This window comes from Ceratotherium simum, chromosome 29 (assembly GCF_057802395.1).
Source record: "Ceratotherium simum simum isolate JZ-2026a chromosome 29, ASM5780239v1, whole genome shotgun sequence".
Lineage (NCBI taxonomy): Eukaryota > Metazoa > Chordata > Mammalia > Perissodactyla > Rhinocerotidae > Ceratotherium > Ceratotherium simum.
Genome location: NC_141928.1, coordinates 1 through 258,187, shown reverse-complemented (window position 1 = coordinate 258,187; position 258,187 = coordinate 1). Strand labels below are relative to the sequence as shown.

Genomic DNA, 258,187 nt, shown 5'->3' with positions numbered 1-258,187 from the left:
TTCCACTAACGTAAGCAATGCTGGAGAGAGGAATGCTGTGCATCACCTTTTTCCACTTGTGCCATCATCCTCTCAGAGGAGGGCCATAGCGTCTCATACGTTTGCCATCTGTCACCAGAACCCCATCCATGAAATGTGGGCCAGTCTTTGCCTCCACTAACAGGATACGTGTCTCCACATCCTGCGTGGAGCTTTGTGATACTTCTTACTTTTTCTAATCGTCTAGTGGAAAAATGACACCTTAGTGTGTTATTTCTCTCTTTGATTATTGATAAACTTGAGTGTGTCTACATTTATTACAGATTGGCCTTTCCTGTCATGTGAATTCCCTTTGTGCAAAATTTTATTCTGTTGTATATATTTTCCTTATTGATTTTTATGAGCATATTATATATTGTAGCCTTATACTCATGCTGAATTAAAATTTTTATGTCGTAAGACCTGTCTAGTGACTTCTGATTGTTACTATAGTTAGAAAGACCTTTTCCACCTCCAAATTATAAAAATATTCTCCAGCACTTTTTCTAGTATTTTACTTTTAAGTGTAGCTCTTGAATCCAGGTGGAATTTATGTCACACCGTACACCACATAAATTTAAGATTTCTTTAAATGGAGGTATAATTTACATGCAGTGGAATGCACGGATCTTATGTGTATATATAGCTCAGTAAGTTTGGACAGATGCGTCATCCCTTATCAAGATACAGAACATGTCATCACCCAGGGAATGTCTTTTTGTGTTTCCCAGTGGGTCCCACCTCCAGGAGGCACCCTCTGTTCTGATTTCTTTCACCATGGATGAGTTTTTCCTGTCCTAGAACTTCACATAAGTGGAACCAGTCAGTTGATTACTCTTTCTGTCTATCTTCTCTTGCTCGGCTTCTGTTTTGCTCACATTTTGTAAAACATTGGTTTATTGATCTTCTTTATTGCTGAAGAGAATTCCGTAGTAGTGATAGACCAGATTCGTTTATCCATTCTCCTATGCATTTACATTTGTGCTGTTTCCATTTTGGACTATTATTAATAAAGCAGCTGTGAACATTCTTGCACAGGTCTGCTAGTGTGCATATGTTTTTGTTTGTCTAGGGTAATTTCTAGAAAAGAACTTGCTGAGTCACGTGGTAAGTGCGTGTTTAACACTATGAGAGTCTGCAAGATGTGCCGTGTGGCTGCGCCACGCCCCTCACGCCAGTCCTGGATGCGAGTTCTTGCTTCATGTCCTCACATTAAGTGTTTCCAGTCTTTTAAATTTTATCTATTCTGGTGGGTGTGTAGTGGCGTCTCATTGCAGTCTTAATTTGCGTTCCCCGGATGATTAATGATGTTGAGCACTTTTTCAGAGGCTTATTGTCCACCGTATATTTTCCTTTGCAAAGTGCCTGTTCAAGTCTTTGCACGTTTTTAAATTGGACTTTCTATTATTAAGTGTAGGAGCCTCTTATATATTCTAGATGCAAGTCCTTTGTCAGAAAGACATAATTAAATATTTTCTCTCAGTCTGTAGCTTCTTGTTCCTTTTCTTAATAACAGAAGTTTTAAATTTTGACCAAGTCTAATTTATCTTTTTTCTTTTTTGATTAGTGTTTTCTCTGTCCTAAGGGTCTTTGCCTACCCCGAGAGAAGATATTCTCTCCTTTTCTTCTAAAGCATTACAGTTTTAGATTTTATATTTTGGTATGATCCATCTTAAATTGATTTTTGTGAATAGAGTGAGGTAGAGATCAAGATTCATTTTTTTCCAATATGGATATCCAGTTGTTCCAGCCTCATTTGTTGATTTTTTAAAAAGACTTTCCTTCTCCCATTGAATTGCATTGGCTCCTCTGTAGAACATTAATTGACGTATGCATGTGGACTCTTTATTTCTGGACTATTCTGTTCCATTGGTCTACTTGCCTATCTTTATGCCAATATCAGACTATCTTTATTACTCTAGCTCATTTTAAGTATCAAAATCACATGTAGTGTAAATCCTCCAACTTTGCTCTTATTCTTAAAGATGATTATTGACTATTTTGGCTATCCTAGGTCCTTTGTATTTTTATATAAATTTTAGAATCAGCATATCAATTCCTACAAAAAAGACCGATGGGATTTTGTTTTAACTTTAAAAATCAACTTTATTGAGATATAATTTACATATCATAAAATGTACCCATTTTAACTGTCTCATGAGTGTCAACAAACGTATAAACTCATGTAACCACCACCATAGTCAAGATGTGAAGAACACCTTCATCACCCCCACAGACTTCCCTGGTGCCCCTCTGTGGTCAGCCCACCCTGCCCCAGGAGACGCTTATCTGCACATGTTACCATAGAAGAACATTCTCTGTTCTGGAATTTTCTCTAATTGGAATCACACAGCACGTACTTCATTGTATCTGACTTCTTTTGGCTTAAGGTATATTTTTAAATTCTGAAACAATCTCAGACTTACAGAAAACTGCAAGTACAGTACAAAGGACTTGTTTTCTCTGAACCGTTTGAGACTAAACTGCCAATTTGATGCCCCATCACTCTACAAACTAGGATGTTCTCTTAACGTAACCATGACGCAGCCACCAACACCAAGACGACATTGCTCTGTGCCCTCTCTGGGACCCTCAGACCCCATGCAGCTTTGTCCAGCCCTGCCCTTCGTAGCAAATGGATCCAGTTCAGCATCCTGTCGTGTTTAGCTGTCATGTCTCTCCAGTCCATCTGGAGCAGTTCTGTCTCCTTGATTTTCATGACCTTGACACTTTTGAAGGTGACAGGTCAGTTATCTTATAGAATGTCCTCGATTTGGAGTCGTCTGTTTCCTCAGGATTAGATGCAGGTTGTGCATCTTTGGCAGGAACATCACACAAGTGGTACCATGTTCCCAGTGCCTCCTGTCAAGTGGCCCTCGCATTGGATTTGGTCTGTTAATTGATAATGCAAACTTTACTCATTCAATGAAGATGGTGTCTGCCAGCCTTTTCCACTGCAAAATTTCAGTTTTCCCATTGTAATTCATAAATATTTCGTGGGAAAGTACTTTGAGACAATGTAAAGATCCCATCCTTCATCCTTCGTCCAACTTCCAATTTATTTGTAGAGTACGGACTCCTGATTTCCTACTTGATTCAGGAGGTTATAATCTGTTACTATCATTATTTACTTGGGTGCTGAAAATGTTGAAGATTTGACATAGTGTGTACCCTTTCAAGATTGCTTCTCTTTTTGACATGTCTCATCATTCATTGAGCTTACTTTATGGCTCAGTGGCTTACTTTATGGCACAACAAAATGTCCCAGGCTCGTTTGTGCCTTCCCTGCCCGCATCCTGGAATCAGACAGTTTTCTAAAATTTAAATCCACCATTTTGCTATTTAGTTTCTGTTTATCTCATCTGTTCTTTGTAATTTTTTCCCTCTCTTTCTGCCTTCTTTTGTATTAATTGAGTGTATTTTCATAATTCATTCTACCTCCTCTGTTGGCTTGTTAGCTATACCCTTTGATTTTTCATTTTTCAGTAATTGCTCTAGGATTTACAACAAGCCTCTTCAACTTACCACAGTCTACCTTAATGTAATAGACACCACTTCACATCTAAGGTGAGATCTTCGCAACAGAATCACTCAATTCCCCCAAACCTACGTGATATTGTCACACATTTTACTCCCTATAGTAATGGACAAGTTTTTGTGTGGATGTGTGTCTTTGTTTCTCTTGGATATATACCTAGGATTGAAATTGCTGGGTCATATGATAATTCTTCTGTTTAACGTTTCCAAGAACTGTCAGGGTATTATCCAAAGTGGCTGCACCATTTTACATTCCCTCCAGCAGTGGAGGAGAGTCCTGATTTCTCCCCATCCTCACTAACACCTGTCGTCTGTATTTTTTACTCTAGCCATCCTAGTATGTGTAAATACCACAGCGAAGTGGTATTTCATTGTGGTCTTGACTTGCATTTCCCTGATTGACTAGTGATGTCAAACGTTTTTTTATGTGCTTATTGGCCATTTGTATATCTGCTTTGGAAAAATGTATACTCATATCCTTGGCCCATTTTTCACTTGAGTTATTTCTCTTCTTATTATTGAGTTGTAAGAGTTTTTTATATATTCCAGATAGAGATCTCTTATCAGATATATGATATGCAAGTTTTTTCTTTCATTCTGTAGGTTGTCTTTTCACTTTTTTGATGGTGTTTTTTGAAGTACAAAACACTCTAATTTTGATTAAGTCCAATTTATCCATTTTTTTCTTTCATTACTTGTGCTTTTGGTGCCACTTTAAGAGACTGTTGCCTAATCCAAAATCACGGCGATTTATACCTTGGTTTCCTTACAAGAGTTTTTTAGTGACGGCTCTTACTATTTAGGTCTTTGATGCTCTTTGAGTTAATTTTTGTGTACGACGTGAGGTGGAGGTAACTTCACTCTCTTGCTTGTGGATGTCTAGTTATTTCAGTGCCATTTGTTAAAGAGACTGTTCTCTCCCCATGGAATGGTGTTGGCACCCTTGTCAAGAACAATTGGCTGCAGATGTTTGGATTTATTCCTGGACTCTCAGTCCTGACTCTTTGGTCTATAGGTCTGTCCTATACCAGCACCACACTGTTTGATCACTATAGTTTTGTAGTAAGTTTTGAAGTGGAAAAGTGTGAGTATTGCAAATTTTTTCTTCTTTTTGAAGATTGTTTTGGCTATTCTAGGTCCTTTGAGTTTCCATATGAACTTTAGGATCAGTTTATCAATTTCTACAAAGAAGCCAGCTGGGATTCTGACAAGGATTGTGTTGAATCTGGCCAATTATTCTTTTTAAAATAGACTTTTAAAAGAATATTTTTTAGGGGCTGGCCGCGTGGCGTAGCGGTTGGGTGCGTGCACTCCGCTGCTGGTGGCCCGGGTTCGGATCCCGGGCGTGCACTGATGCACCGCTTGTCAGGCCATGCTGTGGCGGTGTCCCACATGGAGTGGAGGAAGATGAGCACAGATGTTAGCCCAGGGCCAGTCTTCCTCAGCAAAAAGAGGAGGATTGGCATGGATGTTAGCTCAGGGCTGATCTTCCTCACACACAAAAAAAGACAGAATATTTTTCGATTTACAGAAAAATTGAGAAGATAGTACAGAGAGTTCCCAAACACCCCGCACCCAGTTTCCCCTATTGTTAACATCTTGTTAGTAGTATGGTATATTTGTTATAATTAATGAATTACATTGATATTATTAACTAAAGTCCATAGTTTATTGAGATTTCCTTAGGTTTTACCTAATTTCTTTTTCTTTTCCAGGATTCCTTCCAGGATACCACATTGCATTTAGTTGTCGGGTCTCCTTAGGCTCCTCTTGGCTGTGGCAATTTTACTTGTTTTTGGTTATCTTGACAGATTAGAGCAGTTTTGGTCAAGTCTTTTGTAGGATGCCCCACTATTGGAGTTTGTCTCATGGTTTCCTTATGATAAGACTGAAGTTATGCGTATTGGGAGGAAGACCACAGAGGGAAGGTGCATGATATGACATTTTCATCATGTCATATCAAAACCACATCCTATCAACGTGATTTATGACTGTTGATGTTGACCTTGATACCCTGGCTGAGCTGTGTTTGTCAGGTTCCTCTGCCATCAAGTTACTCTGCCCCCCTTTCCGTCCTGTCCTCTTTGAAAGGAAGACTCTAGGTGCAGCCAGACCTAAGGTTTGGGAGTTTTGCTCCCCTCCTTTGGGACGTGAATTATTTGGAATTCTTCTGCATTGGAGATTTGTCTCTTCTGCCCCATTTATTAATTTATTTCAATCATTTATATCAATATGGACTTATGGATATTTATTTTGTACTTTGGGTATTCATTTATTTATTTGCTCAAATTTTTCCAGCTTTGGCCATTAGGAGCTTTCTCACTTGGCTCCTCTTCTCCTTTAACACACCCCATCAATGTGGGTGGTTTTACATCAATGTAGGTGTGTGATTTTTTCCCAAGCACTTCCTTACTTTCTGGCCCTGTGAGATGCTCCAGGCTCATTTTGTATATTTTCTGCTGCAGTCCTAGAATCAACCATTTCTCCAAGAACCCCTGGTTCCTTTTGTTGCAGAAAGGTGTTAGAAACCAAGATCTGGGTCCTGGTGTGCTTGCTGCTACTGGGGTGTCATTTCTGAAATGCCCTCTTGGTTGACAGAGCAAAGAAATATATATGTGTACATATATACTTATCTATAAGTATTTCTATATGCACCCATCTGTGTCTACATTAGGATAAACCTAAGTTCGTACTGATGTCTCCAACTCTAATTCATTACCATATGGATCATTCTAGCCTCTTCTCCTTGCTTATCTCTAAGTTCCTGCTCCAATAGTAAGGAACCTGGCTCCCACTATCCACTATCTCTTTACTTAATTGTTCAGTTCTAGTACATACGTATAGCTCTATCAGAATCATTAACCTCTTTCCCTGTGGGAAGTAACTTTGTTGGCTCGAGACTGTGCTTGTGTGCATTTCCATTTGTCTTTAGTCTTGCAGACTCCATTCATTTCCAGAGTGCCTTAGGTCAGCACCTCACCCCAGCTCTCAGTGAGGTGGTTTTGTACATCATAATAGATTCTCTTGTCACAGCCTGCATTCCTTCCTGGGAATCTCATGGCCTTTTGAGACGGGCTTCTTTCACATAGCAATGTACATTTAAGGTTCCTCCATAGCTTTTTTCATGGCTTGATATCTTATTTCCTTTTATTGCTGAATAATATTTCATTATATGGATGTACCACAGTTTGTTTACCCATTCACCTACTGAAGGACATCTTGGCTTGGAGTTCATAATTTTTGGCAATTATGAATAAAGCTGCTTTCAACATCTGTGTGCAGGTCTTCGTGTGGACATGTTTTCAAATCAATTAGGTAAATACCAAGGAGTGAGAATGCTGGATCATATTGTAAGACTATGTTTAGCTTTGTAAGGAACTGCTAAATGTCTTCCCAAGTGGCTGTACCAATTTGCATTCCCACCAGCGATGAATGAAGGTTTCCATTGCTCTGCATCCTCACAGCATTTGGTAATGTCAGCTTTTTCTTCTAGTCTTCTAGTCTAGTATTCTAATAGTTGTGTAGTGTTATCTCATTGTTTTTTAAATTTGTAATTCCCTGATGACAAGTGATGCTGAACATCTTTTCATATGTATATCTTCTTTGATGAGGTGACTGTTCAGATCTTTTGCCATTTCTTAATTGGGTTATTTGTTTTCTTATTGTTCAATTTTAAGAGTTCCTCATGTATTTTTGGATACAAGTCCTTTATCACATATTTATTTATTTATTTATTTATTTATTTATTTTATTTTTTGTTTATAAACACTTTATTCAGTTCATTATAGGGGCAAGTTCCCAGCTAAATGCACAGAGACAAGCGAGGTATTCCTGGGTTAATGCAGGAGTCAGTGGGTTACATGGGGCTGAGCATCGAGGCCAAGGAGAGAGCACCAAGGTTTCAGAGTCAGACCCGGCCAGAGACCCTGAGCTGAGAGTGGGCTAATGTCCCGACACTGATGGCTGCTTTCTTCTCACAGCTGGGCATATACTGCAAGGCATGTCTCCAACGTTACTTCCTCTCAGTGATGTCAGGGGCACAGCTATTAAAGAAATGGAGCCTGTGTCCTGGTGCACTCAACTCTTTTGCTTTGTAAGTCACATACTAGCATGTGAAGAAGAATTTTAGAGTATTCCAGTAACAGTGGGCCACAGAGTGGTAAAACCTCTGTGTGTCTCCCTCAGTGCCTCCTTGCCTGTCTTCATTCCTACCTGAACTCCCATCCTTAAGCCACATGCCCTGATGGTGAAAGTCTCATGTACCCAACAAAAGTCTCTCAGATGACAACAGCTATTTCCAAAGCATCATCCCGTAGACAGTCTGTGACAACGAAGAGAGAGTGTGGCTCTGATGAGCTGTCCTCTGTGGAAAGAGTCATCCACCCCGACCAATGCCTAACTGAAAGCATAACTCAGAAGACAGATTTAGGAAGTGGAATATGGATAAAAATTGAAAACAAACTCCAAAAGTTATAGTCTATGGGGACTGGGTCAGATAATGACCAGTCACAGAAGGTCTCACTTGAAGGCTACAGAATTGTTGCTCACATAATTATTAGAAACATACTGGGGTCCACAGCTGACACATCTGCAAACTGCTGGGTAAAACTGTCTACTGGTGTGAGATGGTCAGAGTCTAGCTCAAACCTTCTCCAACCCCTGGGGAAAATGCTGAACTGGAAGGGGAATCACACCACCTCCAGCATTTCAAAGGCAAGAAAGGCCTGTCCAGATGTAGAAGGTTCACACACACCATCACAGTTTTAATTCTGAAGGGCACCTTCAGTTCCATTTGTCACTTTTCTAAATTTATCTGTCAGGAACAAACTTAAGGACATTTTACCGGCATTTAACTTTTTGGCAAAATAGAAACTTTGGTCACAGCCATAGTTCTATAAAAATGTTTTAAAGAGGTTATTATTTCTGATTAAAATAATATTTTTAGCAAGTGATATATAACAACAACAAGAAAGTAAACATCTTCATATCTAATGTAAGAGCAAAAACTCTTTACCAACATCTTATTTTAAATACAGCGAAAGAGTCAGTAGTGCTTATAAACAATATAGGTTTCTCTTACAGGGAATCAGAAAAATAGCAAAATAAGGCACAGCCTGATATTGCCACAGATTTGTGTTAGGCAGTAGTGTTCTTTCTGGAAGGCACAAATTGGAAATCTGAAAGGTTTAAACTATGGTTCTGAAGATAATGTCATATTGACAAGGACAGCTAATGCGGAACAAATTCCCTTCACTGGAATTAATGGCAATTAATCAGACAACGTTACCGCTAGGTTATAACACTCTGGAACTTAAGAAGTCCTCTTCATCAGCCCCTATATAAATTTGTAAAGGCACTGTGCAAAATGCGAGCTGGGCTGACTACACTTCTGGTTTGGAGTGCATATTAAAAAACAAAGGCACATTTACTAGAAATCAAACTTGACATTAACTAACAGAAAAGAATCATTTTAGATATAACAGTAGGTAAGCTTGATAATGTAGCAGGTTCTAAGTCAAAGTCTTGAAGAGGTTTCTTGAACAGCAGGCTGGAGTTCCACTGGTTGTTCATTAAGAAAGACTCCACACGACGATGATGATGATGATGATGACCATGACACTGATCCCTATGGCCCACATCTTGCAATTCTTCCACCAATATTTTCTCTTCAATTTGGCAGCACTTGTTTCAAATTGGGAAGCTCCTGCCTGCAGTGCGTCTGCATGGTCATCTAACTCAGAGAGCTTCTGATCTCTTTCCAGTACCTTATCCACATTGACTCTCATGATGTCCACCACCTCATCCACTTGATTTTGCGTCTGCTGAAGTCTTCGACTACTGCCAGAGGCAGCGCTTGAACCTGCAGGCGCACCTGTAGACATTTTGGCGGCGGCGGCGGGCGAGGGTCTGCAGAGCGGCGCAGTGGCTCCGGAGGCCCCGGGACCTGGGCGCGGCGGCGGCGCCCTATCACATATTTAATTTGCAAATATTTTCTCATAGTCTGCGACTTGCCTTTTGATTCTCTTAACAGTGTCTTTTGTAGAGCAGAAGTTTTTAATTGTTTAAAGTCTAATTTATCAATTTTTTTCTTTCATGGACTGTGCATTTGGTGTTATATGTAAAAAAACTCATCACCAAACCCAAGGCCACGTAGATTTTCTCCTATGTTTCTTCTAGAATTTTTATGTATTACATTTTATATTTAGGCCTCTGATCCATTTTGAGTTAATTTTTGTGAAAAGTGTAAGTAACATCTGTGTCTAGATTGCTTTCTTTTGTTTTTGCTTGTGGATGTCCAATTGTTCAGCATCATTTGTTGAAAAGACTATCTTTTTACATAGAATTAATTTTGCTCCTTTGTCAAAGTTCAGTTGACTATATTTGTGTGGGTCTATTTCTGGGCTCTTTGTTCTATTCCGTTGGTCTATGTGTCTATAAACCAGTGTCTTGATGGCTGTAGCTTTATAGTGAGTCTTGAAGTTGGAGAGTATCAGCCCTCTTCTTCACTGTTATGTTGGCTATTCTAGGTCTTTTCCCTCTTGATGTAAACTCTGGAGTCAGTTTGTTGATAATCCACAAAATAACTTGCTGCAATTTTGATTGGGATTGTGTTGAATCTATAGATCAAGTCGAGAAGAATTGACATCTCAACTATATTGAATCTTACAATCCATGAACATGGAATATCTCTCCATTTATTAGATCTTTGAATTTTTCATTAGTTTTATAGTTTTTTTGCATATAGATCCTGGGCATATTTTTTTAGATTTATACTTATTTAATTTTCTTGAGGGTATTATCATATCTATTACATTTTTAAAAAAGTTTAGTGGTTGTACTAGAGTTTGCAATATACATTTATAATTAATCTAAGTCTACTCAAATAATATTATACCTCTTCATGGGTTGTGCAGGGACCTTATAACAGAGTATCCCAGCCTCATCCTCTCATTCCTTATAACATTGCCTCACTCATGTCACATATCCATATACTATTTTCTCCCAATACATTGTTACTGTTCTTTATTTGAACAACCATACGTCAATTAAGAATAAGAAAATTTGGGGCTGGCCCACTGGCGCAAGCGATTAAGCGCACGCACTCTGCTGCAGCGGCCCGGGGTTCACAGGTTCGGATCCCGGGCGTGCACTGACACACTGCTTGTTGAGCCATGCTGTGGCGGTGTCCCATATAAAGTAGAGGAAGATGGGCACAGATGTTAGCCCAGGGCCAATCTTCCTCAGCAAGAAGAGGAGGATTGGTATCAGATGTTAGCTCAGGGCTGATCTTCCTCACAAAAAAAAAAAAAAAGAATAAGAAAATTAAAATATTTTCTTGAGCCAGCCCTCATGGCCTAGTGGTTAAAGTTTGGCACTCTCACCGCTTCAGAGGCCCAGGTTTGGTTCCTGGGTGTGGAACCACACCACCCATCTGCCAGCAGCCATGCTGTTGCAGCGGCTCACATAGAAGAACTAGAAGGACTTACATCTAGAATATACAATTATGTACTGGGGCTTTGCAGAGGAAAAAAAAAGAGGAAGATTGGCAACAGATGTTAGCTCAGGGCAAATCTTCCCAGCAAAAAAAAGAAAAAAATTTCTTTTCCCTTCATTTATTTCTTCTCTGACACTTTTCCTTTCTTTATGTAGATCTGAGTTTCTGATTTATATCATTTTCCTTCTTTCTGAAGAATTTCTTTTCACATTTATTGCAGGAAGGTCTGCTAGTGATGAATTCCCTCTGTTTTTGTTTGTCCAAGAAAGTCTTTATTTCTCCTTCACTTTTGAAGGATAATTTCACTGGACATAGAATTCTAGGTTGGTGATTTTTTCTTTCAACACTTTAACTCTTTCACTCCACTCTCTCGCCTGCAGGCTTTCTGAGGAGAATATGGATGTAACTCTCATCCCTGTTCCTCTGTAGGTAAAGGAGTCTCCCCAGCCCCTCTAGCTACTGTCAAGATTTTCTCTTTGTCTTCAGTTTTCTGCAGTTTGAATATGCCTAGATGTGTTTTTTTGGCATTTATTCTGCTGTGTTCTCTGAGTTTCCCAAATCTTTGGTTTGGTGTCTGTCATTAATTTTGGAAACTTCTCCGTCATCATCACTTCAAGATTTTCTTCTACTACGTTCTCTCTGACGTCTCCTTCTGGTGTTTCATTTATGCATGACAATTGTGCGTCAAAATTGTCCCACAGTTCTTGGATATTCTTTTCTGTTTCTTTCATTCTCTTTTCTCTTTGCATTGCAGTTTTGGAAAATTGTATTGCCTTATATTCCAGCTCCCTGATTCTTTTCTTGGCCATGTCCAATCTCCTGATGAGCCTATCAAAAGGCATTCTTCATTTCCGTTACAGTGCGTGTGTGTTTATTTCTAGCATTTCCTTTTGGCTCTTTCTTTGATTCTTGTTTCCATCTCTGTCCTTACATTACCCATCTGTTCTTGCATGTTGTCTACTTTTTCCATGAGAGCCCATAATGTAGTAACCATAGTTATTTTGTTTTATTTTTTTTTGTTGAGGAAGATCAACCCTGAGCTAACATCTGTCACCAATCCTCCTCTTTTTGCTGAGGAAGACTGGCCCTGGGCTAACATCCTTGTGCATCTTCCTCCACTTTATATGGGACGCCACCACAGCATGGCTTGACAAGCGATGCTTTGGTGTGCGCCGGGGATCCAAACCCCGGGCTGCTGCAGCGGACAGCGCACACTTAACCGCTGTGCCACCAGGCTGGCCCCTAACCATAGTTATTTTAAATCCCCTGCCTAACAGTCCCAACATCTGCGATATCTGAGCCTCATTCTGATGCAGGCTCAGTCTCTTCTGACTGTGTCTTTTCTTGTCTTTTAGCATGCCTTGTAACTTTTGTTGAAAGCCAGACATGATGTATTGGGTAGTAGGAATTGAGATCAATAGGCCTTTAGCACAAGGTTTTGTGTTAATGTGGCTGGGAACTGGGCTGTGTTTAGTGGTGACGAGCTAGAGGTGTCAGAGGCTTTAATTTGCCCCAGTGTCCTTGTGCTTATCTCCCTGTCATTTCTGAGTTTCCCTAAAACTGCTTCTTAAAGAGAGTCTGTACCTTATAGCTGTTTCAGCTGTCATCCCCTGTTATTATGCTGGAGGCCTGTTGATGTGGTGGTAATGTATAGGGGGAGGGGAAGCATTCTGTAATCTTGTGATTAAATCTCTGTCTTTTCGTGGGCAGTGTCCCTGGGCTGTGTCATTCACAAGTGTCTGTCAGCCTTTTCTCCCCCTTAGGTGATATGAGAAGACTAGAGGGGCTGGAGCTGTGTACCCCCCTCCCCGCGATGGGATCAGGCTCTGGTGAAGTGGTTTCCCTCGGAGCAGGTCTTTGTTATGAAGAACACTCTGGGCATATTTCAAAATGGTTGCTTTTCCCCTCCCCCTGCCAGAAACATGAGGGTTTTTCTTGGCTCTTTACTGTGAGAACCCGGTAGTGTTCCAAGAAGTAAAACCCATACAAGTGTGGGGGCTCCCCTACCACCCCAGCCCTAGCAGTTTCTCACTCTCGTCACAGTCTGTACTATGCCCCGCAATTTGTCAAAGTTACTGTCTACGTGTCCTACCAACCTATGGCTCCAGCAGTTTCTGCCCTAGGTGTGCTGATCTGTGATTGTCTGTACTCACCCGTCTCCAGGCTTCAGTGGAGTGGTTTGTCCCAGAACCTTGGTTCTCTGACAGGTCCAAGGAAAGTCATTGATTTTCAATTTGCTCAGCTTTTTTCCTGTTGTAATGATGGGAGTGATGACTTCCAAACTCTTTACATGTCAGACCTGAAACCAGAAGTTCAATTATCTTTTAAAGAAATTAAAGAATGAAAGAAAAGGTATTTTATATTTATACACATGTTTACGATTTCTGGTGCTCGTCATTCCTTTTCGTAGATCCAGATTTTCAACTGCTGTCATTTTTCTTTATCCTGAAAGAACTTTGAAAAATATTTCTTTTACCACAGATTTTCTGGCAGTGAATTATCTCATCTTTTGTTTGTTCAAAAGTATCTTTGTTTCACCTCAATTTTTAAGGTTATTTCAATGGGTCTAAGATTCTAGGTTGAAAGTTTATTTTCCCTTTTCAACACTGTAAAGGTGTAATTGCATTGCCTTCTGGACTGCCTTGTTTCTGATGAGAAATTCGTGGTTGTTTGCAGGGTCACATCTTCTGTTAAGCCCATCCAGTGGATTTTCATTTTATATATCATCATTTTCTGTTCTAGACATGCCATTTAGTTTTGTTATAGTTTCAATTTCTCTTTTGAAATTCAATGTTACCTCATTATGTTCATGTTTTCCTTTAAATCTTTGAACATATTCAGAACGGCTATTTTTAATCTCTATATGTTAATTCTGTCATCTCTGTCATCTCTGCTTTTGCTTCTGTTGACTGATTTTTCTCCTAGTTATGTCATGTTTTAACACTTCCTTTCACGTTTGATAAATTTTAATTAGATGCTGGATGGTATGAATGCTACGTTGTTAAGTGTCTGGTTTTCATTAGCTTCCTTTGGAGAGTGTTGCATTTTGTTCTAGCAAGTGGTTACTTTACTTGTAGATCAACTTGATCATCTCAAATCTTTTTTTTTTTTTAAGCTTTTTTGGTGACGGTCTAAAATAGCCTTTACTCTGGGACAAGTTTGGCCCTGCACTTAAGATATGGCCTTTCTGGGGTGAATGGCCAGAGTATTTAACAGGGTTTCTCTGCTCTGCTTGTTAGAACTCGGATGTCTCCCAGCCACGTGCGGGTGTGGTGATGGTTCAGGTCACAGCTCCTCAGCACCCCTGCCCCCAGCTTTGTGGGGTCTCACCGTCACATGCTCAGCTTTGTATTCAGCCAAAGCCTCAAGTCCTGTGCGGGTTTCTGGGGGCTCTTTCTCTGTGCAGTCCTTCTTCTCTGGCGCTCTGTGCCTCAAATTCCAGCCACCTTTGCTTCCCTAAACTCTGACTTCTGTCTTGTAATCTCAACAGGAGGATTGGGCTCTGCTTTCTTTCCTCCTCCCTATGCTATAGTTGGAAAGTTGTCCCCTTTAGACAGCCAGGCTGGGGTGATTGTGAGCAAATGTGGTTTGTTTCTTCTTTTTTCAGGACTCAGTGTCCTGCACTTCCTGTTGTCCACTGTCTGAAAACAGTTTCATGTATTTTTCCCAGTTTGACAGTTTTTATGGCAGGATGGTTACCCAGTACCAGTTACTCCATCATGGCCAGAAGCAAGAGAATAAGAGAATTTTATTTTCTTCCAAATTGGAAGCGAATTATTTCAATACCATTTATTTACTACTCTTTCCTTTCTCCACAAACCTTAAATCTCGTCTACTAGATTTGTCTACACACACATACCCCCTTTTGTTCTGTTGCACTGTTCTATTGGTTTATTCCTTTCATACATGTATCCTATTTCCATATGATTTCATGTTTTTAAATAGAAAATGTCAATTGTAAATACAATACAGAAAGGAAAAAAGTTAAAACTCCGCTTACTTTCAATGTCTTCCTCAGATTAATCACTGTTAACAGTGTCATGAATATCCTTCCAAACATTTTACATAAAGATATATTGATAAAAAGAACAATACCTAACATTTTTTAAGCTCTTACTGTTTGTTTAACAAACATAGTGCTTACCATGTGCAGGCACTGTTCTAAGTGCTTTACAAACGTGATCATTTAATTCTCATAATAACTCTATATGGTGGGGATTGTCCCCCCTTAACAGATGATGGAATAGACGTTAAGGACTATGCCCGTGGTCACACAGCTAAAGTGACAGAGCCATGATCGGAACCACAGAGTCTGATTCCAGAGCCTGTCCTGCCCATTGCTGTTTCCTCATTCTCACAAACGGTCCCATTGGGTGCCATCAAGTTTCTAAGCCCTGTGCCCATCTAAAATACCATCTCCTTTTGTGTAATTGCAAGTTCCTTCATGGTTTTGTATGACTTTCTTTGTGAGGCAACTTTTCGCGTCCTTTGCCTATTTTCAGTGGATTTGTTAGTATTTTTATTATTCATCTGAAAGAGTCCTTTGGATGTCAAGAAAATTCATCCCTTGTCTTAGGCATTGATAATATTATCCAAATGTGTTTATTTACTTTGTTTATGATGGGTTATTTAAAAATATATATTAGATTTGAGTGCTTTTTTGCTTTTGCCTTACAAGAATTTCAGATTCTTCTGTAATCCAATTTGGCAGCCTCTTCCTTTAAGTTGGTAGTTCTCAGCCCGTGGCTGTGTGGGGTCCACCGGTGAGTCCCCCCAGGTAACTCCTCTGTGCAGCTGTGTGGAGGCTTCAGGCTAGTGTCTCACTTGGGCTTCCTACACTTTGAGATTATAAAACCCTTTTTGTTCCCCTGGTAATTTTACTTTGTATGTGCATCAACCTATCTAGACTGTCTTTTAAGGGGCATATATATCGCACAGTTTGATTATTGTCATTTTATCTAATTTTTTATTGTCAGGACTGTTCTTTCATTGTTCTTTTCTATTTGTCCTCATCATTTTATTTGTTTGCTCTTCCAGATTAGCTTTGTTACGAATTTGTCAATTTCCTTCCACCTATCTTTTTAAAAATCCCATTTCTCCAGGGGAAAATGTCCAGAAACAAATGGATCCCCAGGTCTGAAACTCAGGAGAGAAATCTGTGTTGGGGATGTGGGTTTGGGAACCACTTGGATAGAGCAGTGGTTCTCGACTGGGGACGACTTCGCCCCCCCAGGCGACCTTGGCAAGATCTGGAGACAGTTTTGTTGTCACAATGAGGATTCTGTGGCGTTTAGTGGAGTCTAGCAGGGTTGCTGCTCAGCGTCCTGAAGTGCACAGGATGGCTCCACGACGAAGAAGTCCCTGCCCCAGGCGTCAGGGGTGCCGAGGCAGATCAGCCCTGTGGTGGAGAAACCGAATGGATGGTGGGGGTGGGCGAGGCTGCCCCCGAGGGGGAGGGCAGGGGGGCATCCAGTGCAGCCAGGAGGCACCCAGGAGTCCGCCGTTGAGCTAGGAGAGCTGAGAGGAGGTGAGGGAGCCGGCCGACCCGCCACAGAACCCTCCGGGCCTGTCGGGGAGAGAGAGTGGTCAGAACTGTGCTTGGACAGAGTGTTCTGGACGCTGAGGAGAAGGGACTGGGGGTGGTGTGGCGGGCAGGTCCAGGACGAGAGAAGTGAGGGGCCAAGAGTGGTTCTGGAGTCGGAATTGGCCAAGAGGGAGACGCACTGGGTGTGGGGGCGGGGGGGTCTTTAGCAAACAGTTCTGCGTCCCTGTCACCCAGCACGGTACCCGAGCCGAGAACGGCAGGGAGGACACAGACCTTGTTCTCATCCCATGGGCTCCCTTCCATGAGGGGAACAGATGCTCAATAGTCACGCGAATAAACGCTCAAGGATGGTGTGGGCACTGTGCTGGAGAAGCAGAGGTTGTGAGGAGGGGGCTTCTCCGGAGAGGCGGCGTCTGGCTGAGATCTGAGGAGTGAGCTGAGTTGTCCAGGCACAGGGACAGTATGTGGCGCCTTTGAGGGATCCGTGGGCCAGCAGGGCTGGCACTGAATGAGAAAGGGCCAGAGAAGCAGGCAGGGCCGGCCGCCGTGAGAAGACGGTGGGCGGGATTCAGGCAGGGCGGTGACGTGTCTGAGGCTGCGCTTTGGTCTGACCACTCTGGCTGCAGAAGCGGGGCAGGAGTGGGCACAGGACAAGACCACTGCGTTCACCAGGCGAGAGACGACCCTGGCCGGGCAGCTGGGAGAGTGCTCTTGTGATGAAGAGAGATGGAAGAGGCCCAAATATCTTTGTATTTAGAATTATTTACATTTTTTTATTTAAAATTTTTTTATTGAGGTAAAATTCACACAACAATCACCACTATCTAATCTCAGAAAATTTTCATCACTCCAAAAAGAAACCCTATACCCATTATCAACCTCTCCCTATTCTCTCCTCCTCCACTGGCGACCTTTCATCTTCTCTCTGCCTCTCTGGATTTCCCTATTCTGGAAACATTTCATAAAATAGAATCATGTAATAGTGGCCTTTTATGTCTGGCTTCTTTCACTTAGCATGATGTTTTTGAGGTTCATCCAAGATGCAGACAGATTAAACGTACAAAGATTTTATTAGATGATGAGTAGATATTACTCTTATTGTTAGAAATAAATGGGGAGGGAGTGAGGAGGGCTGGGAGAGCTGTCAGACTGTGATGCGGCTCTAACTTCTGGTGAAGAAGAGAGGGACAGAAGACTGTGTGGGGATGTCTGAGATTGTGGAGCAGTAAAACCACTGCCGAGTCCTCCACCCGGAGAAGTGTGGCCTCGGCCAAAGGTGGGTGGGTTCCGCGCACAGTGGCTGGGCCTTGGTCAATCATGCTTCCCGTGGTTGGAGGTTGCCCGGGCACATCTTCATGGCAGCTGCAACTGTTTAAAATAATAATAATGTCTTATGTGTGTGTTTTAAAGAAAGGTTGAAAATTAATTAGCTAATCGTCCATCTGGAGAAGCAAATAAGCCTAAAACAAAGGAGAAAGGAGGGAATATAAAGAGCAGCTAGTAGTGAAATTGAAACCAAACATATGATAGAGACAATTAATAAAGCCAAAAATTGGTTCTTTGACAAGATTAACAAAAATGGCAAACCCCTGGCAAGATTGAGACACAGAGAGAGAGAGAATACATAAACAATAGTACGAATTTAAAAGCCAATACAGCTACAGACACACATAGCTTAAAAAGATAACATGAACAGCTTTAGGCTAACACATTTCTAGAAAAATATAACTGAACTAACACTGACCCAAGAAGAAATAGAAAACCTGAATAGTCTTATAAGTCTTAAAGAAATAGAATCAGAAATTAAAATCACGAAGAAAACATCAAGCCCAGTCAGTGAGTTCTGCTGAACTTTCAAAATACGAATTCCATGTAGAAATGCTCCCAGGCCAGCATTACCTTGATACCAAAGTCTGATAAGAACAGCACCAGAGAGAAAACGACAGGGCACCGTCATTCAGAGACCCAGCTGCAAAACTCTAGACAGCTACTAGAAACCAAACTTGAACAGTGTGGAAAGACAATAATCAATCACCACCAAGTCTGATTTACCCCAGGAATGAGATGGTGCTTTAACTCTGGGAAATCAATTAATGTAAACCACCACCTTAACATATAGAAGGAGAAAAAGTAGATGATCATCTCAATGCAGAAAAACACTTGGTAGAATTCGTTATCTGTTCACGATGAAAACTGCTAGAAATTAAGACTGGAGGAGAATTTCTTAATCTGATAAAGGGTATCTATTTTTCAAAAAAGGACAGAGCAAACATCATACTTAATGGTGAAAGGTTGAAAGTATTTTATTTAAGATGAGGCACAGGACAGATGCCCACTGTCGCATTTCTGGATGTCACTCGCCCACTAGCACAGTAAATCCCAGCCAGCACAGGAAGATAAGAAAAAGAGACAAAGAGGTAAGAATTGGAAGAGAAGAAACAAAACATTTTTTAAATGTTATCTACATAGAAAACAAAGAAATCTAACAAATTATTAGAATTAACCAGAAAATTTAGCAATGTTGCTGTATACAAAATCAATATGCAAACAGAACTGCATTTCTAAACATGAGCAACAGAAAATGTAACTTTAAGAATGGAATTCTTTTTTTGTGTGTGAGGAAGATTGGCCCTGAGCTAACATCTGTTAGCTCCACTTCCTCCACAGCATGGCTTAATGAGCAGTGTGTAGGTCTGCGCCCGGGATCTGAACCCGCGAATCCTGGGCTGCCAAAGTGGAGTGCGCAAACTTAACCACTATGCCACCAGGCTGGCCCCAGGAATGGAATTCTTCACTGCAGCATGAAAACATAAAACAGCCAGGAATGAGTCTCATACAAACGTGCAGGGCCTTCCTGGAGAAAATCATAAAACTATTGAAATAAACTAAAAATAATACAAATAAATGAAGATATATATTTTGCTCATAGACTGAAAGTCTCAATATCACAAAGATGTATATTTGTCCGAAATTGATCTATTGACTCTATGTAATTCCTGTCAAATACCCACTGTGTTTGTGTGTATAACTTTCCAAGTTGATTCCAAAGATTATACCGATGAATAAAAGCTCAGGGATAGCAAAAGTTCTCCTAAAGAAGAAAACTAGGTGTGGCTATGGACCTTACTGTAGAGCGCTAGTAGTTAATACAGCGTGGTGTTGGGCTAGACATACACAGGTGCGTCATCTGAGCAGGACGGAGAGTCCAGAAACAGACGGATACATAGACACATTTTGATGTATGACAGTTGGCTGTGCAGTGCGGAAAGGATACGTTTCCATAAACGATGCTCTGACAATTTAATTATATAAAAAACGAAAGTGGACTCCTGCCTCACATCATACAGAAGAATTAGCTGCATGTGGTTTCAAGTGCAAAAAGCAATTCATACAAATTTTAGAAGAGACTGAGAACATATTCTCAACATTTCAGAAGAATATGCAAAAGAATACCTTCACAACAATGAATTAAGGAAGAATTTCCTATAATTTGAAAAGCACAAAGCATAAAGGGAAAGTTGGCTATATTTAGATTACATTACAGTGAAGAACTTGTGTATATCGAGTGAGAGAAGATTTTGCAACATGTACTTGACAGAGGTTCATACCCAGAACATATAAGAACTTCAACAAGTCAGTAAGGAGAAAAATGACCCAGTCGAAAAGTGGACAAAAGATTTGAACAGGAGCTTCGACAAAGGGGAAGATATGGGTGGTAATAAACGTATGAGAAGATGCTCAACTTCATTAGTAATCAGGGAAATGCAGATTAAAAGCCACAGCAAGATATTTGAAATTTCCATCAGATTGACAAAAGTATTGTCCCGATAATACCAGACTGTTGGGAAAGTGTGGAGCCACTAGGGTCTGTGTGCTGCCGAGGGAGTGTTAAGGGGTACACTCTCGGCACCAATCGAGCATATCCAGTGGGGTTGAGACTTAATCCTGTGGCCCGTGTACCAGGAGGCCTGAATTAAATGTTCACTGGAGAACTGCTTGAAATAGCAGAAAACGTGAAGTAGCACAAATCTCCGTCAAAGTAGAATGGACAAATAAATTGTCATACAACAGACCAACATATGTGGTGACCACAAACGATTCACAACCGTGTGTGATGACACGGGTGCATCACAGCAGCAGAATATCCAGTGAAAAGCGAGTTTCAGGAGGACATATGCAGCTCAGTCCTGTTCATGTGTAGTTCAAAAGCGTGTAAAACTAGACAAATATTGTGCAGGGATACAATAAAGAAAGAGGGGAATGGTGAGCCCAAAACTCAGGACAGTGTGGCCTCTGTGGGAAGTGGGGTCTGGGAGGGGCACATGGGCTTCGCAGGATCTCCCGGGTCTATTTCCTGAGCTGGTTGTTGGGAGCACAGGCGTTTGTTGTATTATTATTCTTTAAGCCTTATACATATTTTATAATTTGTATGTGCTCATTGTTTGATTTTAAAAAGTAGATACCAATGTGGCGCCATTAGGGAGGGTGTCCAGAGCAGAGGGGTGGTGGCAGGCTGGAGCAGATGGTCAAAGGATACACGTGGGGTGCTAATTCAGAAGAGAGTTGGAACGCTGAGGGGACTCCAACAAGTTGGAGGTGCAGGAGCTCCTCCTCCTCCATGAGCCTCATGCGCTACTTAAATTTATTATGTTAAATTAGACATTAATTTTATACGAAACAACAAATTCCTCCCAGTTCTCCCTGCCAACTCCCCACATGGGACCACACACGTAGTGGCAAAGTGGGATTTAGAAAGGGAGGCGCATCCTATCACGACTGCATCAAAAACAATAAAATACTTAGGAATCAACTTAACCAAGGGAGTGAAAGACCTGTACACTGAAAACTATGAGACGTTGATGAAAGAAATTGAAGACCACACAAATAAATGGAAAAACACTGCACCACACCTCAGGTTCATGGGTCGGAAGAGTTAATATTGTCAAAACATCCATGCTACCCAAAGCTATCAAAGTAATCTCGATCAAAATTCCAATGGCATTTTTCATAGAAATAGAAAAAACAATCCTAAAATTCATACGGAACCACAAAAGACCCCAAAGAGCTAAAGCAACCTTGAGAAAGAAGAAAGCTGGAGGCATCCCACTTCCTGATTTTAAAGGGTCTTACAAAGCTGTAGTCATCACAACAGTGTGGTCCTGATATAGCAATAGACACATAGACAAATGAACAGAATTGAGAGCCCAGAAATAAACCCATGCATATTCAGTCAACTAAGTGCAAGGGTGACAGGAAGACTCAATGGGGAAAGGACAGTCTTCTCAACAAACAGTGCTGGGAAACTGAACACTCACATGCAAAAGAATGAAACTGAACTTCTATATTACAACACTCACAAAAATTAACTTGAAATGGATTAAAGACTTAAATATAAGACCTGATGTCATAAAACTCCTAGAAGAAAACAGGGAAAAACTCCTTGACATTGTTCTTGGCAAAGATTTTTTGGATTTGACACCAAAAGCACAAGCAACAAAAGCAAAAATCAACCAGCGGGACCACATCAAGCTAAAAATCTCCTGCTCAGCAAAAGAAACAATCAGGAAAATGAAAAGGCAACCTACGGAGTGGGACAAAATATTTGCAAACCACATAGTATCTGATAAGGAGTTAATATCCAAAATGTATAAGGAACTCAGGCAACTCAATAGCAAAACCTCAAATAACCCAGTTAAAAAATGGGCAAAGGACCTGAATAGACATTTTTCCAAAGAAGATATACAAACAGCCAACAAGTACATGAAAAGATGCTCAACTTCACTAATCATCAGAGAAATGCAGATCGAAGCTACAATGAGCTATCACCTCACACCTGTCAGAATGGCTATTATCAAAATGACAAGAGATAAGTACCGGCAAGGATGTGGAGAAGAGGGAACACTTGTGCACTGTTGGTGGGAATATAAATTTGTACAGCCACTCGGGAAAACAGTATGGAGGTTCCTTAAAAAATTAAAAATAGAACTACCATATGATCCAGCAATCCCACTTCTGAGTATCCATCCAAAGGAAATGAAATCACTATCTCAAAGATATATCTGCACCCCCATGTTCACTGCAGCATTATTCACAATAGCTAAGACATGGAAGCAACCTAAGTGTCCACTGATGGATGAACAGACAAAGAATATGTGATATACATACAATGAAATATATGAGTAGAGCCATAAAAAAAGAAGGAAATCCTGCTATTTGCAACAACATGGATGAACCTGGAGGGCATTATGCTAAGGGAAGTAAGTCAGACAGAGACAGACAAATAATATATGATCTCACTTATATGTGGAATCTAAAAAAGCTGAACTCACAGAAATGGAGAGTAGAAAGGTGGTTGCCAGGGGCTGGGGAGTAGAGGAAACGGGGAAATGTTGGTCAAAGTGTGCAAACTTCTGGTTATAAGATGAGTGAGTTCTGAGGATCTAACGTACAGCTTGGTGACCGCAGTTAATCACCCGTATTGTGCACTTGAAAGTTTCTAAGAGAGCAGAGCTTAACCTTCTCATCACAAAAACAAAAAAAGGTAACGATGTGAGATGATGGACATAACTATCCTTATTGTGGTAATCGTTTTACAATATATGCATGTATCAATTCATCACATTGTACACTTTAAACTGGCACAATGTCATACGTCAATTATATCTCAGTAAAGCTGGAAGAAAGAGAGGTGGAGGAACACCCACGAGAGGAGCCAAAGAGGCGCTGGGCTCGCAGGTGCCGTGAGGGGAGGGTGGGCAAGGCCCACCCTCCAAGAACAGGCAGGGGGCTGAGCTTCGAGGACAGTGGAGGGTGGTTACAATGCCATCGCCAAGCACCAGGGCAGGACCAACTCGAGGAGCCCTGAGGACTTCCTGGGGGACCGTGGGGGACCAGTGTGTGACCTTCTGCAGCGGCTGGAGCCTCATGGGGGTACCCCTGGAGGTTCGAGGTGGGCGTTTGCCAGGTGAGTAGGACAGAGGTTGAGGGCCAGGGAGTCCTGCCGGGAAAGGAGGGGGTGGAGGCAGGAGACACTGAGGTCATGGGGGGGAGCAAGTGAGCTGGAAGGCCCAGGGAGGAAGAATAGTGTCATTGAGGGGTGACAAACTCCAGCCTCCTGTCCTAGCTCTCTCACTTCCAGAGACGCTTCCCTCTCCACCCCACTGAGTCTCCACATTGCCTGTCGCCTCAGCACATCTCCCCCGTGACTCCTCTTTCTTGCTCCCCTGGATGAGCGTTTCAAACCTGCTCCTCCTTCCAGCCTGCAATGCCCCGTCTCACTCTCTGTCGATCATCTTGTTTCTTATTTCACTGAGAAAGTAGAGCAATCAAAAGACAGTCCTCATCCTCCCCCAATTAATCCACCAACCCACCTGTGCCTAGAGTCTTGCGCTCTGCCTTCCCTTCTGCTGCACGAAGGAACCGTCCCGAGTCCTATGCCCTCTCGCCTAGACTAGGCAATACATCCTTTTTCTTACATCAGCAATTTTTCTTTCTATTGAGTCATTCTAATCAGCATGCAAAGTCCAATAATATCCTCATCTTTTAAAATAACACCAAAACTCCCTTCATGCCACATCTCTCTCTAGCTATTGTTCCATGTCTCTGCTCCCCTTTGCAGAAAAACTCACTGGACAAGGTTTATACCCCTGCTGTATGCACTTCCTCACTGAGCAAGCTGTGTACCTGGAACCTGGAAGGAGAAAAAGGAGGGTAGAAAGGGTGCCTGACAGGAGCTGGGACCGTCAGTTGAGGCTTACAGCCAACCCCAGGTGACCCAGCAGGAGGGAGCTGCAGAATAAACGCCCTGAGCTGCTCCTTCTTCCTCTAGGTGCCTACTGGTGCTCCTCACAGGCCCAGAACAACGAGGAGCCAGAGGTCAAGGGAGTGAGCTGATGTGACCTACACAGGTCAGTGCATGGCACAGAGCAGAGTGGGGGGGGGGCAGGCACGAAGTATTCAACACAGCCTCCAGATTCATCTCTCCAGTAGTGACCTCTCGTCTGAGCATCCCTTGTGACACCCAGCTGCCTACTCAACATCTCCACTTCTACGTCAAATACAAAATTCTTAATTTCCATCCCATGACCAATAAACTCTTCTCCTCATCTTCCCTATCTCAGTAAAGAGCACCAGCCAACAGCTGCTTAGGTCAAAAGCTAAGAGCCTCCATGTTTCTTTCTTTCACATCTCCCAACCGACACATCAGCAACTCAGTCAGCTCTACAATAGAGCCACTTGGCACGATGCTTCTTACCCAAACCACACCACCCCTCTTTCGGGCTTCTGTCAAAAACCCCTAAGTGTCCTCCCTATTTCTCTCTGTCACAGGCCTGCTGGCAGCTCCCCCACAGCCTTCCACTTCCCAGCTAAGTGAACCCTGATTATGTTTGGGGCCGCTATGTGCCCTCTCAGTGGATGAGGGCAGTCCTAGTCCCCTTTCCCGTACGTTCACTTCTCCACCCTCTTGAAGCCAGGAGTAGTTATATGGCCCAGGTCTGCCCAGTGGAATTTAAGGGGAAATTTTCTGGGGAGCTTCTGAGAAAACACGCCTTTGTTATAAAAGGATATCATACATTTATTTTAAAAAATGGATGTCCTTTTATGCCTGACCCTTGCTTCCTATTTGAGATGGTGGTGTAAAGATGTGATGCTTCGTGCTATGGCAGCTGCCTTGGGCCATTAGGTGACAAGCATGAGGGCAAAAAGTGTACGTGGTGCCCATGGGAGGCAGGAGGGATGGAAAGAGTCTGTGTTCCTGAAATTGCATACTTTATGACTTGTTATCAAGTCAGATTAAAACTGTATTGAATAAGCCACTGATAAGTAGCTGGGGCTTGGGTTGCTTACCTGTGAATGCATCCTAGGTGATCCACGTAGGCCCCTGCAGTCAGTTCCCCACTCAGCAGCTAGAGGGACCCTTTTAGACAAAGAGCCAGATGACGACCTTTCTGCTCAGAAGTCTCCTTTGACTTCCCATCACACTCGGAACAGAAGCCAGAGCCGCGCCCAGGTCTGCACAGCCTGGAGACGGCGCCCAGGGCCTCTGCACTCAGTGTCCTGGCCTCAGTTTGCAGAGCTCACTTCTCTACGACATTCAGGTCCGCTCGGGATCGCTTCCTGAGAGAGGTCTTTCCTGCCGGGGTGGTAGAGGGGCCTCCTCCACCATCACTGGCGACGCTGTTTCCTCGTTCTGTTCTCCCAGCTCACTGCGGCCTGGCGCTGCATGCGGTATTGATTTGCTCTCTGCGTGCTGGTGAAGGGGACACTTGCCTTACCTCCTCTGTCACTCGCCAGGAGTGATTCGGGGAAGGCTTCTTATCTGAATGTTGTGAGGACCAAATGAGCAAGTTGTGCATGAACCGAGTAGAACAGTGCTGGGCACAAAGTAGCCACTAAGAGAACACTTGCCATTCCTTGTGTAAGAACGTCAGCTCCTTGAAGGCAGAGTTGGGAGCCTAGTGCCAAGCATCAAATAGGTGCTTAGTGGAGACGCTGAATGAAAGGATGGGTGGATGAAGAGCACACAACAGGCTCTCTTTAAATTTTTATTGAATGAATCGTGGAACGATGGAATCTCTGAACTGAGATTTTGGAGCTGATTCAGTGTGTGTTGATGGGAAGGTCTAGGATATGATTGAGGGCTGAGGGGCCCCAGGACAGGGTTGCGCACCCTGAAAACCCGAGACCAGGGAGTTGAAAGCACTGTCCATAAGGATGTGGAAGACACCGAAAGGATGGGAGGAGAGGGCCCGGGAGCCAACATGTTAGAAGAGGCTGGTGGTCCGCAGCGAGGGGGAGGGGAGCTGACGATGTGGCCGCTGGGAGCAGTGAGGTGTGGAAGGAGACTGGGAACCAGGGGCCTAGCCCTCCCCGATTTGGGCTGGAGCATCTCCCGGCTGGTGACGCCTCCAGGGGAGAAAGGAGGCGTCCGTTTGGGCTGCTGAGCACGGCCGTCGAGGACTCCCAGCCCCGCCCAGCTCCTGGCCACAGCCGCCCATTTCAGCACCTGGCCAGCGCCCGGCCGGCACGCGAGGCGGGACGCGCGGAGGGCGCACGCTTACCGCCAGCCGAGCCTGGGGCGCAGCGAGGAGCCCCCGCGGGACGAGGCGCTGCCCGGAGGGCAGGCGGCCGGGACCCGGCGGCGGTGACAGGGCGGGGGCGGCCGGCCGGAGGCGGGGCGGGCGGGCGGGGCCGGCGCGGATTGGCCGGGCGCCGCCACGTGACTGGCCCCTTATAGGGCGTGGTGAGGGGCGGCGGAGTCGGGTGCGGCGGCGGCCGGGCCGGGCGAGGTCCGGTGCGGGTCCGGCGGCTGCGCGGCTGCTCCGCTCCGAGCGCCTGGCGCGCCCCGTGCCCTCCCTGCCGGGGCCGCCGGGCCGGGGGATGCGCGCGGCGCCCGGGAGCCATGGTCCGCTTCGGGGACGAGCTGGGCGGCCGCTATGGGGGCACCGGCGGCGGGGAGCGGGCCCGGGGCGGCGGGGCCGGCGGGGCGGGCGGCCCGGGCCCCGGGGGGCTGCAGCCGGGCCAGCGGGTCCTCTACAAGCAGTCGATCGCGCAGCGCGCGCGGACCATGGCGCTGTACAACCCCATCCCGGTCAAGCAGAACTGCTTCACCGTCAACCGCTCGCTCTTCGTCTTCAGCGAGGACAACGTCGTCCGCAAATACGCCAAGCGCATCACCGAGTGGCCATATCCTGCCGGGGGCCGGGCCGGGCGGGAGCCGGGGGCCGCCCGAGGTCGCGGGGACAGGGACGGGCGGCGTCCGCGCCCCGCGGGGTCTGGGAGGGGCGGCCTGGGCGGGCGGCGGGGCTGGGGCTGGTGGCGTGCGGCGCCCAGTGGCCATCTTCCCGGGGCCGGGCGGGGGTGCGACCGGGGAGAGGGGCAGCGGGCCGCCGCGGCTCGGCGAGGAGGGGGCGGGGCGTGGCTCGGGGCCCCTTTCGTGTGCATGCCTGTGTGTGTGCGTGCGTGTGTGCGTGTGTGTGTGGGGTCGTGGCGTCGGCGGCTGCGGGAGCGAGGTGGACGCTGGGCGGAGCCCCCGGCCCCTGGAGTCGGTCCTCCGCTCCCTTGGTCCGGGTGCAGCGCGTGGCCAGCCTGGAGGGCACCCGAGGGCGAATCCGTGTCTGTGTAGGTGTGAGCACCGTGTGGACGTGAGCCCGTGCGCGTGCCTGGCTGCAGGTGCCTGCGCGTGTGTGCGGGCAGAACACGAACCCGGCGCTGCGCGTGCGTGCGCTCGGGCTCTCAGTACATGCATGTTCACGTGCCGTGTAGGTACATGTGGATGCGTGTGTCTAGATCAGAGTGTGCGCCTGCGCGGGGTCCTGCCTCCGGCCTCGCGGCGGGCGCGCAGTCCCCTCCCCGGGGCGCGGGCGCGGGCGAGCCGCGGGGGAGGCGCTGTCCGCGGTGCTGACGACCCCGGACGTGCCGAGGGGCTGGCGGCGCGACTGCAGAGGCCCCGCCTCACCTGGTCCCCGAGGGTGAGGGCGGGGAGGGGGGAGGTGGGCTCCGGACCGGTCATCTTCAGCCCCTCCGGAGGCGGCCTGGCGTGGCTGCTGCACTGCGCGCCGTCGGCCCCGGCCTCCTCCCTTCCTCCCCTCCCCCTCGGCGCCTCGCGGCCGGTCCTTAACCCACGCACTCCGTTTGAGTACATGATCCTGGCCACCATCATCGCCAACTGTATCGTGCTGGCGCTGGAGCAGCACCTCCCAGACGGGGACAAGACGCCCATGTCCGAGCGGCTGGTGAGTGCGGTGGCGGCGGGGGCCTGAGGGCAGCCGGTGGGGTGGCGGCAGGTTGTCTGATTCCAGGCCCTTGGGATCTGTGGTTGAGCGCAGCTTTTCGGGCACGGGCACGGCAGTCTGGGCAGCTCCCTCCCCTTCAGTGGAGGAAACAGAACCCGCGGCTGACGCCTCCCTTAAGGGCAGGAGGGCTAGGGTAGCCAGCTCAGCCTCTGATGGGGAAGAGTGGCCTGAGAGAGGCCACGTGAGCCAGCAGCTGCTCTGCTCTGCTCTGTGCCACTAGCCACCCCTACCCCAAATGGGCCGTGGCCTTAGGCCTGGGGTGGGGGAGGGGTGCTCACAATGGCCCGGGGTCAGGACTGTCTGGCTCTGTGAGGCCCCTCGTAGGGGGTGGGCTGGCTGCTCACCCCTCCCTTCTGGGCTCTGATAGTCTTTAGTCCCCGGGGTGCAGCCTTGGGTCTAGGGATCATCAGCCTCTCCTTCAGAGTTGTCTTCCCTGCTTCTGCTTGAAACCCTTTCCCATGGGGCCACCCTTCCCATGGGAAGCTCTCCTTCCCAGGCTTTCTTCCCGAACATCCTGAATCATTTTCACCACTCCTGCCAAGAGGTCCACAGCCCTGTGGTGTACCCTGTTGAAGAACAGAGCCCATGAGAGTCAGGGTGCCAGGGCAGGGTCTCTGGAGGGGCTGGGGCAGAGTGGTATTTAGAGAGTTGAGCCCTACTACAAAGGTGAGGCCATGTCCCCTAGTCCCCAGCCCTCGTTGCTGCCCTGGCCCCTTTGAGTGGGCTTGGTGTGGGGTCCTAGAGGCCTGAGAGACTGAGCCTCACAGCAGAGAGAAGGACAAGCAGGTGCTGGGATCTAGAGAGGGTCTGGGGCCTGGCCAGAGAGCTGCTGGAGGGCCTGAGATCCCTGAGGAGACAGCCTCTCCTGGGGCACCGGGCATCCAGAGGCTGATCCCTCTTCCACACCCTGGCGAGTAACTGGTCCTCTCTGAGCTTCTTTCCCTCACTTCAGCAGAAATAAGCATTGATGAAACAGGGCCTGTTGGGTGCTTGGTATGGGCTCTGAACTCCCCTCCTCTGGCCATTGAAGGCCCAAGGGTGGGGAAAGGGACACGGATACCCAGAGGGTGCTCACAGTTGGGTGGGGCACCAAGAGAAGGCAAGGAAGTGGACAGCCATGGGAGGGGAGGTTTCGTGGAGCAGCCATTTCCTCAGGCACGCAGAAGGCGGGGGTGGGGGTGGGGTGGGGTGGGGTAGGGAGGGGGGTTGGTGGTGGTTGTTTCGGCTGTGGGACTCGGGGGAGGAGGAGAGTGAGGGACAGCACAGCCATGCCACAAGGGAAGGAGTGGGATGTGGTCCCTGTGGGTGACTTGACTAGGTGTGGAGCCAGACAGGTCACTTGCCTTCTGTGGGCCCCTTGCCTGCTGTGTGCTGGAGGTGAGCGTCCACTCTGGAGGCTGGAGAAGAGGGTGAAAATGGGAGAAAACTGGGGTTCAGGCAGGGAGCTTCGAGTACCAGGCCACAGGGCGTGGTCCCATCTCCAGGGGAGTCTGGCCAGGGTAGGGCCAGAGGAAAACAGGCCAAGGGGTGGCAGGGGGCGGGGCAGGGAGGCCAGGGCAGGGAGGCCAGTGTACAGCTGTTAGGCTCAGGCCTGTGCCTGTTGGACAGCAGGCTCGAGTGGGCCAGCCTATCATCCATCCAGGTCCGAGCCCCCACTGGGTAGGTGAGGGGGGGTGTCTTTGGGGTGATGGGGGTGGGCACACTTCTAGTGGCTGGAGGCTGAGCTGCTGGGAAAATGAGTGGAATGTGCCCCTTGGCTGGCCTGGAGGCCTGAGGAGCCCCCGCTGACCCTAGTCCTGCAGGCAGCACAGGCCTTGTAGGCCCCCAGGATGGACGGGAGGCCGGAAGAGGAGCGGCGAGTGCAGGGTTCAGGTCTGGAGGCTGGTGCTACTGCCAGGGGAGCGAGTAGGGCTGGGTGGGGGAGTGGGAGCCTCCTGTCGTTTGCCAGCCTGGCTGGGTGGGGCCTCCACTGTTCCCTGTCTCTGGGGGCTCCACTCCCCACCCGCCCATCGATTTCCTGAGTGGCCTTTGGCCTGAATCCCTAGCTTGCAGTCCTCCCCAAAACCAAGCCCATGGCTGCCTGCCCACCACCCCTGACCCAAGCTGGCCCTTTGCTGCGTGTGGTCAGGAGTGGCACTGAGGGAAGAGCTGTGAGGAGAGGGGTCTCCCGGATCTGGCCTGCCCTTCTCCTGTCTGTCCAGAAGCTGTCTATGAAGATCTGTTTGCTGGGGCCCAGCTGTTTCCCAGGGGCAGTTGGTCAGCAGCCTCTTCCCTCGGGGAGAGGGGACCCTCCAACTAAACTAGCCCAGAGGCCTCCGGGGGCATGATCCCCGTCATGAGTCAGCATTGAGTGGCAGGACGGGAGAGCTGGGCCATGATGGATGCTCGTTCCGTGGCTTAGGCCCCTGGGGGCTGAGGCCTCCCCCGGGCACTGCTGTTAGCCCAGGCTGAGGGTGTACCAGCTCGTATGGGAAGAGCCCTGAGAGCTGGGCTTCTTGGGGGAGGAAGGCACAGGCTGCTGGTCCTGAGTGGGAACTGGCAGCACCCATGGGGAGCCAGCCTGGTGCACCCCTCATCTGCAGCCCCAAGGTGGCCATCCCCCGGGGCCTGCAGCCCCGGCACCTCCCTGGCAGGGCAGAGCAGCTTTCTGAAGGGCAATTCCTCTTGTGGCTTAGACAGTCCTGAGGGCAAACCCTCCCCACCAACCATTTGTCTGCTTCTTAAGGCAGCAGCCCTAGAGTGCAGGACCTGTGGTCTGCCCTCAGGCTGTTTCCCATGCTGACCATCCCCCTGGTCCAGCTCCCTGGGACTCACCTGCATGGAGGTTCTCTCTGCCGCCCTCCCCAAGCGTATTATGCCCTGGTCACTTGCCACACCCTCTGTGCATGTCTCCATGTGGTGTCCTCCTCCCCAAGCTGCATAGGGCTGGTCCCCCACCTTGCTCAGCATCAGAGGGGCCTGACCCTAGTTGGCTGAGTGACAGATGCAGCCTTGGGCAGAGGGGAGAGAGCACTGCCATCTCCTGCCTCTGTTCCTTTGCTCACACTGTTCCCTCCACCTGGGATTCTTTTCCTTGCTGCCCTCCAGAGGCTCTGTATTTGCTCCCACCAAGACTTGCGTGTTTTATTATCCAGAAGATGTGTGTTGAATGAATAAATGGGTCCTGGGCCCTGCTCTGGGAGTTGGGCATCATCCAGACAACCTGTGTGATGGTGGGGCCCAGGATCAGACTTAGATCATCTCTGAGTTTGAATCTGGTGCCTCTGACAAGCTAGGAATCTCGAGCCCAGCTCCTTGATATCTGTGCCTCGGTGTCCTTTAGAGTGGGGATGATCCTAGCACTTAATGCGATGGGGAATTGAAAGGATTACCCAAGTTGTTGCAGAAAAAGCCCACAAATGCTGTTGTTTTCATCATTATTGCTTCCCTGCCCCAGGGCCCTTGCTGTGGTGACTAGGACATGGGAACAGGGCCCCTTCCCTGTTAGGAGAACATGGCAGAGGAGCAAACAGGCCCTTGACGCATATGCCACAGTGGAGAAGTCGGGGTGTCGCTCTGGGTAGGGGGTTGGAGCCAGGCCTGCCGCTCGCGGGGCAGTGACGACCCCTGCTCTGTGCTTCTCCTCAGGACGACACGGAGCCCTATTTCATCGGCATCTTCTGCTTTGAGGCGGGCATCAAAATCATCGCTCTGGGCTTTGTCCTGCACAAGGGCTCCTACCTGCGCAACGGCTGGAACGTCATGGATTTTGTGGTGGTTCTCACGGGGTAGGCTGCCGGGCCGGAGCGGGGTGCCCTCTGCACGGGGCTGGGGGTGGGGCAGCAGTGTGCACACTGGTGGCCCCATGGCCCCCATGAGACGGGTGGGTGTGGGTGCAGGTGGCTGTGTGGGAGGAAATCTCTGATTGCGTCCCGTGTGGGCGGGGTTGATTCTCCCCGTGAGGTGCCCAAGCTGAGATGCTTCCGGAGCCGCTGGTGTGGGGCCCTGTCACCATGGGGAGGGGCTTCCCAGGGCAGCAGAGGGCTCTGGGCCTTATTTTGTACATCCTGGGCTCCAACCTTGCCTCCGTCGACCTGCGACCTGGGAGTGGCCCTTTCGTGTGCGTGAGCATTTTCTGCCTGAGAGCCCCCGGAACATCCCCCTGGAGCCAGTGCTGCGCTCGCACGAGCCTGTGCACAGCAGGTTTGCACGGTTTCTGGCTCCAGGAAGGTGTATATCAGTGTGTCCTGCCCACCGCTTTCCTCCTCAGATGGACCCTAAGAATTACCAGCTTGTGACCCCCAGAACAACCCAGGAGATCTAGAAAACCGACTTGGGGATGGGCCTGGTGGGAGTGCAGGCAGAGTGCCCTGCTCCTCGTCACTGAGCCCCCACTCTTCGGGGCTGCAGTCTCTCCCTCTGCCTGGTGGCACAGCCCTGTTTCTCTGGCCAGCAGGCTGAAGGCTGGGGCTGAGCTTGCTGCTCCGGCGCTGGGGGTGGGGGTGGCGGTGGGGGGTGAGTGCTCGGGGAGTTTGCTCCTCAGAACCTGTTTGCACAACCCAAGTCCCAGAGGCCCCACCCTGGGCCAGGGATGCAGTCTGTTCTTCCTTGGGGCCTCCTGGTCCTGGGGAGGCTCTGAGCACAGATTGGAGAGGGGGGAGCAGGCCCCACTGCAGCCCAGAACACTCCTTCCAAGAAGTGTTGATTGTGGCCGGGGCGTCCAACCTTGTGCTGGGCAGAGGCTGCCCCGTGATCCCCAGCCTGCCTCGGCCAGGTGAGGACGTGTGCAGAGGTGGTCTGGGCTGAAGGCAGAGGAGGGAGCGGGTGACTGTGGAAGCCCCCAGGTCTGGGACTCCAGCCTCCATGGGCTGCCTGCCTGTGAGGAAGAATCAGACTTGGCTAAATGGCCTCTGGGCTCCTGAATGACGCCTGCAGAGTGAGTGAGCCCCCCTCTGTCGCCTGCCCCGACTGCTCACACTGCTGAGGCCTGGGCCCCAGGGGCGGCTTGGTGTGCCCCGAGCTGGCCTTGCCTTGGTGGTCTCCCTGGAGAGATGAGGGAGCTGCCTGTGGGCAGCCCCTCCCCGCCTGCCCCGCCTCGTGCTTTCCCCTCAGTCCAGGGCCTGTGGCACCGGTGTCACCAGCACTGATGGGATGGGCGCCTCTGAAATTGGAATTGATAGGTTTTCTGGGCAGCTTTCTGATTTCCGTTCCATTTCTTATACTGACCAAGACGGGAAGAGAGTGGGGTGCCTTCTGTTGGGAGACATGGTATCTGCAGTGCAGTGGACGCTGTCTACACCTGCCTGCTGTGGGGGATGCTCCCTCCCCACGGGGGGTGTGGCGTCGGGGCATTTACAGAAAGCCCTCTGAAGCTCTGTGGAGACCCGTGGTCCCATCCATGATGCTGTTGGGGGTGCTGGGTGCTCCCCGCGGTCCAGCGGGCACTCTGTGGGCTGTCGAGGAGTGTTTACATCTCTCTCCCTCCCTCTAGATGCCAGACCCTGAGGACAAGAACAGAGTCTTATTTTTCAGGATGTCCCCAGAGCCTAGCTTGGGGCGGCCCCCAGGAGGGCTCAGGGAGTGTCTGCTGAATTAATGGGTTATTGAAGCGTTGTGCTCTGTGCTTGGGCCAACTGGGAGCTGGGTGGTGTGGTGGGACCCTCCCTCCCGGGATGCTGTCCCTGTTGCCGAGTGTTTGGGCTGCTGGGAGCCTGCGGGGAGGTGGAGGAGACGCCACCCACCCCTGGGCAGGACCCCTGTGTCTTCTGACGGCATGTCTTGATTCCAGGTCCTGGGAGCCTAGGTCTCCCAGCAAGGGCTGGGAGAGGCCTCCTGAGGGTGGGGCGTGCCGGGCTGCGCTCCCTTTGCTGTGGACCACACTGCTGGGCTTGGGAGAGCAGGATGGGCTCACCTTCCTGGGAGCCCCAGCAAGAGGGTCCCAAGGGTCCTGAGACCTTAACTTTGCCCCCCAGCCCTGGCCCGGGAGCTCCTTCCCTCTGTGCATCTCTTCTTTCTGTTCCCGCCCCCCCCCCCCCCCCCCCCCCGCTCTTCTTCTTCACATGGGCTTCTCTGCCCCGCTGTCTCTGTCTCCCTCCCTGTCTCTCTGTCTCTGTCTCCTTGTCTCTGTCTCCTTGTCTCTCCCTCCCTCCCTGTTTCTTTGTCTCCCTGACTCTCTGTGTCTCTCCTGCCCTCCGTCTCCCTGTCTTACTTTCTTGGTCTCTGTCTCTGTATTTCAAACCTTCTCTGCCTCTCTGACCTGTTATCTTTTCTTTGCCTTCTCTGTCTCTATATTTCTTTCCCTCTCGATGTCTGTTTCTTTGTGTCTTTTTGCTTTTTCTCTCTCATTCTTCCTCTATCTCTTTCTCTTTTCTGCCCTATCCTGTGTCTCGTCTGGGTCAGTCTCTGCTCTCTGTGTCTGCAGGAGCAGGGCTGGGAGTTGGCACTGATGGTTTCCTGGCTCCCTCTCTCTGCCCCTCAACCCCAGAGGTGGCGCTGGGCTGGGAGAGGGACCCCCAGGTGGGGAGGATGATCCATGTCCCACGGGGCCTCACATGCTGGCCCAGAGTCACATGGGGGAGCTGCTCTGTTGCTCCTGCTTGCGGCACATGGCGACTTGTGAACCTGTGTGTGCATGTGTGCATGCGTATGCGTGTGTGCATGAGCATGTGGGTGCATGGTGGAGGGGGGCCCTGGGTCCGTTTCGGGGTGAGTGAGTGCTGACCCTGGGGAATCCTGGGAAGAACCCTAACCCCAACCCCTCCTGAGCTGAGGTCCCTGTGGGTAGCCATGGGGGGCATTATTTCTTGTTATTTTGTTGTTTTTAATTAGGGTTTACTTAATTGGTGCTCAGAGGGCTGGAGGCCCCTTGGGGGGAGGGGAGGGGCTCTGGCGGGGAGGCCCTGTTGCCTGGCAAAGCCAGGCTCATCTCCAGAGGCCCGCTGGGGTCCCTTCTGCTTCTGGGGTGGTGTGCAGGGCGGGGGAGGCACCCTCCATGGCACCGGGTCCCCACACTGGCCTCGGGGAAGCCTCTTGGCCCATATACTCGCCCACCCTTGGCATTGGGGTCGGGGGCAGGACCCAGTCCTGGCTCCACAGGAGCGAGCTGTCTTGCCTGCCGTCCCTCCGCCCACCCTCCTGTCCATGCGTCTGTCTGGCCACTTGAGCTGCTGTCTTCTGAGCTCCCCGCCATCCGTCGTTCTTTAATCACTCGTTTATTCAAGATTTGTTGCGCTTCTGCCAGAGGCTGAGGACACAGCAGTGGACGAGACCACGAGCCCCTGCCCTGGTGGCTGCATTCCAGGGGACAGTGTCGGGCCCCACAGGGGCGTCCTGTAACCTTGCGCTGTACTTACTTGGACGTTTATTGCTTAACGTGTGCCTCCCAGTGCCCCTCTCCTGGATGTACACTCCTCAGGGGCAGGTTTCCACCTGAGTTCTTCACAGCGGCATTGCGGTGCCTGGGCAGGTGTTCTGGGAGACCGCGCCGTACACAAAAGTACCACACTTCCTTTTCTCATGTGGAAGAGGGGTGAGGAGCGCAGGTGTGGGCTGGGAGGTTCCTCTTTGTGTCGGGTGGTCAGAGAAGGCTCAGGAACGAGGTGGCTTCTGAAGGACATGAGGGGATGGGCCGTCTGGTTATTGGGGAGAGGCCGTGGCTGGAGATGTCCACACCAGGACACAGGTGTGTCGATGGTCTTTAGAGCCTGAGACCAGATAGGATCCCAGGGAATGGCGATTATGGAGGAGAAGCTGCACATGACTGAGCCCAGGGACACCAGAGTTTATAGGTTGGGACTGGCCTGTGCGGTGGATGGAGAACCGGAGAGTAGATGTGGATGTGTTTCAGGAGGAAGAGGAGGATGGACGGTTAAGCGTGGCATCCAGTGATGTGCACGTGAGGGGTTCTGGATGAGAGCTTGCTGGGAAAGGCTCCCACAGGAATGGGGGGGCGGTGAGCACCTGTGGGCAGCTGTTCTACCTTTTAGGGAGTTTTACAGCAAACCGGGGCAGAGAACTGGGGCAGTGGTGGGGGGAGATGAGGTGCAGGAGGGTTTTATTAAGTAGGGGCTACTGCCTGTGTGCTGATGGGCATGGTCCAGGAGGCCAGATGTGGACAGAAAGTGCTGGAGTGATGTCCTGGAGTGGATGAGGGACCCTAGGACCCAAGGGGTCCGGACCTGTCTCTCTGTAGCAGCAGGAAATGGAGGAGGAGCTGAGTGTGTGACCTAGGTTGGCAGAGGAGAAGGAAGGGATGTTGCAGAAATCCTCCTGTGTCTGTTTCCATTGAACCAGGAAGTGAGCGCATTAGCAGAGATGTGGTGTGGGAAGAAGGTTGAGGGTTGATGCCCTAGGACATAGCATGAGATAGGGGAGAGAGAGGGAGGGAGAGGGAGAGGAGGCATGAGGAGTGAATGAAGAATGAGTGAACGAGGAACCCCCTTTGCCCGCATCCCAGCCTCTCGCGTCTTCCTCAGCTCCCTCTCTGCTCCCTTCCCTCCTTCACCCCTTGCCCATCTGGCCGTCCATCACTAGTTCCTGTGGGAGGCATTTGTTGAATGCTCTGGCTGCTGGGACACAGCAGTGAGCTGGAGGCTGCCTTCTCCTGGGGGGAGACGGTGAAGAAACAACGCCCCATGCTGGGCAGTGAGGTACAGTGATGAGCAGAAGGCCGGGTGGGTTGGGGATGAAGTTTGTCCCTTCACTGGGGTCAGGGAAGGTCCCTGAGAAGCACCTTGAGCAGAGGAGCAGGCAGGAGCGGCGGTGGAGGAGGGAGAGGGAGGAGAGACAGGGTGAAGATGCAGAGCGGCCCCAGGGGTCCCTGGAGGCTCTGAGTGCAGGGGCTGGTACTGGGTGCAGAGCTGACAGCGGGAACAGGAACCCAGCTGGAGGTGATGGGGGCTTGGACCTGGTGGGGCTGGAGGAAGCCCTGGTCTGGTCAGTTGCCCACAGGAAACCCTCTGGCACCTTTGAATGTGGCACCAATGTCCCCAGCTTGTCCGTAACTGGCCCACATGTGTCTGGCTGTCCCCACGTCACTGCCTCCATCCTCCCAATACCCTCCAAAGCCCCCATCCCACCCTTTGGTCCTGAGGAGTTGATTCCAGCTGGGAGTTGGGACAGGGTCAGGGTCCCCTCAGACACTGGGAACTTCTTCCTACTGGGAGAGAGCCCCAGAATCCCAAAGCCCTGAGAGTCACCCCCTCCCCCCCAATCATGGCCCCAGCCTGGTGTTTTCCTTCCTGGTCCTTGGGGACAGCAGAGAAAGGTGTCCCAGCTCAGGCAGGTGGCTCCCCAAGGGGACATTTCCAACCGCAGCTTCTCATCTGCTCCTCATTAAACTGGGATTTCTTTCCAGGACATGTAATTAGAGCTCAGAGTCCTCCCTCCCTAGACTGGGCCTCCTGTGGGAAGAAGAGAGGGCGTGCGGCCTGAGTTGCATAGGGAGGGAAGTCTGGTCCTGGGGGCCCTTGGCAGTGAGGGTGCCTGTTGCTTCCTCTCCTGTCGGGCGTGTGGACACTGGCTGCTTCCTGGGTGCGGGCAGGCCTGGTGGAGAGAGGTGGTAGACGGGTGGGAGAGCACTCCCGGAGGCCGAGGACACTGGCCCTGGGCTAGGAGGGTCCAGCAGGTGTGGGCTGAGGTGAGTAGTGACACGGTATCCAAGTGTGGACACCAGGGACGTTGTGCCTTGCTGTGGGTGACCGGTGACTTCACACCTAATGTGGGGTGACCCTGTGTCCAAGTTTGAGGTGACGAGAGACACCATGTCAGAGTGACCATTGACATTGGGCTTGAACATGGGCTGACTCTGGCATGTGTCCAGGCATTGGCATTTGAGCAGTGTCACGTTCAGCCACCAGAGCCACTCCATGTAGGCTCTTCCTCCATTCTGTGACTGTGGGCCTGCAGGCGGGGTCTGATGCCTGGTCACTTGGGGGTTTGCTGGGGGGGGGCTCTGATACCTAGATGTTTGAGGGTTTGCAGCAGGGGGTCTCTGATGCCTGGTCAGTTGGGGGTTAGCTGGGGGGGCTCTGATACCTAGATGTTTGAGGGTTTGCAGCAGGGGGTCTCTGATGCCTGGTCAGTTGGGGGTTAGCTGGGGGCTCTGATACCTAGATGTTTGAGGGTTTGCAGCAGGGGGTCTCTGATGCCTGGTCAGTTGGGGGTTAGCTGGGGGCTCTGATACCTAGATGTTTGAGGGTTTGCAGCAGGGGGTCTCTGATGCCTGGTCACTTGGGGGTTTGCTGGGGGCCTCTGATACCTAGATGTTTGAGGGTTTGCAGCAGGGGGTCTCTGATGCCTGGTCAGTTGGGGGTTAGCTGGGGGCTCTGATACCTAGATGTTTGAGGGTTTGCAGCAGGGTCTCTGATGCCTGGTCAGTTGGGGTTAGCTGGGGGCTCTGATACCTAGATGTTTGAGGGTTTGCAGCAGGGGGTCTCTGATGCCTGGTCAGTTGGGGGTTTGCTGGGGGGGCTCTGATACCTAGATGTTTGAGGGTTTGCAGCAGGGTCTCTGATGCCTTGTCAGTTGGGGGTTAGCTGGGGGCTCTGATACCTAGATGTTTGAGGGTTTGCAGCAGGGGGTCTCTGATGCCTGGTCAGTTGGGGGTTAGCTGGGGGCTCTGATACCTAGATGTTTGAGGGTTTGCAGCAGGGGGTCTCTGATGCCTGGTCACTTGGGGGTTTGCTGGGGGGTGGGTCTCTGATACCTAGATGTTTGGGGGTTTGCTGGGGGGAGCTCTGATACCTAGATGTTCGGGGGTTTGCAGCGGGGGGGGTCTCTGATGCCTGGTCAGTTTGGGGTTTGCCTGGTTTCTTCTCTATCCCCTCCTGAGGCTGGAAACAGCCTCCTCCGTGTGTGGTGGGACCAGAGGGAGGGGGTTGAGTTCTGACATGTTGCCCCTGGAGCAGCAGAGGGAGGCTGTCGGGAGGGGTCTGAGGTTGGGGTCCCTTCAGGCGGTGTCTGTGGGGCGTCACTGGTGATTCAGAGTAGGTCTGGCCCTGGGGCTCTGCAAGTCCTCTTGGTGCCATGGTGGCGTTGAGAACTCCACTCCCAGAGGAGTACCTAGCCCCCGGTGCCTCCCTCCTGCAGTGGCCTCCCACTGGGCCTACAGGTCCCTGAGGACGAGCCCGGAGCCCCGTGCTCTATTATGTAACACTGGAGGGTGGTGGGTGGGATGGAATCTTGGCCTCCCTGGGCACACGCCGGGGCTAGGTATTTATAGAGGACCAGCTCCTTCCCCTACTTGCTCTCTCTTGGTGTCTCTCCTCCCCCTCTTCCTTTATTTTAGGATTCTTTACACTCTCCCCTGGGGGTGGGGAGAGCCAGAGTCAGGCCCTCCTGGACAGGGCAGGGGATCCAGACTGCCCGGCCTCAGACCTGGAGCTCAGCTGAGCTGTGCTGTGCAGTGGGCAGCTGACCCCAGGCCTCAGGCACTGATCCTGGCATGTCCTGAAGGCTGGATGGGGTCCACTCTCAGGGGCTTGGTGTTCCCATGTGTGGTGGTCGGCTGGGGGGTGGACAGTTCTGGGCAGGAGCATCAGGTCAGTGTGCAGACACTTGGGGGGCTCTGCACAACTCCAGGGGCACCTCTTACCCGCGACCTAACACAGCAGCCCTGAGGGAGCATCGGCCCGGTCTTGCTGCAGACCTGTTTCCTTGGAGCCCAGAGCCGAGAAGGAGCCCCAGGCCCAGGTATCGCAGGCCTCCCCTGGGAGCAAGGGGCACACCCTGGCGGGGGGGAGCAAGGTTACAGCTGGACACAGAGAAGGACTTTCTGTCACTCACAGGGGTCTGGGCTCTTTGTCCCTGAGGCCGGTGTGATCCCCAGGGCCCAGTAGGGGGCTGGACAGAGTGATCTGTTTTTCACTCATTTTTCTGACAGTTACTGGGCCCCCGCTTTTGCCAGGGACTTGCTGGGGATGCTGGAAGCCCACCCCCATGGGCTCCCGTTTCTGCTAACAGCTGAGGTCTCCAGCGCCCAGGGTCCCTTCTGACTACACCCCAAGCCCTGTCAGATGGGACCACAGGCTGGGCTCCAGGTGTGGCAGGTTCTGTAGGTGTGCTCAGAGTCCCCGTCACCCCAGCCCTGCCCTCGGAGCAGCTCAGGGATCCTCCAGAGAGGATCAGTCAGAGGTCCACCTCCTGAGCAGCTGACGTCTGAGCTGGAGGGAGTGTGGGAAGGCTGGGTCAGGCTGCCGTGGCCAGTGACACCTCTGGGTTTCATTCTGAGTGAGCCTCAAAGCCTTGGAGGCCGGATTCAGGGGAGGCTCAGCCCAGGGTCCACTCAGTTCCACGGAGAGGGGTGGTGGGAGGGGCAGGGGGTGGGCAGTGTGGCCTGGGAGCTTCAATCCAGTTCCAGCTAGTGGAAGGGGGATGGGTGCTGGAAGACAGCTTCTGGGAAGGGAGGGGACACAGCTGTGGGAGGGGCGGGGGTGGGGCGATTGGGGTGGGGGGCATGTGCCTGCTCTGGGCCCTGTGGTCTGCCCACTACACAGAGTCGGGGGCGGCAGGGTGCCTAAGCTGTCAGAGCCCATGCATGGGCTGCTCCCTATCTCGGGTCTGTGGCTGATGGGCTGAAGGGGCATGGCCAGAGTTCTGAGACGGGCTCTAAATTAGTTGCCAATATTTAAGAAGAAGGTGGTTGTACATAAAAATCCACATTTCCCTCTTGCTTGGGAGAGGTCCCTGGAGCCTCTACTCCCTCCTGGACAGACACCAGCATCTGTCGGATCTGGGAAGGAGCTGAGGTCGGTGCTTGGAGGCTCTTACAGGGCTGCCCCCGCTCTGGGCCTCCCCTCCAGGCTCAGGCCTGGGTGCTCTGCTCCCCGGGGCTGCTGCAGCCTGGTGCCCACAGGGTCCCAGGCCTGGCTTGCCTCTCTGGAGGTGGCTGAGGGCAGCTGCTCACGTATCCTGAAGCTGGTTCACCTGCAGAGGTCACAGGAGGTCAAGTTCATGCCTGGGGTGGGCAGGAGCCTTCATGCATGGGTGGTGGACATACCCGCAGCTGTATGGGCAGGGCAGGCCTGGCAGCCGGGCCTTGGAATCTTCCTGCTCAGCTCCAGGCTGCTCCTCTCACCACCCCCGATTTCACACTGGTGAGCCCAGAACTGCAAATTCACACTGAGGTGAGGATGGTTGCTAAGTCTTCTTGTGTTACTAGACCTGGGACCAAAGCCATCCCTGGGCTAGAGAGGGGGTGGGAGAGCAGGTGTGAGAGGAAGGAAGGAGCTATGCTCCCCCACCTCCCCTGGTCTCTAGGCCCTTCTCGGGCTGCGGGGCTGTGCGAGTGGAGGGCCTGCTGGGCTGGGTAGGCAGGGTTCTTCTCCCAGCCTACAGCCTCATGCCCTCTGGGCCATTCTCCACCCCAATCTGCAGTCAGACAGACCTGGAACTGGCAAATTCCCAGTAGGTGATGCGTAACAAGCCCCTGGTGTGCCCTGTGACTCAGCCCTGCCAGCTCCACCCTGCCAGCCCCTCATTGCTGCCCTACTGTGTGCCAGTGTCTCAGTGTCTCAGTCTCTTCCCTGGAGAGGCCATTCTAGGAGGCCCCATCACACCAGCCAATGTCACCCTCTCCCGGTCCCCTGTCCTGGCCTGTGAGGGGCTGGCCCTCCTGCTCCCTGTTGAATGTGGGTAGTGGTGTCCTCTCTCCAGCTCCCACCCCCTTCTCTGCCTGCCTGGCCTCTCTTCCCCCTTTCTAACCCCAAGAGGTTTCCCTCCTTTGGGCTCACTCGCTCCACAGTGTCCCCATCTTCGAGGGTCTTGTTCCCTCGAAGGACTGTGTGTTAGTCCTTTAGGACCGCCACAGACGGGGTGGCTTAAACTACAGACGTTTACTGTTTCACAGTTATGGAGCCTGGAAGTCCAAGAGCAGGGTGCCCACAGAGTTGGTTTTGGTGAGGGCTCACATGGCCTCTTCTCTGTGTGCAGAGAGAGAGGGGTCTCTGGTGTCTCCTCCTGTTCTTATAAGATACCAGCCCTGTCGCATTGGGGCCCACCCTGATGACCTCATTTAACCCTGTTACCTCCCAAGGGCCCCAACTCCAAGTACAGTCACATTGGGGCTGCAACATAGGAATTTTGAGGGGACACAATTCAGTCCTAAGCGACTGTGCTCAGACTCGAGGCTCCTCAGACAAGCCTCTGTCTGACTCCGTCACCACTGTGCCCCAATCCTAGTGTGCAGCAAGCGCTCACCAAATACTGTGGGGTTGAAATCCAGCTGGGAGAGCAGGGAGCTCCCCTCGGCCCCTAAGGGCACAGGGGGGCAATGGGACCGATCCTGGGCGCTGAGGGGATGCAGGGCCGGGGCAGGTTTGTGTGGCTCCCAGGCCCGGGCCTGCTGTGGTTAGTGTGCTGGGCGCACCAGCCGGGCGCCCTGGTTAAATGTCGCAGAGTCCAGCATCGCTCCTCTCTCCTCTCCCTTCTTCTGCCTGTGGGTCCTTTCCCATTCCCCCTGGTCATCAGCCTGTGGGCTCCACAGAGCCATAGCAGCACCTAGGATGGGGTGAAGGCAGGACTCCCCCGCCCATCCTAGGACCCTCCAGAGCGTGGACCAGGGCAGGGGTTGGGGGGCACTGCTGAGACTGCAGGAGGGAGGGCAGTGCCCTGGGCACGGTGCAGCCTCCTATCCGAGGGTGGGAACCCCTGAGGGAGCTCAGGCATTGCCTTCCCCTCCCTGCAGGCCTCTCACCAGCACCTGCTGTCTCAGGCCCTGGTTCTGGGAATGCAGTGTGGCGGGGAGGGGACAGCCTCCAGGATGGGCAGGAAGTCAGAGCTTCCTTCTTCCCCTGACCTAATCAATACTGGGGTGCAGTGTTTCCACTGGGGTACAGTCTGAGACCGACAAGCCCCTGCAAGGACACAGGGAGAGGCAGCATGCGAGACACAAGGCAGGGCCCCCTCGCCTGCCTCCAGCTGCCCTCCAGCCCTGCCCCTGACCGTGTGGCCTGGAGGTGGGCTCTGCACTATCTCCAGGGAGGGCCTCTCTCCAGGAAGGTAAAGGCCCCTCCCAGGGTGGTGCATTTACTCCTTGTGCTTCTCAGGGTCCACAGCCTGGGAATGTGGGCAGTGTGGGCGCAGGCCTGGTCGCAGAGCCCTGCAGATCTTTCACCAGAGCTGGTAGGAAGACAAAGGGGTGAGCTCCTGAGACATGAGAAGACATGCGTCCTCCCCAGCATTTGGTGTTGTCACTATTTTTTATTTTAGCTGTTCTGATAGATACATAGTGATACATCGTTGTGGTTTTAGTTTGATGGCCAATGATGTCGGACATCTTTGCATGTGCTTACTTGCCATCTGTATGTCCATTTTGGTGAAATGTCTCTGTATATTCTGCTCATGTTCTAATTGGGTTGTTCGATAGTAGTCGACTGTCAGATATGTGGCTTGCAAATATTTTCTCCCAATTTGTAGTTTATTTTTTCATTCTCGTAACAGGGACTTTTGCAGAGCAAAAGTTTTAAATTTTAATGAAGTCCAATTTATCAGCTTTTCTTTTCATGGCTTGGGCTTGTGGTTTTAACTCTGAGAACTCTTTGCCAGCCCTAGGTCATGAAGATTTTCTCCTATGTTGTTTTTTTCTAAAAGTTTTATGTGTAAGTCTGTGATCCATTTTGAGTTTATTTTTATATCAGGTGTAAGGTTTAGGTTAAGTTTCTTTTTCTTCCTGCCTGTGGACGTCCAGTTGCTCCAGCACCGTTTGTTGAAAAGGCTATATTTCCTCCATTGAATTGTTTTGTGCCTCTATCAAAAGTCCATTAGGCATATTTGTGTGGGTCTCTCTTCTGCCCATTGATCTGTGTCTGTCCCTCCACCAGCGCCACGCTGTCTTGATCACTGTAGTTATAAGTCTTGAAACTGGGTAGACTCATTCCTCCCACTTTCTTCCTTTTTTTTCCCAAATTGTTTTAGCTATCCTCGTTTCTTTGCTTCCATATAAAGTTTGGAATAATCTTGTCAATATATATACAAAATCTTGATAGGAATTGTATAAAAATTGTATGTTAATTTGGAGACAACTGATATCTTTACTCTGTTGAGTCTTCCAATCTGTGAACATGGTATGTCTCTCTGTATATGTAGTTCTTATTTGATTTCTTTCATCAGCGTTTTGTAGTTTTCAGGATTCAAGTCCAGTGCATGTTTTGTTAGATTTACATCTAAGTTTTTCTTTTCTTTTCGCATGATTATAAATGGCATTGTATTTTTAATTTCAGTGTCCACAAATCCATTGCTAATATATAGAAAAACAATAGATTTTTGTATATTTATCTTTGTTGTTGTTTTTTTTTTTGTGAGGAGGACCAGCCCTGAGCTAACCTCCAATGCCAATCCTCCTCTTTTTTGCTGAGGAAGACTGGCCCTGGGCTAACATCCGTGCCCATCTTCCTCTACTTTATATGGGATGCTGCCACAGCATGGCTTAACAAGCGGTGCATTGTTGCACACCCAGGATCCGAACCAGCAAACCCCGGGCCACCGCAGCGGAGCGCGCGCACTTAACCGCTTGTGCCACTGGGCTGGCCCCTGTATATTTATCTTTAAACCTGCAACCTTGCTGACCTCACTTATTAGTTCTAGATTTTTTTTTTTTTTGAGAACATTTGAAAGTTTCTATGTAGACAAATATGTCATTTGAAAATAGGGACAGTTTTATTTCTTTCTTTCCAATCTGTATGCCTTTTCTTGCCTTATTGCACTGGCTAGAATTGCTAGTACTATATTGAATAAGAGTGGTGAGAGTGGGCATCTTCGCCTTGTTCCCAATTTTTGGAGGAAAATATTCAGACTTTCACCATATAATAATGTACCTGTAGGTTTTTGTAGATGCTCTTTATTAAGCTGAGGCAGATCCCCTCTATTCCTATTTTTCTGAGAGTTTTTGTCATGAATCAGTGTCAGATTTTGTCAAATGCTCTTTTTGCATTGGTATGATCACATGACTTTTTCTTTCTCAGCCTGTTAATATGGTGGATTACGATGATTGATTTTTTTTTAGTATTGAACCAAGCTTACATCCCTGGAATAAACATGGTCATGGTATGGAATTCTTTTTTATATATTGCTGAATTCTATTTGCTAATATTTTGTTAAGGATTTTAGCATCTAGTATTCATGGGGGCTATTGGTCTGTAGTTTTTTTGTTTTGTTTTGTTTTTGATACTGTCTTTGTTGGGTTTTGATATCAGGATAATACAAGCTTCAAAAAATGAATTTGGAAGTGTTCCCCTCCCCATTCTATTTTCTGGAAGCCATCGTGTAAAAACAGTGTGAATTCTTCTTTAAATGTTTGGTAGAATTCTGCAGTGAATCTGGTTGGGCCTGGAGATTTCTTTTTGAGAGGTTTTAAAATTAGGGATTCAATTTCCTTAATAGTTATAGGGATATTCAAATTATTTATTTTATATTAAGTGAGTTGTGGTAGTTTGTGTTTTTTTGAGGAAGTGGTCCATTTAGTCTAAATTGTCGAATTTATGTGTGTAGAGTTGTTCATAGTCTCTCATTACCCTTTTAATGGATGCAGAGTCTGAAGTGGTAACCCTTGTTTCATTCCTTATATTGGTAATTTGTATCTTACCTCTCCCTCTCTCTTTTTTTTTGGGGAGTGGTGGTCAGTCTTGCTAGAAGTTTGTCACTTTTATTGATCTTTTAAAAGAACCAGCTCTTAGTTTCATTAATTTTTTCTTTCTCTCTCTTTTTAAAAAAATTTCAGTTGTTTCTGCCCTTATTTTATTATTTCCTGCATTCTGTTTGCTTTGGGCTTATTTTACTCTTCTTTTTCTCAGTTCTTGTGGTGAGAGTTTAGATTAGTGATTTGAGACATTTCCTCTTTTCTAATGTATGCATATTTCTTGTCGTTGGTGTCTTTGAATAGATCCTGACTTCTAGACCCTGTGAACAGCAGAGTGGAACCCTGCCTGGTCGGTGCTATATCAGACAATGCTCTGCTGCTATTCACAGGGTTTTCATGGCCAATTTTTTGGAAGTAGGTGGCCAGGTCCTTCTTCCTAGTCCATCTAGTCTGGAAGCTCCACTGAGACCTGTCCACCATGTGTGACCCTGCTGGTATTTGAAATACCCGTGGCATAGCTTTCAGCATCATAGCAACACGCAGCTGCCACAGTGTGACAACCAACAGAGGGGTGTTGTGGTTCCCTGACTGAGAAATGAACCTGGGCTGTGGCTGTGAGAGCGCTAAATCTTAACCTCTAGACCACCAGGGCTGGCAGGGTATGCATATAGTGTTATAAATTTGCCTCTCAGCACTGCTTTATCTGTGTCCCACAAATTTTAATATGTTGTATTTTTAGTTTAATTCAGTTCCATGTATTTTTAAAATTTCCATTAGACTTCTTCTTCCACCTATGGATTGTTTAGAAATGTGTTGTTTAGTTTCCAAATGTTTGGAGATTTTCCAGTATCTTTCTGTTATTGATTTCTAGTTTGAATCCACTGTGGTCAGAGAATATGCTATGTATGATTTTGATTATTTTAAATTTGTTGAGGTTTATTTTAGGCCCAGGAGATGGTCTCTCTTTGTGTATGTTCCATGGACGCTTGAAAAGAATGTGTATACTGCTGTTGTTGTGTGGAGTATTCTGTAAAGGTGGGTTAGATCCTGTTTGTCGAAGGTGTGATTAAGGTCTTCTATATCCTTGCTGATTTTCTGTCTGGTTGTTCTGTCAGTTGTTGAGAGGGGGTGCTGAGGTCTCCAGTTAGTTTGTCTATTTCTCTTTTCAGTTCTATCAATTCTAGCCTCATATATTTTGTTGCCCTTTTGTTGAGGACATACACGTTTAGGATTGCTATGTCTTCTTGGTAGATCTTATTTTTGTATGTCTTTCTGTGTCTCTGGTAGTTTTATTTGCTCTGAAGTCTACATTATCTGATGTTACTATTGTCACTCCAGCTTTTCTTTGATTAATATTTGCATGATTTATCTTTTTCTATCTTTTTACTTTCAACTTGCCTCTATTGTTACATTTCAAGTGAGTTTCTTATAGACAGCATATAGTTAGGTTGTGTTTGTTAATCCCTTATGCAATTCTGTCTTTTATTTGGCTCATTTAGACCATTTCCATGTAATATAATTATTGATACATTAGGGCTTAAGTCCACTATTTTATTTTTTGTTTCTGTTTGATCTCTCTGTTTTTTATTTCTCTGATTTCTTTTTCCTACTTTTCCATGGGTTACTTGAACATATTTTGGAACTCCATTTTGATTTATCTATAGTATTTTTGAGTGTATCCCTTGTACAGGTTTTTCAGTGGTTGCTCTAAGTACTGCATTGTAGATATGTAACTTATCCCCGTCTATTCATGTCATTTTACCAGTTCAAGTGAAGTATAAAACTCTTATGTACCTGTGTCCCATTACCTCCCCCATTTATAATATAACTGTCTTAAATATTTAGACATATTTAGAACTCTCCATATTTAGAACTGCATCAGAATGTGCTATAATCTTTGCTTCAACCATCAAACAAAATTTAGAAAACTCAAAAGGGGAAGGAAATTGTATTGTATGTACCCTTCTTTTCGTTCTTCCCATTGTTGTTCCTTCCTCACGGTCAACAATTCCTTGTTTTCATCATATCATTTTTGTTTAGGGAACTTTTTTTGGTCATTCTTTTAGGATAGGTCTGTAGGTGACAAATCCTCTTAGTACTTTTTCGTCTGAGAATGTCCCGACTCCCCTTCCTTCCTGAAGGGTTTTTTGGGGATGGGTGTAGGTGTCGGGGTTGACAGTTCTCTTCTGTCAGCTACTGAAAACATTGTGCCACCTCCTTCTGGCCTCCGTGGTTTCTGATGAGAAATCCACAGTCCTTTGAATTGTTTTCCCTTGTGGGTGAGGTGTTGTGCTTCTCTGACTACTTTCAAGATTTTTTTTTTTTAGTATCTATCTCCACTTTTATTATGAAAATTTTCAGAGAATAGTTAAATAGATTCAATAAATGTTAATTTTGCACTCTTTTTTCTTCTTGTATTATGTATCTTGCTGAGCCATTTAAAAGTTATAGGTATTATGAAGCTTCATATCTAACACTCCAAGAATAAGGACACTGGCCTGTGTAACCACAATAACATTATCTACCTAAGAAAATAATTCCATGTCACCCAATGCATTCCACTTTCAAATTTCCAATTGTCACAGTCAAGAGTTTTTCGTTTTCAGAAGTTTGCCTGTGACATATCTTGTCATGGATATCTTTGAGTTTATCCTGTTTTGAATTCACTCAACTTCTGAATCTGAAGGTTAAAGCCTCTTGCCAAATTTTGGAAGTTTTCAGCCATTATATCTTTGAGTACTTTTTCAGCCCTACCTTCTGTCTCCTCCCCTTCTGGGGTCTGATATATTAATATTATAGTCTCATAGGTCCTGAGGCTCCCTCTTTGTCTCTGCCTCCTCTGTCTTTAAGCCTCATTTCCCTCTGTCATTCACATTGGGTAATTTCTATTGTTCTGTCATGCAGTTCATTGCATCTCTCCTTTGTTCCCTCTCTTCTGCTGTTGAGCCCATCCTCTTAGCTTTTCATTTGGTTATTATATTTTTCAGTTATAGAATTTTCATTTTATTCTTCTTTATATCTTTTATTCATTTGATGATACTTTCTTTTTTGTTGTTGTTTGTTTCAAGCATCTTTGTAATTGTTTTTGGATGCATTTTTATCATAACTGCTTCAAAATCCCTGTCAGATAATTCTAACATCTCTGTTATCTCAACCTTGGCATCTATTGATTGTCTTTTTTCATTTAGTTTGAAACCTTCCTAGTTTTTGGATAAATGAGTTTTGACTGAAACCTGGACATTTCCACATTATTTTCTGAGACTCTGGATCTTATTTAAACCTGTTTTAGCTGGGTCTCTGGTCCTGACTCTCAAGGGGAGGGGTGTTTTGCCTGGTTACTTCCAGGTGGGGATAGAAGTCCAGGTTTCCTACTGACCTCCATTGGCGGGGCTCCTCACTACTACAGGGAGGAGATGACATTCCAAACTTTACAGACTGGAAGCTGAGAGAGGCTCAGAAATTTGTTTAAGTTCTTGCAGGAACCAGAGTGGGGATTCCACCTAGACTGAGCGGAAGTCCAAGCTCTTAACCCTGGCCTCCCTGGCCCTCAGGGGATGCAGGAGGAGTAAGATTTACCCTAAAAAGAAGGTTCTGATGGCATCTCCTCCTGGGGTTTCCACGGCTGCTGCAAGTATCCCATGTTTTCGTGACCTTACTGGTCAGAGCTTTGCTGCACTTGACCAAAGTGATAGGCCTTTTCTGAGCTGCACAGAGCACTTCAACCAGCCCAAGGACACGATGTCCACCTAGGGGACCATCTTCTCCCAATGCAGGTGGGGGGTGATGAGGGTCAGGGAGGTCAGCATGAGGGGCTGGAGAGCACATCTCTGCAAGTGTCACCCACTGTGCCCTGAAGGAGTTTGGGGCTTGGAGTCATTGCTGTCCACTCTGTGGGGTCCCACCTGTCCTGTAGTCCTGTTTAGGGGGAGGGCTTGGGGAGGATGACCACATGTAGCTGGACTTTCCTGTGCTTTGGGCAGGGACTGTGACACTTCTGTTGTGTGTGAGGCTGACCTCAGCGTGGGTCAGCACATCACTGTGGGGCATGAGACAGTGGGTAGTGTCCCAGCTCCATGTCCTCCTGGATTGTGAGCCTGGACACTTGGATGTGCTCTCTGAACCTCAGTTTCTTCCTCTGTAAGAGGGGGGTAATGGTGCTGACCTCTGAGAGTCCCTGGCAGGCAGCAGACAGCCCATGGTGTTTCTGTTTGAATGAGATGTGAGTGCTGTCTGCTGCCAGGTATGTTCTCGGGGATGGGGGCCCTTCTTCAATCCTGCCTGAGGTCTCCTGGGTTTGGAGCAGACTCAGGGCCTCTAGTGCAGGGGACTGGGGTCAGGGGGGCCCTGAGTCTGTGCTTCTTGCTCAGCCCCGGGGAATAGGGGGCAGTATTGGGGGGGCAGGATGGAGAGGCTGAGAGGAGGCTGAGGCATCTTTGGCGGACACCCTCAGGCTGTCTCCATGGCAACTGTCAGCAGCCTCCTGGGCAAGAACCAGCACCTGGAAAGTCAGTGACAAAGCAGTTCCTGGAGAATGTGCCGCCTCTGCCACATGTGTGCCAGCTCAGCTCCTGTGTCTCCCTGGGCTGGAGGCCGGGGCTGCGGCCTTACTGGCTCGGCACCCACCCTGCCGGTCCTGGCCTGGAGACACCTTCATCTGCCCAGCGTGAGCCAGGGCTGCAGTGTGCAGGTGCGGATGCCTCTCCTGAGCGGAGCACTCCTGGCTTCCTATGGTGCTAGACGCCGCCTTGCCCCCATCACATGTGACACAGGTAATAATCCTAAGGACGCTGGTGCCAACACTCCTGCCACTGAGTGCTAGTGGGTGCTGGCGCTGCCGGCACTTCTTCTGGGCAGCATCTCATGGCAGCCTCCCCACAGCCCACTGGACCCTCACACTGTTACCCCTACATCACAGATGAGGGACCAGGTGCTCAGACAGGCAGTGCCTTCCCTAAGTCCAGTGGCCAGGAAGACGCAGGCTCCGACTTGAATCCCGGCCACCCGACCCAGCGTCCTGGTTCTGGTGGCCCAGAGCTCAGGTTCCTCTGTGCAAGCCCTGTTGAGCTCAGGGTGCTCATGTCAGGGTGGAGAGGGCATCCCTAGCCCCCTGCCTCGGCAGGGCCTGAGCTCCCTGAAGGGGGCTGAGTGGCACCTCTGAGATGCCTCCTGCCTCAGACCCCAGCCGGGACGGAGGCTCTGCTCAGCCCAGCCAGAACTGCAGCGGCCGTGGTGCCAGTGTCTCCTAGGGGGTGGGTGGGCACCTGCCCTCCAGACCTTTGTGCTGATTTGTTGTCCACACTGAGGTGTTTTTTGATCGTCAGAGGGACGCCTGTAGCAGCTGTCCTGGGCAGCTGGGGACGCGTGGTCACCCTGTCTCTGCTCCCTTTGCTGGGCTTGACCGAAGGGGAGGCTCAGGTAGAGCTGCCGGCTCGGTCTGGGGAGGGGCAGAGGATGTCCCCCGCCCATCGCATAACAGGATGACAGCTGTCCCCTCCCAAGGGGCAAGTGTGAAGACGCAGTGAGCTTTGTATGCACCCAGTGGGCCAGAGACCCCTCAGCCTGTCATCGCCGGCCTCATCATTGTGGTTCTGATGGCTGTCCCCAAAGAGCCCCAGAACACGTGTGAATGGTTTTGGGGTCTGTAGGGCCACACAAGGTCTGTGGTCCCGCAGGCTCAGCACAGACCCTCTGAGGGGCTAGCTCAGGTGGATGGGGTAGAGGTAGGGCTCTACCCCAAAAAGGGGCAGCAAGAAGCAAGGGGGGGAAGCAGGGGCAGGCCAGGGTGACCACCCAGGTCCGTGTGGTGAGGGTTAGCATTAGGATTGGGTTGGGGGGCAATCAGTGGCATCTCTGGTCTTGCCGCTTCCTCATGGACAGCTGTGGGTTCTGGTCACCTCTGGCAGCTCTTGGCATTCTCAAAAATGGGTGGTCCTGTGGGGTGTGGCTGGGCTGTGAAGGGTGGAGGTGGGAGAGCTGCTGGGAGAGGCCTCAGACGCTGGCTCTGGCTGTGATGTGCACCCAGATGCTCCTGCACAGACAGCTGTTGAAAGGCAGCCACTATTTAGGATATGCGGTTACAGAGGCCCAGCTGGGACCCCAGAGTCTGGGGGTGTGGGGTGAGTTTCTGGTTAGGGTTAGGGGCCCAGGCCAAGGCTGCAGCTACGTGGTCCCATCCCTCCTCCATCTGCTGTGGCTGGGAGCACTCTCCACCTTGGATGCGAGTGTGAGATGGGACTCTAAGGGCACCGGCTGGTATGTGTGCCTGGTGCCCCTGCGTCTGTGCCCAGCGTCCCTGTGTCCCCACGTCTGTGCCACGTCTTTACGCCCTGCTGCTCCACGTGTAGGGAGCTGGGCCTGGAGGTTGGGCTGACGGTAGTCGCAAGCTAGGTGTGTGTGCTCGGAATCCCAAGTCCCTGCCTATTTTATGTAGTTGTAATCACAATTTACATAAAAACTTGTGCTTTACCTTTTTCTTTTTGTACAGCAGCATATTGAGGTAAAATTCACATACTGCAATATTCATCCTTTTACAGTGTACAATTCAGTGGTTTTTAGCATGTTCATAGAGTTGTGCAATCATCCCTACAACCTCATTTTAGAACATTTCCATCATCCCAGAAAGGAAACCCCGCACCCTTTAGCATCACTCTCCATCCCAGTGATCCACTTTCTGTCTCTATGGATTTGTCTGTTCTGGCGTTCATATAAATGCTGTCATACAATATGTGGCCCTTTGTGTCTGGCTTCTTTCACGTAGTGTAATGTTTTTAAGGTTCATTCACTGAGAAGGTTCTATTTGGGGTTATTCATCATAATACCGTGATGCCCATCTCCATAACTGTGGCGTCTTAATTTTGTGTTATTTCGATGGGACAGATTCCCAGAGTGGACTGGTTAAAAGTGTTTAAACATTTTATGGCATTTTATTTTGCCATGTTGTTTTTCAAATGGGATGTATTAGTTTACATTCCCACCAGTTCTATTTAAATCGTTAGTGTAACAACAACTTTGCCACCGCTGAGTGTTACGTTTCCAAAGCTCTTGTTAAGTTTGGGGTAAACGCGTCCCTCACTGCTGTTTTATTTTTCAGTTTCCATTCCTGAGGAGTCTGGACATGTTCACACATTACAAAAATGTGTTCACTTTTAAGAGTTATCTGTGTGGGTCCTTTGCCATTTAGTTGGGGCAATTTCAGTGCTTCTTCACTAACATTTATTGAGTAGAGAGGGAAGGCACTGGCTGGTCCTGGAGGAGGGGAGAGTGGGGGTGGAATGTGAGCCACAGCTTCTGAGCTCCCGGGCCCTTCCCAGGCTGATGTTGCTGCCTTGCTTTCCAGGATTTTTCTGCAGCCTAAGACTTTGGGAATAGTAGGCACCCAAGAAATATGTGTTGAATACAAGGATCTGTGCTATAATTACCTTTTCGTTATTGTTGTTAATATAGTGTCTTTAAGTACCTCAAAGTTATTTTATTTTGTATTTTTTCAGAAGGATAAACATTATTCTTTTCTGTATAAATAAAAAATATTGATTCTCTTACTTTAAAATGCTCATGTAAAAAAGAATAAAAACAATGAAACACACTTCTGCCATCCTGAGATAACCACTGTTAATATTTTGAACTATTTCCTTCCAAACTTTTTCTCTGTGTAGATTTTAAAAATACACGATTGGTGTCATCCTTCAGGGATGTTGAGGGCATCCTGCTTCCACCATGGGCTGGCCCCCTGTGTCCCGGGGGCTCTGCGCACGGAGGCCGATGTCTGGGCATCCCCCACACTGAGTATGGTTCTTCTGCCGTGTGGACAGACTTCACTCATTCCCCTACTGCGGAGCATTTAAGTTATTTCCAATTTTGCTTTTATAGATAAGACCAAAAAACATACATACGTCTTTACCACACCACTGCTTATTTTCTTGGGACAAATGCCTAGAAGTTGGATGACAGTTCATTTCCTCTGTAAATCACACTAAAAGATTCTTCACTTCCTCATCATTTGGTTATGCTTCCTTTATTGCATATTTAAGTGTTTTTCTGTGTAGCAGGCTGTTTCTGTGTTTCAATTTGGACCTATCTAGCCCTCTCTCTCTGTACCGGTGCCTGTGGTCTAGTTGCTGAGCTCAAAGAAACATCTTAATGTCTCATGAACCAAGTCTTTTACTCTTTGTGCTTCTTTTCTGAATCTTTAATTTTTTGCCTATTTAGTTTTCCAGACAAATTTTGAAATCGATTTATTGTAGTCCAAAGAATTCCTTTTGGGATATTGTTTCAGTTATTGAGAAGCTTGAAATTGACTTGTAGAGAATCAAGTTTTTAAAATATGTATTTTGTCTGTCCATCCAGGAATACCGTATATCTTAACGTTTGTTCGGTGCTCCCTCCTTTTTGTAAATAAGATTTTATAGTTTTCTTTATATAGGTCACTCATATTTTTAAAGTTATTCCTAAGTGGTTTGTACTTATTGATGCTGTTGTGATTGAGGTGTTTTGTTTCGTTATATTTCTAGCTAGTCCTAGCTGGTGTCCCGTTAGCTTTTGAGTACTTGTGTTCTTCTTGTTCTCCCAGGTGGGCATTTGTGCAGGGCGGGTTTGAGGGGAGCTATGCACCTTTGCTTGCTGATGGTGGGCCTGCAGCTGAGTTCTGATTTTTTTCAGCCTGGATTTCTCAGTACAGGTGTGATGACGGTACCTACAGATTGCTTTTTTATGCCTGTTTTTTTCTCTCATTGCTTTTGGTCTCATTGTGCTGTTGTTTTAAGGCTTTATGCTACTTTCCGTCCTCTGTGGAATTCAGGAGGGCACTCGCAGACCTGCAGGAAGGTGTTCGAGTTGAGGCTCTCGACCAGTGGGCATCAGCATCACCCACAGGGCTTCACGGTCCTGGATGCTGGGCCCCACCCTCGGAGGTCTGGGCGGCCCGGAATTCAAGCTTCTGGTGATTTCCCAGGTGAGGCTGATGGCTGCTGGTCCTGGGGCAGTACTTGGAGAAACTCTGCTCTTGACCAAGTTCCTGGGAGTGTTATCACTCTCTTCCAGGAGTAATCATTTTTATCTGTTTTTCCTTATGTCTCATTCATGTTGTATTAGGTTATCCTGAACTCTTGGAATAAGATTAAATAAGCATTATGGTGGTAATTCTTATTTTGTTATCTGATTTTAAAGGAGATCCTGCATGATAAATGTGGGTTTGTTGGTACCCTTGAGAGTGGATTTTGTGCACAAAAAAGATTATTCAGAAATGATTTTAGTTTCTAAAAATCAAGATTTAGTTTATTAAAGTTATAAATCTAAATATATAGTTCTTTTTAGAATTTTTAAATTCAATTTGTGACAACATAGATGGACCTTGCCATACATAGCATTGTGCTAAGTGAAATATAAGTCAGACAAAGACAAATACTGTACTTATATATGGAATCTAAAAAGAAATAAACACACACCACCAAACTCATAGAAAAGGAGATCAGATTTGTGGTTACCAGAGGCGGGGATTGGGGGAGCTGGAGGAAGGTGGTCAAAAGCAGACTTCCGGTTATAAGACACGTAAGTGCTGAGGATGTGATGCACAGCACGCGGACCACAGCCAACACTGCTGGACGACGTATAGGAACGTGCTGAGAGTAGATCTGAGTTCTCATCACAAGGAGAAATTTCTTTTTTCTTTTCTTTTTATTGTATCTGTGTAAGATGATGGATGTTACCTAAACCTATTGTGGTAATCATTTCACAATATATGTTAATCAAACCATCATGCTGTACACTTTATACAGTGATGTGTGTCAATTATTTCTCAATAAAACTGGAAACTAAAAAAATTTTTTTAGATTCAGCTTATGAAAAGTTATATTTATACATTTAGCAATTTTAAACACTTTCAAGGACACTCTAAGTAGTGTTTTATCCCGTTCCATAAGCTTAGTTAATGTCAAATATTTAAAATTTTATTTATAAATTTACTATAACTGGACCTTCCTAAGTACTTAAGTATTGTATATACAGTAAATTAAAGTTTAAATATGCAATAGCCAGATGTGGAAGCAACCCGAATGCCCATCAATGGTTGATTGGATAAAGAAGATGTGGAATACATATATACAATGGGATACTACTCAGCCATAGAAAAAAGACAAAATTGTCCCATTTGCAGCAACGTGGATGGACCATAGTACTATGCTAAGTGAAATAAGTCAAACAGAGAAAGACAAATACCGTATGATTTCAGTCATATGTGGAAGATAAACAAACACATAGATGAGAACAACAGATTAGTGGTTACCAGAAGAAAAGGGGTTGAGGAGAGGGCGAAAGGGGTGAAGGGGCACATGTGTATGGTGACGGATAAAAATTAGACTATTGGTGGTGAATACAATGCAATCTATACAGAAACTGAAATATAATGATGTACACCTGAAATTTACACAACGTTAAAAGCTGATATGACCTCAATAAAATAATAAAATATAAATATGATGAATCATAAATTTGCTTAAATGTTCCAATACTTTTTACAAACTTATTAAGTTTTCAACTTAAAATAAAAAATCTAATCAATTTCCATTACATTTTAAAAATTAGAATCACAGGGCTAATGGGATGCTAACTGCAACCACACTTAGCATGTTGGTGTGTTCTGATAAATTCTCTTAATCATAACCTAAAAATATTAATACGGAAAGTTTGATTTTCATAAACTTTTCTATATTTAATTGTAAGTCTTCCTGGGAGTTAAATATGCTAATCCGCTAAGGAAACTCATCTCAACAAATGAAATGGAGGCTTCCTCCCATGTCATTTCTGGGTTGCCTCGTCAGAGAGCTTTCCTTGGCTGGGATGAGGACCAGATTCTTTCCTGAAACACCGATGACCATGGTGGGGCCTCTCAGCTCAAACACTGGGGGGTCCCAGAGCCCTAGTGGTGCAGTTAGGTTGTAATTTACTTCACAGGGCTATCATTTGGGTAGATTTTGTGTCTTTATGGTTCTGAAGATTGTGGATACCTTCTTGTCTCAGTTTAAATACCTTTGAATCCTTCATTAAAAAACAAGTTGTTTTCCTCTCCCGTAGGACCATGACAGCTTGAACACGTCAGAATGAGTTTCTGTATCTTTGGGTCTTTGCTGGCCGGTGCAACTTCTAAGGTCATTTTACTGACACTTCAGGGTTTATCAGGGAGCATCCTGATGCCTGGTAGACAGAAAGCTCTAGGGGAAGGGAGAAATAACTTCCTCGTATGTGATTTGTCTCCTCTTGGGAAGGCATTGGGGCTTTTCGAGGGCCCCTCACCGTCTGGATCAATTGTGTCTTCCATGGTTTAGACTTTGCTCACAGCACGTCCGTGTGTTTTTTTACCGTGCGTGGTCCCCTCCCTTGCATTTCCCTGTAAGTTGGCAGTTAGCTTTGGAGATTCTCTTAGAGAAATGAAACATTACAGATATAGTCGAAGTCTTCTGAATACAATCCCTCAATCAAATTGTCTTCTCTTTCTCTTTCCTTCTTTTTTACCTTCTGGTGATAACAACTATCTTAATTTGTGTTCCTTATTCCAGTGCTTGTGTATGTGTGGGTATTCCAACTTTCACTATGTATGTCTGTATCCATAAATAACATACAGTATTGTTTGCATGGTTTTAGTTATGTGTGTGTATATGTATTTAGGCATAGATATACAATTATTTCACAACTTGCCTTTTTACCTGTCAACATTGTGTTAAACATTTTCCATGTTAATGTGTGTGGGTTTATTTAATTTTACATGCTCATCCATATTGCACTGCAGAATAATGTTCCACTGTCTGCATGTACCACAATTATTTTCTTCTCTCCTTGTGAGGAGCAGTAGGCTGTTTCCGTTTTTCACTATTACAGGCAGTGCTGCTATGCACATGCCTGTGTGTATTTCTGCCAGTGTTTGTGTGACGTGTCTAGTATGTAGTTAGAAGTGGTTTCCTGAGTCATAGGGATGCTCATTTTTAGATTTTCTAGAAGCAGCCAAATGCTCTCTGAAATGATTCTGCAATTTTCTCTTCCACCAGTAGAGCTGTTGCTTGACATCCCCAGCTTTAACATTGTTTGCTAAACTGAGACTGTGAAATGGTATCTTTTTGTTAGTTTAACTTGAATTTCCCTGATTTTGGAGCATATTCTTTTCTCTTTTGTAATTTGCTCATTTTTCTGATAGGTTATTTGTATTTTTTCATATGGATTTATAGGAATTCTTTATATATTCTAGAAACCAATTCTATGTCAGTTATATGCATTGCAAATATCCTTTTCTTTTAATTTTTTCTGTAGCATCTTTTGTGATACAGTTTAAATTTTATTGTAGTCAAATTTATCAATCTATTATTTTATGGTTTGTGATTTTTATATCTTTTTTAGAAATCCTTCCCTACCTCACAGTTGTAGAACTGTTCTCTTGTTTTATTTTCAAAGTTTTAAAGTTTGCTTTCTGTACTTAGGTCTCTCTTTATTTTCCAGTTGCTTTTAATTGTGGCAAAATACACAACATAAAATTATGTCTTAATTTTACCCTTTTTAAATGTACAGTTTAGTGGTATTAAGTATATTCATAGTGTTGTGCAACCATCACCACCATCCGTCTCCATAACTCTTTTCATCTTGCAAATCTGAAACTCTGTCCTCATTAAACACTAACTCCCCATTCCGCCTTCCCCCAACCCTTGGCAGCCACCATTCCACTTTCTGTGTCTATGATTGTGACTACTCTGAGTACCTCATATAAGTGGAATCATACAGGATTTGTCCTTTGGTGACAGACTTATTTCACTTAACGTAATGTCCTCAAGGTTCATCCATGTTGCGTCATGTATTAGAATTTCTTTCCTTTTTAAGGCTGAATAATATTCCACTGTATGTCTATACCATGATTTGCTTCTCCATACATCCATTGATGGAAGCAATGGACACTTGGGTTGCTTCCACATCTTACCTATTGTGAATAATGCTGCTATGAACCTAGGTGTACAAATATCTCTTTGAGACCTTGCTTCCAATTCTTTTGGGTATATTCCCAAAAGAAGTGGAATTGCTAGATCATATAGTAATTCTATGTTCAATTTTGTTGTTTTTTTTTTTTTCCTGAGGAAGATTCACCCTGAGCTAACATCTGTTGCCAGTCTTCCTCTTTTTGCTTGAGGGAGATTCATCCTGAGCTAGCATCTGTGCCAGTCTTCCTCTATTTTGTATGTGGGTCACCGCCACAGCATGGCCACTGATGAGTGGTGTAGGTCTGTGCCAGGGAACCTAACTCAAGCTGTCGAAGTGGAGCATGCCAAACTCAACCACTAGGCCACAAGACTGGCCCTTATGTTCAACTTTTTGATGAAGCTCCTTACGGTATTCCACAGCGGCTGCACCATATTATGTTCCCACCAGCAATACACAAGGGTTCCAGTTTTTCCACATCCTCTCCAACAACTTGTTATTTTCCTTTTTTTTTTTTTTTGGTGAAGATGATTAGCCCTGAGTGAACATCTGTTGCCAATCCTCTTTTTGCTGAGGAAGGTTGGCCCTGGGCTAACATCTGTGCCCATTCTTCTGCTACTTTATATGTGGACACCTGCCACAGCATGGCTTGATAAGCAGTGCATATGTCGGTGCCCGGGATCCAAACCTGCAAACCCTGGGCTGCCGAAGCAGAGCGTGCGAACTTAACCACTACGCCACTGGGCCAGCCCTTGTTTTTCTTTTTTTGGTAATAGCCATCCTAATGGATGTGAGTTGGTAATTAACTGTAGTTTTGATTTGCATTTCCCTAAAGATTAGTGATGTCGAGCATCTTTTTGTGTGCTTATTGGCCATTTGTATATCTTTTTTGGAGAAATATTCATTCAAGTCCTTTGCCTATTTTTTTTAGATTTTATTTATTTATTTATTTCCCCCCAAAGCCCCAGTAGATAGTTGTATGTCATGGCTGCACATCCTTCTAGCTGCTGTATGTGGGACGCGGCCTCAGCATGGCCAGAGAAGCGGTGCGTCGGTGCGTGCCCGGGATCCGAACCCGGGCTGCCAGTAGCGGAGCGTGTGCACTTAACCACTAAGCCACGGGGCTGGCCCCCTTTGCCTATTTTTAAATTGAGTTTTTGTTGTTGTTGAGTTGTAGGAATTCTTTATATATTCTGGATATTAATCCCTTATTAGATATATGATTTGTGAATATTTTCACGCATTCCGTAGGTTGTCTTTTCACTGTCTTGATGGTGTTCTTTGATGTACAAAAGTTTTAAATTTTCGTGAAGTCCAATTTATGTACTTTTTCTTTTATTGCCCATGCTTTTGGTGTCACGTGCAAGAAGTCATTGCCAAATCCAATGTCATGAAGATTTTCTCCTATATTTTCTTCTAAGAGTTTTCTAGTTTAAGGTCTTACATTTAGATCTTTGATCCATTTTGAGTTACTTTTTGTATGTAGTATAAGATAAGGGTCCAACTTAGTTTTTTTGCATGTGGATATCCAGTTTTCCCAGCACAATTTGGTGAAAAGACTCTTGTTTCCCCATTGAGTGGTCTTGGCACTCTTGTTGAAAATCAGTTGACTGTATATGTCAGCATATGTTTCTGGGTTATTATTCTACTCTATTGGTGTATTTGTCTATCCTTATACCTTATAAAACAGTACCACATTGTTTTGACTACTGTAGCTTTGTGGTAAGTTTTGAAATCAAGAAATGTGAGTCCTCCAATTTCATTCTTTTCCTAGATTATGTTGGCTATTCAGGGTCCCTTGGGATTCCATGTGAATTTTAGAATAAGTTTTTCTATTTCTGCAGAAAATGTCATTGGAATTTTGATAGGGATTGCATTGAATCTGTAGATTGCTTTGGGTAGTATTGACAATCTTACATTTTCTACAAATTTAGAATTTTCTCTATATAAGATCAGTTGAGATTTTTATTGGAATTGCATTGAATTTGTAGATTAACTTGGAGAAAAGGGGCATCTAATGATGTTGAATTGTCTTATCTATTAATACGGTTCATCTCTCTTATCCCTTTGTTCTTCAAGAATGTTTTGACTTTTATTATCAAGGTATTGCACTTACTTTATTGAGTTTATTCCTAGATACTTTATAGATTTTGTTGCTATTATAAACAATACTTTTATGACAGCTTTATTGAGATATAATTCACACACTATAAATTTCACCCTTTTAAAGTATACAATTCAGTGATTTTTAGTATAGTCATAGAGTTGTGCAGCTGTCACCACTCTCTAATTTTATAACATTTTCATCACCCTGGAAAGGAGTCCCACACCCATTAGAACAATATCTTTTTAAAATTGTATTTTCTAATTGTAATTGAAAACAATTTATTTTTGTGTATTTATTTGGTATTCCATGATCTGTCTAAACTTTCTAATTAGTTCTGAGTTTGCCTGTATATACTTTTGGGTTTTCTATGTAGGAATCACGTTATCTGTGAATAAGACAGTTTGTTTCCTCCTTTCTAATCTTTATATATTTTATTTCTTTTTCTTGTGTTGTTGCCTTGGCTAGGAGCTCCATATAATATAAATGGTATACACGTATTATCCCTGAATTTAAAGAGAAATGCTCCTAATGGTTTGTAGTAGATACCTATTGTCAGTTTAAGGAAATTTCCTTCTATTCCTAGACATTTTATCATGAATAATATCAAAATTGTATCAAATAATTTTTCTGAAAATTTTGACATGATCATATAGTTTCTATTTTGATTTGTAATGTGGATTACATTAATAGTTATTCTACTATTGAACTATTCTTGTGTTCCTATGACGGCTAACCTGGCCATTATATTCTTTTAAAATATGTACCTTTGAATTTGATTTACTCTAATATTTTAAGATTTGTGTTTATAACTGAGATGTGTATACCTTTTCTAGGTTTAATATTAAGATTATACCAGCATCATAAAATGAGTTAGGAGTTTTCTTATATTTTTAGTCTCTGTAACAGTTTGTATACCATAGGAATGATCTGTTTTTTGAATGTTCATAGAACTCATTTGTAGAATTGTCTGGGTCTGATGTTCTGGCAGAAGAAACTTGAATCCAAATTCATTTTCGTAAATGGTTTTGGTATGCAAAATTTTAAAATGGCCCTCACACCTGTACAGTCATCTCCTCTTGACTGTGGGAAGGGCCTGTGGATATGAGGAGACGTTACTCCCATGATTAGTTTACTAATCAGTTGACTTTGAGCTAACCAAAGGGAGAATGTTCAGGTGAGACTGACCTAATCAGGTGATTAGGACTTTAAAGAGACTGGTCCCTTCCTAAAGTCACAGAATTTAGAAGTATGAGAGGGACTGTTGAGGGGCCAGGTGGCAAGGACCTGAGAGTGGCCTCTAAGAGCTAAGAGGAGTCCCCAACTGACAGCAAAACACTGGGACTCCATGTCTACTGCAAGGAATTGAATTCTGCAGACAACCTCGAGGGGCTGGGAAACATCACTTTCCCTAGTTTAGCCTCAAGATGAGGATGCAGCGACTGGTACCTTGATTTCAACCTTGTGAGACTCTAAGCAGAGAGCTGAGCCATGATGTGCCCTGACTTCTGAATGCAGAACTGTGAGCTGGTAAATGGTGCTATTTCCAGTCAACTGAATTGGGGCAAGTTTTTACACAGCAGTAGAAAACTAATATAATAGTTCATGGTTGGGCCGGCCCCGTGGCTTGGTGGTTAAGTGCACGTGCTCCGCTGCTGGCGGCCGGGGTTCGATCCTGGGCGCACACTGACGCACCGCTTCTTCGGCCATGCTGAGGCCGCGTCCCACATACAGCAACTAGAAGGATGTGCAGCTATGACCTACAACTGTCTGCTGGGGCTTTGGGGGAAAAAATAAATAAATAAAATTAAAAAAAAAAAAAGTTCATGGTTTGTTCAGGTTTTCTACTTCCTCTTCAGTCAGTTTTGGTAATTTGCATTTTGGGGGAGATATATCCATTTCATCAAAGTTTTAACATTTATTGTTAATAAAATGTAAAATATTGTAAATAAAATATAAAATTGTTAATATGTGATTGTGATTCTAAAAATCTCTCCCATCTATAGTTATGTTCGCTGTATGTACATACAGTTATGTGCATCTGTGTGCATGTGTGTATATATGTATGCATGTACATGCGTGCATGCATGTAGTTATGTGTTTGTATGTGTGTATCTGTGTGTGTATGTATGTGTACACTCTCTTTTTCTTGATTATTCTTGCAAGAAGCTTGTTCATTTTATTAAACATTCGAAGATTCAGCTTTATATTATTTCTCTATTTCCTATTTTAACTTTGTCTACTCTTATCTTTATTATTTCCAGTTTTCTACTTTCTCTAAAGTAGAAAAGTAGTAATTTCCTTTGCTGTTCTTTTTTAAGATTCTTGAGACATATCAATGCTTGGTTTATTTATTTTCAATATTTTAAAAAATAAAATCATTTAAGTTTATAAATCTCCCCTAAAGCATCACTTTAACTGAACTCCATATATTTTAATATGTAGTATTTTTGTTGTTGATGAGTTCTAAATATCTGGTAATTTCTATTGTTAGTTCTTTAATTAATGAGTTATTTAGTTGGCCATTTTGAGGGTTTCTATACATGTGAATTTTCTTTTTAAATGTGTTTTTATAGTTGTATTCTCATTTAATCGCATTAATTGCAGAAGTGCAATAATATATGTTACTAATTCTTTGAAATATGTTGAGACTTCTTTTGTGATGTAGGATATGGGCAATTTTCAAAGACATTCCTGTGTACTCCAAAAAATGTATATTCTCTATTTGTTAGGAGTAGATTTTGACAGATAGATAAATAGATAAGAAAGATATAGAAGATTAGAACTATATAATGGATCAAGACTGCTAATTTTATTTTAATCTTGTAAAGCCTTACTAAATTTTGGTGTTTAGTCGTTCAGATTCTGATAAGAACTTTGTTAGAATCTTCTACTATGTTGGAGGCATTTTCATTTATTTTCTTTATCTGTTTTGAGTTTGTAAGGTTGGGTGCATAAAAATTAATGATTGCCATATTTCTTGGTGAAATTTTCCTTTTAGTGTTATGCATTATATAACCTTCTTTAGTCCTAAGGTTGCTTTTTGTCTTAAATTCTGTTTTGTCTTTAGTATTTCTATACCAATTTTCTTTTCTATAGTATTTACTTACTATATCCTTTAAAAAATCTGTTTATTTTCAACATTTCTGTATTTTTTTTCAGGTGTGTCTTTTGTAAGTAGAATACAGTTGGACTTTAAAAAACTCCAATCTAATACTATACACTTCAATAGGAACTTAAAATTCATTTATATTTCTTGTGATTACTGAAGTATTTGGACTTAATTCTAATATCTTATTTTGTGTTTTCTCTTTATATCCTTTCTTTGCCTTTTTAGGAGGCACAGACTTTTGTAGCTTGACAAAATGTTCTATATTACTTATTCCCAGCACACCTTTTTACCCACTGCTGGTTTTGAGATAGATTGTATTTCTATCCATTTACTGGATGTCCTTAACATTTTATGATTTCAATCTCTTTTGTGAAGAAACTCCTAATCTCATTGAATTGTTTGTCTGTGTTGTCTCGTATTTCGTTGAGTGTTTTTATGATAGCTATTTTGAAACCTCTGTCATTTAGTTTATGGATTTCTGTGTCTTCGGGGTTGATTTCTGGGTGCTTGTCATTTTGTTTCTGGTTTGGTGATTTCATATATTTTTGCATTGTGGTTCCTGTGTTGGTTTTGTTTTTCCTCATCCTGGAAGTCTCTGGTTGCAATTTCCACCTGCCGCCACTGTCTGGTGGTAAAGGGCTGTGTAGTCTAAGCCCCTGCGCTCTGCCCCGGTTTTTCTGCTGCGATCCGCAGTTTTGTTTTGTTTTTTCCCCGCTGCGATCCACGGGTCCAGTCGTTTGATCAGGTCTGCCTCGGATCGCTAGGTCTGGTCTGGTCGGTTGAGCTGCAGAGTCCGGGTTGTGGGGAGAGGGGAGCTCTCTCTTTTGCCCTCTGGGTCCCTGACGTGGGAGGCTTCTCGTTTGCCCCTCTTTATCCACTCTCTGGGGTGCTCAGATGTTGATGGTAGCCCTGTGGCTCCTCTGAGTCCTCTGTGTGGGAGTTTCCCACTGGCTGAGAGAGTCCGAAGAGCCACGGTTTCCCCGCCGAGGGCCACCCCTCCCCCCTCTCTGGGAGCCGCGCTGACGGGGATCGCTGATCTGATGGGGAGGGAGAGGAGTTCTCCTTACCTCTCCCCACTTCCTCCGGGGGCCCAGCACATTCCGCTCTCAGATGTGAGGCAGTGTGGATCCCTCCGCTCTAGGTTTTCACTGTCTGGGATTCCGTTGTTGGTCTGTGACTGTTGCTTTTGTTGTATCTTGTCGGGGGAAGAGTTCACGGGAAAGCTCACTCTGCCATGGTGCTGACGTCACTCCTGGATGTCCTTAACATTTTAAACGTATGTTTGTAACTATACATTTGTCTAACGCAGAGGTCAGAAAACTACAGCCCATCTGCCTGGCAGCCTGTGTTTATAGATAAAGTTTTATTGGAATACAGCCTTGTCCATTCATTTACATATTATCTATGGCTGCCTTCATGCTACGGTGGCAGAGTTGAGTGGTTGTGACAAAGACCTTATGGCTCACAAAGCCTAACTATTTACTAACTGGCCCTTTACAAAAAACGTTTGCGGTCCCCTGGTCTAACACCATGAAGAGTGAGTTAGCCTCTATGACATGATTGATGTGACTACACCTGGTACAACCCCTTCTGTAAATATTTTATTATTGCCTAGATTGTTAGTTTTACATTTAGAAAATAAACACACAAAAAATGAAAAATTGGATCATAATTAAAAAACAATCAATGATTAATTAAATTTAACTACTTGAAAATTATTTTCAGTGCCTGCCATTATTCTTACGTACTGTGCATTCCCTTTGGGTTCAGTTATCATGTTGTTTTACTGAGGGTCTGGGTGATGACTTATTTTATACATGAAATATTTATTTCATGTATAGACTTATGTATATACATTAAAATATACTTACTTGATGTATGAAATATTTTGCCCTCACTCTTCATTGACAGTTTAGCTGGATATTAAGTTCTAAGATGACAGTTATTTTCCTGCAGCTTGTTGGTGGTGTTGCTTAATTGTCTTCTACCATATGTTTTTGCTGAGGTGAAGCTTTCTCATCTTTTAATTTTTCTTCTTTTCTAGATATTTTGTCTTTTCTTTCTGGTAGCTTTTAAGACTTTCTTTTTACGCCTGATATTCTGCATTTCCTCGTACTGTTTCTGGTTGGATGTATTTTCTTTATCTGATTGGCACTTGTAGTGTACTTTGAATTTGAGAACTCAAGTCTTTAATTCTGGAACTTTCTCATCTGTTATTTCTTCAGATGTTGCTGCTTCATCATTCCCTCTATTCTCTTCTTCTGGAACTCACATTTGATGTGTGTTAGATATATGATCTAACCTCCATATCACTTAACTTCTCTCTCATTTTTTTTCTTTGTCTTTTTGATGTCTGTGGGTAAATTCCTTAGTATTAGCCCCAGTACTATTTTCTAAACCGTTAATACTCTCAAACCATGTCTCCAACCTAGAGTATGATGCATCATTACTGCTGGTATTATTTCAGTAACTATTTGCTTATTGTCAAGACTTCTAGCTAGTTTTTTAAGTACCTACCTGTTTCTGCCCGTTTTTGTTTCATAATTTGTTGATTTCATCTGAACAAAATTAATCTCCCAATAGTTGATTCCAGTACGCGAGTGTTTCTCTTAGCACTGGACTTCCTCATGTGCTGTGGAATTTTGGTTTGAATAGGTTTTCTTGTTGCTCTTCTTTTTTTATCCCCTGGGAGTTTTATCTTATTTTTGACCCCAGCTCCATCTCAAATTTTATTCCTTACTGCCATGTATTACAGCAGAGGAGCACAAAGCCTTCTTCACCAAGAGTCCAGGATGCATTTTAAAGGTAGAGCCCGTAGGATTGTTGGTGAATTAGATGTGGAGTGTAAGAGACAGAGGAGTCAGGGATGAAGGCTTGGTTTTGGCTTAAATAACAGTTGACTAGCGCTGTTCACTGAGAGGGGTGAATACTGGGGAAGGAGCAAGATTGGGAGTAAGAATCAAAAGCTCTTTAGTCACTATGATGTAACAACTCGGAACTTTAAAAAAAAGTACATGTTTTAGTATGTTAAAATTTAAAAACGAATTCTTTAGTTGTATAATTTTTTTTTTTGTGAGGAAGATCGGCCCTGAGCTAACATCTGCCAATCCTCCTCTTTTTGCTGAGGAAGACTGGGCCTGGGCTAACATCTGTGCCCATCTTCCTCTGCTTTATATGGGACGCCGCCACAGCATGGCCTAGACAAGCGGTGCATCGGTGAGCACCCGGGATCCGAACTGGCGAACCCCGGGCCATTGCAGCGGAGCGCACGCACTTAACCACTTGTGCCACCTGGCTGGCCCCTAGTTGTATAATGTTTGATATGCTTTTTTTGATTTCCAAGTGGAAAGGTCAAAAAGGCAGTTGGATATATGAGCCTAGAGTTCCAGATTTGAATTAAAGATGTAAATTTGGGAGTAATAAGCATACCGTGATATTCAGAGCTATTGGGTAGATCCTATATGGAGTGAGCCCTGGGGCCTCTAATTTTTGAGTCTGGTAGAGGAGGCAAAGCTGGCAAACAAGACCTAGAAGGGGCTCCCAGGGAGTTAAGAGGAAAATGAGAGAGTTGACCCAAGGACAAGAGATGAAACCGTTTAAAGAAAGAGACTTAACCATTGGAATTGGCAAGAAGGCTTGACACAGCATTTCAGTGGAAGGGTGAGGGTGAGAACCTAGTTGGACAAAGGTGAACAGAGATGGAAAGGTTAGGCAGTGGGGACCAAGGATTGACACCTGCAGTGAGTTTTGGTGTGAAGGGCGCGAAGTGTGCTGTGGTCAGAGGCAGGTGTGAGATCTTTTGTTTTTAAGATGGGAGGCATTGGAATATGTTTTTATGCTAATGGAACTGATTGTTATAGTTTTTCTGAGTCCCCTGAACCCTTTATTCCACCTTCGCTGCCCCTCATTCCCACGTTCTCCTGAGATAAAGTGAAGAAGGGCAACGTGTAGTGCCTGTTCAGGAGTCTCTCAAGCTCCAGTGAACTCGTGCCCCCACTCATCACCACCTCTCCTGAGGCAGCTTGCAGTGCAACTGGGGTTGGTTTGAGGACATGTTTCAGGCTTGGACTCAATTGAGGGACAGACTCAAGGCCAGGCCAGGGGCCACAGACCAAGTGTCCTCTAGAGGTGATGCCTTTGAACTGGAGGGACGGTTATGCTGGTAAAAGCCATTGCTAACATTACTCGTGAGGACATCTGAATTCAGTTCCTGCCTCCCCCTGCCTGGCAAGCCCCACGCCCTGTGCAAGCCCTGTGCTTGGACTGTGGGGGACACAGGCACAAATGTGTCCCTGCTCTTGGGCGTAGGACACGGGTGATAAGGGGGTGTGTTCTCTTATCAGCTCTGTGTGGAAGCCCTTACTTCCCTCTTTCTCTTTGTTCCTGCCAGGATCCTTGCCACGGCTGGCACTGACTTTGACCTGCGAACGCTGCGGGCTGTGCGTGTGCTAAGACCCCTGAAGCTGGTGTCTGGGATTCCGAGTGAGTCTGGCAAAAGCAGTCATGCCCAAGCCTACTTGGAACACTGACCTCCTCTCCCACCCCCACCATGGCCATGGCCACAGTTAAGCCCTAACCAGTGGGCTCTTTGGCTTTGGTGACTCTGAGCTTGCTGCTCTTGACCCCAGGGAACCAGATATGAAGAAAGGAAGAGCAAGCCTTTTCCAGTCTATCCCATTCTCCATGAAAGCCCAGACGATGACCCTGTTATTTTGCCCTGACTTGGCTTCCCTAGATGGAAACTTTACTCCTCCTCACACCCTGTGCTGTATTTCCAGCTCTGCTTCTTTTTCTGGGGTTAAGGGACAGATGGGAGATTGGCCAAGGTGCTGGGTCATGATGCCTGAGAAAATATTCAAAGGCTGCAAAGGACCACCTGTCTTGGCTCAGGCTTGGCAGGGCCATTGGGAGCTGAGACCGGGTTAAGACATGCTCCTGGAATGGGCTGCTCAGGGAGCCAAGCGTGGGCAGGAGGATGGACAGGGTTGCCTTGGGAGCCAGTGACCATCCTGGCCTCTTTCCTTCAGTCTGCTGGAAGTTTGGTTTTAGGATTCCCTCAGGGCCTGGATGGGCAAGGACCTAGGGCTGTGCCCCCTGAGACCACTACAGGGAAGACCCTTGGTTGGCTCCCTGTTCGGCCCTGAGACCCTGCCAGGCAAAGACTCAGGCCTGTATCCAAGAGCTAGGGCCAGGCTGGAAGCGGGGTCATGGGGCTCAGCCCCCTCTGCCCAATCTGGCCCGGAAACACTCATGCCCTGTGATCAGCGGTAAAATACTCCCTAGGGGCAGGTCCTCTGCTTTACTTTCCCTAAGGAGTTGGGTCTGTCAGGAACCCCTGGACTTCCCTCCCAGGATCCCCTCTCATAGTTCCCAGCATTTCCTTCTCTTCCCTCCCAGGATCTTCTCCTCTTCCCTCCTAATCCTCTGCTCTTAGTTCCCAGGATCCCCTGCTCTTCCCTCCCAAGATCCCCTGCTCCTCCCTCCCAAGATTCCTTGTTCTTAGCTTCTAGGATCTTCTGCTTTTCCCTCTCAGGATTCCCTCATCTTCCCTCTCAGGACTCTCCGCTCTTCCTCTACCCTAAGCCCTCCATAGATCCACAGATCTCACCAGCCCACACTCTCCACCTGAACTTCATACTCAGGCACCCCCACACCCTGCTCCTCCCCCTACTTTGGGACACTGATCAGTCCACCTCCCCTCACGACCCTATGCCTCGTCCCCCACCCCGAGGACTCTCAGCTCTGCCGCACACAGGCTTTCCCTTTTCTGTCCTCCTTCCCCCAAGACTTCAAGCTTCCCCACCACTCCCTGCTCTGTCTCCTACTTTGAGGGCTCGCCTTTGCCCTGTGGCCCCGTAAACACTCACTGCGAGCACCTTGCCCCAGGACTCTCAGTCCTGTCCCGCCTGGCTCTTGCTATTCTGTCTACACACCCATCCCACTCCCTGCGCTGCCCGCCCTCCTCTCTGACCTGCCCTGCTTTGCCTGCTCTGGCCCCAGGTCTGCAGGTGGTGCTCAAGTCCATCATGAAGGCCATGGTTCCGCTCCTGCAGATCGGGCTGCTTCTCTTCTTCGCCATCCTCATGTTCGCCATCATCGGCCTCGAGTTCTACATGGGCAAATTCCACAAGGCCTGTTTCCCCAACAGCACAGGTGAGGCCTAGCCGCACCCCTCAGACTGAGATGAGGACCGCGGATTCATTCCTCCAGGAGAGAGGCACTGTTCCAAGTGCTAAGGAGCTTTCTAGGTGCCAGACAAATGAGGTGGAGGTTCCAGTGGGGGATGGACGATAACCTGATAAACACAAATATGTAAACTAACACGCACATGACCTCATTACAGATTGTAGTAACTTCTAGGAAGGAAACAAAAAGGGCATTTGAAATAGAATAATTTGGGGCCCTCTTCACAGAGAGTGGCCAGGGAAGGCCTCTCTGCTCAGGTGACAATTGAACAGCAGTCTGAATGCAGTGACAGGGACAGCTGTGTGGCCACTGGACCAGAGAGCTTCAGTTACAAGGAATAGTAAGTGCAAAGGCTGGAGTGAGGAACAGGAAGAACAGAAGGGGTCACTGTGTGGGTTTTGTGGATGGTCGGAGCTCTGAGTCTTATTCTGAGAGAAATGGGAAGACAGCGGGGGGCTTTGAGTGAGGAGTGACATCGTCTGATCATTCTGGCTGCTGTGGGGAGATGAAGGCAGAATCAGGCTTGAGTTGGAGAATAATATCTCAATCCAGGAGAGGTGCTGTTGGCTGGGGCCAGGCTGTTTTGGTAGACATGGTTAGAATGGGTCAAGGTCTTGTTATATGTTGCAGTGAGGCTTGCTGCACCAACAGGGTTTTCTGGGATCTTGTATGTGGGGTGTAATAGAAAGAGAAGAGTTAGGGGTGGCACTAAGGTTTGTGGCTTGAGTTGACCATAAATACATTTATGGTCATCTCACTAGATGCAGAAAAAACTTTTACTAAAATTTGAATCATTCATGACTAAGAAAACCTCTTATCAAACTGGAAATAAAAAGGAATTTTCTTAAACTCCCTAAAATTTCCTGCAAACATTGTACTTTGTTGTAAGTCTTGAGAGCTTTCCCTTTAAAGTCAGGGATGAAATTGAGGCACTCATGGTCACTTTTAGTCCGCATATCATTGCAGTCACAGCCAGTGCCAGGAGACAAGAAAAGGAAGAAAAACCCTGTCGAGAATGGGAAAGGAGGAAATAAAACTGTCGTTATTCACAGAGAATACCGTTGTTTCCAAGCAGACAAACAGTGACTTACTAGTCTTCTCTGTGAGCGTTTATTAAGATGTTTGGAGGGAGAGGAGTAAACTTTTGTGGTCAGTTTTGTCTTCTAAACCTGGGAGTATTTGCTTTCTATCCTACAACTCCTCAAAATTTCTCCTATGTTGATAGGAGGGATTCCCATGTATTGTTATACATTTGCTTTTTTTTTTTAATAGTTTTTTTCTACTCTGTCATTAGGATTTGGGGACTGGAGGGGATAAACATGTGCTACTGGTTTAAACAGTGCATCTTGTTGCAGAGATTAGCACTGTTTTTCTGGTGTTTCTTTAACATCCCTCTGTGTGGTCCTTGGCTGCCTCCTAGGCTGCAGGCCAGCAGGAGCATATCCACTCTGGGAGGGCCAGGTCAGTGAGGCCTGGGCCTTGAGGCCCCCAGCCATCCTCTGGTCACATGTTGGGTGGGCTCTGGGTCAACCTGCCGAGGTTGACGAGCACCAGGACTAGTCCAGCTTGGTGTTGGCTCCAGAGCGACAGGCAGATCTTCATGTCAGGAGAATCTTGGTGGCAGTTTGGCCGCGAGGGAAAGGAGAAGTCAGGGTGGTAGTGGTAGAAAGAATTGGAGATTGGGAGTTTGTTGTTTTTTATTTTAAGGTGAATGAGTCCTGAGCATGTTGAAATGATGATGGGCAGGTTTCAGTAGAGAGGGAGAGGCTGACCAATAGTTCCTGAGAGGGTAGGTGTGAGCTCAGGTGGAGGCAGACTGTAGGCAGGAGGAGAGTGCTGGTGCAGGTGCAAGAGGATGGTGGGAAGTCGAGGGAGAGTTTCTGTTGGTGGCTGATTCCTGTCCACCTGTGACGAGGTCTCCAGGGCCCAGGAATCCCAGCAGGGTGGGAGACCTTGGTGTTTCTGAGCTCAGGGTCTGTGCTTCATTCTCCTGCTCTCAGATACAGAGCCAGTGGGCGACTTCCCCTGTGGCAAGGAGGCCCCAGCCCGGCTGTGTGAGGGTGACACTGAGTGCCGGGAGTACTGGCCAGGGCCCAACTTTGGCATCACCAACTTTGACAACATCCTCTTTGCCATCCTGACGGTGTTCCAGTGCATCACCATGGAGGGCTGGACGGACATCCTCTACAATGTGAGTTGCATCTTGGCCCCGGGATGGGGAGTGGGCCCTGGAGCTCCTGGGGTCCCATTTGAGGTGGCGCTTCTGACCTAAGAACATCTGCCCAGCCCCAGGCTCCTTCCTCCACCCTAGGATGAAATACAGGCCCCTCCTTCAGAGGGCCCTACCAAGGGGTTCACTGTGATCAGTCTCAACTCAACTCTTGACTTAGGTCCTGGAGTCTCCAGGACAGCTTCTCTTATGAAAGTGAAACTGAGGGGCAGCTGGTGGAGGTCAGAAAAGAAAATTCCAGAGAAGATACTCACTGTGAGCTTGCTCCAAGTTAGGCCCTGTGTGAAATGTTTTAGCCCTCTTAACTCATAGAATCATTTCAAGAACCCCATTGTACAGATGATGAAACTGAGTCATGGAGAAGCTAATTAATTTGCCCTAGGCCCCAAGGCTAGTAGGCAGCTTGCTGTTGACTGCTACCTATGCCATCGCTGCTGGGGTCTTCTGGATGGAGTAAGGGACAGGGAGGCCTTTTGGGCCTCTCGTCGTCCCTAGGCTGTCTGGTGAAGATAGTGAGGAGCAGGGTAGGGCTTAGGGTTGCCTTGAGCCAAGGCTCAGGGAAGCTTCTTTGCTTATGCAGGGATGCTTAGGGTGGGAGCCTGTGTCTGGTACGTTTGTTTCCTTCCCAGTGAGTCTGGCACTGTTTCCTCTGGTTCTGCTCCTCTTTGATCTTCTCACTCTCATCTTGATGCCAGCCTGTCTCAGTGGTGTAGGGCAGTCTAGGGTTGGTGCCCATGACAGAAGTTGGGTAAAAGGCCCTTGGGGGTTGCCTAGTGACCCATCTGCCTCCCACCTCCCCTCCACCTGAGACTCTTCTTGGTGGACTCTACAATCGATTCCTGAGCAGACCACTGTCTCTTTTTTTATGTGACGACTCCCCCTATCCCCAGCTGCCTTCTACCCCCTAGAGCCCTGTGAGCCACTGGGGCATGAGAACAATTAAATTCATAGCTCAGGGGCCTTGGGAGGTGGAGAAAGAAGGTGCACATGAGCCAGAAATCTTGGCAGGCTTGGTTGGGAGGGTATGGCTGGCGGATTGCTATGTTTTGGGTAGCTAGAGGGTGTGTTCTGCTTGGGTGCTGTGGGTGGCGGACCCTGGAGCACAAGGTACTTCTCTTTGAATCTGTCACTTGTGCACTGAGGGTGGGGCTTGGGCTGCAAGTTCCTGGAGCCCTGTGCTCCCCAGCCTCTAGTAGCTATGTGCTGGTGGCATGACAGTGGACAGGAGGAAAGGGACAGACTTGGACCCTTTGCTCTGTGCCTCCTCTAGGGGTTCATGGAGACCCAGAGGGGTCTCGGGGCTGGGCATCCAGTAGGTGCTTGGTAAATGCTTGTTGAGCAGGCAGATGGCAGATGAGGAGTTAAGGAAAAGCTGGCCCTCGGTCCGTTGAACCAGATCCTCCTTGGAGTGGGAGTCGTGTCTGATGATAGGCTCTGTTTGGTCGAGGGAAAGAGGAATGGGGACAAAGGCAGTGATAAAGAGCTTGGCTGTTCTCTCCCTACAGCTGATCAACGAACAATTTCCACAGAGACAGACCCTAAAAATAGCTCTGAGCTGGGCACATCCCTGCCAGCCCCACCCGAACGAGAGACTGTGTGAGCAGGTCTCTACAGCCCTCAGTGCCGAATGGGGCTTGGCCAGTGGCCCAGGTGACTCAGACTGGTGGGTCTGTGCCCCTCAGGGGAAAGGGTGGGCACGTACCAGACCCCAGAGCAGGAGGCACTGGTCAGGAAGGGCCACAGAGGCTTCATCCAACACATATTTCCATGGGACCCACCGGGTGCTGGGCACCCCCAAGATGCTGCAGGTATGATGGTGAGCAGGAGGTATTCAACAAATAGGGGCCCAATAGTGGCACACACTGTGAAGGAAACAGAGGAGGATGAGGGGCAGGGAGTGATGAGTTAGAGGGTGTTGGAAAGCAGGGCCTAGTGAGGCCTAGACGCCAGACCTGCACACGTGACGGGACGGTGTCTTGCACATTGGGCGAGGCACCAGGACACAGTGATGGTGGTGAGCTGGAGGCTGGTGCCTAGAGCAGGTGGCCAAGAACTGGCTGGATCCACCCTCCACACCAAGGGATGACAGGGTCAGTTGTTGGAGATCAGACAGGATTTTTGAAGAGGATTCTTTGGAAGGAGAGCCTGCCCCTCACCTCCAACCCAGTGCAAGGGGCTTTCGTGGTGCCCTCAGACATAGGCTCGTGGAGGGTGGAGGCCCAAGCGACGGTGCCTGGGACTTCAAGGGCAGGAGCTGCTGGCCTGCAGCAGTGGGGTGGAGGGAGCGTGATGGAGAGCACACTCGATGTAGGAGCAGGGGGAGAGTGTTTGAGTGTCTCTCGTGGACCAGCGGTCGCCAGGGGAGAGTGGGCAGCCAGGAGCACTTTTAAATTCTGACCAGGGGGAATGATGGCTCTCAACAGAACATCTGTTCTGAGTGGGACTGTTGAAGAACTGGTGGTGGTGGGCATGGAGGGTGTTCTCCAGCTGGAGGAGAGATGGCTTGCCTGTGTTTTGAAAAGTAAGTGAAGTCTAGCAGAGTCTTGGAAGAACCCGCAGAAGTGCCTTGTGAGAGACTAGTCAGCAGTAAATTCCTGTCAGGCCCAGGGAGATGAGATTATCTCAGGACAGCACCACGCAAGGAAGAACTTGCCTGCCCCCCTGCTCCTCCCTCCCCTGCGTTGTTAGTGTGGGGGTCAGCAGCCCGCCAGCAAGCTGAGGAAGGAGGAACAATGCTAGGTGCGTAGGGGCAAAGAGGGGCCAGGCCTTCTCCCATTGAAAGCAGTCAGCTGTGGCAGGCCAGCCAAAGAGAGTAGATGTTCTCAGTGTAAAGCATGTTAAAACAGTTTTATTACCAGCTAGGATTGGGCACTTAACTACTGAATTGAGACTGTGCTTTCCATGTGATGTGATTGTAGAACTTTCTATTACCCGGGAGTTATCAGGAAAATCATGAGACTTATCCAAATTTTCATCCAGGCACATGACTATGTTCAAAGGGACAGTTGGAGGTAAATAATATTGGTTTATGATTATATACATATGATTTTGCATATGTTCATTGTACTAGTTACATAAACATCTGAGGAAGGAGTGTTCAGATATATAGGTGTAAAGCTATATTTTGAAATTAGCAAAGACAGGACTTGCTCATTGATTGAATGTCCAATGTGAGAGAAAGAAGAATCAGAGATGATGTGACTTGAGCCACTGGGAAAGGTGGTACCTTTGCTGAGAAGGGGAGAATTGGGAGCAAGATATTTGCTTAGTATTGTTTTAGCGGAGAGTAGTGGTGGAACACGAGAATTTTGTTTTGGCCCTGTAAAGCTTTAGATAACTGTTTTCATCCAAGTGGAGATGCTGAGTGTACAGTTAGGTACATGAGAGGGAGTTCAGAGGGAACAGCAGGGTGAGGGTGTATGTTTGAAGTCATGGATGGTGTTTAAAATTATGGGAGAGGATGAGATTGCCTGGGTAGTGAGTGTAGGTGGAGAAGCGAAGGCCCAAGACTGAGCCTTCTCTGAGCCTTTGGCTGTCGGGGGAATTCCAACATTTAGAACCAAGTAGGAAAGAAGGATCCAGCAAAAGAGACCAAGGTGGAGCCTTTAAGGGGGCTAAGAATAACACCATGAGCATGCTGTGTCTTGGAAGCGGAGCAAAGAGTGATCCACCAGGTCACATGTGCTGAGAGGTCAGGCAAGATGTTGGTAAACCTGATGAGCAGTTTCAGTGGTGGGGTTAAAACCATGGAATGTGTAGGTTACAGGGAGAGGGAGGCACGGAAGTGAGAATGGCAAGTATAGTCAACTCTTTGAAGGATTTTCCCTGTGGAGGGGATCAGGGCAGTGAGAGGTAACTGCAGGGAGATAAGGGAATTGGCTTGCTTTTTAAATTTATAGACTTTTTATTTGAGATAATTGCAGGTTCACACGCAGCTGTAAGAAATAATACAGAAAGATGCCAGGCATCCTTTACCCTGTTTCCTCTAGTGGTGCAACCTGCAAAACTGACATATAACACAACCAGGATGTTGACACTGATGCAGTCAAGATGCAGAATGTTCCATCCGCAGGAGGATCCCTCATGCTGCTTTTTTATAGCCATGCCCATTTCTCTCTTGCCCTCACCCCCTCCTCAATCCCTGATAACCACTGATCTGTTTGCGGATCTATAACTTTACCATTTCCAGATGGTTATATAGATGAAACCATACTGTATGTAACTTTTTGGTATTGGCTACTTTCACTCAGCATAATTCTGTGGAGATTCATCCCAATTATTGTGTGTGTCAGTAGTTTGTTCCTTTTTATTGCTGAGTGGTCTTCCATGGTATGGGTGGACTACAGTTTGTGTAACGTCCACTTTTTAAAGGACATCTGGATTGTTTCCAGTTTGGGGCTTTTGTGAATAAAGTTGCTCTACACATTTCTGTACAGGTTTTTGTACAAACATTACTTTTCATTTCTCTGGGATAAACGCCAAAGACTGGGATTCCTGAGTTGTATAGCAGTTACATGTTTAGTTTTTTAAGAAACTAAAACTTTTCTAGAGGGCTGTATTCTTTTACAATCTCACCAGCAGTTTATGAATAATATAGTTGTGCTGCATCCTTGCCAGTATTTGCTGATGTCACTGTTTTTACCTTTAGCCATTCTCATAAGTGTGTAGTGATATATCATTGTGGGTTTTTTTTTTTTTTTTTGCTGAGGAAGATTCGCCCTGAGTTAACATCTGTGGCTAGTCCTCCTCTATTTTGTATGTGGGCTGCCACAGCATGGCCTCTGACGAATGCTGTAGGTCCATGCCCAGGAACTGAACCTGGGCTGCCCAAGCGGAATGCGCCAAACACAACCACTACGCCATTGGGGCTGGCCTGTATATCACTGTGGTTTTAATCAGCACTTCCTAAGGGCTAATGATGTTAAGCATCTTTTCATATTTATTTTCCATTTGTATATTTCCTTCGGTGAAATATCTCTTTGTATCTTTTGCCCATGGTCTGTTTGGATTGTTCTTTTACTGTAGAGTTTTTATATATTCTAGATACTAGTTCTTTGTCAGATATGTGGTTTGCAAATATTTTCTCCTGGTCAGTGCCTGTCTTGTCATACTCTTTACCTAGTCTTTCCCAGAACAAGCATTTTAAATTTTGATAAACTCCAGTTTATCAATTTTTCCTTTTGTGGATTGGGCTTTTGGTGTCAAGTCTAAGAACTCTTTGTCTAGTCCTAAATCCTGAAGATTTTCTCCTGTGTTTTTTCCTAAAAGTTGTATATTTTACAAATAAGTCTGTGGTCCATTTTGAGTTAATTTTTGTATAAAGTGTGAGGTTTAGGTTGAGGTTCTTTTTTCTTTCTTTCTTACTCCCTCCTTCCCTCCCTCCATCCATCTATCCCTCCCTCCCTCTCTTCCTACCTCACTTCCTTCCTTCCTCCCTCCCTCCCTTCCTTCCTTCTTTTCTGCCTCCCTCCCTCCTTCCTCCCTCCCTTCCCCCCTCCCTCCCTCCCTCCCTTCCTTCCTTCCTTCCTTCCTTCCTTCCTTCTACAGATGTCCAGTTGCTCTAGTACTGCTTGTTGAAAAGGGTGTAGTTCTTCCATTGGATTGTTTTTGCACCTTTGCCAAAAAAACAGTTGGGCATATTTGTTGGGTCTACTTCTGTTCCCATGATCTGTGTGTCTATCCCTCTGCCAATACCACACAATCTTCATTACTGTAGTTATATAATAAATCTTTTAAACCAAGTAGACTGATTTTATTCAATTTGGAAGAATTGACATCTTTACCGTGTTGAATCTTCCAATCCATGAACATGGTATTTCTCTTTATTTATTCAGATTGTCTTTGACTTCTTTAATCAGCGTTTTGTAGTTTTCAGCATACAAGTCCTGCATATGTTTTGTTTGGTTGTAAATGGTATTGTATTTTAAATTTTGGTGTCCATGTTTTAATTGCTAGTATATAGAAATACAATTGATTTGTGTATGTTGATGTTGTATCCTGCGACCTTGCTGAACTCACTTATTAGTTCTAGGAGATTCCTTGGGATTTCCTGTATAGACAAGCACATCATCTGAAAACAGGAACAGTTTATTTCTTCCTTTCTGATCTGTATGCCTTTTATTTCCTCTTCTTGCCTTATTGCACTGGGTAAAACTTCCAGCATTATGTTGAACAAGGGTAGTGAGAGTAGCCATAGTTTTTATGCTCCCAAACTTAGGGGAAAAGCATTCAGTGTTTCACTACTAAGTCTAATATTAGCTGTAAGTTTTTTATTTTTGTTTTTTGTAGATGTTCTTTATCAAGTTGAGGCAGTTCTCCTATTCCTACTTTTCTGAGAGTTTTTATCATAAGTGGGTGTTGAATTTTGTAAAATACATTTTTTACATTGATATAAATATGTGATTTTTTTCCCTTTAGACTGTTAATATGATGGGCTACATTAATTGACTTTTGAATATTGAACCAGCCTTGCATTCCTGGAATAAACCCTACGTGGTCATGGTATATAATTCTTTTTATATATTGCTTAATTCTATTTGCTAATATTTTATTAAGGATTCCTGCATCTCTATTCATGAGGGCTTTTGGTCTGTAATTTTCTTTTTTTTTGTGCTATCTTTGTTTGGTTTTGGTATCAGGGTAATACAAGCATTATAAAATGAATTGGAAAGTAATTCCTTCTCTTCTATTTTCTGGAAGAGATTGTGTATAAGTGGTGTTAATTCTTTTCAAGGTATTTGGTAGAATTCTATAATGTGGGCCTAGAGATTTCATTTATGGAATTTTTTTTCAAATAACACTTTTTTGGGGCTATAATTCACATACCATAAAATTCACCACTTTAAAGTGTACAGTTCAATCATTTTTGTATGTTCACAGGGCTGCGCAATCATCACCATTATCTAATTTTTGAAGATTTTTGTCAATCAAAAAAGAAACCCTGTATCCATTAGCAGTCACTCCCCATTCCTCCATTCCCCCCAGCCTGGCAACCACCAGTATATTTCTTTTTTTTTTTTAATTTTTTGTTTATTGCAGTAACATTGGTTTATAACATTGTAAAAATTTCAGGTGTACATCATTGTACTTCTATTTCTGCATGGACTACATCATGTTCACCACCAAAATACTAATTACAACCCATCACCACACACATGTACCGAATTATCCCTTTCACCCTCCTCCCTCCTCCCTTCCCCTCTGGTAACCACCAATCCAATCTCTGTCCCTATGTGTTTGTTTATTGTTGTTATTATCTACTACTTAATGAAGGAAATCATACGGTATTTGACCTTCTCCCTCTGACTTATTTCACTTTGCATTATACCCTCAATGTCCATCCATGTTGTCACAAATGGCTGGATTTCATCGTTTCTTATGGCTGAGTAGTATTCCATTGTGTATATATACCAAAGCTTCTTTATCCATTCGTCCCTTGATGGGCACTTACGGTGCTCTCAAGTCTTGGCTATCGTGAATAAGGCTGCAATGAACACAGGGGTGCATGTACCTTTGCAAATTGGTGTTTTCAAGTTCTTTGGATAAATACCCAACAGTGGAATAGCTGGATCATATGGTAGTTCTATCGTTGATTTTTGAGGAATCTCCATACTGTTTTCCATAGTGGCTGCACCAGTTTGCACTCCCACCAGCAGTGTATGAGAGTTCCCTTCTCTCCACAACCTCTCCAACACATGTTGTTTCCTGTCTTGTTAATTATAGCCATTCTGACGGGCGTGAGGTGATATCTCATTGTAGTTTTGATTTGCATTTCCCTGATAGTTAGTGATTTTGAACATCTTTTCATGTGTCTGTTGGCCATCTGTATATCTTCTTTGGAGAAATGTCTGTTCAGGTCTTTTGCCCATTTTTTAATTGGGTTGGTAGTTTTTTGTTGTTGAGATGCATGAGTTCTTTATATATTTTGGAGATTAAGCCCTTATCAGATGTATGGTTTGCAAATATCTTCTCCCAATTGTTAGGTTGTCTTTTCGTTTTGTTGATGGTTTCCTTTGCTGTGCAGAAGCTTTTTAGTTTGATGTAGTCCCATTTGTTTATTTTTTCTATTGTTTCTCTTGCCCGGTCAGATGTGGTGTTTGAAAAGATGTTGCTAAGACCGATGTCGAAGAGCGTACTGCCTATGTTTTCTTCTAGAACTTTCACAGTTTCAGGTCTTACATTCAAGTCTTTAATCCATTTGGAGTTAATTTTTGTGTATGGTGTAAGGTAAGGGTCTACTTTCATTTTTGCATGTGGCTATCCAGTTTTCCCAACACCATTTGTTGAAGAGACTTTCTTTTCCCCATTGTATGTTCTTGGCTCCTTTGTCAAAGATTAGCTGTCCATAGATGTGTGGGTTTATTTCTGGGCTTTCGATTCTATTCCATTGATCTGTGTGTCTGTTTTTGTGCCAGTACCATGCTGTTTTGGTTACTATAGCTTTGTAGTATATTTTGAAATCAGGGAGTGTGATACCTCCAGCTTTGTTCTTTTTTCTCAGGATTCCTTTAGCTATTCGGGGTCTTTTGTTGTTCCATATAAATTTTAGGATTCTTTGTTCTATTTCTGTGAAAAATGTTGTTGGAACTTTGATAGGTATTGCATTGAATCTATAGATGGCTTTAGGAAGTATGGACATCTTAACTAAGTTAATTCTTCCAATCCAAGAGCACGGAATATCTTTCCATTTCTTTGTGTCTTCTTCAATTTCTTTCAGAAATGTTTTATAGTTTTCGGTGTACAGATCTTTCACCTCTTTGGTTAAGTTTATTCCTAGGTATTTTATTCTTTTTGTTGCAATTGTAAATGGGATGGTATTCTTAATTTCTCTTTCTGCTACTTCGTTGTTAGTGTACAGAAATGCAACTGATTTTTGTATGTTGATTTTGTATCCTGCAACTTTACCATATTCGTTTATTACTTCTAAAAGTTTTCTGGTGGATTCTTTAGGGTTTTCTATATATAAAATCATGTCATCTGCAAATAGTGACAGTTTCACTTCTTCCTTTCCAATTTGGATCCCGTTTATTTCTTTCTCTTGCCTGATTGCTCTGGCTAGGACTTCCAATACTATGTTAAATAGGAGTGGTGACAGTGGGCATCCTTGTCTGGTTCCTGTTCTTAGAGGGATAGCTTTCAGTTTTTCACCATTGAGGATGATATTAGCTGTGGGTTTCTCATATATGGTCTTTATTATGTTGAGGTACTTTCCTTCTATACCCATTTTATTCAGAGTTTTTATCATAAATGGATGCTGGATCTTGTCAAATGCTTTCTCTGCATCTATTGAGATGATCATGTGATTTTTGTTCTTCATTTTATTAATGTGGTGTATTACGTTGATTGATTTGCGAATGTTAAACCATCCCTGCATACCTGGAATAAATCCCACTTGATCATGGTGTATAATCTTTTTAATGTATTGTTGTATGCGATTTGCTAGTATTTTGTTGAGGATTTTCGCATCGATGTTCATCAGTGATATTGGCCTGTAATTTTCTTTTTGTGTTGTCCTTGTCTGGTTTTGGTATCAGGGTAATGTCAGCTTCGTAGAATGAGTTAGGAGCTTCCCCCTCCTCAATTTTTGGAAGAGTTTGAGAAGGATAGGTATTAAGTCTTCTTTGAATGTTTGGTAGAATTCACCAGGAAGCCGTCTGGTCCTGGACTTTTATTTTTGGGGAGGTTTTTGATTACTGTTTCGATCTCCTTACTGGTGATTGGTCTATTCAAATTCTCTACTTCTTCTTGATCCAGTTTTGGAAGGTTGTATGATTCTAAGAATTTATCCATTTCTTCCAGATTGTCGAATTGGTTGGCATATAGTTTTTCATAGTATTCTCTTATAATCTTTTGTATTTCTGAGGTGTCTGTTGTAACCTCTCCTCTTTCATTTCTGATTTTACTCATTTGTGCCTTCTCTCTTTTTTCTTGGTGAGTCTAGCTAAAGGTTTGTCTATTTTGTTGATCTTTTCAAAGAACCAGCTCTTGGTTTTATTAATTTTTCTATTGTTTTTTGGTCTCTATTTCATTTATTTCTGCTCTGATTTTTATTATTTCCCTTCTTCTACTGATTTTGGGCTTTGTTTGTTCTTCTTTTTCCAGTTCCTTTAGGTGCATTGTTAGATTGTTTATTTGAGATTTTTCTTGTTTGTTGAGATAGGCCTGTATTGCTTTAAACTTCCCTCTTAGAACCGCTTTTGCTGTATCCCATAAATTCTGGCATGTCGTATTTTCATTTTCATTTGTCTCCAGGTATTTTTGATTTCTTCTTTGATTTCTTCGTTAACCCAATCGTTGTTCAGTAGCATTTTGTTTAATCTCCATGTATTTGTGGCTTTTCTGATTTTCTTCCTATAGTTGATTTCTAGTTTCATACCGTTGTGGTCAGAAAAAGATGCTTGGTATTATTTCAATCTTCTTAAATTTATGGAGACTTGTTTTGTGGCCTAATATGTGATCAATCCTGGAGAATGTTCCATGTGCATTTGAAAAGAACGTGTGTTCTTCGGTTTTTGGATGGAATGCTCTGTATATATCTACTAGGTCCATCTGTTCTAGTGTGTCGTTTAAGGCCAATGTTTCCTTATTGATCTTCTGTTTGGATGATCTATCCGTTGGTGTAAGTGGAGTGTTAAAGTCCCCTACTATTATTGTGTTACTGTCTATTTCTGTTTTTATGTCTGTTAATAATTGCTTTATATATTTAGGTGCACCTACATTGGGTGCATAGATATTTACAAGTGTTATATCCTCTTGTTGGATTGTTCCCTTGATCATTATGTAATGCCCTTCTTTGTCTCGTTTTACAGTTTTTGTTTTAAAGTCTATTTTGTCTGATATGAGTACTGCTACCCCAGCTTTCTTTTCATTGCCATTTGCGTGGAGTTTCTTTTTCCATCCCTTCACTTTCAGTTTGTGAGTGTCTTTAGGTCTGAAGTGTGTCTCTTGTATGCAGCAGATATATGGGTCTTGTTTTTTTATCCAGTCAGCCACCCTATGCCTTTTAATTGGAGCATTTAGTCCATTGACGTTTAAAGTAGCTATTGATAAGTATGTACTTACTGCCATTTTTTAACTTTTTTTTTTTCCCTCAGTGTTTTAGTAGTCCTTCTCTGTTCCTTACTTCTTCTATACAGAATTGATGGTCACTTTAGTTTGACCTCTGTCTGAAAGCTGTACTCTTTAACTCCCCTCCTCCCTCCTTTTATGTTTTTGATATCATATCCAACCTCTTTTTTGTGCATTTGTATCCATTACGTTCTAATCGTGGAAATAGATAATTTTTCCTATTTGTGGTCTTCTCTTTTCCCCTTAAATCAGTCCCTTTAACATTTCTTGTAACACTGGTTTCTTGGTGACAAACTCCTTTAATTTTTGCTTATCTGGGAAAATTTTGATCTGTCCTTCCATTTTGAATGATAACCTTGCTGGGTAGAGTATTCTTGGCTGTAAATTTTTTCCTTTTAGCACTTTAAATATATCGTGCCATTCTCTTCTAGCCTGTAAGGTTTCTGCTGAGAAGTCAGCTGATAGCCTTATGGGGTTTCCTTTGTATGTAACTTGACATTCTCTTGCGGCTTTTAGGATTCTCTCTTTATCTTTAATTCTGGACATTTTGATTATGATGTGTCTTGGTGTGGGCCTCTTTGGGTTTATCTTGTTTGGGGCTCTCTGTGCCTCCTGTACCTGGATGTCTGTTTCCTTCCTTAGGTTAGGGAAGTTTTCATCTATTATTTCTTGAAATAGATTCTCTGCCCCCTTGTCTCGCTCTTCTCCTTCCGGGACACCTATAACACGGATGTTAGTGCGCTTGATGTTGTCCCAGAGGTCCCTTAGACTGTCCTCACTCTTTTTAATTCTTTTCTCTTTTACCTGTTCACCTTGGGTAACTTCTTCTAGTCTTTCTTCCAGCTCACAGATCCGTTCTTCTGTATCCTCTACTCTGCTTTTGAGTCCCTCTAATGAATTTTTCATTTCCAGTATTGTATTCTTCATTTCTGATTGGTTCTTTTTATATCTTCCATTTCTTTGTTGACATTCTCACTGAGTTCATCTATTCTTCTCCCCAGATCAGTGAGCATCCTTAACACTCTTAGTTTGAACTCTCTGTCAGGTAGGTTGCTCATTTCTGTTTCACTTAGTTCCTTTTCTGGGGTTTTGTCCTGTTCCCTTACTTGGAATGTATTCTTTTGCCTCCTCATTTTGCCTCTTTCCCTGTGCTTGTGTCTATGTATTAGGTAGGTCAGCTACGTCTACTGCTCTTGGATAGGTGACCTTATGTAAGTGATGCCTTAGGAGGCTTCCAGTGTGCTTCCCTCACTTCTCAATGTTCCAGGGGTGGCCCCTATGTGGGCTACGTGTGTCCTTCTATTGTGGCCTGTTAGCTCTCCCTGTAGGCGCCCAGGGAGGCTGAGTTATGCTCCTGGCCAGCTGTTGTAATGCTCAGCTGCTTGTAGTTGTTGTGGGCCCTTCAGTCTCTTTATCAGCTGTGGGGAGCCCCAGCACAGTTGGCTGCAAGTTCTAATACCACATTTGTGTTGCAGTATTTCTTTTAAGTGAGTAGGCCCCCAGTGTGGCAGGTTGTTAGGCTCAGGGCCTTACAATTGCCGTAAACCTCTAGCCTATTAGGTCTCTTGTCAGCTCTCTGAGGATTGCAGCTGGGTGGGGCTGCCCTTAGGCACAGGAGCACCCAATTGTTTCAGGCTTTGGAAGGTGGGGCAAACCTCCTATGTGGGTCTTTGAGAAGCACAAGTCTTCTGCAGCTGACAAGCCCTGTTGCCCACAGGTCCACACACACAGTCAACACAGTCCTGCCCCGTGTGAGCGCCCCGACCTCCCCAAGCGGACCCAGTCTCTCCACGGCGGGAGCCCTACACACTCCGCCACCACCCCACACTCTCCACCCGCTCCTTGTGCACACCCTGCCCCGCTCAAGTCAGCTCAGTTGCCAGGCTGCAGAGAATCCAGTCACCAATCTATGCAGGCCCACACGTTGCCTGAGGGCTTGTTGTTGGGTGGGGCCAGTCTCTAGGGTGGGCTGCCTGCCCTGGCTGAGCTGGATTAAATCGGTGCTCTAGTGGGTGGAGCAGACCCTGGGCTAGCAGGTCTCAGGGAGAACTCCAATGGCGTCTGTGTCAGCACGCTCACACCAGGCCACAACAATGGCCGCCGCCAATGTCCCAGTCCCTGGAGAGGTCTCACCCCTCACCGAGATGCACTCAGGGCCTATTAGGTGAGTCTCTTGTCACTGAAGCACTGTGCACCTTTCTTTCTGGTGATTTTAGGATGCTTTCTGGAATGGGTGAGTTTGTGCGCGGGCCCTTTAAGAGCCAGTTTTAGTTTCTTTGTGAACCGGGTTTTCTGGGGGTGCTACCCAATGCTTTAGTAGCAGGCAAAGTCAGACATTATGCCGCTGGTCTCGATTGTGCTGGGTCCACAAAATGCCCACAGCGGGGGCGCTCCCCGGCTCAGGGCCCCGCGCCTCCAGGGAGGCTGTGTACCTGTGAGCTGCTCCCGGCGGCCGTGAAGCTGGCGGCTTGTGAAGGCGGCGTTTTTCCTCTCTAGAAGGGAGTCTCTGCCTCTTCTACCCCAGTTAGGATTGTCCGTTGTTGCAGGAGTTCCTCTTATCCAGTTTTCAGTTCTGTCTCAGGGGTAATTTTTCCACGAGTCGTTGTAAATTGGCTGTGTCCACGGGAGGAGGTGAGTTCAGAGTCTGCCTACGCCGCCATCTTGACTCCGCCTCAGTCTAAATCTCTGTCTCTGCAAAAATTAGTCTATTCCAGACATTTCATATAAATGGAGTCATACAATATGTGGGCTTATGTGTTTTTAAGGTCCATCTATGTTGTAGCAAGTATCAGTATTTCATTGCTTTTATTATAAAATATGATTCCATTGGGTGGCTATACCATATTTTGTTTATATTTCATCAGTTGATGGACATTTGGGTTGCTTCCACTTTTTTACATTATGAGTAATGCTGCTATGAACATTTGTGTGGAAATGTTTTTGTGTGGAATGTGTTTTCATTTCTCTTAGGTAGATACTGAGGAGTGGAATTGCTGGGTCCTACGGCGACTCCATGTTTAACCTTTTGCTGACTGCCAAACTGGTTTCCAAAGTGGTTGCAACATTTTACCTTCCCACCAGGAATGCACAAGAGTTCCAAATTCTCCACATCTTCACCCACACTTCTTATTGTCTATCTTTTTAATTTTAACCATCCTACTAAAATTAGATTAAAATTTAATTTTAATTTTAACCAACCAACCATGAAGTGAATGGTATTTCATTTTGGCTTTGATTTGCTTTTCCCTAATGACTTAACGATGCTGAGCACCTTTTATGTGCTTATAACACCATTTATATATCTTCTTTGGAGAAATGTGTATTCAGATCCTTTGCCCATTTAAAAATTGGATTATTTGTCATTTTGTTATTGACCTGTAAGATTTCTTTGTGTATTATGGATACTAGACCCTTATCAGATATATGATTTGGAAATATTTTCTCACATTCTGTGGGTTGTCTTTTCACTTTCTTGATGGTGTCACTTGAGGTACAAAAGATTTTTATTTTTATAAAATCCAATTTTTCCATTTTTATTTTCACCACTTGTCTTGTTTCACCACACATTTCACCACTTGTTTTATTTTCACCACATATCTAAGAATCCATTACCTAATCCAAAGTCATGAAGATTTACCACTATGTTTTCTTTTAAGAGTTTTCTAGGTTTTGCTCTTCTGTTTAGGTCTATGATTTATTTTGATATAATTTTTGTATATGGTGTGAGGTAGGGGCCCAACTTCATTTTTTTGCATGTGGATATCCAGTTGTCCCAGCACCATTTGTTGAAAAGACTATTCTTTCCCCTATTAAAATGTCTTGGCATCTTTGTTAAAAAAAATCAATTGATCAGGGAAGGCCTGGTGGCATAGTGGTTAGGTTTGGCATGCTCCACTTTGGCGGCCCAGGTTCGTGGGTTTGGGTCCTGGGTGCGGATCCTGGAAGCGGGACCTACACCACTCGTCAAGCCATGCTGTGGTGGCCACCCACATACGAAATAGGGGAAGATTGACACAGACGTTAGCTCAGGGCCAATCTTCCTCAAGCAAAAAAAGAAGTGGATTGGCAACAGGTGTTAGCTCATATCCGATTTTTCTCACCAAAAAAAAAAAAATCGATCATAAATGTAAGGGTTTATTTCTAGATCATCAATTCTATTCCATTGATTAATGTGTCTATTTTTGGGGGAGGGGGAGTTTAAAATTACAATTTCACTTTCCTTAATAATTATAGGACTATTAAATTTATCTATTTTATGTAGAGTGAGTTGTGATAGTTTGTGTTTTTTGAGAAATTGGTTCATTTCATCCACATTGTCAAATGTATGTAGAGTTGTTTGTAGTATTCCCTCATTATCATTTTGATGTTTGCTAGGCCTATAGTGATATCCCCTGTTTCTTTCCTGATATTGATAATTTGTGTCTTCTCTCTTTTTTTCTTGGGCAATATTGCTAGAGGCATGTTGATTTAACTTATTTTTTTCCCAAGGAACCAACTTTTTAAAAAATTGATTTTCTCTGTTTTTGTTTTCAGTTTTGTTGATTTCTGCTCTTTATTATTTACTTTCTTCTGCTTGATTTAGGTTTATGTTGCTCTTCTTTTTTTAACTGCTTGAGGTGGAAGCTTAGATTATTGATTTGAGACTTTCCCTCTTTTGTAATATATGTGTTTAGTGCTATAAATTGCCTTCTTGGCACTGCTTTAGCTATGTCCTTCAAATTTGATATATTGTATTTTCATTTTCATTCAATTCAATGTATTTTAAAATTTTCCTTGAAAATTCCTCTTTGAACCGTGGATTAGTTAGAATTGTTTTGTTTACTTCATGTTCAGAGAGTTTTTCATTATCTTTCTTTCATTCATTTCTAGTTTGATTCCATTGTAGTTAGAGAATACACTGAATTTAAAAGAATTTCAATTCTTTGAAGTTTGTTGAGGCTTGCTTTTTGGCTCAGGATATGGTCTCTCTCAGTATATGTTTTGTAGGCACTTGAAAAGAATGTGTATACTGATATTCTTGTGTAGTATGTATATAAATGTCAATTAAATCCTGTTGGTTGATGGTGAGTTCTTTTATATCCTTGTTGATTTTCTGTCTAGTTGTTCTATCAGTTTTTGAGAGAGAGATGTTGAAGTTTCCAACTATTATTGTGGATTTGTCTATTTCTCCTTTCAGTTCTATCTATTTTGCTTTACATATTTTATAGCTCAGTTGTTGGGTGTATACACATTTAGAATTGCTGTGTCTTCTTGATGGATTGACCCTTTTATCATTATATATTTCCTCTGTCTCTTAAATTTTTTATGTTCTGAAGTCTATTTTATCTAATATTAATATAGGCACTACGGTTTTGATTAATGTTTGTATGACATATCTTGATTAATGTTTGTATGACATCTTTTTCCATATTTTACTTTCAACCTACCTAAATTGTTATATTTGAAGTGAATTTCTTGTATATAAAACATAGGTGGGTCATGTTTTTTAAATCCATTATTCCAGTCTTTGTCTTTTAATTGTTGTATTCAGACCATTTATATTTAATATAATTATTGATATGTTAGAGCCCAAATCTGCCATTTTATGCTTTTGTTTACTGTTTATTCTTTTTTTTTGTTTCTCTGTTTCTTTTTCCTACCTTCATGTGTATTACATGAACTTTTTTTAGAATTCCATTTTGATTTATCTATGTATTTTTAAGTATATCTGTTTGCTCTTTTAGTAGATATTACTACATATATATGTGTTTATATATTACTATATATATTATATGTATGTATGTATTGTATAATATTATGTCCCAGATATAGACTTATCTCAGTCTACTGGTGTCATCATTTTACCTGTTCAAGTGAAGTATATAAACCTTACCTTTTTACATCTCTTTACCCTCCCTCGTTTATAATACAGTTATCTTAAACATTTTCTTTACATATATTTAGAACCTCATCAGAGTGTGTTATAATTTTTGCTTCTGCCATCAAATGTAATTCAGAAAACTCAAAAGGACAAGGAAAATCTATTTACCCCTATTTTTACTCTTTTCCTTGCTTTTTCTTCTTTCCTAATGGTCAAAAATTCCTTTTTTTTTTTATCATTTTCTTTCTGTTTAGAGAACTTTCGTTAGCCATTCTCTTAGGGTAGAACTACTACTAGGGTAGACAAATTCTCCTAGTTTCCTTAGTTTTTAACGTGAGAATGTCTTGATTTCCCCTTCATTCCTGAAGGATATTTTTGATGAGTGTAGGTGTCTGGGTTGACAATTCTTTTCTTTCAGCACCTGAAAAATAATGTGCCACTTCCCTCTGGCCTCCATGGTTTCTGATGAGAAATCGTTTAAATTGTTTTTCCTCTATGAGTAAGGTGTCATTTCTTGCCACTTTCAAGACTTTTGTCTTTAGTTTTTCTAAGTTTGACTATGGTATGTCTTATTGTGGATTTCTTTAAATTTATCCTATTTGTATTCACTCAGTTTCTTGAATCTGTATGTTTATGTTTCCTGCCAAATTTGGAAAGTTTTCAGCCATTATTTATTTAAGTACTTTTAGCCTTCTCCTCTTTTTCATCAGAGTACTCGGCTACTCTGATGACATGAATGTTAGATCTTTTGTTATAGTCCCACAGGTTTTCGAGGCTGTGTTCTGGTTTTTTCTTGTTTGTTTTTTGTTTTTTAAGTCTATTTTTCTCTGTTTATCGGATGGGGTAATTTCTACTGTTCTCTTTTACCATTTACTGATTCTTTCCTCTGTCCCCTCCACTCTGTTGTTGTGCCTTTCCATTGAGATTTTCATTTTTATTATTGTATTTTTCAGTTCTAAATTTTCCATTTGGTTCTTCTTTGTATCTTTTATTTATCTGCTGCTACTATTTCTTTTTTGAGACTTTCTATTTTTCATGTGTTTCAAGTATGTACACAATTACTCTTTGAAGCATTTTATGATGGCTACTTTAAAATATTTGTCAGATACTTCTATCATCTCTGTCGTATTAGTGTTGGCAATCTGTATGAGTCAGGGTTCTCCAGAGAAATAGAACCAATAGGATTTATTATTAGGAATTGGCTCATGTGATTATGGAGGCTGGCAAGTCCAAATCTGCAGTTTAGGCTAGCAGGCTTAAGACTTAGGAGAGCTGATGGTGCAGTTCCAGTCTGAAAGCCAGCAGAGGGAGATCCAATAGAGCCAATGATGCAGATGATGTCTGAAGGCAGTCTACTAGAGAATCTTCTCTTGGAGGGATGGTAGGTCTTTTTGTTCTATTCAGGCCTTCAACTGATTGGATGAGGCCCACGACATTATGGAGGACAGTCTGCTTTACTCTATCAATTAAAAGGTTAATCTCATCCAAAAACACACTAGCAGAAATACCCCGAGTAATGTTTGACTAAATATCTAGGCACCTATATCCCAGTCAAGTTCACACATAAAACTAACCATCACAGCATCTATTGATTATCTTTTTTCCACTCAGTTTTTGCTCTTCCTGGTTCTTGGTATGGCAAATGAGTTTTAATTGAAAACTGGACATTTTTGGTATTATGTCATGAGACCCTGGGTCTTGTTTAAGCCTTTTGTTTTAGCTGGCTTCCTCTGACCATTCTGTCAGGGGAAGAGGGGGCACTGCCTCATTATTGCTGGGTGGGGGTGGTAGTTCTGGTTCCCCACTATGCCTCTAGGATACTCCCCTGGTTGGGAGGGTTAGGCGTGCCTCCTTCTTGCTCTCCACATGGTCTCCACACACTCTGTGGGTGGGGTGTGTGGCCTCGTTACTGCTGGGTGTGGTGAAAGTCCTGACTCTCCACAAGCCTCTCTGAGAGCACCGCAGTGGGGTGGGGCTGGCGTGTCTCCTTACCGCCACATGGGAGTGGAAGTCCAGGCTCCCCATGTGGTCTCCACTAATACCACGGAGGTGAGGTGGGATGGGGGGCTCGTGAGCCACTGGTTGAGGAGGAGTGTCCTGACTCCTTGCTGTTCTTCTCTGCTGTCACCTGGTTGGGGTTTGGGCAGGTTGGTTGCCTTGTTACCATCTGGGGAGGGTGTAAGTCTAGGATCCCTGGCTACACTGGCTTTTGTTGGTGCATTTTTTGTCTGTGCCTATTGGCATTTCCAGGTTGCAGGCTTCTTCAGCTCCAAGTCTGAGATAGATGAAGAAAAAGACCAAAAAAATCAGGGAACTTCCTGTGGGTTCAAAGGTCCCAGGTGGTGTGCTTTGTTTTTTCCACCTTTCAGAGTCTTAGATTTGGTGTATGTGTAACGTGCAGAATATTAATTGTGCTTAGTGGGAGAAATAAGGAAGAGTATGTCTGCTCCACCTTCCCAGAAGTGAAGTCCTGATTTGTTTTGTTTTGCTTTTTAAGATGAGAACAGAGTGGCTTGGCTGCAGATGGGAATGATCCATTAGAGAAGGGGAAATTACAGGAGCCAAATCCTTAAGTAGGTGAGAGGGGCTGAGATTGCAGCAGCAACATCTCTCCTTGTTCCAGGAAGGAGGCAGGTTTTGAGGGTGCGCTTCTGGGAGATTGATGGCTTTGGTGGTCCTTGTAGCCCACAGGTGGGAGTTACATATGGATCTGGCAGAGGTGTGGTCAGGGAACGTGGACAGCACTTAGAACCAGGAGTCTGAATGTCTGTTCTGGGTCAGGATCCAGAGATCTTGGCGGCCAGCCTGGAATCAGTGTCCGGGAATCAGAAGCCACAAGCTGTGGTCAGTCCAGGGGACCCAGGACATCCAGGGTAGAGTCTGCAAATCCTGCCCAGGCCAGCAGACACTGGAGGGCAGGAATCCTGACAGCAGGCCCTGGAGATCAGCCCCAGCCACGGGGCAGTGCCAGGCTGTCCCTCCCACTTCTGTCCTGCTCAGGGCCCTGGATATTGACTTCTGAGCTGCCCCTGAAGCGAGGAACAAAGGGGCCAGGGGGTCACCCACCCACAACACTCACTCCGTCTTGGTTCACTTCTAGCACTAGACTCGTATGGAGAAGGAGGTTCTCCGCCCCTCTCAGCCAAGTCTACTGGGGATCCAAAAAAGCAGAACAACAACTGGAAATGAATTGGATTCAGAGGAACATACCCTTTTATGAGCTGTGCTATAAAAATCAGAAGGTCTGGGCCAGATGGCCCTGCTTTGCATCCAGTTATGTAGACACGCCTGAGTGCTGGGTTCTGTCCTGGGCCAGGCACATGGCAAGAACTGCTCCCTGGGAACTTGTGGGCTTGCTGTGCATCTGGGGGGATGTGGTGTGGGGCTCGCTGTCTCTGAGCTTTGGAACTGCTTCAGACAGAAGATCAGACTTGGGCCTCGGGGCCTGTGGGCTCCATGCCGGAGAAATGTCTTTGGAGCTACCTGGCATGACCAGCAGTCTGGAAGGGAGGTGTCCAGGCAGAGGCTGGGCATGCAGCCCTCAGTATACCCTGGGCAGCCTTTGGCTCCCTGGGACTACACCTGGGCCTGGCAGCGTTGCTAGGCGGTGGCCAGGAGTGCTAAGTGTCCTTGGTCCTTTGGGAGCTGCAGCTCCAGAGAGAGCTCTGTGGGGCAAGGGCAGGCAAGTCTGACTGTGGGTCCTGCCTGGACCCCCCTGTTCCCCTTCCTGGACTGTCCCCCGTCTGGACCCTAGCCTCCCTGCCTGGACTTCCCCTGACTTAGACCCTGCCAGGTGTTGGAGAAGGGCCAAGGGCACTTGCACGGCCAGGGCTGTGTGTCTTGTCCACCTGTCCTTCGTGATCTCCTCTTGCTTCCAGACAAACGATGCAGCTGGCAACACCTGGAACTGGCTCTACTTCATCCCTCTCATCATCATCGGCTCCTTCTTCATGCTCAACCTGGTGCTGGGCGTGCTCTCGGGGTAAGAGGCCGTGCAGGCTGGTGTGCTGCCCTTCTCTGCAGGCGCAGGGCACGGGTGATGGAGTCGGACGTGGGCACGTGTGATGTGGGGTCGGTGGGCCTGGCTTGGCCCCATGGCTCACCCACCATGGCAGTGACTCCAGCGTCCTGAGCTCTGGGCAGCCTTTCCTTGTGCTGCCATGCTGACCTCTCCCTTGACCGTCCCCTGGCCCTGGCCTCCTTACCTCTGTGTCACCCTTGGCCTTCACCCTGGCCTCTGACCATGGGGAGGAGTTGCTGCTGCATCTCACCTGGTCCATGGTGAGGTTTCTGGGCAGCCATGGTGACCAGAGAGCCCTTCTGTTGCTGCAGTGGAGGATGACGGAGAGGCCCCGACTCTCGGCTGCAGGGATCACCAGCTCTCCACCCCAGCCCTGACCCCTGGCTTGCCCCTCTGCTCGGGTCCCCTCTCTGTGCTGAGCTCCTCCAGGAGAGGACAAGGGAGGACACAGGGCTGAGAGTCCCTCCTGGAGAAAGGTGCTTCCCAACCCGCATTGGGAGTAGACGTATCATACCTGTGGGCATGTGGTACCCTCCTGTCCTGCACAGGGCCAAGGGCTGAGGAAGTGCCGTGGGCTTAGGGGCATAACTGGGGCTGGTATTTGTGGCTCCCGCCCTTGCACAGGGCTGAGGAAGCCGAGCTGGGAAGGAGGTAGAGGGCATCGGGTCTGGCCCACCTCCCTGCCCCCACCTTGGCGTCAGACTCCCTGTAAGGTTGGAGGAGAATGTCTCTATTCCGCTCATCCTGAAGATTCCTGCTCAGGCCCAGAGCTCCTGAGGTGGGCTGCGGGGAGCTGGTGGACCCAAGGGGCAGGTGTCATATTGGTCCAGAAAGGAACAGCCACAGAGAGGACAGAGGGCCAAGACCTACGCGCTCTGGCTCTGAAATGTGTCCTTAGCCTCCGTCCTCTCCTGTAAGGGGTACGATTGTCACTAGGATGTGACAGTCACCTCCATAGGGACCAGGCAAGCCCACGGCCCAGGGGACGGATGTAGAACTCCTAATCTGATGGGAAATTGCTTGTTCTGAGCTGGGATGGGGAAGCCAGGGGAGGCCTGGGGCCCAGAGAAGGCACCTGGGGAAGGGATATCTCAGCTGAGACCCAAAGGGGGACCAGGAATGAGCTTGGTGAAGGAGGAAGGGGAGTCTCCCAGGCAGAGAAGAGCTGGAGTGCAGGCCCAGAGGTACAGAGGGGTGTGGTGTCTGTGCTGCAGGGACACTTAGAGCTGGAGCCAGCAAGTATGGGGGAGCGAGGGTGCGGGGGCTGGCAAGTGCCAGGCTTGTGAGGAAGGTGGCTCTGTGCTGAGGACAGTGCATGGGGGAGTTGGCAGGAGCACAAGTGGGTTGTGGTGAGGTGGGAGAGCAGCCTGCCTAGGGTGGCTTTGTGGGGCTCACTCAGGAGAATGTACAGAAAGGACTGGGGGTGGACGGAACCTGGGGGGAGGGGCTGCATGGGCCCTCACTGAGCAGGTCCCCAAACTGTGTGTCTTCCCAGCCCTTCTCCCACCTGTGAGCATCCTGTCCTCTGGGGATGGGGCGATACAGGATGATTTTCTTAGTCAGTCTCAGCTGAGCCCTCCCTCAGGCATCCAGGTCCAGCAGAGGGACCCAGGTTCTCCTCCAGCTCTGGGGAGGCTTGGAGATGGCATGGGCCTCTAAAGCCAGCGGTCAGTGCACAGCATATGGGTCCCACGCTGGGTAGACTCCAAAGCAGCAGTGATTAGATGCCGCCTTGACAGCCTGGACTGGAGAAAGCTTGCCCTGCAGGACCTGCTCCAGCCCCAGCTCTGCCACGTCTGGGCGAGAGCTGCTGGAGAGGCCGGCTTGGAGCTGATTCAGCCTTGTTCTTCATGCCCTGGGCTGTCATTCTCCCAGCATCCCAGAGAAGCAGAGTCAGTGATTCCTCTTGTGGCCCTTCTTACCAGTGAGAACTGAAGCCAGGGGAGGGCAGGCCCTGCTGCTGGCCGCCACGTGAGAAGTGGCTGCTCTGCGCAGGGCCTAGGTGGCCACAGCAAGTTTCTGCTGGTAGCTTTCAGACGGACTCAAGCAGTATTGTCGCTGCCCTACCCCTGCCCCCCAGGCCCTCCTGACCTCAGGCGTGGCCCAGGGAGCTGGCCTGGATGGGGAGGCCACAAGGGACCCAGTGTTCCTGTAAATTCGGGACTTGGGAGGGATGGGGGAGTCCAGACGGGAGCCTTCTCCTCTCATTGCTAGGGTTGCAGCATCTCAGGCCCTGGTGGACACTGGCTGCGGGCTTGGGGTCAGGCCTGGTCAGGCTGGCTGTGCGCCAAGAGTCGGGCTTGCCAGACCCGCTCCACCAAGCCCAGCAGCTGCTTTTCCTTGGAGGAGAAACAGCCCCATGGCTGAAAACAGGCGTTGCTATTTTGCTGTGGGAGTGTGCCTGCCCTCTCTTCGGGGACTTGGATTCTGCCCCAAGCCTGAGCTGAGACGGCTTGGCCAGGCTGGATGCTGGGGGCGTGTGTCCATGTTTCATGTGTGTGCGTGTGTGTGGACTATTGTGTCTGTATGTGAATGGCTTCCTTCTGGCACTAGGAGCCTAAAAGCTTGGCTGGGAGGCTGGGGCTGAGGTGCTGAGGGCTCAAGAAGGGCAGAAGATCTCTCTCCTTCTCTTCATGAGCCTGAGGTTTGGTTGAGGGGGCTACGTGGACTCTAGAATGTTTTCCTTTTGTCTCTGGTCTGCCCTGGTCCAACCCTTTCTTCCCCTGTTCCTGTCTGTCCCTCCTCCTTCTAGCAATGGCTTTGGGTCTGAACCCGAAGAAGAAACAGAGTGAGAGAAACAGTGGGAGTTCTACAGGCTTTGAAGTGTAAGGGCTGAGAAGGCAGGTCTTGCAGGCAGCGAATTCTTGCAAGGAATTCTTGTCCAGAAGCTCTCTGTAGGATGGCAGAGGACAGGGTTGGCAGTCGGAGGGTGCCTGCCTATGTCTGCTCTAGGCAGAGGGATGTGGAATTGTCCCTGCCCTCTGGAGCCCCCTCTGGGGACTGAGGTGCTGTAGGAGTGAGGAGGGGTGTTCACCTGGGCCCTCTGAGTGCTCAGGTTAGAAGAGGCCGGGGTGGGGGGGCTCGCCTGGAGGGGTGGCCCGTGGAATGCGTCTCCTGTCCCAGCCTCTTCTGGGTTCCCTTTGCCTCTGGGCGGCACACCTGTAGGGCCTGAGAGTGTGTTCGCACTACCCTGATCTGCTTACTTTCCTGGCCCCTGCACATTACAGAGAGTTTGCCAAGGAGCGCGAGAGGGTGGAGAACCGCCGGGCCTTCCTGAAGCTCCGCCGGCAGCAGCAGATTGAACGGGAGCTCAATGGGTACCTGGAGTGGATCTTCAAGGCTGGTGAGAACCAGGGGGAGCCTGTTGCAGTGCTCCTGGCCTGGCTGTTGTCAGTTCCCTCTCCCCAAGTCCCCTCTAGCTTTCAGCTGGGGTCCCCTGGACCTGGAGTGGACTCGACCAGTCTAGCAGTGGAGAGCTAAGATGTTCTGAAAGGCCTTTGTAGTGAAGAGGGCTTCTCTCCAGCTCACCCAGGGTCCTGACACCAGGCAGCCATAAGGTTGTGTGGATGCTGGCCTTTTAATGGAAGATGCTGGCACGGCTCAGCCTAGAGCTGCTTTTGCCTTTCGGACCCACGTGCCCTGCCCATAGCCTGAGGCCCTTCTGCGCCCTGCCTCTGGGCTCCGTCAAACCTGGAGTTTCTGACTCGCCTCCTCCAGCCCCAGGCCAACATTCTTGCCTGCATGCGAGGCACCGGCTCCTGTGCCTTCTCGGTGATGAACTCACCTCGGGGGAGGCTGCTCTCAGGGAGGGCGATTGTGAGTGGGAACAAGCCGTGCCCTCTTCACAGCCACTGTCTGTGGGACACATAGAAGGTGTCTGTCTTGGTAGAAAAAACTCAGCCATGGGCTCCGCAGGCTTGTGGAAGTGTAAGGGCTGAGAAGACAGGGTCTTGCGGGCAGAGGTGCACCTTTGTCACTGTGTGTTCCTGGGGGATGAGCCCTTGTCAAGGCTGGGGAGAGGAAGACTCCAACCTGAGACTGTGTCTCACTCGCAGAGGAGGTCATGCTGGCTGAGGAGGACAAGAACGCGGAGGAGAAGTCCCCTCTGGATGGTAGGTGACTGTTGTTAGTGCTCCTTGCCCAGCGAGAGAGCTTTGGTGTGCATGCTTGCACGTGCGATGCAGGATGCTCTCTGTGGGGCCAGGCACCTGCACATCCCTCACATCAGCACACAGGCTGGGCAGAGCCCGTTCTGGAGGGAGCCCTGTGGTGGTCAGCGGCATGCTCCTGGGGAGCTGCTTGCCATGGACCAGAGTGGAGGAGCTGACAGTGGGCTCAGACAGCATGGCCACGGCCACCAAGGTCTCAGCCAGGGAGTCAGAGGAGCCTGTGCTCACAGCATGGGGGCCCCGAGAGCTGTGTTGTCCAACACAGCAGCTTACATGTGACTGTGTAAGCATACGTAAGTACATTACAGTGAAATAAAAGTGAAAATCCAGTTCCTCAGTCTCACTCACCACATTTCAAGTGCTCAAGAGCCAGATGGGGCTGGTGGCGCCCATACTGGTCAGTGCAGACATAGAATGTTTCCGTCATCATGGAAAGTTCTGTAGGACAGCACTGCTTCTAGAAGCTTTAAAGCTGCAGGTTTAAACCCAGCTGTATCTGTCCCCAGGGTTCAGGGTGATGCTGCTCCCAGATTGCAGTGGAAAGACTCCTAGCACAACTTGGGGCCCCTGGGGCAGGGGCGAGGGCTAGCGTAGCTGTGGTCACTGGCCCTGGCTACCAGCATAGCCTCGTGGCAGGAAGGCTCCCCTCTCTCCACACACACTGCTTAGGACAGGGCCAGACAGCATGGCCACACCTGCCCTGGTCTCAGCTGGGCCCATGCCTGGGGCTCTGAGCAGGTCTGTGCTGGCCTCTCTGCAGACCTGACCTGATCTCTCTGGTCTCACCTGGCCTCGGAGTGTGGCTGCTGGGGCAGCCGGCTACAGCCCTGGCCTTGCCCAACATGGACGTGTCCTGGTCTCCCTGAAGGCCAGGCCTTCCCCACTGACATCATTGTGGAGAGAAGGAAAAGCGAGACCCACCCTCAAAATTCCTTGTCCCTTTTGCTCTGAGGACTGAGAGGGGCCTGCGGGGGTCAGGAATCCTCCCGCCACCCCCCCGCTTCAGGTTCAGGACAGGAGATCGGGGAAGGCTGCTAGTTACTGGGAGAATAATTTCATCCTCGGCTGAAATGCACCCCCAGCCTTGAGGCAGGTCAGCTGAGGGCTCAGGCTCATGCAGTCCCCTGTCCCCCACCCTTTGTTTAAAGCAGTGTTGAAGAGAGCAGCCACCAAGAAGAGCCGAAACGACCTGATCCACGCAGAGGAGGGGGAAGACCGGTTTGCAGACCTCTGTGCTGTTGGTGAGTCTCTTCAGGGCCTCCTAGCTCTGTGGGGCCTGTGACTGCATATAGAACGTGCACTCAGCTTCTTCCCTGTGACCTGGGCTTCCCAGCCCTCTGGGGCCACCCTCCTTCCCCTCTTTCTCCACTGTCCACCCCTCCCAAGTAAGCTCGTCCCACGTCCACCCAGACAGCAGGAAGTACAGCGCCCTCCAGTGTGTGCTCAGATTTCTTTCCCAGGGCCAAGCCCATGGGAGTGGGCTGTGCCTATGGCTCCTGGAAGTTCCATTGTGCCCAGTGCCGCCTGCTCATTCATTTCAATACACTTCACTGGCTGCTGGCTGCTCTTGGCTCTGCCATCCCCCATGTGGACATAGCGCCCTCGGTCACATCCCAAGGCCAGAGGGCTGCGTGTGTCACTGACTCTCTGGGGACTGAAAGTTCTGGCCCTCTCTCTCCTAAGCCCCTATCTTCCACCTTCCTGGGGCCTGCTGCCTCTGAGGCCCTGGCTTCGTCCCCCACTTCTCAAACGGTCAGAGGAAAATTCCAGTTAATTTATCAGGCAGATCCATTTTAGTTCCCTTCCTCTCAGTCTGGTATGAGAAGTGGCTGGGCCTTTTCCCACCAAATGCGCTGTTATTGTGCATTCTGTGGCAAAGGAGGACTCAGCCGTGGGCCTCTACCCTTGGCCCTGTGGGAGAGGGGCCAACACTTGGTAATGGCAGCTTTTCACTGTGAGGTACCAGGTCAAATCCAGTCTGCACTTCCTTGCTCTCCAACAAGTCTGCGAGTGGACTTGAATTAGAAGATCTGTTTCCCATTACACTGTGACATTTATAAGACAGAACTCTTTGATAAAAGTTATTTGTGTGTTCATTCATTTGTGTATGTATGTATTTACTTCTTTATTTCTCCATGCTCGTCTCAGATAACATACACATAAACACATACATGCTTGTAGAGTTTTGGGGTCTTTTCACGTTACAGAAATGATTTCATACAAAATTTTCTCATGAATACCTTTTGGAAACCCCTCCCCGTCAATTAGTCTAATTCTAGTGCGCTCTCGTAAATGGCTGCATGGTATTCCATAGTATGGATTCACTATCATTTATTTAGCTGCACCCTGTTGGTGGCCATTCATTTATTTTTAGGTTGTTTTTTTTCACCATGAAAAATGCTGCCAAAAACCATGCTATAAACGTCTGTCTCTCCTTACCAGTGCCTTTGCCTCTGTGGGATCGATTCCCAGAGCAGGGCTGCTGAGAAAGGGCTGCTCATTCAGCGCAGCCTCCATTCTGCTTTCCAGAAAGGCTGTGACTTCACATCCTTGACAGTGTGAGAAGGTGTTTGCCCTCATCCTGCTACACGTTGCAGCTACTTTTGACTTTGGCCAGTTTGAGGCCAGTTTGATGATTATGAAGTGATATTTAACTGGGACAGTAATTCTTATTTCCTTCACTACTTGTGATTTTGAACCTCTTTCTAGATGTTTGTTTCTCATTTGAATTTGGTTTTGGTGACTCTTTGTATCCTCTGTCCATTTTTCTAGTGGGTTGTTTGTGTTTGTTAAGAGACCGATGAATGTTGTGGATCTGAATTTCATTACAATGTTTTCAAATTTATCATGTGAGTGTTATTTTTAAGTAGTTCCCTCTATTCCTATTTTACCTAGAGTTTTTATTCTGATTTTGTAAAATGAATTGGAGAGTTCTTTTTGTATGGCTTGGAATAATTTGAATAACACCTAAATTGTCTGTTCTTTAAAGGTTAGATAAAACTGTGAACTCATCTAGTTAAAAAATAAAAAGAACTTGAACCAGTTTTATAAATTATTCTTTGTTAGGAAATCTTCTATTTTCTTGGCTTTTCAAACTTATTTCTATAGAGCTGCATATAGTGTTCGCCCATAATTCTTTAAATCTCGCTTGTGTTCAGTCATTTGTTTAATCACTCAACAAATATTTACTGAGTGCGCATCATGTGCCAGTCAGTGTTGGAGGCATTGGGGCTACAGCTCTGAGTAAAAGAGTGAAGACTCTTCGTCTTCTGGAGTTTCTGTTTCAGTGGGGGCATCAGACGACAAACAAGACAAGTGAAATATCCAGCATGTCAGTGCCATGTGTGAAAAAGAGAAAAAACGTAGAGAAGGGAGGGGGCTTGAAGGGCCTGGGGGTGTTGGAATTTTAAGTAGAATGGCCATAGAAGGCCTCAGGAGGAAGGTTGCCTTTGAGTAAAGAGCTGAAAGAAGTGAGGAAGTCAGCCCAAGGGACACCAGGGGAAGAGAACATTCAGCAACAAGTGAGAAGATCCTGAGGCAGAAGTGTGCCTGGCATCTGTGAGGAATGTCAAGGAGGCCAGTGTGGCTGCAGTGAAATGACATGGGTTGGGGGGAGCAGTAAAAGAGGAAATCAGAGGCTCAGCTGGCTATGCCCAGCAGCGACTCTGGCAGCCTTGGTGGGTTTGCGGAGGGGGAACGTCCTCTGGTTCCAGCTGCGGGTGGAGGAGAGACAGGTGCAGAGAGGGCAGAAGCAGGCGACCAACTGGGAGGCTGCTGTAAAACCCAACAGACGGTGGCTTGGATCTAGAGGCAGCAGCCAAGGGGATGTTAAGTGATTAGATTCTAGATATATTTGGAAGACAAGCCCATGGGATTTGCTGACCATTGGATGTGGCGTCAGAGAAAGAGAGAGACATTAAGATTAGCTCCACAGGAAGTGTCTACAGAGTAGCCTGCCTGAGGGGACAGGACTGCTAGGTGAGTGCGTTTTGCGGGGACTAATGTCCAGAATTCGGTTTAGGACACGTTGAGTTGAGATGCTGGAGAACCAGTGAGCTCTTTATAAATGTTGGCGTCTGGAGTTCAGGCTGGAGACATGAAAGAGAGCATTATTGCTGTAGAAGGTATTGGAGGCTCTGAGACTGACTTAGATCGTGCTAAGTTTGGTTAAGCTTTTTTTTGGTTGTTAGTGTGTTTATCTTTGCTTTCTCTCTATTTTCTTAATTAGGATCATGTGGGGTTAATATGTATTAACAATTATTTAAAGTAAACAGATTTTAGATTTCCTTCCTTCTATTTTTTGTTTTCAATTTTATTATTTTCCTTTTTTATCTTTATTAAGTTTATCTTTCTACATTATTTTGATTTATTTTATTATTATTTTTCTGATTTCTTAAAATGTGTAATTCATTCCTTTCTTTCTTTCTTTTTTAATAACAATGGCATTTAGGCTGTCTGTGCATTTTCCTCTGTGATGTCCTCCTTTTTATTGGTTTCTAGGTAACTTCTTTACTTTCCTCTTTGAGTCAAAGGTTATCTAGGAGTGTGCTTCTTAATTCATAAGCAGAGATATTTTGATCATCTTTTTATTATTTCTCATTTTATCAGATGATTAGAAAACGTGGCTAGTAAATCTCTACATTTAAAAGTTTTCAAACTCTAAGTTCATGACTGATTAAAAAAAGTTTCATTAACATGAGCAGAAAAGTGTCTGTCCTGCTTAGGGAGCTATCAGGTTGTATGTGTATCTGTAAAAATCAAGTTTATTGATCTTATTTTCCAGTTCTTTGTGTCTTTTTCTTTTCTGCTGAGGAAAATTCATCCTGAGCTAACATCTATTGCCAATCTTCCTCTTTTTTTTTTTTTTTTTGCTTGAGGAAGACTAGCCCCAAGCCGACATCTGTGCCAGTCTTTCTCCATTTTTTTATGTGGGTCGCCACCACAGTGTGACTGATGAGCAGTGTCAGTCCACACCTGGGATCTGAACCCGTGAACCTGGGCTGCTAAAGTGGAGTGCGCTGAACCTAACCACTACGTCATGCGGCCGGCCCCTATATCTTTGTTTTTAATCTACTAGATCTGTCTAGTTCTGAAAGAGGTATTTTGAACATTCCTACTTCATTTTATTTATTTATTTTTTTTATTTTTTTTGTGAGGAAGATCAGCCCTGAGCTAACATCCGTTGCCAATCCTCCTCTTTTTTGCTGAGGAAGGTTGGTCCTGGGCTAACATCTGTGCCCATCTTCCTCTGCTTTATGTGGGACACTGCCACAGCATGGCCTGACAAGCGGTGCGTTGGTCCGTGCCTGGGATCCCAACCTGTGAACCCCAGGCTGCTGAAGTAGAGTGCGCAAACTTAACCACTACGCCACTGGGCTGGGCCCCCTCATTTTACTTTTTATGAAGTTTCTCTTGTATTTTTAAAATTTTTATTGTGATAAGAACACTTACCATGAGATCTATCCTCTTCAATTTTAAGTGTACAATACATTATTCTTGACTGTAGGGACAATGCTGTGTAGCAGATCTTTAGAGCTCATTTATCTTACTTAACTGAAACTTTATACCTTTTCATTAATAACTCTCCTTTTTGCCTCCACCCCAGCCCCTGGTAACCACCATTCTAGTCTTTGATTTTATGAATTTCACTATTTTAGATATCTCATATAAGTGTATCATTGATTTACCATATAAGTCAATCATGAAGTACCTGTCTTTCAGAGTCTGGCTTATTTCATGGAACATAACGTCCTCAAGGTACCTCTGTGTTGTCGCATATTGCAGAATTTCCTCTTCTCTAAGGATGAATAGTATTCCATTATATGTAGATACCACATTTTCTTTACCCATTCATTTGTCGATGGACATTTAGGTTATTTCCACATCTTACCTATTGTGAATAGTGCTGCAGTGAACATGGGAATGCTAATATCTCTTTGAGATCCTGATTTAAATTCTTCTGGATAAATACCCAGAACTGGAATTGCTGGATCATATGGTAGTTCTATTTTTCATTTTCTGAGGAACCTCCATACTGTTTTCTATAGTGGCTGCACCATTTTGCGTTCCCACCAGCAATGCACAAGGGTTCCAATTTCTCCGCATCATTGCCAGCACCTGTATTTTATTTTTTGATGACAGCTGTCCTGCCAGGTGTGAGGGGATAAAGCCCTGTGGTCTGGACTGCATGGCCCTGCTGCTTCTCCTGTATTTCCGGTGGCTTTGGTTTATGTCTTAAGCCACTATATATTTTGGTAAATGTAGTTTATGATCGCTTTATCTTCTTTGTGAATTATGCTTTTTATCATCATACAGTACCTTCCTTATCTGTTCAGTTCCTCCATTGGACAGTTCCACCTGCTCTGACATTTAATGTCACTATTGCTACTTTTTGTTGCTATTGTTGTTTTCGGTTTTTAGCTTGCATTTGCCTGGTATCTTTGCTTTCTCCTTCATTTTCAACTCTTCTTTATCATTTTAAGTCTTTGAAGTGTTCTTCATGAAAACAGTATTTAGCTGGGTTTTGCTTTTTTTTTTTGACCCAGTCTTATGGTCTCTGTTTCTAATGGGAGAATCCAGTCTGTTTCTATTTAGTGCAATGTTTGACATACTTGACTTTTTTCCTTCCTCATTTCTTTGTAGTTGTTACTGAGATTTCATTATTCTTTTCTCTGTTCTTTATCCTTCATTTTGCTGCTTTGATCAAGTTGCTGTTTATCACCCTTCTCCCCTTGTTAGTTTCTAATCTCTGCTTCTTCTGATCCACAAATGGTTCCCTTCCCTTCCCTGCTCTCGTAATTAGAAACATACTTCTTTACTATTTTAGTTTGTTTATTTTATTTTATTTTTATTTTTATTTTTTTTTGAGGAAGATCAGCCCTGAGCTAACATCCGTGCCAATCCTCCTCTTTTTGCTGAGGAAGACCGGCTCTGAGCTCACATCTATTGCCAATCCTCCTCCTTTTTTTTTTTTTCCCCCAAAGCCCCAGTAGATAGTTGTATGTCATAGCTGCACATCCTTCTAGTTGCTGTATGTGGGATGCGGCCTCAGCATGGCCAGAGAAGCGGTGCGTCGGTGCGCGCCCGGGATCTGAACCCAGGCCGCCAGCAGCAGAGCACGCGCACCTAACCGCTAAGCCAGGGGGCCGGCCCTTAGTTTGTTTATTTACTGTCTTTACCACCAAGATGCATTATTTCCATAACTAAATTGCTCTGTTTCCCATTACTCTGCCCCTACCCCTACCCAATAAGATGCGACCTTTGTAGCATTTCCCCTCCTTCCTCCCCACTCCTGGTTTGAGACTGTTTGATGTTTTTAATTCTAGGCTGGTATCAGTCCCTATGGCTGCCCAGGCTCCACATTCCCAGAGGCCTGCCCTTACCTACTTAGATTGACTTTTAAAGCTTCTCTCCTCTCCATCTCTCTCACCTCTGTTGTGTCATTTTGTTGGTTTCCCTGTAGGCAGGGTACGTATGTCGGAGGCTCTGACTTCTTGTACATACTCAAGTGTCTGTCCTTTGTTCTCACCGACAGATGAGATCTTTGCTGCTGTGGCTGTTTTCTCTTGTTGCTCTGTGGATGTCACTCTCCTGTCTTCTAGTGTCCTTGTTGAAGATGAGGCCTCGGAGGCTATTGGTTCTTTTCCTTTGTCAGTAACTCTTTCTTTGCCTGGTATCTGGAACTCTGGGGGCTTCTCAACCTGCAGGCTGAGGTCTTCCTTCAGCGAGGGATGTTTTCTTCCATTTGTTTCATTATTTCATCTCCTTTCCTTGTTCTTTTTGCTTCTGGATTCCCTGTTATTTCATGTTGTATCTCTTGCTTTGCTCCTTTAAGTCTCTTATCCCTTTCCTCATGATTTCTTCCTTCTTACATTTTCCCCTTGTGTTTAAGATATTGCTGTGTTTCATCTTCCAGGCTACTAGTTGGGGTTTTAAGAGTGAACTTCCTTTCCTTTCATCTGCGGAATGGTTTTAGAGGGGAGATTGATTTTTTTCCTCCAAATCTCTCTCTCTCTCTCTCTTTTAGTTTTATTTTGATTGGTTTGGGGCTGTACTTGAATCTCTGGGACTTTGTTGACTTTACCTTCTGGGTCCCTGGCAGAGCCCAAGGATTTACTTGCATTCAGGGCCCTCAGGCCTCAGCAGTAGTTGGTTTAGGACAGGTTTGGGCTGTGAGGCTTGGCAGGGAGGAAAGGAAGCCATGCTTAGGTTTCCACGTGTCCAGCACCTACTTGGCCCTCCACTGCCCTCCACCTGTGCTGAGGACAGCTGTGTCCCAGGCACTGGGTTTGTATTTCAACCATGTCATCCCTCCATCCACTCTGTCATTTGTTTAAGCTGTTGGTTGAGCCCCAAAATGTTCCAGGCCCTGCATTGTTTCACTTAATCCTACACAACCCTGTGAGGTACAGATTGTCTGTTACCTATTTTCAAGTGAGACTCTGCAGGCCATGTGACATGTACAAGGTAACATGCCTCGGGCAGTGGGTGCTGGGGATTTGCTTCTACGTGGGCTTGTTGTCTAACCCACATCACCTCTGTTACCCCACGCTGGGGAGTGCAACTGCTCAGCTGGAAGGAAACTCACACTTCTTGTCTGTCCCTTCACTGGCCTCTGGTAGGGCCATCGAGGGCAGGGGCAGATCTTAGTCATTCTGTGTTTTCTGTTCCTTGCTCGGAGCCCGACACAAACAGTCTGTACACGTTTGCTGAAAGCATGGGTATTAACCAGGACTAACAGAGACTTATAGTAACTAACAAACTGCTCCTCTGGGCACAATGGAAAGAAACTCAAATATTTGCTTGTGGTCATGCATTATTCTCACTAATGCTTAACTCCATCGTCAATCATAGGTTAATTTAGTTCTTGATTTCCCCCAGCTTGAAGATAATCATATTTTTTTCTTGAAATAAGCCTTTTCATTATAAAGAATAGATGCTAAGTTAAGCCAGGAAAATGCAGAAAGCTGAAGAGAAGTAGGCCCAATCTCTCATGGTTTTCCCACCAAAGCTATGATTGTGGGTGGGACAGTGTTTACTGGGCACTCCTGCTTGTACCAGAGAGCTGGGCTGGAGTCACTGTCCAGAGCCAACCTGAGCACACGGGAGCTGCTTGCTGGGAAATGCTGTCCTCAGGGACCTGCGCGCCTATCTCCAGAGACCCCGGGTCTGGAATGCCCTGAGGCCCGGAACGCCCTGGTGGAATGTAGGCCTGGCTGTCCCTGTGCCCTGACCAAGTGGAGCCCAGGACTCCGGCGGGTCTCTGTCCTTGGTACTGCCCTGGCGTGCGTGTGGAAACACCAGCTCTCCTCCAGGGCCTGAGAGTAGGAGCGCCTCCCTCGGGCTGTGCTCAGAGCTCCTGGGATCCCACTCTCCTGGTGTCTCTGGGGGTGTGTGTTACAGCGAAGAGCTGGGGGGCTTCAAGGGCCATGTGGGCATTGTGGTTTTGTGCAAATGTCCCTGTGGACACTACTATGTGGTTGTGCCTCTGACGAGTGAGGATGTGTGTGGCTATCTGCATGTGGGCACAGGTGGATGGGGGGAGGAACCAGGCAGTGTGCAAGGGCAGCGTGTGGGGCAGCATTCCCACGAGACCTTTCTCACCCAGGTGTTTTCTAGTTCTTCCTGGGCATGGTCCAGTGAGCCAGGTGGGGATGGCCAAGGAGTCTCCCTTGGAGAATTTGCTTCTTATCTCACTGGCCACATGTATGTGCACATAGCAGTTTGCATGAGTTATGTGTCCTCTTCACCCTCCTTCCCAGAGGGGCCCTGTGTGTGTTCAAGGTGTGCACCTGTCTGAGTCTGTGTGTATGTGGTTGTGTCTGAGCATGAGTGTGTGTGACTCTGTTTCTAAATGTCTAAGTGGTGTGGGTGTGTTTGGGGGTTCTGAGCATGTGGGTTCACTGGACGGGTCTGTATATGGCTTTGCCTCCGTGTAGGTCTCTCCTTGTCTGTGCTGTCTGTCTTCCCTCTGTGCCCCATTACAGCCTTTGAGGAGGGAGCAAGTGTGTCAGGCTGTGGCCTTGGCACTTCGCAGCTCTCAGCTCATGGAGAGGTTTTGTTGAATGAGCCAGCTCTGACTAATTGGCGGTGGCTGGTGTCTGGACGTGGATTGGGAGGCTATGTCCTGGCTTAGCCAGGAGGAGGGCTGTAATGAAACAGTGTCTTCCATGGGTATGGATGGAGTGTGGCATCTAGAGTGCCAGAACTTTGCCATTAGAACCCTGCGAGTTCCCTCAGAGGGCTGGCTGATGGCTGCTGTCCTCGGGACCCCTCCGTCTATGTCTGGGGCTGTCTGTGACAGCGTCTTCCTGCCTGATGCAGCTGCTCAGCTTGTGGTCAGTTCTCTCCACAGGCCTCGGGGCCTGTCTTCATTTCAGTGAATCCAAGAAAACACCAGCCCGATGATGCTCTTAGTGAGCCACTGAGAGCCTGGGTGTGCACACACACACACGTGTGCAACTACACACGACTTCACATACACACGCTCACACACATTCCACAGCCTTCCCCAGGGACCCAATCCCAAGCCCAAATATTCAATGCTGACTTGGTTTGAACACTCAGAGGCACACACATGCCAAGTCCTTATTGCACAAACTAAAGAAACCCTGATGCAGGCACAGCTGTGTGGCGGAGACACACGGATGTCTGTCCTGATAGACAAAGCCAGACTCTGCACACGTGCACACTCAGAACCTCCAGGCACCCACGGAGTGGGTTAAGTAGTGCGAGGGGTTCCAAGGTGAAAGAGCATGTGGCCCCCGTCCTCACGGAGCTTGCGGCCTGCTCTGGGAGTCAGACACAGAACAGGCTGAGAAACCAATACCGTGGCAGATGGCACGAGTTATGATTATTGTTGGGGGGCTGAGGACCCTATTTTAGCTGGACTGCCCAGAGAAGTGAGCTTTGTAGAGGTGGCGTGGAAGCCGAGACGTGAAGCTGCGGAGGAGCCTACCGTGGGAACGCGGCCGCCCGAGGGAGGCATTCCACGCTCAGGTCAAGGCAGAGCAGAGGTGGTGTGTGCGGAAAAGGAGAAAGCACTGGGGTTTGGGCGCTGAGTAGGGGAGAGGTGCAGCTTCATGGGCAGACTTTCCAGAGAGTGAGCATTTGGGGCTTTTTGGGCCATACTTACTTCTGCCGCTGTACCAGGACAGCAGCTGTGGACCAGATGCAAACGAAGGAGCTTGGCTGTGTTCCACTAAAACTACTTAAAAAACCGGTGGCCGGTGATTGTAGACCCTTGAGTTAAAGAGGGAAAGAGGGCCAGATGCAGTAGGACTCACAGGCCTCATGGAGGAGTTGAGATGGCCTGGGAGCATCAGGGTTGTGCCCCTGAAAGATGCCGGGGTGCTGGGCCCAGACACCAGTTCCGATCCAGGGCTCTCAGCCAGAGCCCAGTAACCATGGAGATCAGCAAGGCTCTCGGTTCCCTCATTTGTGAAATGCGGGCAGGGCCAGGACCCATTGCAGGGGGTGCAGGGGTCATTAGCACAATGTCAATAACGGGTCAGACACATATGGTGCCTGTGATTGGAAGTAGGGCCTTGCCAGGCCCAGGCTGGGGCAAGTGTCTTTGAAGGTGTTTTTATGGAGGGAGATGCGTGGGGGCGGGGGCGTGTCCGCAGAGGCACATGTCAGCGGGAGGAGAGTCTGTCCTGGGGCCCAGTGGTCCCTGCACGTCCTCAGTGAGCCTCCTGTCCCTCCAGGATCCCCCTTCGCCCGTGCCAGCCTCAAGAGCGGGAAGACGGAGAGCTCGTCGTACTTCCGGAGGAAGGAGAAGATGTTCCGCTTCTTCATCCGGCGCGTGGTGAAGGCACAGAGCTTCTACTGGGTGGTGCTGTGTGTGGTGGCCCTGAACACGCTGTGCGTGGCCATGGTGCACTACAACCAGCCGCAGCGGCTCACCACAGCGCTGTGTATGTAGCCATGGCCCGGGCCTCCCCCTCACCTCTTCCCGAACCGCCTCTGGTCTGCAGCCTGGACATCCTGGTCCACAGCCTTTTGCCTTGGAATGTCCTGGGTAGGACCCCTGTGCTGACCAGAGTGCCCCCACAGGCCTGGTCAGGCCACAGGGGCCTCTGCTGGGGGCCGGGGCTGCACTCAGGGCCTGAGCTTCGCATCCCAGGGTTGCGCAGGCTCTGCAAACCTGGGCCCGGGTTCCAGGAAGCCCAGCTGATCTGGCTAGACCCCCATCCATCAGTGTGGTGTGAAATGAGTGAGGGATCTGGGGCATCCTGGGGAGGAAGTTTGTGGGATGACCTGTGTCCTCCCTTGTAAGGGCTTCAGACCCATGGACTAGGGGACTTAGCTCCTCAGCTCCTCGTTCCAGTCTGCCACAGGCTGCAGCTCCTGCCTGGGTCCCTGAGGAGAAAGAGTCCTGTCTTCTGTGGTTCTCCTGGCGCTCTTCTGGCTGTTGTTGTTTTTCTTTTTGTTTGGTTGAATCTAAGTGTGTCCATGACTAGGGCTGACTTACTTAAACAATCCTGTGTCCATGAGCCTTAGGACAAGCCACAGGGATCTGAGTTATGACTTGTCTTGGCCCTGGCTACAGCTCCAAGGAGGTGAAGAGAAGATAAGTGGAGTGGTTGGGGCTCCTTGCCCCCCTCCAGGGACCAGGCCCGACACTCCAAGACTGACCCTTCATATCCTAGGGCTCTGCAGGTCATGTGGAACTTTAGGGCTTGGTCTGTCATCTTACCTCACAAGAGCGCTAAGAAAAAGACTCCACTAACGATTACCGTCCTATGGTCAGTGCTTCTGCCTTCCCCTTCCCCAGGGTCGGCTGCCCTCACCCTGCCTGGTGTCTGTGGTTGACCTGGAGACAGGACCCGTTTTGGGCTCCCACGAGGGTCTTGCTGTCTCCGTAGGAGCCCTGTGTGCCTGAAGCCACCTAAGGTGCCCAAGAGAGCCTTTCTCCAGAGAAGAACCCTCCTGGCTCCCAGGCCTGGCCCCTGGCGGGCCGGCCACACTCCCCTCTATTGGACCACTGAGCCTGGTCAGCTTGGACCAAGAGCCTGGGCGGCTCCTGAAGGGGTCTTATGAGCTGTAGGCTCAGATGGCTGCACAGGCCACTTGAAGATGTGGGTGGGAGTGGCTGTGTTGGGGGTGGTACTCTGGGCTGCAGTTTCCCAAACTTGTACTGAAATCCATTACTTGTATAATGGGAAGGGCAAAGAGGCAACGGAAGCAAAAGGGGCCCAGGGAGCTTCAGGCGGACAGCCTGGCTCAGGCTCTGCGGATAGAAGGAAGGAGAAGGAGCAGTTTGTGTGTGTTGACCTGCCCACTCTGATGGCTGATTCATATGTCCTGGGGCTGGTAGTTTGGTGTCTTGGGACTTTGCTTGGGATGGAGCTCAGCATCTCCCTTGAGTCCTCAAGCTAAAATTTCCCCACCCTTGGGGGTTGGTTGGGGACTAGGGAGACCGGGCTTCCTCCTGACTCAGTGGCATGCAGCTGCCCCCTGGGGCTTCCTAGCCAGGCCTTTCTTCCCATGAAAGAAGCCAGTGGTGCCTAGTCAGTCTTGTGGTTCCTCCTTGTTTCCTGGGGATTTGCCACCTGAGTGGGCGGAGGGCGCCCTCCATGGCCTGGTTGCATGTCTGATGTGCAGGAGCACAAGGCTGGAGGTGCCCAGGAGCTAGGTAAGGCTACAGGTGTCCCTGGCCAGGAATCTGCCCTCTTGCTGCTTTGTCTTTTCTGTGGTTTCCTGGGAATTTCTGAATTCATTGGCAGCACCCAGGGAAAATGGCTGGAGGGAGAGGTGGGTGTATGCTAGGTCTGGACAGTCTGCTCAGTGCCCTGGGCACTGTCCTTGACAGCTGGGTGGAGCTCAGGGAGGCTCATCCAATCAGGTAGGGCAGGCCTTGCAAGAAGCAGAGGCAGAGGCAGAGGTAGGAGGGGGTCTCTGCCAGGACCAGCTTTGTCGGAGCTCCCTGTGGGGCCCTGGCCTGAGGCTGGCCGCCCTGTGGAGAGTGGGTTCTGTGCACCTCAGCTGTCCGTCCATCAAGGACCCACCCCGATGCTCTACCAGGATCTCCGAGGCTATGAGGGAAGGAAGGGGGTGGATGTATGCTCGAGTACACAGCTAGCTGTTGGGCCTCATCATCCTGGGAGCCCCCTGGCCTCAAGACAGACTTGACCACCCTCCTGTCTGTCCCTCTGTTCCCGTAGCACACCGTCATCTTATTATAATACAAAACGCTGTTTAAATGATCTGCCTCTTCTCCCCCTTAGCCTTGAAGGCCTGGAGAGAAGGTGGGCTCTGTCCCGTGCCAGCCCCCAGTGGCACCATGCCTGCTAGTTGAATGAATGATTCAGGAATGCATGAATGAACACCCTTTCTTGGCCTCAGAGGGAGGCTGAGCACATGAAGCTGAGAGTGTCACTGCCTTGGGAGAGGAGAGGGCAGGTGAGAGGTGGGAACTTTCCGCGTCAGGTGGCTCCCGTTCTCTGAACAAGTCTCACCTCTGGCAGTTCCTGTGCTTGTTCCTGTGTTCTCACTTTGGTCTCCAGGGGAGCAAGATGAGTCCCTGGGCGGCTTCAGCTCCAAGATCAGGTGCGTGGGTGCCTGGAAGTCCCATATCTGTGGCCTCTCCTCCCATGACCTGGGTGGGGAGCCCTGAGGTACAGGGCCAGGGTGCCCTTGTGACCTCATGTGGAGGGGCTGTGGGGCTCGGTGGCCAGGAGCCTCGGGTCTTTCCAGGTTGCTGGGGCATTCCCAGCAGGACTTGGGGACAGGGCACAGCTTTCCCACCGCCTCTCACGCCTGCTGGTCAGCACAGCCTGGCCCAGGTGTCGGTCAGTCAAGCAGTGTCAAGCCTGGCGGCGGGTGGGTCTTCTGCCCCAAGCATTTGCTGCCTGAGGGTCAGCGGGTGTCCCTGCCTCTGATATGTGCTTCTCGGCCTCTCCAGGGAGGCTGCTTTGCCTTTTCATTACTCATCCCACGCCCAGCTTGGGTGCCCTGGTGATTTTTTGGCTGGCTCCAGAGGCCAGGCTTGCTGTAGGTCAGTTGCTCCCAGGAGCTGGTTGTCCATGTACTCAGGCCATAGAAGGAGGATCCCCTACCTGAGACCTTTTTGAGCCGTACAGACCATTGTGTGTCTGTCTGTGAGGCATGGTGCCCAGGGGGCAGTGGAGCTGGTGTCTCTGCTTGTCCAGGGTCTGGGCTGCTGGATCTGTGCAGCACAGTGCTTGGGGGAGAGCTGTAAAGGAAAGCAGATTTCAGGGTGCCTAGGGATGGCTGGAGGTGTGTGGCCCCCTTTTCCACCATCCATTTTATTAGGAGCTGCTTGAGGTCCAGTCTCCCAACCAGTCTGGATGTGAGAGGCCCTGGGATGGCTGGGCTGGTGACTGCCCAGTGACTGGACTCGCAGAAGCTTACCCTTCACTCGTTCTCCGTGGCCCTCTGTGGTGGGCTCTGCCCTGGGTTCTGAGTTGCTTCCCTGGCCCCTGCTGCTCTAGGGTCGGAGGCCACAGTGCCTTTGGCCTACTGTAGGAAATAATGAGCTGATTCCAGCTCAGCCTTTCGGGAGGGGACTCAAAGACAGTGACTTTGTTCTGATGTCTGGAATTCCTGGTTTGGCCAGCAGCTGAGCCCAGCTGCGTCTCCTGCTGTCTGGGCCTCTACAGCTTCTGAAATGTTTTTTCTTGCTCTGACTCTACTTCTGTTCAGGCTAAGTGAAGGGTAGTGTCTGTGTCCCTCGAACTCCCAGTGTGGCCCTCAGCTCCAGTGTGGCCTCCCTTCAGTCCTGAGGCTCTTGAGGGTCAACACGGCCAGTGGTGGGACTCCTGGGCCGAGGTAGGCCCTGCTCGCCGCCGCTGCCTGCTGGGGCCTGGCTTGCAGGAATGTGAAGGTGCCCACAGAAGCCTCTGTGTGACTCACAGGCAGAGCTACGAGGTGGCGTCCCCGAGGTCCCCAGCAAGCATCAGTGCCTCTTGGGAGCCTCATACTGGTTGGGTCTGGGGACCCTTGGGTGGTGGAGAAGCTCACCATTTAGTGGGCTGAACCCATGAACAAAGTTAAAACCAAACATGGTGCTGTGAGTCTCCTGAGGAGGGGTGTGAGGGAAGTCCTCGCAGAAAGATGGAGAGACTCTGAGGAGGAGGCTGAGGGACTCCGCCTGAAGCAGGCTGAGGCAGAAGGACTGCCCAAGGCTGTCCAGCTTCTCTGCAGGGGTTGGGGCCTCTGCCCGACAGCTCCAGGCCTTCCTCTGGGGGTAACCCATGACCCCAGTCCCAGGAGCTCACCTCCTGCTGAGCCTGTCTCTGTGTCCCACAGGCACCGAGCACTCACCACCTTTCAGACTGGAACGAGCATCTCTATGTGTCCCTCCTGTTGGCTATTTCTGTCCTGGGCTGAGATTTCAGAGCTCAGAGGCCACAGACCAGGCCTGGAGGGCTCAACCCTGGAGAGGCCCAGCGGTCTGGTGTCCTCCAGTCTGGGCTGGAGCCAGGTGGGAGGAGGCCGTGAGCTAATCCCCCTCTTCTCCGGCTTCTCCTAGACTTTGCAGAGTTTGTTTTCCTGGGTCTCTTCCTCACAGAGATGTCCCTGAAGATGTATGGCCTGGGGCCCAGAAGCTACTTTCGATCCTCCTTCAACTGCTTCGACTTTGGGGTGAGTGAGATGCCTCATCAGGGATGCCTGCGGGGGGTGCAGGCTGGTCTAGCTGTGTCCTCGCTGGAGAGTACACACAGCCCCTGCCCACAGTGCTGTACCCTAGAGTGAGCTGCGTCTGTGGAGCGGGACCCAGGGGATTGAGGAGACTGTGATCCTATGTGGGTCAGAAAGGCTGCCTGTAGACAGGGAGTTGCAGTTGACAGAGGGGAGGCCCATTCTGGTCAGGCCCTGACTGATGGGGGTGCCAACTGCAGGCTCTTCCCCACTCGTAGGACATCCTCCTCCCTCCCTGACCCTGTCTGCAGAATCACGAGATCAGCTGAAGGCTCTGTGGCCCACTTTGTGCCTGGCACAACAAACTTTTTTTTTGCTGAGGAAGATTTGCCCTGAGCTAACATGTTCTGCTCACCTTCCTCTGTTTTGTATGTGAGCCGTCACCACAGCATGGCCACTGACAGATGAATGGTGTAGGTCCGGGAACCAAACCTGGGCTACTGAAGCTGAGCACGCTGAACTTAACCCCTATGCCACTGGGGCTTGCCCACAACAATCTTTTAAATGTGTTGCTGTCCTGTGGAGGCCTCAGTCTCTCCCCAGCAGAGCTCAAGGGGGCTGTGGTCCTGGTCCCCCAATGTCCTGTGGGTCTGATCCTGGGCAGGCTTGGGCACATGCACCAGAGCTTCCAGGGAGGACTGACAGGCCGTGACAGTCCAGCTCTCCTTGTGGGGGTTGGGGGCATAATGGGCCTGGCCTGGGGCCTTTCACCAACCCCTGTAGGTCAGGGAAGCCTTGAAGGCAGGTGTTTCTGAGACTGGCTGTGAAAGAGCACAGGGCAGGGGCCACACAAAGATCACTTCCCTAGACCCAGCAGAGCATGCAGGACACCTCCCTGGGGCTGAGTCCAGAGCCCAGGGATGTGGTGCTATTGGCACCTGCCCAAAGGCTGAGTTCTGACCGTCTGGAGGCTCCAAGTAAGAAGTGGCGGGGCCACAGCCTCGACGAAGGACTTACATCCCTGCAGAGTTCTCAGCAGCCAGGGAGGAACCTGGACCTAGGTAGAAGTAAAACCTCAACTTGAAAATTGAGTTTAACTTTTTCTCTCATTGGTGCAGCAGTCCAGTCGACAGAACGTTGTGTCTGTGACTTTGCTAAATCCTCAGGACGACTCTTACTTTATAGATGCGTAACTGGAGACGTTGTGTGCTGGCCAAAGGCTGCCCAGCTGGTCTACAGGGGAGTCAGTGCTGGAAGCCAGGCTTGCTGACCCAGGTGGCGTGGTTTACACCATGCCCTGCTGCCTGATCTCTGTGGGGAAGGAGAGGGGTGGCGCCCAGGATGCTCTCTGAGACGGTGGACACCTGTGATTTTAATAGGCGGCTGAAAGGAAACCAACTCTTTTTGTCCTTTGCCTTCTTATCCAAAGAAAGGCTGTAGAGCACATAGGCAGAGGGAACCCAAAGAGGGGAGGAAGTTTCAGAGATACGTTAATCTTTTAAATGTGTTTCAATCTGAACTAACTGGATCCCGGGACATGGGAATAATTTGCATATAAGCTAACAAATTATTCCAAAATTTAGCAGCTAAAAACAACAAGTATCTGTCATCTCACCGTTTCTCTGGGTCAGGGATCCAGGCGTGGCGTAACTGGCTGCCTGTGGCTAGGGTCTCTCAGGAGGTTACATTCCAGCTGACAGCCGGGTGTGCAATCAGTCCAAGGCTTGATTAGGACTGGGGAATTTGCTTTCAAGCTCATCACATGGCTGTTGATAGGACTCAGAAGACCAGCTTCCAAGCTCCTCCCATGGTTGGCTGGCCTCTGTTCCCTCCCATGGTGGGGCTCTCCGCAGGCTGCTCCAGTGTCTTCACAGCGCGGCTGCTCGTGATCTGAGAGGACCCAAGACAGAAGCTGCAGAAGCCCAGTCTCAGAGGAGAGAACCCCTCCGTTTCACCGTATTATGTTTGTTAGGAGTGAGTCACAGGCCCAGCCCACATTTAATTATCCCCAAGGGGGGATATTACACCAGGATGTGAACACCAGGAGGCAAGATCATTGGGAGCCATCTTAAAGGCTGCCTACCTCAGTCTGCCATCCGGTCCCAATGATTCATATCCTTCCTAATGTAAAATACACTCACCCTCTCCCAATTCCCCAAAGTCTCATCCCATTACAGCATCAGCTCAAAGTCCAGAATCTCATCACCCACATCCGGGCCAGGTATGGTTGAAGCTCCATGGGTCCAGTTCCTTAAGCACAGCTCCTACTGTTCCTCTCAGTCTGTAGACCTGTGAAACTAAAGAGATAGGTTATCCACTCCCACACCCAACATGCAGAGGTGGGACAGGCAGAGGATAACTGCTATAGATGTTCCTCTTCAGAAAGGGACAGTGGGACGCACAAGAGAGCCACTGGTCCATGGCAGTTCCGGAACCCAGCTGGGCAATGTTGGAAATTTGTGATGAGTTCTGTGGGCCTGGGAAGCCCTCTAGGCTCTTGACTTTGCCCTCTGAGTCACTTTCCTTTTTCATGAAAGGCAGCACATGTTCTCAGCTGAACACTTTTCTCAGCTTGCTTCTGACTGGTAGAGTTTGGGGAATCCAAAGGCCTATTTTTGTTTTGTACTGTCTCTTTCCCCTTCAACACAAGCTGGTGGTGTTTCTGCAAATGTGAGCCTTTAAGAACTTTATGGGTGTGTCATGAATCTTCTTGGAGTTCACTCCATCAGACAAGAGCTGCACCCACAGCTCTCTTAGAGGTTAGCCCTTCTCTGCCTATGTTCCTGCTGAGATGACTGAGATCAACACACTTTAGTGTCCTGGAGAACTTACTGCTTCGTTGAGCCGATTTTTGAGGCACGCCTTCAATCTCTTTGAAGGGCCTGCAAGTGTGACTGAACAGTGCTCTGAGGGCCCACCTTTGATCTTTTGGAGACCTCAAAAGTCACAGTCATGCCCTTGGCTTCATCTTTAGACTGTGCCGTTTCTTAATTTTGGCATCATTTGCTATCTGGAGAGGCTGAGCATTTCCAAACCAGTAAGTCCTGCCTTCTTTTTATTTAGCAGCACTGTCTTCTGTTTCTCTCCTCTCATATTTGACTATAAGCAGCACTCTGCTTGGAAGTCTCCTCAGCTAGATCTCCCAGTTGATAAGCACATTTTCCACTTTTCACATAACTGCAGACAACAGTGTGGCTAAACTTTCTGCCAATACCCAAGAAGACTCCCTTCCTTTCGTTTCCTATGATTCCTCTCACTTTCCTGCAGACCCTTATGTGCAGTGTCCTCAGTGTCCAAAATTCTACAGGTAGTGTTTTCAGGGCACTTCAGGCTTTCACTAATATGCTGCTCAATGCCCGCTCTCTGGTTCCAAAGCCACTCCCACATCTTAGGTTTTTATTTCAGCAGCACCTCACTTCTGTTTCCAAAATCTGTATTGGTTTTTCTTGCTGTATAAAAATTTCCCCAAAGGTTAGTGGCTTAAAACAACAAACATTTATTATCTCTCATTTCATTGAGAAATGAGATCATTTCTCAGGGTCAGGGTCAGGAGTCAGGGTGTGACTTAACTGGGTGTCCCTTGCTCAAAGTCTCTCATGAGGTTGCAGTTGTCACTTCTAAGCTCATGCTCGTGGCTGTTGACAGGCCTCAGAAAATCAGTTTCCAGGCTTACTCACGTGGTTGCTGGCAGGCCTGTGTTGCTGGTCATGTGAGCCTCTCCACAGGCTGCCCTAGTGTCCTCACAACATGGTAGCTGGTGATGCGCGAGAGAGCTGAAAGTGCTAAGATGGAGACCACAGTCTTCTTATAACCTAATCTCAGCGGTGACATCCCTTCACTTTTGTCATATTCTTTTTGCTAGAAGTGAGTTGCTAGGTCCAACCCATCCTCAAGGGATGGGATTATAGAAGGGCGTGAACACCAAGCAATGGGGATCATTGGGGACCATCTTAGAGGCCCCCTACATCATGAACCAATGGGAACAAATTCTGAGGATTAATGGAAAATAGGAGAGATGCTGGAAGACTGACAAGGAGAAGAAAGTAGATTTAGAAAACTACAATCTTCAGCCCTGGGCAAACATCTGGATGCTGTGTGAGTGCTGAGAAAAATTGGTGGTGATGGTTAGGGTCCCCCAGAACAGACTGTGGCAAGCTTGTCCCGTTCATTGTACTGCAAGGGTTATAACGGGCGCTGCAGCTATCAGTATATCTGGACGTCAGCAGGACATCTGGTATTCTCTGAACGATGGGTCTGTGTTCAAGGTGGAGAAATGTGTAGTGGGTGGCTGTGCATTTGGGGTGACTCATAACTGGTGCAACCACCAGACCAGACCTGCAGGTTACTGGACCACTGTTAACTGTAGGGGAGTCTCCAGTCAGGCACCAAGCCTCTGTCCTGGCACATTCACCATTTTCTTGGTGAGAATGTTCATGTTAAGCTGATTAGACTTGCAGTTGATGTGAAATGAGTGGGAATGACTGAAACCTTGGATAATGATTGAGCCAAGTGCAGTAAAATGGAATTTAAGAGATTAATACTTGACATTTGAGTTTTCCACACCAATTACAGAAGTTGGGATAGAGGAAATGAGAATTAGCCTCACACACAAGAGGACGTGGGCGCTCATGCTGACTTTGAGCCTAGGGTGTGCCCCATGAGGTGTGGTGGCCTGGGAGGGAATTCAGTTTGAGCCCTGTTGGGTGTCCTGTCCAGAGGAAAGATGGTAGGGGGTCTGCTGTACTCTAGCTCCACTGCTCTGTCCTTTCCAAGTCCCTCACACCAGACACTGACCAGGATGGCCTGTTGCAGAGCCCATCTGAGGAACAGCTGGAAGAACGGGCATGCCACTTGCTCACAAGTCCCAGTCCACCAACATGGGCAGTGCCTGGGATAACCCTATTGGTGAAACAAGAGTGCAGGCATGCCACAATCTGTTCTTGGTGGCACGTCCTGGCTCCTGGTCATCGGGAGAAGACAAGACTCCAGATGCGCTTTATGGGTGTGATCATCTCAGGGCAGTGGCAGGACCAGGGAGGGGAAGTTACAAGGAAGCAGATTCTGTGGTCTGTGAGAAAGCAGTCCAATAGTCAAGGCTGTCTGAAATGGTTTGCCTGGCCCCAGAGGTGTTTGAGAAGTTGCTGGGTTCACCTGACTATGACAAAGCAGAGGGAAACATTGGACAAGGCTGCTTGAAGATCTGTCAGAAGACCAGCAGGCCTAACCTCACCCCACGTCACGTGTCCTTCTGGTGTGTCTGGGGTCGGAGAGGACGGGCACCGGCATTGGTGGGGCTCTGCAGCCCCCGAAGTCTCAGGAGCTCAGGGGGAGGCGTGTGCCTTGTGTTGCCTCATCTGGCTGGAGCTGCAGATAGGGGAGGCAGAGTGGATGCTCACAGAGAGACAGCCACACAGATGCACGTGTGCAGCATGAGTGTGTAAGCCCCTGAGGCTGACCCATCTCCATTGCAGGTCATTGTGGGGAGCATCTTTGAAGTGGTCTGGGCTGCCATAAAGCCGGGAACCTCCTTTGGGATCAGCGTGCTGCGGGCACTCCGGTTGCTGAGGATCTTCAAAGTCACAAAGTATGTCATCCATGTGCTCCTGGGTGAGGGGGAGATGCGGGGTGCAGGCAACGTGAGAGACTGGCCAACACAGCATGCTGGTTCCAGTCTTGAACTCAGCTGTCTGCAGTCCCTTTTTGTGACTTATAATTGGTTTAAATACAAAAAACAGTTATAAAACAGCCTGTGCCCCAGCACAGGGGCACCAGCCCAGCACGACTTCGTCTCGTTGTGGCCTTGTTGGGGGCCATGTCTGTCCTCAAGGTCACTCCTGACTGGCTTCAGTGCTGCCAGCAGGATTTCTAGTTCTCTTGTTCGCTTGCTCTTCATAGTTTCATACTGTCCCTTCTTTTGAAACCAGCAATCCCATCTTTCAGCTTTTAAAGGGTGACTTTACTTCATAGTTAATAGAAAAAATAGAAGTTATCAGATGGAAGTTTTTTCATCATCCTGCCCCCAAGTCTGCCCACCTACCCTGCAGTCCCAACCCTGGAGAGGGAGGGAGGCCTCAGCTGTCCTGGCCCTGACATGGCCCTGACCTTGTGACCTGAGCCAGCCTGGCGCCTGCAAGCTCCCATTCCCAGACCTGCTTTCTCCACCCTGTGCCTGACCTGCCCTGTCTGATCCTTGGTGAGATGACAGCCACATGACCGTGCTTCAGTTTTATCCCACTTGATTCTTTACATAACCCTGGAAGCGAGTCGCTCCGTTCTGCCTACAGGAAGGCTGAGGCCCCGGTGGTGAGAGGAGAGCTGGGGCAGAGTCTCTCCTGCTCGCTGCCAGAGTCGTAGTGCTGGAGAGGGAGAGCACCCCATCCACAACAGTCTCCTCAACAGTGAAGGCTGCTCTGCACTCAGCTGGTCTTAGCCGTGGCCAGACACCATGAGGGGGACCCCAAGCTACTGTGGGCTCACCTGTACTGAGTTTCTGAGGCTCCCATACCATGAGCAGCTGGAGTATGTCGCCCACACACACTCCAGCACGGATCTCTGTGCAGCGTCCCTGGCAGCCTGGATCACGACACTGCGGGACCCGGGGAGCAGAGCTGTCAGCAGGACAGGCCTGTACAGGAGGCCCCAGGCTCTAGGTCACCCCTCCAGTGACCCAGACAGCCTCTCAGAACCCCACTGATCTCCCCAGTGTGGCCTGAAGTTCTGTTGGTCTTTTCCAATTCATTTTAAATCCAAACCTGGGACTATTTGAGGACACAACAGTGTAACTGCAGAAGTTTTGGGCAGGAGTTCAGCCCAGCTTGTCCATAAATATTGCTGGGCGTTTTGTTGGCATGCCCTCGTCCTCTGTTGCTTTTGTGTGGGATGCTGGTGAGAGGAAGTGACCACAAGGGCTGCCTTCACCATGGTTGTGGGCCTGGGGTCTTAGGGGCTACATTTCCTCCCGGAAAGCAGGCGGCCCCTGTCCTGACCCCTGCCCGTCCCATGAGAAGGCTTTTCCAGAGTCTTTCACCCCATCTTCCATTGGCCCTCACACCCCTTGTTAGAGCACCCATGGAGGACAGGTGTGCCTCTGTGATGCCGGCACTAGGGAGAAGGACACAGTTGTAGGGCCCAGGGATGCCCAGTGGCAGGGTGGGCACTGGGAGACTGCTGTCTGTCCTGCCGTCCTCCCCATTCCAAGGCACGGAACAGCATGTGCAAAGGCACAGAGGTACGTGGTGTGTCTACCTGGGGGCTGGGACTGATTCCAGTGCCTGGAGGGAAAGCGGCGTGCTCTTGCTCTTCTGGGGAAGAGCTTTCCAGGGACAGGGCAGTGGTTGGAGGGCACCAGTCACTCGGTGAGCTGTCAGCAGCTATACTGTAGGCAGACTTCAGTGGGGGTCCAGCTGAGTGAGAGGGACATGGTCTCTGACCTCCAGGAGCCTTTGAGGGGTGGGATAGAGGGGGAGGGTGTTGTGGGATGCCAGGGAATAGGGTCTCGTGGTGCTGCTCCCCACGCACTCCACACTGAGTGTCCCTGGTCCTTGGTGAGGGGGCACTCACGCCCAGGTTTGCACCACCCCTCCCTGTGCTCCACTCCACTGAGGCTCTTCGTGCAGGAGACCTGCTCGCTGCAGGCAGCGGTGTCGATTTATGTTCTCAAGCTGCTCCTTCTCCTGTCGTGGGCTCGTGGCAAACACTTGTGGTCCTCACTTCACACAGCGCTGGCCTGAGGCACTTGGAGGCTGTTTGGGTGCTGAGGGATGAGGGCGAGGGAGGGCTGAGGAGGAAGTCTGCCTGAGGGGACGTGCGCCATTCTGCTGAGGAGAGTACCGGGGGAGCAGGTCTGTGAGACGAGGGTGTCCAGCACTGGACACATCGTCTCTGCCATCCCCGGGGCCCCAGGTGGAGACGTCCAGGATAGTGGGTCTGGTAGCTTCACATTTCGGTGTGGGGGCCTCAGAGCTTAGAGGGTCCCAGAAGCCGCGGGTGTGACTGCAGAGAGCCGGGGTGAGTGTGAGGTCGGTGTCTGGAGCTGGCGTCCCCTGGCCGGGCGTGGCCGGGGCTGGGTCAGACCCTGTCTGCCCCACAGGTACTGGAACTCCCTGCGGAACCTGGTGGTGTCCCTGCTCAACTCCATGAAGTCTATCGTCAGCCTCCTCTTCCTGCTCTTCCTGTTCATCGTGGTCTTCGCTCTGCTGGGCATGCAGCTGTTTGGGGGGCAGTAAGTGGGCCTGGGGTGGGGGAGCGGCAGAGCTCAGAGCAGACGGTGCTGCCCAGGCCGCCTGCACCTGCTTCCCCCTGAAGGTCCTTGAAGAGGGCTGGTGGCGCCAAGAGCGCAGCCAGTGGCAGCCCGTGACAAGCACTGGGTGCCGAGGTGCCGGGTCCTCTTGGCTCCGGGCGGGGCTGCCTCTTCACAAGAATTCTCATCTTTCTCAGGTTCAACTTTCAAGATGAGACTCCAACGACCAACTTTGACACCTTCCCCGCTGCCATCCTCACTGTCTTCCAGGTAAGGCTCCTGGCTCTCGGCTCTCCCAGGTGCTGGGGAGGCAGCCTTCTCCGTCAGCCCCTCCTTCATGCCTTGGCACAACCGCGACAGCCAACATTTCAGACAGAACTTTCCACAAAACAGAAGAGAACAGGAGACGAACACAGGCAGATCTCCACTGGGGGGGCCTCCAGTTGCTGGGACCGTGCCCCTAGATCTGGGGCCTGGGCCAGAAGGGACGCCCGATGCTGTGGTGCTGTCCCAAGGAGCAAGCGTCGCTCCCTGGGGAACTCAACGGTCCAGCAGCCCCTGGGCTTCAGGCTCCCGTTTATCTCAGCCCCTTGGACCTGGGATCACGCTGTCTTTTATCCTTTGAGGATAAAACAGCAAAGCTCTCCCAGATTTCTCCCTCCAGTGTCTCAGGGCCAGTGGCCCCTCAGTTCTCTTTTGTGTCTGGAAAACATGCCACCGCAGCTCCTTGGGAAGGAGGCTGTCAGCCCGTGTTCTGTGTGGTGCGAACCTTGTCAGCTCAGGGGCTCTGCCCTCTTGGAGCGTTCCCTTTTGAGAACTCTCTTGCTTGAGCACATTTCCCCCTCACAGGGCTCTGGCCCCCAAATGCTGCCCATGACTGGCCTCACCGCCATGATCCTGCCAAACATTTCTGTCTGATGAAACCTCCGCGGACCCATGTCTGGGACGAGCAGGATGGGCAGGTTGTTGTTTTGCCCATGAGGACTTCTAGGGAAGTCCAACAGGCTTGCATGTGCTCAGGCCTCACCTTGGCCTCCTGGGCTCTGGGGCTGCTGACGCTGCCGCTGGCCAAAGCTGGAGCCCACAACGTGCGAAGGAGAGGGGTCCTTCGGGTTCCACTCTCTCGGAGGAAGGGAGTGTCTCCAGCAGACCATTCAAACCAAACTAGGTGACCGCAAAGGATTAATTCAGTCCCAGTGGTCTGTGCCACACGCCCCCACGACTGTCCCGTCTGTGCCACACGCACCCACAACTGTTCCATCTGCGCCACACGCCCCCACAACTGTCCCATTTGTGTCACACGCCCCCACGACTGTTCCATCTGCACCACATGCCCCCACAACTGTCCCATCTGCGTCACATGCCCCCACAACCATCCCGTCTGTGCCACACACCCCCACGACCGTCCCGTCTGTGCCACACGCCCCCACGACTTTCTCCTCCGTGCCGCACGCCCCCACGACTGTCCTGTCTGTGCCGCACACCCCTACACTATCCTGTCTGTGCCACACGCCCCCACGACCGTCTCGTCTGTGCCGCACGCCCCCAGGACTGTCCCGTCTGTGCCGCACGCCCCCACGACTTTCTCCTCTGTGCCGCACGCCCCCACGACCGTCCCGTCTGCGCCACACACCCCCACGACCGTCCCGTCTGCGCCACACACCCCCACGACTGTCCCGTCTGCACCACACGCCCCCTCCACTGTCCTGTCTGCACCCTAAGCCCCCCACGACTGTCCAGTTTGCGCCACACACTCCCCACGACTGTCCAGTCTCCTGCTGCCCCCCCCACCCCACAACTGTCTCCTTCTCTTGTCCTGGGTTGGAGCCCGGCAGCCCTCAGCCCTTAGTGACAGCCAAGCAGAGTGAGCTGTTCTCCCTGAGGCACTTCTGCTCTGGCCCATCGGGACCTTGTGCTTCCTTTCTGACCTCACCTTTGAGTCACTTGGTGACTTCTCCCCCTTCTGATTTCCTAAGTGCGAGGATGCTTGTCCGCCCACTACTGTTCTCACCTTCTCTGACTGATGTGTTGAAAACCTTGGCTTCCTCACAGGCCAGTGACTTCCAAGAGTGGGTCTCCCGAAGGGTTTTGAGCACTTAGTGGGTAAGAGGGTCTGTGCCTCAGGGGTCAAAAATGAGTGGTGTCCAAGCCAGGGCTTCCAGCAGAGGGTGGCTGCAACCCGTCCCGAGCAGTGTGTCTGCTCAGTGATGGGAGGAGCTTCGTCTTCCTGGGAGGGCACAGCTGCCCTGTGCCATCTTGAATGTCAGGTGAGGGGGATCGGCCACAGTGCATTTGGGACAAAGCAATAAGAAGGTGAGTGGGGTCTGGAGTGGTGAGAGCACCGAGTTTGTGACGGAAGGCGTTGGGGACTGGTGGGGGCCAGGTTAAATGGCCTTAAATGCCAGACTGAGAGGCTTTGTCCAGTGGGAGCTGTTGCAGGGTTTCCAAAGCAGGGAAGTGATGTGATTGACAGTTAGAGCCCTGCATTGCCATGTTTGTTGCAAGAAAGGACCCGAACATGGTTAGTGGTGGTGGGAACCAAAGTGGAAGAAGAGGTCGAGTTAGGAGAGAAAGATGGGTTCTTCTGAGAAGATGACACTCTCATTTAGACCTTAGTCTCCCTCTGCTCTGAACACAGCAAGAAGATTATTAATACACTTAGAAAATAAAAGGACCTAGCCAAGCAGAAAACAATCTCTGTGGGCTAGAAATGGAACACTGGCGAGAGATGCAGAGACCCTGGCACCGGGATATTGTCGGGGAAGAAGAAGGTGGGAGCATCAGAAGCATCCATGTATGGCTCACCTGACTCAGTGCTGGGAAAGGCATCTGGCCCTTTAAGGATGCTGAGGTGAGCTGAGAGAGAGCTGATTATGGCTGGAGGAGGCTCAGAAGATGGCAAGGGCAGGGTGCCTAGGCCAGGTCTGTAACTCCCGCAGGATGCTGCTGAACCGAGGACCTGACACCCCAGGATGGGAGCTCCTTCTTCTGAATGGGCTTGGAGAGGGGACAGGGAGGGCATGTGACCAGGGAGAAAACAACTTCAACTTTGCTCATGGTGACCTTGCAGACTAAAACGGGGTGGAAGCTGACCCCACAGAAGAGAGTGAACAATACCCACAGTCAAAGGTGAGCTCAGTCCTAAAGAAACGGAAATAACAGAGCAAATACAGGTGACCTCAAACTGACTGTGCTTAATATCCTCAAAGAGTTAAAGGAAAAACTCATAGCACATAACACAAAATTATGAAAGGAAGGCATCTAAGAACCAAGAATAGATTAACACGAAAAAGAACTCAGCAGAAATCCTAGAAATGAAAAATTTAGCTATTTAAATAAGAAAATAAAGGGTGAACTGTAAAGTGGCCATGCTCCGAGAGAGAAGGTGTGAGTGGGGAGATGTGAGGAGTGGAGCCAGCTGCAGCATGGAGGCAAAGCTCAGACATCTGATGTGAGAGGGAGGAGGCCAACGTTGTTCCAGAACGAGTTTTAGAAAGAGTGTGCTCTGAGGGCCAAGCAGGACGAACAAAAACAATTCCAGACCTAGACACATTGTGATAAAGAGAAAATCTTAAAAACTGCTCTAGAAAGACAGATTTCCTGGAAAAGAATGACAGTCTGATGGTAAGCCTCTCATGAGCAGTGATGCCAGAAGGTCTGGGAAAAGTAACTTGAAAGTATTGGAAGACAGTCCCTGTCAGCCTGGAATTCCGATCCCGAGAGCTGTGATTCAAGCGTGAGCTGAACTAAAGACACGCTGGGACACAGACACAGGGAGAGTTACCACCCCGCCCCCAAGTGCTGAGAGCACCACAATGTTTATACATCTAGTAAAGTGGGTGATGTAGGAGAAAAACATATAATAAACTAACCCAAGAAGAAATGGAAAACCTGAACTATTTCAGAAATCGAATAATTAAAAATCTACCTATCCAAGCCACCTCATCTAGATAGTTTTACAAGTGAACTCTATGAAATTTTTAAGAAAGAATTTATAACAATTTTATACAGACCACTCCAGAGAAGATAAAAAGGAAAGCACCCCACTCATTTTATGAGGTTAGAATAAGATAACCTTGATGTGAAAAAACTAGACAAGGACAATGTAAGAAAAGAAAAATGTAGATCAGTGTCACAAACACAGAGACAAAACCATCCTGTGGGAAGTAACAACTCATCAGATCGGGATATGCTTAAAAATGATCTTTATGATCAACTTGAGTTCATCCTAGGAATGCAAGATGATTTAACATTAGAAAGTCCATTAATGTAATTCGTCATTTCAACAGATTAAGGAGGGAGAAAGCATTTGAGCTCTAGTGAAAGCACAGCCTTCACACAAGTGAGAGCACAGAGGAGACAAGATCACAGGTTGTGTGAGTCCTCGAGGCTGGGTGATGAGTGTGCAGGGGCACATGACACTCTCTACTTGGTGTATATTTGAAAATGTCCATAATACATTAATTTATAATACAATAAAAAAAATCACATGATAAAACGCAACACTCCTTCCAAATAAAAGCTCTTAGCAGATTATGCTAGTCTCAGTGGTCTTAGTGCAGTAGAACAAGAAAAAATGAAATAAGGCATTTGACAGGGAAGAAAGAAAAATGTCATTATTTGCAGATCAAATATTTGTATACACGGAAAACTCAAGTGTTGTCTTTGCAGATGGTGGGGAACTGTTTGGTTATCCATAGAGAAAAACATGAAATTGGATTCCTACCTTGTACCAGATTTAAAAATCAATTCAGATGGATGAAAGTGTAAATGTGAAAAGTAAATCTGAAATTTAGAAGAACATACAGGAGTGTGACGTTATTAACTCAAGGCAGGGAAGGCCTTTTTGCAGAAGAGAAAAGAAATGGTCATAAAGGAGATGATTGACTAATCTGACTATCAAAATAAAAATTTCTATGCATCAAAAGACAACAGAAAAAGGTAAAAAAAAAAAAAAAAAACCAACGAGTCAGACTGAGAGAAGGCATTTCCACAGTGTAAGCAAATAACCAACGAAGGATCAGTGTCCAGAATACATCAGGAACTTCCACAAATCAACAAGAAAAGACAAATAATGTAGCAGGAAGGAGCAAAGGATGTAACAGGTACCTCTGGGAGAGGAAATTGGGCTGATGCATAAACTCATAAAAACTCTTATCAGCTCTACTAGTAGCCAGGGAAATGCAGATTAAACCCACAATGAGACAAACCTTTCATCTGTCAGTTTAGCTGAAATTAAGAAATCTAACAATATCAAGTTTTCATAAGATGTGGAGAAATGAGCATTCCCTTGTGCTGTTGGTGGGTTGGTAGAACCACTTTGGAGAGTAATTTCATAATATCTAATCCACTGGATTAGAACTGGAACTTGCATATGAGCAGTTCATATCATAGCCGTATGCTCTGGAACTTCTCTTGCCCATTTGCACAGAGATGTGTGTGGGACCGTCATAGCAGCATTATTTGTAATAGCAAAAAACTGGAAATCACCTGAATGTTCATCATCAGGAGAATGGATAAGAAAAGTGTATTATATCTATGCAGTAGGGAAAATGAATGACCTAGACTTAAATGTGTTAACATGGATGAATCTTGCAAACATAACATTGAGAAAAAAAAGCAAGATTCAGAATAATATATAGCATATGATACTATTTATGCAAGGATGAAAACACACAAGACAATATCGATTATGGCATGTATGCAGTAAAAGTATAAAAGCTTGATTGGGAATGATAAACACCACATTCAGGGTGCTGGTTCCCTGGGGGCAGGCTGGGGCGGGCTTGCGGGAGGTGGAGAGAGAGAGAAGGAGAGGAGGAAGAGTGAGAGCGAGCAAGCGCGAGCGCTAGTCAAGGAGTGTCAGCTAGTTTTTAATGTTTCTTTCTTAAGCTGGGTAGTGGGTACACAGGTTTGTTAAATATTATTCATTGTACTTTTCTGAATGTTTGAAATAGTACATAATTAAAAAATAAAGGGATACAAAAATATAAACTAAGTAAACATTAACCAGAAGAAAGCTGGTGTATTATTAACATCAGCCAAAACAGAAGTTAAAGTAAAAAAGCTTTAGTAAAAATAAAGAAGTACATGACATAATGATAAAGGAAGACTTGCATGACCTAACCATGGCCTAAAAATATGTATTGAACCAAAACTGACAGAATTACATAGAGAAATCAAAAGTCCACCATCTTATAAGAGATTTATAATATATTTCTGTCAAACTGAAGGATGAAGCTGACAAAAGATTAGAAAGATGTAAAAGAACTCATGAACACGATCAGTGTGAGTCAGCTGACATCAAGAGAACTCTGTGTCCGACTGATAGCAGATAAAATAGTCGTTATTTGGGGGCACATCGAACATTCACAGAAATTGACCACTTGTTAAATCACCCAAGAAATTCCTACAAATGATAAAGAATTGCTATCCTACAGAGCACATTCTTGATATAATTTAAATAAATAGAAACCACTAGTAAAGAGAAGTCATTTAAAATCTTCCCCATATTTGAAAGCTGGAGGATTGAGTTAAAGAAGACGTCACAATGGATGTTATAAAATGTTTAGAACTGAACAAAATGTCAAGACATGGGATGAAGCTGAAGCAATACTTAGAAAATTTAAAATTTTAAATGCAAATATCAAAATAAAAGAAAGGTTAAAAATAAACAAGTTAAGTATTCATCTTAAAAATCTAGAAACAAAGAGTCAGCCGAAGAAAAATTGAAAGCAGGAAAAAATGATGAGAAAAGCAGACGTTAGTGAAACAGAAGACTAAAACATGAAGATAATGAAATCATCAAATCTTTTTCTCAAGAAGACTAATGAAGTAGATAGCTTTATAGCAAGACCTATCAAGAAAAAAAGCACGAATAAAAAGTGTAGCCCAAAAGGGAGGCATAACTACAGAAAAGGGAGTGATTTTTTTAAACCCCAAAAGAATAGTATGGCAACTTTGTGCCAACAGATTTGAAAACGTAGATGAAACATGCATGTTTATAGGAAAACATCAATTACTTAAATTAGCTCAAGAAGAAATAAAAAACCTGGATAATTTTATAACCGTTAAAGAAATAGATCCATAGTCAAAGCTCTCCTCTTGTCTTTCTGCCTGCCCTGGGCCTGGTGAGTTATAAGGTGAGTTTTATCAAGTCTTCAAGGAACGGATAGTAACTCACTCAGACCGTTTCAGAGAAGGGAAGAAGCGATTTCATGAGGCTAGTACAACCTTGACACCACAGCCAGGCAAGGACAACGTAAGAAAAACAAAACGCAGACCAGAATGTGAGCTCCGTGAGGCGGGGTCTTTGTCTGTTTTGTCACCGACAGTCCTGCGCACCTGAATATTGCCTGACACACAGCAGCACTCTGCATGTTTGCTTGGTGAAGGTAGATGCAGACAATCTGAGATGAAATATTCAAAAGTCAAATCCAACTGTGTCTGAAATAGAACCTCATAGCTAAACTTTGTTTATTCCAGTAATGCAAGGACTTGTCAGTGTAATTTCCCTATATCTACAGGTTAAAAGAGAAAAATAAGCATGTCAATAGATGTAGAAAGATAAAACATTGATATGATGATAAAAACATCATATAATAAGAATTGAGAGGGCTTAAAAAAACCCCAGAGCTAGGTGGCTGGTAGCTAATAGGTATGGGTTTCTTTTTTTACGGGATGAAAATGTTCTAAAGTTGACTGTGGCAATGGTTGCACATATCTGTGAATATACTAAAAACCATTGAATTATACACTTTAAAGACTAAACTATATGGCATGTGAATTATATCTCAATAAAGCTGTTATTTTAAAAAGACTATAGCAGACATCACAGGTAAAAGATTGTATGATGGTTAATTTTAAGTGTCAACCTGGCTGGACCACAGGGTGCCTAGATTAAACGTGTCTGTGAAGGTGTTTCTGGAGGAGATTAACATTTGAATTGGTAGACTGAGTAAAGCAGATTGCCCTCTCCAGTGTGGGAGGCCTCATCTAATTCACTGACGGCCTGAATAGAACAAAAAGGCTGAATAAGGGATAATTTGCTCTCTCTGCCTGTCTTTAAGCTGGGACTTCAGTCTCATCTCTTGCTTTCGGACTTGGACTTGGACTGAAACTTACACCATCATCTCTGTTGTCGACTGTGTATATTGGGACTTCTTGGCCTCCATAACCACATGAGCCAATTGCTTATATATGTCACCTATTGGTTCTGTTTCTCTGGAGAACCCAGACTAATACAGATTGAAAGAATTATAATTAAAGAAAAAACAAGGGTGCCTAGTATTTAGGCAGTTGAAGGCGATGTAATGAGATAAGAAAAAGAAAGAGGTGGAAGGACTGGAAAGGAATAGACAAGATTGTTATTATTTGCAAATGATGTGGTTATTTACATAGAAAATCCAAGAGAATCAGTTAGAAATAAGAGAATTCACCAGTGTTACTGAACACAAGATCAACATACAAAAATGTAGCTTTTCTATATAACAACATCATTCAATTAAAAAGAAGGATTTCATTCACAGTAGTAACAAAAGCTATAAGGTACCCAGAAATAAATCTACAAAAATCATGTAAGACTTTCATGGGTGAAATTATAAATTGTTATTAAAGGACCTAAAGAACTGAATACATGGATGGATATATTTATAAATGGGAAGCCTTAATATAGAAGGGTATCAGTTCTCCCTAATTTAATCTATGAATTCAGTGTAGTCCTGATCCAGATTCCAACAGCACTGCTCTTGAAATTGAGCATCTTGATTATGTGGAAGAGTAAATGTCCAAGGAGAGCAAAGATAATCCAGGAAGGAAGGGTTTCCCCGCAGGCTACCAAGACTTTTTATAAAGCAAAGTACTGAAGATTGTGAGATATAAAGACAAAATGCCAAAAGAACAGTCTAGAGAGCCCAGAAACATGGCCAAGCCTATGTAGGAAGTTGGTTTTGTGAGAAAGATGGCATTATAAATCAATGGGGGAAGGACACAGTAGTCAAAAAAATGGGTCTGGGAAAATTGGCTTTCCATATGGGAAAAAAAGTAGACCTTCATCTCCATGCATACATAGAACAGTAATTATAAATTTCACTTGGATTAGAAACCTAAATGTGAAAAACCAAACTTTAAAATGATTAGAAGAAAATATGGGAAAATATCTATGACCTTGGGATGGACAGGAATTTCTTAAACTAGGTGCAAAAAGCAGAAACCATAAAGGAAAAGACTGATACATCTGACTACATTAAACTTTATTCTAGGGGCCGGCCCCGTGGCTTAGCGGTTAAGTGCGTGCGCTCCGCTGCTGGCGGCCCGGGTTCGGATCCCGGGTGTGCACCAACGCACTGCTTCTCCTACCATGCTGAGGCCGCGTCCCACATACAGCAACTAGACGGATGTGCAACTATGACATACAGCTATCTACTGGGGTTTTGGGGGAAACAAAATGGAGGAGGATTGGCAATAGATGTTAGCTCAGAGCCAGTCTTCCTCAGCAAAAAAAAACAGGAGGATTAGCATGGATGTTAGCTCAGGGCTGATCTTCCTCACACACACACACAAAAACTTTATTATAATACAAGAATAAGTTAAGCAAAGAGGAGACTAGAAGCAGATAGTCCCACTAAACATTACAGATGGAGAGTTGGTGTATCTGACAACGCATGGGAAGTCTCACAAGTCAGTAAGAAAAAGGCGAGTCAGCAGAAAAGTAAGCCAAAGAGTTGAAAAGGCAGGCCACAGAAGAGGAGGTCTGAATGGCCACTGGCTGTATGAGAAGACGTCAGACCTCACTGGCTTGCCCTTTCACCCCATCGGATGGGAGCTGTCAAAGGGTGTGACAATGCCAAGGATGGTGGGAAGGTGTGAGGTAAAAGAACCTACACTGCTGGCAGGAATGTAATTTGGGATAACTGCTTTGGAAACGTCTAGTCAAGTCAAAGATGTATGTAACCCACTATCCAGCAATTCCAGTTCTGGACAAATTTTTCATGTGTGCACAATGAGACATTATAGCAAGAACCTGGAAACCACTGAAGTGCCTATCAGGAGGAAAAAAGGTAAATAACTTGGAGGAACACTATGCAATGGTTTACCTGAATAAGTGGATTTATATGTATCAACATGGATAAACTTCAAAGGTATAATAGTGAATGAAAACAGTGAGTTGAAGAATGATATGTGTAGTCTGATACCTTCTTGTGCAAGTTTAAAACACACATGGTGTATTTGTTTATAGACACACGTGTGTCTGGTGGTGTGGAACTATAAAGACACGGATCCTCGCCAGATCCATGATTGGAGTTGCCTGTCAGGAGTGATCCTGGGCAGGGGACCTGGTGCAAATGTGACACATTGTTAACAATTTTCATTTTGAGTGGTGGACATACGAAGGTCTGTTATTTTATCCTCTTGTACTTTTCCACAAATACAAGTAGAAAAGAGACATGTGTTTTCTGATGGGGCAAGGATTCCACGTAGCAGCCCTCATAGCCTGGACGACAGGGGCGACAGTGGCAGGAACCTGCAGGGTCAGAGGCCCTGCAGGTGTTTTCTGGCCTTGAGCAGCTCATGGCCCCTCTCTGGACCTCAGTCTCCTCAACTGTAAACCAGTGACCTAGGCGGCTCTGGGAGTTGGGGAGGCTACGCCTCCCAGCGCTGCCTTCTTTCTCCAGCTCGTTGCTGTGGTTTTCCTCCTTGCCTTTACTCACCTTTTTCTTCTGCTCAGAGCTCCCTTTCCATCTTGGGCTGAAAACCTAGAGCATATTCATCTTTTCAGGCCTGACCCAGCTCAGCAGCATGTCCTTCTGGAGCTTTTTCTGGAGGACCCTGGGCCCCCTTGACCTCCAGTAGCACCATCATCTAAAAACCTGTGTGTGTGCATGTGCACGTGCCCACGGGCTCTTGGGGTGCAGCCATGTCTAGACCCCGAGCGAGCATGTGTGTGTGCATGTGTGGGGTGGGGGTGTGTGTGGGTGAAGGTGGCTGTGCAGGCAGCCCTGTGGTGCTCTCCCTCCACAGATCCTGACCGGAGAGGACTGGAACGCAGTGATGTATCACGGGATCGAATCGCAGGGCGGAGTCAGCAAAGGCATGTTCTCGTCCTTTTACTTCATCGTCCTGACGCTGTTTGGAAACTGTATCCTTCTGGGGGCTGGGTACAGGGGGCGAGTGCTTGGCCCGGGCCTGCCTCTTCCTCTTCTTCCCCTGGGGGCCCTGGGGGGTGTGTTGCCCCAAATATGAGGGGTGCCTTCTCCTGAAGTGTGACCTGCGGAGCTCCTCCTTCGGAGGAGATGGCTCGAGTTAAGTCCAGATGGCGAACATTCTTGAGGCCACCTCAGCTCGGGGGATCCGGAGGCTGAGGGGCTCAGGTTGGTGGAAGCATGAGTTGCACGTGGGGGTGTCCAGAGGCAGGGATGGTGTGGTCAGTGGTGGGCTCGGGAAGGATGCATTGGAAAGACGTGAGCTTTGAACACTGAAGACAGCAGGTTGTTGTTGTTTTTTTTCCACTTTAATTTAATTCAATAATTAAGTTTGGCACTGGGCTTTTAAAGAGCCTTCCCCTGCTGAAAACGTAGTTCCTGAAGAGAAATAAAAGAAAAGTTTTCTGTGGAGGATGCCAGTTGGTCTTGTGTTTCAGGGCCTTGTGTGAAAGGGTGGGTCTGTGGGATCAGGCAGCCATGTGAGGAAAGGGAGACTGCAGGGTGAGGTGAGGGCCAGGCCAGGCCAGGCGAGGCGTGCATGTGGCTCCATCGTGGAGTGGGAAATGCAGGCCGAGGAGGGGCGTCTCAGATTCTCAAACTGGTCCACACGCCAGAGTCCCCCAAGGGCCTTCAAAGCCTAGATTCCAGCCCATGAAAATGCATTCTAACAGGCTCCCAGGGGGTGCCGGTACCACTGGCCTGGGGACCCCACTCTGAGAGCTGCTGCGGTAGAACATCCTGTAGAGCCTGGAGGAGAGATCTGAGCTGGAGAGAAACATCTGTGAGTTGTCTTCTCCCAGACTGACCTACCAGCTCTGCCTTATCTCCCTCCTCCACACCAGGCCCCTTCACCCTATCTGTCCCTCCTTGTCTCTGTCTCACTGGCTCTCATGCCAATCTGTGACCTGCAACACTCCAGACCTTGTTTGTCTTTGCTTCTGTCTGCACGTCTCTCCCACTATAGCCCCCAGCAGGGACTGTGTCATCTCTCAGCCCTGTGTAATGTCGCAGCTCAGGTCCTGGACCCCAGGGTGAGGGTTCAGCTTCCCCAGGAGGCTGAGCATGAGGCCCAGGAATGGGGAGCCAGGGGGCTCGAGGGGGCAGTGTTTGTTTGATGTGCTTAGCAGATAGGTGGGACCTGTAGGCTGTTGTGGGAGGGAGCCAGGAAGTGGCAGCCATGGTTGTCAGAGAGGGAAGGAGCCTTCAGTGTTGGCCTCGAATGGGGGGTGGGGAACAGGAGGGGGACAGCTGCTGTTCAGAAGGAGGTGCCACCCCCCCGAGATGGAGCGTTGGCCCGATATGCACCACAGCTGATTCTGACCTTGCACGCTCAGGCTAGGCGTGTCAGCGGTCAAGCCTCCTCGTCCTGTCCAATTGGAGTCGCTCTTGCTGCACCTGTCTGTCCCTGAGGGGCATGTCCTTAGTCCTGCTCTTCGGCTGTGGGCAGGCCTCTGAGGGTGTCCATGGCTGTGTTAGTGCCGGTAGGTGGCAGCCCGGCCTCGGTGTCCTGTCCTGTGGGTTCTGCTGGAGCCCGGAGCAGGCTTGCCTATGAGGCGGTGCTCTGGGATGTGGGCTCCCCTGAGCCTCACACTGGCCCAGAGCCCCTGGGAGGACGGCTGCAACCTGGGGGAACTGAGTCCCCAGGCCTGCAGTGAAAGGACTCGGTTACATGGAGCCCAGCGCTCTAACTGGTGCGACTTGGCCCCCAGAGGACATTGGCGGTGTCTGAGACAGTCTGGCTGGCATGCCTGAGGGGGGAGGTGCTGCTGGCATCGAGTGGGCAGAGCGAGGGATGCTGCTCAACACCCCACAGCAAAGGATTGCCTGGCCCCAAATGTCCGCAGTGCCACGGAATGGAGTAACTTAGGAGGGAAACCATAGAGGGCCGGGGAGGGCCTGGGTCTGCAGACACAACGCTGAGGCCAGCACGGAGGGCCGGGGAGGGACTGTTCTGGGGAGACGCTGCTCTGAGGAGCACAGGGAAGACAGTGCTGCTCGGCACTGTGATGAGCCTTTGGGAAGCGGTGCTCCAGCAACAGGAAAATTGAAGTGACCCCAATCAGCGCAGTGTGAGGGCCTGATCTTGGAGAGATTCGAGAGGGCAAAGCAGGGAGGAGCAGCTCACCTCGGGCGCATGCCTGTGCCGGCCTTTGGGTCCCTCCGCCCCTGGAACCCTGGGCGAGTTACTTACCCTCTGTGGCCTTTGCTTCCTTATTTCTAAAAGTAGGTTGTAGTAGCACCTCATCAGGGGCCTCCTGGGGGTGCTCAGTGGGATGAGATGGTCGAGGGGTCCTAGTTCTGGACACTCACTGCTGTCTGCTATCTCAGATGTTGTTCCTGTTACTCTGCACCTCGAGGGAGAGGGGCCAGGACTTTGCTTTGGAAAAGGACGGGAGAAGACAGCCATGCAGGGTCTGTGTGTCTAGGACCTGAGGCCCAGGAGGCGCTGGTCGTGGGTGGGTTTGCATGTTTGTGGTGTGTCTTAGGTGGTCTCTGCTCAGCCAAAGGCACTGGAGCCCCATGTGCCACCTGTGAAAGCAGGAGGTGTTAGAGGAGGCTTCTCACGCTGGCCAGAAGTCAGGCGGAGGTGGGGACGAAGTAGACAGTGCACATGCCCGCAGAGGTGAACTAACCACACGGCCTCTGAGCTCCAGCCCTGGAAGTCAGCTCTGGAGAGCTGGGCTGGGGAAAGGTGTCCCTGTGAGCATCAGGGGAGGTCGGCTGAGATGCGATTGAATGAAGGAGAGTTGGGCAGAGGCGAAGGGGCCACTGGACCCTGGCAGCTGGGCTGGGCTGCGTCTGTGGATGACAGGGGCCTGAGGAGCCAGGGGATTTAAGAGGCCTGTGCATGCCAAGGGAAGGAGGCTGAAGGCTGGTCAAGATCTGGGAAAATACGGGCCCCTATTTTCCCTGGGGGAAGCTGTGGTGTGACCGTGTGGGAGGGCGTGGGGGCAGAAGCATTCTCTTCCTTAGCTGGAGCCACCCAGACACCCTGCTGAATGTCTTTCTGGCCATTGCCGTGGACAACCTTGCCAATGCCCAGGAGCTGACCAAGGTATGTAGGCAGGGATGCCACCTGCAGCCCAGGGGCAGCGAGGGGTGGGGGATCAGTCCATGTCACTCTGGATGAGACTGGAGAGCCGTGAGCAGGTCCAGGTCCTGGCTTAACAACCTGTGTGACCACTGTCCAGGGTAGTTTCTTCAAGGTCCTGGACAGGCAGAAGTTAGGCTGCCACTCAGGGGTGTGGGGGAATGGTGCTGAAGAAGCATGGAAAGACACGGTGTCAGGAGGGAGATGACCACAAGGACAGCTCCTGGAGAAGCCAAGATCTGGGAAGAATGGCCAGAAAGGCAGGAGGAGGTGTGGGGAGCAGGAGGTGGCTGACAGGAGATACAGCCCAGAGAGAGCCCGGAGAAGTCGGGGGCAGGCTGTCCTGGCCTCAGGAGTGAGGGGCCACAAGATGCACCAGTCAGTGTGGCCGTGTGAGGTGAGGGGAGGTGTCCCCGCAGAAGGGAGAGGGATGCATGAGGTGGGCTCTAGGGAAGATCCAGCTCTGAAGACCCTAAAGGGCTGTGAGGGCCTCTGTGCTCATCCCCGGGCGGTGAGGGGGCCCCTGTGGTCAGTCTCAGACGTGGATGGTTGAGCTCGTGTGGTCACTGGGCAGTGCTGTCCTCAGATGCTGGGCCTGCCTGGTGCCCAGAGGAGCAGCTGGTGTCTCCTCTCAGCACATCTGTTCCGCAGCAGGGCAGCTCCTTCTCCAGGCTGTGCCCAGTGGGGGGCATCTAGTATTCATCTCTCATCACTGAGCGTGGTGGGGGATGTGATTACACATGTCTTTGCCTGTGGTTTCCCTCCAGATGACACGGCCCCCTGCCTGGTCACCATCACCCTCACAACCCTGCACAGTGCGGCTGGGCTGCCCGCTGTCTCAGCCTCAGGCCTGGGCTTTATTGAGCCCCAGCTCCCAGTGCAGAGGGAGCTGCCATCCGGTCAGGCCATCTGGGAGAAGGTTCTACCCTGTGTGCTTGCTCTGTATGCCAGGCATGTGTCTGCGTGTACACCTCTCTGTGTGCGTCCATGGGCTCATGCCCACCATCCCTGACAGATGCCTGCCTGTGCTTGCACCTGTGCACGTTCCTGTGCCTGTCTGACACAGCCCAGTCCGCTCCAATCCAGCACATCCCAAGACTGTCAAACCCGTCTCTGTGCTGGGGCTGAGCTTGACTCGGGCTGCCCTGAGGAAGCAGGTTCAGGGCGTCTGTGCAGGCAGCAGGGATGTGGGTGCACCACGGTGCTCCTGACAGCGTGTGCTGTGCGGGGGCTCCTGCTGCCCAGCCCGCTCTCTTGCAGGAGTGCCCCAGGTGGAGGCTGCCCGCACAGTGTGCCCTCCTTTGCTTCTGCTCAGCTTTCCTCCTCCCCTGCCCCAGGCCTGGGCTGTGGCAGTCCCTGCGGGTCTAGGCTCCTCCCTTGCTCTGGCCCCTGGCTTCTGAGAACTTGGGAGTCCCACAGGCCTGCCCATTTCTGTTGTCAGCCCCAGCAGAGACAGAGCCTCGCCATCCAGGAGTGGCTGGAGAAGGGCCCGAGCCCCTGGCTGGGCTGCCTGGGCTGGGGGACCTGTGCATCCACAGAGCACTTTGTGGTGTCAGGATTTCTGGGACCACGTGAACAAGGGGTGCCCAGCAGCATTGGTGGTCTGGGCACCAGCTGTCCTGGGGCAGGGGTGAGCTTAAGCTGGAAGCTCTCATTGTCTCCTCAACTTCTGCTGTGGGCGAGGACACCCCGAGGAAGCAGTGCCCTGGGAGCCCTGTCTCCATGCACAGACACCTAGGTGGTGGCTCCCTGGGGCCAACTGCCGTAATGCAGGAATTCCTTTTTGTTTGGGAGTTGGTGCAGCTGGAGGTCTGTCTGTGTCAGACTATGGGGCATTTCCTGGGCTGGCCAAGAGCCCCAAAGGTGGGACTTGCCTCTCCTTCCTTTAAATTCTCACAAATATATTGTAGCATCATTTATTTTTTCAAGTGGGAATAAACTCAAGTTGAATTTATTTTAAGAACACCCTTGGGAGTGATTAGAGACATTCTCTGCCCCCGAGGGCTGTAAACCAGGGTGGAGTCCACAGCTTGAGGAAGGACCTTGATAGGGGCATCTCGTGGTGGATCTGGCTTTGCCTCCTCTCTGGGGCATGAAGCTTGGAGGTCTCTTCTCTATGGTAGGAAATCTGCAGGCAGCTAACAGGGATCTGGAAGCCTTCATTTTCCTCCCAGGGCCCATGGACTCAGCCTGGAGCTATTTATCTAAATCCAGGAGCAGAGCATGTTGGTTTTGCCTAGTGACATGGGGTCAGGGCCAGAGGATCTGTCCAGATGTCCACTGCCCTTCCCCTGGAGGGGGCAGAGGCAGGGCAGGGTGTCTGCACACGTGTGCACACATGAGCACATGCCAGCCCTGGTGGCAGAGCCATGGGGGTCCTCTCCAGGAGCAGGTAGTGAAGGCAGGGCTGGGCACTGCATGTGGCCATCAGGTGTTGGGGGAACAGGGAGGGATTCCTCACAGCCACAGTTGGGGAACGGTGGACAGATGTGATCTGATGAGCCCAGGTAGAAAAGCTCAGAGGCTGTGAGGTGGCCCTGCTGGACCTGCTCCTGGTGATGGGTCATGTGGGCAGTGCTGGGCTGGGGACACAGGCTCCGGTGTGGAGCCTTGCCCCTTGTCCTTGCTCAAGCTCTGGGGCAGAGGCTGACTTTGTTCAAGTATGACGGTGGGGCAGGTGGGGTGAAAGGAGGGATGGATTTGCATTTTGACGGAGTGAGTGTGAAGTGCTGTGGGATGAACATGTGGAAATGTCCAGGCAGCGGGGTCCTGGGGGCTGGAGCTCAGGAGAGGGGTCAGGGTGCCAGCATCGGTGTGGAGTCATCAGCTGGTGAGTACCCTGGGAGCTGGCACATGGCAAGAAGGTGTTGATGCAGGAACCTTGGGGACCGTCACCTTGAGCAGCACACATAGAAGGTGGTCCCTGAAGGCTACCAGAGAGCTCATGTGGAATTGGTGCTCGGTGCTGGAGCATGGGTGGGTGGTGCTAAGGCAGGAGCCAGATGCATGGCCCCAGTTCAGAGGGCAGGAGGGACTCAGAAGCTCCAGGAGGAATAGCTGATGGCGTCAGAGTGGATGCCATACTCTGCAGGCTAGCTACACATTTCTGTCTTTTCAAACAGGATGAAGAGGAGATGGAAGAAGCAGCCAATCAGAAGCTTGCTCTGCAAAAGGCCAAAGAAGTGGCTGAAGTCAGCCCCATGTCTGCCGCGAACATCTCCATTGCTGCGTAAGGCTCTTGGGAACAGATGGTGGGGTGGTGGTCGGGCTGCTACGAGAGTCCCACGGGTGGGCCCTCAGCAGGGCACTCCTTCCAGAGGCTTCCTCAGAGGGCCCTTGTCTTGGCTGGAGCTTGTTAGGACACAGCCCCTCCCCAGGAGCTCTGATGAGAGGAAATGGCTCCCCTCTCCTGCAGGAGCCTTTGAGCACAGGGCTTACCAGGGAAAGCCTCCATGGCTTCTCCCAGTTTGAGTAGGAACAAGGTGTGGCAGCGTGTGGCCCTCACGTAGTGAGTGGGATTGGCTCTGCCGTAGGTGTTCTCTCCTTGACAGTCTTGGGTGGCTCCAGGGCCCCTCCCTGGGCAAAGCCTGTGAGTCAGGAGTAAGGAGTCAGTATGTCTGTTTTGTACACAGCTTTTCAGAAATGTATTTTGTGAGCCAAAAGATTCTAGGTGGTACTTCAGCAGCCCAAGAGACTTAATGCAGTTTCCAAAAATGTCTTTGAGATTTTGGTGCTGGGACAGAGGTCAAGGGGAGCCTCTCTGATGAGAAACGGTGAAGGCGAGGCCGAGGCTTCCGCGGGGAGGCCGGTCGTCCCAAGGTCCAGCTGAGCCTCGAGGCTCGTCGCAGCATATTTGGAGGCACTGGGGACTTCAGAGTTGGGACAGAGTGCTCGGCCCAGGGTCAAAGGCTACAGTGGGCTGGGCGAGGGCAGCCCTGGGGGAAGAGAGGCAGGGAAGTCTGGCCTACAGAGTGACCATGAGAGGGCATAGAAGAGCTCTCTGCCGCCGGGCGCTGGCTCTCTGGGCCAGGCTGAGTCCACTTGGAGCTGACGGCTCTGTCTTCAGCTCCACGCCCCCCGCACTCATTTCCCATGCTGACCCAGGGCCCTGCTCTCTAGCTGGCCTCCCTCTCTTTCTGTCACCACTGCCATCACGGTGCAGGAACAGCCACGGGCACGTCTGTGGTGACCGCACATCTGCACTGCTGAGTGCACATGCTGGCGCAGGGATGAGTTTGCCGGGAGTGTGAGTGTGCCAGTGTGAGAGAGTGTGCCTCTGGTTGTGTGTGAGTGTATGTGCTGTGTGTGCGTGTGCATGTGTGAGCGTGCATCACAGCGGCCCTGTTCTTGCCTGGTGGTCACCAGGGTGATGGCCTGTTTTCTAGGAAGGCGTTTATAGAGGACCTGTCTCTAAGCCAAGCCGAAAATGCTGGACTTTGGGGGAGAGTAAGCTAGCGGAGATCACAGGCCCCTGGGGGCCCAGGCGGGACATAGCAGTCATGCTCAGGCAGCTGCTGGGGGCTCAGTGCTCAGTGGTTTCAGTGTTTTGTTGTCTGGCCAATTAAGTTACTCGGTCTGCTGGGTCTGGACTGCTGTCACCCAGCAGACTTCCCTCTCACGGCCCCTTCCCTGAACTCCCCTTCCCTGAGCTCCGTAAGCTGCTGGGGGTCTGCTGTAGAGGGCGGCAGATGAGCCTTTGACTTACACACATGGGCCTTGTGGGGTTTCTGTTGAGCATCTGCCTTCTCTGCTGTTCCTGGCGGTGAGTGTGTTGTCTTGTGGCCTCTGCTACCTACCAGGGCTGCCTGCCCCTGGGGAGTGTGTGGCAGGGTGTCCACTCCCATCTGGGCTGAGATCTCAGAGAGGAGGGTGCTGGGGCCCTCAGCACAGCCACGGAGAGTGCGTCAGTCTGCCAAAAAAAGAAGTCTGGACGCTCTTCCTCCTCCATCCCCTGGCTCCGTTGGGGATGCTGCTGTGTAAGAACAAGGCTGTAGACTGGCATCCCCAGGCCTGGAGAACATACGACACCAGCTGTTGGCTGATCACCACCTTGGTGCTCTGTTCTCCTGGGAATGGGGTGCCTGGGGGACTCATAGGTGCTCTGTGGCACAGCAGGTCCTGAGCTGGGTGTCGGCTCATTCCTGTCACAGCCAGCCTGTGGTGTGTCCAGGCAGTGGCTCCTGTGTTCCCCCCTCTTGGGCCAGCTGGGGGTCCTGCAGGCTCTCCTGGGATGCAGCTTTGGGCCTTTGTCCTCTGTGGCATGCCCTCAGCTCACCTCTGTCGGGCATGGCGATCAGTCTGGTGTGATTGCCAGAGATCCCGCACACTGGGCCAGGCCTGGGCCCCCGGCATGTGTGGGTGGTGGGTGTGAGGATGGTCATGTGGTGGTTGTTTGCGTTCTCTGTTGTGCTGAGACCTCTGAGGGCTGGGGGCTGCTGCTCAGAACTCTGTGTCTGTCTGTCCTCTGTCTGCCCCTTCCCCCTCCCCCCGACTGTTTCCTGTTCTCCTGATGAGTCGTGTTGGTTGGACGGGCAGCACCTGCTTCTCCTCCGCATTCATCTCTACAACCCGAGCTGCTGGGGGGTGGTGAGAGCGAGGTCCCCCAAGTGACCCTCGCCCTGACCCTGCTCCTGACAGCTGGGCTGTGTGGTCTGTGAAGTGGGGGGACTGGCTGGGATGTTCTCTGTGACACCTTGATGCGAGGGGTGGTGTTGGAGAGGCTCCCATCGGCGCTCTGGTAGCTCGACGCAGACGGTGCCTGACGGGCCGGCGGCGCGGGGCTGGAGTCCCACCTCAGAGGGGCGCCCGTGTCCCTTGGAGGTCAGCTGGGGCTGGGAGTGTCTTGGCCTCAAGTGACAGCCACCTCAGGCTCCTGGGTGGGAAGGGGCGCTAGGGTTGACGTGGTCTTCCTGGTTCTCTCTGCTGAATCACCCTCATCATCACCCGGACTTGAGAATCCTGGGACATACACTCTCACACTCACACTCACACACGTTCACACAAACACATGCACACGCACCCTGACACTTGCGCACACGTTAACACTCACATCCACATCCACTCACACACACATTCATACTCATATACGTTCACATCCAAACACTTGCTGTCACACATGATCATACACACTTACAAATGTTCACACTCACCCACATATGTTCACATTCACTCACACGTTCACACTCACACGTGTTCACATTCATGCACGTGTTCACACTCATGCTCACTAAGTCCACAGCCACTCACTCACATGCATTCACACTCACATGTTCACACTCACTCAAACACTTGCTCTCATATGTTCACACTCACATTCTCACACACATTCACACTCACACTCTCACGATTCATACTGACTGACCCTCACTCTCATACATGTTTACACTCACTCTCACATACACTGATTCACAACCTCACACACTCATGCATACTCTTCACACTCACACCCACTCACATACACATCCACAAGATTACACACTCACACACACTGATTTGCACACTCTCTTTTGCATACACACGCACCTGTTTGCACCCAGGGCCAGCAGGCAGATGAGTTGCCTTGAGCTCATCACAAATGTATGTAGACTAGACCTTGAGAAGGAGGAGCTGGGAACCCACCTGGTCCTCCCCTGAGGAAGCCACCTTGAAGGGAAATGATGGTAAAGAGATCTATTGGTTCTGGAAAAGCTTCCAGAAAGTCACTTGGAAATGGCTGGAGTTACACCCAAGGGAAGGTGGGTTGGTGATGGAACCTGTGCCCTTGGGAAAGGACATGGTAAGCTGGAAGCTCTTGGTTTAGAGCCTGGGGAGCCGAGGGGCTGGGGTGGGCTGGGGAAGAGCGGGGTGGTCAGGCAGCAGGGCCCAGGTGGGGCACCACAGGTAAGGCCTCCTGTGTTAACTGCCTCTGCTCCATCTCGAAGGCCAGGTGACCACATGCCTCGGCCCACCCTGGCCCTGTGGGGGTGGGGCCCACCCTGCCAAGTCTGGTGCGGGAGAGCTGTTTTGTATTGTGGGACAAGTGGTGCTGGCTCTTTCCAACCCCACTGCCCTTCTGGGGGCAGTGTGTGCAGAGCTGTGGTGGACGGGCCCCCAAGAGAACGGCTTCTTGTCTTCCAGCCGTGGTGGGGTTTGCTGTGTTCACTTCAGTTTCACTTTTCTGCTGGATGCTCTTTCTTTCTCAACTTCTCTTTTACCCCGAGGTCTCAGCTGGTGCCCATTCTGACGGAAGCATCCCTGGCCTCCCGCCCAGATGCACACTGCAGCCTGCACCCTGACCTGACACGGCTCACGCGTGTTCTAGTGTCTCTTAGAACTCTCTCTGGTTTTCTCACTTTTGTTTTGTTTTGTTTTTTGCATGTGCAGTTTTGTAAAGCAAACTCGAGGTACTGTATCTCGCAGCTCATCTGTCTCCAGCGTAAACTCACCGTGAGTCGCTCTGCTACGATATCCATCTATGGCTTCATGATAACTACACGCAAACACCTTCCCTCTACGCCTAACTCTGCTTTCACACCTCAAGTCATTTGCTTCAGGGGCAGCTCCAGGCGAGCCTTCTGCAGCCTGGTGGGGGACATCCCTGAGTCCTGCTCACGGGCATCCACCTCTGAGCTCAGCCCTTCCTCTTCTCCCTCCTGGTTTCTGTCCTCCTGTCTGCTGTCTGTCCATGTGTTGTCACTCTAGTGTCTCAGGCACATCTGCTTCTCCTGAGGTGACCGCCGCTGGGTGCCACTGGGGGCTGTCTCTTTGTGGTTCCCATGAAGTAGAGTGTTCGTTAGGGGCTCACAGGGGGCATTCATGGGGTCCTCCTGCCCCGTCCTTTCTTTACTTGGGAGAGGATGTATCTGTAATCCTTAGGATGTCCTTGTTCTAGCAAGAGCAGAGCTGTTGTCTGCTTGTGAGGCTCATGCTAGACCAGCCAGAGCCCGAGGTAGAACCATAGAAACCCCAGGGTGGCCCTCCTGGGGTGTCACCAGTCTGACCGTGGAAGTGGTCCTGGGTGACTTGTCCCCAGGGGCTTCCTCCACACTGTGAAGCCAGGCCCTGTAGGGGAGAGGTCCCTGGAAGGGCGGGGTACAGCTAGGCCACCTGGACAGAGATGGCCAGGTACCCTCTGCGTCCTGGTGATGGTGGGAGCTCCTGTTGTCCCTGGCTACTTTGCTCCCTACCTGGCCAGCACAGAGCTGGGTTCGGTCCTCTCACAAGCACTTGGAGCTACTGGCTGTTGGGGCCCTGATGTCTCATGGGGTAAGAAGGCTGGATCCTGATTGATTCACAGGATGGAGTAAGATTCGGACGTAGGTATCGATGGTGTTACACCATGGGCTGCTTCACAGTGTCAGCAGCTGTGGGTAACTGGCTTTCCCAGCCCAGAGACCTCAGAGCAGGGCCACACCACAGAGGCTCCTTGTGGAGTCTTGCAGACCCCCACAGTGCCTGGGTTGGGTGCAGCTAAGCCAGCTGCACCTGCAAGCTGGGGCCGGGACATCGTGGGAGTGATTCCTCCACGTGACCCCTTAAAGAGCCCTTTTAAATAAGGACTTTGCCAGAATTAGAGTCACCAGCCACACTGCACTGTAGATCAGAGGGTGGCCCTGCCCTTGCTCTCATGTTCTTGCGCTGCTTGGAGCTCGGTGGAGAGGCACAGAGTGAGAGACCAGTGCTGGCCACACTGCTCCATGTGCCAGACAGAGCAAGGAGAAAACAGCCACCAGGCAGGTGCAGGCTGAGTCAGACACCAAGGAGGAGAGGCCAGTGCACAGAGTGAGACCATCCAGAGAGCAAGTCAGCAGTACCCCTGAGTGGCAGGCGGCTGCACAGTCTCTGGTGGCATTAGGGCCCAGACAGGCAGAGAGACCCAGCAGGAGCCGGGCCAGGTAGAGTGGCAGCGCGGGCTGCTCAGCATGTTGCTCCCGCAGGTAGTCATGAGAGAAGCCTGCCAGCCCCACGGCACCCTCCAGTCCAGCAGACAGCCCACCTCTCCATGAACTTTAGCTGCTTCCTGGGAGAGAAGAAGCTGTACCTGAGGGTAAGGTTGAGGGCAGAGCCATGCCGTCAGGAGCCCATGCCCACTGAGCTGCCTGGCACCACACGTCCCCGTCATCTTTACTGCCTGTCTCTTCTGACAGAAAACTGGTCCCCAGGACTCATGTCTGCCCCTGAGCAGGCCACCACCCTGCCAACCAAATGGCTCAGAATCCAGGCCCATGGGCCGGCTCTGTGGCTTAGCGGTTAAGTGCGTGCGCTCCGCTACTGGCGGCCCGGGTTCGGATCCCAGGCGCGCACCGACGCACCACTTCTCCGGCCATGCTGGGGCCGCAGCACACATACAGCAACTGGAAGGTTGTGCAACTATGACATACAACTATCTACTGGGGCTTTGGGGGAAAAAAGGGAGGAGGATTGGCAATAGATATTAGCTTAGAGCCAGTCTTCCTCAGCAAAAAGGGGAGGATTAGCATGGATGTTAGCTCAGGGCTGATCTTCCTCACAAAAAAAAAAAAAAAAAAAGAATCCAGGCCCATCTTGGGCTGCTGGACTGATGGGGAGGCCTGAGGCAGTGATCGGCCATCAGCTCTCACGGGCTGCTATGCCTGGGGAACAGCACTCATGGCTGTCTCCATTTCTCACAGTTCAGCATTGTCTAGAGTCCGACCCTTTGTTTTGATGCCAGCTGGGAACCAGTAGGTCCCCTGCAACTTTAGGGTGAAGCCAAAGAGAGGGAAGGTGGGTCTGCTGCCAGGTGTCCTTGGGAGTGGGGCCGCATGGCTCCCATGTGTCAGGGGAGGCAGGTCAGGGCCTGGGGGGGCAGCCCAAGGTGCAGGTCAGCGGATGGCCAGAGAGGCCGACAATTGTCCCCCACACGTTGCCCTGCCTGCCCCCGTCTGTCCCTCCGGTGATCGACAGACGTTGTGCTCTTCTGCTCACATACTTTCGAGGCACTGCCCTGGAAATGGCTCCCCACACTGGAGCCTGGACTTCACCTGCAGAGGGCAGGACTTGTCATCCATCCACTTTGTCCAGGTCAACTGCAGAGACTGGCCGCCCCTGCTTTTGCAGGTCAGCATGGTGCTCAGTGGCCCAGGGCCCCGGAGCTGGTGGCCTGTGCAGCCTGGGCCCCAGAGCTGGTGGCTGTGCCGGCCTGGGGCCCCTCGGACTGTGGCTTTAGGCTATGCTGTCAGTGCAGTTGGGGTCTGGCCGAGGCCTCACGTCTTTAGATATGTTTCTTCTTTTTGCCCCTGCATGCGTCTGATTCTGGCTCCGTCAGTGATTCACTGTGGGACCCTCTGAGAGGCACGTTCTTTAGGCTCAGTGTCCTCATCTGTGAAATGGGGACAAGAACAGCACCTAATTCCTGAGGTAGTTGTCAGGGTTGATGAGGTGGCCACTGGAGCCCAGAGCACAGTGTGGCCGATGAATGATATGGATGCCATAGCCATCATCATCTTATGCTGCCATCACCGCCACCACGGTGGGTCCAGAAACCTCCAGAGGCCGAAGGACGGCACTCTGGCCTCAGAGGTTTCTGCTTGGCCAAGGTGGGGCTGGGATTGCCTACTTTGGGGGTCTTATTCAGCAAAGACCCCAGAATGCAAAGGGCTTCCTGTGCACCGTGCGCTGTGGAGCCCCACATGTGACCGTGTGAGTGAGGCTGGAGGGTGGCCAAGGCCTCTGGTAGCCTGTGCAGTGAGGGCTGGGCCTGGACCACAGGCCGCTCTTGGGCTAGAGGGCTCCTCCCTGCCCCCGGAGGAGGGAGGGGCTCTCCATGGAGCCAGGAGAGAGGAGGGCATTGGTAACTACAGGAGGTAGTGTCTCCAGCCCCACCCCCCACTGCTGGGCTTCTGGGAGCAAATGGTCACTGAGCCCAGTGGCAGCTGCCTGGATGGGGCTGACCACCTCAGAGAGCAATTGCAGCTCCTTGTTTGCTCGCGAGGGCCAGCTGCCCCCAGCCCTGCTCCCTGGGCTAGTTACTCTTCCTGGAGTTGGAGATGGAGAAGCCCCTTCCCCAGGTGGCTCTGCTGCCCGTGCTGCAGCGGGCCGGCTCCCCAGGGTGGCTGCAGGGGCTCCCTGCCTCCTGCCTCTTGCTCAGTCCTGCCCCATTTGGCCACTGTCTCCCCCCTCCCCTTCCTGGCCAGCAGCCTACCTGCCCCGGAAGCCTGTCTGCCACTTCACGCTGGTGCGTGTCATTCCCACTGACCTGCACCCCTTGGCCTCGGAAGCTCTCCGCCTGCTCAAGAGTGGCCATGAGCCCCACCACCTAGGCGGGTGCTCTGGTGGTCTGCCGGGTCCTGACCACAGGGGCAGTGCTGAATTCTATGACCCTGGGTATCCCCGCCCCGTTCTTCTGCATCGACTCTGCCAGGGGTCTTGAGGGCTCCTGCCGCCCCTCCTCCTCCCCCCTCCCTGCGCCCACTCTGCCATCCCTCCATCGCTGTGTGTCCATCTGTGGGGGGCGGCGCAGGGGGCGGCCGCTCACCGCCAGTCTCCCCGCAGCAGGCAGCAGAACTCGGCCAAGGCGCGCTCGGTGTGGGAGCAGCGGGCCAGCCAGCTGCGGCTGCAGAACCTGCGGGCCAGCCGCGAGGCGCTGTACAGCGAGATGGACCCCGAGGAGCGGCTGCGCTACGCCACCACGCGCCACCTGCGGCCCGACATGAAGACGCACCTAGACCGGCCGCTCGTGGTGGAGCCGGGCCGGGAGGGCGCGCGGGGGCCCGCGGGGGGCAAGGCCCGGCCCGAGGGCGCGGAGGCGGGCGAGGGCGTGGACCCGCCGCGCAGGCACCACCGGCACCGCGACAAGGCCCCGGCCCCGGCCCCGGCGGGGGAGCAGGACAGGGCAGACGCCCCGAAGGCGGAGGGCGGGGAGCCCGGGGGGCGGCCGCACCGCAGCCGCAGCAAGGAGGCCCGGAGCGAGCGCGGCCGCGGCCTGGGTCCCGAGAGCGGCCGGCGCCACCACCGGCGCGGCTCCCCGGAGGAGGCGGCCGAGCGGGAGCCCCGGCGCCACCGCGCCCACCGGCACGCGCCCGACCCGGGCAAGGAGGGCGAGCGACGAGCGCGGCACCGCGGCCCCCGGGCCGGCCCCAGGGAGGCCGAGAGCGGGGAGGAACCGGCGAGGCGGCACCGGGCCCGGCACAAGGCGCTCCCCACCCACGAGGACGCGGAGAAGGAGGCCGCGGAGAAGGAGGGCGGCGTCGAGGACCGCGACAAGGACAAGGAGCTCCGGAACCACCAGCCCAGGTGAGAAAGCGCGCGGGGGTGGGCGAATCGTGGAGGGAGACGCTGGCCCCGCCGCGTGGGCCTGGGGGGCAGGGTGCACAGGGCGGGGAGTGCAGACCTGGCCAGGCTGCCCCTGTTCCCCCACTGTCTGTCTCGGTCTCTCTCTGGGCTGGTGACAGTCCTGCCTGGTCTGGGTGACGTGTGAAATGCTTACACTGAGGGTAGGGGGAGCGTTGGCTCAGTGAGGGTCAGCCGTTATTCTAAAGCACCCAGGGGGAGATTGTGGGGATTGGTTTGGGGCACGGTGACTTGGAAGGGAAGGAGTGGCCCAGAGAGAAGAAAAAATTGGAGAACACTGTGGAGGAAGGAGAGTCAGGAGAGCCTGAGGAGGCCACTGGGCTAAATGGTAGAACAAGAGGGCCAGGCTGTGTGGCCATGACGGAAAGGGCCCCCAGGCCAGCCCAGCCTGCTCCCTGGCTGGGACATAATCTGACTCCGACTGTGCGAGTCTGGAGTAACAGGAGCCCCGATGCTGAGGCCAGCAGTCTCCATGCTTGCAGATGGGCTGCAAACCACCCAGAACTCACGCAGCTGGAGGCCTCACTCAAGACCAGGCCAGCCTTGGCGCTGTCTGTGCGCAGAGCTCTGTGCTGGGCCTTTGGCCTGGTGGGGCCCCAGGTGGGGTGGCTTAGGGAAGCACCCTCCTCCAGGTTTCTTCATTCTGCAAACAGTTCCTTTCCACACACATATGGTGGTGCCAGTCATGCCTGGCCTCGTGCCAGAGACAGACAGGTGAGTCAGCCCCGTCCCTACCTTTCAGACCTAAAACCCAAGAAGTATACAGGGTGATAAAAACTCATGAAATGCCAGAGTAGCAGAGGAGGTGGTCAGGGATTTATTTGATTTGGATAGGGGTTTGAGGAGCGGAGTTTTGCAGACTGAATAGGAGTTTGGGGCAGATTCTGATGTGCGTTCTTGGTTGCAGGGAGCCGCACTGCGACCTTGAGGCCAGTGGGATAATGGGTGTGAGTCCTGTGCATGCGCTGCCCAGTATGTGTCTACAGAAAGTGGAGGAACAGCCAGAGGATGCAGATAATCAGCGGAATGTCAGTCGGATGGGCAGCCAACCCTCAGACCCAAACGCCACTGTGCATATCCCAGTGACACTGACCGGACCTCCTGGGGAGACCACGGTTGTTCCCAGTGAGTATCTCCCCGTACCAGTGGAGCAGGGCCCACTTTCTGCAGGCCCAGTTTGCTCTCCCCCCTTCCCTCCTGCTTTATGGCAGCCACTTGGGGACAGAGCATGCCTCTGGTGAATTGTTTCCCCATCTGGAGAGAAAGTCCTTTGCTGTCAGCATCTGTATCTTGATATGCAGAGGAGCTCCCCAGAGGAGCACTATTACTATTACATGTCACTTAAGCTCTATTTTCCTTCCTTTGCAAAAAAAAAAACTTTGCAAAAAATATTTGCAAGTTACCAGCTAAGTGCCGGGCGTGGTGTTAGAGTGCTGGGGATGCAGCAGGGGGGAGCAGGACCAGGGCTGCCCTCATGGGGCTTATAGTCTCGTCAGAAGACAGACCATAAAATGGTCATGAGTATTCATAGTTGCAGAAAAGCTGCTGAGGACTCTTTGTGACAGACTTGACTGGGGCTGAGAACTAGTGGGTGAGGAGGAGGAGGTTCTCAGGGAGGTGGTCTTCCCACCTACTCACATGCCCTGTAGTCCCTGCTCTGAGGGTCCCCCAGGCCTTTGCCTGAGCTTCCTTCTTTCTTCCCCTCAGTCACTCACATGTTCTCGAGGTCCTGACCGTGTGTAGACGCTGAGGGCACAGGGTGAACAAGATGCCATTCTGGTCTTCAAGTCACTCCATCTAGTAGGGAAAGACCTGCAGGTGACAAATACAGGCCCCTCACACTGTGCGGAAGGTGCGTGAGCATTTTGTGAGCACCAAGGGTGGAGAAAGCAGTCCAAGTGGGAGGGGAGAGACCACAGAAGCAGAGCTGCGTGGAATACCAGGTGAAGATTTAGGTCTCAAGCAGACCACGTGCCACCACACGCCTGCCTGTGTTTGCAGATGTGTCCACACACAGACACGTGCGTGCGCCCGTTCTCTCGTGCTCAGGTGCTCTCACCTGGGGCTATGGACCAGTGCACAATCCCAGGTATAACAAGGGAAGGTGGCTGGCTCTGGCTTAGCCTCGCCTTCCTCTTTGCTTCCTTGGGAGAAACCTTTCCCTGATCCATTCTATTGTTTCACCTCCCGTGGGTACTAGTGAGTCTGTCTTTCCAGACTCCTGGAAATCAGCCCCCTGGTCTGATTCTCTCTGGATTAGCTTGAGGATGAGCTCAGAGTCCCCACCTGGCATTTGTCTACAGGTGTCCAGGTGTGGGCCCCCCACCCCCCACCCCAGGCAACCATTGGTCTTTTAATGTTTCTGTAGCTTTGCCTTTTCTAGAATGTCATATAGTTGGAATCATACAGTATGTAGCCTCTTCAGATTGGCTTCTATCACTTACCAATATGCATCTGAAGTTCCCCCATGTCTTTTCATGGCTTGATAGCTCATTTCCTTTTAGCATTGAATAATATTCCATTGTCTGGATGTACCACAGTTTATTTATCCATCCACCTATTGAAGCAACCAACATCTTGGTTGCTTCCAAATTTTAGCAATTACAAATAAAGCTGTTATAAGCATTCATGTTCAGGTTTTTCTTGTGCACATATGTTTTCAACTTATTTGGGTGAATACCTAAGAGCGTGATTGTTGGATTGTATGGTAAGACTATGTGTAGCTTTGTAAGAAAGTGGCATATGTTATAACAAAGTGTCTGTACCGTTTTGCATTCCACCAGCAATGAATGAGAATTCCTGTTGCTCCACATCCTCACCTGCATTTGGATTTCCGCCATTCCAATTAGTCTGTAGTGATATCTCATTGTTTTAATTTGCAGTTTGCTAATGACATATGATGTTGAGCATCTTTTAATGTGCTTATTTGCCATCTGTATATCTTCTCTGGTGAAGTGCCTATTCATATCTTTTACCCACTTTTATTTTAATTTTTTTATTTGAAAAAAATTTTTAGAGACTTAGTTTATTTAAGAGCAGTTTAAGGTTAAAAACAAAATTGAGAGGAAGGCACAGAGATTTCCCCATATACCCGCTGCCTGCACACATGCATAGCCTCCCCCATTATCAGTATTACTTACCAGAATGGTGCATCTGTTACCAAGGATGAACCTGCATTGACACATCATAATCACTCAAGGTCCATAGGTTACATTAGGGTTCACGCTTGGTGTTGTACATTCTCTGGGTTTGGGTAAATGTATAATGTTGCCCTAAAAATTATCTATGCTCTGCCTATTCATTCCTCCCCCCACAACATCTAGCAACCACTGATCTTTTTACTGTCTCCATAGTTATGCCTTTTCCAAAATGTCATATAGTTGGAATTATACAGTATGTAGCCTCTTCAGATTGACTTCTTTCACTTACCAATATGCATTTAGGTTTCCTCCATGTGTTTTCATGGCTCACTAGCTCATATCTTTTTAGTGCTGAATAGTATTCCATTGTCTGGATGTACCACGGTTTCTCTATCCATTCACCTACTGGAGAACATCTTGGTTGCTTCCAGGTTTTGGCAATTATGAACAAAGCTGCTGTATACATCTGTGTGCATATTTCTATGTGGACATAAGTTTTCAACTCCTTTGGGTAAATACCAAGGAAAGCAATGGCTAGATCGTATGGCAAGAGTATGTTTAGTTTTGTAAGAAAACACTAAACTGGCTCTACCATTTTGCATTTCCACCAGCAATGTATGAGTGTTCCTGTTGCTCCACATCCTTGCCAGCATTTGGTGTTATCAGTGTTCCAGATTTTGGCCATTCTAATAGGTGCGTAGTGGTATTAAATTGTTTTAATTTGCATTTCCCTGATGGCATATGATGTGGAACATCTTTTCATATGCCTATTTGCCATCTATATATCTTCTTTGGTGAAGTGTCTGTTAAGGTCTTTGGCCCATTTTTTAATCAGGTTATTTGTTTTCTTATTGTCAAGTTTTAAGAATTTCTTGTGTATTTTGGATAACAGTCTTTTGCACATATTTTCTCCCAGTCTGTGGCTTGTCTTGTTCTTTTTTTTTTAAATTTTTTTTAATTTTTATTTTTATTTTATTTATTTATTTTGTGAGGAGATCAGCCCTGTGCTAACATCCGCCAATCCTCCTCTTTTTTTTGCTGAGGAAGACGGCCCTGGGCTAACATCCGTGCCCATCTTCCTCCACTTTATATGGGACGCCGCCACAGCATGGCTTGCCAGCAGTGCGTCGGTGCGCGCCCGGGATCCGAACCAGCGAACCCCGGGCCGCCGCAGCGGAGCGCGCGCACTTAACCGCTTGCGCCACCGGGCCGGCCCCTTGTCTTGTTCTTTTGATGTTGTCTTTCACAGAGCACAAGTTGTTAATTTTAGTGAAGTCCAGCTTATCCATTAGTTCTTTCATGGATCATGTCTTTGGTATTGTATCTAAAAAGGATCACCATACCCAAGGTCATCTAGGTTTTCTCCTATGTTATCTCCTAGGAGTTTTATAGCTTTGCATTTGACATTTAGCCCCCTGCACCATTTTGAATTTTTGTGAAGGATGTAAAGTCTGTGTCTAGATTCTTTTTTTTTTGCATGTGGATATCCAGTTGTTCCAGCAGCATTTGTTGAAGAGATTGTCTTTGTTCCATTGTGTTGCCTTTGCTCCTTTGTCAAAGATCAGTTGACTGTGTTTAGGGGGGTCTATTTCTGGGCTCTCTGTTCTATTCTACTGATCTATTTGTGTGTTCTTTCCCTAATACCATGCTGTAGCTTTATAGTAAGTCTTGAAGTTGTAGTGTCGGTCCTCTGACTTTGTTTTTCTCCTTCAATATTGAAATGTTGGCTATTCTGAGTCTTCTGTCTCTCCATATAAACTTCAGAATCATTTCATTGTTATCCATGCAATAACTTGCTGGGATTTTGACTGGGATTGCATTGAATCTATACATCAAGTTGGGAAGAACTGATATCTTGACAATATTGAGTCTTCCTATCCATGAACCTGGTTTCTCTCTCCATTTATTTAGTTCTTCTTTGATTTCATTCATCAGAGTTTTGTAGTTTTCCTCAGAGAGATCTTGTACATATTTTGTTAGATCTATACCCAAGTACTTCATTTTTGGGGGTGCTGATATAAATGGTATTGTGTTTTTAATTTCAAGTTTCACATGTTCATTGTTGGTATATAGGAAAGCAATTGACTTTTGTATATTAACCTTGTATCTGGAAACCTTCCTAAAATTGCTTATTAGTTCCAGGAGTTTTTTTGTTGATTCTTTCGGATTTTCTAGATGGATGATCACGTCATCTGCAAACAAAGACAGTTTTATGTCTTCCTTCCCAATCTGTATACCTTCTATTTCCTTTCTTTGCCTTATTGCATTAGCAAGGGTGTTGAAAAGGACTGGTAAGGGGATATCCTTGCCTTGTACTTGATCTTAGTGGGAAAGCTTTGAGTTTCTCACCATTAAGTATAATGTTGGCTATAGGTTTTTTTTTTTAGATAGTCTTTATCAAATTGGGAAGGTTTCTCTCTATTCCTAGTTTACTGAGAGTTTTTATGATGAATAGGTGTTGGATTTTGTCAAATGCTTTTTCTGCATCTATTGACATGATCATGTGATTTTTATTTTTTGATCTGTTGATATGATGGATTACATTAATTGATTTTCAAATGTTGGACCAGCCTTGTATACCTGGGATAAATCCCACTTGGTTGTGTTGTATAATTTGTCTTATACTTTTTTGGATTCAATTTACTAATATTTTGTTGAGAATTTTTGCATCTATGTTCATGAGAGATATTGGTCTGTTTTTCATTTCTTGTAATGTCTTGTCTGGTTCCAGTATTAGGGTAATGCTGACCTCATAGAATGAGTTAGAAAGTATTCCCTTTGCTTCTATTCTCTGAAAGAGATTGTAGAGAATTGGTATAATTTCTTACTCAAATGTTTGGTAGAATTCACCAGTGAACCCATCTGGGCCTGGTGCTTTCTGTTTTGGAAGGTAGTTAATTATTGATTCAATCTTTTTAACAGATATAAGCTATTTAAATTGTCTGTTTTCCCTTGTGTGAGTTTTGGCAGATCGTGTCCTTCCAAAGAATTCGTCCATTTCATGTAGGTTATTGAATTTGTGGGCATAGAGTTGTTCATAGTATTCCTTTATTATCTTTTAATGTCCATGGGATCAGTAATGATGTCCCCTCTTTCATTTCTGATATTAGTAATTTGTGTTTTCCCTCCTTTTTCTTAGTTAGCCTAGCTAGAGGCTTATCAATTTTACTGATCTTTTCAAGGAGCCAGCTTTTGGTTTTGTTGATTTTTCTCTATTGATTTCCTGTTTTCGATTTCATTGATTTCTACTCTAATTCTTATTATTTCTTTTCTTCTGCCCACTTTGGATTTAATTTGCTCTTCTTTTTCTTGTTTCCTAAGGTGGAAAGTTATTGACTTTAGATCTTTCTTCTTTACCAATATTTGCATTCAATGCTATAAATTTCCCTCTATGCATTGCTTTTGCTGCACCCAACAAACTTTGATTGGTTGTGTTTTTATTTTCGTTTAGTTAAAAATATTTTTAGGTTTCTGTTGAGATTTCTTCTTTGACCCATGTTATTTAGAAGGGTGTTGTTTAATCTCTACAAATTTTGGGATATTCTAGTTATCTTTTTGTTATTGATTTCTAGTTTAATTCCATTGTGGTCTGAGAACATATTTTTTCCCATTTTTTAATTGGGTTGGTTGTTTTCTAATTGTTGAGTTTCAAGATTTCTTTTTTTTTGTATATTTTGGATACAAGTATTTTGTCAGATAAGTAGTTTGCATATATTTTTTCCCCGTTTGTGGCTGTCTTTTAATTTTCTTAATGCTTGGTGTTTTTGATTGTTACTGGTGGGAGGGTTAATTTGGTCCCTGTTACTACTTCTGCTAGAAGGCAGAAGTCTAGGCTATTAATTTTTGTATGTTACTTTTATATCCTACTAGTTTTCTGAATTCTCAAATTGTTTATTTGTTTTAGCATTGACTCTTTTTGGGTGTTTTCCCAAGTATTGTATCAAAACTTCTGCAAATACAGTTCTAACTATTCCATCCCAAGTCTTAGGCCTCTCATTGTTATTTTTATTGCCTGATTGCACTGGCTAATACACTGTCATATAACAGTGGAGTTAGTGGGTACTCTTACCTTGTTTCTGCCAACACTAAGTAAGATTCTAGTTTTGGGCTTGAGAGGTGTGCATGTGTGTATAAAATCATGTTACAGTATCCATTAATTCCTAATTCAGTAAGTATTTTTATCTGAAATAGATGTTGAATTTTGTTGAAAGCCTTTTCAGCATCCATAGAGAGCATATATTTTTTCCCCTTAAGTAAGGGGATTTATAGTAATGAATTTTCTGATATTGAACTGCCTTTGCAATCTTAGAATACTTGGTTATCATATTTATTTTTTAATGTGATGTTGGATTCAGTTTGCTAGTATTTTATGTAGGACTTTTGGATTGATACTTTAAAGTGAAATGTGTTTTGTGGCTTTCTTATATTATGTTCAGGTATCATAAGGGTTAGATACTAATGCTATACAGTTATCTCTTGCTTGACTTTCAAATCAAATGTTGTAATGGGAGTATCATTTCCCATTATTTTAAATAGGAAAAATTATAATGTACTATAAAAATTATAATGTATTACAATTGGTTGTCCTCAAAATCCCCAACCAATTTCTTAAAATATACCTAAAGCACAGTTAAACACTGAAAAGTAAAAACTATCATATTAGGACATAAAATGCTTAACATATTGTTTCCTGATCACCACAGTTAAAATAGCTGTTAACAGGCAATTGTTTTGGACACCTCCTTTGTTGAAACTATTGAACTTTTCAAAAACATTCACACATGATTCTGATAGTTGACCAACTGAATTTGAATCTTGCCTGAGAGTTTTTCTCCTACATTTTTTTGTTAAAAATGTTATATTGAGTTTTGGGGATGTATACATTTTTCCTACATAAACATCAGCCAGAAAAACCCAAACAGCATTGTGATGAGAGATACATGTATTCTCCTGAAGTGTGGGATTTATAAAACTAAGAGGTGCTCTTTTGGGGAATTTTACCTGAGGAGGTGTTCTGTAAGATATACCTATTATTGATTCATAAAAAGAGTTAGAAAGTTTTCTTTTCCTTTTCTGGGATAGTTTAAGTAGCATTAGGATTACTTGGTCTTTAAAGGTTTGGTAGAATTCCCTTGTGAAATCATCTGAGTCTGGTCTTTTTTGGTAGGGTAGTTCTTTGATAATTTCTCTATTTATGTATGGATATTGATCTGTTTAAACTTTCTTAACTCCTGAGATCAGTTTGGTAAATTATAATTTCCTTAGAAATTATCCATTTGATCTAGGTTTTCCAATTTATGTACATAGAGTTATGCAAAGAAGTGGCTCAGGTTTTTTTTTTTTTTTTTAGTTTTCTCTGGTTCAGTGTTTTTCCGCCTTGTCATTTTTTATCCTGTGTATTTTGTGTTTTCCTCTTTTTTTATTTATTAGATCAGTTAGTGATTTATATATTTTGTATATTTTTATAAAAGAACCAGTATTTTAATTTATTTATTAGTTCTACTATGGTTTTATGTTTTAAATCATTCCTTTCCAATTTTATCTTTATTATTTCCCTCCTTCTGCTTTTTTTGTCTTAATTTGTTGTTACTTTTCTAGCTTCTTGGGTTGGGACTTAGTTTATTTTATTCTTTAATTTTTATTATATGATTATTTAAGGTTATGAATTTTCCTCTAATTACTAATTTAATTGTATCCTATGGATTCTGACATTGGGCATCTTCATTTTTATCATATTTTAAAAAAATCACGTAACTTTGGTTTGTATTTCCCTTAGGGGTTTATAGAGTCCTTAGGATTTTCTACATAGAGAATCAAGTCATCTGCAAATATACTTTCTGATGTATATGCCTTTTATTTCCTTTTCTTCCCTCATTGCACTGGCCGTAACTTCCAGTACTATGTTGAGTAGCAGTGGTGAGAACGGACATCCTTCTCTTGTTTCTGTCTTGTGAGACGAGGGAGCATACAGTCTTTCACCATTAAGTATGATGTTAGCTACAGGTTTTTGGAGTTTTTTTGTAGATGTTCTTTATCAAGTTGAGAAAATTCCCCTCTATTCCTTTTTTACTTTTATGGGATTTTTTATATTGAATGAGTGTTGAATTTTTTCAAATGATTTTCTGCATCAGTTGATATGATCGTGTGGTTTTTCTTCTGTAATATGGCAGTTTACATTGATTGATTTTCAAATATTAAGCTGGCCTTGCATCCCTGGGATAAACTCTACTAGTCGTTGTGTATAATTATTTATATATATTGCTGAATTCTCTTTGCTAATATTTTGTTAAGGAGTTTTACCTCTGTATTCGTGAGGATATTAGTCTGTAGTTTGCTTTTTTTGTATCACATACCTTGTCTTATTGTGCCTTGCTTTATGCGCTTTGCAGACATTGCAGTTTTTAGAAGACCCTCCACCAGCAAAAATATTATGACTCACTGAAGGCTCAGATGATTGTTAGCATTTTTTGGCAATAAAGTATTTTTTTAATTAAGTTATGTACATTGTTTTTTAAGACATAATGCTATTGCACACTTAATAGACTACAGTATAGTGTAAACATAACTTTTACATGCACTGGGAAACCAAAAAATTCGTGTGACTCACTTTATTGTGCTATTCACTTTATTGCAGTGGTCTGGAACCAAACCTGCAGTATCTCTGAGGTCTTTGTCTGGTTTTGGTATCAGAATAATGCTGAATTTATAAAATTAATTGGAAAACGTTCCTTCTATTTTTTGGAGGAGATTGTGTAGAATTGGTGTTAATTCTCCTTTAAATGTTTGGTAGAATTTGTCAGTGAAGCATTTCTTTTTTGGAATTTAAAAATTATCCTTAATAGTTATAGGGCTATGCTATCTATTTCATATTGGGTGAGTTATAGTAGTTTGTGCTTTTGAAGGAATTGATCCATTTCATTTAAGTTGTCAAATTTATGTGTGTATGGTTGTTTGTAGTATTCCCTTATTATCCTTCTGATGTCTTCATGATCTGTAGTGACAGCCCCTGTCTCCTTCTTGATATTGGCAATTTGTGTCTTCTCTCTTTTTTCTTTGTCAGTCCTGCTAGAACTTTGTTAATCTCATTGATCATTTCAAAGAACCAGATTCTTGTTTCATTGATTTTCTCTATTGTTTTTATGTTTCCAATTGCATTTTATTTCTGCTCTTGATTATTTTCTTCAGGTTTATTTTGCTCTTTTTTAGTTTCTTGAAATGGGAGCTTAGATTATTGATTTGAGTCTTTCCCTCCTTTCTATTGTAAACATTTAGTCCTATAAATTTTCTTCTTAGCACTGCTTTAGCTGTGTCCCACAGGTTTTGATATGTTATATTTTCATTTTCATTCATTTCCATTTAAAAAACTTCCCTTGAGATTTCCTGTGACTCATGGATTATTTAGAAGTGTGGTGTTTAGTTTCCAAGTGTTTGGAGATTTTCCTGTTATCTTTCTATTATTGACTTCTAATTTGATTACTTTGTGGTCAGTGAACACACTCTGCATGATTTCAATTCTTTTAAATTTGTTAAGGTTTGTTTTATGGCCCAGGATATGACATATCTTGGTTTATATTCTGTGGGTGCTTGAAAAGAATGGGTATACGGCTGTTGTTGGGTGGAGTGTTCTGTAATTGTCAATTAGATCCTGTTGGTTGATGGTGTTGTTGAGTTCTGTGTGCATGCTGATTTTCTGTCTAGATCTATCAGTTGTTGAGAAAGGGGTATTCAAGTCTCCAACTTTAAATGTGGATTTATCTGTTTCTCCTTTCAGTTCTATCAGTTTTTGCTTCACATGTTTTGCAGCTCTGCTGTTGAGTATATACACATTTAGAATTATGTCAGTCTTCAAAGACTGACCCTTTTATCATTGCATAATATGTCTCTGTACCTGATAATTTTCTTTGCCCTGATGTCTACTTTATCTGATATAAATATACCCACTCCTGCTTTGTTTTGATTAATATTTGCATGGCATATCTTTTTCACATTTTTACTTTCAAACTAGCTGTATGGTTATATTTTAAGTTAGTTTCTTGTAGATAGCTTATAGTTGGGTCGTGTTTTTAAACCATTCTGTCAATCCTGTCTTTTATTTGGAATATTTAGATCATTTACATTTAATGTAATTATATATGTCACGACTTAAATCTGCTGCTTTATTTTTTGTTTTGTGTGTTCTCTCTGTTTTTCATTTCTCTGGTTTCTTTTTCCTGCCATCCTGCAGGTTATTTGTTTATATTTTAGACTTCCATTTTGATTTATCTATAGTATTTTCAGTATATCTCTTTGTATTGGTTTTTTAATGGTTACCTAGGTATTACATTCTATATATAATTTATCCCGGTCTATTGGGGTTGTCATTTTACCAGTTCGAGTGAAGTATAGAAATTTTGCCTCTCTTTTTCCTCCCCATGTATAATATAAATATCTTAAATATTTCCTCTACATATATTTAGAACCACATAAGTGTGTGTTATAATTTTCCTTCAGCTGTCAAACATAATTTAGAAAACTCAAGAGGAGAAGGAAAGTGTGTTGAATTTACCCATATTTTTACTCCTTCTATTGTTCTTTCTTCCTTCCTGATATTCCAATATTTCTTCTTTCATAATTTACTTTCTGTTTGGAGGACCTTCCTTAGCCATTCTTTTAGGGTACATCTGCAGGTGACAAATTCTCTTAGTTTTCCTTCATCTGAGAGTGTCTTGATTTTCCCTTCATTCTTGAAGGATATTTTCACTGGGTATAGAATTCTGGGTTGACAGTTCTTTTTTTTTCAGCACTTGAAAAAAACGTGTGCCTCTTCCTTCTGACCTCCATGGTTTCTGATGAGAAATCCACTGTCATTCGAATTGTTTTCTTCCTATAGGTAAGATGTTGTTTCTCTCTTGCTGCTTTCAAGATTTTTTCTTTGTCTTTATATTTCAGAAGTTTGATTATGATGTATTTTGGCATGGGTTTCTTTAGATTTATCCTGTTTGGGGTTCGTTCAGCTTCTTGAATTTGTAGGTTTATGTCTTTTTGCCAGATTTGGAAATTTTTCATCCATTATGTCTTTGAATATGTCTTCAGCTCTGCCCTCTTTCTCTTTTCTTTCCAGGACTCTGTTGACATGAATGGTAGATCTTTTGTTACAGTCCCAAAGGTCCCTGAGGCTCTGTTTACTTTTTTCAGTCTATTTTCTCTCTGTTGCTCAGATTGGGTAATTTCTATTGTTCTGACTTTCAATTCACTGATTCTTTTCTCTGTGCCCTCCATTCTGCTGTTGAGCCCATTTATTGAGTTTTTAATTTCAGTTATTGTATTTTTCACTTCTCAAATTTCTATTTGGTTCTTCTTTTTATCTTCTATTTCTTTGTTAAGACTTTCTATTTCTTTGCTGCAATTTTCTGTTTTTTCATTTGTTTCAAGTGTGTTTTAAATTGTCTGTTGAAGCATTTTTATGATGGATGCTTTAAAATCATTGTCAGATAATTCTCACATCTGTATCATCTTGGTGTCTATGGATTGTCTTTTCTCATTCAAATTGAGATTTTCCTGGTTCTTGGTGTGACCAGTGATTTTTGATTGAAGCCTAGACATTTTGATATTATGTTATGAGCCTCTGAGTTTTATTTAAATCTTCTTCTAGCTCATATACTGTGACACTGCTCCAGCAGGAGGAAAGTGGGAGAACTGCCTCATTATTGACAGATGGAGGTGGAAGTATAGGTTCCTCACTCAACCTCCATTGACACCCAGTGGGAGTGGGCTTCTTGTTCTTGCTGGGCTAGCGTGGGAGTTCTGTCTCCCCACTGGGCCTCCACTGATGTCATCCTCTCTGGAAGAGGTGGGAGTGCCTTGTTGCTGCTCCCCATATGGCTTCCATTGACACAATGGAGTTGACCTCATTGCTTTTGGGTGGTGGTAAAAGTCCTGGCTTTCCACTAGGCTTCACTCTAGTAAGTAAAGGGAAGGGGGTACCTCATTACTTCTGGGTGGGAATCAAAGTCCAGGCTACCCATGTGATCTTTACTGACTTTGCATGGGTTGGGGGTCTTGTTACCCCAGGGTGGGGATGAAAGTCCCTGCTCCCCATTTGGCTCTCTCTGATACCACCCCAGCAGGGGCTTTGGGGTACCTCATTACAGGCTGGTAAGGGTAGAAGTCCAGGCTCCCCACTTGGTCTCTGCTCATGTGAGTGGAGGTGGGGCTGCAGTTCTTTTTCTGTGGTGTTTGGCTATAGTAGAGTGGTTATAGTCTATGAGTTTCCCATCTTGCTAGGCTGTACCCTTCCTGGTCCTGTCACTAGGGAGAGTTGACTTTTGTCAGGGCTTTTAAAAATCTGTGCCTGTTGGCGTTTCTGGATTGCCAGATTCTCTAGCACTAGGGATATATGAGGCATAAAAGAGAACCCAGAAAAGAAAAACTTACTTCTGTGTTGTTCCTCAGGTCCCAAGGTCCCTAACCAGTCTGGCCTCTTCTCTCCGCCTTTCAGAATCTTCTTGTGTTTGCCTTATATATGATGTCCAGGGTTTTTAGTTGTGCTTAGCAGGATGAATGGGGGAAATGCTTCTATTCCATCTTTTCAGAAGCCGAAGTCTTGAGTTGATTTTTGTATATAACGCGAGGTAAGGGTTGAGGTTCTTTTTACCCTCCCATCCATGGATATCCATTTGTTTCATTGCCATTTATTGAAAAGGCTATCCTTTTTTCATTGAATTACTTTGGCATTTAGCCAAAAATCAATTGATAGGTGTTATTTCATTTCAGGAAAAGTTTCTGGGATTACAGTTTTAATGGTAGTTCTATTACATTGTTTTATTTTTTTCCAAACATTCCAGTTATATAAATATTGGATCTGCTTTGCCTGTCTTCTGTATAACTTTCTCTCTGATCCTTTTGAAAATTCATTCCTTATTTCATATTTTCTCTTGGCTCATTTCACTCCTATGTTTTTTTTCTCTTGCTATACTTTCAGTCATATCTATTTTCCCTTGGACTCCTTGTGATTTCTGAGATGATTTTTTCTGTTTTTTCAATTTCTCTCCTGAGTTTAGTCAGTTCTCATTTCACATCTCCTAGTTGTCCATACATTTTTATTTTGAGCTTTTGAATCTGATTTGTGGTGTTTTTTCTTAGTAGCAATTGGTTGTTTAATTATATTTAATTTGTATTGGAAAGTTGTGTTACAGTTTTCTTCTGCTTTGCAGTTGTCTTTTGTGGAGTAATTTTTTTTTTTTTTGCTGAGGAAGGTTTGCCCTGAGCTAACATCTGTGCCAGTCTTCCCCTATTTTGTATGTGGGTCGCCACCACAGCATGGACATCGACGAGTGGTGTAGGTCCATGCCCAGGAACTGAACCAGGGCCGCTGAAGCAGAGTGTGCCTAACTTAACCACTCTCCATTTTCTTATAGTATCCATTTCTTTGTATGGATGTTGGGTTCCTTTTTCTGAAAATGAGGAAATGTGTTAAATTTTCCTAGACCAGCTGTTACATGTGATTTTGTGGAGAGTAGGGGAGAGGTTGGGCAGCTTACTTGCTTTCTAGTTCAGGAACACCCCCTTCTATTACTACAATGAAATTCAGTTTCTTTACTCAGTGGTGCCTTGGGGGGAGTGTCTGTCTAGTTATGAATTTATGATAAAATCCTATCTCTGGAGGACCCTGGACCTTAGCCACTTGTTTCTTTACCTCCATCACTAAGCCACCAAAGTGTACCTCTCCCTTTCAAGTATCTTTTTCTCTAGAAGCAATGTCACCCTGAGGTTGCCACCTCCAGTCCCATGTACTTTCCAAGCCCTTCCTTTCAAGTCCCCAGGAGCAATGCTCTGATCCACCAGGTCTCAGACCTGTTCTCAGTGTTTTTCTATTTAGGGTAGGGCCCTCTTTTCTGTGAATGGGCACTAGTTGCTGTTGTCCATATTCCACCATCACTAGGATCCTGCTTCACTCTCCCTCTTCCACACAATCCCTCCCTGATTCTGCAGGTCTCAGAGGTCTGTTTCCTTACTTACATGTAAATGCAAGTTCATAGTTTTCTTATTTCTCATATGCTGTAGGCATGGACTGTGGATGATTTTATTAACTCTCCTTATTGACCATATGATTTATGGTGGATATGGGGAGAAATTTAGTGTAGGTGACTGCCATTATCTATGAGAACCAGCCTCTTATCTGTTTAGTTCTGCTGTATTTTGTAGTTATGGCCACTTTTACATTTCTAATTTGCTTCCTCCCTCCCTCCCTCCTCCCTCCCTCCTCCCTCCTTCTTCCCTCCCTCCCTTCTTTCCTTCCTTCCTTCTTTCCTTCCATCCTTCCCTTCTTCTCTCCTTTCTTTGATAAACACTTTTTTTCCTAAAGGTTTGTCAATTTAAATAGATTATCGAAGTCGCAATCTTTGGCTTTCTGGATCTTCTCTATTGTATCTTTGTTTTCTGTTTTACTAATTTCTGTTCTTATTTATTATTTCCTTTCTTCTACTTTCTTTATCTTTATTGTAATATTCTTTTTCCCATTTATTAGTTGGATACTCAGTCATGACATTGAAGCCTTTCTACTTTGCTAATAATGTGTTTAAGGCTTGAAGTTTCTCTTCAAGAAGTATTTTAGTTGTGTCTTACAAGTTTCAAAACATAATTTTTTTTTAGTTCTAAATCTTTTTCTAAGTTTAATTATGATTTCTTATTTGACTCATGAATTATTTATAAAGTATGGTTTTGAATTTCCGAAAGCAGAGGTTTCTTAATGTGTTTTTTTAATTTTTGTTTTTGCTTTCTTTTTTTGCTGTTGATTTCTTTCTTCCTTCTCGTATTTCATCACTCCTTGTATTTCAGATCATCCACTTGGCTTTTTTCCTCCTTCTGTTTGAAGAACATCTTTTCTTATTTCTTTTAGTGAGATTTGATGTTGGTAAATTCTCTTAGTTTGCTTGAAAAGTCTTTATTTTGCCATTGTTTGTGAAAAGTAGTTTCACTTTGTATGGCATTCTAGTTTGTTACTTATTTTCTCTCAGCATATTGAGACTGTTCCACTGTCTTCTGCCTCCTGCTGTTTCTGTTGAGAAGCCAGTCATTAGTCTAAATTGTTCCTTTGTATGGCTCTGTCTTGTCTCTATTGCTGCTTACATAAGAACCTTTTTAATATGGAAAATTGAAACAGTAAAAGCAGAGCCTCAAGTATAATGAACTCCTATATTTCTGTCACTAGCCCCCAAGCAGTTATCCACCTTTTGCCAATCTTGTTTCTCTTGTACTTCTCCTTTTTTTTTTTTTGTATGTTATTTTAGGTACAGTCATGCATCGACAGGGACACATTCTGAGAAATGTGTTGTTAGGGGATTTCGTTGTGTGAACGGCACAGAGTATACTTACACAAACCTAGATGGTAGAGCCTACTACACACCTAGGCTCTATGGTACTAATCTTATGGGACTAATCTTATGTATATGCGGCCTGTTGTTGACCAAAATGTTGTTATGTGGCGCACAACTGTGTAACTGTCTGTAAGCATCTCTAACAATTAAGGATTTAACAACCACAATAGCGTTATTACACCTAGCAATGTAGATAATAGTTCATTAATATTATCTAATACTTACCCCAAGTTCAAATTTTACCAATTACCTTGAAAATTACTTTTTACAATTGATTTATTTGAATCAGGATCCAAACAAGATTTACTCATTTGACTTTGCTTAGTCTGTCTACGTCTCTTTTACTCTATAACAATTTCTCCCCTCTTATTTTATCCATGCCATTTATTTGTGAAGAAGCTATGTCATTTGTCCTGTAGAATTTCCCACATTCTGGATTTGGTTGATTTCATCATGGGTCATTTAGTACATTCCTCTATCCTCGGTATCTCCTGTTAACTGGTCATTAGATCTAAAGCAGGCCTCTGAACCGTGGCATTATTGAAATGTTATTGTTGGCACCTATCTTGCGCATTTTAGGGTGTTAGCAGCATCCCCAGCCTTCACCCTTTAGACGCCAGTAGCACCCTGCGGTTGTGACAACCAAAAAATGTCTCCAGACATTGCCAAATATCCCTAGGAGGCAAAATTGCTCTTGTTTGCAAACCGCAGATCTAGATACTTGATTGGATCAAATTAAACTCTTTTGGGAAGCTTCTTAGGCGGTGGTATACACTTCTATTGCATTACATCAGGCATCACATAATGTCTAGTGTTTTCCTTTTGGCGATGATCAGTGGGCTTGGCCTGATCCACCCTTGTTCTCCACCAGCCTCTCCCTAATGGTTTTAGTGCACACTCATGACTTGTCACCCAGATCTGTGATTGTATTAGGTGTCGCAAAATGGTGGATTTATAATCCTATCATTCTTTCTGCATTTATTATTTCGACTTTTTCTGTAAGGAAGAACTTATCAACTATTTGGTTACCCTGAGATACAGTTTGTATTTGTATTAAGCAAGACATGTGCTTAATTCTGCCCCTTATTTGTATGTGGGTTTTCAAAATAGTGAGTTTGTGCTCTCAGAATTCCAAATATGACCAATGAGAGATTTAAGAAAATTATTATGAATTTTTGGATTTTAATGTGTTTGATGTGTTTAAGTCTTTTGAACTCACTATTACTTTTCATGCCCAAATTATCCCATCTTTGGCCAGTAGGAGCCCCTTAAAGTCAGCTTTTGTCACCTTCTCACTTGCCTGTAGTTGTCTTTGACAGGTTTCTGGTTGTCATCTATGACAACAGTTCGCGGATCATTATGTACCTTTCCTGCCCCAGACCTGGAATCAGCCATTTCTCCAAGAAGACCTGTGTGCTGCACACTGGCTATGCCTGCAGGTTTCCTTCCCTACTTCCGTGGGCTTTTGCCCCCAGTGGCCTCATCTTCCGCTCTTCTTCAGAGGACCGTCCTCGATTGTGGAGATGCTTTGCCAATGTACGCAGAGGATGGGCGATGGAAGTACATGAGAGTTCACAGCCCCCAGGTGGGCCCAGCCGGTAAAGGACAGGTGTGGGACTGTGAAAGCCCAGCCCTCTGGCTTTGGGTCGGGACAACTTTGAGGTTTAATTCAGACCCCAGAGTTCCCTGTGGGAGCAGGCTAACGCCACTGTCACAAAACTTCCTTGGCTTCCTTCTCTTCCCTCTTGTGCTTTCTTGCTCCCTCCAGTTTCTCCTGGGAGTGTGTCCTCAATCAGTCACTTGCACACGGACCCTCATCTCATGCTCTGCTTCTGTGGAACCTGATCTGAGATGCTGTGGCTCCTTTGATGAGAAATGGTATTTATTTAGTAATGTGGTTGTTGCTACTGGGTTTTTATTGCTCTTAGGCTTTTCAGGATTTTGTTTTCTTTTTAAAGAGAAGAATATATCATATATTCTTTTGGCATTTGTGATTCAAATGTAAGATTATAGGATTTTTGTGTAACTTCTTTGATTTTGTGTTTGTATCTGTTTTCTTTTATCCTGAAAATTTTGTCTTTTTATTTTTTTTAGAGCAGTTTTAGGTTCACAGTTAAAATTAAGCAGGAAGTACAGAGACGTGCCATATACTTCCTGCTCCTGCACGCACACCACTTCCCTCCCTATTAACATGGCCACGCTGGAGTGGTATGTTTGTTACAGTCGATGAGCCTGTGTTGACACGTCGTTGTCACCCACACTCCATAGATTAAGGTTTACTGTTGGTGTTTTACAGTCTAAGAGTCTGGACAAATGCATAATGATATATATCTAACAGTATGGCATCAAACAGAGTAGTTTCACTACCCTAAAATTCCTTCTTTTGTCTTTTTACTTTGCTGAATCTGTTTTTTAAATGGTATTGTTTAAAAGTTTGTATTTTCTAATTATTTGCTCCTACTGTATAGAAATACAGGCAGTTTTTGTCTGTCGATTTTGTGTGCAGCCACAGAGTTGCCAAACTCTCTTGTTACTCTAAATAATTTTTTGAGGATTATTTTGTTTTCTACGTAGGCACAATCATACTTCCTGTGAATGTATAATTTTTGAACCATGAACTCTTTAAAGTCTGTTTTTCAATTTCCAATTGTAAAATTTAAATCTTAATTATCTTTTTGTTTCTTTTTTTTTTTTTTTATAATTTTATTTATTTATTTTTCCCCCAAAGCCCCAGTAGATAGTTGTATATCATAGCTGCACATCCTTCTAGTTGCTGTATATGGGACATGGCCTCAGCATGGTTGGAGAAGCAGTGCGTCGGTGCACGCCCGGGATCCGAACCCGGGCCGCCAGCAGCGGAGCGCGCACACTTAACCGCTAAGCCACAGGGCCGGCCCCTTTTTGTTTCTGATTACTGCTTTAATTTCTAACTTAATTGCACTGTGATTAGAGAATATGAGCTGTATGATGGTTTCCTTTGAGATGTACTTACTTAACGATTGCTTTATGGCTTAGCGTGTGGTCGACTGTATAAATGTTCCATGTGTGCTTAATGGGAATATGTTTCCTCTAATTTGGGCAACACTGGCTTTTTATATTTGTCTGCTAAATCAAATTTGTTAGTTGTATTGCTAAGTATTCTGTATATTCACTAATATTTTGCCTGACTGGCCCATCGATAACTGAGAGATGTGCATTGCTTTGTAGATATATTTATTTATTTAGTGCAGTTATTTTGAGGAGTTTGAAACATGCAGCTCAGTACAGACAACAGTCTAACAAATGACCAAGTACTAATGCGTATATTTCTAAAGTAGTAAACATGTGTTTCTGAATCTCTTTTGTGGGGGCTTTTTAAAAAATTTCTTCTTTAAAAAAACATCTTTCTGTTAAAATCTGTGTGTTTCCTTTCTGTAGTTTAAGCTACTTTGTATATGTTCAAAATTGTTATGTCTTACTGGAGCTGAACATTCTGTCATCTTGTGGTGACCCTCTTTAACTCTAATAATGATTTTTTTCTTAAAGTGTATTTTTCGGATGTGAATATAGGGGCTTTTTTGTTTTTAAATGAACATTTGCCAGATGAATCTTTTTCCATCTTTTGACTTTCAACCTTTATATGGCCTTATATCTTAAGCTTATCTTTTAGAAACTACATATAACTGTATTTTTAAAAAATCCAGCTGGATAATCTATGTCAATTAATAGCCTGGTTCAGTTGTGTATATTTGATGTGATTATTGGTTTCCTTGGACTTGCTTCATCCATTTTAGGTTGTGACGTTTGTTCCATTTTTCCCTATGCTTTTTTTCTCCTTTTCTTCTTTTTTAATATTGCATAATTGGTTGTTTATTTGCTTACATATCACATTTTTCCCTCTGCTAGTTTAAAAACTATGAATTCTATTTCTGTTTTTTTAGTGGTTATCCTTGTAATTCTATCGTGCATGCATAACAAATCTACAGTTGTTTGTTAAGTCCTTTGAACGATGCTAAGATCTTAGACCAGCAGCTCTGGTCGCGTTGTCCCGACTCCCTTGTTATTGTCGTCCAGTATTTTAGTGTTTTTTCTAATCTCACAGAATAGATATTATTATTGTTTAGACTTCACAGAGACTATTTATTTAGAGATACCAGTTTCTTGGCTTACAAATGTTTTGGCTTACCTTGTGTTCTTGCATGTGAGACCTTCCTTTAATATCATTTTCTATCTTCCTGAAGTACAGACGTTACTGCTGTAACATGATATGTGCATTCTTGAAAATGCCATTCACTGAAAATAATAGGCCTTGGAGAAAAAATAGGTTTAAGAGCAAATGATTTAAGATCTATGCAGCTCTGTGACCAGAACACTAACAAAAACAAGAACAATCCCAATAAAAAATAACGGCAAAGTTAAATCTGTATTGGCTTTTGCACCCAGTATCAAGCCTTCAACCCTGCTTTCTCCTTTGAGGTGAGCTTCCTCGAGGGCATTTGCTTCTGGTAGAGACTGGCCTCATCTTGGGCGTGTGCAGGGGTGATGGGAGGGGACTGATCCTGCCTGATGGAGGGCTCCCTTCCCTGTGCTTCTCTCCTCTCTGGGACTTTGCTCCTCGTTCCCAGACACTGTGTCATTCTGTCTCCAGTCTTTCTCTCCTCTTCCCAGTAAGAGTGTTGCTTTCTGCTCGGGTTCTGTTTCCTTGCACTATAAATAGGAAAATGGCCTCAGGGGAAAAGTTGGGGTGCCTGTGGCGTCACCTCCTGTGCTTCCCTTCTCCCAAGGATTGTAGCTTCTCAGGATCTGTCCATGTTGCTTGGTTCCCAGTGCCTTTAACAGTTATGCTTTGTATTTTGTTCAGCTTTTATGGTTGTTTTCAGTGGTACAATGAGTCCATTTTAAGCTTCTCTCTCACAGACCATTGAAATGCTGGGTCAATTTTGTAGACTTTTATTGCTTTTTAATTTTTTTAAGATTCATTTTTTTAATTTCTTTATGTATTTATATTGAGTTTTTTCATATTTCTCGTCTAAAACGTCTCACATCTGAAGTCCGTGGAGGGTAAACAGTATCAGTAAATCTGCTCCTGCTTCTGCTGTCCTGCACTGTGGTGACCTCGCTTCCTTGTTTGTTTGGTGATATTTTTTATTTTGAGTTCATATATGATTGACCTTAATCCACCCTTTCTCAACTGGGGTTTTGTGAGATAATTAAGTCCTACAGAAAATGAATTGATTGACTACTTTTTCAGTTCTCCCAAGGATGGCACATAGCTAGTGCCACTCTAAGTGTATAGGAGAGAAATTCTTTCTACACCATGGACGTCTGGGGACTTCAGGGCTTACAGTCTCTTCAAGTTGAGAAGGGTTGCCTTAATCTGTGGGGTCTCTGTGGGCCAGGATGGATGTTTTGTCAGAGGGGAGTGACGTTCGCTTTCCCGGGAGCCCAGGGCCCCAGCAGCCTGGGCTCACTGTGGCCCCTGTGAGGGGAGCAGTTTCTGTGAAGCCTCATTCAGCCTCCCTGCCTTGCAGGGAGGCCATGGCTCAGGGTTCTGTCCCAGCCTTGGTGCATCGTGTCCCCACAGGTGATTCGTCAGCTCAGCCTCAGTTTCTTGATCTGGAAAATGGAGGTAATAATACATGCCAGTGAGTGCTGTTAGAGGGGAAAGCACCTGGACATGTCCGGCACACGGCTGTTTCTGGTGAATGTTCTCTTCCTCTCTGTACTCACCCTCTGTGTCTGGCCATCTTGCTTGATTGTCTTCTGTTTCAGTGATTTACTTTTGTTACTGTCAAGTCTTTTTTTTTTTTTTTTTTTAGTAAACTGCTTCCAACAATGAGTTTACTTAGTCTGCTGCAGGTCTCATTTTGATTCTCTCCCCCTGCTTGTGTTTTGGTCTGCTTTGACTTAATTGATGGTTTTTGCTGTAGTAAATCTGTTTCAGGAGCAGTATTTCCATCCAGGCTCTGGCATCTTTGTCCCACTGTTTTTGAGCAGCAGCGTTCTTCCTTGAGTCCACGTTGCTTCTTTTCTCCCAGTTTACTTATTCTTAGGTCTGCTTCATTGTTATTGTGGAAGCGTCTGAAAAGCTGTGGTTCTACAATAATCCATGTTCCTTAATGTAAAAGTAATGCATGCTCATCCTGAAACGTCTTCTTAAATGTGAAAAGCAGCGTGAAGAGAATGACCTCGGCGTCAGAGATCCCCGGTTATCCTTGTCCTGGTGTTGCTTCTCCCCCACACGTGTTGTTTTTGTAGTTGAGCTCGTCTGGGATATACAAGTATGTAGCCTGTCTTTTTTTTTTTTTTTAACTTACCATATCATAAAGCTCTTCTTTTGTCATTTAAACTATTTGTAGGCATTTTTAATATCCATAGTATAATGCTTCATATAAATATTGCATACTTAGTCCATCTCCTGTGGTTGTACGTTTTATAATTTTTAGTTATTGTAAAAGAACTTACAACAAACACCTTTGTGGATATAGATTTTTGTGTGCATGCTTGATTTCCTTAGGAGATAATGACTTACAAATTAAATCAATAGATAGAATTTTTTAGGGCCAATTGCCAAATTGCTTTCTAAGAAGATTATGTAATTTATGCCTTCAGCAAGGAAATCGATGGTGCTGGGTGGAGGTAGACACACAGCCTAGGAGGCATAACCCGCTACTGCTGTGGCTTGAGCTGTTTTCACATTCAGCTCAAGGCTTTTTTCTCTGGCCCAGCTATACCCTGCAGGACTTCAGAGTGGCCAGTGGTCAGAGGGAGAGGCTTGGAGCCTTGTTCTTCACACAAGCTCTGGAGATAACCTCCCTCATTTCTGCTGCTCTCGAACATCCTCTTTGCTTTTATGTTTTTTTAAGAAGTAAAAATGAGGTACAACAGTAGGCGTTGGCTCCAACTCACTGCACTGTCTCCCTGGGCGTCTCTGAGGTCTCGGGAACTCTGTCACCCACAGAATTGAAATATACGTTAGAGTAGTTAAAAATGAAGAACTACTGTGAGAAAAGTAGTATGCACGGACGACAAATCTACTTAAAAAGAACAAAGGTCACAGCGATTTTAACCCTGGGGAGTTTGATTTGCAGGAGCCAAGCCTGAGAGGGGTTGCTGAGAGAGCAAAGGACGGGCCTCAGGGAGGGGAGGAGGAGTGGGGAGCAGAGTGCGAGTGTGGACTGTGGCAGCGCCTGCCTGCGAGCTGGCCTGTGCCCTGCGCTGGAGTCTTTGGCGGGTGGGGCCTTCGCTAGGGTCCTGAAGGAGAGCACCCGGGCCAGGTCAGACTGGATCACCAGTTTCAGGAGAGCGCCTGTGGGCCAGGGCTGCCCCTGCTCTTCCAGGTCCCGTGGGGAGTCCTCACCACGCAGCCGTGCGGTGCCTTTTCTCCAGGGTCCTGTGGACTCGAGCGGTGAGCGCTGAATTGGGAACAGGCTGCCTACCAGCCCCAGTCTTGGGGGCTGAGGGAGGCTTTGGTGTTCTCAGAACATCTAGACTGACAGCCCCTGCTGGAGGCGGAGGCATCCGGAGCCAAGAGTGCAGTGCTTGGTGAAGCGAGGGTGAGGAAGGCTCTCTTAGGGTTTCTGTGGCAGATGGTCCCAACTCTCCAGTGCTGGCTCCATCCTGGCCCCATTCACCTCAGTCGTGGTCTGACTGCTATTGCAGGGAGTCTCGTGTGAAGCTGGGTTCTTAGCCACACGCCGTTCCCAGGGACCTGCCCCACTTGCCTGTGGGGTTGGAGCTGGGAGAGCGTCTGTTGCCTGGGTGAGACCTGTGTGGCGTGAGCTTTATGTGCGCCACACCCTAACTTGGCGGCCCTGTGTCCTTGTAGGTGGTAACGTGGACCTGGAAAGCCAAGCAGAGGGGAAGAAGGAGGTGGAAGCTGAGGATGTGATGAGGAGTGGCCCCCGACCCATCGTCCCATACAGCTCCATGTTCTGTTTAAGCCCCACCAACCTGTGAGTCTCCTTCACCCGCCCCTGCTGTGTGCCCATCCCATCTGTCCGTGGCCCATGATCCACATGCACATGATCGCTGCATGTGCTTGAGTGACCTGGCAGGCACGGATTCCGTGCCCTTTACATATAGTAACGTCCTTATCATCACAGCAATCCACAAAGCACATACTGTGGTTACCTCACTTCACAGATAAGGGCACGAAGCCACAGGGGAGTGCCGTGGCTTGTCCACAGACACATAGCCTGTCTTAGTGGTGGAGCTGGGGTTTGAACCCAGACAGTCAATTCCAGAGCCTTGCTCTTTACCCCTGCTGTGGCGTGTGTTTGTCTCCGCACACACGCACCCAGTTTACATCCATCATGCATACATGCTTCCACTCGTCCACCTTTGCCTCATGCCCACCATCCATGTGTGCACGTGTGGGCATCACGTTCACTCACGTGTCTATCCATGTCTGCTCCTCTCTGTTTATCTGTCACATAGTCACCACGCGTTTCTCATCCACTCATCAGTCCAACTGCCTTCATTAGTTCAACCAGTGTTTATGAGCTAAACAGCGTTCTGGGTGCTGGGAATACACAGTAATGAACAGAGCAGACAGGGACCCCTGTGCTTATTAAGCTTATGTGCTAGTCGAGAGACAGGCAGCAAATAAGACAAATAAGTGGAGGACAGAAGGTGTCACAGGGTGGTAAGTGCTAAGAGGAGACGCAGAGTGGGCAGTTGAGACACGGACTGTTGGAGGTGCTGGAAGGAGGGAGGAAGGGTCAGGTTGGGCCTCCGTGGGAGGGAAGATTAGAGCAAAGACGAGAGGAAGGGCAGGGAAAGCACCCTGGGCAATGGTGACAGGGAGAGCAAAGGTGGAACCACCCAGCAGCCAGCGTGGCCAGGGCAGGGGTCAGAGGGCAGCAGGGTCCTGTGGACTCATGCTCCATCCTTTACCCTTTGTCCAGCCAGCCCTTCTCCTTCAGGCATCCAGCAGTCTCTGCACCCAGCCCTCCATTATCCATCCTCCTTCTTCCTCTCTCTTCATTCATTCAACTCACATTCATTGGGAACACCCTCTGCTCTGCTAGGGATTAGGAGTAAAGTGGCGATGGAGACAGACAAGGCCCCTGCCTCAGCACAGATGGTGTGGTGGAGGAGGAGAACAGGTGGCCCATCACATAAATACAGAGTGGGAAAGGTAGAGTAGGAAGGTTCTGGTATCTGGCAGCAGGCGGGGAACGTCAGCGGAGCTTTCCTGGAGGAAGTGAGAGATCTCAGTTGAAACCTGAAGGGTGAATAAGAGTTAAGATGAAGAGGGAGGAACAAGCATTCTTTGTAGAGAAGAGAGCATTTACAGTGGTCCAGAAGTGACAGACATAAGGCTCAGAACTGCTGGAGACAGAGTTGGGTAGAGAAAAGCCTGTGGTGTGTCCTGTGGAGAAACCTGATGTTAGATGAAGAGCCCTGAGGAGCGTGGAGAGGTCGTAACAGCCTAGGTGAGTGTGACACAATCAGTTTGCACTTCAGCAGAATCCTTTGGTGAGAAGACTGGAGACGGGAGACCACTTAGTAGTGGTCAAGGTTTTCAGGAGGAGATGGTGGTGATTTAGTGAGGATAGTCATGGTGGTGACGGTTAGAAGTGAAATGCTTGGGGAGAAATTTCAGAGGCAGAATCTGCAGAATTTGATGATAAATTAGATGTGGAAGGGGAGGGAGATGTCAAAGATGACACCCAGGGTTTCTGCTTGACAGCTGGGGCCCTGGCTGAGCTGGGGGTGGGGGGAGGTGAGTGCAGATCCTACAGAGCCTGGGGCAGCTGGCGGATGTCTCATGGCTAGGTGGACTCAGGAGTCTGAGCCACAGGTAGAGCTAAGTGGTGGAGACTCAGCTGTGAGATGGACTGCTGACTGTTGATTAGAAGGAAAGAGGAACAGGGGCAGAAGAGGGCCCGAGACACAGCGTTGTGGAGGTGGAAGGAAGGTGTCTCAATAGGAGGGAGAAGAGCCAGCAGGTCAGGTTGCCAGTGGCCCTGGGAAGGGCGACTCTAGTGGGTGTGGAGGCCAGAGCCAGTGCCTCCGCACCCAGACAGCAGTGGTCGGGGATGAGGAGGAGGGCAGCATAATAGATCCCTTTACGGGAGAGAGGGAAGTGGGTAAGTGTGGCTGGGGGTGGGAGGTGGAAGGTGCTTTAAGATGGAAGGTGCTTGGGAATACAGAGGTGTTGGTGAGGGGAAGAGTTTGGAGGGGCTAGTGGGGCAGCGGATGAGCCTGCAGAGGTGGGAGGGGCAGGATGCAGAGGAAGCGCTGGGAGAGCACCTCCCTGGCAGTGGCAGGAAAGACAGTCTGCCTCGTGTTCATTACATGGCTGCTCCTTCTTGTTACTGGGTCGCTGGGATCGGCTTCACTGTCCCCCTAGAGGGCCCCCCCGACCTCGGGTCGCTGTCTACAGCAGTGTTGTAGCGTTTGTCAGTGTCTGAGAGTCTCCCGTTGGTTTATGTCGCACTGTTGACTGGCGTCCTGTTCACTGCTGTGCCCCAGTGTCCAGAACGTGCCTGAATGGAGCAGAATAGTGGTCACTAATGCTGACTGGTGAGCGAAGGTGGACAGGTGACTGAAATACAGGTGTGCACATGCTGCTCTGGGGGCTCAGAAAAGGACACCATACTCAGCACGGCCAGAGAAGTCTTGGGGCTCTCAAGGGGGGCCTGCTCTCCGCAGGAGTGTTGGTGTTCAGCCTCCTCCTCTTTGAACAGCTCGCTCCATCCCAGGCCTGTGAACCTGTAAAGGTGTGGCCGTCCACACACAGTAGGTAAATGCGTGGGCGTGGCTGTGCTCCAAAGGACTTCAGGTCCACAAATGGGACCAGACCAATTTGGCTGCAAGCTGTGGTTTGCTGCCCCTGCTGTGGGTTTTGGCAGCCTTCTCACCCCTCTTCCTGGGACAGCCTCTCAAGAGTCTCAGTCGCCTGGCCACTGTCTCCCAACCACAGGGACACTTAGCAAAAACACCTTCTTGCAGGCAGAGGCCAAGCCTGTGCTCCAGTGAGGGAACCAGCCTGGCCCATCTTTGGGCATCTCGTGATCCGTACTTTATCCTCTAGGCTCCGCCGCTTCTGCCATTACATTGTGACCATGCGGTACTTCGAGATGGTCATTCTCGTGGTCATTGCCCTGAGCAGCATCGCCCTGGCTGCTGAGGACCCTGTGAGGACAGACTCGCCCAGGAACAACGTGAGTGCTGCTGTGAGGCTGTGGAGGGCTGGGTGGTGCCGGGTCCTGTCTGCTCACTGGGCACTCCTCTTCCCTCTGGGAGTGTGAGCACGAAGGTCTGGGGGTGCCACCTGGTCCAGCCCCGCATTAGAGACAGGAATAGTGGAGATGTGCCCAGGGTCAGAGCCGGGACCGCTGCCAGAGGGGACTGCTCCCACAGGGATGCTCGCCGAGTCTGCCCTCCTCACAACCGCTGCCTGCAGGCCCCCTGGCTGGTGGGTTGTCTGCTAAGAAGCCTGGAGGAGAAACATGGAGCCTCTGACACGGCCCTGGCTCAAGCTTCTGGCCTAGCGTTTGTGAATAACCTTCCTTTTGGTTCTAGGCTCTGAAATATATGGACTACATTTTCACAGGCGTCTTCACCTTTGAGATGGTGATAAAGGTGAGATACCCTGGGGCCTCACTCATCCTGCCTCATGACCGAGATGGGATGGGGCTGGTACCCTCTTATGAAGGGGTGTGGAGGGTGTGCCCTGGGTGTGTGCTCAGGGAGAGAACGCATGCACACGTGTGTGGTGGCGTGAGGGCACATGCACCTGCAAGACAGGTTTGATGTCATGGAGGAGTCACCACCATGTCACACAGCCTTGGGGGAGCTCAGCCATGCCTGTCTCCACCATGACTCCCCTTAACGTGCGAGCGTGGGCTCAGCCCCACCCTCAGCATTGTCTCGTGACAGCAGAGGAGGGCCCGTGACGTCGGGCTGGGAAGAAGGAGAGCTCCGGGAGAGGGCAGTGGCCTCAGTGCCCAAAGATTATGGCAAGTGGGTGCTGAAGACTTTTGTTTAAAAGGACTAGTATTTGATGGTAGATTAAGAATCGACCATTTCGTTGTGACCTTTGTTTTCTGTCTCTAAGTATTGACAGGCGTTGCTCCCTTATCAATGTCTGATGAGTGGCCGGTACGTGTGTTTGCACAGGTGTGTGTTCACTGTGGTTGAATGTGTACACATGTGTGCAGTCTCTGACTGCAGTGCAGCTTAGGGTGTGCCCACGTACGTGACTCAGGGAGGCTTTTTTTGTATGTGTGCCTCTGCTTCTTCACTTACCCTTGCAGACTGCTGGGGGGGCAGCCATTGTCATCCCATTTTACAGATGAGGAAGCTGAGGCTTAGGGACATTAAGGTGCTTACCAAAAATCACAGCTCTAGGAGTGGCAGAACCAGGTCCCTGTGAATCCCACCAGCTCTTCCTCCTGCTGCATGGAGCTGACCCTCTGAGGGTCTGGGCAGGGTATGAGCTCCTGGGGGCTATGTGTGCCTGCAGCCCAGCAATGGAGGAGGGTCTCCAGGAGGAGACCAGGGGAGATGGGGGCCCAGGCAGGATCTCAGCTAATCGAGACCATGTAGGTCAAGGTACGGTCAATTACACTGTGGTCAAAAGGCCCATTGAGGCCCTCAGAGGGCATGAGCTGGGCCATGTCCCCTCCCCTGACAGGGCATGAGCTGGGCCATGTCCCCTTCCCTTGGGAGGGCGTGATCTGGAGTGACATCCATCCCCCCAACCCCAAAACTCTGAAGCCTGGCTCTGCCTTTCTTTTTTGAAATATTCGATACCCTAAAGTGTGTTTCTCCTCTGAAGATGATTGATTTGGGACTGCTGCTGCACCCTGGGGCCTACTTCCGAGACCTGTGGAATATTCTGGACTTCATTGTGGTCAGTGGGGCCCTGGTGGCGTTTGCCTTCTCGTAAGTACCCACGTTTGCTCTGGATCTGGCGGGCTGCAGTTCCCAGAACCCTGATGAGGTGTGGGGGTGAGGGAAGGAGGGGCCCCTTGGCGTCCGTGGGCTGTCTGTAGCTCCATCCCTGTCTGCTTGGGTCTGGGCTGTGTGGGGTCGGGAGGACCTCAAGGCCCGTTTGTCCCTGACACAGCCCGTGGTTCTGTACTTGGGTGGGCAGGCCTCTGGCTTGTTTGGTATTTGCCCCTTGAGTCCTTCAGAACAACTTGACCTGCCCTGATCTTGGCTGCACCGCTTGGTCAGCCAGAGCTGGTGGGTGCTGGTGGGCATCTTCCCCCATCAGGATGTTAGGCCACTTTCTCTGGCTCCGTAGTGAGGAACGCTCAGCCCTGTTGTGGCTGGCCCCGGATTGGCTCCCTCAGACCCTGCATGGCAGCAGGCGTGAGGCAGGTAGAGCTGGGGGGGAAATACAGGGGGATGTGGTGGGGTGAGGCCCAGAGATAAGGAAGACCCCGAGTGGATGCAGATCCTGAGGGTTGGGTCTCATCTTCTCTGAGCCCACGGGGAAGGTGCAGGCTGAGCTGCGCCTGGCGAGGCCTCCTCACTGACTCTCTTCTCTTTGTCTCTCTGTTGCTGGACTCTCGGTAGGAGCTTCATGGGGTAATGCCTTCCCTCTCTCCCCCGCACTGCCACATCACAGCGCACTGACGGCCCCTTGTGGACCGTGTCATCACCATGCTCACCTCCACTCATCCTCCTCCCCTCCAGCTGCATGCTGCAAGAGCCTGTCCCCAGGCCGCGTGTTCCTGCCACGCCCACGTGGGCCACCGTGGGGCTGGGGCTGCGGCTGGGGCTGGCCAGTCCTTAGTGAGGAGGTACCTGGTGAGCAGGGCATCCCGAGGGAGTGCTGGAGGCTGGGAGTGTGGTCCCCGAGGGCAGTGAGTCCTCTGGGTGCTAGCCGCCTTGTGGGCAGGGCGGCCGGGATGTCAGACATCGTGAGGCACTCTCTCCAGTCTGCTCTCCAGAGTCAGGGCTGGCTTTCCTCTCTTTCTTCTCCACGGCTGCCTCCCTGCACTGCCTCTTCTTTGGGGGTCTTAATCAACCCTCTTTCTGCATAAAGGGAGTGACAGCTTTGCCAGCGTCAGTGAGGGACCCTGGGAGTGAGAACGAGGGGAGGGGTGAGATCCAGCCGGGTGGCCTCAGCAGGAGAAAGGCCCTGGGCTGGCAGGAGAGAATTGCAGCCCCTAGACCTCCAGGACACAGGTGCCCGGGGAGCGGCCCACACCTCCCGACCCACACCCAGATGCAGGCCTCCCCTGTCCCCTCTCCTTCTGGTGCTGGTCTCAGGGCGGCTGGAGGAAGCTGGTTTGGGGGTGGGGATGGGCACGCTGGGTGATGGAATAGCTGACCTGGCTGTCTGAGGCTGGGTGTTTCAGGGGGAGTTGGATCTGATTCTGGAGGGTGGGCCCCCGCTGGGTCTTGGGAGAGAAGAAGGGGGTGGGTCACCCCAGCTCTCCTTTCCTCACGGTGCCTGCCTGGGCCTTGCAGCTCACTCTCCCCAGAGCTTGGCTGCGGCCCGAGGAAGACCACTGGGGGTCCAGTCCCCTCCCCACTGCAGGCTCCTGGGGGACTTGGGGAGGTGGCCTCTGAGCAGAATGGGAGAGGGCCCTGAGTCCTGAGCCCTCAGCCACTGCCCCCCCAAGTAGGGTGTGGCCTTGCTTCTGAGAATGGCCTCCTTAGCAGGAAGCCGTGAAGGCCTCTCAGAAGACCCTGCCCTCAAACTCCTGTCCTGGCTTTGCATTGGTGGAGGGGCCAGCCCTGGAGTCGGACAATTCCTGGGCCTCTGGCAGCCTGAGGGAGCCACTTGGGTCTTCTCTGGCTTCCTCTGTGAGGGGACCTGATCTGGGCCCACCATGCTGGACTTCTGAGCTTGCCTCTGGTGCCTGGAATTTTCTTTACCTGACTTCTTGTCTTACCACCCTTCCCCCTGTGTGGGTTTACCTGTCTGCTTCTTTCTTGGTGACTTGGTGTCTCTGTTTGCTTCCCTCTTTGTTTCTCTGGGCTCTTTCCCCCTCTCTCTCCCTCCCTTTCTCCCTCTCTGTTTCTTTCTCTCTCCCTTGGTCTGTCTTTCTTTGTCCACCCCTGTCTCTTACATTGCCTCTGTATTCCTCTATTTTCTCTCTTTCTTACTCTCCATCCCTCCTTCCCTCCCTCCAGGCCTCCCATCCCTCTTCTCCTCTCCTTCTCTGTCAGTTTTACATCATCTAGATGAGTGTTAGGCAGCTGAGAGAGGACATGATCCAGCAGGGAGCTCTAGACATGTCCCCTGACCTCCCTCTACCAGGAGTGAAAAGCAGGGGAAACCAACCCTTCTAGAAGGCTCTAGCACTGATGGACATGGTGGCACATTGCTTGTGGGCTTCCTGGTGCTGGCCCCAGGTGGGGTCTGCAGTCCTGGTGCAGGCCCCTTCTGTCCTCTTCATTCTCACTGCTGGTCTCAGCACAGCAGTGAAGCTGGTTTGGGGGTGGGGGTTAAGGGGTGCTGGGAGAACAGGTTCTTCCCATCTGGAAGCTCAGCTCTCCCTGGACTGCAGGTGCTGCTGACCTGGTCCTTGTCCACTCAGATGAGGCCTTGGCCAGGCCACCTGTAGGAGGAGACGCAGTGGCCTGTGGTGCCTGCAGGGCCAAGGCCTCCCTGCTCCTAGACCCTCCACCCTGGGGCCCAAGACAAAATGTACCCAGGAGCGTGACCCAGACCTCGGGAGCTTCATGGGAGCTGGGCACAGGTGTGCATCCTGCCTGTCTGCATGTGGCTTCTCCCTTCTAGAGGATCCAAAGGGAAAGACATCAACACCATCAAGTCCCTGCGAGTCCTCCGTGTCCTGCGACCCCTCAAGACCATCAAACGGCTGCCCAAGCTCAAGGTGAGAGCCTGGAGTTGGGGCTTGAGGAGCGTGCAGGGCTGTGTGTGTGAGTGTGCATGCATGTGTGAATATGGGTGTGTGTGTACACGTGTGTGCAGTGCATGTGTGCACACATAGGTGTGCATGTCTGTGTGCACATGTGTGTGAATGTGTGCATGCATGTATGTGCAGTGTGCTATGCATGTGTGTGCACACGTGTACATGTAACTGGCCCTCTCTTGCTGCAGCTTCCCATGTGGAGTGGGGGTGAGCAGAGCTGAGGGGAGGCCCCACATTAGTTTTTCTCAGATCATGCATTGTGTGGGTGGGATGGACTTTCTCGCTCTGTGACCCTCCCCCAAGGAGAGCTTGTTCCCAGTGGTGTCCTGTGAGGCCCTTCTTCCTTCCTCCATCCCGGTGGCACCGGATGGGACAGTGCGTTTTCATCAACAGCTGCAGTACAGGGAGGAAGGGGCTGCTGAGAGGCGGAGGATCATGGGGGAGATGCCGGGAGGGCAGGAGCTCCCAAGAAGTGGTTATTGGGCTGGGCCTTAAGGGGTGTGTATGGCTGAGGTTCTGGATAAAGGAAAGAGTGTGAACCCAAACACTTAGAGTTGTGCTAAAATCTAATAATTATTGAGCTTGTGCTAGGCACTGTGCGAAATGCTTTATGTGCTTAAACTCATTTAATCCTCCAAAACTGTGTACAGTTAAGTATTATGAGCAGCTTGGAAATGCAAGCCTTGGAGTTGAAGCAAATGCAAGTTGCTTGGAGACATGAAGCAACACGGGAATTACAGGAGGCACTTTGCTTAGAGCTTGCGTGTGAAGGGCTGGGCTGGGAGGTGACCCGCAGACAGCCAGAGGCCCTCTGCACCAGGTGGGGACTTGGACCTGGTCTGGCAGGTAAAGGGTGCCATGGACACTGTGCAACTGGGCAGTGGCTGCATTTGCTGAGGCAGCTGCTGCTGTCTGGAGTGTGCCTGGCAGTGTCTTGGGAGATGGTTGTGGATTTGCCGTTTTGCACAGCCAGGGCAGGAGGCAGGCTTCTCCTCAGCTCTGGGAAGCAGGGACCAGGGCCAGGGTCAGCACTACTGGGAGTACGGGGAAAGCTGAGCTTCCAGGTGGGGAAGAACCTGAGAGAAAGCCCAGGCGGTGGTGGTAACAGGCGACAGAGTCACCTCTGGGCCACCAAGCATGCCAAAAGTCTCTGTCCTGGAGCTGGCCACAGCATCACTGCTTTTCTGCCTTGTGTCGGTTCCCACTGATGGGCAGGGGCAAAGTGTGATCCACTGGCAGGGCCCAGGTGCCGGAGCTGGGGTTTGGCCACATACCCACCTCCACTCCTTTCCCGCTGTGTCAGCCCCTCCTGACACAGGTCGGCCTGGGCTGGGGGTCGCCCTTGCTTACGTGGCCTAACCCAGACCTGCAGCATCAGGTTCTCCTTGGCATCCGGCCCACCTTCCCACTCCATCAAGTCCAAGATGGCCCCTCCTGAGAGAAAGACAGCATCAGGCAGCCTTCTCTGCCAAGGCAGCTGGCAGCAGATCTTTTCCACGGTTACAGCCCTCAGGGCCTTGCAAGGTCCTCCAGTGCCCAGGGTACCCCGGAGGTTCTGAGCCTGGGGGTGTCCTGCCCCTCCGCTCACGGCTCCGTCCCCCTCCCCCCAGGCCGTGTTTGACTGTGTGGTGAACTCCCTGAAGAATGTGCTCAACATCCTGATTGTCTACATGCTCTTCATGTTCATATTTGCCGTCATTGCTGTGCAGCTCTTCAAAGGAAAGTTTTTCTACTGTACTGACGAGTCCAAGGAGCTGGAGAGGGACTGCAGGTAAACCAAGGCAGGGCTGGGGGCAGGGGTGTGGCTCCATGATGCAGAGACCACTCCACTGCAAAGCCTGCAGTGGGAACACCCTGTGAGGGCTCTAGGAGGGGCCCGCTTGGGATGCACCAGAGAGCAGAGGGGTGTCCCTCTGTCCCCAGGGCCACACCAGCCCAGCACGTCCTCCTCAGCAGAGTCAGGGAGCAGCTGTGTCTGAGGGACGTGCTCTTCCTGCCTGCAGACATCCAGGGAGCTAATGGGAGCCACTGGGGTATTGCTGGAGGGCTCTGTAAATCCCAGAGATCTGCGCTGGGCCCTGAGGTCAGAGGGGCGGCTGACGGCCACTTTCACCATCATTGGGAGGCCTCAGGCCTTCCTGGGCCCGTCCCACTCAGAGGAGACAGGAGAGGTGCCCTCAGGGAGGAACTAGGGGAATGGAGGCAGTGTCAGTGTGGGCGCTGAGCAAGGCAGCCTGGGCAGCTCTTTCCCCGCCCGTGGGCGATGGTCCCAGTTGTCTCTGCAGTATCCTCCTGTGTGGAAATGGACCACTTATGTATCCCCTCTGACTGACGGGCATGTGGGCTGTTTCCAGTTCGAGGCTCTCATGGACAGTGCTGCTGTGGCTGTTCCAGTACCTGTCTGTCGGGGAGCACATGTGCACAGCTCCAGGAGTGTGCACCCCTAGGGGTGGAATTGCTGGGCCGTGGACTGTGCTGATGTTCAGCTTCTGTAGGTGCTGCCAAATGCTTGTGTAAAATCACACTCCCACCAGCGTGGACGAGAGCTCCAGGTCTCCACACCTTGCTCTACTTGGGGTCTTCTGTCTTTTGCTTTTTAGCCTTTCTGGTTCGGGGATCCTGGCATTTCTCTGAGGTTTAATTTGCACTTGTGTGATGACCAGTGAGGGTGAGCACCTTCCCCAGGTGGATCCACCACTTGGATGTCCCTTCCTGGGAAGTGTCTGTGCAAGCCTTTGCCCGTTTTCCTGTGTGGGTTGTCTGTCTCTTTCTGGTTGATATGTAGGAAATCTTTAAAGTCCTGGATAGGGATCCTTTGCCAGATCTACTCTTTTAATGGTGTCTTTTAAAGAACAAAGTCTTTGATTATAACATAGCACAGTTTATCTTTTTTATGTTTTTACTCCTTGTGTCCTCTTTAAGAAATCCATCCTAACGTCAGGTAGATGTCCTCTTATGTTTTCCTCAAAAAGTTTTATTTTTGCCTTTCACATTTAGATCTGTGATCTATCGGGAGTTGATTTTTGTGTGTTGTGTGAAGTATGGATAAAGACAAATTTTCTGTAGATGGATATGCAGTGGATCCAGCACCATTTATTTGAAAAGACCATCTTTACCCATTGCAATGGGGTCCTTTGTTTTTTACAAAAATAGCTTTATTGAGATATAATTCATACACCGTACAATTCACCCATTGAAAGTATATAACTCAGTGGTTTTTAGTATGTTCACAGAGTTGTGCAACCATCACCACAGTCAATTTTAGAACATTTTCATCAGTTAAAAAAACCCCATCCTCTTTAACTATCACCCCTACCCCCCCAGCCCCAGCCCTAAGCAATGACTAATCTATTTTCTGTCTGTATAGATTTCTCCATTCTGGACATTTCATGTAAATGAAATCATATGATACGTGGTCTTTTGTGTCTAACTTCCTTCACTTGGCATACTGTTTTTCAGGTTCATCCATGTTGTAGCACGTCAGTACTCCATTCCCTTTTATGGTCGAATATTATTCTGTTCTATAGGGATGCCACATTTTATTATACTCATTCATCTCTTGATGGTCATTTGGGTTGTTTCCACCTTTTGGCTATTACGATTAACGCTTCAGTGAATATGTGTATACGTTTTTGTGTGGACAGATGTTTTCATTTCTTTTGAGTCTATACCTAGAAGCAGAATTGATGGGTCATATGGTAATTCTGTTTAACAGTTTCTGGAACTGCCAGACTGTTTTCCAAAGAGGCTGAACCATTTTATATTCCCACCAACAATGTATGAGAGTTCTGATTTCTCCATATCCTTACCAACACTTATTACTTTCCTTTTTAAAAATTTAACTGTAGTCATCCTAGTGGGTATAACGTGGTAGCTCATTGTGATTTTGATTTGCATTTCCCTGATGACTTCTGATGTTGAGCATCTTTTCATGTGCTTATTGGCCATTTGTATATCTTATTTGAAGAAATATCTATTCAGATCTTTTACCAATTTTTTAAGTGGGTTTTCTTTTTTATAATGGATTATAATATTTCTTTATGTATTCTAGAGACAAGTCCCTTATCAGATAGATGATTTTCAAATCCATTCTTTGTGTTGATGGTGTCCTTTGAAGCACAAATGCTTTAAATTTTGATGAAGGCCAATGTATCTATTTTTTTCTTCTGTTGCTCATGATTTTAGTGTCATATCTAAGAATCCATTCCAAAATCTGAAGCCCCTGTGTTTTCTTCTAAGAGTTTTATAGTTTTAGCTCTTACATTTAGGTCTTTGTTTGATTTTGAGTTAATTTCTGTCTCGGGAGTGAGGTAGGGATCCAGCTCTGTTCTTTTGCATGTGGAAATCCAGTTGTCGCAGCACCATCTGTTGAAGAGAATGTTCTTTCTCCACTGAATGGACAACATTTTTCGAACATCAGTTGACTGTAGATACATGGGTTTATTTGGATCCTTTGTGTTTAACCTCTAACCTCCTCTATGTTCCTGTTCCCAGGGGTCAGTATTTGGATTATGAGAAGGAGGAAGTGGAAGCTCAACCCCGGCAGTGGAAGAAATATGACTTTCACTATGACAACGTGCTCTGGGCTCTGCTGACACTGTTCACAGTGTCCACAGGAGAAGGGTGGCCCATGTGAGTGCTCAGCTGGTGCATCATGGCTAGTCAGGCTAGAGCAGGGGGCAGATGGGCAGGAGGCCCAGACTCCACATTCGTTTGTACTTCAGTCACTCAGCAAATATCCTGTAGGCTCTTGTATCTACCAGGTGAGACGTGGCTCTGCCCTCCAAGAGTGGGCAGCCTGGGGGAGAGGAGAAGATTAAACCAAAGAGTGCAGCATAGTGATCTCCTGAAAGTCCTTTTTGAGTGGCTGGAGGCCAGAGGGAGGATGGGACTCTTTGGCATCTCCCTGTGCTAGCCCCCTGGCCTCAGTGAAGGGCAGCCAGAGGGATGGATGTGTTCAGTGCTACACTGGATGGCAGGGGGCTTCCTTTGGAGCTGGGAAGAACACCCCTCAGAAGGTAGGATTGGTGCTCTGGCAGGAGACCCTGCTGAACCCAGGGCTTTCTGAAGGCAGGTAAAGCTGGGCGTGAGCAGATGAGCTGGGCTTGAGCAGGTGAGCTGGGTGTGAACAGGTGGGCTGGTTGTGAGCTGGGTGTGAGCTGGTGAGCTGGGTGTGAGCTGGTGAGCTGGGTGTGAGCAGGTGAGGTGAGTGTGGGCTTGTGAGCTGAGTGTGAGCTAGTGAGCTGAGCATGAGCGGGTGAGCTGGATGTGAGTGGGTGAGCTGGGTATGAGCATGTGAGTTGGGTGTGAGCAGGTGAGCTGGGTGTGAGCTGGTGAGTTGGGCGTGAGCTGGTGAGTTGGGCGTGAGCTGGGCGTGAGCAGGTGGGCTGGGTGTGAGTGGGTAGGCTGGGTGTGAGCAGGTGGGCTGGTGTGAGCTGGGAGTGAGCAGGGCCGGGCAGAACTGCTGGGCCTCTTCCAGTTCTCCTTCTGGGGATAGGACCTCAGCCACCCAGAGGCTTCCCCTTGGAGGTCCTGCAACAGCTCTGAGTACAAACTCTGTTGGGAAGGTAGCCTACCTCCAGGAGAGATGGCAGTCCCGTGGACCAGGCTTGGGCCCACAGTGTGGCAGAGCCATCCCTGGGCTCAGTCCCCTCTCCTCGCGCCGTCTCTGGGCTCAGGTGTGGAAGCCTCGCCTGTGATGCAGGTCATGACTTTCCCAGGGCTGTGTCCTCACGGGCTCCCCTGATGCTTGGTGTTTGCTCTTGCCCAGGGTGCTGAAACACTCCGTGGATGCCACCTATGAGGAGCAGGGCCCGAGCCCCGGGTACCGCATGGAGCTGTCCATCTTCTACGTGGTCTACTTCGTGGTGTTCCCCTTCTTCTTTGTCAACATCTTCGTGGCCTTGATCATCATCACCTTCCAGGAACAGGGGGACAAGGTGATGTCTGAATGCAGCCTGGAGAAGAACGAGGTAGGCAGCTCCCTCTCCTGCCCTGTCTACACGTGTGCAATGGACGTTCTGCTGGGCTCCCCTGACAGGCAGTGTGGGCAGGACCATTGGGCTTCCCTTCTGCATGGGAATCACTCATTGTTGGGTCAGTTTTGGCTGCCACTGTCGGCCAGCGCAGTGACAGCAAGAGACTGTGTGTGGTTGGTCGAGGCTGCCTGGAGGAGGCCCAGGCTGCCTTAGTTTGCCTTCTCTCATTGGGGCTTCCTGCAAGGATGAGGGGACATGCGTGGTACGCAGTGGATGCTGCAATGTCGGGTTCCCCCTCCGAGTTCTCAGTGCTCCTTTCTCCCTGCACAGAGGGCTTGCATTGACTTCGCCATCAGCGCCAAGCCCCTGACTCGGTACATGCCCCAAAACAAACAGTCATTCCAGTACAAGACGTGGACGTTTGTGGTGTCGCCACCGTTCGAGTACTTCATCATGGCCATGATAGCCCTCAACACAGTGGTGCTGATGATGAAGGTGTGTGGGACCCAGCATGGTCGCCAGCTGGCGCCACCTGGGGTTTGGGACCTGACTTAAGCCAGGCAGAGTCCACCTTTCTCCTGATGGTGTGTATGGGAGCTGGAGTTGCTCCACATCCTGGTTAGCACAGGGTGCCTGTGGGTCCTGGTCCCCCTGGTTGTCTGTGGGCTGAGACAGTGAAAAGGTTCTGGGAGAACACAGGGGAGTAGCGGGGAGGGGTGTCCTTGGGCTGGGCAGGTGTGCGGTTCTGTCTGCCCACTGTGCTCTGACAGGAGGTCACGGTGGTCCCCAGTGGGGTGTCTTGGGGCAGCAGAGCACATGGCCAATGGCACTCATTCCCCGGGCAGTTCTACGACGCACCCTACGAGTACGAGCTGATGTTGAAATGCCTGAACATTGTGTTCACATCCATGTTCTCCATGGAATGCGTGCTGAAGATCATCGCTTTTGGGGTGCTGGTATGTGGCTTGGCTCCCTCTTGGCCTTTTGGTGGTCAGCATTCTGGCTTCTCCTCTGTAGGGGGACCTTCGGGGACTCATAGTTTGGACCTGGGAATTCCCCAGAGCCCCCAGACCACATGTAACACTGCAGGGGCCCCGGGGAAGGGGTGGCTCTGACACTCTTGACTGCCTGAGCTCTCCCCCAGCCCAGCTCCTGGAGGCAGGCAAGGCCAGGCTCCTCCTCTCTGGATACATGGCTCTCAGGCGCCTGCCCAGGCCCAGAGATGTCTGTGTGCCTGGCTGTGGTGTCTACTTACATTGGCCTTGTGCTATCGCACCTAGGGGGCCCATATGTCCCCTTGCCCTCGTTGAGTAGGGGCCACCTCCTGCAACTCCTTGCCTGGCAGAGCCCTCACCAGCCACTAGCACTAACTCCCTTCTTTGTCTCTAGAACTATTTCAGAGATGCCTGGAACGTCTTTGACTTTGTCACTGTGTTGGGAAGTATTACTGATATTTTAGTAACTGAGATTGCGGTAAGTAGCATTTTCTGTCCCTCCTCCAGCACCCCAAAGTGGTTTCCTTCTAGAGTGTGCTCCCTCAGTGCGTCTCCAGGCCCTGGCTGTGTTAGCTCCTCCTCTCTGGAGCCAGAGTCCCCCAGGAGCCCCTGGGCAGAGAGGGTTAGAGCCTCTCCAAAGGTGGAGTCTGGGGATTGGGTGTTGTCTTAGCAAATGCTTTTACTTGGATAAGAAAGTCGTTCCCAAAAGATCTTCCAGGGTGGTGGCCTGAGAATCACCTGGGAGCTCCATGGTGGCAACTCACCAGGAAGACAAGAATCTTTTAAATTTGTATGTGTCTAACAGCTTGGCACCAAAAATGTATAAAATAAAACCAATAAGAATTTAGAATATTTTGAAATACTAGGTTTGCTTTACATATATATATAAAATTGGAGATGCTCATTCTTATAGAAGATATATGGGGTATGTCTAAAAACTAACCAAGTGCTGGAACATAAACTTGTCTCAACAGATTTCAAAGAATCTGAATCATAAAGCAATATTCTTTGAGTATAATGCATTAAGTTAGAATTAAATGGCAAAAAAATCTCATCTATTTGTCTTAGGTTGAACTCCCTAGGAGCAGACACTGAGATGAGGGTTCTTGTAAAAGTTATTTCTTAGGCAAAACCAGTAGAGAGAGGTTTGGGGAAATGTATGGGGAAGAGAAGGACCAGAAATGCTGCGCCTTGAGCCAAGTGTTGGGGGGTAAATTTGGGGCCCCAAGAGGGCTCTGGAGACAGGGTGGTCACACCCCAGAGCTGCAGAGTTTTTGCCTCTGTACCCATTAGTCCTTGACTAATGACTCAGACACCTCCGGCTCCCTGGAGTGCACCCTGAGTGCAGGCAATGCAGGCTCTGGCAGCTTGATCTGTCGAGGATGAAGGGACCTGAGGTACCGTCATAACGGGGCCACACCGGAGTGCAGGGGCATCGGCTGTGCCACCCTGGCCCTGCTCAGCTCTGCCCACAGCTCATGCTGGGTTCCTTTCACTCATTCTTCAGGATGGTGCTGGTCATGGTCTCTGGGAGAAGAGGGTTGGTAAGAGGAGCCAGAGCTCCTGCTGCGGTACTGGTCAGAGTAGAGTTGATGTCTATCATCTCGTTCCTCCTCGGCCCCTTCTGGAGTCCTCTGACCTGTGGCCAGCCTTCTGCTGCCCTGGTCTGGTGAAGTGACCCAGACTTCACCCTATACGGTCCAAGTCCCTGCTTGCCATACCCTTAAGTGGCTCTAGCTGCCATAATAGTCCCATCACAGTTAAGACTGGTCATAGGAGCATCTAGCAAGACCCTAGAGAGCCCCCTGATTTTCAGATAGACTTCTTCCTGCCTCTGTGCAGCGGCAGCTCTGCACTTCACAGTAATCAGCATCAAGTACTTTGGCCAGTGTGGAAAGTCTGCTCTGCCTGCTGGTCTTCTGGCATGTGGAGCCCAAGTGACAGGGGCCATTATGGCTTTTGGTGTTCCACAGTGGAAGCTTTCCCCACCCGTTTGAGCCAGGACCTCTAGATTTGCCAGACCTACACTTACGGGGATGATGACCATAAAGTTCACACTGGGTCACTGGAGTGATGGTGAGAGGGGCCACCTCTACTTCCACCCCTTGTTTCCTGGAGCCATGCATTTTACCTGTTGGGCACCCAGCACTGTCTATTGGCCATCAGTTCATCTTGAACCCCATGAGGTCCATCACCAAGCCGGCATTTTTTCTGTGCCTTTAAGAGGCTGTTTCGATATTTTATCAGGCTGGCACCTCCTGAGTGACATTCCAGTGGGTCCTCTGCTTGTGCTGTCATGATGTTACGTGGAATCCGTGTTGGTAAATCTCTGGTACTAGTGCAGGCCAAGGTACTGCCTCAGCAAAGGCGAACCCACACTGGAGATAAGTGATCCCAGTTGAAACAAATTGCTGCCGTTTCCAGTGAAGGGATTCCCATGTAAGCAACTTACTACCAAGTGGCTGGTTGACAGCCTCAAGCATAGTACCCCGTAGAAGCCTAGTGTTGACCTCTGCTCATAGTGAACTGGACATTCAGCAGTGGCCGAGGCTGGATCAGCCTTGCTAATAGGGAGCCCAGCTGTTGGGCCCAGGCACAGCCTTCATCTCGGCCATGATGGTCACTTCATTCATGGATCTACTATGAGAACACCAGGGCTGCGGGGGATAGGGGCTGGCTGACATCTGTTGGTTGACTCATCTCAAAGCTTGGCTTTTAGTGCCCCTAGAGCCACGGACACCCTCTGGTTGACCTTAATGTGTAATGCAAAGACCTGCACATCGTGCCCTTTCCCAAGGTCCATCTGGATGCCTCTTCCCCAAACCTTGTTCCCTCCAGAGGCCTGACCAAGCTTTAGCCCTTGCCTAGGATCCTGTAATCATTACCGCAGGCCACTTCTTTTTCTGCACACTGTGGCTGATCAGGCATACCACCCAGAGCTCTGCCTTACCACTGTCTTCAGGCCATCTCTGTGTGCAGCTGGAAGAGATGTGCACCAATATATTGAGCTACCCACCCCCCAATAAACCAGGTTTAAGTGTTTCCTCCTAGTTTTAATGATCACCCCATGATGTGTCAGGGTCGGGAGTGCGCTGAGGAAGAGACAGTGGTGCAGCAGAGGTGAGAGGCATGGGGGCTGGGCCACCTGCTGCATCTCTGTGCCTCTAGATGTGTTTTGGTTTGGTCCTAGCTGTAGCACTTCCGTTGTTGGTGGACCTGCAGCACACCACTCACGAGAAGCTTTGGTGTCGTAAACATGGACGCCTCACGATCAGACACAGTCTCCACTAGGGCCCGGTAGCCAGGAGTGGCCCTTTCCTTGATGTCTTCTGCCGATGACGTGACCTTGCTCCAGAATCCTAGGTGTCTGCACTGACTTTTCCTCTGGGGGCTTTCCACACTGTCTGTACTACAGACACCCCTAGCACTGTGGGGTCTGTTGAGTCTTATGGCCCCAGTGGCAGGGCCCCTGACACTGCAGCATGGCTTTGCTGGAGACCCCTCTTTTGCTGTGAAACCTCTCAAACCTGGCAGTTTTGTGTCGCCTGATAAATGCGTCACAACAGTATTGCCTAAGTGGTGTGTGCTGTCTCCAGAACTCAAGGAAGCCCACCAGGAGTAGGAGGTGTGTCCTACTCCTGGTGGGACTAACCACCTGTCCTTTCCCCTAGGGTTCACACCCTGGCATGGCTCACACCACTGGATTGTAGTAGTCTTATGTGTTAGGTTTCTAACTAAAATATGAGGAAAGATCATTTCGATCCTAAACAAATTCTTCCAGAAAATAGGAAAGGAGTGAACATTCCCTAACTATTCGTATGAAACTAGTACAATCTTGACACCAAAATTGTTAAAAAGATAGAGTATAAGAAAGGAAAAGCGTAGTCTACACTCACTCATTAACGTGGATGCAAAATCTTCTACAACACGTAAACAACCCAAATCTAACAGTGCCCAGGAGAGAAGGTACTGTCAGATGTGTCTCAGGAACTCAAGATTCCGCATCAGAAAGTCTATTGCTATAATTTACATCAACAGAGAAAAGGACACTATTAATGTGATCATGTCATGGATGCAGAGAAGACATTTAATAAAATTAAAATTTTATTCATGATAAAAACTGTTAGCAATCTCGGAATTATTAACTTGATGAAGAGCATTTACCAAAAAATCCTATGGAAACATTATATATATAATGGCGAAATCTGGAAAGAATTCCCTTTAAAATCAGAAGAGGACAGTGATGCCGGTAACACTACTTCTTTTCAACATTGAACTTCGGGTCCTGTCGGTTCCGTAATCAGATGTCAGCTCCACAGGGACAGGGGTTTTTGTTTTGTTCACCATGTTCCAGTGCTTAGAATAGTGCCTGACACTCTGTAGGTGTTCGGTAAATACTTGTTGAATGAATAAGATAAAAAAATAAATAAAACCTCTAAAAATTAGAAAAGGAATAGGCAAAGCTGTCATTATTCACAGATAACACTGTTATCTATGGATGAAATCTAGAATAATGTAAAACTAGAGGTTTTTTAGCAAGGTTGCTGAATGTGAGACCACTCGAGTAAGTTGATTGCATTTCATTACAACATCAGCATCCTGACAATAAACCTAACGACACTTGTGGGCAAGCTCTTTATGTGGAAAATTACTAAACTTGACTGAAAGATATCAAAGCAGACTAAAATAGATGGAGTTATATATCCTGTTAATTAATAAGTCGTGTCAATATCAGAGAGATGACGATTTCCCCCAAATTGATGTGTAGACTCAATGGAATTCCAATAAAAATACCAATGATTTTGTTTCTGTTTTTGTTTGTTTGTTTTTGAAGTTGACAAGTTGCTTCTAAAATTTATAAGAAAGAGCACAGGCCTCAAAATAGTCAAGATACTTAAGAAGAAGGTGCTCCTAGGGGTGGCGTGGGAGGGAGGACGCTCCCACCAGTGATGAGACCCACCAGAGATAAAGCCATAACAAGACTGTGCAACGTTGGCACAGGGGGAGCTACGTGAGCGCATGGAAAGAGTCAGGAGCCTAGACTCAAACTCACCAGTGTCCAGGGACTTGCTGTAGGACTGTGCAGGCTCTGCTGCTTAGTGGGGGACAGCTCAATGATCGATGTGGGTGTGATTGATGATCAGTATAGGGAAAAACAGAGATTGGATCTTGGTTCACACCATTCATAAAAAAATCTATTTCAAATGGTTGAAAAGACTTAAATATGAGGCAAAACTTTAAAACTCGGGGAAGAAAATACAGGACATTATGTCTAAGACCTTGGGACAGGAATGATTTGTTAAATGAAATCTGTAAAGCACCAGCAATAACTGAAAAGCATTCTGTAAAATAGTTTCTGTTTAGCAAAAGAAACAAAGCAATCCATGAACAGGGAGAGGGTATTTGAATCACATTCCTTCATTTATACATATAAAAATATTCTGCATGCCTGTCGTGTGGTAAGCACTATCTAAGTGCTGGGAGAAAAGAGTCTGCTCTCCTGGAGCTTCAGTCTAGTGGGAAAGGCACAGGAACAACGCCGGGCCCCGGGAAAGGCAAAGCAGAGAAGCAGTGTGAGACTTGGGGGAATGGGACTTTGATAGTGTGTCCAGACAAGAGGTCACTGAGAGGGTGACTTCTGAGTAAAGGTATCTTGTGAGGAAGCTGAGCAGGGGAGACTGGGGGGAGCAGCTTGTGCAGACGCCCTGAGCCTACGCCGCCCCCGCGTGTGTAGGGATGACGTGGGGCACTGTGGCTGGAGCAGCATGCACAAGGGGTGAAGGAGCAGCCAAGGGCAGAGGAAATGGGGCAGGGAAGGCCTTGCAGTCAGAGTAAACTTCGGCTTTTGTTCTGAGTGGGGTGGGAGGGTCTGGAGGGTTTTGTGAAGCACCGTGACATGTTGGCTTTCAGGCCCACCCCTCTGGCTGCTCTCTTGGGCACATGGTGTGGGGCACAGGCAGAAGCAGACTGGGGGGCTGTCTTAGCTGGGTTCTCCCGGAAGCAGACCTGAGACAAGAATTTGGTGCAAGTCGTTCATTTGGGAGGCGGTCCCAGGAATAAGGGGAATGATGAAGTGAGCCAGGGAAGGCAGGCAGCCAATAAAAGATGCTATCAAGCCAGTTACTGTTGTAGGTGCTAGGTGGGAGCTCTGAGCCTCAGTTATTCTAGCAAGTGGCAAGGTGGCTGGGGTATTTTTCACCAGCTGTCTGCCACTGGTTGAAGGCTGTTGGAAAGAAGGGGCCAGAGAATGTTGATTCTCTGGCACTTGGATCCTGGTCTGAGAACGTTCTCGGGAAGACAGGTGTAGATGCTGACAATTGGGTATTGGGCCTGCAGGGGTAGGGCACTGCTGAGCATTGCTGCAGGGAGCCAGGCAAAGGAGGTGGGCTTGTATAGGGATGAGAAATTGTCAAATTTTGGATATAATTTTAGTAGTGCTGCTGTTGGGCCAGATGTGGATGTGAAAGATGAGGCAAGAATGACAGCAAACTTTTTGGTCTGAGCACTTGGGAAAATGGATGATCCTTAATTAAAATGGGAAAGAGTGTGGGTGGAACAGGTTTGTCGGGGACGGTCAGGATGCAATTTGTACGTTAGATTTGAGTCACCTGTTAGGCTCCCAAAGGAGTCCTCCAACAGGCAGTTGGACAGATGGGCCTGGAGTTTGGGGGACAGATCCAGGCCAGTGACATAGGATTGGGAATCATGAGCATGTAAGAGCGTGTCAGATCTGTGAGACTGGATGAGAGCGATAAAAGAGAGGAAAGGATGAGTGACTGAGCTCTAGGATGTGCCAGCATGGCTGGGGGGCGGGGAGGTTTTCCAAACTACTAGCAAGGGTTAGTGTCCAGGATGTGCAAAGCTCTTCTGTGAGTCAACATGAAAAACAAAACAACCAAATGGAAAAATGAGCAAAAGGTATGGTTGGGCACTTTACAGAATAGAAAAAATCAATGGCCAAGTAATGGAGGAAAAGATGTTTGTCCTTATTTGTAATCAAAGAAATACAAAGAGAAACAACATTGAGATGCCGTTTCACACCCACCGATTTCTCAAGCGCAAATTCTAACGATGCCAAACGTTGGCAAGGGTGTGGAGCAGCAGGAGCCCCCACACTGCTGCTGGGGGAGGCGGTGGTACAGCCTCTTGGGGAGAGTGGCCCATTGCTGGAGAGTTGAGCATGGGCATATCCACAAGCTCGACAGCTTCGCGGCAAAGGGTGTCTGGGCAGAGGAACCGGTGTTCTCGGCAGCACTGTTCCCAGTAGCAGCAGAGTGTGGTATGTCAATATGGTGAAGCGCCACACAGCTCTGAAAGTACGCAAATGACATTCACATCAAGAGGGATGCTTCTCAAAAACCATGTTTGGGGCCAGCCCTGGTGTCCTGGTGGTTGAGTTTGGCACGCTCCACTTCGGTGGCCTGGATTCAGTTCCCCGGCACGGACCTACACCACTTGTCAGTGGCTATGCTGTGGTGGCAGCTCACATACAGAAAGAGGAGTGATTGGCAATAGATGTTGGCTCAGAGCGAATCTTCCTCAGCAAAAAGAAGAAGATTGGCAACAGATGTTAGGTCAGGGCCAATCTTCCTCAGCAAAAAAAAAAAAAAAAACCCAACAACCGTGTTTGCTCACTGTCAGAGCACAAATCTGCCCAAGTCCAAGGAGGCTACATACAGTATAACCCATTACAAAGATGAAGAACAGGCAAATATAACGTGTTTTAAGTTTGTGGTAAAACATGAAGGAAAGCAATTATTAACAAGAATTAAGGGTAGTTACTACATCTGGGGAGGAGAGAGGGAGGGAGACAGTCAGGGAGGGCTTCAAAAGTAGTGGTGACACTCTGGTTTTTAAACTGGGTGATGAATATATGGATATTTTATTATGTTTCTTTAAAATGTGTATACATACATATATTTACACATATTCTTTTGTTTATGTGATATGTTTCATGGTTTTGAAAAGTTAATGATCTGAATAATCCAGGCAAACAGCAGAAAGCTGCCATTTTAACAAAAACACCAAGCTTGTTTTGTTCCACCAGCTGTTGGCCTTGTGGCTTTGCCCAAGTGCCGCCCCTTCACATGTGCTTTTCCCTCAGAAACAGTTCGTACCCGTGTGGTTCCTGAGAGGAGGAGGCTGGCTGTGTTTCTGATTCCTATGGGCCTTCTCCTTGGACTCAGGAATCTTCATTCCCCCAGATAAAAGGACCCAAACATTGAGCTCCCAACTGCAAGGCCTCAGCCCTGGGGGTTCCTGCATGTGTGTGCCTCCCCCCGAGAGAGGGGTGACTGTGGAGAGGGCATCATGAGGAGGGTGGGCAGGGCCGATGTCAGACATGCGGAGAGCAGCCCAGCTGTCTTCTTGGGAAACCTGCCCCCAGAGGCCCCGTCTGAGGCGGAGAGCTCCTGGGGTGCAGGTGGCCAGAGTGACCCAGCGTCTCTTCTTCAGCTGCTGGCCACTTGAGGCCAGGGTAGCTTGTGGTTGTTTCAGACCTCACTTCAAACAAGCCCTCTGTGGCAGCCCGCATCAACCCCCAAACCCCAGCGGGGCTGGTGGGAGGGCTGAGACGCCGCTGGGTGTGAACGCTCGGCTGTCGCTGGCCACTGGTGCTCCCAGAGCTCAGACTTCACCCCGTTGTGCTTGGAGAAGAGATGGAAGGAAGCCATCATGTGGATTAGTGGTGTCTTTTTTCTTTTCCATTTGTAGTCACTTCATATGTTACTTTGTGAATGCACTTTTTTTTCTTAGGCAAAAATATGAGTGTCAGTTCCCACCCCAACTTAAAACTCAAAACAGAACAAGTCTTAACCAGGGTCACGTAGAGAGAGCACTCTGAGCAGGCGAAAAACTGACATTGATTTCTTTGCCTGGAAATAAAAAAATGTGTCTGTGAGTCATCTTTGGATTTGCATTACAAACAGGAATGCAAATGAATGCCACCCTGTCTGCATAACTTACAGATTTCAAAGATACGTTTTGATTTGATGCATTTTAAACAAAATATGCAAAGTTTACCAAAATCCTAAAATTTTCCAATGAAGTATTCAGAGTTCGAGTTTTTTGCTTGTGTTGATGACTCATTTTCTCTTTTGTTTTCTGTTTTTGTTCTTGATTTACCGTAACCTACCTGCTGACTCACGCCATCCAACAACATACAATGCGAAAACCATGTCTCCGTCTGTATGTTACGCACCTGCTGCTCAAACATCCCAATCTGTAAATAATACGCAAACATCCATCCATGACAACATCACATATAGGAAACGGTTGGTTTCATGACTTTAAACAGTTCTTAAAATTCCCAGTTTTGCTTGCTGTGCTCCTCTTTCCTCTGTTTCTTGTGACCCCTTGCCACTGCCCTCCTGAGGGGTGTGGTCAGAGACTGGCTGTACCCACCCCCTCTGGCCTCTTGTGCACTATCCCCAGCTCCTGGGGCCCAGCAGGGCTTCTGAGGGCCCTGCCAGGAGCCGTTTTGTTGTGGGAACTGGCCTTGGCCAAGAGAGGAGGTAGGGCTCCCAAGTGGGAGGTGGGTAAGTGCCCAGGCAGTTCCTCCTGTTGGGACTGGCTCAGAACTGGGGAGCTTTTGCAGGATGTGAGTTTGGACCTGACCCCTGTGGAGTCCATGGTTTCTGTTGCACAGTGATCTCCCTTCTGCTTTGTCCCATCATGCCAATACACAAGGTTTGGCTCTCCCCTGTGGCCTCTGATGAAGTCTTCTATAGCATCCTTCCCAGACAGACCCGTCCATGGGGATCCTGCCTGGGCACAGGGCTGGGGGTATTAGAGATTTTGTCTTCATGATTCAGAAGGGGTCATGTAAGGCCTGACTGAGTAGAAAGAGGGGGTCTGTCCCAGGAGACAGCACAGCGCAGGGCTCCTTCATCCAGGCATCATTGATTCACGTGTGGAGCACAGGAGGTGTGAACCGGGCTTCCTTCCAGGTCTTCAGGAATATTTGAGAGGAGAGCAAAGATGTTGGGAGCGAACTAAACTGAGACTGTGACTGGAGATTCATGTAAAGTAGCACATATTTGAAATTCCTGTTAGAGAAAGTGAACATTTGTGATAAAGAATTCCACAATTGGAGCAGAGAAGCTTGAGTTTTGAGAAAATGCCATTTGATGCTGTGGGGATACCAGGTGACATCTTCTGCACAGCCTCCAACTCGTGTCACTCAGGCCTCTGCTCAGTCCACCATTCTGTGCCCTCCCTTTCTTCACAGCACACGTCGCCCCCGACAGACTTCGTGTGTGTATGTGGTGTGTGCACAGGTCTCTTCTTTCTTCCCTCCTCGATTCCCATGAGGATGAGGGCTGGGCGGGAGAGCAGTTTGCTCCATACACTGCTGGGCCTCGCCCCCCACATGGTGTGTGGCCCTCGGCAGTGTGCACGGGTCTGAGGGGAGGCCCTCACTTTGCTGTGACCCTGACCAGAGGCTGCGATGCACTTGGTCTGGGGTCAGTCGGTCACCTTTGTGGAATTGTGTTTCATGTGCTCAGTGCACTTTTAAATTCCCTTTCTCAATGACTCCTCGCCACCCGGGCGTGGTGTCCTAATGACTCCACCTGTGGATGAGGAAGCTGGGCTCGAAGGAGCTAGGGCCCAGTGCCCCGTCAAGGTGACCAGCTGCCAAATGAGGGGTGCGATGACGTGCCTTTGGGGTGCTCTAGACCTTCCCTGACTCAGAGGTAGGTGGCAGTAAGGAAGGGCCTGAATTTGAAGTAGGTGTAACTGCTCCCCAGTGCAACAGAAACCGTGGACTCGGGGAGGGTGGGGCAGGCTGTGTCCACCTCCAGGGGGTTGGCTGAGGCCAGAGGTGCCAGTGCACAGCCATGGGGAGGCTGTTGTTTGCTTGCTGCCCCGCCGTCCCGCATGCAGTTGCATGGTGGTGCCTGGCAGTTCCCACACATGCTCAGCCTGTCACCCTGTGCTTGAAGCTTCTGTGGCTACCGTCCCCATCCGTCCCCATGGCTCTCTAGGGCTGTCTGTCTGTTGCCATCCCCCACCCCTCTCCTGAGTGCCCAGTGGAGCCCCAAGAAAGAAGCCCAGGAGGAGGGTGGGAACTTGAGTCTCAACAAAAAGTAGTAAGTGACTAGCAGAGCTTCGCATTTGTGCATTAAGTAATTTAGATGAACAATGTCTTTCTCTGCCCTGTTTGCCTTTGATCCCTTCTTTCTTACCCAGAAGCCTATTTTTCACCCAATATCTTCAGGAAATCTTGTCTGTGCCAGCTGCCTGAGCAAATTGCTTTGAGCTGAGCAGGTACTGACAATGTTATCACAGTCCTGGCCCCTCTGGACCTGCCTGAGCTGTTGGTTTCAAAGTGGAGACTCCTGAGGAGGCCAGGCACTTGGCAGCCCTCTCCCCTTGTTCTGCTTTATCATCTTGTGCAAAGAATTTCCTGGCACTGTCGAGAAAGTCCCCCTTCCATCCGTGTGCCCGTCCTCCTGAGGTGACTGGCTCATCTGAGAGTCCTCGGGGCCCACAGGGCTCACATGGTGACAGTGGACATTTCTCAGCCATCCTGTGTACCACTGAGTTTCCTTTTCCCCAGCACAGGTAGGTGAGGGAGCTGCAGGCATACCTGTGCACCCTCCAGGGCCACTCCCTGAGGTCCACTTCTGCCTTCTTGCTGATCTGGACCACAGTCGACCACTCCTTGCCCCCCCACCCCAAGGCATTGTCTGACACTAGTCCTGCTCCTGTGGCTCCAACGTCCTGCCCATCAGCTGTCCACAGTGTAACTGTTAGTCCCTCACCGGCTGAGACAGTCTAGAGTCCCCAGCCACCCTGGTGGGAACTAAAGAAGCCAGCCCCTGAGAGTGGAGAAGCTTCAGGGAGGCGGCAGACAAGGTGTGGGTTGGGGCCACTGTCTCCGGAAGTAGGAGTGAGACCCGTCTCTCCAGGCAAGACCAGACGGGCAGCCCTGGAGCCAGGGCGCACGGCTCTGCCCAGGCTCCCACCACCTCCTGCACGCGCTCTCCTGCTGCTGGGGTCTCATTCAACATCTGTGTTCTCTTTCCTCTTTATTTGACCGCTGAATCTGGCAACACGATGTGTCTAAGTCTGAGCTGCTTGCATATTTTAAAACATCAGAGTGGCAGGAAGCTGCACTCAGGCTGCGTGCGGGCACCTGGTCTCTAAGCAGACAGAGGGTGGGAAGCCGCCTGGGTCCACAAGCACGCCCATCTACTCACGGACACCGCCCAGAGCCGTACCCCCTGAAAGGGATGAGCCAGTAATTCAAGGTGCCCCAGTCCAGGGTGGAGGCCTCACTCCCAGGTAATCTGTGGAGTCCAAAGACTGTTGGTTTATTTTTGTACTTGGTTTTGAACCCTGTGGATGAGGGATCAGCACAGGTGTCCCAGGTTCCCTGGAGCAGAGACCTGTTGGTGAACTGCAGAGGTGGCTTCCGGGCGTGAGCAGCAGGACCGCCCACACTTACGCCTCCTACGGTGACTTGTCTGCAGGCGCCTGGAGCAGCCCCAAAGGAAGTGTTTGCCCCTCAGCTGGGTCCCAGGCAGGCAGGGGCTTTGCTGGCCTTGTGGGGAAGGGCAAGGGTGTGGCCACCAAGCCTGGGGTGGGTCCCTTCAGAGGCGTCCAGTGGGGAAGCAGCCCTGCCCAGCACCTGGACTGCTTGGCTGTGTCCTGAGAGGAGGTCAGTGTTGGAGGCCCAGCCAACGGTGATCTCCCGGCTCCACCTGGCAGCAGGGAGCTGCTTTGGAGAACTTTTCCCTCTCTCCCTCTGTTGGGGGTAGGGGCACCTGGAGTGGAGCGGGTTTCTCTGATTTGCTGCATGAGAAGTGACTTGCAATGACAAGCTTTACTTTCGGAAGGTTTTCTGGTGGCCAATTGCTGCTTAGACTGTGAAGTGGTGACTTTTTCTTTTTAATCTCTCTTTTTACGCACTTTTCTACGGGACCACAGAGACTTGGGAGAGGTGGGTGGGGAGCAGCTCGCCTGCACTTGCGGGGGGCTGACTTCCAAAGATCAGAGAGCAACCTTCCCTCCCTGCAGAACAACTTCATCAACCTCAGCTTCCTCCGCCTCTTCCGCGCCGCCCGGCTCATCAAGTTGCTCCGCCAGGGCTATACCATCCGCATCCTGCTGTGGACCTTCGTCCAGTCCTTCAAGGTGAGGCCCTGTCCTCAACCCTCCCTTTGTCATGCAGATGGGTGTGCCCCCCGCCCCCGCCCCAGAAGGCTGGAAGGGGCCAGGGGTCCACATCTCCTTGTTGGCCCCTGTTGTAGTTTATAAAGACATTTTAAGTTGTCCAGAGAGCATCTCGTTAATGTTCTCAAAACTCTGAGGTGGGTTTTATAACTCCGATTTGAAGATGGGGAACCTGAGGCGGTCACTTGGTGGAGGGGCTTGGTGGTCAGTAGGGGTGGATCTTCGGTCGATTGAGGTCTGTGTGGCCCCAGGGACCGGGCCACTGTCCACTATCCAGAAGAGGCCCGAGCAGGGTGGCAGGGCAGCACTCCCTGCAGGGCAGCTGACCAGTCCTCCGTGTGTCTCCACAGGCCCTGCCCTACGTGTGCCTGCTCATCGCCATGCTCTTCTTCATCTATGCCATCATTGGCATGCAGGTGTGTGTGCTCACTGGGAAGGGGGTGCACAAGGGGCTCCTGTCCCCTGGGGCAAAAGGGCATTGATCATGGCCATTAAATGATGATCATGACAAACTGGCACTTAGCAAACATTTCTATGAGCCAGCTACTGTTTTGAGCACTTTGTGAGCTTAATCCTCAGCAAGACTGTTCTGTGGATGAGGACACTGAGGCCTCTTGCCCGAGGTCCACTAGTAAGGGGCAGCTCTGCCCTCTGAGGTGCTCTTGACTGGGATCCCACTGGGCTGTGCTGGGGTGTCGGGGGGCATGTGTGGGTGCTGGGCCCCATGGTGGTGGAGCGTTTGAGCACCTCTGCACGGCGCTGAGTGGCCTACAGAGCAGGGCCTGGTCGTTCTGGCAGCAATTCTGAAGGACAGCCCTCTTCATCCTTCGCAGGAGATTATACACTACTGCAGAAAAGAGTCAACAGGATCGTGTCGGATCACGTGCTTATCAATTCAGCTTGCATAATTTAGATTGTCTTTATTTTGCCAAAGAACAATTTGTCAGCTAAAAGACACAAAGCAATGTCCCAGTTATAAACCTTTGGCATCTGGCTACTTTCCAGCAGTAGGGATGGGAGATGGACCCAAACCTTAATTTATGGTGGGAGGAGCCAGTGTCTTAAAGGTTCTGAAAACTGATTTTTAAACTCTATTTCAGGGATTCAAAAGTTCTCTTGCTTTAAAATTTGCTGATGCTATTTTATTTATTTATTTATTTATTTATTTATTTATTTATTTATTTATTTATGTGCGTGAGGAAGATCAGCCCTGAGCTAACATCCGTGCTAATCCTCCTCTTTTTACTGAGGAAGACCGGCTCTGAGCTAACATCTACTGCCAATCTTCCTCCTTCCCCTCCCCCACAAAGCCCCAGTAGATAGTTGTATGTCATAGTTGCACATCCTTCTAGTTGCTGTATGTGGGACGCGGCCTCAGCATGGCCGGAGAAGCGGTGTGTCGGTGCACGCCCGGATCCGAACGCGGGCTGCCAGTAGCGGAGTGCATTCACTCAACGGCTAAGCCACGGGGCCGGCCCTCTGATGCTATTTTAAATAAATATATATATTTTCCTGCTTTGGTCTGTGGATGTACAAAAACACATGTCACTGATCTTTGTTTTGGGTGGATATGTGATAGATAGTTCCTAAATTTTTCAGCCAGATTCCAGATTTTAAGCTAAGTATAGTTACTGAGGCGTTTGCAGTTCTAACCCTGAAAAAAATAATTTAAAATGGATAAAAAGCTCATCATGATATTTGTCCAGAAGTTTGAGAAGAAATTCTCAAGTGATCTAACAGAGCTATTACCAATATTATTACTGCGTTGGAATCACTGATGAGAGAGTAAACTTGAAAACTCTTCCTGTCTCATCTGTAGCAGAGCTGGGTCCTGTTTTTCTAGTCATGCATACTTGACCCCTGGACACGCTCAGCCGGAGCCAGCACATGCTGAGCTGTGGGGCAGTGATGTGCTCAGTTTTCGAGAAGTTTTGTCTACCCTGGAAATGCATAGACGCTGCCAGAGCCAGAAGCACTGGCCCCTCCAGCCCCAGCAGCAACGGGGGTGGCTCCCGATGGGCGTCCTCTGGCTAAGGGTGGCGTCCTGTCCCTGTGGGTTCTCATGTGCACACACACCCTCTCCTGCACACCACAGCTCTTGAAGACCCAGCAGTATCCCCTGCAGCCCCTTTTTCCATTCCAGGTGTTTGGAAATATTGCCCTGGATGATGACACCAGCATCAACCGACACAACAACTTTCGGACATTTTTACAAGCCTTGATGCTGCTGTTCAGGTGTGTTGTTTGAGAGGTCAGCCCAGGCTCAGAAGCCCCTTCCTTCAGGATGGAGAGGGTATGTGCTGATCCAGGGACCACCCCTCCCAGCCCCGGATCACTCTGGCTCCCCTCAGTGGACCTTTCCAGTTTCTCCTCACTTTCTGCTTGTCCTTTCCTGCGGGCTCCTGGGCCTCAGGACAGACTGAAGGGAACCCTGAGAGTCCCGGGCCAGACGGCCTCCACCACCTGTCTGGCAGAAGCTAAAAGGCCTCCAGTGAGGCTGCGCCTGAGACGCTGAGGAGGACAGGTGAAATGCCCAGCAGGGCCTTTCTTGGTGCTCTGGCCTCAAGCTTTCCATCTGCTCACCGTATTGATTACAGGGATCTGTGGGGTCAGAGAATAGCAGAGCAGCAGGGGGAACTGCTGTTGACAGAGCATGTAGCTTCTCGGTGACCCAAGGAATCCAACTGGCCAGGACTGCTAGTCTGAGTGACTCCACCTGCCACCATCGCTAGTGGGAGCTGTGGTTCCGTTGGCTCTGGGGTGCAGCCAAGCCCAGCACCGGGGTGGAACCTTGAGGGGCACAGGGCTTGTTTCAGGCTCAGAGGCCTCCCTGCGAAGATGTGCTTGAGAGAGCGTTTGGGGCCAGCTGCTGTTCTTAGGGGTGGTCCACCCTCTCTGGGCAGGGGGCTGCTGGCCATCTTGATTTGAGAACAGATTTGGTGGCAGAGGGAAGAGGGTGAATGTATCTCCCTGCCTCCAGAGTCTCCTTCGTTTAGCCAAGCTTACCACCGTGACCTTAGGAGGGAAGAAAAGAGCTCCTCCTAGGGATTTATGGTGGAAACCCTGCCTTGGGGCCCGTTCCTGAGGTTTCACCACTTGTGTTCATTTGTGCAAATGTGTCTGGCTACTGCAAGGCCTGCCCTGGGGGTGCCCAACACAGCCCGCCCTGTGTGAGTGTCCTGGGGCTCGTGGAAGTTCTCCTCTGGAAAGATGGTGAGCTCGGCCCAGGCCTGCCTGCTGAGCTCCCTGGACAGAGTTTCTGACTCTTGTGCTTTGTATCAGATGAACAAGCATCCTTAGGCTTACAGTTTCCCCAAATAGCATCATTTCTCTGGACTTTAGTTGTTACTTGAATTTTATTTCCTCATTTATTAACATCCTGCCTTGTGCCACAAAAGATTTGAGGCAGGCCTGTGAAGTCAGCCTTAGTTTTAAGCCTTTGATCTCAAAGACCTCTTCCTCCCTGGTCTTTGTGTCACATGTGAGCACCCTCGTCAGTCAGGCCTGGCACAGGCTGAACCAGCTGCCCTGCAGGAGGCCCCCTACCTTTAGCCATTGTCAGTGGGGAGTGGGCCCAGCTTCTGCCCGGGGTTGGTCACATGGGTGCTCAGAGAGGGGATCCAGGCCTCTGGCCTGCCTGTAGGTCTAGTGCACGTCGGGCCACTGGTGCTGGCTGTGTGTCCAGGAACAAAAGTCCATGCAGAAGGGTCCTCCAGGGTGGCTGCTCAGGGTGGGAGTGTTCTTGGTGTGTTTGAGAAACAGTCAAGGCTGGTGTGGCTGGAGTGGACTGAACAGGGACCACGGTAGGGGGTGAGGTCAGGGAAAGGGCAGGCAGCAGGTCTGACTGGGCTGTGGGCAGTCATGTGAATTTTGAGTTTTGCAGTGAATGAGGGCGTCCTTAAGAGGAGAAGTGGCACTTTCTGACCTGTTTAGTGGACCTGCTGGGCTGCTGGGTAGGGAGGGTGGAACAAGAAGATCCCTTAGGAAGCTGCTGTAGCAACTTGGGGGGTGATTGTTGCTTACCCAGGGTGGTGAGAATGGTAAGATCTGGCTGGTTTTGAAGGTGTTGGGGAGGAGATCAGGAGTCTACGTGGCGTGTGTTGCCTTCAAGGCGCCAGATGTCCGCAAAGGGGTGCTTACCGTGGTGCTGACTTCTGGTGTACTGGGTTATGTTTAGGTAACTAGTGCTTTCCCAATTAATGATCAATTTGAAAATCTAATTCTAGAGGGTTCTTTTTGAGGAGCGGGCATCTGTCACCCAGACCTTACATGAGTGCAGGTTCTCTGTGGGGAGGGGGGGCACTTGACCCAGATCTCCTGAGTGCTCAGGCTCCCCCGATTCCACCCCAGGCCAGTCCTGGGCCTTCCTTCGTGGGCCTCACGGCTCTGCCCTTCTTCTCAGGAGTGCCACCGGGGAGGCCTGGCATGAGATCATGCTGTCTTGTCTCAGCAACCGGGCCTGCGACAAGCATGCCAACGCCAGTGAGTGTGGGAGCGACTTTGCCTATTTTTACTTCGTCTCCTTCATCTTCCTTTGCTCCTTTCTGGTAAGTCCTGGTCACTGTGCCCATCCCAACACCTGTGTCTGCCTGTCTCAGTCCATCTTGGGTCCCTCTACATCACTTGTTGATCCCTGATTTTGATTCATGTCACATTACAAGCTTATTCTGTATTGAATAAGCCCTTGTTTCCCCAGAGATGATGACCTCATAATCCTAAAAGGACCTACTGGACAATGAGCTCCTGCAGGCCCTGCCCTTACTTCCATGGAAAGGGTTTTAAGTTTCCATAGGGCAATCATCCTTTAGTTTTCAGCTTCTAGAAGGACTTCCACCATGGTGATGGGATACAAAGAGGCAGCACTGTGGCCAGCGTGCCTGGGGTGGAGGCGCCACAGGAGACTAGGGGGATCAGGCTGGGGAGATTGGCAGGCTAGGTCCCAGGAGTGTGGATGTTATTCCAAGTCAGCAGAAGCCTCTGGGAGACTTTGAGCAGGGGCGGGACATGATCTGCTTGATATTTTAAGACTTCACTCTGGCTTCTGGTCAGGAGAGGCTGTGGAGTGAGCAGGAGACAATTAGAGGTGACAGTGGCCTAAAGAAGGGTGGGAGTGAGGGGAGCTGGGTGGAATTGGGCTGTATTTTAAAGGTAGAGCTGACATGGTTGATGATTGAACATGTGCATGAGAGAAAAAGAGGAAAGAAAGCCGTGCCCTGGGGTTTGCTGGGGTGATGGAGTGAATAGTATTCCCCCTGAGATGGGAAGATTGAGGAGCTGCAGGCATGGGCTTAGGCAGGGAGGGAACAGTGACACCTAGTAGGCCTCTGGGCTGGAGATATAAAATAGTTGTCACTACTGTTTGGTGTATTTATTGGGCTGGATGATATTCTCTAGGTCCCTGCTACACAAAATGTAGTTCAGAGACCCACAGCTTAAGCATCACCCGAGCACTTGTTAGACATGCAGATTCTTGGGCCCTCCCCAGACTCACTGTGTCAGAATCTCTGGGAGAGGGACCCAGGAATCGGAATTTTAACAAGCTCCCCAGGTGATTTTTTTGTGTGCTAAACTTCAAGGAGCACTGACCTAGGGAGAGTGTAGTTTGAGAAGACTGATGAAGATTCAGCCCTGGGGCCATTTAGGAGACAGAAAGGAGCATTGGATCCAGGCGTTGAGAAGGAGCAGTCAGTGAGGCAGGTGAAGAACCAGGAGAGGGCAGTACCCCAAAAGCCAAGGGAAGAAAGTGTCTCAAGAGGGGGGAGTAGTTAATCATGTGAAATATTGTCAGGAGGTAAAGTAAGAAGATGACGGAGAATTGTTCACCAGATGTGGAGAGGTAGGGGCCATTGGTGACCTTTGCAAAAACAGTTTCCTTGGCATGGTGGGACCAAAGTCGTATTGCAGCAGGTTCAAGAGATAATGAGAGGTGAAGAGCACAGCAAGAGCAGACAGCTCCTTTGAACAGTGGGCAGCGCTGAGCAAACACTTCAGATTTATGGTCATAACTTTCAAGCAGGACCAGCCAGCACAGATTGTGCTTTTCTCTAGCTGCATTCATGACTTGGCACCATGGATAGAGAAGTGTATTATCCAGATTTGGGGCTTCCAGACAAGTGTAAGGAGGGAGAGAAGAGTATGTGTGAGTGTGATTTTAGTGTTGGATGTGGGATCAAAGCTGGGGACAGAAGGAGGTGAGGGCAGGAGGGAGGTGAGGGGCAGGGCCACAGGACTGGAGGCCCTCACATGGACAAAGAAGTTTTGGGATACAAGTATTGAAGGAAGTGAGCCAGGAGGATAGGAGAGGTGGACAGAGAGTGGGACATCTGAAGTTAAGACTTTGGAGGTGGTGATGGTAATGTTCATTGGTAGTGACAAAGTTTAGCATATAGTCCTAGGAATAAGGAGCTGAGATGATGAGGAAGAGTTGGGGGAAGGTCAAGGAACAGAGAGGCCAGGCAATAATAGTTGGCTCATCTCTGTGGATATTAACAGCAACAAGAATGATGATAAGAGTAGAAGTGGAGACAAAACCAGCAAGCCAGGTGCTAGATTTTCCATGAAGGAAGGGAGCAGTTTAGTAGATCATGAGCACTAAAGAGCAGGTTTTTTGTTTTTTTTTTTAAGAGGATGGAGGGGGGGCATCCATGTTTCAGCTAGAGCAAGAAGAAATGGAGAATATTCAGGTAGGATGAAAATATAAGGATTTCTGCCGATGGTGGACTGTGAGTCTTGGAGGATGCAGTAGGTTGAGGTGGTTGGGAAACGTGAGCATGTAAGACGAACGAGCTTGCATGTTGATTGAGAAATACAGAAAAATCTACAGAACTGTGTTTCACTATTGGTCAGAAACCAAGGAGAGGATTTGCATGTTGCGGTCATCCCCTGATCCCTCAGAAGACCCCTTATGGGAGTGGGGAGGGAAGATTTTCTGGAGAGTCACTGCCCTGTAGGTAGTGGGGGCATTGGTTCTCTATGCAGTTCAAAAACACCTGGTGCTGCAAGAGCCAGCCTACCCATGAGTGCAAAATTGAGCCCACCATCCTGGCCTCAGCATGCTCCTGGCTGCAGAGATGAGATTCCACAGAAAGCCACATACATGATGCCACAGGGCCAGCACTCCCTGGACATGTCCAGGATGAGTTGAAGAATCCCCTGGGTTTAGCTGTCACTCTTGTGTAGAAAAGTGGATATTTGGTGGCCGCTGTCCTTTGTGTCTTATTCCCGTGGACCTCCCTCAGAGCTCTTGGCTAACACAGGTGCCTTTTCCTTGACTGAAGTGGAGAAGGGGTGTAGGCTGGAAACACAGCCCTCCTGGCACCTATCTGTCAGGTGTGGATCTGTTGGGTAACTCATGCTTTGAAGCGCTTAGGTCTGGCTTGGTCTGACAGAGAAGTGACAGTGGGAAAAATGGAATTGTGATTTTGGGATGAGTGTCAGGACTAGGTTAGGTTGGGATTCAGTCACCTTGATTGGAGTAGAGGGGCATTGACAGAATAACAGGAAATGAGGGTGGTGATGACCTGCTTACAAGTATTGAATCAGGTACTATGCAGATCCTGTGACTACGATTGGTATGATTATCATCACAGTGAAGAAATGGATGCTTAGAGATGTCAAATATCTTTTTTTTTTTTTGTGAGGAAGATCAGCCCTGAGCTAACATCCATGCTAATCCTCCTCTTTTTGCTGAGGAAGACCGGCTCTGAGCTAACATCCATTGCCAATCCTCCTCCTTTTTTTCCCCAAAGCCCCAGTAGATAGTTGTATGTCATAGTTGCACATCCTTCTAGTTGCTGTATGTGGGACGTGGCCTCAGCATGGGTGGAGAAGCGGTGCGTCGGTGCGTGCCTGGAATCCAAACCCGGGCCACCAGCAGCAGAGCGCATGCACTTAACCGCTAAGCCACGGGGCCGGCCCGAGAGATGTCAAATATCTTGATTGGCCTCTGTTTAGAACCCAAGCTGTTGAAATGGACAAATTCCTAGAAAGATACTAATTACCATAACTGACTCAAGAAGGAATAGAAAATCCAAATAGAACTATAACAAGTAAGGAGTTTGAATCAGTATTCAAAAACCTTCCAGGAAATTAAAGTTCAGGACCAGATGCCTTCACTGGTGAAGTCTTCCCAACATTTAAAGAAGAATTAACACCAGTCTTCCTCAAACTCTTCCAAAAAATTGAAGAAGAGAGAACACTTCCAAACTCATTCTATGAGGCCAGCATTACCTTGATACCAAAACCAGACAAAGATACTACCAGGAAAGAAAACTGCAGACCAATACCCCCATGACTGTTGATGCAAAAATCCTCAAGAAAATACTAGCAAACCAAATTTAACACGATATTAAAAGGATTATGTGCCATCACCAAGTAGCATTTATTCCTGGAATGCAAGGATGGTTCAACATATGAAAATCAATGCAATACACCACAATAACAGAATGAAGGGAAGAAAACATGATCATCTCAATTGATGTAGAAAAATCATTTGAAAAAATTCAGTCTCCTTTCTTGATAAAAATACTCAACAAGCTAGAAATAAAAGGAAACTACCTTAACATAATAAAGGTCATATATGAAAAACTCACAGCTAACATCATATTCAGTGATGAAAAAAGGAAAGGTTTTCTCCTAAGATCAGGAATAAGGCAGGGATGCCTGCTTTTGCCAATTCTATTCAATATAGTACTGGAAGTCCTAGCCAAAGCAATTAGTCAAGCAAAATAAATAGGCATCCAAATTAGAAGGGAAGAAGTTTATCACTTTTTGCAGATGACATGATCTTATGTGTAGAAAATCCTAAATATTCCCCAAAAAACCTATCAGAACTAATGAATTAATTCAGCAAAGTTACTGGGTACAAAATTAACACACAAAAGTCAGTTGCATTCTATACATTAACAATGAACAATCTGAAAAGGAAATTAAGAAAACAATTCCATTTACAATGACATCAAAAAGAATAAAATGCTTAGAAATAAACTTAACCAAAGAGGTGAAAGACTTGTACACTGAAAACTGCAAAATGTTGCTGAAAGACATTAAAGAAGACCTAACTAAGTGGAAAGACATTCCATACCCATGGATTGGAAGATTTAATATTGCTAATATGTCAATACTATCCAAAGTGACCTATGATTCAATGCAATCCTTATCAAAATCAGTGTTTTTTATTTTTTTACAGAAATAGAAAAATCCATCCAAAATTCATATGGAATTTCAGGGGTCCACGAATAGCCAAAAAAAAAAAAATCTTGAAGAACAAAGTTGGAGGTCTCACACTTCCTGATTTCAAAATTTATTTCAAATCTTCAGGAATCAAAACAGTATAGTACTGGCATAAAGACAAACATATAGACTGATGGAATAGAATAGAGAGCCCAGAAATAAACCCTCGCATATAGAGTCAAAAGATTTTTGATAAAGCTGCCAAAACCATTTAATGAGGAAATATAGAGTTTTCAACAAATGGTGATAGGAAAACTGCATATCCACATGCAAAAGGATGAAGCTGTACCCTTACCTTACAACATATAAAAAATCAAACCCAAAATTGATCAAAGACCTAAATAAAAGAGATAAAACTATAAAAATCTTAGACAAAAACATAGTGGGCAAATTTTCATGACCTCAGATTTGGCAAAGCATTCTTATATTTGACACCAAAATCATGAGCAGCAAAAGAAAAAATGGATAAGTTGGATTACTCAAAATTAAAATTTTTATGCATCAAAGGACCTATCCACAAAGTGAAAAGGCAACCCAAGGAATGGGAGAAGATGTTTCAAATCATATATGTGATAAGGGGTTAATATCCAAAATGTGTAAACAACTCTTACAACCCAACAGCAAAAAGACATACAACTGTATAAAAATAGGCAAAGGACTTAAATAGACATTTGTATAAAGAAAATGTACAAATGGCCAATAAGCACATGAAAAGATGCTCAATATCACTAATCATTAGGGAAATGCAAATCAAAACTCCAGTGAGATACCACTTCATACCCATTAGGATTACTGTTAGAAAAAACTAAAAGAAAAAACAAAAGGAAACAGAAAATAAGTGTTTGTGAGGATGTGGAGAAATTGGAACCCTTGTGCACTGCTGGTGGGAATGTAAAATGGTGCAGCCACTATAGAAAACAGTATGGAAGTTCCTCAAAAAATTAAAAGTAGAGTTACAATATAATCTACTTCAATAATTCCACTTCTGGATATAAACCCAAAAGAATTGAAAGCAGGGACTCAAATAGTATTTGTACACACATGTTCATAGCAGCATTATTCTTAATAGCGAAAAGGTAAAAGCAACCGAAGTGTCCATCAACAGATGGTGGATAAGCAAGATGTGATATGAACATACAAGGGAAAATTATTCAGCGTTAAAAAGGCAGGCAATTCTGACACATGCTACAATATGAATGGATCTTGAAGACATTATTCTAAGTGAAATAAACCAGTCACAAAAAGAAAAATACTGTATGATTCCTCTTATATGAGATACATAGAGTAGTCAAATTCATAGAGACAGAAAGTAGAAAGCTGAATGGGGAGTTAATGTTTAATGGGTATGGAGTTTCAGTTTGGGAAGATGAAAAAGTTCTGTAGACCAATGGTGGTGATGATTGCACAACAGTGTGAATGTACTTAATGCCACTGATCTATACACTTAAAATGGTTAAACTGGTATTTTGTTATGTGTATTTTACCACAATAAAAAATGGTATTAAAAATAATTCACATCAATCCTACTCAAACTCTTCCAAAAAATGGAACAGGAGAGAACACTTCCTAATATTCTGTGATGCCAGTGTCACCCTGATACCAAAGCCAGACAAAGATGCCACAAGAAAAGACAACCGCAGACCAATATCTTCATGAATATACATGTAAAAATGCTAGCAAGATACTGTCAAACTAATTCCACCAACACATGACCAAATGGGATTTATCCCAGCAATGCAAGGATGGTTCAACATAGGAAAATCAACCAGTGTGATGAAGAAAAAAACTACATGATTATCTCAATAGCTGCAGAAAAAACATTTGACAAAATTCAACACCCTTTCATGATAAAAACACTTAGCAAACTTGGAATAGAAGAGAACTTCCTTAACATGATAAAAGGCTTTTATGAAAAACCTACAGCTAACATCATACTCAATGGTGAAAGACTAAAAGCTTTCTCCCGAATATGAATAACAAGACAAGGATGTCCACTTTCATCATGTCTGTTCAACGTTGTCATGGAAGTCCTAGCTAGAGGAATTAGGCAAGAAAAAGAAATAAAAGGCATCTAAATTGGAAAGGAAGAAGTAAAACTGTCTCTATTTGCAGATGACATTATTCTCTATATAGAAAATCCCAAAGAATACACACACACACACACACACACACACACTCACACACTCACACACACACACACACACACACAAACTACTAGAACTAATTAATGAGTTCAGCAAAGTTTCAGGCTACAAAATCAACACATGAAAATCAGTTGTGTTTCTATACACCAGCAATGAACAATCTGAAAAGGAAATTAGGAAAATAATTCCATTTCCAGTAATATCCAAAAGAATAAAATACCTAGGAATAAATAAATACCCCTGGAGCTGAAAGACTTGTACACTTTTTGAAAACTACAAAATATTGCTGAAAGAAATTAAAGACCTAATTAAATGGAAAGACATCCATGTCCGTGAATCAGAAGACTTAATATTGTTAAGATGGCAGTACTCCCCCAAAGTGATCTACAGATTAAATGCATTCCATATCAAAATCCTAAGGGCCTTTTTTGCATAAATAGAAAAGCCAATCCTTAAATTCATATGGAACTGCAAGGAGCCCCAAATAATCAACACGATCTTAAAAAAGATAAACAAAGTTAGAGGACTCACATTTCCCTATTTCAAAACTTACTATAAAGCTACAATAATTAAAACAATGTGGCTGAAGAGACATTTTTCCGAAGAAGACATACAAATGACCACAGGTACATGAAAAGGTGCTCAACATCACTAATCATCAGGGAAATACAAATCAAAACCACGAGATGCCATTTCACACTCCCTAGGATGGCTATAATAATAATTTTTTTTAAAATGGAAAATAACAAGTGTTGGCAAGGACATGGAGAAATAGGAGCTCTTATACATTGCTAGTGGAAATGTAAAATGCCTCATCTTCTGTGGAAAACAATTTGGTGGTTCCTCAAAAAATTAAGCATAGAATTACCATATGACCCAGCAATTCCATTCCTAGGTAAATACTCAAGAGAAATGAAAAGATATGTCCACACAGAAACTTGTACATGAATATTTATAGCATCATTAATCATAATAGCCAAAAGATGGAAACAACCCAAATGTTCATCAGTGGATGAATGGATAAACAAATTGTGGTATATACCTACAATAGAATGTTATTCAGCCATAAAAAGGAATGAAATTCTAACACACACTACAACATGGATGTGTTGAACCTTGAAAACATCACACTAGGTGAAAGAAGCCAGACACAAGGTCAAATATTGTATGATTGCTTTTATATGAAATGTCCAAAATAGACCAATCTATAGATATAGAAAGGAGATTGGTAGTTGCCAGGGAATGGGAGGAGGGAGGAATAGGGTGTTGATTACTTGATGGTACGAAGTGTTCTTCTGAGATGATGAAACATTTTGAAACTAGAGAGGTGGTGGTTGCATAATATTATGAATACAGTAAATGCCACTGAATTGTACACTTCAAAATGTAATTGTGTGTTAAGTGAATTTCAACTCAATTAAAAAAAAAAGAATGAAGAACCTTAGCTGTTGGCTTCTAGAACCCAAACTATTAACTCCAGAGTCACTGCTTTCCTTGAAGGCTAGCTGAGAGGGGAAGAGGAGGGGATCACAGAGTGGGGGAAGATGACCTATGTGGCAGGATGGATGGTGGACACGAGACGATGGGGCCTGAATTAGGATGGGGCAGTAGAAGTAGAGAGCAGAGCCTTCAAAGGATTAAATACTGGTTAGGGTTAGCCTGTGGGATCTAGAACCTGAGGGACGAGGCTGCTGCTGGTGTTGAGGAGGCCCTAGGAGTCCTCCGCAAGGCTGTGGGGAGAAGGGCTGGGCAGGCTCTGGCTGCGTCAGTGATCTTTGCTGCCTTGATCACTTCACACACAGACTTTGGCTGGAGGGTGAGGGATGGAGGGAGAGGGCAGGCTGAGGTCTCTCTATGTCACCTCTTCTTCCTGTCCTGCAGATGTTGAACCTCTTTGTGGCTGTGATCATGGACAATTTTGAGTACCTTACGCGGGACTCTTCCATCCTAGGGCCTCACCACCTGGACGAGTTCATCCGGGTCTGGGCTGAGTACGACCCGGCTGCATGGTGAGTGACCCCCCGTACTCTGTGGTCCTCAGGGATGGTCCATGCCCACGGATCTCAGGACAGGGCTGGGGTGGCTTCGGACATGTTTCAAGTGAGCATCCCCCCTTGGGTGCTGGTTGGGGCCCTGGGTTCCATCCCACTGCACGTAGGACAGTGCTGCCCCCCCCCCCCAGGGTGGTGCTCTCCTCCTCACTCTCCATGTGCTCTTGGGCTGAGAAATCCTCTTTGGAGACCCTCAGTCCAGCTCTTAGGAGGTTTTCAGGCGTGTTGTGAGACTTGAGGTTCTTACTGAATGGGAGTTTACTGTCTTCTCACAAGGCCTCCATGTAAGGGTCATGGAGGGTCAGTGGGAGAGGGCATGGGGACGACAGAAGGATGTTCTCTCGGGGCCTCACCATCCTCGGGGATTTTGGAGGGCTTTGTGGGCAGAAATAATGTTGGGCCTTAGGACATTCTCCCTGATGGACTCGGGGCTCCCACTCTCTGCCATCTCCCTCGGGGACAAGAGCCGATGTGCTTCTCTGTGTCCCCAGCCCAGGCTGCAGATAGTGGGCACTTGGTGAGCTCTTAATGAAATCACACGAGCTACCAGGAAGGGTCTAGTTTGTTGAAGACCCTTTGGTCGTGGTGAGAAAGGGTTACTGTGCTGCATAAGGGAGGGCTGATTCGTTCCAGACAGAGCAGGGGTCTCATGGAGGGAGTGGTTTGGGTCAGAAGGTTGTTGGAGACCATGTTCCACGGGAGAGTCCTGCACACCCATGGCATACGTTCATCCTTGGGGCCAGCAGAGCAGCATGGATTCACCATCTGCCCATTTGTCTGTTCTCTTGTCACTCGTTCACTTGCTCATTCATTCATTCACTCTCTCAAGTGGCTGCTTGAGTAATTACCGAGGGCATGCTCTCTGTAAGGAAAACACAGGACCTGGAGGGGCGGGAGACCTGGCCTGCTCAGCGCCTCGCCCGTGGTGAGCGCTCAGCAGATGTGCACGTGAACCATCTGAGCACCAGTGAATGTGGGGTGCCTGTCACTTCCCGTGTTCTAGGGGGACGAGGAGACTGTGGAGCTGGGGGTACAGCCGTTTTCTGCCTCCTCTCTCCGAGGCTCCCCAGCCTGCCCATGTGACCCTCACACGGCTCCTCGTTTGGTCACCCCTGTGTGCCCGAGGCCTGGAGGACGCTGTCAGTGTTCTCACGGTGAGGATCCCACTTCGTGGCTGGGGTTCTGCCTGTTTTTCCCTAAATTGAAGCTCAGCATGGGGAGTCCTCTGGAGCTTTCTGACCCCTAAGACCGCAAAGGCCTGGGAGCTTGGCTGGGCTCCCTTACTCCCTTCTCCTCCAGCCTCCCTGGAGCCCCTATCCCATTACATCACACAGGATCCCGAAGGTGCTGTGTGAAGCCTTTCCCAGTCTGGACAAGCCCAGGCACCGCTGGCAGCACCTGGGACTTTGGGGCACTTCCAGGCCCCAGCATCTCTGGGTGTTTCCACTGGAATAAAAAGTTACAGCTTTCACTTGGGACAGAACAAGCATGGCTGTGATTTATGTTTCATGGTGTACATGGCTGTTCTCGTGCCTTGAGAGTCCTGTCATTTTCCTGGTGCATCGGCATGTCTACCCTGCAGGACCCTGCGCTGGTGCTGGAGCGCACGGGCTCTCTGGTCAGATCGGAGGGAAGACTGACCACACCAAGGCCTGATCCTTGTCAGGCAGAGGGCAGGAGAGACTCCAGTTGAGGCAGGATTGAGGCTCATTCCAGGAGGGGTGTCCTGGCTGTGGTTGAAAGATTTTTTTCTAGAGGAGATTGTGTTGCTGAAAAACAGAGATGTGTAGGATGTGACTGGACTAATGGGCAAAGAAAGATCAGTGCAGGCCTGCGAGAAGGGGTGACATCCCCCAGATCTCTATGAACCGTAGGCCAGGACTCCTCCAGTCAGCCACAGGTAGAGCAGAATTAGGACATGCAAGAAGTGGACTTGGGCCAGAGAGGGCTCAGACTGCTTCGCAAATCCAGAGTTCTAGAACTGGGGCCCTGGAAGGCACAGGCAGCCAGCGGTACGTCAAGATGCTTGTGGAGAGCAGACAGCAAAACGTGAGCCTCACCCCAGAGGGGCACATGCAAGACAACACAAGACCTGTGGTCCAGAAGTAGCGCAGGTGTGACCCACAACTAACACTCAGACTCGCTGCTCCCACGAGGCTGAAAACGTAGCTCACGTCCAGACAGCTGGGGCAGGGGGAGGCCCGGCAAAGGTGGCAGAGCCGTCTGGACCCCACATCCTGGGCAGGACAGAGGGTGCTGTGAGCCTTTCACTAGCCTCCACGACAGATGTGAGGGTGTGGTCATGGTTATTTCCCAGGTGACCACTCTGTTGTCTCCTCTTTCTCGGGGAGACTTTGAAACAATAACAAAACTTTGTGAAATTTCCCAAGCTTTCATGGTGTGTGTGTGTGTCTGTGTCTGCACTGTGTGGCTATCTGAATGTGCGCACAAGCATATGTGGGTGTGCATGTGCATGCATATGCACGTGTGCATGGATGTGTATGTGTGCACAGCTCTGTGTACACATGTGTGCATGTGTGTTTGTGCATTATGCAGGCAGGCATACACACGTGTGTGAGCATATGCGTGTTTTGTATGTGCGTTATGAGCGCACACGTGATTTTGTGCATGTTTTGCGCTGCGTTTGCATGTGTGCACCTGTGTGCACGTGTGCATGCGCTTGTGTGTGTAAACGTGTGTGAATGCATGTGTGCGTGAGTGTACATGTGCACTGTGTGTGCGCGCGCATGCATGCGGTGGGGGGATGAGGAAGCATGGAATTGTTGCTTCCGGTGCTGCATTCCCCCATCCTCCCTTTTGTTGCTGCCTCAGCTCTGTGTGAAGTGTAGAGACTCGAAAGGAGACTCACAACCACACCTGCTGTGAGTGAACTGTCTGCTCGTCTTTACGTTCATGCGTCTGTCCAGTAACTTTCTTGAGCGTCTGCCGTGTGCTGAGCAGACACGTGCTCCCAGCGCGCTCTGCCTGCAGGGCCGCGGGGGAAGAGTGCCACCTAGTGTGTGGCCAGGGCACGTCTGAGGATGAGCGGAAGGAGCAGGATGGGGTGAGCTCAGAGGGTGGGCAGAGGGGAAGGGAGGCTGGAGAGGAGGGCCCACCGAGGAGGGGTGGGAAGGACGGCTGAGGCAGGTTGAGAAGGGCCTTGACATGTGGGTTAAACAAGTAGCTTTGACCTTGTTTTGTAGACAGTGGGGATAGTTTTTGAATCGGAGTGACAGTATCATGCCCACACTTTTCGTCTGGTGGCATCTGAGGGCTTTGATGGCAGAAGAGAGAAGATGAGCCAAGAAACAGGCTCTGAACTGGGATGGGGGCGATTGTCAGGCTAGGGGCTCCACCAAGCTTCCGGCCCCTTTGTGGTGGTCCCTCCAGTCCAACGAGGTTAGCGAGTACTTGGAGTGAGGCCGGAGTGGGGCTTCCTCTTTCCTCCCTCTTTTCCAGAAGTAAATGCAACAGTTTGGAGCTGATTGGACTGAGGGGCCGTAGTGCAGGAGAGAGAAGCGTCAGTGTTGGCCAGTGTGTCCGCCATGGGACGAGGATCTGCTGAGCTGGACCAGCAGATCCAGGGGAGGACACGGTGTGTCCAGGGAGGTGGGGACAGTCAGGAGAGCAGGGTCGCAGAGGCCCTGGGGGCTCAGGCACTCGGGGAGCAAGGGGAGGGGCTGCCAGAGGCCCAGGGAGGGACTCCCAGCGGTTGTGGTGTGTGCAGAGTGTGAGCAGAGTAGGGCTTGGGGCAGGGCCATGCTGGTTCTGTGCAAGTGTCTCCTGCCTGCATCAGGCTCTGGAAGTTGTCTTGGGGTTGCCACGCCTCCTGGGGCATTCCAAGTCCTGGCTATCCCCGGCAGGGTGATGCCTGTCCAGCCCCCTGGCTCTACCTCCTTAGCGTCTTCCTGTCCCAGGCTGGGGGGCGGGTGGGACAGGCTGGTCTGCCTTGGTTGCCATAACGTGTGACGTTTCCTTTCCAGTTGCCGGATTCATTATAAGGATTTGTACAGTTTGTTGCGTTGTATTGCGCCACCCGTTGGCTTAGGGAAGAACTGCCCTCGTAGGTTGGCCTACAAGGTTTGCGACTTCAGAGCCTCCATTGACATGCTCTTCCCTGCCCGACATGCAAACACAGCACACATTCCCTGCCTGGTTTGGGAATGACGACACCTCACCTCTCTTCTCCCGCCCTGCCCTGCCCCGCACTCCAACCTCTTGGGCGCTTTTGTCCCCATCTAACCTCCCCGACCCCTCCAGCTGGCTGAGGACAGGTAGCCTTATGAGACAGTGCACTCAGAGCTTTCTGGCGGGGCCGTGAGGGTAAGGGCCAGCTGCCAAGGGAGAGCCGGGGGCCAGGTCTCACCTGTGCCGAGGAAGAAGCTGTCTCACCCGCTTTGCCTCCGGGCTCTCGAGGGTGGGCTGATGGTCAGACAGGCCGGAGACCGAGGGCCCCAGAGGAGGGGAGTGTGGGTGCAAATAGACGGGGAGCAGCTGCCAGCTCGGGTCAGAAGTTGGGGAGGAGAGGGCAGAGGCAGTGGGGGCCCAAAGACAGGCCCTCCTGCTTCACCTCTGGGTTGATTTACTCAATCGTCTGAGCCCTGGAGGAGGGCCAGGCCCTGGGGCGGATCCGCCTGCCAGGAAAAGGCTGTTCACTTTCTCTCCTGGGTGGCCTGAAGCCGACTGTTTCTCTGGGACCCCAAGCAGGTCCCACAGGCAAGTGTCCCGGGGTGGAGGTGAGGCTTCAGACCTGGTGGCCTCTCTACTTCGGGAAGATGCAGCCATCAGCCCCCAGACACCTCCCTGAATCTGGACGCTTGTCCCTTGTGTCGGTCCCAGCCCTGCCCCTGCTGTGCTGTCAGGAGGTGCAGGAGTGGCACCAAGCCACATGCCCCTAGCTGCACCCCTGCCCCGCAGTCTCCCATTTCCTGCCCAGCCCTGGCCGCAGCAGCCCTGCCCTGGGCCGGCCTCGGGCATCTCTGGGCTTAGAGGAGGACGTGCCTTGGTCGAGTTTGTCTCTAGAGCCTCGGGGTTCCCTGCAGAACAGTGCAGCTCTAGTTTTCTGGCTTCTGTTATAGTTTTCTCCACCTTTTTAGCCTCTAGGCTAATGTGGAAGCAAATCGAGCATTAAGAAAAGCTGAAGTTTGTGTTGTGGTGCTCAGGCTGGCCTCATGGGTCGTGTAACACTGTCTGCCAGCTCTCCCGGCATGGTGCAACAGCCCTTTTCTGATTTGGCTTTATCTGTGGTTTCTAAAAGTATAAAATCAGAAGTTGACAACCCAAAGCCGCCCCGATGCAGCCCTTCCTCATCCCTCCATGTTCATTAGCTCTGACGTCACCCCTGCCCGCTGCCCTGCGTGGGGCTGGAGTGCGGAGGTGAGGCTGGGGGGAAAGGAGGGGATCGAGTCAAGCAGAGAAACCCTCATCTTACTTATTTGGACTTTTGGCATTTAATCGGATGCTGGTTAACTGAATCTGTTTTCTTGTGTGCTTCCTCCCCCTGCCCCTCCTGCCGCACCCCTCCTGTGGACCCCACTCTGCCTCTGCCTCTCTGGGCTGGGTCTCCAGTGGGCGCATCAGTTACAATGACATGTTTGAGATGCTGAAACACATGTCCCCCCCCCTGGGGCTGGGGAAGAAATGCCCTGCTCGAGTTGCATACAAGGTAGACCCCAACCCTGAACCCCCCAGGCTGTCTGTGCTGGGGCTGGCCTCCCATCGCTTCTTGGGGCCTGTCTGTCTGTCTACCTGCCGTGCTGCTGTCTCACTGTTTCTTTCTCTTCTCTGCCCCCACCATCTCTGCTTCCATCCCAGACGGAGGGACACAGACACTGTAAAGGTCTCTCTGTACCAGCCCCTTGTCCCCCAGGGCTGCCCCCTCTGAGAGCCCCCAAGAGACTCAGGAATATGGTGCCAGAGACCTCCACCTGCCTTTTCTCCCTCCCTCCTCTTTCCTAGAAATGAGGGGATAGACCCGCTTTTTTGACAGAAGCTGTTTTTGTTCTGGGCTCAGGATCACACTTAGCCCCTCTGTCCCCTAAGACTCTGATATGGGTGAAGTGGTCCAGCTCTCAGGGTCTGCCCTTGGGGAACAAGGACCTGCAGGGCCTCTGGTGCATCTGAGGAGCCAACCCCAGCTCTGCTCATGCAGAACCTCCCCAACCGGGCTGCATTGTCTGCAGGGCTCCATAGGCGCCTGGTGGGAAGGAGGCACTGTGGCATTAAGGAGGAAGGGGGACAGGGAGGGGACAGCCCCGGGGGCCAGGCGGCCCCATGCCCCCTCCACCCTTGCTGAGGAGCCCAGGTGGCTGAATGTCCAGAGGGGTAAACTGAGGGACGCCTCCAGGCCTCCCCTCTGGGTGAGCAAGCAGGTCACGTGGCTCCAGCCCCATGCCTGCTCCTACCTGCCGTACATCCTCAGTCACCCCCTTGGTGCGTAAGCACCTTTCATTCCCCTAGCACCCCACCTACCCACCCGAGAGCCCTCCTGAGGCCCCCAGTCTCCCCAGCAAACAGAGCCGGCCCGAGTCCTACAGCTCAGCTAGCATGTGTCTGGAACCCTCTTGCCATCTGCCTCCCTCTGAGCCAGCTTCCCCCTAGAGATTTCATCTCTGGTTCTGTCCACGCTGTCTGTCTCTGTGCTCCAATTCTGGCCTGCGCCTGTAACCTGGCTCAGCACAGCCTTTGGGAGCTGAGTGGCTCCTCCAAGCCACACGCAGATGCCTCTGGTGTCTTCCTCAGCCCTCCCCTGCCTGGCATGCATGTTGTGCCTGCCTGGAGCCCTGCATGCAAGGCTGTAGCTTGGTCCCCAAGAAGGAGAACTCTGTCCACACTCACACCCAGGGCCAGAGTGGACAGGCAGGGCCACGACAGGGTGGCCTTTGGAGCCCCTCCCCAGCTGTGCTGGCCAACTCCAAGGTCCTGGGCATGATAAGACCAGCGGAGGCCTTGGGGCCGGTGGGAGTGGATGGGTTTGGCGAGCTGGGAGGGTCCAGGAGATACACAGAGGGCCGTGGCCAGGGGCGTCTAGGCCCTGGGCAGAGATGCCCGTCTGTTTGCCCTGGCCTTGCCCCTCTGCTGAGCCCTGAGGTTCCTGGCCCTCCAGGACTTAGGCAGGCAGACGGGAGCCGCTGGTGAAGGTGCCCTGGACAGAGTTCTCCTCTCTTGGAAATCACCTTCTTGCTCCTCCTTCATGCCGGTTCCTGACTCCCTGACTCCCCTGGAGAGGAATTCCTGTGCCTCTGCCACTGCCATCGGTGCTGGTCTGCAGGGACACTGTGCTCTGGGAAGCTGTTTTTCCTGGTGTGCATCACACAGGTGACATGTGAGGTCCTGGGACCATGATTGGACATGCCAAGTGGGGCTTTGCCAGCATTCGGGGGAGAGAGTCTGGGCTCATGTCTCTAGCCACCTGCCCTCTGTCATGCTGAGGATTGGATTTTGGGCCAGGATGCTGGAGGCAGGGCTGGGGGCAGAGTGGCCCTCCCCAGAGAAGCTGCCCTGTTGCAGGGTGCAGGCCTGGCAGAGGACGGGCAGACCCCAGGGAGGGGCCCTGCGGTAGGGGACAGGAGGCTACTGGGAGGGGATAGATAGGTCGCAGTGCCACTGGGCTCCACTTGGCCAGCTGGGTGGCGCCCCATGCTCAGGACATTCCAGACACATCGAGACCCTTTTCCTCCTGGAAATTGCTTAAGTTCTCAGAGCCTCAGGCTTTTGGCAGCTGCTGGCTGTACTCAGAGGACTGCAGTGCAGACACACCTATCTCCAGCTGTTCTGTCCTTGAAACTGAAGAGAGGAAGGGAGGCTGCTCACCTGATGAGGAAATGGGGAGCAGAGCTGCAGGGGGCTGCCCCCGGTCTTGTCCAGAGTGCTTATATTCCTTCGGATGGCCCTGAGCCACCCCTACTAGCCCGCGTGCTGCTGGCTGAGCCCAAGACCCCGTGCCGTCCCATCTGTTCCGGGGCCTTCTGGCTGGGAGGAGCTGGTCTCTAAGGCTTCCCCTGCTTCCTTGGGCGTGTGGCATTGAGCATCTCCTCCAGGCCCCCTGGCTGGGTGGTGAGAGCCAGAAGACTTCCTGGGCCTGAGGGATGCCCAGTGGGTGCTGGACCTCAGAGCTGCATTCTTGGCTACCCCATCCCTTGTCCAGTGCTCCAGGCTGCAGATGGGAATAGAGGTTAGGCAGAACTGTGAGGGCAGGGGTCTTCCCTCCTGTCTGTGGGCTGTCCCAGGGCATGTCAGCCTTGATCCTGCAGCCCAGACCCCTCCCTCCTCAGCCAAGGTCACACACTCTTCCAGCCATGGGCAGTGGGCAGGGGTCCCTCTGGCTGAGGATGTGCCTGTTCTTTCAGAGGGATCCAGGCTTCTGCCCTGGCCCTATGCTACAGTCTTTATCTGGACTTCTACTTTTCTGTAGCCAGGAGAATCCTCAGCTCAGATGAGGATGGGGGTCCAGGGGTGAGTGTGAATGCTGGCAAAACTCCCACCTACCCAATCTCACTTGGGCCCCGGCACCTGCAGGGACCACCCCCGGGAGGCCAAGCCCAGCCTCCAGGGGCCTCAAGCACTGCGTAGTCCTGTGGCGGGGGGACCCAGGTAGGACTGGCCCTGACCTGCTCCCTTGTCCCCAGCGCCTGGTTCGCATGAACATGCCCATCTCCAACGAGGACATGACCGTCCACTTCACATCCACACTGATGGCCCTCATCCGGACCGCGCTGGAGATCAAGCTGGCTCCGGGTGAGCAAGGCAGCCTTGGAGGGAGCGCACCAAGCCAGGGCCGTGGGACCGCCCTTGAAAGCCACCCCCAGGCTGGTGTGCAGGGAGGGGGTGAGGGGGCTGTCTGGGGGGACTGAGGACAGCTGCCTGTGGCACTTCTGTTGGGCACTGACTTCATCCCCTGGTAGCCATCCTGCATGTTAGCACTGTAGTGACCCCATTTTCCTATAAGGAAACTGAGGTGCAGTGAAGTTAACTGACTTGTCCAGCTTATCCAGAGCTAGCGAGTGTTGGAGCCAGAACACAGGCCTGGCCCTGCCTCACATGAGTCAGCACCCCTTCTGGGGTGAAGTGTCTGCGTGCCTTCTGCCCCTCCCCATAGCGAGCTGTCAGGCCCTCTCCTGAGCTTCCCACAGGACTGCACAGCCTGTGCCAAGTGCAGAGAGAACGGAGCTCGTTTGTCCTCCCCGCCCTCACTCTCGTGTGATGACTGCTGCCCCTCCACAGAGAAACAGAGTCACCAGAGGGGGCCTGCACGCCCCCCCCATCGCCCTCCTCCCTGCATCTGCACCCTTGAGTGTGGCCATCTCTTGTGTAACAGATGAGTCGAGGCCAGTCCCCACCTTGCATGCTAGGTCCTGATGTCACCATGATCACGTCGTGCCAGGAATTCTGTACCCTGTTTCTTGCTCTGTCCTTTTCTCTCTCTACTGGATTATGTGTATCCCTATATAAACATGCTATTATTTCTTCCATCTTTAAAAAGTTCTTCTCTTCCTCCCGCATCGACTTCCCTATTTTTCTTCTTTCCTTCATAGCAGCCAGCTCCTTGAGAGACTGGTCTGTGTCATCTGATTTCTCTTTCTCAGTCTCTAGCCACTGCAGCGCTCTGCTGGAACTGCTCTTGGTAAGCCTCCAGGGGCCTCCACGTTCGCAGCCCTTGTCTCATGGACCTGTCAGCAGCCTTTTCTCAGTTGCTACTTCCTTCTTTTTGAAACCCGTTTATGTCTCTTTTTCTGGTTTCTCATATCTCCCATCTCTGATTGTCACTGTGTGCCTCAGACTGTTCTATTTGCCATCTCACCAATTCCCATGGCTTTAAATATCGTGAATTCCAATTTTGTATTTTTAGCCCAGGCCTCTATCCCACAAGTTATTCCCCATCTCCACTTGGAGGCCCAATAAACAACCAAAGTTCACTTGCCCAAACTGAGCTCCACATATTCCCATAGTCTTCCCCATCTCTATTCATGGAAACTCTGTTCTTCCAGCTGCTCAAACCAAAACTTTTGGAGTCATTCTTTTCTCTCTTTTTTTTCTTACGTCTTCTGATCCATCTCTAATCTTGTATCATATCTTCTTACTCTACCTTCGAAATACACCCAGAATATGATCACTTCTCTACCCTCTCCCACTGCCACCTCCTGGTCCAAACCATTCTGTCAGCTGCTGGCTGGATTGTCGCAGTAGCCTTCTAACTGGTCTGCTTCTGCCCTGCCCCTTTCAGTCTACCTTCAACACAGCAGCCAGAGTGATCATGTTAAAAATAAAACGAATAAAATTAATAAGCCTCTAGCTAGACTGATCAAGAAAAAAAGAGAGAAAAAAAAAACCAATATAAGGAACTAAAAAGGGAATACCACCACAGATTTTACTGACATTAAATGGATAATAAGGAAATTTTATGAAGTTATGTCAATAACTTCAATAACTTAAGTGAAATGGGAAAATTCCTTGAGACTAACTGTCAAGCTCATTCAAGAAGAGATAATCTGAAAAAAAGAATAGATAACCTGAGTAATACTATATTTATTAAATAAATTAAATTCATAGTTAAAAAATTCCCAACAAAGAAAACTGCAGGCCCAGTTGGCTTCATTGGTGAAGTCTACCAAACATTTTTGGAGGAAATAATGCCAGTTCTATACAAACTCTTCCAGAAAATAGAAAAAGAGAGGATATTTCCAAGCTTATTTTACAAGGCCAGCATTACTCTGATACCAAAACTAGAAAAAGACATTACAAGGAAAGGAAATTACAGACCAACGGCCCTCATGAATAGAGACACAAAAATCTTCAACACAATTTTAGCAAACTAAACATATATATATTAATACATGATGACAAAAGTAGGGTTTATCCCAGGAATGCAAGGTTGGTTCAAGTTTAAAAATCAATCAATATAACTTAATATATCACAGAAGAAAAACTGTATGATCATCTCAATGGATGCAGAAAAAGCATTTGACAAAATTTAACATCCATTCATGATTAAAAAAAATTCTACATAAACTAGTAATTAAAGGAAACTTCTTAAATCTGATCAAGGATATCTATGAAAAACCTACAGCTAACGACATACTTAACAAAGAAAGACTGACTACTTTCCCCTAAGATCAAGGACAAGGCAAGGATGTCTGCTGTCACCATTCTTGTTCAACATTGTACTTGAGGTCCTGGCCATTGTAATAAGTCAAGAAAAAGAAATAAGAGGTGTGCCAATTGAGAGAAAGAAATGAAACTGCCTCTATTCACAACTGATGTCATTATCTATGCAGAAAATCCCAAAGAGTCTAATAAAAAGTTAATAAAACTGAGGCATCTACAAGCCAAGGATTGCCAAGGATTTCTGGGAGCCACCAGAAGCTATGAAGAGGCAAGGAAGTATTCTTCATTAGAGCCTTTGGAGGGAGCATGGCCCTGCTGACACCTTGATTTTGAGCCTCTGGCCTCCAGAACTGAGACAATAAATTTCTGTTGTTTTAAACCGTTTAAAAAAAAGTTACTAAAACTAATACATGAGTATAGCAAGATCACAGGATACGGGTCAATATACAAAAAGTGAATGTATTTCTATATATTAGCAAGTAACAATTCAAATTTTAAAAAGTTCCATTAAAATTGCATCAAACACATGAAATACTTCTGTATTGCTGGGTAACTCTAAAAAATATATGCAAGATTCGTATGCTGCAAATTTTAAACCATTGACCAAAGGAATCAAAGAAGACCTAAATAAATCAAGCACTATGTCATGTTCATGTGTTGGAACACTCAGTATTGTTAAGATTTCAATTCTCCCCATATTGATCCATAGAATCAATGTTATCCCAGTTAAAATCCCAACAGGCTTTTGGGTAGAAATTTACAAAGCAATTCTAAAATATAGGTAGAAAAGCAAAAGAACTTGAGTAACATAAACAATTTTGAAAAAAGAAGAACAAAGGTGAAAAACTCACCCTACCTGAATCAAAGACTTTCTGTAAAGCTACATCCATCAAGTGGTGTTGGTGACAAGATGTAGACAAAAATCAGTGGAACACAATAGAGACTCCATATAGATTCACACTTATACAGTCAATTAATTTTCAATGAAGTTGCAAAGACAATTAAATGGAGAAAAGATAATTTTCAACAAATGGTGCTGGAAAAATTTAGACAACTATATGCCCCTGCACCTCCCCCCCCCCCTGCAAATATCTTGACATTTACTGTCTTAGTCTGCTTGGGCTGCTATAACAAAATAATATAACTGAGTGACTTAAACACAGAAATTTATTTCTCACAGTCTGGAGGCTGGAAGTCTAAGAGATCAAGGTGCCAGGAAGGTAGGTTTCATTCTGGGGCTTCTTTTCCTGGCTTGTAGGCAGCCACCTTCTCACTGTGTGCTCTCACACAGCCTGTCCCCTGAGTACATGCAGAGAGTGAGCCAGCTTTCTGGTGTCTCTTCCTGTTCTTATAAGACACCAGCCCTATTGGATTGAGGCCCACCCTTATGACCTCCTTTCACCTTAATTACCTCCTTCTAGGCCCTATTTCCAAGTATAGTCACATTGTGGGTTAAGGCTTCAACATATGAATGGGGCGGGGCACAATTCAGTCCTTAGCACATATCTTTTACAAAAATTAACTTCAAATGGATCATAGACATAAATGCAAAATGTAAAATTATAAAACCTCTAGAGTAAAACTCAGGAAGAAAATCTTGACAATTTTGAGTGAGGCAAAGATTTTGTAAGACACAAAAAATGTGAATTATAAAAGAAAATATTGATAAATTGAACTTGATCAAAATTAGAAACTCTTGCTCTTCAAAAGACATTTAAGAAACTGAAAAGACAAGTGAGAGACTTGAAGAAAATATTTGTGAAACACTTATCTGATATAAGATTGGTTTCCAGAATATATAAAGATCTCTCACAACTCAGTAATAAGAAAATGAACAACCCAACAAAAATGGGCAAAAGATTTGAACAGACACATCACCAAAGAAGATATATGGAAGGCAAACACATGTGAAGATGCTCTGTATCATTAATCATTGGAGAAATTCAAAATAAAGCTACAACAAGGTAACATTACATGCCTATTATAATGGCTAAAATTCTTTTTTCAACGATGATATTAAGCGCTGGTGAGAATGCAGAAAACTGGACTTCTTCAGTGTCCTGGTGTGAATACAAGCTGGTGCAGCCACTTTGGAAAACAGTTTGGCAGTTCCTTATTGTATGGCCCAGCCACGTCTAAGTGGGATGAAATGAAAATATATGTCCACACAAAAACCTATACGCAAATGTTTACGGTTTTATTCATAATCACCCAAAACTAAAAACGACTCGAATGTCTGTCAGCTGGTGAGCGGATGAGCAAACTTGTCTGTCCATACAGTGAGGTTCAGCAACATGGAGGACCCAGATGCGACACGCTGAATTTAGAGACGTCAGGTTCGAAAGCCAGTGCCTGGTGTGGTGCCATCATGTGACGTTCTGGAGAAGGCAGAACACTGGAGACGGAAGATGCCTCAATGCTCACCAGGGGCCAGAGGAGGTCCACTGCCGAGGCCCCAAGGGGCTTGGCACTGGTGGTGGATACACGACTGTATGCACCAAAATTCATAGCATGGGGTAACTAAAAAGGGTGACTTTTACTGTTTAATAAGATAAATCAGGGTATTTTATCCCTCTGCTCAGAATTCTGCTCTGCCTCCCGTCTCAGCGTCCCTGGCCTGCGTCCCGGCCTTGCCCTCCTGGCTCACTGTGTGACACTCCGAGGCCTTTGCCTTTAGCGGCTTTCACACTTGCCCCTTCTCTGAGACCTTTCCTGACCACGCTGTCCAAAACTGCAGCCCTCCTGCTATTTCTCGTCCCTCCCCACTTGCCTCTTCCTCTGTCCAACGTGCTGGATTTTTTAACTTATTGCTACTTTATTGTAGATTAAAAGTCCTGTAACTCCAGAAGGGCGGTTTCTTCTGTTTTGCTCCGCCCCCTAGAACAGCACGTGACATCTGGTGGGCGCTCAGTAAATAGTATTGAATGGATGGATGAGTGGCTGGAGCACTGCTGTAGCTCCCTGCCCCAGCCCCACGCGCGTGCGCACACCTCCACACCACCTTACTGCTCTGCTCGCGCACCTCTTTCTCTAGGCAGATTCTGGTAGGGAGAGTTCAGACCAGCCTCCAAGGCAGTGGTTCTTCCCCCGCACTTTTCTTCCAGTGCCATCTCTGCCCCGTTTCTCCCTACACCATGTCTCTCTCCGCATGCCCCAGCTCTGCCTCCCTCAAGGGGGCTGCGGGCTGGCTCCTAACATCGCTCTTCCCTTCCCACCCTTGCGCTGCCCCAGCTGGCACGAAGCAGCATCAGTGTGACGCTGAGTTGAGGAAGGAGATTTCCTCTGTGTGGGCCAATCTGCCCCAGAAGACCCTGGATTTGCTGGTGCCACCCCACAAACGTAAGTGAGGGTGAGAGACTCCCTCTGCCTGCCCCCCTTTCGTGGTCCACCCAGAGGCAGAGCAGGGAGACCTGGGCGAGGGCGACTATCAGGTCACCTTGGAGAGGGGCTCACCACCTCCGTAGTCTTGACTCAGTTTCCACCTGCAGGGAAGACTGGTCTTCAAAGTGGGTGCACAGAGCTGTGGAGAAGATGATCTTTGTTCTGTTGAGCAAAGTCATCCACACTCCTGGTGTGGGGAATTTACTTCAAAAAATCCAGAGAAAAGGTAGGGAGACTCCTACAGTTAGATGCCAGAAAGGATGAGGTGCTGGAAGGTTCAACTCCAGCTCCACTTTGTGGGGAGGAGCCTGAGGGCCTGGTGAGGCAGTGGGGCCTCGGCAGAGTCCGTGCAGCTCCAGGTGGGACAAGCTCAGCCTCTGGTGTGGCCGAGCCCTGTGCGCCCGCCTGGGCGTGTCCAGCAGTCCTCGTGGTGGGGGCTGTTTCCTCACCCCGCGTGGTCTGTGGCTTCTCTGTCCCACTTCTCCTCCCAACTCGAGCCTCTCATTCTCTCCCTCGCCTGCTCTTCTTACAGCTGACGAGATGACAGTGGGGAAAGTCTACGCAGCTCTGATGATATTCGACTTCTACAAACAGAACAAAACCACCAGAGACCAGATTCACCAAGCTCCTGGAGGCCTGTCCCAGGTACCAGGCTCCAGGATTTCCAGGAAGTAACTCTGACTCTGGCATCCTTGAGTTGTTGACAGCAGTGGGGACCACACCTTCTTGGAGAAAGTGCAGCGGGAAGAGAAAGATGCGAGGTTCTTGGAGCAGCCTCTCTGGCCCCAGAGTCAGAAGCCCCATACAGCCTCTCTGCTTTCCGTTAGCTGGTTGCCAGGTGGTACTGGGGAGCCCCTGACTTGGAGAGCTAGTGTTGCGGCCGGCGAGAAGGCAGCTGAGAACAGAGGCCCTGGGCAATACCCCTTTTTTAAGTGGTAGAAGAACGGTCACGAAGAGTACTTGAGGAGATGGCTTTGGGAGGAGGAGAATCTGTGCGCCCTGCACCAGGCAGGGACCAAAGAGACCCAGACTGACAGGTCCAGGGTCACGATTTGTCCACTCAGGACTCTGACTGGGGTTTGGGGGCCCATCTTCCTGATGTCATCCTTCAAGATAACAACTTTCCCACACAGCGAACCTTCGCTGGCCGTGTGTAGACTCTGCCTAGAAACTTGCCTGATGCTCAGAGCTTACAGGGACCTTCACCCCTGGGGACGGGAAGTACCTGGTGCCCACACCATTCCCTTGTCTGTGCAGACGCCCCTGCCCTGAAATCTCCTCAGAACTCTGCTCTGCCCGGGGCTCCAGCATCCTCTACCAGTCAGTCCAGTTGAGGCTGAGACGAAATCTTTCTGCCATTTGTAATTGGATCCAGTCCCTGAAGTTTGTAGGTAGGGAAACTGAGGCTCCAAGAAGTGAGATGCCTTTCCTGAAGTTGCCTACAGCCAGGTTGGGAGCAGGCTCCTGCCTGCCTCATACGTAGGGATGGGATGGGGAGCAGGGCAGGCCACCGGCCTCACCCAGAGGAGATGCGAGGAGCCTGTGCTGTGCTGTGGGGTCAGGGCAGGTCGCTGAGGCACCTCCCTGGCCCTCAGAGCTCCTTGTCCTCCCCACATCCCTTCTGCAGATGGGCCCCGTGTCCCTGTTCCACCCTCTGAAGGCCACGCTGGAGCAGACACAGCCAGCTGTGCTCCGAGGAGCCCGAGGTTTCCTTCGGCAGAAGAGCTCGGCCTCCCTCAGCAACGGTGGGGCCGTGTGAGTACCCCGTGCAGGACGGGTGGTGCCTGGAGAAAGCAGGACTCCCAGTGTCCCCACCTCCCCACTCTCACTCCTGCTGGACACCTGAAGGGCTCCCCGTGGGCAGCGCTCCAAGACCGGCAGCCCTCAGGTCCCATCTCTGCTCTTGGGGATTGGCTCCGCCGTCCACCCCACACCCACGTCCACTCAGATGTTGTTGTGGGTGCCACCCAAAAGCTGGTCCACATCTGCTGTGAGCGGTCTCTGTGGTGAACTCTAAAATTATTCCCTTAGTGTTAGACAGGTGCCTCTGACAGTGCTGAGGTCAACTGCCTTAGACAGTTCAGGTCTCAGCTGTCACTTGCACTTGCGTGCCCATTTCTCCTCTGCCTCCTCACTGGCCTTCCGTGCCTGCAGATCTTCCATCTCAGATCCTTACCCTGTTCTGTTAACGGCCTGTTTGTGTTCCATTCTTGCTAACTCCTTTGAAACATTTTTCCTCTCAGATTTCCATTTTGGTATTGATTTCTGAATCAGTTTTCTTTTGTAGACAAATTGGTAAGGTCCGCGTATGTCATGTAACTCTTGCTGCAGTCATTCTTGGTAATGACCACCCAAACCACGTGATGAAAAATAACAATCACTTTTTTTGCACTGTGGGTCTCTGAGAGGTTGCTGGGCTACACTGGAGGGCAGGGTCCTCTCAGTGCCCTCCGGACCGGCAGGGTTCCATGTCTGCTAACATCCCACTGCCAAAGCGAGTCGTTGGCTGAGCCCCGAGCAGGGCCTTGTGCGGTGCCTCACCCCGCAAGGGCTGAGGGTGGGGCCTGACCCGACCTGCTGCCTGGAGGGAGACTAACAGGGGCCAGGCCCCTGTTCTTCCTCTCCTGCACCCGTTTTGAAGGTTCCTTTTTGAAGCCTGATTTTGGGTCATGGACTGTTAATCAGGCAGCTTTTCTTGAGGAACAGACTGCCGTCACTGAGTGGTGTGTTACTTCTCACGTTTAGGGGCCAGCCTGGCAGTTCTTTGGGCCTGGGCCTAGGCCAGCTCCTCTGGACTGGTGGGCCCAGGATGGCTCAGTCTCCCATCCAGTGTCTGGACTGCCCCACAAGGTGAGGGTGCGAGAAGCATCCAGGGTGCAGGTGTTCAGGCCTCTCTTCATGCCCCACCTGCCAGAGCAAGTCGTGGCCAGGCCCGAGCTGATGGGGTGGGGCGACCCTGCAGGGGCACATGTCCAGAGATGAGACCTTCCAGAACACCGAGAGAACCTGACCCAAACTATGCATGTTCCCGTATGAAGACTGTGCTCCCAAGAAGTACATACAGACCCTGGGGACTGGCCTCCCAGAGCCCCTGGAAGCCCCCTTGTTCTTGTACTCTCTTTTCTCCATGGTGGTTAAGATTCCGTTTTTGCATTTAAAGTTAAACAGTTGATCTGAGTGTGTGTGGGCACACGCGCATGTATGCACATGTGTGCTGGAGGGCATGGGGTGGTGAGGTGTCTTTTTGGATTGATCTGAGCCAGGCTTTCAGTTTAGGAAAATGAACATCACTTATTTCGCTGATTATAATTTCTACACAAATCAGTTACCACTCCTGGGCCAGGCAGTGGGGGCCTTGACTGAGCCATCTAATGGACGGTGTAGGTGCACGCCTGGCTTCAGTATGGTGTGACCTCACGGGTGACGAGGCCTTGGGAGCCAGCTTCCATCCTCCTGGCTGTGCCTCCTCTCAGGCTCAGCCTTTCCCGAGGCTGCCGCAGCTCTACACAGCACACTGCTGGGAGATGCTTGCAGCTCTGGGGAGAGGAAGGATGTTCTCAGAAATCCCAGCCACGATCGGTCTGGTCATTAGTGTGGCCGGCTGAGGCCATCTGCTGGCTCCACCTCTGAGCTCAGCCCGGTGACTGAGAGTGTGTGTGATGCTCCGTTGAACCTGAGAAGGAGCAGTAATCCAGGCTAATGCTGGGCAGTTTCAATGCCACTTGGGAGACATGATGAAAGAGACAGACACCAACAGTGAAAGGCAGGCGGGTGCGGTGCATGTGCCCAGGGAAGGGCTCCCCCAGAAGGTGACACTGGAGCCTAGATCAGAAGGGCAGAACAGCCCCCGTGGCTGGGGGTCAGGGGCTTGGGGAGGAGCCAGTGAATTTGGAGGTGAGGAAGAGGAGGACCCCTCAGGCGGGGCCATGGGCTCAGGGCTCGCTGTGTGCCAGTGTCAGCAGGATATCCTCACGCTGTACACTATGTACGCTGTACACACATGGCCTCGTCCTTGCCATGAATGATTCCTGCCCCCACTGCACTCACGAGCCTCTATCTAGGGCTGAGGAGCTTGCTGTATGTCCCTAGACCAGGAAGCCATGGGCCCAGGCTTCCCTCAGATGGGTGGCCAGGGTCCCCTCTCTGCCCATCCACTGAGCTCCAGCATTGGGTCCATGTCGCTTGCTGTGCCTCCACTTGGGAGTGCCTGCATTCGAGGGGCCTCCCCCGTCTGAGGTCCCTCTAGCCCAGAACAGGCACCAGTAGGGGTTCCTGGCAGGTTGGAGCCAGGTCCTAGGTGGGCATTCTGGGGGCCATGGAGCTCCGAGTCAACAGGACAACCCTCTCTTCTCCACAGACAAACCCAAGAGAGTGGCATCAAGGAGTCCGTTTCCTGGGGCACTCAGAGGACCCAAGAGGGGCCCTACGAGGCGAGGACACCCCTGGAGCACGGCCACTCAACAGAGATCCCAGTGGTGCAGCCAGGAAAACCAGTGAGGGTGCCCAGGGCTGGGGGACTGTACTGGGGGCGTGAGACAGGGATGGGGGTGAAACAGGGATGAGGGTGAAACAGGGATGGGGTGAGACAGGGATGAGGGAGAAGGTGAGAGTGAGCTGGGGTCCAAGTGTGACTGGGGGGCTGCTGTACCCCCAGGCTGTGGATGTCCAGATGCAGAGCATGGCCCTGAGAGGCCCTGATGGAGAGCCTCAACCTGGGCTGGAGAGCCAGGGCCGAGCAGCCTCCATGCCCCGCCTGGCGGCAGAGACTCAGGTGGGTGATCTGGGAGGGTCAGGGAGTGGGGCTGAGGAGAGCTGGTATGGAGAGGGCTTTGCTGGGGTGGAACCTCCCCATTGTACTGCAGCCTGGACACAGCCCCGTTGGGCAGCCCCAGAGCACGATGCTGGTCAAGAGGTGTGGCAGGCTAACAGAGAGTCCCCATGGCCCACCTGTGCTCAGCCTCCTGTGGGGGCATGTGGTCCTCTGTCCCCTAGCCCCGTGTCTCTGACCCAGCCTGCCCCTCTCTCTGGGACACGCCTCTCCCACCCCAGCTCCACCCGCTCCCGCAGCTTGATCCACCCTTTTCACCTTCATGGAGGCTCTGGGGAGGACCCGCTGGTTCTATCTCTGGAAACTGGAGGCAGTGGCCCCTCCCAGCCCCTGCTCCTCTGGGATGGGTCTGGAGACTGAGCAGGAAGCCTTGGGAAGGGGGCTGAGCCCCTTTGATAAGGACATGGACAGGCTGTTTCAGGGACTCTGCTAACTTGCCAGCAGATGAGGGACTGGAGGGGGCTGCCTGAGACCTTCAGGGCTTCCTGGGCTGTGTGCCAGCTCCCCTTGGCCTAGAGTGGCCCGAGCCCTCCATGTGTGTCTCCTCCAGCTCTGTGGCTGCCTCCTCTCTGTGGTTTCTGCTGCTGTGCATTTAATTTGGACTTTATTCTCGTGACTTGTCACACTCACTCTTGTTGGCGGTGGCTTCTGTCCTCTTTCCTTCTTTGCTTTCACCACAATGCGCATTCCTCCCTTCCTCCTTCCTCACTTTCTCCCTTCCTCCTTCTTCACTTCCTCCTTCCTCCCTTCCTCCTTCCTCACTTCTTCACTTGCTCCTTCGTTACTTTTTCCTTCCTCACTTCCTCCTTCTTCCTTCCTCCCTTCCTCCTTCTTCCTTCCTCCCTTCCTCCTTTCTCACTGCTTCACTTCTTTCTTTCTCCCTCCCTTCCTCCTTCCTCCCTTCCTCCTTCTTCCCTTCCTCCTTCCTCACTTCTTCACTTCTTTCTTCCTCCCTTCCTCCTTTCTCCCTTCCTCCTTCCTCACTTCTTCACTTCTTTCTTCCTCCCTTCCTCCTTTCTCATTTCTTCCTTCTTCACTTCCTCCTTCTTTCCTCATTTCTTCCTTCCTCACTTCCTCCTTCATGGCTTCCTCCTTCCTGCTCTGTCCTCACTTCCTACTTGATCTGTCTCTGCCCACCACCCTATGATGGCCGCCTCCCTGCAGTGAGTGCACAGCCCGTGTTGGTGCCTCTTCTCCCTTCTGGGCTCTTGACGCCGAGTGGTGGCTGTGGGAGGAGCAATGTCTCTAGGTCCTGATTTCAGTTTTGGGGGAGCAGCTTCATGGTCCTGGATGGACAGAGAGCCAGCAGAGTGATCACACTGTAGCCGCTGAGGCACCTCTGGGCCCCCCACTTGGGATTCGTCTGGCCAGGCCAACAGCCTCCCTCTCCCTGGCATCCTTCCTGTCCTTTAGGGACGCTGAGGCTGACCGGCTGCCCAGGCCTCGCTTGGCCTGGAGGGGAAGACACCCCATAAACGGCACCTTGTGCAAAGAGCACTCTTGAGGGTGTCTCGAGTGGGAAGAGCTCTCCAGGGAGAGAGAAGGGCCTAGTGGTCACCAAGCCCCGGCCCCTCAGTGCGGCCTTCCAGGGGACCCTGCCGAACCCGTGTCCCTTTAGGAGCTCAGCCAGCGTGTCTGGGGAGACGCCCCAGCTGTGGGGCCTGAATCCCAGGCCAGTTCCTCCCGACGGGACTTGTCCTGCTGTACCTGAACCCCAGCCCGTGTCAGGGCTGTTTCCCGCTGCCCCAACCTCCCAGGGGCCCCACTCTCAGGCTGCGCTGCCCCGTGTCCCTGCAGCCAGCCGCGGATGCCAGCCCCATGAAGCGCTCCATCTCCACGCTGGCGCCACAGCGCCCCCACGTGGCCCATCTCTGCACCGCCGCGCTGGACCGTGCACCGGCCAGCCAGGCCCCTCATCACCACCACCGCTGCCACCGCCGCAGGGACCGGAAGCAGAAGTCCCTGGAAAAGGGACCCAGCCTGTCCGCAGACACGGATGGCGGTGTGTGCCGGGGCCCTTGAGTGGCTGTGGGCCCAAGCAGGGGGTTTGAGAGCCCGTGGGGGACCCTCTTCCTTTCTATACCTGACGATCCCACCACCGGCCCTGGAAAGGGAACCAGGCAGGACCACCGCACCCTCAGCTCCTCCCCGGGAACTCTTGCAGGCGGTGTAGACCGGGTCTGGGTGGGGGTCCGTCCCTCGCCAGCTCCCTGTGCTGACCTCTCCTCTTCCGACCAGCTCCCAGCAGCACCGCGGGTCCTGGGCCGCCCTCGGGAGAGGGGCCCGCAGGCTGCCGGAGAGAGCGCAGACAGGAGCGTGGCCGGTCCCAGGAGCGGAGGCAGCCCTCCTCCTCCTCCTCTGAGAAGCAGCGTTTCTACTCCTGCGACCGCTTTGGGGGCCGTGAGCCCCCCCAGCCCAAGCCCGCCCTGGGCAGCCACCCCACATCGCCAACGGCTGGGCAGGAGCCAGGACCCCCAAGACAGGTAAGCCAGGCAGGCAGGCTGCTCCTCTGCACACGCCCCTGCCCTGCCATCCCCCTCGTGTCCTGTTTGTGTCTGCACTCCTGCCGTCCCTGCCCTAGTGCACCTCGTCTTCTCTAGGCGCTTCTTTACTTCCCCTCCTGCCGACTGGGGTGGGCTGGCCTCTGGTCTCCTCTCCTCTGGGCCCCGGGCCTTCGCTTCGCATCACCTGCCATCCTGGCCTACACACCATGGCCTTCCTACCCTGCACCCCTGCCCCGCCTTCTGGGCCGCCCTGGGTCCGGCCCACCTGCCTGGCTCTGTGCCCCTCACCCCTTCTCCTGGCTCTCACCTGGTTCTAGCCCACCTGTCTGGCTCTGTGCCCCTCACCCCTTCTCCTGGCTCTCACCTGGTTCCAGCGCACCTGTCTGGCTCTGTGCCCCTCACCCCTTCTCCTGGCTCTCACCTGGTTACTTGCCTGGCTCTGTGCCCCTCATGCTGCTTGCTACCTGGGGCCAGCCCACCTGCCTGGCTCTGTGCCCCTCATCCTGTCTCCTGGCTCCCACCTGGGTCCAGCGCACCTGCCTGACTCTGTGCCCCTCGTGCTGCCTCCTGGCTCTCACTTGCACCTGCTCTGTCGTGTGGTCCTGTCCTCAGAGTTGATTTGCTCCATTCCGTTTCCTCATAGGGTAGTGGCTCGGTTAATGGGAGCCCCTTGCTGTCAACATCTGGTGCTAGCACCCCTGGCCGCGGGGGCCGGAGGCAGCTCCCCCAGACCCCCCTGACCCCCCGTCCCAGCATCACCTACAAGACCGCCAACTCCTCGCCCGTCCACTTTGCTGGGGCTCAAACTAGCCTCCCTGCCTTCTCTCCCGGCCGACTCAGCCGTGGCCTTTCCGAACACAATACCCTGCTCCAGAGAGACCCGCTCAGCCAGCCCCTGGCCCCCGGTTCTCGGATCGGCTCTGACCCTTACCTGGGGCAGCGTCTGGACAGTGAGGCCACTGCCCGCACCCAGCCTGAGGACACGCTCACCTTTGAGGAAGCTGTGGCAACCAACTCGGGCCGTTCCTCCCGGACTTCCTACGTGTCCTCCCTGACCTCCCAGTCCCACCCCCTCCGCCGCGTGCCCAACGGCTACCACTGCACTCTGGGACTCAGCTCGGGCGGCCGGGCGCGGCACAGCTACCACCACCCTGACCAAGACCACTGGTGCTAGCTGTACGCCACTGCCGCCACGCACCGCTCAGCGGGTGCGTTCCAGTCGATGAGTTTTATCATCCACGCTGGGCTCCCGGGGACACTCGGGGCACTCAGACGTGCCTCCTGGGCCAGCTGCGTGGAGGCCCCACTGCTCATCTCTCACACTGGATGGATGACTGAAGCCCTTTTGTAGAGGGACGTGGCTCTCTCCATCCCCTCGTATGCTGCCTTCCTGGGTCTCATCCCACAGACCCTACACAGGAAGCAGCCATGTGTGCTGAGTGGGGTCCGGCATTCTGAATCCTGTGTGATGGACCCCAGCATCCGGGGTGCGTGCTTGGAACCTTTTTTAGGAGGTCAGAATCTTGTGCGGCGCATCCTTTATGCAAACATGTGCTACAGTGGAGCAGGACATGTCTAACGCACGGCGAGACTGCAGGATGGGGTCGGTGGTAAACAGAGGTGCAGCCCTGGCAGCCCGGCTGCAGCTCCATACGGGTCTCGTCAGCATCCACACATGTCCAGTGTCGCTCTTCGTACCTTAAGCGGCAAATGGATGCTAGAAATACACTCAAGATGGTCTTGGTCCTCTCCCAGACACCGTCAACCCCGACAGGGACCACATCTGGAAAATGTTCCTGCCGTTGATTTTGGTTTTTAATCGGAACACCCTTCGCGCGCTTGTTAATTCTATATATTTGATCTAGAAATAATAGAAAACCAGAAAAATGGGGAAGGAAATGTTAACATAACTTAAAAAAAATCAAACCTGTAGGAAGATCTCAATTTTTCTTGCTGCGTGTTTGTGACTTTTACGAGGAAATGCTCTTGTGTCCAGTCCAGGGGGTCCCCAGATGACCCCTGGCTCCCGCTGCTCTCGACCAAGTGCCTGACCTCGAGCCCTCTCGCGCCAGGCTCCTGGGGGTGGTGACATGAGACCTGTGTGAACTGTGGGTGCGTTTTGTGGAAACTTCCAAACAGCAACCAAGTAGAGAGCTGGTGTCAACGGAGGACACTCAGACAACATCCCCTAGGATGGTTGTAGTTGGAAATGAGGTGACCGTTTCCCTGTGTTCCTCCCATGCGTGGAAGCCACAGCGCGGGGTAGAGTGTGTGCTCGTGTGGGGCGTTTTCAATCTGTTCTACATCTGATTCTCAGGGATGGGATGGTGCCAAGCAGGGCATAATCTCTTGTGAAAGTTTCTTTTCACGTGAGGCCAAGAGAGGGAGAGACTAGTGGGGTGAGGAGGGTTGGATATGGGCTGTCGGGCAGGAGGGGGTCCCATGACTGAGCAGATGTGACGCCCCAACTGAAATGAGACTGCAACTCGGAGCAAGCAATTGATGAAGGAGAAACTCGGCGACTGCGGCTGAGGTGGTAGCGTCTGAAGCCCAGCACTGTTTATGGAAAAGCAGGCAGCAAAAGTGCAGTCCAGCCTCGTGGCCCCTCTCAAAAGGGAGAAACTGTGGTTGGGATGTTGTGCGTAACACTGGGAGACCCTCTGTTTGGTGAAGCAGAGGAGCGTTTGGACGAGTCAATTCTGGTGTGTCCTCCGTGTTCTGACATGTCAGATGACCTCTCTGCTGGATCATTTGAGTGTTCCCTTGGCTTTTACCCCAGGATTCTCCTTCAAGAAACGTGTGTGTGCGTGTGCGTGTCCGTGTGTGGAGGTATGTCCCAGTGAGCGGATGCCGTTAACCCATAGGGCTATGCAACAAGACACACATTTAATAGGAAGAAAACACACAAGACCGCCCCCTGTTGTGGGGTTTCAGCATGATCGTGACCATACCATTTTATAGAATTTCCTCACTCGAAGGCACAACCCTCTGAAACTTGAAGATAACAGAGTATTTTACTCCAGTAGGGTACGACTGAACTGGGATCTCGGCCTGTGCTTGTGGATGCTGTGCTCCTGTTGCAAAGCAGAAGAATGTGTATTTCGATGCTGATGTTCCCTCTCTGCTCACCCAGCCCATGTTAATTTGAATGTATCCATTCTGTGCAGAACCACAGCTGACTCCCCAGGCCATGTGGGGTGGAGAATCTGCTTTTCTAGATCCAAGCAGCCTTGCTGGCTTGTCTGGGTTCTTCTAGACACGGGAATTGGTGAAAATTACAGGGAGTGGGGCAGGAGATACTGTGTCTTTTTGCCTGTTGTTGGGTTTTGTTCCTGTACTGTCTCTTCTCAGCTATTGTATGTTTCCCCTGAAATTTCGTAGTGAGTTGCCAAATTTGCAATGCATCAACCAGTTGTCTGCATCTGGACCCAGTCAAGCAGTGGCTGTACTTTGAACAAGTTATGTGTGCATGTAAAATATATACATATATACATATATACAAGTATGTGCATGAAAATGTATATCTTCGTACTTTTTGATACAATGTATTCATTTGTTAATTTTTAATTATATTTGATATAAATCAAAAGTTTGTTGCAAAACTTTATATTTAAGAACAGTGTTAAAAAAACAAAAACAAAAAGAGAAGTCCCTATCATGCAACACAGCTGGGACTCACTTTAAAAAAAAATCTGTGATTGACTAGTTTGCTGCCTGAGTAATATTTATCAGCCAAACTTTGGATTCTGCTATTGTTTCTACAATGACATTTTGTATGAAGCAAAGTCCTTGGATTAAAATAAAACTTAGCAAAAAATCAAAAACAAACCCCACGATGCTGCTGAGTGATGTATGCGAGGGTGTGGGAGTCAGAGGCAGGCGAGCACTCAGAGGACGAGCCGAATCCATGGGCATGTGGGCAGGAGCGCACAGTGAGGAGGGCTCAGAAGAAAATGAGAACTTCTATAGCATGTTTCGGCCTGTTTAGGATGCGAGTGTAGATCAGGCTGAGAATTGGGGTGGAGATCAGAGCAGAACTGCTGCAGGAGGAACCAGGATGAGGCCTCACCGGAGATGTGGTTGTACTTGGGTTAGGAGTACAGTGGTGGGTGGGTTAAGGCTTGGAAGTGAGTGGACGTAGGCTGGGGTTTGGGATGCCTTGTAAGGGCACGGAGGGGTTAGCGTTTAGATGTAAGCAAAGAGTGACAGGGCTGGGTCAGAATTAGGTTTGGGGTGGAGATTGGGGTGTAAGTTAGGTTTGGGTTAGTGTGAGGAGGGGTAGGGGAGGGAGGGATAGGCATGAGGGATAGGGTGAGGGTTAGGAATAGGGTTTAGCGTTAGGGTTTAGTGTTTGGGAGTTCTGAGTTAGGGTTAGAGATAGGGGTTAGAACAGGGTTAGGGTCACGTCAGGAGAAGGGGTAGGGTTGGGGTTGGGGTTGAGGTCAGGGTAAGTTAGGTTGGCATCTGGGTGAGGGGAAGGAGACGGTGAGAGAATGTTCAGGTTAGTGTAGGGGTTAGGGTTCGAGTTTGGGTAGGGGTTAGGTTCGGGTTAGGGTTCGTGGTTCGTGTTGGGGTTAGGTTTAGAGTTCGGGTTCGGTTAGGTTGGGGCTGGGGTTAAGGTTCTGGTTTAGGTGAGGGTCGGGGTTCAGGTTAGGGTTTGGGTTAGGGATTAGGGTTCATGTTCGGGTTCTCATTCAGGTTTGGGTTCCGGTTCGGGTTTGGGATTTGTGTTCATGTTCGGGTTCCTGTTCAGGTTCGGGGTTCGCGTTAGGGTCCGGAGTTAAGGTTAGGGTTAGGGTTCGCGTTGGGGTTCTGGTTCGGGTTTCGGTTTAAGGTTCCAGTTCTGGTTCTGGTTCGGGTTCTAGTTCAGTTTCTGGTTCGGGTGAGGGTTGGGGTTAGGGTGAAGGTTTGGATTCATGTTTGGGTTTAGGTTTAGGCTTCCGATTCAGGTCGGGTTTGGGTTCAGGTTAGGCTTCAGGTTAGGGTTAGCATTAGGGTTTGGGTGAGGGTTTGGGTTCGAGTTCTGGTTAGGGGTTTGGGTGAGGGTTCAGGTTTGGGGTCGGGGTCAGGGTTGGGTTCAGGTTTGGGTTCCGGGCTCGGAGTTGGTGTTCTGGTAGTGGTTTGGTTGGGGGTTAGGGGTCTTGTTCGGTTCAGGTTAGGTTTGGGTTCAGGGTTTCAGTTAGGTTCAGAGTTAGGGTTAGGGTTAGGCTTTAGAGTTCAAGTTGTGGGGTGGTTCAGTTTAGTGTTAGTGTTAGGGTTTGGGTTTGGTTTAGGTTCTGGTTCTGGTTCAGTTTCTGGTTTATGCTAAGTAAGGATAGGTTTCAAGTTAGGGTCAGGTTAGGTTAGGTTTGGGTTCAAGTTAAGGTTCTGGTGAGAGTTAGGGTCTGGGTTTGGCTTCAAGTTAGGTTAGCATTAGGTTCGGGCTCAAGTTAGGTTCGGGTTCAGGTTCTGAGTTACAGTTGTAGTTAGGGTTTGGGTTCGGCTTTGGGTTATGGTCAGGGTTAGGTTTCGGTTTGGGTTACTGGCCTCGGTTGGGGTTAGGTTAGGTTCCGCTTAGGTTAGGGTTAGGTTCCATTTAGGTTAGGTTAGGGTTAGGCTAGGCTTCAAGTTAGGTTAGGTTAGGCTGTTAGGCTAGGCTTGGGGTCCGGCTGTTAGGTTAGGCCCGGCCCGGGTCTGGCCCGGCCAGGTTAGGCTAGGCCAGGCTAGACAAAGGGTTAGGCTAGGCTAGACAAAGGTTGGCCAGGCTAGGCCAGATGTGCTAGGCTAGACAACAGGGCTAGGCCAGGCCAGCGTTGTGCCAGGCAGACAGGCCAGGCCAGGCAGACTGCCAGGCCAGGCCAGGCTGCAGGCCAGGCCAGGCCAAAGGCCAGCCACAGGCCAGGCCAGGGCCAGGCCAGGCCAGGCCAGGCCAGGCTGTGCCAGGCCAGGCCAGGCCAGGCCAGCCAGCCAGGCCAGGCCAGGCCAGGCCAGGCCAGGCCAGGCCAGGCCAGGCCAGGCCAGGCCAGGCCAGGCCAGGCCAGGCCAGGCCAGGCCAGGCCAGGCCAGGCCAGGCCAGGCCAGGCCAGGCCAGGCCAGGCCAGGCCAGGCCAGGCCAGGCCAGGCCAGGCCAGGCCAGGCCAGGCCAGGCCAGGCCAGGCCAGGCCAGGCCAGGCCAGGCCAGGCCAGGCCAGGCCAGGCCAGGCCAGGCCAGGCTAGGCCAGGCCAGGCCAGGCCAGGCCAGGCCAGGCCAGGCCAGGCCAGGCCAGGCCAGGCCAGGCCAGGCCAGGCCAGGCCAGGCCAGGCCAGGCCAGGCCAGGCCAGGCCAGGCCAGGCCAGGCCAGGCCAGGCCAGGCCAGGCCAGGCCAGGCCAGGCCCAGGCCAGGCCAGGCCAGGCCAGGCCAGGCCAGGCCAGGCCAGGCCAGGCCAGGCCAGGCCAGGCCAGGCCAGGCCAGGCCAGGCCAGGCCAGGCCAGGCCAGGCCAGCCAGGCCAGGCCAGGCCAGGCCAGGCCAGGCCAGGCCAGGCCAGGCCAGGCCAGGCCAGCCAGGCCAGGCCAGGCCAGGCCAGGCCAGGCCAGGCCAGGCCAGGCCAGGCCAGGCCAGGCCAGGCCAGGCCAGGCCAGGCCAGGCCAGGCCAGGCCAGGCCAGGCCAGGCCAGGCCAGGCCAGGCCAGCCAGGCCAGGCCAGGCCAGGCCAGGCCAGGCCAGGCCAGGCCAGGCCAGGCCAGGCCAGGCCAGGCCAGGCCAGGCCAGGCCAGGCCAGGCCAGGCCAGGCCAGGCCAGGCCAGGCCAGGCCAGGCCAGGCCAGGCCAGGCCAGGCCAGGCCAGGCCAGGCCAGGCCAGGCCAGGCCAGGCCAGGCCAGGCCAGGCCAGGCCAGGCCAGGCCAGGCCAGGCCAGGCCAGGCCAGGCCAGGCCAGGCCAGGCCAGGCCAGGCCAGGCCAGGCCAGGCCAGGCCAGGCCAGGCCAGGCCAGGCCAGGCCAGGCCAGGCCAGGCCAGGCCAGGCCAGGCCAGGCCAGGCCAGGCCAGGCCAGGCCAGGCCAGGCCAGGCCAGGCCAGGCTAGGCCAGGCCAGGCCAGGCCAGGCTAGGCTAGGCCAGGCTAGGCTAGGCTAGGCTAGGCCAGGCCAGGCCAGGCCAGGCCAGGCCAGGCCAGGCCAGGCCAGGCCAGGCCAGGCCAGGCCAGGCCAGGCCAGGCCAGGCCAGGCCAGGCCAGGCCAGGCCAGGCCAGGCCAGGCCAGGCCAGGCCAGGCCAGGCCAGGCCAGGCCAGGCCAGGCCAGGCCAGGCCAGGCCAGGCCAGGCCAGGCCAGGCCAGGCCAGGCCAGGCCAGGCCAGGCCAGGCCAGGCCAGGCCAGGCCAGGCCAGGCCAGGCCAGGCCAGGCCAGGCCAGGCCAGGCCAGGCCAGGCCAGGCCAGGCCAGGCCAGGCCAGGCTGTGCCAGGCCAGGCCAGGCCAGGCCAGGCCAGGCCAGGCCAGGCCAGGCCAGGCCAGGCCAGGCCAGGCCAGGCCAGGCCAGGCCAGGCCAGGCCAGGCCAGGCCAGGCCAGGCCAGGCCAGGCCAGGCCAGGCCAGGCCAGGCCAGGCCAGCCAGGCCAGGCCAGGCCAGGCCAGGCCAGGCCAGGCCAGGCCAGGCCAGGCCAGGCCAGGCCAGGCCAGGCCAGGCCAGGCCAGGCCAGGCCAGGCCAGGCCAGGCCAGGCCAGGCCAGGCCAGGCCAGGCCAGGCCAGGCCAGGCCAGGCCAGGCCAGGCCAGGCCAGGCCAGGCCAGGCCAGGCCAGGCCAGGCTCAGGCCAGGCCAGGCCAGGCCAGGCCAGGCCAGGCCAGGCCAGGCCAGGCCAGGCCAGGCCAGGCCAGGCCAGGCCAGGCCAGGCCAGGCCAGGCCAGGCCAGGCCAGGCCAGGCCAGGCCAGGCCAGGCCAGGCCAGGCCAGGCCAGGCCAGGCCAGGCCAGGCCAGGCCAGGCCAGGCCAGGCCAGGCCAGGCCAGGCCAGGCCAGGCCAGGCTGTGCTGTGCCAGGCCAGGCCAGGCCAGGCCAGGCCAGGCCAGGCCAGGCCAGGCCAGGCCAGGCCAGGCCAGGCCAGGCCAGGCCAGGCCAGGCCAGGCCAGGCCAGGCCAGGCCAGGCCAGGCCAGGCCAGGCCAGGCCAGGCCAGGCCAGGCCAGGCCAGGCCAGGCCAGGCCAGGCCAGGCCAGGCCAGGCCAGGCCAGGCCAGGCCAGGCCAGGCCAGGCCAGGCCAGCCAGGCCAGGCCAGGCCAGGCCAGGCCAGGCCAGGCCAGGCCAGGCCAGGCCAGGCCAGGCCAGGCCAGGCCAGGCCAGGCCAGGCCAGGCCAGGCCAGGCCAGGCCAGGCCAGGCCAGGCCAGGCCAGGCCAGGCCAGGCCAGGCCAGGCCAGGCCAGGCCAGGCCAGGCCAGGCCAGGCCAGGCCAGGCCAGGCCAGGCCAGGCCAGGCCAGGCCAGGCCAGGCCAGGCCAGGCCAGGCCAGGCCAGGCCAGGCCAGGCCAGGCCAGGCCAGGCCAGGCCAGGCCAGGCCAGGCCAGGCCAGGCCAGGCCAGGCCAGGCCAGGCCAGGCCAGGCCAGGCCAGGCCAGGCCAGGCCAGGCCAGGCCAGGCCAGGCCAGGCCAGGCCAGGCCAGGCCAGGCCAGGCCAGGCCAGGCCAGGCCAGGCCAGGCCAGGCCAGGCCAGGCCAGGCCAGGCCAGGCCAGGCCAGGCCAGGCCAGGCCAGGCCAGGCCAGGCCAGTGCCAGGCCAGGCCAGGCCAGGCCAGGCCAGGCCAGGCCAGGCCAGGCCAGGCCAGGCCAGGCCAGGCCAGGCCAGGCCAGGCCAGGCCAGGCCAGGCCAGGCCAGGCCAGGCTGTGCCAGGCCAGGCCAGGCCAGGCCAGGCCAGGCCAGGCCAGGCCAGGCCAGGCCAGGCCAGGCCAGGCCAGGCCAGGCCAGGCCAGGCCAGGCCAGGCCAGGCCAGGCCAGGCCAGGCCAGGCTGTGCCAGGCCAGGCCAGGCCAGGCCAGGCCAGGCCAGGCCAGGCCAGGCCAGGCCAGGCCAGGCCAGGCCAGGCCAGGCCAGGCCAGGCCAGGCCAGGCCAGGCCAGGCCAGGCCAGGCCAGGCCAGGCCAGGCCAGGCCAGGCCAGGCCAGGCCAGGCCAGGCCAGGCCAGGCCAGGCCAGGCCAGGCCAGGCCAGGCCAGGCCAGGCCAGGCCAGGCCAGGGCCAGGCCAGGCCAGGCCAGGCCAGGCCAGGCCAGGCCAGGCCAGGCCAGGCCAGGCCAGGCCAGGCCAGGCCAGGCCAGGCCAGGCCAGGCCAGGCCAGGCCAGGCCAGGCCAGGTGGCCAGGCCAGGCCAGGCCAGGCCAGGCCAGGCCAGGCCAGGCCAGGCCAGGCCAGGCCAGGCCAGGCCAGGCCAGGCCAGGCCAGGCCAGGCCAGGCCAGGCCAGGCCAGGCCAGGCCAGGCCAGGCCAGGCCAGGCCAGGCCAGGCCAGGCCAGGCCAGGCCAGGCCAGGCCAGGCCAGGCCAGGCCAGGCCAGGCCAGGCCAGGCCAGGCCAGCCAGGCCAGGCCAGGCAGGCCAGGCCAGGCCAGGCCAGGCCAGGCCAGGCCAGGCCAGGCCAGGCCAGGCCAGGCCAGGCCAGGCCAGGCCAGGCCAGGCCAGGCCAGGCCAGCCAGGCCAGGCCAGGCCAGGCCAGGCCAGGCCAGGCCAGGCCAGGCCAGGCCAGGCCAGGCCAGGCCAGGCCAGGCCAGGCCAGGCCAGGCCAGGCCAGGCCAGGCCAGGCCAGGCCAGGCCAGGCCAGGCCAGGCCAGGCCAGGCCAGGCCAGGCCAGGCCAGGCCAGGCCAGGCCAGGCCAGGCCAGGCCAGGCCAGGCCAGGCCAGGCCAGGCCAGGCCAGGCCAGGCCAGGCCAGGCCAGGCCAGGCCAGGGCCAGGCCAGGCCAGGCCAGGCCAGGCCAGGCCAGGCCAGGCCAGGCCAGGCCAGGCCAGGCCAGGCCAGGCCAGGCCAGGCCAGGCCAGGCCAGGCCAGGCCAGGCCAGGCCAGGCCAGGCCAGGCTAGTGCTGTGCCAGGCCAGGCCAGGCCAGGCCAGGCCAGGCCAGGCCAGGCCAGGCCAGGCCAGGCCAGGCCAGGCCAGGCCAGGCCAGGCCAGGCCAGGCCAGGCCAGGCCAGGCTGTGCAGGCCAGGCCAGGCCAGGCCAGGCCAGGCCAGGCCAGGCCAGGCCAGGCCAGGCCAGGCCAGGCCAGGCCAGGCCAGGCCAGGCCAGGCCAGGCCAGGCCAGGCCAGGCCAGGCCAGGCCAGGCCAGGCCAGGCCAGGCCAGGCCAGGCCAGGCCAGGCCAGGCCAGGCCAGGCCAGGCCAGGCCAGGCCAGGCCAGGCCAGGCCAGGCCAGGCCAGGCCAGGCCAGGCCAGGCCAGGCCAGGCCAGGCCAGGCCAGGCCAGGCCAGGCCAGGCCAGGCCAGGCCAGGCCAGGCCAGGCCAGGCCAGGCCAGGCCAGGCCAGGCCAGGCCAGGCTGTGTGCCAGGCCAGGCTGTGCCAGGCCAGGCCAGGCCAGGCCAGGCCAGGCCAGGCCAGGCCAGGCCAGGCCAGGCCAGGCCAGGCCAGGCCAGGCCAGGCCAGGCCAGGCCAGGCCAGGCCAGGCCAGGCCAGGCCAGGCCAGGCCAGGCCAGGCCAGGCCAGGCCAGGCCAGGCCAGGCCAGGCCAGGCCAGGCCAGGCCAGGCCAGGCCAGGCCAGGCCAGGCCAGGCTCAGGCCAGGCCAGGCCAGCCAGGCCAGGCCAGGCCAGGCCAGGCCAGGCCAGGCCAGGCCAGGCCAGGCCAGGCCAGGCCAGGCCAGGCCAGGCCAGGCCAGGCCAGGCCAGGCCAGGCCAGGCCAGGCCAGGCCAGGCCAGGCCAGGCCAGGCCAGGCCAGGCCAGGCCAGGCCAGGCCAGGCCAGGCCAGGCCAGGCCAGGCCAGGCCAGGCCAGGCCAGGCCAGGCCAGGCCAGGCCAGGCCAGGCCAGGCCAGGCCAGGCCAGGCCAGGCCAGGCCAGGCCAGGCCAGGCCAGGCCAGGCCAGGCCAGGCCAGGCCAGGCCAGGCCAGGCCAGGCCAGGCCAGGCCAGGCCAGGCCAGGCCAGGCCAGGCCAGGCCAGGCCAGGCCAGGCCAGGCCAGGCCAGGCCAGGCCAGGCCAGGCCAGGCCAGGCTGTGCCAGGCCAGGCCAGGCCAGGCCAGGCCAGGCCAGGCCAGGCCAGGCCAGGCCAGGCCAGGCCAGGCCAGGCCAGGCCAGGCCAGGCCAGGCCAGGCCAGGCCAGGCCAGGCCAGGCCAGGCCAGGCCAGGCCAGGCCAGGCCAGGCCAGGCCAGGCCAGGCCAGGCCAGGCCAGGCCAGGCCAGGCCAGGCCAGGCCAGGCCAGGCCAGGCCAGGCCAGGCCAGGCCAGGCCAGGCCAGGCCAGGCCAGGCCAGGCCAGGCCAGGCCAGGCCAGGCCAGGCCAGGCCAGCCAGGCCAGGCCAGGCCAGGCCAGGCCAGGCTGTGCCAGGCCAGGCCAGGCCAGGCCAGGCCAGGCCAGGCTTGTGCTAGGCTAGGCCAGGCAGGCTAGGCCAGGCCAGGCCAGGCCAGGCCAGGCCAGGCCAGGCCAGGCCAGGCCAGGCCAGGCCTGTGCTGTGCTGTGCTGTGCCAGGCCAGGCCAGGTGCTGTAAACAGCTGTGCTGTGCTGTGCCAGGCCAGGCTAAAGGCCAGCCAGGCCAGTGCCAGGCTGTGCCAGGCCAGGTGCCAGGCCAGGCCAGGCCAGGCCAGGCCAGGCCAGGCTGTGCTGTGCCAGGCCAGGCCAGGCCAGTGCCAGGCCAGGCCAGTGCCAGCTGCCAGGCCAGGCCAGGCCAGGCCAGGCCAGGCCAGGCCAGGCCAGGCCAGGCCAGGCCAGGCCAGGCCAGGCCAGGCCAGGCCAGGCCAGGCCAGGCCAGGCCAGGCCAGGCCAGGCCAGGCCAGGCCAGGCCAGGCCAGGCCAGGCCAGGCCAGGCCAGGCCAGGCCAGGCCAGGCCAGGCCAGGCCAGGCCAGGCCAGGCCAGGCCAGGCCAGGCCAGGCCAGGCCAGGCCAGGCCAGGCCAGGCCAGGCCAGGCCAGGCCAGGCCAGGCCAGGCCAGGCCAGGCCAGGGCCAGGCTAGGCTAGGCCAGGCTCAGGCCAGGCCAGGCCAGGCCAGGCCAGGCCAGGCCAGGCCAGGCCAGGCCAGGCCAGGCTAGGCTAGGCCAGGCTAGCAGGCCAGGCTAGGCTGTGCCAGGCTAGGCCAGGCCAGGCTAGGCTAGTGCCAGGCCAGGCCAGGCCAGGCTAGGCCAGGCTAGGTGCCAGGCCAGGCCAGGCTGTGCTGTGCCAGGCCAGGCCAGGCCAGGCTAGGCCAGGCTGTGCCAGCTGTGCTGTGCTGTGCCAGGCCAGGCCAGGCCAGGCCAGGCTAGGCCAGGCCAGGCCAGGCTAGGCCAGGCCAGGCCAGGCCAGGCCAGGCCAGGCTAGGCTAGGCCAGGCCAGGCCAGGCCAGGCCAGGCCAGGCCAGGCCAGGCCAGGCCAGGCCAGGCCAGGCCAGGCCAGGCCAGGCCAGGCCAGGCCAGGCCAGGCCAGGCCAGGCCAGGCCAGGCCAGGCCAGGCCAGGCCAGGCCAGGCCAGGCCAGGCCAGGCCAGGCCAGGCCAGGCCAGGCCAGGCCAGGCCAGGCCAGGCCAGGCCAGGCCAGGCCAGGCCAGGCCAGGCCAGGCCAGGCCAGGCCAGGCCAGGCCAGGCCAGGCCAGGCCAGGCCAGGCCAGGCCAGGCCAGGCCAGGCCAGGCCAGGCCAGGCCAGGCCAGGCCAGGCCAGGCCAGGCCAGGCCAGGCCAGGCCAGGCCAGGCCAGGCCAGGCCAGGCCAGGCCAGGCCAGGGCCAGGCCAGGCCAGGCCAGGCCAGGCCAGGCCAGGCCAGGCCAGGCCAGGCCAGGCCAGGCCAGGCCAGGCTAGGCCAGGCCAGGCTAGGCCAGGGCCAGGCCAGGCTTAGCCAGGCTAGGCTTTGTAGCTAGGCCAGGCCAGGCTAGGCCAGGCTAGGCCAGTGCTTAGGGAAGCTAGGCCAGGGCTTAGTGCTAGTGCTAGGCCAGGCCAGGTACAGGCCAGGCCAGGCCAGGCAGGCTGTGCCAGGCCAGGCCAGGCCAGGCTCAGGCCAGCCAGTGCCAGGCTGTGCCAGGCCAGGCCAGGCCAGTGCAGTGCCAGGCTAGTGCCAGGCCAGCTAGGCCACAGTGCCAGGCCAGGCCAGGCCAGGCCAGGCCAGGCCAGGCCAGGCCAGGCCAGGCTGTGCCAGGCCAGGCCAGGCCAGGCCAGGCCAGGCCAGGCCAGGCCAGGCCAGGCCAGGCCAGGCCAGGCCAGGCCAGGCCAGGCCAGGCCAGGCCAGGCCAGGCCAGGCCAGGCCAGGCCAGGCCAGGCCAGGCCAGGCCAGGCCAGGCCAGGCCAGGCCAGGCCAGGCCAGGCCAGGCCAGGCCAGGCCAGGCCAGGCCAGGCCAGGCCAGGCCAGGCCAGCCAGGCCAGGCCAGGCCAGGCCAGGCCAGGCCAGGCCAGGCCAGGCCAGGCCAGGCCAGGCCAGGCCAGGCCAGGCCAGGCCAGGCCAGGCCAGGCCAGGCCAGGCCAGGCCAGGCCAGGCCAGGCCAGGCCAGGCCAGGCCAGGCCAGGCCAGGCCAGGCCAGGCCAGGCCAGGCCAGGCCAGGCCAGGCCAGGCCAGGCCAGGCCAGGCCAGGCCAGGCCAGGCCAGGCCAGGCCAGGCCAGGCCAGCCAGGCCAGGCCAGGCCAGGCCAGGCCAGGCCAGGCCAGGCCAGGCCAGGCCAGGCCAGGCCAGGCCAGGCCAGGCCAGGCCAGGCTAGGCCAGGCCAGGCTCAGGCCAGGCCAGGCCAGGCCAGGCCAGGCCAGGCTAGGCCAGGCTCAGGCCAGGCTAGGCCAGGCTAGGCCAGGCCAGGCTAGGCAGCTAGGCCAGGCCAGGCTAGGCCAGGCCAGGCCAGGCCAGGCCAGGCCAGGCCAGGCCAGGCCAGGCCAGGCTGGCTAGGCCAGGCCAGGCCAGGCCAGGCCAGGCCAGGCCAGGCCAGGCCAGGCCAGGCCAGGCCAGGCCAGGCCAGGCCAGGCCAGGCCAGGCCAGGCTGTGCTGTGCCAGGCCAGGCCAGGCCAGGCCAGGCCAGGCCAGGCCAGGCCAGGCCAGGCCAGGCCAGGCCAGGCCAGGCCAGGCCAGGCCAGGCCAGGCCAGGCCAGGCCAGGCCAGGCCAGGCCAGGCCAGGCCAGGCCAGGCCAGGCCAGGCCAGGCCAGGCCAGGCCAGGCCAGGCCAGGCCAGGCCAGGCCAGGCCAGGCCAGGCCAGGCCAGGCCAGGCCAGGCCAGGCCAGGCCAGGCCAGGCCAGGCCAGGCCAGGCCAGGCCAGGCCAGGCCAGGCCAGGCCAGGCCAGGCCAGGCCAGGCCAGGCCAGGCCAGGCTAGGCCAGGCCAGGCCAGGCCAGGCCAGGCCAGGCCAGGCCAGGCTAGGCCAGGCCAGGCCAGGCCAGGCCAGGCCAGGCCAGGCCAGGCTGTGCCAGGCTAGGCCAGGCCAGGCTAGGCCAGGCCAGGCTAGGCTAGGCCAGGGCCAGGCCAGGCCAGGCTAGGCTAGGCTAGGCTAGGCTAGGCTAGGCTAGGCTAGGCTAGGCTAGGCCAGGCTAGGCCAGGCTAGGCTAGGCCAGGCTAGGCTAGGCCAGTGCTAGGCCAGGCTAGGCTGTGCCAGGCCAGGCCAGGCCAGGCTAGTGCTCAGGCCAGGCCAGGCTGTGCAGGCCAGGCCAGGCCAGGCCAGGCCAGGCCAGGCCAGGCCAGGCCAGGCCAGGCCAGGCCAGGCCAGGCCAGGCCAGGCCAGGCCAGGCCAGGCCAGGCCAGGCCAGGCCAGGCCAGGCCAGGCCAGGCCAGGCCAGGCCAGGCCAGGCCAGGCCAGGCCAGGCCAGGCCAGGCCAGGCCAGGCCAGGCCAGGCCAGGCCAGGCCAGGCCAGGCCAGGCCAGGCCAGGCCAGGCCAGGCCAGGCCAGGCCAGGCCAGGCCAGGCCAGGCCAGGCCAGGCCAGGCCAGGCCAGGCCAGGCCAGGCCAGGCCAGGCCAGGCCAGGCCAGGCCAGGCCAGGCCAGGCCAGGCCAGGCCAGGCCAGGCCAGGCCAGGCCAGGCCAGGCCAGGCCAGGCCAGGCCAGGCCAGGCCAGGCCAGGCCAGGCCAGGCCAGGCCAGGCCAGGCCAGGCCAGGCCAGGCCAGGCCAGGCCAGGCCAGGCCAGGCAGCCAGGCCAGGCCAGGCCAGGCCAGGCCAGGCCAGGCTAGGCCAGGCCAGGCTCAGGCTAGCTCAGGCCAGGCCAGGCTAGGCCAGGCCAGGCCAGGCCAGGCCAGGCCAGGCCAGGCCAGGCTGTGCCAGGCTGTGGCCAGGCCAGGCCAGGCTGTGCCAGGCCAGGCCAGGCCAGGCCAGGCCAGGCCAGGCCAGGCCAGGCCAGGCCAGGCCAGGCCAGGCCAGGCTCAGGCCAGGCCAGGCCAGGCCAGGCCAGGCCAGGCCAGGCCAGGCCAGGCCAGGCCAGGCCAGGCCAGGCCAGGCCAGGCCAGGCCAGGCCAGGCCAGGCCAGGCCAGGCCAGGCCAGGCCAGGCCAGGCCAGGCCAGGCCAGGCCAGGCCAGGCCAGGCCAGGCCAGGCCAGGCCAGGCCAGGCCAGGCCAGGCCAGGCCAGGCCAGGCCAGGCCAGGCCAGGCCAGGCCAGGCCAGGCCAGGCCAGGCCAGGCCAGGCCAGGCCAGGCCAGGCCAGGCCAGGCCAGGCCAGGCCAGTGCCAGGCCAGGCCAGGCCAGGCCAGGCCAGGCCAGGCCAGGCCAGGCCAGTGCCAGGCCAGGCCAGGCCAGGCCAGGCCAGGCCAGGGCCAGGCCAGGCCAGGCCAGGCCAGGCCAGGCCAGGCCAGGCCAGGCCAGGCCAGGCCAGGCCAGGCCAGGCCAGGCCAGGCCAGGCCAGGCCAGGCCAGGCCAGGCCAGGCCAGGCCAGGCCAGGCCAGGCCAGGCCAGGCCAGGCCAGGCCAGGCCAGGCCAGGCCAGGCCAGGCCAGGCCAGGCCAGGCCAGGCCAGGCCAGGCCAGGCCAGGCCAGGCCAGGCCAGGCCAGCCAGGCCAGGCCAGGCCAGGCCAGCCAGGCCAGGCCAGGCCAGGCCAGGCCAGGCCAGGCCAGGCCAGGCCAGGCCAGGCCAGGCCAGGCCAGGCCAGGCCAGGCCAGGCTAGGCCAGGCCAGGCCAGGCCAGGCCAGGCCAGGCTAGGCCAGGCTAGGCCAGGCTAGGCCAGGCCAGGCCAGGCCAGGCCAGGCCAGGCCAGGCCAGGCCAGGCCAGGCCAGGCCAGGCCAGGCCAGGCCAGGCCAGGCTGCCAGGCCAGGCCAGGCCAGGCCAGGCCAGGCCAGGCCAGGCCAGGCCAGGCCAGGCCAGGCCAGGCCAGGCCAGGCCAGGCCAGGCCAGGCCAGGCCAGGCCAGGCCAGGCCAGGCCAGGCCAGGCCAGGCCAGGCCAGGCCAGGCCAGGCCAGGCCAGGCCAGGCCAGGCCAGGCCAGGCCAGGCCAGGCCAGGCCAGGCCAGGCCAGGCCAGGCCAGGCCAGGCCAGGCCAGGCCAGGCCAGGCCAGGCCAGGCCAGGCCAGGCCAGGCCAGGCCAGGCCAGGCCAGGCCAGGCCAGGCCAGGCCAGGCCAGGCCAGGCCAGGCCAGGCCAGGCCAGGCCAGGCCAGGCCAGGCCAGGCCAGGCCAGGCCAGGCCAGGCCAGGCCAGGCCAGGCCAGGCCAGGCCAGGCCAGGCCAGGCCAGGCCAGGCCAGGCCAGGCCAGGCCAGGCCAGCCAGGCCAGGCCAGGCCAGGCCAGGCCAGGCCAGGCCAGGCCAGGCCAGGCCAGGCCAGGCCAGGCCAGGCCAGGCCAGGCCAGGCCAGGCCAGGCCAGGCCAGGCTCAGGCCAGGCCAGGCCAGGCCAGGCCAGTGCCAGGCTTAGGCTAGGCCAGGCCAGGCTAGGCCAGTGCCAGGCCAGGCCAGGCTAGTGCCAGGGCTGTGCTCAGGCCAGGCCAGCCAGAGGCCAGGCCAGGCCAGGCCAGGCCAGGCCAGGCCAGGCCAGGCCAGGCCAGGCCAGGCTGTGCCAGGCCAGGCCAGGCCAGGCCAGGCCAGTGCCAGTGCCAGGCCAGGCCAGGCCAGGCCAGGCCAGGCCAGGCCAGGCCAGGCTCAGGCCAGGCCAGGCCAGGCCAGGCCAGGCCAGGCCAGGCCAGGCCAGGCCAGGCCAGGCCAGGCCAGGCCAGGCCAGGCCAGGCCAGGCCAGGCCAGGCCAGGCCAGGCCAGGCCAGCCAGGCCAGGCCAGGCCAGGCCAGCCAGGCCAGGCCAGGCCAGCCAGGCCAGGCCAGTGCTGTGCTCAGGCCAGGCCAGGCCAGTGCCAGGCCAGGCTGTGCTGCCAGGCCAGGCCAGGCTGTGCTGCAGCTGCTGTGCTGTGCCAGGCCAGGCCAGGCCAGGCCAGGCCAGGCTGTGCTGTGCAGTGCTAGGCTAGGCCAGGCTAGGCCAGGCCAGGCCAGGCCAGGCTAGGCCAGGCCAGGCCAGGCCAGGCCAGGCCAGGCCAGGCCAGGCCAGGCCAGGCCAGGCCAGGCCAGGCCAGGCCAGGCCAGGCCAGGCCAGGCCAGGCCAGGCTCAGGCCAGGCCAGGCCAGGCCAGGCCAGGCCAGGCCAGGCCAGGCCAGGCCAGGCCAGGCCAGGCTGTGCCAGGCCAGGCCAGGCCAGGCCAGGCCAGGCCAGGCCAGGCCAGGCCAGGCCAGGCCAGGCCAGGCCAGGCCAGGCCAGGCCAGGCCAGGCCAGGCCAGGCCAGGCCAGGCCAGGCCAGGCCAGGCCAGGCCAGGCCAGGCCAGGCCAGGCCAGGCCAGGCCAGGCCAGGCCAGGCCAGGCCAGGCCAGGCCAGGCCAGGCCAGGCCAGGCCAGGCCAGGCCAGGGCCAGGGCCAGGCCAGGCCAGGCCAGGCCAGGCCAGGCCAGGCCAGGCCAGCCAGGCCAGGCCAGGCCAGGCCAGGCCAGGCCAGGCCAGGCCAGGCCAGGCCAGGCCAGGCCAGGCCAGGCCAGGCCAGGCCAGGCCAGGCCAGGCCAGGCTGTGCAGGCCAGGCCAGGCCAGGCCAGGCCAGCCAGGCCAGGCCAGGCCTAGGGCTGTCAGGCCAGGCTAGGCCAGGCCAGGCCAGGCCAGGCCAGGCCAGGCCAGGCTTGTGCTTGTGAACAGGCCAGGCTGTGGCAGGCCAGGCCAGGGCCAGGCCAGTGGCCAGGCCAGGCCAGGCTAGGCCAGGCCAGGCCAGGCTTGCTGTGCTGTGCCAGGCCAGGCTGTGCCAGGCTGCAGTGCTGTGCTTGTGCCAGGGCCAGGCCAGGCCAGGCCAGGCCAGGCCAGGCTGTGCCAGGCTGTGCTGTGCTAGGCTGTGCCAGGCCAGGCCAGGCCAGGCCAGGCTGTGCTGTGCCAGGCCAGGCCAGGCCAGTGTGCTGTGCTGTGCCAGGCCAGGCCAGGCCAGGCCAGTGCCAGGCCAGGCCAGGCCAGGCCAGGCCAGGCCAGGCCAGGCCAGGCCAGGCCAGGCCAGGCCAGGCCAGGCCAGCTGTGCCAGGCCAGGCCAGGCCAGGCCAGGCCAGGCCAGGCCAGGCCAGGCCAGGCCAGGCCAGGCCAGGCCAGGCCAGGCCAGGCCAGGCCAGGCCAGGCCAGGCCAGGCCAGGCCAGGCCAGGCCAGGCCAGGCCAGGCCAGGCCAGGCCAGGCCAGGCCAGCCAGCCAGGCCAGGCCAGGCCAGGCCAGGCCAGGCCAGGCCAGGCCAGGCCAGGCCAGGCCAGGCCAGGCCAGGCCAGGCCAGGCTCAGGCCAGGCCAGGCCAGGCCAGGCCAGGCCAGGCCAGGCCAGGCCAGGCCAGGCCAGGCCAGGCCAGGCCAGGCCAGGCCAGGCCAGGCCAGGCCAGGCCAGGCCAGGCCAGGCCAGGCCAGGCCAGGCCAGGCCAGGCCAGGCCAGGCTCAGGCCAGGCCAGGGCCAGGCCAGGCTCAGGCCAGGCCAGGCCAGGCCAGGCCAGGCCAGGCCAGGCTAGGCTGTGCTGTGCTGTGCCAGGTGCTGTGCTGGTGCTGGTGCTGTGCTGGTGCTGTGCTGTGCTGTGCTGTGCTGTGCTGTGCCAGGCTGTGCTGTGCTGTGCTAGTGCTGTGCCAGGCCAGGCTGTGCAGTGCTGTGCAGGCCAGGCTGTGCAGGCCAGGCCAGGCCAGGCCAGGCAGGCCAGGCCAGGCCAGGCCAGGCCAGGCCAGGCCAGGCCAGGCCAGGCCAGGCCAGGCCAGTGCCAGGCCAGGCTGTGCCAGGCCAGGCCAGGCCAGGCCAGGCCAGGCCAGGCCAGGCCAGGCCAGGCCAGCTGTGCAGCCAGGCCAGGCCAGGCCAGGCCAGGCCAGGCCAGGGCCAGGCCAGGCCAGGCCAGGGCCAGGCCAGGCCAGGGCCAGGCCAGGCAGTACTCAGGCCAGGGCCAGGCCAGGCCAGGCCAGGCCAGGCCAGGCCAGGGCCAGGCCAGGCCAGGCCAGGCCAGGCCAGGCTCAGGCCAGGCCAGGCCAGGCCAGGCCAGTGGCCAGGCCAGGCTGCAGGCCAGGCCAGGCCAGGCCAGGCCAGGCCAGGCCAGGCCAGGCCAGGCCAGGCCAGGCCAGGCCAGGCCAGGCCAGTGCTGTTGTGCAGGGCCAGGCTGCAGGCCAGTGCCAGGCCAGGGCCAGGCCAGGCCAGGCCAGGCCAGGCCAGGCCAGGCTGTGCTGTGGCCAGGCCAGGCCAGGCCAGGCCAGGCCAGGGCTAAACAGGCCAGGGCCAGGCTGAGTCAGCCAGGCTAGGCCAGCTCAGCCAGGCTCAGGCTCAGCCAGGCCAGGCCAGGCCAGCTAGGCCAGGCCAGGCCAGGCCCAGGCCAGGCCAGGCCAGGCCAGGCCAGGCCAGGCCAGGCCAGGCCAGGCCAGGCCAGGCCAGGCCAGGCCAGGCCAGGCCAGGCCAGGCCAGGCCAGGCCAGGCCAGGCCAGGCCAGGCCAGGCCAGGCCAGGCCAGGCCAGGCCAGGCCAGGCCAGGCCAGGCCAGGCCAGGCTGCTTGTACAGGCCAGGCCAGGCCAGGCCAGGCCAGGCCAGGCCAGGCCAGCCAGGCCAGGCCAGGCCAGGCCAGGCCAGGCCAGGCCAGGCCAGGCCAGGCCAGGCCAGGCCAGGCCAGGCCAGGCCAGGCCAGGCCAGGCCAGGCCATGCCAGGCTCAGGCCAGGCCAGGCCAGGCCAGGCCAGGCCAGGCCAGGCCAGGCCAGGCCAGGCTCAGGCCAGGCCAGCTGTGCTGTGCTGTGCTGTGCTGTGCTGTGCTGTGCTGTGCTGTGCTGTGCGCCAGGCCAGGCTGTGCTGTGCTGTGCTGTGCTGTGCTGTGCTGTGCCAGGCCAGCCAGGCCACAGCCAGGCCAGGCCAGGCCAGGCCAGGCCAGGCCAGGCCAGGCCAGGCTAGGCCAGGCCAGGCCAGGCCAGGCCAGGCCAGGCCAGGCCAGGCCAGGCCAGGCCAGGCCAGGCCAGGCCAGTGCTGTGGGCTGTGCCAGGCCAGGCCAGGCCAGGCCAGGGCCAGGCCAGGCCAGGCCAGGCCAGGCTGTGCCAGGCCAGGCCAGGCCAGGCCAGGCCAGGCCAGGCCAGGCCAGGCCAGGCCAGGCCAGGCCAGGGCCAGGCCAGGCCAGGCCAGGCCAGGCCAGGCCAGGCCAGGCCAGGCCAGCCTGTGCAGCCAGGCCAGGCCAGGCTGAGCAGGCTCAGGCCAGGCAGCCAGGCCAGGGCCAGGCCAGGCCAGGCAGCCAGGCCAGGCCAGGCCAGGCCAGGCTTGTCACAGGCCAGGCTGTGCCAGGCCAGGCCAGGCCAGGCTGACTCAGGCCAGGCCAGGCTGTGCTGTGCTGTGCTGTGCTGTACAGCCAGGCTGTGCCAGTGCTGTGCTGTGCTGTGCTGTGCTGTGCTGTGCCAGGCCAGGCCAGGCCAGGCCAGGCCAGGCCAGGCCAGGCTGTGCTGTGCCAGGCAGTGCCAGGCCAGCTGTGCTGTGCCAGGCCAGGCCAGGCCAGGCCAGGCCAGGCCAGGCCAGGCCAGGCCAGGCCAGGCCAGGCCAGCTGTCAGCCAGGCTGTGCCAGGCCAGGCCAGGCTGTCAGGCCAGGCCAGGCCAGGCCAGGCCAGGCCAGGCCAGGCCAGGCCAGGCTGCTGTGCCAGGCCAGGCCAGGCCAGGCCAGGCCAGTGCCAGCTCAGGCCAGGCCAGGCCAGGCCAGGCCAGGCCAGGCCAGGCCAGGCCAGGCCAGGCCAGGCCAGGCCAGGCCAGGCCAGGCCAGGCCAGGCCAGGCCAGCTGTGTCAGGCCAGGCTTAGGCTAGGCCAGGCCAGGCCAGGCCAGGCCAGGCAGCTGTTCAGGCCAGGCCAGGGCTAGGCTAGGACAGGCCAGGGCTAGGCTAGGCCAGGCTAGGCCAGGCTAGGCTAGGCTAGGCCAGGCCAGGCTAGGCTCAGGTCAGGCTCAGCTAGGCTAGGGCTAGGCC

General features: G+C 50.4%; 2 protein-coding genes across 3 annotated transcripts; one reads left to right on the top strand and one right to left on the bottom strand.

The window, feature by feature from the left end:
• Window positions 1-8,822: 8,822 nt before the first annotated feature.
• LOC101395487 (vesicle-associated membrane protein 3) lies at window positions 8,823-9,448 on the bottom strand. Its single transcript, XM_014782380.2, has one exon. It carries the CDS (start codon window positions 9,435-9,437, stop codon window positions 9,126-9,128), a length of 312 nt encoding a protein of 103 aa, XP_014637866.1. The 5' UTR covers window positions 9,438-9,448; the 3' UTR covers window positions 8,823-9,125.
• A 17,477-nt stretch (window positions 9,449-26,925) lies between these two features.
• Window positions 26,926-240,596, top strand: CACNA1B (calcium voltage-gated channel subunit alpha1 B). Of its 2 annotated transcripts, none has more exons than XM_087418671.1 (46): window positions 26,926-27,281; window positions 28,225-28,330; window positions 32,018-32,157; window positions 68,493-68,584; window positions 70,103-70,255; window positions 72,289-72,479; window positions 93,324-93,427; window positions 96,694-96,809; window positions 97,522-97,578; window positions 98,787-98,876; window positions 109,344-109,553; window positions 114,134-114,246; window positions 119,715-119,827; window positions 122,333-122,464; window positions 122,680-122,752; window positions 133,502-133,619; window positions 136,671-136,738; window positions 139,897-140,003; window positions 148,265-149,005; window positions 149,970-150,187; window positions 173,365-173,491; window positions 176,581-176,710; window positions 177,072-177,131; window positions 178,330-178,436; window positions 181,255-181,351; window positions 183,001-183,161; window positions 185,885-186,022; window positions 187,161-187,362; window positions 187,699-187,863; window positions 188,214-188,324; window positions 188,758-188,841; window positions 201,387-201,503; window positions 201,893-201,958; window positions 203,686-203,777; window positions 205,945-206,089; window positions 214,799-214,926; window positions 220,537-220,633; window positions 223,596-223,704; window positions 229,303-229,410; window positions 229,985-230,097; window positions 231,080-231,207; window positions 233,810-233,945; window positions 234,107-234,223; window positions 236,078-236,282; window positions 236,519-236,763; window positions 237,428-240,596. In XM_087418671.1, exons 1-46 carry the CDS (start codon window positions 26,998-27,000, stop codon window positions 237,956-237,958), a joined length of 6,945 nt encoding a protein of 2,314 aa, XP_087274797.1. In that variant the 5' UTR covers window positions 26,926-26,997; the 3' UTR covers window positions 237,959-240,596. The 2 variants fall into 2 exon arrangements, with proteins under 2 accessions (XP_087274797.1, XP_087274796.1); XM_087418670.1 differs by having other exon boundaries at window positions 98,784-98,876.
• The last annotated feature ends 17,591 nt before the right edge of the window (window positions 240,597-258,187 follow it).

What these genes read in the sequence shown, in the direction of transcription:
- LOC101395487 (XM_014782380.2), bottom strand. Translation starts at nt 9,437, where the DNA reads ATGTCTACAGGTGCGCCTGCAGGTTCAAGCGCTGCCTCTGGCAGTAGT.
- CACNA1B (XM_087418670.1), top strand. Translation starts at nt 26,998, where the DNA reads ATGGTCCGCTTCGGGGACGAGCTGGGCGGCCGCTATGGGGGCACCGGC. An exon ending in GCGGCTCACCACAGCGCTGT is followed by an intron (nt 109,554 to 114,133) that starts GTATGTAGCCAT and finishes GGCTTCTCCTAG; the next exon opens with ACTTTGCAGAGTTTGTTTTC. An exon ending in ATGCCCAGGAGCTGACCAAG is followed by an intron (nt 136,739 to 139,896) that starts GTATGTAGGCAG and finishes CTTTTCAAACAG; the next exon opens with GATGAAGAGGAGATGGAAGA.